General features: G+C 43.2%; 5 protein-coding genes, 1 long non-coding RNA gene and 1 pseudogene across 7 annotated transcripts; 4 read left to right on the forward strand and 3 right to left on the reverse strand.

The window, feature by feature from the left end:
* The first annotated feature begins 1,351 nt into the window (after nt 1–1,351).
* LOC135556186 (SH3-containing GRB2-like protein 3-interacting protein 1) lies at nt 1,352–108,940 on the forward strand. The gene is given in 29 exon segments (XM_064989180.1): nt 1,352–1,629; nt 18,868–19,014; nt 24,238–24,282; nt 72,383–72,455; nt 77,335–77,359; nt 77,696–77,716; nt 77,941–78,006; nt 78,325–78,391; nt 79,128–79,312; nt 81,604–81,615; nt 84,172–84,183; nt 86,193–86,214; nt 86,361–86,445; nt 86,844–86,986; nt 91,073–91,177; nt 91,657–91,689; nt 91,692–91,730; nt 91,892–92,722; nt 94,516–94,652; nt 95,043–95,199; nt 97,033–97,092; nt 98,894–98,953; nt 99,916–100,027; nt 100,287–100,442; nt 100,980–101,115; nt 101,202–101,404; nt 101,648–101,712; nt 105,568–105,732; nt 105,911–108,940. Coding segments are annotated over 28 exon segments (3,081 nt in total). The 5' UTR covers nt 1,352–1,629; nt 18,868–18,971; the 3' UTR covers nt 105,934–108,940.
* A 1,023-nt stretch (nt 108,941–109,963) lies between these two features.
* Nucleotides 109,964–111,928, reverse strand: insl5a (insulin-like 5a). Its single transcript, XM_064987453.1, has 2 exons — nt 111,596–111,928; nt 109,964–110,717 (listed from the first exon to the last, which is right to left on the reverse strand). The coding sequence occupies exons 1-2, from the start codon at nt 111,771–111,773 to the stop codon at nt 110,566–110,568; spliced, it is 330 nt and encodes a 109-aa protein (XP_064843525.1). The 5' UTR covers nt 111,774–111,928; the 3' UTR covers nt 109,964–110,565.
* A 20,716-nt stretch (nt 111,929–132,644) lies between these two features.
* On the forward strand, nt 132,645–136,070 carry LOC135556187 (probable proline--tRNA ligase, mitochondrial). Of its 2 annotated transcripts, none has more exons than XM_064989181.1 (3): nt 132,645–132,765; nt 133,416–134,023; nt 134,150–136,070. In XM_064989181.1, the coding sequence occupies exons 2-3, from the start codon at nt 133,439–133,441 to the stop codon at nt 135,029–135,031; spliced, it is 1,467 nt and encodes a 488-aa protein (XP_064845253.1). In that variant the 5' UTR covers nt 132,645–132,765; nt 133,416–133,438; the 3' UTR covers nt 135,032–136,070. The 2 variants fall into 2 exon arrangements, with proteins under 2 accessions (XP_064845253.1, XP_064845254.1); XM_064989182.1 differs by having other exon boundaries at nt 133,622–134,023.
* Nucleotides 136,071–136,123: 53 nt separating this feature from the next.
* On the forward strand, nt 136,124–141,431 carry LOC135556188 (tetratricopeptide repeat protein 4-like). The gene is given in 11 exon segments (XM_064989183.1): nt 136,124–136,368; nt 138,327–138,444; nt 138,537–138,698; nt 139,006–139,083; nt 139,392–139,422; nt 139,424–139,514; nt 139,685–139,768; nt 139,887–140,125; nt 140,380–140,464; nt 140,587–140,669; nt 140,769–141,431. Coding segments are annotated over 11 exon segments (1,209 nt in total). The 5' UTR covers nt 136,124–136,254; the 3' UTR covers nt 140,893–141,431.
* A 506-nt stretch (nt 141,432–141,937) lies between these two features.
* LOC135556848 (tetratricopeptide repeat protein 22-like) lies at nt 141,938–145,182 on the reverse strand (annotated as a pseudogene).
* A 9,477-nt stretch (nt 145,183–154,659) lies between these two features.
* LOC135556191 (uncharacterized) lies at nt 154,660–168,547 on the reverse strand. Its single transcript, XR_010457957.1, has 6 exons — nt 168,194–168,547; nt 160,046–160,192; nt 159,780–159,928; nt 159,617–159,690; nt 159,369–159,496; nt 154,660–156,211 (listed from the first exon to the last, which is right to left on the reverse strand). It is a non-coding gene; the product is annotated as an uncharacterized LOC135556191 (long non-coding RNA).
* LOC135556190 (leucine rich adaptor protein 1-like) lies at nt 166,948–188,730 on the forward strand. Its single transcript, XM_064989184.1, has 2 exons — nt 166,948–167,463; nt 187,076–188,730. The coding sequence occupies exons 1-2, from the start codon at nt 167,245–167,247 to the stop codon at nt 187,889–187,891; spliced, it is 1,035 nt and encodes a 344-aa protein (XP_064845256.1). The 5' UTR covers nt 166,948–167,244; the 3' UTR covers nt 187,892–188,730.
* The last annotated feature ends 99,628 nt before the right edge of the window (nt 188,731–288,358 follow it).

The following is a 288,358-nucleotide window of genomic DNA, read 5'->3' on the forward strand; positions in this document are numbered from 1 at the left end:
CCCACGTGTTGAGCACTTGTTGGCTGCTTTTCCATCGCTCTGCGGTCCAACTCATTCCAAACCATCTCAATTGGGTTGAGGTCAGATGATCGGGGAGGCCAGGTCATCTGATTCAGCACTCCATCACACTCCTTCTTGGTCAAATAGCCCTTACACAGCCTGGAGGTGTGTTGGGTCATTGTCTTGTTGAAAAGAAATGATAGTCCCACTAAGCACAAACTAGATGGATGGCGTATTGCTGCAGAATGCTGTGGTAGCCATGCTGGTTAAGTGTGCCTTGAATTCGAGATATATCACTGACAATGTCACCAGCAAAGCACCACCACATCTCCTCCTCCATGCTTCACAGTGGGAATCACACATGCGGGAGATCATCTGTTCACCTACTCTGCGTCTCACAAGGACATGGCGGTTCGAACCAAAAATCTCAAATTTGGGCTCATCAGACCAAAAGACAGATTTCCACCAGTCTAATGTCCATTGCTTCTGTTTCTTGGCCCAAGCAAGTCTCTTCTTGGTGTGATGGTGTGGGGGTGCTTTGCTGGTGACACTGTCAGTGATTTATTTAGAATTCAAGACACACTTAACCAGAATGGCGACCACAGCATTCTGCAGCGATACGCCATCCATCTGGTTTGCGTTTAGTGGGACTATAATGTATTATTAAGAAGCTGGTTTAGAGAATGCCAAGAGTGTGCAAAGCTGTCATCAAGGCAAAGGGTGGCTACTTTGAAGAATCTCAAATATAAAATATATGTGATTTGTTTAACACTTTTTTTGGTTACTACATGATTCCATATGTGTTATTTGTGTGTTGAGGTCTTCACTATTATTCTACAATGTAGAAAATAGTACAAATAAATTAAAACCCTTAAATGAGTAGTTGTGTCAAAACGTTTGACTGGTACTGTATCTTAATTTACAAAGCTAACAGACTGAATTTTAACATCCACCCTCGCTGAAAAAAAATCTGTTCCACTTTTCATGGCTATTTCTGAATCTTTCCCTTTAAATTGCCTTAGAAACGGTCCCTCGCAACGTTGATTGGTCGGGGTTACAGTACGGCCGATACTGACGAGGATATCAAGTTGAGTTTGATTGGTCAAAAGACGAAATATGGTCTAGATATAACAAATAGCTGTGCGGTCTAAACTAGCAACGGTCACACCACAAACTAACGTTATGATTTAATCAGGTGATAATATTGTAGAGAACAATTGAATGGTATGTAATGTATAATGGCATAGGCTAAATAAAACAAAGTAGACATTCATTTAGTAGCACCCTCTTGAATTTCCCATATTCCACTGCATTCTAAAGTACCATCCCGACAAAAATGGGTCCCCGCTGAAAAACTTTGAAAGCCATTGCCATAATGCATTTGCCAACCTTACTTTGTTACAGAAACGTTGTGTTTTAACGCCCAGAGAATCCAGTGTAGCTCTACTGGAAAAGCCAGCCGACTTCACCACAACACATGTCCCTGTGCTGCTTCACTCGTGACAAGTACAGCGACATGTGCATATCAACTCTAATGATGCGGAGACACCGTCACTGAACTAACTACATGGCAATTCTGTCGAAAAAATACCTATTTTACACTGCAGAGAGAAGCCGACGGACGCACAGGTGAATATCATCACGTGTTACAATTTGAATTTGTTTTGGAAGGTGGAGTAGAGATGTTTTGAAAGCGCATCCTTGGTGATAAATTATTGCGTAATCGGTGTACGATTGGGTGTGAAAATGCTATTGTTTCTTCTCGACCGTCGAAGATCTTTGAAAGTTTCAATATGAGTCGGATGAACCATGGTGATTATGAGGGGCGCAAGACAGAAGAGGGAGGCTATTAGGAGCATAAAATAAGATCTTAAATTATAACGTCAACAGATAGCTACATAACACTGTAACCTCCTGAAACACGTTACTAACTTTCCTCTATACTTTTGCTACAGAATATTAATATTAACATCTGATCTTACATTTTCTAAACATGTTTTTTTGAACTTGTGATGCAGCAATAACTACACTGGATCAAACGAGTCTATATTGTAACATGTGACTAATGTTACAGTGTAAATCAACATTTGCATAATATATAAAAATGTATATTTGAATATCCCCTTCCCTACAAAGAACAAAAAAATCACTATCTATATAGTTATTATTGGAAGGTCTATATTATAAGGTCAGGCTATTTTTAAGCCACAAGGCCCGAGGGGGTGTGGTAATTTTTTTATTGAACTTTTATTTAATTAGGCAAGTCAGTTAAGAACAAATAATTATTTACAATGACGGCCTATCAAAAGGCCTCCTGCGGGGACAGGGGCTGGGATTAAAAATACATTAAATAAAAGTATAGGACAAAACACACATCACAACAAGAGATAACACAGCACTACATAAAGAGAGACCTAAGACAACAACATAGCATGGCAGCAACATGACAACAACATGACAATAACATTGTAGCAACACAACATGGTAGCAGCACAAACCAGGGTACAAACATTGGGCACAGACAACAGCACAAAGGGCAAGAAGGTAGAGACACCAATACATCACGCAACGCAGCCACAACTGTCAGTAAGAGTGTCCATGATTGATTCTTTGAATGAAGAGATTGAGATAAAACTGTCCAGTTTGAGTTCTTGTTGCAGTTCGTTCCAGTCGCTAGCTGCAGCGAACTGAAAAGAGGGGCGACCCAGGGATGTGTGTGCTTTGGGGACCTTTAACAGAATGTGACTGGCAAAACGGGTGTTGTGGAGGATGAGGGTTGCAGTAGATATCTCAGATAGGGGGGAGTGAGGCCTAAGGGTTGTATAAATACGCATCAACCAGTGGGTCTTGCGATGGGTATACAGAGATGTCCAGTTTAGAGAAGAGTATAGAGTGCAGTGATGTGTCCTATAAGGAGCATTGGTGGCAAATCTGAGAGCCGAATGGTAAAGAACATCTAGCCGCTCGAAAGCCCCCTTACCTGTCGATCTATAAATTATGTCTCCGTAATCTAGCATGGGTAGGATGGTCATCTGAATCAGGGTTAGTTTGGCAGCTGGAGTGAATGAGGAGCGATTACTATAGAGGAAACCAGGTCTATATTTAACTTTAACCTGCACATTTGATATGTGCTGAGAGATGGACAGTGTACCGTCTAGAAATACTACCAAGCACTTGTAGGAGGTGACTACCTCAAGCTCTAAACCCTCAGAGGTAGTAATCACACCTGTGGGGAGAGGGGCATTCTTCTTACCAAACCACACGACCTTCATTTTGGAGGTGTTCAGAACAAGATTAAGGGCAGATAAAGCTTGTCAGACACTTCAGACCCACTTCAAGGGTTTGAACTGTCTGTCCTATATCTAGCATGGTGGTGGCAGTATCATGCTGTGGGGATGTTTTTTAGAGGCAGTGACCGGGAGAGTTGTCAGGATTGAGGGAAAGATGAACGGAGCAAAGTACAGAGAGATCCTTGATGAAAACCTGCTCCAGAGTGCTCAGGACCTCAGACTGGGGCAAAGGTTCACCTTCCAACAGGACCATGACCCAAAGCACACAGCCAAGACAACGCAGGTGTGGCTTCGGGACAAGTATCTGAATGTCATTGAGTGGCCCAGCCAGAGCCCGGACTTGAATTCGATCAAACATCTCTGGAAAGACCTGAAAATAGCTGTGCAGTGACACTCCCCATCCAACCTGACAGAGCTTGAGAGGATCTGCAGAGAAGAATGGGGAAAACTCCCAAAATACAGGTGTGCCAAGCTTGTAGCGTCATACCCAAAAAGGCTGTAATCGCTGCCAAAGGTGCTTCAACAAAGTACAGAGCAAAGGGTCTGAATACTTATGTAAATGTGATTATGATTTTAAAAAAATACTTTTGAAAAAAAGTCTATTAACCTGTTTTTGCTTTGTCATTGTGGGGTATTGTGTGTAGATAGGCGAGGTAAAAAAAATGAGATTTAATCCAATTTGAAATAAGGCTATAACATAACAAACAATTTGGCAAAAATCAAGGGTTCTGAATGCACTGTATAAGAAAGCTCAGGATTTTTGTTTGTTTTTCTAAACACATACAGTAGTTCATTGGAAACATTACAAATATTTTTGTCGGATCGCTGCATTTCATTCCAGCAAGCCATGACACCCATAGGGCCTTATAAAATATGATCCTTTTTTTTTCGCCTGACTCTGTTTTGTATTCTCCCAAATTAATTTCCAGGTTTCCATTTTCCCAATTTTTTTATAGAAAAACAAATGGGATATTTTAAGCCCATTCAATGCTTAAACCTCATCAGTAGACCACTTTTGAGGTCTGGATTTTTTGTTGTTGTTGGTGTAGTTACCCTTTAACTCCAGTGTGCACTTAGGAAGTGGCTGTTGTTTAGTGATGTTTTTGTACTGCATATGTGATGGTAGAGTTAGCAAAACAAATACCCACTGGATCGATGCAAATAATCATGATATCAACAAACATTTAATTGAGAAGGTTTTTGGGAGAAAGAAATGTAATTGAAGTTGTTAGGTTTATATCCCATCCTACATCCTGATAATAACAGGTTCTGACCACTAGATATAGATGTCTTGTAGTAAAAAAATATAGAGGAAGATAAGTGTTTCCAATGACATCACCAACCAATTAGTGGACAATTAAAATCACATGATGCACACCGATGATGCCATTGGAAATCTTTTCACTAGCAAACATAAACATGCCATTTTCACATATGATGGTGCTGGAGATGATCAATATTTTCTAATTTCTCTCCCTTTTGAGGTGGGAGGATTATGAAAGTTCACAGAAGTAACAAATGAAGGTAGAACTACCAATTAGTGTTTTTACTGAAAACAATTTTGTTTATTAATTATTAAGTGATTAAAACCAATCTCTCTAACCAAATGACATGAAAAATATCAGAATTACTGCAATTGAATTGACCACAATGAGAAATCATAGTCACAGACCACAGTTGCAGTATAGTAAAGAAAAGTAGTGTAGTTCAGTACAGTAGAGCACACATGAGTATAGTACAGTATAATATACTCTACTGTACTGTGCTCTACTTTACTATACTGTACTTTTACTGTGCTCTGATAAGCTGTACTGTGATGTCCAAACTTGTGAAACATAGATGTATATGGTTGGTACAGTAAAAAAAAGTAGGGTTCAGTAATATACTCTACTGGACTGTACTGTATAGAACTATTCTCTACTTAACTTTTCTTTACTGCACTGTATTCTACTGTACTATACTCTGCTGTACTGTTACTCCACTCTTACCTTTACTGTACTGTGCTATGCTATACTGGACTCCACTGTGCTCTATAGTGATGAGCTAACTTGTTAAACTATTATTGGTACAGATTTAGTCCAGTCTGGACCAACCAAATGTGGTTTTGTTTGGGGGCAGCACTCATTGGAACGATAGCTAGTGAGTAGAATAATACCCGCACATGCCAAGGAGAATATTCATTTTGTCTACCTTTGTGTACCTCAGGATACATCACCACGAAGAGAATGACATTCATAATTATGCATTTCTGTATTGTACAGATCAAGGACCCATCACTCTAGTTCATCACGTCAAAATAGACGTTTTCAAACTCAAAGTGTCATATCATAGCTAACACCCAGTCTTTCTGCGGACATCTTAATTCGGGGTAGATACTTAAGAGTTTTTGGGTAATGTATAGACTCTGTTCCCAGGACAGACAGACATGAGACAGATGGATGTCATGGGTTGAAGTCCTCCGCCCCCCTCCCCCCTACATCTTTCTCTCATTTATCTGATTACCGAGGGAGTTTTTAATGAGGACTAAGAGTCGAGTGGCGCACCAGAGCTAAGAGGTCCCTGACGCAGCCTGGCTCCACTCTGAGCCCCTTGGCAGGCATCATAACCACCACGGCCCTCCTCTCCTGGCCTGGCTAACTCTCCACACACATGCCCACTTTGAGAGAATTTAGCAGCTGGTCAATGTTTATTACGCAACCCTGAGATCTACCACATGAAAAAGCCTTCTGGAATCGCACAACATCGTTAGAACAGAGGGAAAGAAAAGGAAGAAAACCAGAACCAACATTTTTCTGAAAGGGTTGAGTAATTGTCTTTTGGCAGTGCGAACGGTGGTCATTTAGTGAGGTCGATTTGGGCTAAGGTGGTTGATTTGAGACGTCTGTCTGTCTGACCATTGAACAATCTTGATTTCCATTTTGGAAATTAGCTACAGTTAGCTCGCTCGACGACAGCCGGTCTGATCGATTAGCCTGAGTGGATCACATAAGATCTGTTGAGTCAGGGCCTGCTTCGGAGTGTCAGATTGAAATGTCATAGCAGGTTCAACAGACGCTTACACTGTATCTTTCGCAACTCCGAGGGTTTTGACAGTTATCATCTGACGTGTGTGTGTGTGTGTGTGTGTGTGTGTGTGTGTGTGTGTGTGTGTGTGTGTGTGTGTGTGTGTGTGTGTGTGTGTGTATGTCGTCTCTTTTATCGTAACAGGAATCTGGTACACATAGGCCTCTCATTCCTCTCTGTAACACACTGGCCCACTTGACTATGCATCATGACCAGTCATACTAGTCCTAATGTTTAACTAGTGTCCCTGCTCCTCTTCCATACCCTTGTAAATCAGACATGGTCTTGGCATGGTCGCTCATCAAATCAAATCAAATCAATGTTTATTTGTCACATACACATAGCAGATGTTAATGCGAGTGTAGCGAAATGCTTGTGCTTCTAGTTCCGACAATGCAGTAATAACCAACGAGTAATCTAACTAACAATTCCAAAACTACTACCTTATACACACAAGTGTAAAGGGATAAAGAATATGTACATAAAGATATATGAATGAGTGATGGTACAGAGCGGCATAGGCAAGATGCAGTAGATGGTATCGAGTACAGTATATACATATGAGATGAGTATGTAAACAAAGTGGTATAGTTTAAAGTGTCTAGTGATACATGTATTACATAAAGATGCAGTAGATGATATAGAGTACAGTATAAATGTATACATATGAGATGAATAATGTAGGGTATGTAAACATTATATTAAGTAGCATTGTTTAAAGTGGCTAGTGATATATTTTACATCAATTCCCATCATTTCCCATTATTAAAGTGGCTGGAGTTCATACTGTCAGCTCTCTGGCCGGGCCTCTGATAGAAAGAGGAGTTTGAAATGGGCATCAATTAGGGGTGGCACAATTACTGTATAACCGTGTAACCGATGGTTACGGATGAAGACCGTCATAAAAAGGAATCACAGCTGACCGTAGATGGGACGGCGAGGCATTCGTGCGGTTGAGTCCGTTTCTGCGATTTATTATGGACTCTTAGCAACATCATTCAACGTTGTTGCCCCTTGCCGAAGCAAGCAAAGTGTTGTAGCAAACAATTAATAGAATGGGCTTGGAACTTCTAACCATAAAGATCCTATTCATAGATTGCAACTCCGCCACTTGTTCGCGTTGCGCCATTGTTATGAGCGTTCTCAAGCCACACTCTATGACGCAATCATTTCCATGGTAATATAGAATGTTCATTCAACTGATGTTATCTGATGTGGCTCATGCAATGGAATGTATTTTTTGTGATTTCAGGTGAGTTGAATCAACACATCACAGCACATATTGATATGTACCTGTCCCGCTTCTATTTCCTGCTCTGCTCCTATTGGTACATTGGCTGCCAGTCCACCCATTATGCCATCATTGACTTGAATGGGGAAGGGCATCCTATTCATTCTATTTCTATGGCAACACATGTGGTCAGGAGTAGAGGAAAGGAGAAAATGTACTATTCGAGTAGAACGCGATCATTTGGCTGGCCAGTAACTGTCATCCAAAATTCCATGACTGTCACAGCCCTAGTATCAACAAAAACAACAGGATGTTCAACACCAAACTGTGGTTCCCTCTGCGTATTATATTAGGCAACACATGATGTTCATGTCCCATTAGCTTATGGTATATGAGCAGACCTCATTTTAAATACTATTTGAAATCTTTGCTCTACCCTGCCAGATGGGCAGGTTTTGCTGTTTTGGGAATATTTTCTTTATCCATTAAGCCAGGCAAGCTCAGTCAAGCGCAGTATTTTAAATATATTCAAAATGATTTTGAATTGTATTTGAACCCAAGTCTGAATGTGAGAAGAGGACTCAGTCTACCAGCCAGGGAGAGCCATGGAGAGTTCAAGGCAGGGTTGAGGATGGGAAATTGTGAGGGAGCGGAGCGCCAAGCAGACCGGGTGGGGTGTGAGTTTTGGGTGTGCTTGCCTGGGAATGAAGCCTGGGAAAATGCCTCCTTCCCTCCCGTCTTCTGTCCTGTGTTGCACAGTTAAACCCTGCAGCATAAACAGACTGATCCTAGAGCTTTACTCTACACAAAGGTCTGACACCTACACCACACCGTCTGCAACCCAAATGGCACCGTATTCCATATGTAGTGCACTACTTTTGACCAGGGCCCACAGGGCTTTGGTCAAAAGTAGTGCGCTATGTAGGGAATAGGGTGCCATTTGTGACATAGTCACCATCACACCACTGCCTGACTGTGAGAGAGATAGAAAAAGGGATGTTTGTGTTTTGTGTCCTAGTCAGAGCCTGTTCAGACCTGTCTTTATGACGTCATTAGAACGGTGTCTGAATACCGGAGCATAAATAGCAGGGGATAACACCCGAGCTGCTGATGCAGGGATGATGCACCCATACAAGTACGCACGGATGAACAAACACACCTGCGGGAGTCATCAACCATGAATTATCCATCTCTGGTTGGTAGAAGGAATTTGGGCCCTATAAAATCAGTTTTATTTTTGGCCTGATTACGTTTGTGTTTGTTTCCAAAATTCTGTTTCCCTCCCTCTTTTTTATCCAAGTTTTCACTCTCAAATAGACAAACTACTAGTTTGGATGTTCTCAGTCCGCAACAATGCTTAAACCACGTCATGAGACCACTTTTGAAGTCTGGGAAAAATTTGAGAAATGTAGATTTTTTGCTGTAGTTACCCTTTAATTCCAGTGTGCACCTAGCAAGACGCTTGCTTTTGTTTAGCAGTGTTCAAATCTAATTTTTATTGGTCACATACACATATTTAGCAGATGTTATTGCGGGTGTTGCGAAATGCTTGTGTTCCTAGTTCCAACAGTGCAGTAGTATCTAACAATACACAAATCTAAAAGTAAAAGAATGGAATTAAGAAATATATAAATATTAGGACCAGCATTGTTGGGAATGGCATGAACTAGAATACAGTATATATGAGATGAGTAAAGCAGTATGTAAACATTATTAAAGTGACTAGTGCTCCATTAATAAAGTGGACAGTGATTCCATGTCTATGTATGTAGGGCAGCAGCCTCTAAGGTGCAGGTTTGAGCAACCGGGTGGTAGCCTGCTAGTGATGGCTATTTAACAGTCTGATGGCCTTGAGATAGAAGCTGTTTTTCAGTCTCTCGGTACCAGCTTTGATGCACTTGTACTGACCTCGCCTTCTGGATGGTAGTGGGGTGAACAGGCCGTGGCTCGGGTGGTTGATGTCCTTTCATGATCTTTAAATAATAATAATAATAATAATAAATTCTCCCCAATTTTGTGGTATCCAATTGTTAGTAGCTACTATCTTGTCTCATCGCTACAACTCCCGTACGGGCTTGGGAGAGACGAATGTTGAAAGTCATGCGTCCTCCGATACACAACCCAACCAAGCTGCACTGCTTCTTAACACAGCGCGCATCCAACCCGAAGCCAGCCACACCAATGTGTCGGAGGAAACACCGTGCACCTGGCAACCTTGGTTAGCGCCCACTAGATGATGCAATAATCATGATTTCCTTCTGCCAGGTAAGCATAGGCTACTTTGTAGTTAACATTTAATTGATAAGGTTTTTGCGAAACCCTTTCCATCTACTACAAGACTTTTGAATATTGTTTTATTCCATGTTAATGTATGCATTCGGTGATTCCGTCCGTGTTCTCCATGTCGCAGATTTGATAGGGCCCTAATGGTTGAAGCAGTTGATTCTGGAAGAGGAATGGTAGATCCTAGGGCATCACTCAGGTTGGTCTGTGTGTGTAGATTTGTGCCTTTACTCTACAGGCGTGCCTGTACTGTACAGAGGCTGTTAGTCTTCCTCTTGTAACCCGGACTTTTCAAGTGGACTTCAAACTCATGCGTTAGTCTGTAAATGTCATAGCTGAGTCATTTCCCCGGGTCTCCCCATGGCATGCCTGTATGAGGCAGAGGCAGGTGGAGTGGTGTGAGGCAGCGAGGTGCACTGTTTCAGTAGTGTGGTGGTGACCCGAGGCTCTGCGTATGGAGTCAGGGTGGGAGAACATGTGCTTTATTATGTGACACATTTCAGCTGGTGTGAAGTAACTCGCTGACGAGCACGACTGTAGGGCTGCGCAGGAGGGTTTATGTGTGTGTCCCTCTGATATCTCCTGCTTTTATTCGCTGGAGGGAAGCTCCGACATGATGTTCCGGCCTTTGGTGTGTGTGGTTGTTTGTGTGTGCTATGTGTAGGAGTGCCCAATATTCACGTTCTCTCTATTGGCTCCATAAGGGACCTCACCACGCAACAGTGCACGGTATGGCATAGCACAGATGCATCATAGCACAGAACAACATAGCACAGATGCACCTTGCATCATAGCACAGAACAACATTGCGGAGCACCACAGTATTATAGCACCAGTCAGCAGTCCTACAATTGGACTCACCCCAATAGCACCAGGGCTCCTGCCAGGTGACCTAGGAATTATAGGACTCCATATCTCCATGGAGACCAGCCATTGGGGCCTGAAAAGGGGGCCAGGTCAGAATAGTCTTGGACTCGGAGGAGCTCACACCCTACATTAGGTTTTTAGGCTGCTGAGTACTTCACTGCGTAAGCAAAACCCATATTAGCTTCCTCGTGGGTGGCCAGTCGGAACAAGAGACTTACAGAGGAGAGAAAGAGATTGATATGGTTATGAAAGTGTGATCGTTTATGGATCATTTCTGAAACGCCATCCCATATATAATTGCATTATGCTTAGAGCTGTAACTTTCTACTTTTAGCCTAGTGGTGATGGCCTGCTATGCCTGGACAAATATCACACTCTTTCCTGATTATAATTCCATAACTTTTTCACTTTTGAATCTCCTTTGAAACGTCCTCAAATCACGTCAGTTGCTAACTCCATTTTGAGGTTTTGGGGAAACTAGCTCATCAGAGCAGGCAGTGTATTGTATATGTATGTTTAAAGATGGGATCTGATAGTGGAGTGAGTAATGCTGTATGTTTATACAGACCTGTCCCCTGTGGACGTGCTAATAGGTTCTGAGTAAGAGGAACACTTTGGGTTGGTGTTGACATCACCTCATTAGTTCAGGCTGCAGACCAGACCACGGAGCGTCACACACACTGGTGACTAACTAATCTTTTCCACTCGGTGTGTGTATGTGTGTTAAACTGTGGAGCAGAGAAAAAAACAAGGCTGAGTGTAAACTGAGATGTCACCGTCATCAGATTTGCCACTGAACTGGTTCTACTGTGCCCTATACTATGAATCAGGCTTGAGGAGGTAACTTTGGTCAACTCTGAGTTCAACTCAGGATAACCGGTACCACGAAAGTGGCTCACCTTTTAGTCAGGTACATTTCAATGGCAACAAATCTAACTGACCACAATCACATAACTTTTGACCCCAACCACACAATGTCTGACCACAACCACTCATCATCTGACCACACAACTGCTGACCATAGCCACACAACTTCTGACCACAACCACACTACTGCTGTCCACATCTAGGAACCACAACTACTGACCACAACCACACAACTGCTGACCACATTTAGTGACCATAGCCACACAACTACTAACCACAACCACACAACTTCTGACCATAACCACACAACTACTGATCACAACCACAAAACTACTGACCACAACTGTTGACCACAACCACAAAGCTACTGACCACAACTACTGACCACAACTACACAACTGCTGACCACAAGCACACAACTACTGATCACACAACTTATGATCAGAACCACACAACCACTGAACACATTTGGGGACCACAACTACACAACTATTGACAACACAACTTTTAAATGCAACCGCACAACTACTGACCACATTTACTGACCACAACCACACAATTGCTCACCACATCTCATGATCACAACCACACAACTACTAACCACAACAACACATCTTATGACCACATAACTACTGACCACCACAATTACTGACTACAACCACACATCTACTGACTACATTCACACAAATACTGACCACAACCACACAACTTCTGACCAAACAATTACCGATCACATCACAACTACGGACCACAACCACACAACAACTGACCACTACTATTGACTACAACCACACAACTACTGACCACTACTATTGACTACAACCACACAAATACTGACCACAACCACAAGTTCTTCCAACACAACTAAATCACCATAACTACTGACCACCACCATTACTGACCACAACCACCTAGGCATAACTACTGAGCCCAACCACACAACTACTGACCACAACCACATAACTTCTGACCCCAACCACATAACTTCTGACCCCAACCACATAACTTCTGAACACACCACTACTGACCACTCAACTACTTACCACAATTACTGACCACAGCCACACAACTGCTGACCACATCTACTGACCACAACCACACAACTACTGACCACAAGCACATATATTCTGACCACACAACTATTGACCACACTTCTAATCACCATAACTACTGACCACAAACACACAACTACTGACCACAAAACTATTGACCACCACAATTACTGACCACAGCTACTGACCACACAACTGCTGACCACAACTATTGAACCACAACTACTGACCGCAAAACTACTGATCACAACTATTGCTCTGGTCTGCACTAGCTCTGGTCCTGGATGTAGCTAGCTAGCTGTGCCTCGCACTAGCTCTGGTCTAGCTCAGGTCTGTGCTATAAATTATATCTACGTAAATGTACATGCATATAATTACTACCAACAATAATTGCAACACTTTCACATGTTCAGGCTATCCTAACTTAAAATTCATGAAAACTTTTATGAACTAATAACTATATACATTTGAATACTTTAACCCAACAACAGTAACTCTTAAATTGTTCGAGCTACATACACCAAACCAGCTTTCAAATGTTCAGGCTATCCTAACTTCAAAATCTGTAAAACTTTTATCAACTATAACCATAAGTATTTGAGTAAAATAATAGGTTGCAAGTTCAAACCCCCGAGCTGCCAAGGTACAAATCTGTTGTTCTGCCCCTGAACAGGCAGTTAACCCACTGTTCCTAGGCCGTCATTGAAAATAAGAATTTGTTCTTAACTGACTTGCCTAGTAAAATAAAGGTGAAAAAATAATAATTTTTTATCCTAACTTCAAAGTCTTAACATGTTTTACAGTCTATCACTATAGAAATGAGTATAAAATAACCCACCAACAATAACTCTTAAACCGTTCAAGCTAGATACAACAAACCAACTTTCAAATGTTCAGGCTATTTTAACTTTTCATCTACCTACTTTTTCACCTATAACCAGTTCCCATCATTACTACTGCAAACAGTATCACTACTATAACATTTTTCTAAACCATACATACTTTAAAACTGCTTTGCTTTAAACATTTACCATTACCACAAAATACTTTTAAGAGTTAAAGCAAGTCCCATCAATAGTACTTCATGTACAATTGCAATCTAGTTGTTATTATTATAATATGCATATGGACAGGAGTTTTTCCTGATTACATGACCTAAGGCCTAGAGTTTTGTCCTGGCCAGGTAGTTAAAACTGTAGAGGTCTGTAGTCTTACAGAGTGTTATTCAGGCCAGGTAGAGAGGAAAACCTGTAGGGGCCTGTAGTCTTACGGAGTGTTATTTAGTGTAGACTGTGGTAGAGGCTAAGTAGAGAGAGGCTCCACAATAAACAACCAATCGGGGGAGTAAACAGTAAACCTATTGTTTCTGTGAAGAGGTGGGCTCACTGCTCAGTCTTACTGGAAGAGGCATGTTGTGTTGCTACCATCACATACAGCAGTTATCCCTTATTAGTTTAAGACCATTGGGACCACTGCAGGAAGATAAAGCACCAATGTCCACAGTGAGTCGTCACACTGAGTCAATGTGATCTGATGTTCTCCTCTGAAAAGGAAGTCCATTCAGCTCCCCTGGCCCTTGGGCTGTGTGTCAGGTCTCTGTCTCAGTCCTGAACGGCAGCAGCGTGGCTCTTCTTGCAGGTTGCCGTGGCGATCCACAACTCCCCTCTCACCCCTCTGTCAGCCCTGGTGATGAGGAATGCTGATTAGGAAGCGGTGGGTTCTAACCAAAACATTCCACCAGGCCAAGCGAGAGCAAGACTCAGCAAGGAGGTGATAAGACTGGGCTGTCCATGTGCCTACGTGCCGCTCGGCCAGCCATGTCCTCTGTTTGTCTTGCCCACAGTGACCTAATGACACAATGACACCCCAGACACAGCTCACTTTGCCCTGCCCAAGGGAGAGGGAGAGACTTAGGGTAAGGGTGGGGTTATCCGGGCCTTTTAGGGTAATTAGCATCCACTTACTGGTTGTTGGTCTGCTGACGTTTGATTGGTTTGTTTAGTCTGTTGCTGATGGGGTTTAGCTCTGCCTGTAGTGAGACTGGGACACACACTACCTTAAAGGCCCAGTGCAGCCAAAAACGTGATTTACCTGTGTTCTATATATATTTCCACACTATGAGGTTGGAATAATATTGTGAAAAGTATGATGATGCCTTTTGAGTATACGAGCTGTTTGAAAAGACTGGCAGAAATTTCAGCCTGTTTTGGTGGAATGGAGCCTTGGCCTTTCCATGGTGACATTACAATGACCATAATGACCATAATCCATTGCATGCCTATTTGTCTGGTATGTGTTTCTTTTATGCCTGCTACGTTAAAGAGACAGAATAATGTGTGTTGAGCGGGATAGAGAGCAATTGCTTCACAACTTATTTCTACCTGAATATACATGATCTAAGTGGGCTCCCGAGTGGCGCAGCGGTCTAAGGCTTTGCATCCCAGTGCTAGAGACATCACCACAGACCCTGGTTCAATTCCAGGCTGCACCACAACCGGCTGTGATTGGGAGTTCAATAGGGCTGCGCACAATTGTCCCAGCATCGTCCGAAGTTAATTGTAATGTTAATTGTAATGTTTTTTTTCTATTAACAATGTAAAAATGAACAGCTGTACGGAAAGACTCGTGTGAAAGCCAGGAGGAACTTCTTGATGCAATTAAAGCCTTTACATCCAGGAAAACTCCAAGGCTGGATGGCATACCAGTTAAGATATATTTTTTGATGTACTCGTTATTAGCATGTTTTAACCACTCCTATAAAAATGGTAGATTATCAGATACTCAACAAGGTCTGATTTCGCTATTACTAAAACAGGATCCAGGTAGTAAGTATAAAGATTCAGTCCATTTAAAAAATTGGAGGCCCCTTACACTTCATTGTTGTGATGCAACAATTCTAGGACAGTGCATATAATTAAAAAGGTATTGTCGAATATGATTCATCCTAATCAGACAGGTTTTTAAACGGACGATACCTTGAAGATAATATAACACAAGTACTGGAAACAACAGAAAACTGTGAAAAATCTGTGAAACCAGGCCTGGTAATCATATCTGACTTTGAAAATGCTTTTGATAAAGTATGACTGGAATTTACATATAAATGGAATATTTCAATTTTGGAGAATACCTTTTTCAATGGGTTAAAGTTATGTATAGTAACCCTACGTGTGAAATAGTAAATAATGGTTACTTCTCAGAAACTCTTAACCTATCAAGGAGTAAACAAGGTGGTCCACTATTGGCATATCTATTTATTATGACCATTGAAATGTTAGATATTAAAATCTAATTATAATGTGTACTATATTATGTATTGGATCACAAAAAAATACAACTTTTACATTACTGTGTAGTTTACCAATAAAATGGTCTGACAGTGAAGTGGACATACTCAGTATTCATATCCCGAAAGAAAGAAATAATCTCATTACAATACATTTTAATAGAAAGTTAGCAAAATAAAAAAAAGTTAGACAAGATCTTGCTACCATGGAAAGGAAAATACATGTCCACTACCGTTCAAAATTTTGGGGTCACTTAGATATTTCCTTGTTTTTGAAAGAAAAGCACATTAAATAACATTAAAATGATCAGAAATATTGTTCATTTTGTAAATGACTATTGTAGCTGAAAAACGGCAGATAAAAAAAATAAAAATGGAATATTTACGTTGGCATACAGAGGCCCATTTATCAGCAACCATCGCTCCTGTGTTCCAATGACACGTTGTGTTAGCTAATCCAAGTTGATCATTTTAAAAGGCTAATTGATCATTAGACAACCCTTTTACAATTGTTAGCACAGCTGAAAACTGTTGTGCTGATTTAAAGAAGCGATTAAACTGATCTTACAAGATCTTCAGTTTCTCACATGGAATAGCCTTCATTTCTCAGAACAAGAATGGAGTGATGATTTTCGGAAGAAAGTTATTTGTTTCTGGCCATTTTGAGCCTGTAGTCAAACCCACAAATGCTGATGTTCCAGATACTCAATTCCACCATAATTGCAAAAGGGTTTTCTAATGATTAGCAAAAGGGTTTTCTAATGATTAGCCTTTTAAAATTATAAACTTGGATTAGCTAACACAACTTGCCATTTGAACAGGAGTGATAATGGGCCTCTGAACTAGAGGTCGACCGATTAGGATTTTTCAATGCCGATTATTGGAGGACCAAAAAAGCAGATTCTGAGTAATCGGACAATTTAATTTTTTGTTGTGTATTTGTATTTAAAATGCTATATTTATAGAAAATATATAAGGGGGATTGCAAATGATGCAGACAATTATATTGATAGAACGGTGAAAGGTCTCCTGCTCTTTTTTTCTATCTTAATGTTTGTTTGTGTCAGCTCAGCCTCAGTTTGACACCCTTAGTCATCCCCTTGACTGCCGCTGTCCCTCGCCACTCCTGGTCTCCCCTCTCGTCTTTGCACCGCTATCACATGCCGAGGGGACATGTTTGACCGTTGCCCAGCACTCGGGACAGAAGTACCATCTTCACTCTTCCAGCACTCAAATCATCAATCACCCTCCTTTCAAATAGATCGCCAGAAAATTGACACTTTACCTTTAGCTTACTATTGGATATATATTCAATTGGTTTCTGGGTTAGTGGAAAAACACTGCTGTTTTTGTTGTTGAAAAGGGATGTGAAGGGATCCAGAGACGAATGATAGAGGAACGATGTGCCAAGTGCAAGACTGCCCTCTGCTGATGCGAGACTAAAAGTAGGTCAGCGAGAGAGACTGATGGAGGCTGGGAGCGAGCGTGCGAGAGGGAGCGGGAGAGGATGAGGGGATGTCTTGGCAGCCTGTTTGTTTGTCCAATTCTGCTGCATTTGAAATGGAAAATCCCCCACCGTGTTACAGTGTCAAACATGTGGGAGGAATATCTGGAAATTAAGAACTGCTGTATCATGAACTTCAGCAGATGAATGATTGTGTCTGTAAGCGTCGAGAGCAGGCTGTTGAGCTCTGCTAAAAGTGGAGGAGGAAAAGAGATACTGAGTTGAGATGACACTGCAGCAGCAGGCTCAGCTCTGCTCTGATATTCTGATATCAATGACATCTTTCTCTCCGCTCCGGAGCAGAGAGGACGGGTCATACAGTATTCTGGGACAAAGAGTCAGTTGAGCGAAGCCAGTAGTCATGTTTTATGTAGGAGTTGCACACGTGTAAAACATGTAGTGTCATCAGGTCACAACTATAACTGTTTGATGGAGACTGTATCCGACTCAGGCTTGAGACAGGCAGTGCACCACTTCAACGGGATATTCTAGGCTTAGTAAAAATGTGTCCTGTCCGATGTTACATTTCTAGATGCATTTTAATTTGTCCGCCTGTCTTTACAGTTATGCAGTCAGTTCAGTGTCTGATTTCAGAGTGTCTAAGATGACATCTGATTAGGCGCTGAAACTGCAATCTATTACATTATTTGTTTTTTTCCTTCATTTTAATTCAATTGCATTTTGATGTTGTAGGTAATTTGATTTGTTTTATACCAACAACCATCTATGTAGCATATGGGACCCCTGACATCTAAGGGTGGTTAACCGTTGTGTCAACCACAGTGACGTTTAAAAGACATCTCAACACTGCCAAGTGTAATAATCCGAGTGATGAGTTCACAAGGCCAGTGTTATGACACTCTGGCAGTGTCAGATGTATAGAAAGAGATGCACTGTTAGAATACAACCAGCAGGAGGCAGCAGAGGCATGTGGCACTGGTGCCTCTGCTGCAGAATGTTTGTCTTTCCATCCTGTTTATTGTTTATGTTTATTTGATTTCCTCCATACATTAATGAAAGACTGTTAAAAGTAGGAGTATTCATCCTATTTCATTGTATTTCTCTTACTAATCTGACACATTGTTCTCACCCTTATCTCTCCTTTTGCTCTCCTTGCTCATTTCCCTCTTTCTCCCAGGGTGCAAGGGGTTAATGCCACTTGCCCAGTGTTCAGTGCACAGAGAAGTGGCTCTTTTCTATATAGGTCAGGTACACTCAGGCTGTTTGTGTATCGTCACTTTTACTGACCGACAGCACTTCTACAGGACTACATTAGCATTTTCCACAGGTCCCTCAGTGTGTGTGTGTGTGTGTGTGTGTGTGTGTGTGCATCTGTCCCCTCAGCCAGGGAGCTCAGTCAGGTGCAGTCATCCTCATTCCTCCTCTAATGCGACTGGTCCCTCTCTTTCTTTCTCTCCTCACAGACTCTCTGCCGTCCATCTCTATTTCCCATCCCTTCGTCCTTCCATCTCTCTGTCCCCCTGTGGATATTCCAGATATGTGACCTGCTCCATGGAGATTGCTGTAGATGGCTGAGGAGCTGTGTACCGGCTGGTTTCGCATTGTCGCAGGTATGCGCACCTCTCTCTCTCTTTCCTCCCCTCTCTGTCAACTTCCTCTGCGTGAATGTGTGCAGGTGCACTACTGCACTGCAACTGTGTGCGTTGCGGTGCTTACAAGTATGTGTGCATTCGATAGTTGTGTTGTCTTTTTTATTTCTGTGCGTGCGGATGTATACATGCCCCTCCCAAATGTACCTGTTACTCTCTTGGTTGTGTTTGGTGCAGCGGCGTCACAGAGAGGTATAGTAGAGGGAGGCCCACAATGTAGATCAGAACAGTACCCACGTGGTCTGCTGCTGTCCTTAAAGGATCCTCTAGTCTACCTGCAGTAGAAATGGGTCAGAGACTAGTAGAGTAGCTGCACCACAGAAGGGGTAGACAATTGGTAGGTGAGGACCAAGCCAAGTGTTTTAAGATAAATAAATACAAAATGCTAAATACGTGGCTCTGGATGAGGATATCTACTCCACAGGAAACGTTCTGTCCTCCTTTCTCTGGGTTTTGCTCCTTCAGCTCCTCCTACTCTCTTCACCTCCTACTGGCTATCTGACGTAACTGCTTGTAGTTGTGCAGAGTGCTGCAACTGATGGAAGCTACCATTATCTGCCAAATGCAGGGGTCCCAGACTCCAGTCCAGGAGATCAATAGCAAGTGCATGTTTTTTTTGTTGTTGTTTCAGCCCAGCTCTAACACTCCTGCTTCAGCTAATAACTTCATCACAATCTTCAATTTAGATCACAATTGGTTTAATCATGTGTGTTGGGGCGGCAGGGTAGCCTAGGGGTTAGAGCGTTGGACGAGTAACCGAAAGGTTACAAGTTCAAATCCCCGAGCTGACAAGGTACAAATCTGTCGTTCTGCCCCTGAACAGGCAGTTAACCCACTGTTCCTAGGCCGTCATTGAAAATAAGAATTTGTTCTTAACTGACTTGCCTAGTAAAATAAAGGTAAAAAAAAAAAAAAAAAAAAAGAGTTGAGCTGGAACAAAAGCCTGCACACACTGGCCAGTAAGCATGTCTCAATAAGCATGCTTGCAGTTACATTGACCTACCATTACCCGAGCTGTACTCCAGTTTTCCAGCCATAGAAATACATTAACTAAAACGAGCAATGCCCCTCCGACCACAGCAGTTTAAAATCATAATCACATTTTATTTGCCACATTCTTCGTAAACAGGTGTAGACTAACAGTGAAGTGCTTACTTATGGGCCCTGCTGAAACAGGAAAGGTGCTTCCCAAAACTGTTGCCACAAAGTTGGAAGCACAGAATCGTCTAGAATGTCATTGTATGCTGTAGCGTGGGGTCGAACCATGAAAAACCACCCAAAACCATTATTCCTCCTCCACCGTACTTTACAGAGTGCACTATGCATTTGGGCAGGTAGCGTTCTCCTGGCATCCGCCAAACCCAGATTCGTCCGTTGGACTGCCAGATGGTGAAGCATGGCTCATCACTCCAGTGAACGCGTTTCCACTGTCCCAGAGTCCAATGGCATCAAGCTTTACACCACTCCAGCGTCTGTTTGGCATTGCGCATGGTGATCTTAGGCTTGTGTGTTGCTGCTCGGCCATGGAAACCCCATTTCATGAAGCTCCCGATGAACAGTTCTTGTGCTGACGTTGCTTCCAGAGGCAGTTTGGAACTCGGTAGTCAGTGTTGCAACCCAGGACAGGTGATTTTTACATGCTTCAGCACTCGGCGGTCTCGTTCTGTGAGCTTGTGTGGCCTACCACTTTGCGGCTGAGCCATTGTTGCTCCTAGACGTTTCTATTTCACAATAACAGCACTTACAGCTGACCGAGGCGGCTCTTGCATGGCAGAAATTTGACAAACTGACTTGTTGGGAAAGATATTGAAAGTCACTGAGCTCTTCAGTATGGGTCATTCTGGTGCCAATATTTGTCTATAGAGATTGTAGGGCTGTGTCCTTGATTCTATACACCTGTCAGCAATGGGTGTGGCTGAAATAGCCAAATACACTACATGGCCTTCAAATTAGTTGATCTAAGGCACTGCTTTCCTGTTCTCTCCTGCCAGCTCCTCTCATCTCTCTTCCCTCATTCCCTCATCAGCTCTTCTTTCGTATCCTCTATTGTTTACCCTCATCATCTCCTCCTCATTTCTCTTCTTTTCCCCCCCTCCCCTCATCTCTCCTTCCCTCTCTCAATCGGTGGTCTTGCGTGCCCACCTGATTCCCTGTGTTTCTCTGTCTTGTGGCCTCCTTGCCCCTCTCATGCTGTAGCAGTCTCTGGTGATTAAGGTGGCGGTTTCCCAGCTCCTTGCTGTACAGCCATGACTGAGTCAGTGTATCCTGCTGGTTGTAAGTGTCTAGTCTTCTCTTAGTTAACACCAGCGTCTCTCCTCTCAATGCCACCATGTTCCAGAATCAAAACTCGGCGTAGTACTTTAGGCTTTATTTAGCAAGTCCCCTCTACCCCTCCCTCCTTCCCTTTTTTTTTTGTCACTGCTCACCGGCTGGTGGCTAAATCTCCTCTGGGGGACAGTGGAGGAGAGTAGCCTCCTCGTCTGGCAGAGCTCGGGGGTAGCCTGAGGAATGGAGGGAGAGGGGGGAGGAGAGATAAAGCTGTGGGCAGGGAGGGGACTTCTCTCAGGAAGCATCTGCTGGGTGTTAAGTATACAGAGAGAGGGAGGGGGAGAGGGAGGGAGCATGTCATGGCTTAATGAGGGGGCAAGAGGGAGGGAGCAAGCAATGAAGAGCGAGGGAGAAAAAAATAGGAGAGAAGAAGCGGGAGAGGGAGAACATTTCACATGGGCTTGAGCATGACCCGGATAATGCATTGTACACGAAGAGACACAGGGCTGGCTCAATTTACAGTGTGACAGGCGGACTCCTAAACAGGCAGGACAGCATGTGTCTCATCTGTCTCCCTGTGTAAGAAGCCTAGCTTACATCTTTCTTTAAATCTGAATTGTTTATAGATATTGTATATTCTGCATCTGCAAGTGATTTAGTCATTTGTTGAGTAATATCATTTTCTATTACAAGAGTAGCTCTGCCACTATTATTGTGGCTGCTGTTGTTGTTATGGAGGCTTGAGCAGTGCTTGGCTAATTGTCAGGCTGTCCAACAGCTCATGTCTCTCTCTATTCAGTCTCTGCTCCGTAGCCAGAAACATAAACATCCTCTATCTCCCTCTCCCTCTTCTCTATTTCACCCCAATCTCTCTCTTTCTCCCCCAGTTCTCTTGTTCTCTCTTTCACTCTTTGTCTTTACTCTGTTAGTGGTCATCCCTTAGCCTCTGGCTCCATCCACCCCCACATTTAAAAGTAATCACCAGCCTCCATGCACACACACACACACATCCACACCTCCCTCCCTCGTTCTCTCCCCTCCCTCCATCTCTCCCTCATCTCCTCTCACTGGCAGCAGGCTGAGAGTAGCAGTACACATACACACACCTCCCTCCCTCCTCTCCTCAATCTGGGTCTATCCAGGCTGAGAGTAGCAGTACACACACACACCTCCCTCCCTCCTCTCCTCAATCTGGGTCTATCCAGGCTGAGAGTAGCAGTACACACACACACACCTCCCTCCCTCCTCTCCTCAATCTGGGTCCATCCAGGCTGAGAGTAGCAGTACACACACACACCTCCCTCCCTCCTCTCCTCAATCTGGGTCCATCCAGGCTGAGAGTAGCAGTACACACACACACCTCCCTCCCTCCTCTCCTCAATCTGGGTCCATCCAGGCTGAGAGTAGCAGTACACACACACACCTCCCTCCCTCCTCTCCTCAATCTGGGTCCATCCAGGCTGAGAGTAGCAGTACACACACACACCTCCCTCCCTCCTCTCCTCAATCTGGGTCCATCCAGGCTGAGAGTAGCAGTACACACACACACCTCCCTCCCTCCTCTCCTCAATCTGGGTCCATCCAGGCTGAGAGTAGCAGTACACACACACACCTCCCTCCCTCCTCTCCTCAATCTGGGTCCATCCAGGCTGAGAGTAGCAGTACACACACACACCTCCCTCCCTCCTCTCCTCAATCTGGGTCCATCCAGGCTGAGAGTAGCAGTACACACACACACCTCCCTCCCTCCTCTCCTCAATCTGGGTCCATCCAGGCTGAGAGTAGCAGTAGCAGCATAAACGATAGAAGACCGTAGCTCCTCCCTCGGTTGGGCTGGGTCTAGAGAGGCAGCTGTACATGGCGTCGGTCTCCCTGACGTCACAATGATTGATCGTTATCCCCAGTGGCATTGGCAGCGGAGAGGGAGGGGCATAGAGAGAGAGAGGGATGGTGGGAGGTGGAGAGAGAGAGAGCAGTCATACTGAGCCAGCAGGCAGAGCAAAAACAGTGATATAGAAAAGGGAGGGAGTAGCAGGCAGACTTAGAGAAGGCAGAGCTCTGTGAAAATAGACTTTTAAACCTTCAGAGACTGGAGTATACCCGTTAGGAGGGCATATGCATTTATTCTGTAACCAGGATCAGGGTGTGTGTTCGTGAGTGTGTCCTCAAAATGGGCTGTCAGTTCACTTTAACCTGCTCGTTATTCTGTCGACGAGCAAATAATTAATCTCATTCATCACTCTGCAGAGTCTACATACACACAAGGTAGGCAGGGGAGGGGTGTGTGTGCGTTATTTATGTTCGTTCGTGTGTGCGCGCGTGCGTGCGTGTTCTCTGTGTTTGAGTTTGCCCGTGCGTGTGGGTAGGTGTGTGCGAATGTGTGTGCGTATAGATGCGTGGTGTGATGGAGGGAGGCTACTAGTTTGTCGTTCTCTAGGGCCAAGCTATCAGGGGATGCAAGCCGAATGCATGTGACTCTGCAGAGAACCTCAAGGATTGGCTGAGAGCAGCTGTGACCTCAGCAAGCCTCCCTCTTTCTCTTTCTCTCTCGCTCTGCCTCCCTCCCTCTCTACCCCCTCTCTTTCTCTTTTTTTCCCAATATTTTTTTTTTCTTCTCCTCCTCTCAGCATCCCTGGCTGATTGTGTAAGTTAGAGGCGCCGTAGCAGTGGAAGCAGAATCCATGGCCTAAGCCACAGCCTCTCTCGGGCTTCTGATCGGCACTGAGCCCAGCCAGCTCCCCTCTCTGCCCAGTCGCGGTGCATGGACCCTGGGCCAGTAGGCAGTCGGCGTGTGGCAGTGTTGGAGGCTGTGTGTTAGCTGTAGCGCTCGGTTAGCCCTGTGTTAGGTTCTGTTCTCTATTCTATCCGTGTCATCTGGTAACCAGGGGCTTCTCTCCCTTCCTGATTTCTTTCCAGGCTCCTTGGAGATAGAGGAATGCAAATCTGCAATCATGATGGAAGGTAAGGGACACTTGAATTTATTCTCTATTTATCCGTCTCATCTGCTAGGTGTGTGTGTGTGTGTGTGTGTGTGTGTGTGTGTGTGTGTGTGTGTGTGTGTGTGTGTGTGTGTGTGTGTGTGTGTGTGTGTGTGTGTGTGTGTGTGTGTGGGTGTGTGGGTGTGTGTTTGGCAGCTTCAAATGTCATAAGCTGTGCTCCTATTTTGAGTGCATGCATTCCAGTGATCTTACATGTCATTTGGTGGGAAGGGCACAGCCACTGTAGAGAACGTCTCTCTCTACCATGCCAATAGAATGGCCGAGCTAATTGAACACTGTGTGTTTTTATCTCTCTCACCGTCTTCCCTTCCTGTAAAGGATTATTGGGATTTATTGTGCAGAAGCTTATGTGCCCAGCTGGCTAGCTTGTATAAATTCTCTTTGTATGGAGCGGTAGACACACACACAGGGTACCAACGGTGTGTTCTGCTGTAGCCTCTTATCTGCGCGGCCAATAGCCTGCTTGCGTTGCGAGGCCATTTTTCAACAGGAGGTAGCTGCGTTTGCACCCTATGGATAGATTGATCGGGTCACGGTCAACGCTGTTCGGGAAACACACAGGACATTCTGGGTCATGTTTGGCCCTTTATGTGTTGATGACGTCATCTGTCTGCAATGATGGAGAGAGCGAGGATCCTTTTATTTCTGCATTCTGTAAACGACATGATTCATTTAATACATTTCATCTGCCTGCTCCATTTTGAATCTCATCTCCATAATCTACGACATACAGAAAAGAAATACAGATCTACAATCTATTCATGCTGTGATTTATCTTCCAAAAGCATCACTGTTGTGGCAATATTACTATTAGTCTGGACATACACTGAACAAAAATATAAACGCAACGTGCAAGAATTTCAACGATTTTACTGAGTTACTGTTCATATAAGGAAATCAGTCAATTGAAATAAATGAGGCTTTAATCTATGGATTTCAAATGACTGGGCAGGGGCGTAGCCATGGGTGGGACTGGAAGGGCATAGGCCCACCCAGTTGGGAGCCAGGTCCACCCACTGGGGAGCCAGGCCCAGCCAATCAGAGTGAGTTTTTCCACACAAAAAGGCTTTATTACAGACAGAAATACTATTCAGTTTCATCAGCTGTCAGGGTAGCTGGTCTCAGACAATCCCACAGGTAAAAAAGCCGGATGTAGAGGTCCTGGGCTGACGTGGTTACACATGGTCTGCGGTTGTGAGGCCAGTTGGACGTCTGCCAAATTCTCTAAAACGACGTTGGTAGAGAAATTGGTACAGAAAACTTGATACATCTGTGGCGTTGTGTTGTGTGACAGAACTGAACATGTTTAGGGTGGCATTTCTAATGTCCCCAACACAGAGTGCACCTGTGTAATGATCATGCTGTTTAATCAGCTTCTTGATATGCCACACCTGTCAGGTGGATGGATTATCTTGGCAAAGGAGAAATGCTCACTAACAGAGATGAAAATAAATTGGTGCACAAAATTTGAGAGAAATAAGCTTTTTGTGATTATGGAACATTTCTGAGATCTTTTATTTTAGCTCCTGAAACATGGGACCAACACTTTACATGTTGCATTTATATTTTTGTTCAGTATATTTAAGCATGCTAGTTTTAGGTTCATTGTTTGTTTATAGTATGTCAGACTACCAGGACGTTAAGTGCAATAAATTGCTGTTGCGTTAGCAATGGCGTCATTCAAGCCGAGTTAGCACAGTGTTGGTAATATGAACACCAAGGCCGTCTGTTCTCCATCTCGCCATCAGATCTGTGTGTTCTAGCAAGACATGTTACCTTAATAATTAAAAGAGAAAAAAAACTCAATTTGCAACTGAATCCAATTAATGCGGTTCCACTTTTCATTCGAAGCCTCACCATCAGCACCTTGGCGTTCCCCCTACATTACAGTAGACACGTGTTGTTAACCATCGGCTGGCTCTGCCTGTCTGTGTGTTTAGACAAGAGTGATCTAGCCTGTCTGTCGGTCAACCCCCAGTCCCTGGCGGGCCCGTTGGTGGTCACAGGTTCTTGGCTTGGCTTGTGCCATAGAAATACAATTACTTGAACGGTTATCCCCATTCAAGTCATGGTTCTGTGGCCTAAGGAACTTTTCCTGTTCTAGTCATTTATATGGCTTCTGCTCCAGAGTCCAGCCACATTAGAGGACATTTGGGTGCAGTGACAGAATTGTTTCATAAGGCAGGATTGAGTCTCGTGAAAAACCCATCCAGAAAGGCAGGCAGAAAACCCCCATGATTTTCATACATGGATAGAACCCCTGATTATCTGATAGTGACATTCACACAACACAATCAATGATCAATTTGGCCTGGCATGACTTACTGGGTTCTGACATTGTCTTCAATGTAATGATTTAAACCAAGCCTATAGATATCTATTGACAGACCGACAGTTTTGTGAGAGAAATCCTGTACCTCGTGTGCTCTGTCTTAATCAGTGTATCACAATGGTGTTACTCTCGGTCCCGGATCGTGACCTCTGTACATGTCACATGATGTGGTGCTTTCTGAATGACGTTGTTCCGGTTCACCCCAGTCAAAGCTCTTCACTTCCCCAGTCCATTGGCAGTGACCGATGAGATGTTGAATCAATACACAAAGCTATAGGTTATAAGACCCTACATAAGGCCCTACAGCCCCTAGTGACTTTGTGATCCCTCCCTCCCTTCCTCTTCTCTCCTGCGTGCATGCCATCCACCTGAAGGCCAGATGAAGCAGGCTTGCTGTCAAAACGTTGGCTATGATTAAATGTATTGCATTGGAGTGCATGCCATGCCATCTATCCGTCTGTCTATTTGGCAGAGCGGAGATTATGCTTTGCTAGCTAGCTAGAGATCTTGTCTGGCAGAGGCTTCCCTGCACGTGTCACGGGCGAGGTGTTGGGTAGCGTTAGGTTGGGGATGGAGAATGCATGGGGAAGAAAACGACAGTCACGGTGTGCTGTGTGTGTCTTTAAATAGCCCTCCATTAGCATGGCTAGCGCTGTCTTAGTGTGGCTGTGTGACATTGGATTACTAACTGTCAGGTGTAAAGCGGGCGTTAATCCCTGTCAGCAGTGCTGTTTAAAGTCCCACTGCCAGGAGGACCGAGAATGGTAATGGTACGATACCGGAAACCATAGAGAGTTGTATCTCTACAGAGTAAACACCCGGCTTAGCTGTCAAGGATAGATGTGAAGCTATTGTCCTAATCTGGAATACGAAGTGATCCCCGGACCTCTCCTCGAATACCCTCCGACTCAGCCAGTTTCACATGTAATCTGTTCCAGTACTAGCAGCACACCTGATACTAACCCCAGAGCTTAGTGATCAGTTGAACATGTTGAATCAGGTGTGCTAGTACCGGAATAGATCAAATAAGTGAAACTGGTTGGAGGTACTCAAGGACAGGTGTGAGAAGCATTGGAATGTGTGGATGTACTGTAGGTTCCTGGTATCGTTGTGGAGAAACCAGATTTATATATTCATCATTGGGTGCTTATTGTGGTATGATTGAGTCATGTTAAGGTTGATAGGCAGGGCCTAAACAGATCTTGAGACGTCCTAAGGACATGGAATAAGACCCCAGAGGGAGGCCCATTCTTGGGCGCGTTAGCCCTGGATAACCGCCTCATGCTATGTAGCATTGGCTCTAAGGTTTTAATATAGTTGACACTGTGATGGCAACGGGGAGGCCCGGGTGGTTCCAAATGGTCTCCAGCTAGGGCTATCACCACGGTTGGCAGCAGGACAAGACGAGGGGCCTAGGAGGGCCAATTTAAATAAGAGTTTTTAAATAGTTGTGTTCTTGCTCTTTATTTCCTGTGACTAGTTTTAGGTCTGTGCTAGGTCCCACCCTAGCATTACACTACGTGACCTCGCCCATGAGGGTGTTACCATGGTTCGCTGGGTTCTCCCTCCCTAGCCGGTTGGTGCCAACCTCAGCCTACAACACCAACCCTGCACACTAGATAACATATTATCACACAACAATAGTAGTCCTTTAATCTTCCCTTGATTTTTTAAAATATTTTTTATTAGCATAGTGTTGTAAGAGATGTGCTACACCCCTGTGTTTCTGTCCTGGTCTGTTGAGCTGCAGAGGCAGAGCTAGACAGGAAGCAGTAGTACATAATGTTTGGGGCTTCTTGCAGCTCAGAAGGAAATGCCTTCATTGTGAAAGGAGGGGGGGGCAGTGACATCTGAAGGGATTCTCAACAGGTGACCCGTTTGTGTGTGGCGCCACTGAGGTGTGAAATTGTGTGTGTCAAAATGCAGAAACAGGCCACGGAATGGAAACGCTCAGTTTAGGGAAGAATAGTGTCTTTGTTGCTGTGAGGGACAATGATTCTGACAGAGCCCCAGAGGACTCAAAATGAACTTCCACCACAACAAGGCAAAGCAGTAGGGACATGAACTAGGCACAGGAAGGGGACTGTCATCTGGATTAATTGTCCTTCATTTGTTTTGTGTTTTTATGCCCTCACACCTCTGGCCCCTGCTAGTATACCTCTCATTCACACACACATTAACATCCACCTCATCGCTCTCCCTAAGACACACACACATGCATGAAATATGACTTGTTATTCTGTAATAATTGTTTGTCTGTTTGCCTACCAGACTCTCTCTTTCTGTATTTTTAGCTATTTGTCTGTTTCCCTTTTTATTGTTGTAATGTATCACCCGACTCTCTGTATCTCTGTCCGTCTGTCTCTCTTTCCCTGTGTCTCTGTCCACCTGTCTCTCTCACTGCACCAAATACCCTAGTTTCAGACTTCTAATTATCCTTACAAGACTCTAGCCACTTCCATGCCAGTGTTGTGACTTTACTTTCATTAATCTGATGACTGTTATTTATCTAATCAACTAACTATGTTTAAGTGTTACCCGATTTTCGTAATCTCCTGCGTCTGCAAAAACCTGAGCCTTACTTATGATTCAGTACGACACATTGTTTTAATTACATTGCCGTTCAAAAGATTGGGGCCACTTAGAAATGTCCTTGTCTTTGAAAGAAAAGTAAAAAAAAATTGTCCATTACAATGACATCAAATTGATCAGAAATACAGTGTATACATTGTTAATGTTGTGAATGACTATTGTCGCTGGAAACCTCAGATTTGTTATGGAATATCTGCATAGGTGTACAGAGGCCCATTTGAGCAGCCATCACTCCTGTGTTCCAATGACACATTATGATAGATAATCCAAGTTTATCATTTTAATAGGCTAATTGATCATTAGAAAACCCTTTTGCAATTATGTTAGCACAGCTGAAAACTGTTTGTCCTGATTAAAGAAGCAATAAAACTGGCCTTTAGACTAGTTGAGTATCTGGAGCATCAGCATTTGTGGGTTCGATTGCAGGCTAAAAATGGCCAGAAACAAATAACTTTTTTCTGAAAACCTGTCAGTCTATTCTTGTTCTGAGAAATGAAGGCTATTCCATGCTAGAAATTGCCAAGAAACTGAAGCTCTCGCACAATGCTGTATACCACTCCCTTCACAGAACATCACAAACTGGCCCTAACCAGAATAGAAAGAGGAGTGGGAGGCCCCAGTGCACAACTGAGCAAGAGGACAAGTACATTAGAGTATCTAGTTTGAGAAACAGATTCCTCACAAATCCTCAACTGGCAGCTTCATTAAATAGTACCCGCAAAACACCATTCTCAATGTCAACAGTGAAGAGGTGACTCCGGGATGCTGGCCTTCTAGGCAGAGTTGCAAAGAAAAAGCTATACCTCAGACTAGCCAATAAAAAGAAAAGAAAAGATTAAGATGGGCAAAAGAACACAGACATTGGACAGAGGAACTCTGCAGCCACTTCACTGTTGACATTGAGACTGTTTTTTGTGGGTACTATTTAATGAAGCTGCCAGTTGAGGATTTGTGAGGCGTTTGTGACACGTTCTCTGACCTCACTCGAGGGGGCACAGTTACTGTGCACAGTTATAGAAATAATTTCCCCTTATAGTTTCTAAAATCCCCTCCCTCGCTTAACAAAAACACTGTCATAATTTTTCATATTTCATGCACAACGTGGAGGATGGAAACTTCATACATGTAGTGGGTATACTTTTCAAGTTACAGTATTTCCTGTATAATATTTTAAATGACAACACAAAATTACAACCAAACCGACATCAGTGTTCTTTTAGGTTGCCTCTGACCATTCCCCACGTTCTATGTTAGGAATATTGTTCTAGTATTTTCTTTAGAACATGTTAGAGTTTTGTCGGGAAAATCTTTGAAACAAAGGCACATTCCTCCTGTGAATTTGGAGAGGGAAAAGAGTTGAATGTTCTGTCCTTGATTTACAGCAGGGTGTGAGCTGTCGAGTGTTGGGGTCAAAAAACAGGTCAATGCAAATAATCCGGGTCGCCATTTGATTAACTGCTCCGCAGACCTCTGGTATGGGGGTAGAAGCTGTTCAGGAGCCTTTTGGTCCCGGTACCGCTTGCCGTGCGGTAGCAGAGTGAACAGTCTATGGCTTGGGTGTATGGGGTCTTTGATAATTCTTTGCACCACCCTCTGCTGCACCTTGCAGTCAGATGCTAAGCAGTTATCATATCAAATTAAATTTATTTATATAGCCCTTCGTACATCAGCTGATATCGCAAAGTGCTGTACAGAAACCCAGCCTAAAACCCCAAACAGCAAGCAATGCAGGTGTAGAAGTACAGTGGCTAGGAAAAACTCCCTAGGAAGAAACCTAGAGAGGAACCAGGCTATGAGGGGTGGCCAGTCCTCTTCTGGCTGTGCCGGATGGAGATTATAACAGAACATGGCCAAGATGTTCAAATGTTCATAAATGACCAGCATGGTCAAAAAATAATAATCACAGTAGTTGTTGAGGGTGCAGCAAGTCAGCACCTCAGCAGTAAATGTCAGTTGGCTTTTCATAGCCGATCATTAAGAGTATCTCTACCACTCCTGTTGTCTCTAGAGAGTTGAAAACAGCATGTCAGGGACAGGTAGCACGTCCGGTGAACAGGTCAGGATTCCATAGCCGCAGGCAGAACAGTTGAAACTGGAGCAGCATCATGGCCAGGTGGACTGGGGACAGCAAGGAGTCCTCATGCCAGGTAGTCCTGAGGCATGGTCCTAGGGCTCAGGTCCTCAGAGAGAGAGAGAGAATTAGAGAGGGCATACTTAAATTCACACAGGACACTGGATAAGACAGGAGAAGTACTCAAGGTTATAACAAACTGACCCTAGCCCCCCGACACATAAACTACTGCAGCATAAATACTGGAGGCTGAGACAGGAGGGGTTAGGAGACACTGTGGCCCCATCCTATGATACCCCAGGACAGGGCCAAACAGGAAGGATATAACCCCTCCCACTTTGCCAAAGCACAGCCCCCACACCACTAGAGGGAAATCTTCAACCACCAACTTACCATCCTGAGACAAGGCCGAGTATAGCCCACAAAGATCTCCGCCACGCCACAACCCAAGGGGGGGGGCGCCAACCCAGACAGGATGATCACTTTAGTGACTCAACCCACTGAAGCGACGCAACCCTCCTAGGGACAGCATGAAAGAGCACCAGTAAGCCAGTGACTCAGCCCCTGTAATAGGGTTAGAGGCAGAGAATCCCAGTGGAGAGAGAGGAACCGGCCAGACAGAGACAGCAAGGGCGGTTCGTTGCTCCAGAGCCTTTCCGTTCACCTTCACACTCCTGGGCCAGACTACACTCAATCATATGACCCACTGAAGAGATGGGTCTTCAGTAAAGACTTCAAAGTTGAGACCGAGTCGCGTCTCTCACATGGGCAGGCATACCATTCCATAAAAAATTAGCTCTATAGGAGAAAGCCCTACCTCCAGCTGTTTGCTTAGAAATTCTAGGGACAATTAGGAGTCCTGCGTCTTGTGACCTTAGCGTACGTGTAGGTATGTACGGCAGGACCAAATCAGAGCGATAGGTAGGAGCAAGCCCATGTAATGCTTTGTAGGTTAGCAGTAAAAGCTTGAAATCATCCCTTGCCTTAACAGGAAGCCAGTGTAGGGAGGCTAGCACTGGAGTAATATGATAATTTTTGGGGGTTCTAGTCAGGATTCTAGCAGCTGTATTTAGCACTAACTGAAGTTTATTTAGTGCTTTATCCGAGTAGCTGGGAAGTAGAGCATTGCAGTAGTCTAACCTAGAAGTAACAAAAACATGGATACATTTTTCTGCATAATTTTTGGACAGAAAGTTTCTGATTTTTGCAATGTTACGTAGATGGAAAAAAGCTGTCCTTGAAACAGTCTTGATATATATCATACCAAGAAGTGATGCAGCCAATCAAGATTCTCTCAATGGTGCAGCTGTAGAATTTTTGGGGGATCTGATGGCCCATGGCAAATCTTTTCGGCCTCCTGGTGGGGGAGAGGTGTTGTCGTGCCTTCTATGATTGTTGGTGTGTGTAAACCATGTTAATTCCTTAGTAATGTGGACACCCGCTCCACTACAGCCCCTTCGATGTGGATGTGGGCATGCTCGGCCCTCCATTTCCTGTTGTCCACGATCAGCTACTTTGTCATGTTGACATTGAAGGAGAGACTGTTATCCTGGAACTACACTGGCAGGTCACTGACCTCCTTCCTGAGAGGTTGTAGGTGTCGTGGGTGAACAGGGAGTACAGGAGGGGACTAAGCACGCAACCCTGAGGGGCCCCCATGTTGAGGGTCAGCATGGCGGATTTGTTTTTGCCTACCCTCACCAACTGGGGGTGGACAGTCAGGAAGTCCAGGATCCAGTTGCATAGGGAGGTGTTTAGTCCCAGGGTCCTGAGCTTAGTAATGAGCTTGGAGGGAACTAGGGTGTTAAATGCTGAGCTGTAGTCAATGAACAGCATTCTCACAAAGGTGTTCCTCTTGTCCAGGTGGGAGAGGGCAGAGTGGAGTGCAATAGAGAGAGTGTCATCTGTTGAGATGGTATGCGAATTGGAGTGGGTCCAGGGTGTTTGGGATGAGTGTGTTGATGTTAGCCATGACCAGCCTTTCAAATCATTTCATTGCTACAGATAGTCATTTAGACAGGTTGCCTTGCTGTTCCTTGTGTATATGTATTCTTGAGTTAATTTGGGAGACGGTAACTCATTAAACAAACGTTTCCCGTGGTGCCCCAAATTCCTAATGAGTTAATTATTACATGATCAATTTAATTGAGTAATAATTAAACGTAGTAGGTTATTATTCGATGAATAGCAGTCATCACATTAACGATAGTCACGTCACAACACGAGCTAACTCTGTTAATGTTACGGCTGCTACTGTGCCAACTAGCAGAGATACAGTGCCTTCATAAAATATTCATAACCCTTATTCCACATTTTGTTATTCCACTGTCCATTTGTCTCTCTATTCTTGATTGGGTTTATCTCTTTTCATCTGTTTGTGTATCACTGTCCGACTGTCTGTGTATCTACGAGTGTGTGTTAGCGAGCGGGCAGGCTCAGGTCACAGATTAGATTCTTCCTGAGCATGTGACCCTGGATTAGGAGGCCTCTCTGTCTCTACTCTCTGACACACACACAGGCACACGCACACACACACAGGCACACACATATTCACACTGCAGAAACTTCTGATGATTATAATGTCTCCTTGCAGAAGGAAAAATAGATTGTGAAGGAGAGAGAGAAATAGCTGTAGGGGGGAGAGGGACAACAAGACATATATGGTGTGTGTAAGGAAAAGACAGGTAAACAGAGGACGAGAGATGGAGGAAGGGATGAAGAGAGGAAAGGAGAGGAAAACAGTCATAATGTGTCAAGATAGACTGAGAGATAGCGTGAGAGTAGAAGAGGAAGGGAGAGATGGAGGGAGGGGGGAGAGAGGGAGAACTCTGTGGTCCAATTGTCCCCGGATGGCAGCCATCGCAGGCCAATATTTTATTGAGTCACTGTCCTGCGTGTAACATCACTGGCCTCTGGAACTCCTATTGGCTCTGAATCAGGAAGTCCAGAGGCGGTCTGAGAATTATGTAGGGGGCCAAATTACTCATTATACTCTCTACCAGAATGTAGACTTTTCATTTTGCCCCTATTAGTTCCCAAAACAATGCCAACCCTGATATTGCATGCAGCTCTGTTATCCCATTGCTCCAGCCATGTGCCCTAGCCAGAGGGCCGTACCAGGCTGCCAGCCCATTGCATCTGATAATTCATCTTCTTTTAATTAGAATGTTCTCTCTCTCTCTCCTCCTCTCCACTGAGTGTCCTCCATTTCCTGTTGATTTGATTGGGGACATCTTCTCCTCTCCTCCGCTCCTTCCTTCCTATGTTGGGGAGGGAGGTATGGATGGAGGGATTGGGGTAAAGAAGGAGAGGGGATGCCCTGAGGGAAGTTAGTGTGATTTATTTTTGTCATGTTTTATTAATAACTTGCCTCCATAACTAATTCAGCTGCTCCCACGCTGCCTAAACTAAAATGCTTTGGCAATTTCTCTCTTACTGGAACCATAGTGTCTGAACTAATACACACTCTTATACAGACACAATATAAAAAGTACACTGTTAGTTTTATTAATAGTGTTTGACCACTAAAACTCATATTTTGCGGGCAATCTATCTGATCAAACTTCGCCAATAGATGTGCAGTGTGTAAGATGTGGATGGAATTCAACCAGTGGTTGAAGAGGATTTTAGATGGACTTAGCCACTGTACAGTGTAGGTCATGTGTAATTCAACTCTGCAGCGGTGGCATCCATTTTGCTGTAGGCTATAGAACCTCTTTGGCTGGGGTTTCTCTGTGATGGTATCAGTGCCAGAGCTGTAACAACAGCTGTCAGTCACTGTGTGAGAGGGGTGGAGACTAGTATGGATGCAGTGAGACAGTAACACAACAACAGAAAGAGTAGAGATTAGGTTTTAGATGGAAACTGTGAGGATGGGTGGTGGGATGAAAGGATCTGTGTGATTTAAAAAAATGTGGTTCACAGCTTGTGTGTGTGTAAGTATCTCTGGCCAGCTGTGTTTTGAAATGGTTGACATTTTTGATGTGTGTGTGTGTGTGTGTGTGTGTGTGTGTGTGTGTGTGTGTGTGTGTGTGTGTGTGTGTGTGTGTGTGTGTGTGTGTGTGTGTGTGTGTGTGTGTGTGTGTGTGTGTGTGTGTGTGTGTGTGTGTGTGTGTGTGTGTGTGTGGTTTGGTTGTACTAGCCTTGTGGGTACCAGAAGTTCTCACAAGGATAGTACAACGAGGAAAATTCGGACAAGTGGGGACATTTCGCCGGTCCCCACAAGGAAAAAGGACATTTTAGGTTTGGGGTTACAATTGGGGTTAGGGGTTATAAGGGTTAGGTTTAGTTTCAGGGTTTTGGCTTAGTGTTAGGTTAAGGGTTAGGGTTAGATTTAGGGTTAGGGAAAATATAATTTTAAATGGGAATAAATGTTTTGGTCCCCACAAGGGTAGTAAAACAAACACATAGGAACTGTAGGATGAGTCATCAGTGTTCACTGTGTGGGCTGTGTCATTTCAAGGATGCCAGACTGAGACATTATAGAAAAGAGCAGTGGCAGTGTGAAAAGTGTTTGTTGCATTAAGTAGCATTGGCAGTATATCCATTCTCCATCCCTAAACCCAGTCCTACGTTGTCGCTCAGCCCCAACCCTAGCTTTTCCCAACCAAGTCCCAGACAACCCTTCAGTCTTGGTAATACTAGCCAGTAATACCAGTGATAACTGGTACCACTACCAGCATCATTTCCTTAGCCCCAGTCCCAACTCTATAGTTCCCCTTGTTATGACTGCTCCTCCATGTCTTCTAACCATGCTGGCTGATCAGTCCATAGTCTGAGACTATTGATGCTCTCTGGACCTTACATCTCTCCCCTAGTTATCTCTCCGGTGCAGTTTGGTCTGCCAAAAGCTAAGGAGAGGACAGCTTTGGCCTTTTGGAAGACAATTAATTATTATTATTATGTCCAGTAAGGATTTCTTAAGCAGCTTCATCCCCGCTGGCCCAACGTCACTGGTACTTGATTTGATAATTATACACGCATGATACAGATTTAGTTCAAGTCAATGAGATACACTATACTGCCCATTTAGATATAAATGAATAGCTGGAATGCACTTGAGTCAGTGGTTTGTACCTGTACTTCACATCTATCTTCGGGATAATCATTTAGCCTTGGCGATGATGCTTGCTCAGATGTCAGGCCAGACATAGCAACACAGCACTCCTATGTACTTTGACTGAATCACACTGAGTGAATTGCACCAAACCACCACCTGTGAGCAGGAGACTAGGATACCTCGTGTGGGTGTGTCTGTGTGCCAGTTTGTGTCTGGGGCTAAGCTGTCATTGTAAAGACCATTGGGATTAAGACGGGTATTGAGTCATCAGGTTTTCATATAATTACAGCAAATTATTTGGAGGCTACATTTACGTCATTGTGTTCATGTGCGTCTTTTTTGGGGGGGTAAATAAAGGGACAGCGTGTCTGTGTTTCCATGTGTAAGTGCGTGCTTGCATAGTCTAACTGACTGTGTGCATTGTGTGTGTGTGTGTGTGTGTGCGTTTTCACCCTGTCAACTCACAAATGGACACCCTGCCAGTCCTCCTCTCTCGTGTCCCTATGTTATGGATGACTCATGGCCAAATAGGATTTCGTTAGCAGGCATTAGCCCTATCACTGAATAGAGGACCCATTTGATTTTCACCATCAGCATAGAGAGACAGGAGACTTGGCGAATCAGCAACAATACAACCGAGAGAAAAAAAACTGGCTTTTCAATGCCTACTGTAAGAGCCCCTCGAAGGTGAATGGCTGAGGAATGAAAGGGAGAAAAGGTTGATGGTCATTCTATCGCTCTCGCTTTGTAAGACTCTCTCGGCTGACGTCATAGAGAGACAGTGTGTGAGGTGTTCTAGCCTTGGTCTGGAGTCTTGTGAAGGGCTTGAAATGTACTTTTTTTTTTATCCACTTGTCCTTTGGACAATTATGAGAAATGTTTTTATTTTCCAAAAATATAGGGGTGAAAAAATCATGGGTTGAAAAAGGTAACTGAAAATTGTGTGACGCAAGGGACCACTGAAAAACCAAATTGGTCTTTGCACGTTCAAGCCTGACTCAAAAACACTGCCCCTTTAAGGCTCTCCTGTAGGATAGTTGGCCACCCTACATACCCTATAAAATATTGTAACATTACAATCAAATACATTTTACGTCTTTATAAAATCATTTCCTGAATCAGGGATCCAATGGCTAAAGTTTGCAAATTCAAAGCAACGTTTCTACCTTAGACATGTTTATCTTTAACCTTTGTAATCCTAAAATATACAGGTTTTCAGCGAAGATCTATTCCCAGCACGGGAGTTTTGTAAATGATGCTATTCTACGAATATTTGTTTTATGTTGTCAGAATGACATTGCCAATGCTGAAACGAGGTGAATCCCAGCTTTCCAACTTTGTCAAATTGTATTTTTTGACTCCTAATAGTGAGCTCTTGAGAGGTGGTTTAAAACCAGAGTATTTAGCATTGCTGTATTAACGCTCCCGTTCATCAACAGTGCATTGTCTAAATAGTTAGTTAGGCTATCAAGATAACTAGCCAGTCTACATGATACGTGTTGAATTGGCTATCTAGTTGCTCTGTTATCATTGTTGAATTAGCAATCTGCTGCAATGTGTCTCTCGCTCTCATCTGGCCCATTTGCAATGGCACACATGCCGGTGATGATACACCATGACTGTTCCAGGATTTTCATGACCGTACAAACCCTGTTTGCTGACCAAAAGAATTTGCTATAACTCCTTACAATGCTCCAGACTAACAGTTTCCCCTAACCCTTTCAGCAAAAATAATTGCGGTGTCATACAATAGAATACATTTGAGTCATCTTATTCAAGTCATTATAAAGTCATTCACAATGCTTTAATAAGAAATGTTAATAGGCTGCTGAGATGTTAGATGTCGTAACTTATTTATTAAATACCATGTCCAAGCCGGAATGCATGATGTTATTTGAAATGGAACCTAATCCAGTGATTGTCATACATTTTGAGGGTGGCAATTTTTATTGAATTCTGGAGCCCAGATTTTAAAAAATTCAATAGAGACGAATTTGCCTTTTTGTTTTTATGTACAATATTATTATTATTATTATTATTATTATATTATATTCAATGCTTTCGGAAAGTACACTGCTCAAAATAATAAAGGGAACACTTAAACAACACAATGTAACTCCAAGTCAATCACACTTCTGTGAAATCGGGGCGGCAGGGTAGCCTAGTGGTTAGAGCATTGAGCTGACAAGGTACAAATCTGTTGTTCTGCCCCTGAACAGGCAGTTAACCCACTGTTCCTAGGACGTCATTGAAAATAAGAATTTGTTCTTAACTGACTTGCCTAGTAAAATAAAGGTAAAACAAAAAAAATAATTATGGAGCCCTAGTGTAGTGTGAGCCCTAGTCAGCGTAGTGTCCAGAGCATGGAGGCGCTACCAGGAGACAGGCCAGTACATCAGGAGACAAGGAGGAGGCCGTAGGAGGGCAACAACCCAGCAGCAGGACCGCTACCTCCACCTTTGTGCAAGGAGGAGCAGGAGGAGCACTGCCAGAGCCCTGCAAAATGACCTCCAGCAGGCCACAAATGTGCATGTGTCTGATCAAACGGTCAGAAACAGAATCCATGAGGGTGGTATGAGGGCCCAACTTCCACAGTTGGGGGTTTTACTTACATCCTAACACCATGCAGGATGTTTGGCATTTGCCAGAGAACACCAAGATTGGCAAATTCGCCACTGGCGCCCTGTGCTCTTCACAGATGAAAGCAGGTTCACACTGAGAACATGTGACAGAGTCTGGAGACGTCGTGGAGAACGTTCTGCTACCTACAACATCCTCCAGCATGACCGGATTGGCGGTGGGTCAGTCATGGTGTGGGGTGGCATTTCTTTGGGGGGCCGCACAGCCCTCCATGTGCTCGCCAGAGGGAGCCTGACAGCCATTAGGTACCGAGATGAGATCCTCAGACCCCTTGTGAGACCATATGCTGGTTCTTGGGGTTCTTCCTAACACACACAAACCTGTGCTGCTCCACCAGAAAGGTAAACTACAACAGATATGGGAAAATATAGGGGCATATATCACAATGTTTTATGGGTACATAATCATGATAGGACAAAGGTTGACCCAACCCTAGTCTCTCTCTCTCTCTCTCTCTCTCTCTCTCTCTCTCTCTCTCTCTCTCTGTCTCTCTGTCTCTCTCTCTGTCTCTCTCTCTGTGTGTGACATGTTGACAGTCGAGGTCAGGGGCTTTTTATTATGACAGCTCTATTGATAATGTCCCTAAAGAGGTCACGTTGATGTCAGAACAATCTCCTTGGACACACGGACAGCTTTATCTCTTCATGCTCTTCCCTCGCTGCCTGCAGCACTGGGCTGCCTGGCAGAATACCAGTCATTCTCTCTGAATCTTCTATCTTACAGTCAGAGGAAGGAGTCAACCTCACCTCACCGCGTCGCAGAGCATACGTCTTTTGATACCGTTTTTTTTTCTTTCAAAAGAAATGCCGCTGGCTGTTTACCTACGTATGTCGATAGACCAGCAGCAAAGTTTTATCTTCTCATATAAGGACTATAGCATTCCAAAACATTCTGTATAAAATGGCAGCCACTTTTGTGACAGTGTTACCATTGCTGTGTAACCAAAAAAATATACAAATACGAACGATCCATATTAATGTCTCAACAAGATTTAAAACACGCTCAAATAAATGTCTGCTGATGTTTTTTCTTCTTAAACAAAATGGGTCGGAGAAGGAAAGGGGCATTTTGTAGGTTAGCCTGCCGAGCCGAAGCCCAAGGCTGTCTCAGCGCTTTGTGCTGTTGTGGCTCAGTGTGACTCGCCATTTGAAGGTCATGTCAATGAGGCCGGAAACCACTTTGTTCCTCTGACTGCTTTTGATGAAACCACTTTGTTCCTCCAAGGCAGCCCAATTCTGATCTTTTGCCCAATTATTTGAGCCTGGTTTCCCAAAAGCATCTTAAGGCTTCGTTCAGCATTAGAACCTTCGTAGGAGCATCGTTAAATCTCTGAGCTGTTTCCCAAAACCATCTTTACTAAAATTTCTGTTGAATACGCTGGTTATTTAACAACTGCCTCAGACCAGTTGTCGAACAGATGTTTATCTGTTTTTCTGTGACCACCGTTAACTTTAGAACGAACGTGACAAGTGACTACAAAGACAAAGTTGCCCATTTCTTTGCATTACAAGCAAAGGATATGAAGACGTTTCAAATGTGTAGGCTAAATAAGACCTATATATTTTAATGATATTGAAATCAATTTCATGTTAATTCAATTGAGTTTTAATTAGCTATTTGTACGCTACTGTCTCTAATATATTTAATGATGTGAAATGTGCACATTGCTGTGCCAAATCTTGATTTAGTGCATTATTATAGGGTACGCATTAGAATAAGCCTCCTCAATATTTGTAGCCATAGGTGATAATATCTCTTTAGGAGCTGATCCATCATCAGTATTGTGGAATAATTCTAATGTTAAGGTAAGATTGGAAAGGGAGAACGCTGAGTGCCTCCATTCTTTCGATTCTACCGGTATCGACACATGCCTCAACGATGCATTTAGCGAACGTTCCCTCTATGTGGTGTTTTGGGAAATGTCAGGGTCTGAAAGAGGAATTTATGGTGTGTTTCTTTCTCGCTCTCGCTCTCTCTCTCTCTCTCTCTGAGAGAGAGGGCTGATGATGGTTGATGAGATGAATTTGAAGCTGTGAGAAACTGAAGTCTCTGAGTTGGTTTTTATAGCCACTCTGGTCAGAAGGGCCTGAGGACAGTACATTCCTCTCCCCACCAGAACCCTCCCTGACCAACCTGTAATCCCTATAGGAGGGGGGTGGAGGAAGGTTCCAGGGATCAGGACTGCCTGGGACCCACTGATTAGAGAGAGGGAGGGATGGGAAAGAGGGAGTGAGGAGAAATCCACAGGAATTCCCAACAGCTTTGAGCTTTTAGCAGTCAGATCTTCCTATCTGTCTGGGATCAGAGAGAGAGAGAGAGAGCATGAAAGAGAGCAGTGTTTCCCCTAGGATTCTTTTCAGCAGCGTTGGCAAAGTTCTCATGGTGAGGTGGGGGGTGTGGTAGTGGGGGTGAGGCCAACAGCGCTGTCTCCGTCGACAATTTCTAGAGGCCCTCCTTTTGGCCACACAGACACAATTTTGTTGTTTTTAAAGCTAATTTCCTGCTATTTAATTGAGATTTTGTGTCACTGATGTACACACAATACCCCATAATGTCAAAGTGAAATTTTGTTAGTAGAAAATGTTTGAAATTATGAAAAGATTAAAAGCTGAAATGTCTTGCGTCAACTTAAAACGTTTGTTATGGCAAGCATAAATATGTTTAGGAGTAAAACTGTGCTTAACAAACACTCATTCCGTGTGGATAACATGATTTTTGAATGACTACCCCATCTCTGTACCTCACATCTACAATTATCTGTAAGGTCCTTCAATCGAGTAGTGAATTTCAAGCACAGATTCAACCACAAAGACCAGGAAGGTTTTCCAATACCTTGAAAAGAAGGGCACCTAGATGGGTAAAAAAAGTAGCAGACTACAAAGATACAGGCACCCTTCCTAACTCAGTTGCCAGAGAGGAAGAGGAAGGAAACTGTTCAGGGATTTCACCATGAAGCCAATGGTGACTTTAAAATCAAATCAAAATCAAATCAAATTTATTTATATAGCCCTTCGTACATCAGCTGATATCTCAAAGTGCTGTACAGAAACCCAGCCTAAAACCCCAAACAGCAAGCAATGCAGGTGTAGATGCACGGTGGTTAGGAAAAACTCCCTAGAAAGGCCAAAACCTAGGAAGAAACCTAGAGGGGAACCAGGCTATGTGGGGTGGCCAGTCCTCTTCTGGCTGTGCCGGGTAGAGATTATAACAGAACATGGCCAAGATGTTCAAATGTTCATAAATGACCAGCATGGTCGAATAATAATAAGGTAGAACAGTTGAAACTGGAGCAGCAGCACGGCCAGGTGGACTGGGGACAGCAAGGAGTCATCATGTCAGGTAGTCCTGGGGCATGGTCCTAGGGCTCAGGTCCTCCGAGAGAGAGAAGGAGAGAATTAGAGAACGCACACTTAGATTCACACAGGACACCGAATTGGACAGGAGAAGTACTCCAGATATAACAAACTGAACCCAGCCCCCCGACACATAAACTACTGCAGCATAAATACTGGAGGCTGAGACAGGAGGGGTCAGGAGACACTGTGGCCCCACCCGAGGACACCCCCGGACAGGGCCAAACAGGAAGGATATAACCCCACCCACTTTGCCAAAGCACAGCCCCCACACCACTAGAGGGATATCTTCAACCACCAACTTACCATCCTGAGACAAAGCTGAGTATAGCCCGCAAAGATCTCTGCCATGGCACAACCCAAGGGGGGGGTGCCAACCCAGACAGGATGACCACATCAGTGAATCAACCCACTCAGGTGACGCACCCCCTCCAGGGACGGCATGAGAGATCCCCAGTAAGCCAGTGACTCAGCCTCTGTAATAGGGTTAGAGGCAGAGAATCCCAGTGGAAAGAGGGGAACCGACCAGGCAGAGACAGCAAGGGTGGTAAAAAAAACAGTTAGACAGTTTAATGGCTGTGATAGGATAACTGAGGATGGATCAATAACATTGTAGTTACTCCACAATACTAACCTAATGACAAAGAGAAGAGAAGGAAGCCTGTACAGGATAAAATTATTCCAAAACATGAATCGTGTTTGGCAGAAGACACTTTTAAGTAACACTGCAAAATATGTGGCAAAGAAATTAACTTTTTTTTTGTCCTGAATAGAAAGCATTATGTTTGATGAAAATCCAACACAACACATCATTGAGTACCACTCTTCATATTTTCAAACATGCTGGTGGCTGCATCATGTTATGGGTATGCTTGCCATCGGCAATAAAAAGAAACGGAATACAGCTATAAGCACAGGCAAAATCCTAGAGGAAACCTGGTTCAGTCTGCTTTGCAACAGACACTGGGAGACGAATTCACCTTTCAGCAGGACAATAACCTACAACACAAGGCCACATGTACACTGGAGTAGCTTAGCAAGATGACAGTGCATGTTCCCGAGAGGCCTAGTTACAGTTTTGACTTAAATCGGCTTGAAAATCTATGGCAAGACTTGAAAGTGGCTGTCTAGCAGTGATCAACAATCAATTTGACAGAGCTTGAAGGATAATGTAAAATATTGTACAATCCAGGTGTGCAAATCTCTTAAATACTTACCCCAAAACACTCACAGCTGTAATCACTGTCAGAGGTGCTTCTACAAAGTGCTGGATATTTCTGTTTTTAATTTTCTATACATTTGCAAACATGTTTTCCATTTGTCATTATGATGTGTTATGAGTAGATGAGTGTGGGGAGAAAATAGTTTATACATTTTGAATCCAGTCTGTAGCACAACAAAATGTGGAATATCAAGGAGTATGTGTATTTTCTGACGGTACTATACTGAATGTACAAAACATTTGCAACACCTTTCCAAATATTGAGTTGCACCCCCTTTTGCCCTCAGAACAGCCTCAATTCATCGGAGCATGGACTCTACAAGGTGTCAAAAGCGTTCTATGGGGATGCTTGTTGACTCCCATGCTTCCCACAGTTGTGTCAAGTTGGCTGGATGTCCTTTGGGTGGTGGATCATTCTTGATACACACGGGAAACTGTTGAGTATGAAAACCCCACCACCGTTGCAGTTCTTGCCACACTTAAACCTGGCACCTACTACCGTACCCTGTTCAATGACACTTACAGTAAAAACACTGTTTAGCCCATTCACCCTCTGAATGGCACACGTACACAATCCATGCCTCAATTGTATCAAGGCTTAAAAATCCTTCTTTATTAACGTGTCTACTCCCCTTCATCTACATTGTTTTGAAGTGGATTTAACAAGTGACATCAATATGGGATCATAGCTTTCACCTGGATTCATCTGTTCAGTCTGTCATGGAAAGAGCAGGTTTTCCTAATGCTTTGTATAGTGTGTGTGTGTATCCATATATACTGAACAAAAATATAAATGCAACATGCAACAAATTAATTTGGCCTTACTCTATGAAATTCACATGACTGGGAATAGAGATATGCATTTGTTGGTCACAGATATATTTTAAAAACAAATAGGCACATGGATCAGAAAACCAGTCAGTGTCTGGTGTGACCACCATTTGCCTCATGCAGCGCGACACATCTCCTTCGCATAGAGTTGATCAGGCTGTTGATTGTGGCCTGTGGAATGTTGTCCCACTCCTCTTCAATAGCTGTGTGAAATTGCTGGATATTGGTGGGAACTGGATCACTCTGTAGCACACATTGATCCAGATCATCCCAAAGAAGCTCAATGGGTGACATGTCTGGTAAGTATGCAGGCCATGGAAGAACTAGTGCATTTTCAGCTTCCAGGAATTGTGTAAAGATCCTTGTGACATGGGGCCATGCAATATAATGCTGAAACATGAGGTGATGGTGGCAGATGAATGGCAAGACAATGGGCCTCAGGATCTTGTCACGGTATCTCTGTTTATTCAAATTGCCATCAATAAAATGTAATTGTGTTTGTTGTCCGTAGCTTATGCCTGCCCATACCATAACCCCACCTCCACCATGGGGCATTCTGTTCACAGCGTTGACATCAGCAAACCGCTCGCCCACACAACCCAATACATGGTGTCTACCATCTGCCCGGTTCAGTTGAAACCGGGAATCATCCGTGAAGAGCACACTTCTCTGGTCTCAGACAATCCCGCAGGTGAGGAAGTCTGAGGTCCTGGGTTGGCATGGTTACACATGGTCTGCAGTTGTGTGGCCAGTTGGACATATTGCCAAATTCGACTATAACCTTGGAGGTGGCTTCTTGTAGAGAAATGAACATTAAATTCTCTGGCAACAGCTCTGGTGGACATTCCTGTAGTCAGCATGCCATTTGCACACACCCTCAAAACTTGAGACATCTGTGGCGTTATGTTGTGACAAACTGCACATTTTAGATTGGCCATTTATTGTCCCCAGCACAAGGGGCACCTGTGTAATGATCATGCTGTTTAATCAGCTTCTTGAAATACCACACCTGTCAGGTGGTTTGATTATCTTGGCAATGGATAAATTAGCACTAACAGGGATGCAAATAAATTTGTGCACACAATTGGAGAGAAATAAGCTTTTTGTGCGTCGGGAACATTTCTGTGATATTTTCTTTCGGCTTATGAAACATGGGACTAACACTTTACATGTTGCATTTATACTTTTTGTTCAGTGTATATATACAGTACCAGAAAAAAGTTTGGACACACCTACTCATTCAAGGGTTTTTCTTTATTTGACTATTTTCTACATTGTAGAATAATATTGAAGACATCAAAACTATGAAATAACACATAAGGAATCATGAAGTAACCAAAAAAAGTGTTAAACGAATCAAAATATATTTTAGATTCTTCAAAGTTGCCATTCTTTGCCTTGATGACAGCTTTGCACACTCTTGGCATTCTGTCAACCAGCTTCACCTGGAATGCTTTTCCAACAGTCTTGAAGGAGTTCCCACATATGCTGAGCACTTGTTTGCTGCTTTCCTTCACTCTGCGGTCCAACTCATCCCAAACCATCTCGATTGATTTGTGGAGGCCAGGTCATCTGATGCAGCACTCCATCACTCTCCTTCTTGGTCAAATAGCCCTTGCACAGCCTGGAGGTGTGTTGGGTCGTTGTCCTATTGAAAAACATATGCAGAGATCATCCGTTCACCAACTCTGCATCTCACAATGACACAGCGATTCAAACCAAAAATCGCAAATTTGGACTCATTAAAACAAAAGGACAGATTTCCACTGGTCTAATGTCCATTGCTCATGTTTCTTGGCTCAAGCAAGTCTATTCTTATTGGTGTCCTTTAGTCGTGGTTTCTTTGCAGAAATTTGATCATTAAGGCCTGATTCACGCAGTCTCCTCTGAACAGTTGGTGTTGAGCCTACTTGAACACTGTGAAGCATTTATTTGGGCTGCAATCTGACGTGCAGTTAACTCTAATGAACTTCTCTGCAGCAGAGGTAACTCTGGGTCTTCCTTTTCTGTGGCGGTCCTCATGGGAGGCAGTTTCATCATAGCGCTTGATGATTTTTGTGACTGCACTTGAAGAAACTTTTAAAGCTCTTGAAATTTTCCCCATTGACTGACTGACCTTCATGTAATTAAGGTAATGATGGACTGTTGTTTCTTGTTGCTTATTTGAGCTGTTCTTGCCATATTATGAGCTTGGTCTTTTACCAAATAGGGCTATCTGTCACATATACTCCCTAACCTGCCTCTAGGTCATCTTCTGTATACCACCCCTACCTTATCATAACACAACTGATTGGCTCAATCTCGTTAAGAAGGAAAGAAATTCCACAAATTAACTTTTAACAAGGCACACCTGTTAATTGAAATGCATTCCAGGTGACTACCTCATGAATCTGGTTGAGAGAATACCAAGAGTGTGCAAAGCTGTCATCAAGGCAAAGGGTGGCTACTTTAAATAATCTAAAATATGTTTTTGTATTTGTTTTACACTTTATTTGGTTACTACGTGATTCCATGTGTGTTATTTCATGGTTTTGATATCTTCACTATTATTCTACAAGGTAGAAAAAAAATTTAAAGAAAGAGAAACACTTGAATGATTATGTGTGTCCAAACTTTTGACTTGTACTGTAAATATTTAATTTCTTTCCCCTCCTCACTCTCCTTCAATCTGTCCCTCCCTACCTCTCTTCATTTAAATAATTGGCACCACTGGCACCACTATAATATATATAATAATTGGCACCACTCCCCAATATATATATATATATATATATATATTTTGGGGAGTGGTGCCAATTATTTAAATGAAGAGAGGTAGGGAGGGACAGATTGAAGGAGAGTGAGGAGGGGAAGGAAATTAAATTGAGGGATAGTGACAGAGAGGGGGGAAAACAGCCTCATCTTTAAAGATGAAATCGTTTCCTTGTTGAGCCGTCCATTTTAAAACGCTGCTGTATGCTGTCACATCCCTGTGTCTCCTCAGCGTAGTGAGGCTCTGCTCTGTCAGGACGCGTCTCCCTCGCTGTGTCCTGATTCTACTAATTGTTTTTACAAACAGTGTAATTTCCTGTTCGCAAGGGAGTTTAGATGTGAACATGACCCTGATTTATCTCAACTACTGATTCGCATTAGCTGCTCCTCCATTATGTTTCATCTGAACAAGGACACAGAGCCAAAACCGAGCCACAATGTGTCTCAGCATGCTGTTCTTATGGAGTCTATCTCTCTTGTGTTCTGTTCTACCAATAGAACGTCTCGCAAGGCAGCTACGAGGGATGTGATTGGTCGAGCTGTGCTGAGGTAGAGGGCAGCTGTGTGTGGAGGCTGATGTGAAAGCTTGTTTTTCTCTCTCTCTTCCTCTATCTACCATATTTTTCACTATTTTTGTCTTTTTCATATCTCCTTCTGTCCTCTTCTCTCTCCTAGCCTTGCTGGTCAGCAGTTGCATACATGTCCAGGACAGCACACCACAAACAGCTCTTTTGGTTTGCTAGACATTTATCTCTTGTTAGTCTATCCCCTAAAAATCTCCTTGTCTGGATCTGAGTTTGATCAGGTCTGAAGTGGTCTCTCTCCAGAAAGTTGAGGATGTGCTGTGAAGTCTGATCATGGGTTTCAATAGAGGGTGCTCAGCTTAGTATTGAGAACAATGCTCTCTCAGCCTCTCTTCCAACTGTATTTAACCAAAGCCTAAAGGAATGTGTGTGTCCACAGGCATGGACGGTCGACCAATCAATTTGCTGCCTGTTCTTAGTAAACTGATGGAGAGAATTTTTTAAGAACAAGTTAACTACTGACTTTCAGCATGCATATAGGGAAGGGCACTCATAGGAACTTGTACTGCAGTGACTCAGATAAGAGAATGTGATGGATAATAAGATGATAGTTGGAGCTGTATTGTTAGATTTTTGTGCAGCATTACATTTTATTGATCATAATTTGTTATAGAAGAAAATTACTTATTGCTTTACGTCACCTGCCATCACATGGTTGGAGAGTTAGTTATCCAATAGAACTCAGAGTATTCTTCAATGGAAGCTTCCCTAACATTAGATATGTATGTACAGTGTGGTATCCCTCAGGGCAGTTGTCTTGGGCCGTTACTCTTCTCTATTTTTTACAAATGAAATGCCACTTGTCTTACAAGAAGTTCAAATGACTATGTATGCTGATTGCACACTCTACACATCAGCACCTACAGCCAGTGAGCTCACTGAGACTCTTGGTAAGGAGTTGGTGTCAGAATGGGTAATTAACAATAAACTGGTCTTAAATACAACTAAAACCAAATGCATTGTATTTGGTTCAAAATATTCTCTTAGACTTAAACCTCAACTAGATTTGTGCATAAAGGGTGTGACTATTGAACAAGTTGAAGAAGCTGAACTCCTAAGAGGAACATTGGATGGTCAATTATCATGGTAAAGTCATATTGACAAAGTTGTTGGAAAGATGGGGAGAGGTATGTCTGTTATAAAAATATGTAATGCGTTTTTGACACGAAGATAAACTACTAGTTGTTCAGGCTCTGATCTTGTCCCATCTTGATTACTGTCCGGTAATATGTTCAGGTGCAGCAAAGAAAGAATGCAGCTGGCTAAAAACGAAGCAGGACACCTTTCGCTTAACTGCACATACAGAATTAAGATCAACAACATGCATCATAGTCTTTCATGGTTGAGGAGAAATTAATACTTCTGTTCTACTCTTTTCAAGAAGATTTGTGTGTTGAAAATGTCAACCATGTGTATAATATGTATTTTCACTTGAAACAGACATACCCCACCGTAGCGCAAAAGCTAAACAGGGATGAAACCCTTTTATTGGGGTTTGTGTGTGTGTGGGGGGGGGTGGTTTAAAGTCTGTGGGTGGTAGAAAAGTGGTAAGGTATCGTGGGGGGATATGATGCAGGAAATACTACTATGATGGTGTTATGTACTTGAGTGAAGACCCAAAAGCGGTTTTAACAGAAAACAGAGTTCTTTAATGAAAAAACAGGAATGGCATAAATCCTCTTCCAACGTTGTCAATGGAACAAAAAGAACGTTAGTATAATGCAGGATGCACCTGCCAGGCAGACTCCGACAGGATAGGACAAGGTGGAAGCAAACGAGACGACAGCTTGCTTCTGGCATCAAAAACACAAACAAGAATCAGACACTGAAAGTAGCAGGAACAGAGAGAGAAATAGAGACCTAATCAGAGGGGGAAGAGAGAACAGGTGGGAAAGAGTGCATGAGCTAGTTAGGGGAGATGTAGAACAGCTGAAGAATGAGAGACAGAGAAGGTAACCTAAAAAGACCAGCAGAGAGAGACAGAGTGAAGAGAAAGGACAGGAACAGACATAACAAGACATGACAGTACCCCCCACTCACCGAGCGCCTCCTGGCGCACTCGAGGAGGAAACCTGGCGGCAACGGAGGAAATCATCGATCAGCGAACGTTCCAGCACGTCCCGAGAGGGAACCCAACTCCTCTCCTCAGGACCGTACCCCTCCCAATCCACTAGGTACTGATGACCACGGCCCCGAGGGCGCATGTCCAAAATCTTACGAACCCTGTAGATGGGTGCGCCCTCGACAAGGATGGGGGGGGAGGGACGAGCGGGGGCGCGAAGAACGGGCTTAACACAGGAGACATGGAAGACCGGGTGAACGCGACGAAGATAGCGGGAGAAGAAGTCGCACTGCGACAGGATTAATGACCTGAGAAATACGGAACGGACCAATGAACCGCGGGGCCAACTTGCGAGAAGCTGTCTTAAGGGGAAGGTTCTGAGTGGAGAGCCATACTCTCTGACCGCAACAATATCTAGGACTCTTGGTCCTACGCTTATTAGCGGCCCTCACAGTCTGCGCCCTATTACGGCAAAGTGCCGACCTGACCCCCTTCCAGGTGCGCTCGCAACGCTGGACAAAAGCCTGAGCGGAGGGGACGCAGGACTCGGCGAGCTGAGATGAGAACAGCGGAGGCTGGTACCCGAGGCTACTCTGAAAAGGAGATAGACCGGTAGCAGACGAAGGAAGCGAGTTGTGGGCGTACTCTGCCCATGGGAGCTGTTCTGACCAAGACGCAGGGTTACGAAAAGAAAGACTGCGTAAAAATGCGACCAACAGTCTGATTGGCCCGTTCGGCTTGACCGTTAGACTGGGGATGAAAGCCGGACGAGAGACTGACGGAAGCCCCAATCAAACGGCAAAACTCCCTCCAAAATTGAGACGTGAACTGCGGGCCTCTGTCGGAAACGACGTCAGACGGAAGGCCATGAATTCGGAAAACATTCTCGATAATGATCTGAGCCGTCTCCTTAGCAGAAGGGAGCTTAGCGAGAGGAATGAAATGAGCCGCCTTAGAGAATCTATCGACAACCGTAAGAATAACTGTCTTCCCCGCTGATGAAGGCAGTCCGGTGATAAAATCTAAAGCGATGTGAGACCACGGTCGAGAGGGAATGGGAAGCGGTCTGAGATGGCCGGCAGGAGGAGAGTTCCCAGATTTAGTCTGCGCGCAGACCGAACAAGCGGCGACAAATCGACGCGCGTCACGTTCCCGAGTGGGCCACCAGAAACGCTGGCGAATGGAAGCGAGCGTACCCCCGAACGCCGGGTGGCCGGCTAACTTGGCAGAGTGGGCCCACTGAAGAACGGCCGGACGAGTAGGAACGGGAACGAACAGAAGGTTCCTAGGACAAGCTCGCGGCGATGGAGTGTGAGCGAGTACTTGCTTTACCTGCCTCTCAATTCCCCAGACAGTCAACCCGACAACACGCCCCCAGGGAGAATCCCTCGGGGTCGGTGGAGACCTCAGAAGAACTGAAGAGACGAGATAAAGCATCAGGCTTGGTGTTTTTGAGCCCGGACGATAAGAAATAACAAACTCGAAACGAGCGAAAAACAGAGCCCAACGAGCCTGACGCGCATTAAGTCGTTTGGCTGAACGGATGTACTCAAGGTTCCTATGGTCAGTCCAAACGACAAAAGGAACGGTCGCCCCCTCCAACCACTGTCGCCATTCGCCTAGGGCTAAGCGGATGGCGAGCAGTTCGCGATTACCAACATCATAGTTACGTTCTGACGGCGATAAGCGATGAGAGAAAAACGCGCAAGGATGGACCTTGCCGTCAGAGAGAGAGCGCTGAGAAAGAATGGCTCCCACGCCCACCTCTGACGCGTCAACCTCAACAACAAACTGTCTAGAGATGTCAGGTGTAACAAGAATAGGTGCGGATGTAAAACGATTCTTAAGAAGATCAAAAGCTCCCTGGGCGGAAACGGACCACTTAAAGCACGTCTTAACAGAAGTAAGGGCTGTGAGGGGAGCTGCCACCTGACCGAAATTACGGATGAAACGACGATAGAAATTAGCGAAGCCCAGAAAGCGCTGCAGCTCGACGCGTGACTTAGGAACGGGCCAATCAATGACAGCCTGGACCTTAGCGGGATCCATCTTAATGCCCTCAGCGGAAATAACGGAACCGAGAAAAGGGACAGAGGCGGCATGAAAAGTACACTTCTCAGCCTTCACATAAAGACAGTTCTCCAAAAGGCGCTGGAGGACGCGTCGCACGTGCTGAACATGAATCGGGAGAGACGGTGAAAAAATCAGGATATCGTCCATGTAAACGAAAACAAAAATGTTCAGCATGTCTCTCAGGACGTCGTTAACTAGTGCCTGAAAGACAGCTGGAGCGTTAACGAGGCCGAAAGGAAGAACCCGGTATTCAAAGTGCCCTAACGGAGTGTTAAACGCCGTCTTCCACTCGTCCCCCTCCCTGATGCGCACGAGATGGTAGGCGTTACGAAGGTCCAATTTGGTGAAAAACCTGGCTCCCTGCAGGATCTCGAAGGCTGAAGACATAAGAGGAAGCGGATAACGATTCTTAACTGTTATGTCATTCAGCCCTCGATAATCCACGCATGGGCGCAGGGACCCGTCCTTCTTCTGAACAAAAAAAAACCCCGCTCCGGCGGGAGAGGAGGAGGAGACTATGGTACCAGCGTCGAGCGAAACAGACAAATAATCCTCGAGAGCCTTACGTTCGGGAGCCGACAGAGAGTATAATCTACCCCGGGGGAGTAGTTCCCGGAAGGAGATCAATACTACAGTCATACGACCGGTGTGGAGGGAGAGAAGTGGCCTTGGAACGACTGAACACCGTGCGCAGATCGTGATACTCCTCCGGCACCCCTGTCAAATCGCCAGGCTCCTCCTGTGAAGAAGGGACAGAGGAAACAGGAGGGATAGCAGACATTAAACAGGTCACATGACAAGAAACATTCCAGGATAGGATAGTATTACTAGACCAATTAATAGAAGGGTTATGGCGCACTAGCCAGGGATGACCCAAAACAACAGGTGTAAAAGGTGAACGAAAAATTAAAAAAGAAATGGTTTCGCTATGATTACCAGAGACAGTGAGGGTTAAAGGCAGCGTCTCACGCTGAATCTTGGGGAGAGAACTACCATCTAAAGCGAACAAGGCCGTGGGCTCCCTTAACTGTCTGAGAGGAATGTCATGTTCCCGAGCCCAGGTCTCGTCCATAAAACAGCCCTCCGCCCCAGAGTCTATCAAGGCACTGCAGGAAGCAGATGAACCGGGCCAGCGGAGATGGACCGGAAAGGTAGTGCGTGATCCAGAAGGAGAGGCCTGAGTAGTTGCGCTCACCAGTAGCCCTCCTCTTACTGATGAGCTCTGGCTTTTACTGGACATGAGGTGACAAAATGACCAGCGGAGCCGCAGTAGAGACAGAGGCGATTGGTGATTCTCCGTTCCTTCTCCTTGGCCGAGATGCGGATACCCCCAGCTGCATAGACTCAGCATCCGAGCCGGCGGAGGAGGGTGGCAGTGATGCGGCAGGTGGCAGTGATGTGGAGAGGGGAGCAACGGAGAACGCGAACTCCTTTCCACGTGCTCGGCGACGAAGATCAAACCGTCGCTCTATGCGAATAGCGAGAGCTATTAAGGAGTCCAGACTGGAAGGAACCTCCCGGGAGAGGATCTCATCCTTAACCTCGACGAGGAGACCCTCCAGAAAACGAGCGAGCAAAGCCGGCTCGTTCCAGTCACTAGAGGCAGCGAGAGTGCGAAACTCAATAGAATAATCCGTTATGGATCGATTCCCTGACATAGGGAAGACAGGGCCCTGGAAGCCTCCTCCCCAAAAACAGAACGGTCAAAAACCCGTATCATCTCCTCCTTAAAGTCCTGATACTGGTTAATACACTCAGCCCTCGCCTCCCAGATTGCCGTGCCCCACTCACGCGCCCGTCCGGTAAGGAGAGAAATGACGTAGGTGATGCGGGCTGCGCTCCTGGAGTAAGTGTTGGGCTGGAGAGAAACACCACGTCACACTGAGTGAGGAATGAGCGGCACTCAGTGGGCTCCCAGAGTAACACGGCGGGTTGTTGATCCTGGGCTCCGGAGACTCGGAAACCCTGGAAGTGGGCGGTGGATCGAGGTGGAGTTGGTGAACCCGTCTTGTGAGGTCGGAGACTTGGACGGCCAGGGTCTCAACGGCATGTCGAGCAGCAGACAATTCCTCCTCGTGTCTGCCTAGCATCGCTCCCTGGATCTCGACGGCGGAGTGAAAAGGGTCCGGAGCCGCTGGGTCCATTCTTGGTCTGATTCTTCTGTTATGTACTTGAGTGAAGACCCAAAAGCGGTTTTAACAGAAAACAGAGTTCTTTAATGAAAAAACAGGAATGGCATAAATCCTCTTCCAACGTTGTCAATGGAACAAAAGAACGTTAGTATAATGCAGGATGCACCTGCCAGGCAGACTCCGACAGGATAGGACAAGGTGGAAGCAAACGAGACGACAGCTTGCTTCTGGCATCAAAAACACAAACAAGAATCAGACACTGAAAGTAGCAGGAACAGAGAGAGAAATAGAGACCTAATCAGAGGGGGAAGAGAGAACAGGTGGGAAAGAGTGCATGAGCTAGTTAGGGGAGATGTAGAACAGCTGAAGAATGAGAGACAGAGAAGGTAACCTAAAAAGACCAGCAGAGAGAGACAGAGTGAAGAGAAAGGACAGGAACAGACATAACAAGACATGACAGATGGGGGATTTATCAATAAATGAGGGCAGACACAAGAGAAGGTTATGCGCAAAATTTAAATAAACCCCCTGGAAAGGGGGGTCTGAGCTGGCAACCCTGAGGTACCAAAGTTACAATCTGATGCCACGTTCAAGACAACTGGGAAATCTGTGAAAAAAACTAGTGTTTGGACAGTCTTCCAATTCGGAATTCCAACTCGGGAATTGGGCCTCTTTCTAGAGCTTCGAATTTCCGACCTGAAGATCATTGACGTCATGATTTTACCTAGTATTTTTCCGAGTTCACAGCTGTTTTGAAAGCACCATAAGTCAGTCGAGTGAACTGACCCTTGCTATATCATCTTTGGTCTGACGGAAATGACAACACAATATACAGAAAATAAGTCACTTACTTTGATGGAACACACACACGTCCAATTTGCAAGAGAAAGGCAATGCAGGCGCCAGCCAGAAAATGTGCTGGGGGAAAACGTTTGTGCAAGGTCTGTTCTGACTAGAGATGCGCAATGTCTTCATCCTTGAGCTGGGGAAACACTCAGGAAGTGCTTGGGCTCAAGTTGAAGAGAGAAGTTTGTCTGCTCAGTCAAGCTTAAAAAAATAAATTGTCCACAAGAGTGAAAAGGGCAACCTATTACGCAAATTAAGGAGGAGGTGGAACATACCTCAATTCAAATTGACAAGTTCAAACACAGCCTATTGATAATTAGCAGGCAACGTGCCTTGGTTTGAGTGCAGTGCGGGTAACTGTCCTGTTACGTAACAATCAGATTTTGGAACAATGAGAGCATTCTGACATCACGCACATGAAAAACTCACATGGGCGACGGTTAGAGATATTTGGAACTCCCGCTTGAAAAGGTTAGGTTTGCCTTGATGAAGTACTGTAGCATCATCAATCCCACCACAGCCACGAGCTGTTCACTCCCTTACTGTCAGGCAGACTGTATCGGAGCATGAGGTCTGATACCAACAGGTTCAGAGACTGTTTCTATCTACAAGCCATCAGACTGCTGAACACTTGAACTGGACTGACCACCTGCGCTGACTCGCCGCTCCTTAGCACACATGCATTCACTCATGCGCACACACCCACACACACATACACACACACACATTCATGCTACACGCACATCACAACTGTTCCGACCAGAGTCTTATTAAATATTGCTAATGCTGCATTTAACACCATAGTACCGTCCAAGCTCGTTATCAAGCTCGAGACCCTGGGTCTCGACCCCGCCCTGTGCAACTGGGTACTGGACTTCCTGACGTGCCGCCCCCAGGAGGTGAGGGTAGGCAACAACATCTCCACCCCGCTGATCCTCAACACTGGGGCCCCACAAGGGTGCGTTCTGAGCCCTCTCCTGTACTCCCTGTTCACCCACGACTGCGTGGCCACGCACGCCTCCAACTCAATCATCAAGTTTGCGGATGACACAACAGTGGTAGGCTTGTTTACCAACAACGACGAGACGGCCTACAGGGAGGAGGTGAGGGCCCTTGGAGTGTGGTGTCAGGAAAACAACCTCACACTCAACATCAACAAAACTAAGGAAATGATTGTGAACTTCAGGAAACAGCAGAGGGAGCACCCCCCTATCCACATCGATGGAACAGTAGTGGAGAGGGTAGTAAGTTTTAAGTTCCTCGGCATACACATCACAGACAAACTGAATTGTTCCACCCACACAGACAGCATCGTGAAGAAGGCGCAGCAGCGCCTCTTCAACCTCAGGAGGCTGAAGAAATTCTGCTTGTCACCAAAAGCACTCACAAACTTCTACAGATGCACAATCGAGAGCATCCTGGCGGGCCGTATCACCGCCTGGTACGGCAACTGCTCCGCCCACAACCGCAAGGCTCTCCAGAGGGTAGTGAGGTCTGCACAACGCATCACCGGGGGCAAACTACCTGCCCTCCAGGACACCTACACCACCCGATGTTACAGGAAGGCCATAAAGATCATCAAGGACAACAACCACCCGAGCCACTGCCTGTTCACCCTGCTATCATCCAGAAGGCGAGGTCAGTACAGGTGCATCAAAGCTGGGACCGAGAGACTGAAAAACAGCTTCTATTTCAAGGCCATCAGACTGTTAAACAGCAACCACTAACATTGAGTGGCTGCTGCCAACACACTGACTCAACTCCAACCACTTTAATAATGGGAATTGGTGGGAAATGATGTAAAATATATCACTAGCCACTTTAAACAATGCTACCTAATATAATGTTTACATACCCTACATCATTCATCTCATATGTATACGTATATACTGTACTCTATATCATCTACTGCATCCTTATGTAATACATGTATCACTAGCCACTTTAACTATGCCACTTTGTTTACTCATCTCATATGTATATACTGTACTCGATACCATCTACTGTATCTTGCCTATGCTGCTCTGTACCATCACTCATTCATATATCTTTATGTACATATTCTTTATCCCCTTACACTTGTGTGTATAAGACAGTAGTTTTGGAATTGTTAGTTAGATTACTTGTTGGTTATTACTGCATTGTCGTAACTAGAAGCACAAGCATTTCGCTACACTCGCATTAACATCTGCTAACCATGTGTATGTGACAAATACAATTTGATTTGATTTGACAATTTAAACATTTGGCCCCCAATCCCCCCTTCCCTGATACATCTGTAATAAATATTATACTATAAATTGTGCCTTCCTTTGTTACACTTAAGCAAAAATGTTGTTGCATTGTCAAGAAGGAACCTGCAAGTAAGAATGTTATCGGACAGTGTATACTATTTGTATCCTGTTCATATGACTAATACAATTTCAAACTTGAGCTAGTTTACCGCATCATGGAAGGCCAAAACTCCACCCCGCCAAAACAAGTGGAAATTTCAGGCTGTCTTTTCAAACAGCTCTAACACAACAAAAACTGTACCATAGTTTTCACAGTATTATTCCAACCTCATAGTGTGGAGATATACCCTCACTGGCCAGTTTATTCAGGACACCCATTTAGTACCGGGTCGGACCAGCCTTTGTGGCAAATCTTTGTGTCATTCTTTAAGGTGTTCTGAAAAATTCCACAGGGACGTTGGTCCATGCTGACGCAATGGCATCATGCAGATTGGACGGCGGTACATTCATGCTGTGAACAGCCCGTACCATCTCATCCAAAAGATGCTCTATTTCAGGGGTACTCAGCTACTATTTGAGAAGGTCCAGAGACACATTTCGTAGGTGGCAAAGGTCCGGATGCATATCATCCTTTTTTGGCGCTGTGGTACAGCGTAGTAACAAACATAGTCATCTACGACTTAGGAAACTTGTTGTTATATAAAATGTACATTAAATACATTAAATGAGACAATAAGACACACTTTCTTTTGAATGGAAATATGTGCATGATTGCGTCAACAATACTGAAAAACAAAAGTGGTTGCATATTTGTCTATGCCATGCAATATTCATGTGTAAGTCACTCTGGGCCTTGCCCTTGCATTAATGAGAGTAAATACACTTTCTGACTCTTATGCTTTGAACTTTGGCACAAATGGTTTGAGAGCAACTCTGAGACACTGGTGCAGGTGTTCGTTGGTGAGCCTGGTGCGGTATTTGTTTTGAATGAAGGTCATAGTGGAGAAGGCTGATTCACAGCTGTATGTGGAGCCAAACATGGTCAGGATGTATAGTGCTAGTTTCCTGAGAACAGGGACATCCGCTTGCAGGCACCATCTTTACCCGGAAAGTGACGGTCAAAATCACCAGCCTGCTCCTTCAAAGACACATTTTCTTGCCGCTCAATCAACTCCATTTCCTGTGGTGCAACATCTACCCATCTGAAGATCTGTTTAGCTTCTTCTGACAATGTTGTCACATTTGTGACCAAGAAGGGTTTCGGGATGAGCAGCAGCAGTGTTCTTCCAACAAGTCATCAAAACAAGCCAAAGTTATCCATCATCTTCTGGATGAAATCAACATGGTTGGGAATGTCTTTGTGTCCCTGCGTTTGCACCAGCAGTTTGGGGAAGTGGACAAGTTCTCCCTGGAGATCATTCTTGAGAAGAAAAAAATTTATTCTGGAAAGCCCGGACTGCTGATATCATTTCACACACTGTGTTGACCCGTCCCTGCAGCTTAACATTCAGTTGATTTACGGGGTGATGTAATGTTTGTCAAAAATCTAACTGTTTCCATCTTCTCATCTTCCCAAAACTCTGAAAACTAAGTTGCCTTGTCACTCTTTTGCTCCAGATTTATCCCACAAACTTTCCAAAACCCTGTCTTTGCTGAGCTTCTGACATTGTTGTGCAGTGGAAAGAAAACTGACATAGGCCCCTGTCAGAATACCTCGTAAGCTGGCGGTGTTGTAGGGATGATGTTGCTCTCAAAAAGTTTATCGGTTTCATCATCGTTGTCATGACCTCAGAATACGTTTTCCCCCCAGACTGGCACACCGGACAGATTTGATGGATGATGCAGTGGTATGATGTCAGATCATGGTGGTCCTCTTTCAAACATGCAACCAGCCCCCCCTCTCTTCCTATCATGGCTGGAGTGCCATCTGTGGTGATGGATACTACTGACTTCAAATTCTATTTGTCACATGCGCCGAATACAACAGGTGTGGACCTTACAGTGAAATGCTTACTTACGAGACCCTAACCAACAATGCAGGTCGAAAAAAATATGGATAAGAATAAGAGATAAAAGTAACAAGTAATTAAAGAGCAGCAGTAAAATAACAATGGCGAGACTATATACAGGGGGGTACCGATTCAGTCCATGTGCGCGTGCACCGGTTTAGTTGAGGTAGTATGTACATGTGGGTAGAGTTTTCTATCCCATTTTTTGTCAGCATCCCTTTGATGGCATCAGGGATATCCTCTCCCTGTGTGTGTTCTTTGATATAAAATGTCCGAATGTTTTCTTTCTTCCATTTGTCACATCCTTAGTGCACACACACACACACCATGAACCCCCATGATACACTTTCACAAACGCTCAGCCCCGCCATCACGTAAACACTTGGACGCAGACCAAGTGAGGGAAGGAGGGATAGAGGAAGATACCATCTGCTGTTTCCTTTGAAAAGCCCACCAAATCATCCACATGCTAATCAGACTAGTCTATGACACATTTTCCCTCCGTGAAGTAAATTAACATTTCCACACTGCCTAAAACAATAGCAGAGTGATCTGGATCATCAGTCATCACACTGCAGTTATGATTCATACGTGCTGTCACTAATATGAAGGATATGGGGGTAAAGCCATTTAAGTGATTGGTTGGTCGGCGCGTTGGCAAGCCCTGAGAGGATTTGGCATTCGGGGACGAACACATCACATAGAAAGCCATTGGAAGGACACAGTCACTCAGGCAGCCACTCGCAGGAACAGGAAGATAGAGGATTTATATAACCTTGGTTAGGCGCCAGGGATAGATACTGGGTCAAGGGTTAAATTGGGATACGGGATGTGGAGTAACTGCATTCAAAAAGGCAGTTTAGTTTGAAGTGAACTCCTTCACCTTTTCACATTCAAAAGCGGGCAACGCTCAATTGAACCATATGCTTTCCTACAATATTTTGTGCAGGTCCTGTGCCTCTGGTAGCTTCCAATATGTAGAAATATGCTATGCAGGTGTGCCAGAGAAGAAGGATCATATAAGACAACTCGTCTTGTCTTTGTTTCCTCTGGTTATGGTTGACTCCACTAAGCTCTTGCATCCTCCACTTCTCTGGCATCATGGAAATTCCACGACAATGAGTGTTCCACCGACCTTTATATTTTTAAATGTTTGTAATTTAGCAGGCGACTTACAGGAGCAATTAGGGTGAAGTGCCTTGTTCAAGAGTACATCGGCTGATGTTTTTTTCTTTTCTTCTTTACCTAGTTGGCACAGGGATTGAAGCCATCAACCTTTCGATTTCTGGCCCATCGCTCTTAACCTCTAGGCCTCCTGCTACCCTTCTGATGAAGCTTTTACCTAAATGAACTAGAGTGGTTTTCTGAGTTGTATAATCATCAGGCTGACTTGAGGACGTGACATTGTTGTCCACAAGAATAGTACAATATTTCATAATCTTCTCTGCATTTCAATTTTCACATTTAACTTTAGAGCTAGACATGAGTTGAGTTGTTTCGTAATTCTTATATGTGAGGCTTTTAGCAGGAATATAGTATCAGACCTGTATATTAGCCTTCATGTGGAACTGTCACCTAGTCACAGCCTTGCCTGACATGATCTGATTAACTTTTTGTGTGTGTGTGTGTGTGTGTGTGTGTGTGTGTGGGGTGTGTATGATGGTTTAAATCGTATGTGTAGGGTGTGTCAATTGATTCTATGTTTTAATGTACAAGCAGCAGCACTCTCTATTGTCCAAGTAACATTTTCCTTCAGGGACAATAAAGTATATCATATCATTTAACCTGTTAATGCTATTCAGCCTGTTCAACATGGTTGATCTGAGCTCTTTGATCAGGAATATAAAGTGAAATTGACAAGAAGATTGAAGGGCGGCTGCCTATTCTATTCACTCACACAGAGCACTCCGCTATGACCCAGGCACCAAACCACCTTACCTTTACAGACATGAATATTGGTTAAATGGAGCAACAAACCATCTTTTTGTGTCGCATTATAAAACTACTGTCAAGTACAGGTCAAGTATGTTTTGTTGAGTTTTTTTTTTGTGTGTAAGTGTGGGTGTGTGAATTGCTCCGCTCAGCCCCAGACCACAGCAGACCTTCAGAGGCCTCCCTCTCGTCTTCTTCTTATCCTCCCACCTGGTTTAGGAGCTGGCACTGGACCGACCGAACGCCCGTCTGTCTTACTGAGTCAAACACTAATTGCTCTCCTCATCACAGATTAATCGGTTCACTCGCCTACTGTTTTAAGCTTTAGCTTTCTGCTGATATGCCTCCTAACGATGATTTGCGGGCCAATGCTATCATACAGTGCCCTTTTTCTATGAGTAGTCAGACCCCCCCCCCATAGGTTCCCATCTAGTAGTTTATGTTTTATGTTACTGCAACGTTGTGGAGAGTCCCTTGGGTGATGTTATTGTTTACTGTCGTCTCTACAGTGCCTCTGTGACATGGATACATGTTTCATTGTCTCTCTCTCTCATTTGAATAGCAGTACAGGTAGGGATTAATGTTCAGACATGTACTAACCAGGTGGATAGATTTTTATTACCGGTGCACGAGCTGGGCAATCTATGTGAAAGCACTACTGATGCAATCTATTTCGGGCTATACATGGCCTGTCCCTTCTATTCTCTCAGAGCAAAGGTTGTCTGTTTTCTGATCACCGGGCCTTTTCAGTGAAAGGTTAAACTACTTCTATCGCTCAAAGAATACTCTCGTCTGTCTTTCGTGACTCCTCTGAGGGCCGTGTAGGATCAATAAGGTCGGAGTTATGGAATGAGAATGGCACACTGTGTGTCTATCAGACGTTGTGTGTGTTACAACATGCCAGGCAAATTCATGTGCAATTTCAATGTATTTTGTTGAGTAACAAAATGTGTCTTGTTTCCCCACTATAGAGTCCTCTAGGGGCACTTTGTTTGGAACTCATGCTGTAAAGGCTTGCAGACCTCATAAAGGGATCACGGCGCTCCTACTGCTGGCTGGCTGATCTTTACGGCACCGGTACTTCCACCTACTGCTGTTACTGAGAAAAGGGCACTTGGCATAGCTTACGATTGCTATTTGTATGGTGTACACAGGCACACGTTTAGTTTACCATATATATATATATTTTTTTATTCTATTCTTGTAAGTATTTGGATATTGTTCATGAATATGTGTTTACAGTTGTTTGTTTTTTGTATTTTTAATGAATGTTTAACCCTATTCATTATATTGACAACTTTTTACAATGAGAATCCAGAGTTATTCATCTGTCAAAACAGGTTCATCTCCCCTCTGTATTAGACAAGGGTGGTTACCGTGAAGAATAGATGTTGCCCCGGGGACTCATTTGAGGAGCGCACAGCATTTTGTGTCTACTCAGTGAGCGTGAAGCAAGGAACAACCGCCCAAATAAGACTGGTTCCCTCTCCTCTTCTAGTTCTACCGATTGTTGAGCGTGACTCTCCAGGGCTGATTTGTTGTAATAGGAGAAGCATCTGTCTGGATTAGTTGGATTTGATCTCGAGAGAAAATGGTACAGACAGAATTTACAGGCCTAACCAATACAGTGCCCTGGTGCTATAACCCATCCAGCGAACAGTTCAGTTCAATGCAATATACAACTTCAACCAACAAGTTCTGAACGTCGTCATAGTCTGGAATGCAAATGATGGTTTATAATGTGTTGAGCTGTCTTCTAAAGTATGGCACACAGTATTCTGCAAACACACCAGTCATTGTTATTATAATGAGAGTTGGAGTGAAGTATGTTCTGATGAACACAGGCTGCTCATTGAGTGGTGTATGGAACAAGCAGATGTTGCTGAAAATGGTGAAAATGTCAGCCTTTGGTGCATGTAATAGGGAGCCTCGGGATATGATTCCCAGCTGTTAGGGGAAAACCAGAAGAGAGATGGAGAGAGAAAAAGAGAGACTACAGACTGAGAAAGAAGGTGTACAGATGGACGGTTCCCCCGTCCTGCAATTCCATGACACCTTTTGTCTGCTGTCAACTGTCAGTGTCCTGGTGCAGTGGGATCTGCCCATCATGACGCGCTTTCCTTAGTGTCCAGCCTCACGTCATTAGCTTAAGAATCTGTGTGTGCATCCGTTCAGCAACTGACAAATCCGGTGCTGCATGTCGTTGTGTGTGTTCGAGAGCTGTGTAATGTGTATGCACAATGTCTGTGAAAGTTCAGTGTGTGTGTATGTGTGTGTGTGTGTGCGCATCCACACACGTGTTTGTGTACAGTAAGAGTGTCTGTCCATAGCTGACAGTGCAGCCACCTGAACAATACAGTAAGAGGCCAGCCTTAGTGCACTCTCACACTGTGAGTAGGGCTGGTGGCCTGAGTTTGGCGGCCATTTTCGTGTCTCTATCTAAGTGAGTCGGTGCTTGCTGCCCGGGGCTCTGTTCTGTCTTTCAGTGTTTCTCTCTTCCCTGTTTCTCTGTCTCTCTGTTTCCCTGTCTCACTGTTTCTCTCTCTCTCCCTCTCTCTCTCTCTGTATTTCTGTCTCTCTGGGTTTCAGTCTTCTGAAAATAAGAACAGACAGGTGCAAAGGCAGCCTCTCTGTCTAATCTTCCTCTTCTACTCTGCCTCCTCTAATCTTCTCACTCCTCTATGTTCATCCTTTTCTCCTCTGCCCCCCTGCTCTGCTCTAGTCATCTTTAAAGAGAGAGTTCAGGTGAAGCAGCAGGTCTCCCGATCTGATTTTATATCACGGCAGGGCATCAGACATGGCATCAGGTCACAAAATGGAGAATCGCTGTGTGTGTGTGTGTGTGTGTGTGTGTGTGCAGCTGTAACTGCGTACTTGGCTGTGTGTCATTTGAGTGTGTGTCTGTGAGACTGCACATTTGTTAGTGCATAGAGCCGTATCTGCCAGTCTCCTGCTGCATCTCTCTCTCCTCCTCCATCCTCACAGGAATGACTCATGCCAACACTGGAGCCATTTTAAACCTCCCTGCCAGCCTCTATAACCCAGCTCTCCCCGGCCTTCCCCAGCACATACTCTGACTCAGATACCACATCCCTGTTTCACACCGTAGCCCCATTGTCTTTCGTCAGATGGTGTCATTCTAACGTGACAGGAGCCACCTGGGGAAGCAAATCGTAGAACTAATCTTTACAAAATATTGATACTATTTCTAATGGTCTTAACTCACTATCAGACATCCCCAAATGGGCACATTTATAGGTCTACATGTACATGTAGTCCAGGTAGCCTAGGCCTACTTCTACAGTGTATTCCAGAAAGTATTCGCACCCCTTGACTTCTCCCACGTTTTGTTGTTAGACTGAATTCAAAATGGATGAAATATTTTACAAAATCTCACGCATCTACACACAATACCCCATAATGAGAAAATGAAAACATGTTTTTTTTTTTTACATTCTTGCAAATGTACTGAAAAGGAAATACAGAAACAAGTATTCACACCCCTGAGTCAGTATATGTTGGAATCACATTGGGCAGTAAGTCAAAACTGTAACTAGGCCACTAAGGAGCATTCAATGTCTTGTTGGTAAGCAACTCCAGTCTACATTTGGCCTTGTGTTTTTAAGTTATTGTCCTGCTGAAAGGTGAATTTGTCTCACAGGGTCTGTTGGAAATGCACACAATTAAGTTTTGAAACAATGAATGCACACAAAATGTATGGGAGGGAGCGCATTCTGGAGAGAGGCGTACCTTGTGCGTCTTAGCCACACTCCCCTTATTCTTGGTCCATGGCATCCCCGCGGCCTCCTCAATGGATTAGTCCACTGAGACGGGCTTAAATCATACAGGTGTCTCCTGTGCCATGAGCAATACATGTGTATTTGCAACTACTCGACCCCAACAAAAATGTTGGTCGACCAACAGCCTATCGAACAAACAATCGACTAAATGGGGTCAGCCTTACTTGTCTTACCACACCTGTATGAATCACCGGACATTTCTATATATCCCTTATTCTCTCTTCTGTATGAATCACCACAAAAACACCCTTTTTACTAACTACCATATGCCTTCCTGAAGAACCATTCTTTTAAGATACTGAGCATAGTCTCTCGGAACCAGTGACCGCCCAACACCTCCATAACCTCACACCTTCCAAGAATAAGTGTTTCTGAATGACCTCACGCCTTCCAAGAATAAGTGTTTCTGAATGACCTCACGCCTTCCAAGAATAAGTGTTTCTGAATGACCACAAGCCTTCCTAGAATGGCCACTCTGAGTGACCAGACACCTGCGTTTCTCTCCTTCCTCGGCGTGTGCCATTCTTCACGACTCAGCATGCATAGGAGCACCCGTCTCCCCCTCACTGCTGCCTGTCTGTGTGGAGAGCCCTCCTGGCGGCCAGCCTGAATCTGGTTCACTGTGGATAAAGAGCCTCCCCAGCTGTCCCCCTTTAAACCAGCTTGTAAAACAGTCCCTGCTTCAAAGGGGGAAAAAACTGTCCCTGTTTCAGAGAGTGTAGAGCACCCTGAATGGGCCCAGTCACCGGCTTGGGGGAAAGAGAGTGGAACAGTGTGTGTGTGTGCACAAATGTGTGTGTCATTGTGCATGTGCGTATGCTTTCAATCATAGCTTTCTTGCTTTGGAGGGTCTGAAATAGACAGTCAACGTCTCCAGACTACAGTTAAACCCAGACACACGAGACATAAATACATAAAAGCCATTGTGTTGCTTAGAATACAGAATGGCACACAACACTAGTCTCCCCATGCACTCCAGACACACATGAAGCCAGAAACAAGCAAAGAACTAACAAGATAGCCAAGGTACAAACATCTAGTAAAACACAGCAATAACAGAGCTATTGTAGAGTAGCACTGTAGATCACTATCAGTGTGTGGCCCCAGGAGGTGCAGTTGGAGTCTTGGAGAGATTCAATCTTCTCTATGCGACCTGTATTTCTAGTCTGTTTTATGCCTGCAGAATTTCCAGGGCAGCAAACTAGCAACAACCTGTCAAAGCCAAGATAATAGTTGAATGTAGGTTTCAACTAAGGCCTGATTAGTTGTGAGACTTGTTTTGTTTTGGAATAGATGTCAAGATTTGGAGACACCTGTGGGGGGATTGACAGAAACAGAGCTACCTTAGATGATATATATCAAAAGGCGACATATCAAAGACGATGGAATTCAGAGAAATGATTGCTTTGCAGTGTATATTCTCCTCCCTCACATTGGCCCAGATGTCATCCATAGTTAGGTGGCGCTCCTGCTCTCTTATCATCTGGGAGTTTCTGTGGCCTTTTCTTCTATTACATTACTGTGTCTTTAAGAGAGACCACTAATGACGTTAGCACTTCTGCTAGCTCTGGTACGGAAGCCATTAAGTCGTTAAATAGCATCCACTAACCAGGCACTCTGTTATTTTCATATCCACTAATTAACCCCTACGCACGGGGAGGAAGGCCTTCATGTGTTGTCAATCCCAATGTCAGAGGACTGCATTTTGGCAGACTCTGTTGCTTTGACCGTGGATGCGTGGCGTGAACACGCATTGCAGTAAATAGAGTTATGACCGAGTTTGTAGAGTAAATGCGTTTAGAGAGAGAGCGAGAAGAACAAAGTTGTTGTGGTCACTATTTCTATGGTTCAAATCAAATTGTATTCATCACATTCGCCGAATACAACAGGTGTAACCTTACAGTGAAAAACTTACGAGCCCATAACCAGAGGTTGAGGTTGTTGTCCTGGCACCACACAGCTAGGTCTCTGACCTCCTCCCTATAGACTGTCTCGTCGTTGTTGGTATCAGGCCTACATCTGTTGTGTCATCGGCAAACATAATGGTGTTGGAGTCGTGCCTGGCAGTGCAGTCATGAGTGAACAGGGAGTACAGGAGGGGGCTGAGCACGCACCCATGAGGGGCCCCTGTGTTGAGGATCAGCGTGGCGGATGTGTTGTTACCTACCCTTACCACCTGGGGCGGCCCGTCAGGAAGTCCGGGATCCAGTTGCAGAGGGAGGTGTTTAGTCCCAGGGTCCTTAGCTTATTGATGAGCTTTGAGGGCACTATGGTGTTGAACGCTGGGCTGTAGTCGATGAATAGCATTCTCACATAGGTGTTTCTTTTGTCCAGGTGGGAAAGGGCAGTGTGGAGTGCATCATCTGTGAATCTGTTGGGGCGGTATGCAAATTGGAGTGTGCCCTAGGGTTTCTGGGATAATGGTGTTGATGTGAGCCATGACCAGCCTTTCAAAGCACTTCATGGCTACAGACGTGAATGCTACGGGGGTCGGTCGTCATTTAGGCAGGTTACCTTAGTGTTCTTGGGCGGCACAGGCACTATGGTGGTCTGCTTATAACATGTTGGTATTACAGACTCAGACAGGGAAATGTTGAAAATGTCAGTGAAGACACTTGCCAGTTGGTTAGCGCATGCTCGCAGTACATGTCCTGGTAATCCGTCTGGCCCTGCGGCCTTGTGAATGGTGACCTGTTTAAAGGTCTTCCGGAACAGCTGGTGCTCTCATGCATGCTTCAGTGCCATTTGCCTCGAAGCAAGCATAGAAATAGTTTAGCTTGTCTGGTAGCCTCGTGTCGTTTGGCAGCTCTCGGCTGTGCTTCTCTTTGTAGTCTGTAATGTTGGCAAGCCCTACCACATCTGACCTGACTCTGCGTCCCCAAATTGACACAGCCTCTGCGTCCCCAAATTGATGAGGGGTTACGTGTTCACACTTCCACTTGCCCCAACCAACCTCCTCCTCCGCAGACCTCAGCAACCTTTGCATACAGGAAGCAACATTTAAGAGGAAAGAAGAACACAAGACCGGGAGGGAACAGACAGGAAAGATTGAACATGACAACACCAAACTATGGTCAGCCACGTAAACATTCAGGAACAGGGCACAAAAGACCGCATCAGCTACAAACTTCAAAGAAAAGAACATCAGGGTCCTTAATTTTAACTACAACTCCCAACGATTCATAGTCACTTCCCAACGTAACAGAATTTCACTCATTTCAATCAGTCAACCTTGTAGTGTTCAGCGATCTTCAACAGCTGTTCTTTAGTACATAATCCTAACATTTCCTCTGATGGAAAGCGAATGAACTCATCTACATAAGACGCCATAGTCATAAGTAAATTATCTTGCTCAACCCCTCTGCTGAGCACATCAGACCACAACCAGAGAAATGACAATCACCCTGAGCACCACAGAAGAGAGATGAGATACGGTGCTTCCCCAAATCCTACAATAACTCAACCCGAGGCTTCGTGCGGATTTTTACGCACTGTAGCCCACTGGCAAGGAAATAAAACACCCCAGCATGCTGGAAAATTCCACCAAGCCACGGATGTGCTCCGGAGACAACTGCTCAGTCCACAGACACCACACAAAAATAACAAACATTATCCATGCCCAACATATTCCAAAAATGAAACGCGTCGCTAAGCCTATCAGGGGAAAAAGGCTATAGCTCCGGGTAGCAAGTTCCACTACCCTACCCAAATCTTCCACCGAGGTACACAGCCGATTTACTCACCTCCTCAGACCGATGTCCCAACAGCAAGTAGAACAAGAGTTTCCAGGCTGGGCAGGGCCTGGAAACTAACCATTATACTATCTCCAACGCAGCACAAACCAAACAACAAAGGCAACCAATACTGGGCCTATCAAACTCAAACAGAAATATGCAAACCAAACACGTACGGAATTTAACATACCTCCACGTTCTCCCAAACCAATACGTTCAAAGATCCCGGATGAGCTCCCACTTGTCACGAACCGACTCAAAGCCCGTAACAAAAGGGAGACAACTTGGAGATAAGGAGTAACAAAACATATTTATTAAATAAAGTATATGTAAGTACAATATACAGTGGTGTGTGTAATCAGTAGTGTAAGTGAGTGTTTTGCATGCATGAATATGTTAATGCAGGGTGTTGAAAGGTGCCAAAGCAAACAACCAAACGGCAACAAGATACACAACAAAATCTATAAAGGTGTCTGCATGGAGCGTGTCTCTTCCATGAATGGGGAAGTGGTGTATTTATCCTGGGACACACCGGGCCAGGTGTTTCCCATGTAGCTGACGACCCTCCCAACTCCGCCCACCGGCATCCTAAAAAGGAAACAAGAACAAAGAGAGAATACGGAAGACAGAGTGGGAGGGTCGTCACATGATGAAGCCAATGACTGATGTGGTGTACTCCTCAATGCCAGTGAAGGAATCTCGGATTATATTCCAGTCTGTTCTAGCAAAATCATCCTGTAGTTTAGCATCTGCTTCATCTGACCACTTTTTTTATTGACCAAGTCACTAGTACTTCCTGCTTTCATTTTTTGCAGGAGGATATAATTATGGTCAGATTTGCCAAATGTTGGTCGAGAGAGTGCTTTGTATGTGTCTCTGTGTGTGGAGTAAAGGTGGTCCAGAGTTTTTTCCCCCCACTGTTTGCACGTTTAACATGCGGATAGAAATTTGGTAATTTAAGTTTCCCTGCATTAAAGTCCCCACTTCTAGGAGTGCCGCCTCTGGGTGAACGTTTTTCTTGTTTGCTTATGGCGGAATACAGCTCATTCAATACTGTCTTAGTGCCAGCCTTTGAATGTGGTGGTATGTAAACAGCTACGAAGAATACAGATGAAAACTCTCTAGGTAGATAGTGTGGTCTACAGCTATTCATGAGATACTCTACCTCAGGCGAGCAATAGCTCGAGACTTCCTTAGATATCGTGCATGTGTTATTTACAGAAGTACATAGCCCTCCGCCCCTTGTCTTACCAGATTCCGCTGTTCTATCCTGCCTGTACAGCATATAACCAGCCAGCTGTATGTTGATAGTGTAGTCATTCAGCCATGACTCCGTGAAGCATACGATATTGCAGTTTTGAATGTTCCGTTGCTTGTAGGTCATCTATTTTATTCTCCAGATTTCCACGTTTGTTGCAGAATGGAAGGAAGTGGGGGTTTATTCGATCGCCTACGAATTCTCAGAAGGCAGCCTGCCCTTTGGCCCTTTTTTCTCTGTCTCCTCTTCGAGCAAATCACGGGGATCTGGGCCTGTTCCTGAGAAAGCAGTATATTGTTCGCGTTGGGCCCCTCAGACAGATTCTGCCAGTCCGTGGTGAGTAATCGCAGTCCTGCTGTCCAGAAGTTATTTTCGGTCATAAGAGATGGTAGCAGCAACATTATTTACAATTTCTTTTTCAAAATAAGTTACAAAAACCGCTAATAAAAAAATACAATCGGTTGGGGACATGTAAAACCTCTGCCGCCTTCTCCGGCGCCATGATTACAGTGGTGGGGGTCTTGCTGTGTGTGAGTCACTGATACTATATATGTGACACTTACTATGCTTCCTGTGCGTGTGTCCTGTGTGTGTGTGTGTGTATACAGCTCCACTGCACCAGTGTATTATAGTTATGTGGCTGAGCCCTGAGGATGCAGAGGGGAATATGTTAGCCGGATCAATGATAGCAGGCCTCTCCGGATCGATTTCTCATTTGGGTTTCGACAGGTACCCACAGAAGCAAACCCCTCTAGTCAGGGCAGGGTGAGGCAGTGGCAAGTACCCACTACCCATAGGCCTACTACACTCTTAGAAAAAAGGGTTCCAACATGGTTTATCTGCTGTCCCCAGGAGAACCCTTTTTGGTTCCATGTAGGGTCAGGCTGCGACAAGCAACCACAAACGCAGCAGGGACAGAGGCTGTGACAGAGGCAGGTACTGACAGACACCCAGAAGGACAGAGGCAGCTGAGACAGGTAGGTAGGTAGTGACAGGTCTCCACAGCGCTTGTAGACAGACAGGGACAGGTAGGTACTGATATAGGCAGAGACTTACCTAAGATGACTGTATATCTGAGGAGGAAGAGCGAGAGAAACAGACGTGCATAGCGGCATATTTTGACTCTTGTCGCGTATCTCTTGGACTGGTAGTTTAATTTGCATGCTACAGACGAGGCGTGTTTAGACTGTTGAGGAGATTGCATGGCGATAGGTTTCCTCCTGCCTGTGCTGTGTTGATTCTCCGTTCGTCAACCATGGCATTTGTTTTTAATCCATGAGTTGAGCCACCGGTATTGAATTCAAGCGCTGACATAGAGGCTAGGGATAAAGATACGGTGTGTGTGTGTATTCAAGGCTGCTTCGCGCAGACACCCACTTCAAGGCTCTGGGTCCACCAGTGCTTCGTCAGTCACACTGTAGTTTGAGAGGTACCGTAGAGGCGTGAGACGACAGACCGAGAGACATGAGAGAATGACGAGGCTTGAATACTGGGACCAGAAATGCAGGGAGATAACTGGGCCTTCATTTTGGGTAAGAATGGAACATTGGAATGTTAATATGTCCCAAAGAAATCATGCCAATTTCAGTCTGCTGGAGCTGTTGGAACGTAAATCTTTACGGTGGATGGGCTGCTTCAATATTCTGTTCCAAGTCATTTCAGTCGACTCCAGTCTCTTTGGTCTGCGGAGGACTGAATTTGGAGAGCAACAAAGTTAGCTTCCCTTCTGAGTTCGTGTTTTAATCGTCTAATATCGCGGCAAGTTACAGATCTCTTGAAGCAGAATACGCTTGATTTGTGTTTACTGAGAAATGCTTCTCTGCTGTGAAGGCAATTATCTTATCAGCCATGTTCTGTTTTACTCTGCCTATACTTTATCCTCACTTAATATTTTACAGAGGTAGGTGCCAGATTCCTCCGTACTCATTGGCTATACTATGAGTTATTTCTGTTGATGGTCCAGTGTATTGATTTAGACTGGGTAGAGTCTGAATTTAGACTCAGTACTAATGGTCGTGTCCGTATCAGAGGAGGGGGGCCTTGACAGATCGATGATCAATAGAAAGGCATCCATCTGCATTGGCCCTGAGCACCATTTGAGATGTGAACGAATATTAGCCTTCACAGCGCAATAGTGTTAGCCTTCACAGAGTGCTCTGCTACTAAATAATAGATGAAAAGCTCACCTTTGATCCACCGGACCATAGATCTGGGCCTCTGTTCTGACACTGGAGAGCTTAACCTGGCTCGAACTCTATGAATACACACAGATGGACACACACACTGCACATACAGACACACACATGCACTATGTGTATACACAAACATGAATATGCTCAAGTTCACGCACATACAATACCTAGACACCTTGTGATATAAACACACACACACACACTCATACTCATACACACACGGCTCACAGCTGGGAGTTTCTGACTTTTGCTCTTTGATGCTGCTGCCTGTTGATTGTGTGTGTGACTGTGTGTGAGAGACTGCGTTTGATCTGTTAACACACTAAACTGTCTCTCTCCTCTGGTTTCTCCTCAGGATTGAAAAAGCGTACCAGGAAGGCCTTCGGGATACGGAAGAAAGAGAAGGGAGACAAGGACAATGACTCAACGTAAGTCTACCAGTCTAACTTGCGCACACACACACACTCGTAAATTCATATACACGACTGTCACCCAAAGATGATTCCACTGGCTGTGAACGTTCCATCGAGGGCGTTGAGATTCTGTTGACCCTGGACATTTACGTTCCCCCAGAGGAACTCTACAGTTTGAGCCATAATATCTGCTCACCCGAGGACTGTTGTCTTGGCCAGCTGTATGGCAGTGCCCATGCCTCTGTGAAACTGCCTGTACTCTGGCTTCAAGGCTCAGCACTGTGATCAATCACAACCTGGACCTAGTGTTTTCTCTAATGCTGTTTGGGAAGTACCGATTCCCCTCACTGGGTTGTATGTGCATCCATGCACGATAGCTTTTCATTTTGATTCAGGACATCTGATAAGCGGGTATGAACCTGTTGCTGTGTGTGTGTGCATGCAAGTGTTTGTGCCCAGTGATGTAGTGGTATTACCCTCCACTACAACACTGTTTGTGCGTGTGTGTGCTTGTGTGTGTGTGTGTGTGTGTCTGTGTGTGTGTACTGTTTGCAGGGGAAGTCATCCCTTTCAAACCAATACAACTTTAGCATCTCGGCAACTTTTTGTCGACTTTCACTTATATATGAAAGGTATTGCCAGCAACAAAGCCTCTTCTTTTTATTTCCGCCAACCGACCTAGTCATGATTGCTGTAAAATTCTACCTACGGCTTAGTATGGAATGTTGCTGTGGCAGCATTGGTACACACTACGCTCTTAAGCTCTGGGTGGTTGCTAGGCAGCGGACATTACTTCTATCATCCAGGCAGTTCTAAAGTTGGCGAGGCGTGTCACTTCACCGGTCTCGTCGCTTAGCCCACCACATGCACTGTTTTCTTAACCACAACTGTGTGGATCTATAAAGAATGGATGTGGGAATAGGAATAAAGTAGGCTAATGCAATTGCTAAAAATGGTTGATGACTGAAACACCCAAAGTCATCCAATTGTTACGATAGGATTTTAAGCAATAGCCTGCCTGCGTGCGGCCAACTATTTCAGCACCATTTTGCGCCTCTTTGAGACGAGCGCGGGGACTCCTCTTGATAAATCAATCCGTGTCCGATTTTTTTTCACATTTTATTTTCTCTTTTTTTTCCACTGAAACTCATTTTGGATATTGGTTTGACTACAATTAGACTGTATAAATGTTAGCCGAGGTGAGTGCTGCTCATGATCGTCTTGTCTAATTGGATCATTTGTTAGCACAGATCAGAACACTTCGCCAGCGTGTTATGTACAGTAGTTAAACATGGGGATTATTTTTCCTCTTCACTCGCAGTGGCTTATTAGCCCAGGCCTACTCCCGACCAATAGCCTGTGACTTGTCTTCATCAATCAATGTGATGTTGTTTAACTGAATCTCCGTCTGTATATTAGTTTAATTCTCTGATTTGAGCAAACAGGTGGAGGTGGTATAGTTCATCTATCGCTGATCAGAAACATTATGGATGCAAAAATGTATCGTGAATTAAATGTAAGGCCTATTCAGTTTACTTGATTGTGTAAAAGCAATTCCGAAAGCCAGCGGAGGTTGTTTTCTATCGGTATCGTGATGAAGATGCTCTCAATATAAGTATGATCCCACATTTGCTCCCGAACACAGGGAAGTGAGGGTAGAAAAGCCTTGGCCTCTGTTTCAAAATATACAGTGCATTAGGAAAGTATTCAGACCCTTTCAATTTTCCACATTTGTTTTACGCTACAGCCTCATTCTAAAATGGATTAAGATGTTTTTTCCCCCACTCATCAATCTACGCACAATACCCCATAATGACAAAGCAAAAACGGGTTTCAAATTTTTTTTGCAAAAAAATGTATTCAGACTCTTTACTCAGTACTTTGTTGAAGCATCTCTCCCATTCTTCGTTGGATGGGGAACCTCACTGCACAGCTATTTTCAGGTCTCTATAGACATGTTCGATCGGGTTCAAGTCTGGGCTCTGGCTGGGCCACTCAAGGACATTCTGAGACTTGTCCCGAAGTCACTCCTGCGTTGTCCTGTTGGAAGGTGAACCTTCGCACAAGTTTGAGCTCTTGAGTGCTCTGAAGCAGGTTTTCGTCAAGGATCTCTCTATACTTTGCGCAGATCATCTTTCCCTCTACCTTTACTAGTCTCCCAGTCCCTTCCGCTGAAAAACATTCCCACAGCATGATGCTGCCACCACCATGCTTCACCATAGGGATGATTTTGGCCAGGTGCTGAGCGGTGCCACGTCCTCCAGACGTGACACTTATCATTCAGGCCAAAGAGTTCAATCTTAGTTTCATTAGACCAGAGAATCTTGTTTCTCATGGTCTGAGAGTCCTTTTGGAAAACTCCAAGCGGGTTGTCATGTATCTTTTACTGAGGAGTAGCTTCCCTCTGGCCACACTACCATAAAGGCCTGATTGGTGGAGTGCTGCAGAGATGGTTGTCATTCTGTAAGGGTCTCCCATCTCCACAGAGGAACTCTGGAGCTCTGTCAGAGTGACCATCAGGTTATTGGTCACCTCCCTGATCAAGGCCCTTCTCCCCAGATTGCTGAGTTTGGCCGGGTGGACAGCTCTATGGGGTTCCAAACTTCTTCCATTTATGAATGATGGAGGATAATGTGTTCTTGGGGACTTTCAATGCTGCAGTAATGTTTGGTACCCTTCCCCAGATCTGTGTCTCGACACAATCCTGTTTCAGAGCTCTACGGACAATTCCTTTGACCTCATGGCTTGGATTTTTCTCTGACATGCACTGTCAACTGTGGTACCTTATATAGACAGGTGTGTGCCTTTCCAAATCATCTCCAATCAATTTAATTTACCACAGGTGGACTCCAGTCATGTTGTAGAAACATCTCACGGATGATCAAAGGAAACAGGATGCACCTGAGCTCAATTTCGAGTCTCATATCAAAGGGTCTGAGTACTTTTTAAAATATTTAATACATTTGCAAAAAAAATGTATAAATCTGTTTTCACTTTCTTGTTATTGGGCATTGTGTGTAAATTTATGAGTTTTTATTTTTATTTAATCAATTTTAGAATAAGGCTGTAAAGGAATGTGGAAAAAGTGCAGTGGTCTGAATACTTTCCGAATGTACTGTACACTACATGACCAAAAGTATGTGGACACCAGCTCGTTGAACATTTAATTCCAAAATCATGGGATATTAATATGGAGTTGATCTGATGCTATAACAGCTTCTACTATTCTGGGAAAGCTTTCCACACCTTTGGAACATTGCTGCAGTGACATACTTCCATTCAGCCACAAGAGCATTAGTGAGAGCACAAGAGCAGCACTGATGTTGGGCGATTTAGGCCTGGTTCGCAGTCGGCTTTCCATTGCATCCCAGAGGTGTATTTGTATTTGTATTTTTTATGGATCCCCATTAGCTGCTGCCGAGGCAGCAACTACTCTTCCTGGGGTCCGGCAGAATTAAGGTAGTTTGATGGGGTTGAGGTCAGGGCTCTGTGCAGGCCAGTTAAGTTCTTCCACACCAATTTTAACAAACCAAACTGTTGCCACAAAGGTGGAAGCACAGAATCGTCTATAATGTAATTTCATGCTGTAGCGTTAAGATTGATCTTCACTGGAACTAAGAGAGGCCAAGCCCGAATAATGAAAAACAGTCCCCAGACCATTATTCCTCCACCAAACTTTACAGTTGGCACTATGCATTGGAGCAGGTTGTGTTCTCCTGGCATCCGCCAAACCCAGATTCGTCCACCACCCCAGAGAACTCTTCCCACTGTTCCAGAGTCCAATGGCGGCAAGCTTTACACCACTCCAGCCAACACTTGTCATTGAGCATGGTGATCTTAGGCTTGTGTGCGGCTGCTCGGCCATGGGAACCCATTTCATGAAGCTCCTGGTGAACAGTTCTTGTGCTGACGTTTCTTCCTGAGGCAGTTTGGAACTCGATAGTGAGTGTTACAACTGAGGACAGACGATTTATATGAGCTATGCGCTTCAGCACTCGGCGGTAAAGTTCTGTGAGCTTGTGTGGCTTACCACTTTGCGGCCGAGCTTTTGTTACTCCTAGATGTTTCCACTTCACAATAACAGCACTTCCAGTTGACCGGGGAAGCTCTAGCATGGCAGGAATTTGACGAACTGACTTATTGGAAAGGTGGCATCCTATGACGGTGCCATGTTGAAAGTTGCTCTTCAGTGCGGCCCATTCTACTGCCAATGTGTGTCTATGGAGATTGCATGGCTGTGTGCTCAATTTTATACACCTGTCAGAAATGGGTGTGGCTGAAATAGCCGAATCCCCTCATTTGAAGGGGTGTCCACATACTTTTGTATATATAGTGTAACTTTTTCTATATGACAGCAGTTCCACATGTTGCCGTGGCGCAAGTTGAGTGGGAAAAATATAATTTGTATTTTATTCTGTTATATTTCATTTTATTCTTAGCCTTCTATGTGTGTTGACTGTGATCAGGGTAACTTAGGTGTGTCTTGTCTGTTTAATTGAAATGAACAAAATGGCTATTGATTTCATGTGCATGGCGTAGCCATGTAGCATACGGCTGCACAGACCAGTAACATAATTAGAATATGCCATTCAATTATTTTGAAAATGCTTATCCCGGCAGGAATGTGGTAAAAATGGGACTGTATGAATTGAGCTCAACATTTTTTGGCCAGATTATTTTATTTTTTTTACTGACAACATGCCATAAAGTCTGTCTGTAAAGGGTATTAGAAAGCCCCTACAGACTGGGGTTTTCCAGTGAGCTGCTTTGCTAATTGGCAGTGTGCTTAAGTGTTAGGAGAAAATATGGAAAGTGGATTTCAAGATCCTTACATTCTCTTTGCTCCCTACTCTCCCCTCCCCCTTTTTTCTCTTTCTCTCTATCTCTTTCACAGGGGGTCCCCTGACAGAGAAGGGGGTGTAAGTATCACAAAATCATTCATGCTTTATCCAATGGATTAATTGGTCGACTTGTTCAACTGTGAAATTATTGAATTGTGTTGTCAATAAATATGCTTAATAATGTTATTGCTGGAAGGTGAAGACATGATTGCCTATTTTACAAGCTCGGTTTAGTACTGCTCAGTCCTTTAGGTGAATCAGCACTGTAACACTGTTTTTTTATTGACTCCAGAATCAAATTAAATGAGTCTATTGTTGAACTTAACTGTTTTGTGAGGTATTGAATTTCCTTACATGATTTGATTTAATTGTATTTGTATTCTCTGTATTGTGGACTCGACTGTCATCATCCAGGATCCCCAAGAGATTGAATCGGTATTGAACACTATTGGAGTCCCTTTTAGTGTAGGATATATAGTTGCTATAGACTCTACTCTACCAGACCTTAGGTAATCCTTTGGTGTATTGTTACTAATTGGGTTCATAGTTCCTGTATCGGTAGCATTGAGTAGCCAATCACTTAGCGTAGTATTGCATGAGTTGAGCAATCAGGATCCTGATTGGTGGAATTGATTGTGATCGTGTCATTCTGTTTTCAGTCACAGAAGAAAGCCAATGGTGCGGCTGTCAATGGATTCTCTGGAGAGATCGACTGGGACAGATATGTATGGCACCAGCATTCTTCCTTTGAACAAGCTCATATAAAAAAACAAACTTATGATTATGTTACTGGCATACTCTCAAAGATCTATATGTCATGGACAGTAGATACTCTTCTGACCCTTTTGTTACTGTCCTACTGTTGTTTCTAAAGATTCTGAGTGTATGTTAATGTAGAATCAATCGGTTGAGGTCAAATCCAATTCAATCAATTCAGGAAGTAAACTGAATTGACAGAATTTAAATGGAATTGAGCCCAACCCTGATCGCATGTTGTAAACACAGCGTGTGATGTTGGTGTGTCTGTTGCTCGTGTGTTTCAGAACACCCCTACGGTGGACGATGAAGGTTACAGTCTCAGGCCAGACGAGGAGGAGGGGCCAGGATCAGATATCCTTTATCATCAAGCTACACCCTAATGGAGCTAGATATTAACTATTTCACGCTACATAGTTCACCTACACCTAATACTATACCTATAGCACTATAGTTCCACCAAATCACAGGTGACTTATAGTTTGTATGTCACAATATGAGCACATCGCTTTCTGCATGTAGAGTCTGTGTCTGGCTGACTGTTTGACTGACTGACTCAATGATTGACTTAGTCTATCTAGATCAGAAACATTTTGTGTTCAGCCCACCACAGAACAGCCTATGAGTACAAATCAACATTGAGACCGTCGAGCATAATTTCATCTCAACTCAATAACAAACAGGCAGCCGAGAAATAACTGGGTATTACTTCAACTCAATAACAGCTTACGGCATATGGCCTAGAACAACTATATATTGATTAGACTGATATTGCTTGGAGATTTGCCAGGCTTTTCGGAACCTGCTGTTCTGTGAGGAGATTCTACGGTCTCCTGATTAGAAGCTGTAGTATCTAGTATTTGGTAGAGTTGTAGATATAGAAACGGTCCGGAGTACAGAGTCTCCCCTAGTACAGATCTAGGATCAGCTTCCCCTCCCACAATCCTAACCTTAACCATTTAGTGGGGGAAATGCTAAACTGGCCTAACCTCACCATCTAGGGGCAACATCACCCTACTCCTTGAAATACAATGTAAATGACCTATGATCTTCAGCAATTAAAAGATTACGGTCTTTAACGGCAACCCACCTGGCTCCAAACCACCCAAGGAACACTTCTTCTCCTCCAGCGAGTCGGAGGGAGAGGAGGACCACCGTAAAAAGTTTAAGATCAAGATTAAACCATTACCAGCGGAAAGTGCCAACTGTTTGGCCCCCTCAGTAGATGAACTCAAAGCCTCCATAGGCAACATAGCTCTGTCTCCTTCTCCTCTGGTGAGTCCCTCCCTCCGCCATCACTGCTCTGCCCTCACTGGGGCCATGGTGTCATTTTCTGTTACTGTATACTGTATTCTAGAACGTGTTTGAATGGTTGTATCTGCTTGCTGTTCTGTTCCACATTAAGAAATGATTTCCAACATTCATAACACATTTCTTACCGTCTCTGTGTGTTTCTCTGTCACACTGCATGTGTTTTCTCCTCATTAATCTACTTATATGCCTGTCTGTGAGCGAATTATATTGTCTTAGAGGCTTATTCCATCAATATTCCGGTAGTAACAGTGAACTAGGGAGAGAGACACTGGGGTTTGTTTACCCTCTACTACATAATACATTGCTGATGCTAGGGATGTTGGGGAGAGAAATGGTGGCTGGCAGGTCTTGAGCATTCTGCTGTGACCTCAGTGGACTACCAATTACTGGAGTGGAGTTTAACCCAAGGCAGATGTCTCTAAGCAGCCCACAGAAACCAACGGACACTGTATTATTGAGTCTCATTATACACTTTAGACTGGAGAGTTCCTACACCACAATGACAACAACTTCATGAGAAACCATGAGATTCAAACCTGCTCAATTGAAAAACATCACTTAAAACCTTAAATGAGCAGAGTGATCCAAAGGAGGGAGAGGTATTGATGGAGTGGGAGGGAGAGGTGTTTAAGGAGTTTCTCTTTGGGCTGGGGCCCCTCCCTTCCAACCCCCTCCACCCCCCTTCAACACTCCCCTAGTGTCATACCTGGTGTAAATAATTCAGCCTGGAAAGTGGGTATTCACAGTGAGGCAGTGATGTATGCTGTATGTACGCGAAGACAGTCTCTGGTCATACGAGAACCTTACAGACTCAATAATTAATCTATCCACTGGCTGTAGAGCCGCTTGCTAGCCGTTAGCTCACTAACCTGGAACAGTGAGCAGGTGTTTGGTTGTTTTAACGTGTACATGGCTCTCGCCGAGTGTAGAGGAATTTTACAATATAGATCAGGATAATAGCAGACAGTGGCTGTGTGGTTCTGACGGTGGCCAGTCAGTCATAGAGAATTGTATTATGTCCTACTTACTGACGGTCAATTTATCACCTAAAACCTATTGTCAAAACCTCGTTCCAGAAAGGTCTGTCACTGTACTAGGTTAGGGGACAGATTGGGTTGGAGACTACGTGCCATTGGTCTAGGAGAGACCCTTTAATGTCGAAGGATTTAAACCCCAGGTCTTTCAAGTCCTTTAATATAGAGATGTATCCCCAAGCAACGGTTCTTACTCCCACGTCTGAATAGAAAGCAGTGCCAGCTCTGTCCTATACTCTCCAGATTAAGTCTGTGCCAATTAGCATCTCCTCCATTTAGTAAAACCTCTCCAGTCTGGCCAGAGTGCTGGAACTTCTACCTTTTTACCTCAGTCATGAATTAAACATGAGTCACATGGTGGACCCTCACTCGCCATTGCAACTGTGTGCTTGCCCAGGTAGCCCTGGCAATGGTTACCAGGACATTGGCTAAAGAGAGCTGGGATAGAGAGCAAAGGTTAACAGGCTAAATCAAACAGCAAGGTTATTTCCACATTTCTTTCCCTGGCATTCTCTTGCTCCCTCATTTGATCTCTCCTGCATTTTCTCTCTCTCCTTCTCCCTTCACCTCTCTCTCTTCCTCCCTCTTTATCTCCCTTGACTTCGATCTCCCTGTATTAAAGTTGAATGTGTTGCTCTTAGAGGGGGGTGGCTGTTGAGAATACAGAGAAGAGAGACAGAGGAAGTGTGTGTGTGTGTGTGTGTGTGTGTGTGTGTGTGTGTGTGTGTGTGTGTGTGTGTGTGTGTGTGTGTGTGTGTGTGTGTGTGTGTGTGTGTGTGTGTGTGTGTGTGTGTGTGTGCGCAGATTAACCTCCCCATGGGCATTTCTGTCCACGGCGCAGTAGATGTATCATTTAGATTTTCCCTTGTACTCAACAACTATCACTATTGATTAAACATCCAGTCACTCATGAGATCAAAGTCGCTTATCGATATACTGTAAATGGATGAACGAATGGGTGTGGAAAGTGAGATGGATAGACCGATTGGTAGATAGAGGAAACTTATGCTCTCGCTGTGGCGCTTACGTAAATCAGAGTAGAACACTATTGACACGCATGTTTGTTTGGTCAGTCAATTTCGTGTGTACAGTAATTGTGGATCTACGATAACATATAGTATCCTCTCTACCCCTTTCTCCTCTCTCTCTCTCTTTGTCCTGCCCCCTCCCTCTGCCCATCTCTACCTTTCTTCCCCCTCTACCTGCTAACTTCCGTAGAGGAGTAGTCCGGTAAGCCTGTTCTTGGCATTTCGTTGTCGGTTTATTTTTCTCTCTTCGCTTCCTGTCTCTCTGTTAGCATGAATTGCACACTTGCATGGCTGCTTTCTCCCTTTCTGTTTGTGATTTGGCATACTGACTTTTCTCTCTAAGGTTCACATTGAATGCCTGGTGGGTGTTCATTGGGTCCATTGTAATGGAGTCAGAGAAATATGCAATAGCAATACAACAAACTCGGGTGTACTGGTGAACCAGGATTTGTGGAGAACAGGTTGCTCTGAATGAGAACCAAAGGTTGTGGGATTTGGGACTACCACAGTACCAGCACGAAGACAGCTGCTGTATAGTGACCTCCGATAAGATGGAAATCTGTCTGCTTTCTCTCATAATATCCATGCACCTTTTGGCTAGCGGCTAAGACACAACAGCTCAGCAGATTGTGTGTGTGCTTTTATTTCAGTTCCTCTGAGTAAAGTTTAAATTGAGGCTGTAGCAGTCAGTCAGTTGCATTCCACACAAACAGAACGACGGGAAGAATTACAAGGGAAATGGTGGTGTGGAAGGGCAGAAAATGATGCAGATATAAAAGGGAGATGGAAAAGGATACAGCTGAATGAAGCCACAGCAGGTCCCCTGAACAGTGGAGAGGACAGGGCCAATTGGATCAGTCATTATGGGTTGTGGATGACTGTGATTTCTCTCTCAACATATTGACATACACACCCATGCATGATCGCACACCCACAGATGAATCATCACGCTCACTCGTGCGCGTGAATGAGTCATCCGTGCTCCTCTTAAGCCCTTCTCAGCTCTCTGCTTTTTACTCCCATTATGCATGGTTGATCTCGATAGCGGTGTTCAAGAGCATCAAAACCATAATGTATCATGGGCAAATTGTGACTGGCTGACTGATCGACAAATAGTTATTATGAATAATAATAACAAATAGTTATTATGAATAGTTATTTATGATGCAAGGTGATTTGTCGATCGGTCAGTCGGCGGCCCAGTGTCTCACGTCAGATGCCGTCACTTCTACGCGAAGCCCGTCCCTCAACTGATCTGTGGAACTCATCCCTACTTCTGAAAATCACTCCGCTCTCGGTAGATGGCACACTGGCTACTACCGCAAACCATGTTCGATCAGCTGAGCAAACTTTCTCCCGCTAGCAGCCTATTGAAGGCTTGTTTGAATTGGTAGCTATTTTGTCAGCTTGTTGATGAAGTTGTACTGCACCAAAGTTCTGGAACTGTTCTCAGAAATCCGCATGTATTTTATAGCTGGCACTGTGCCTCGCTACTTTGAAACATCTTGCCAACGCGATAACACCGCAGAGAGCAGTCAGCTGTGTTGTAGAACTCCGCACACTAATCACGCCAGAACAGATTGTCATGAAAACTAATTTGTGCATTACCGAAAACTTCAATACGCTAGCTAGCAGCGGGTGTATTCAGCATTGAGTGTGTGAACTGATGTTTGCATTCATTCCTTTAGTTTCATATGGATTGATTTGAAACTGGTTCAGCCAGCAAAGACACTAGCTATCTGATGTGCTAGCTAGCTAATTTACGTGCACATTTCAAATGTCATAAATACAGATTCTACCACCACAAAACATCTTAGCTAGACGTAGAATTGGGTGGTGAACACTACCCAAAATTAGCTACAAGTTCATAGTTTATTTTTAACTCTTGACAATGTCACCTTGGTAACATTTTCGAATGTTAGGACAGCATATTGTAGCCAAACATCTTTTTAGCTATCTCATGTGCTTGCAAGTTATCAGATGTGAGACAGTGGTTGATCTATTTTAAAGCACATTCAGGCTGTGGCTCATGCACTCTTAAAAAGCATGCTGCCATTTGACCTGTTCTTGCCGGCACGGCTAATGATGGCACCACAGGCCTATAAAAATGTTGCCGCCCTCCGCTTGACCTGTCATTGCTCCATTTACACAATACTGCTGCCTCATTGCCCCTTCCACCAGGAAGTAGCCTACAGCTGAGTGCCGGAGCCCCTATACCAACATTTTTATAAATAACCCAAGATAGACCACAGGGTGTCGTTTCCAACCGGAGCAAATTAAGCGTTGTGGGCAGAGCCAAGCACGAGCTACCGAGATCCCATTGGGTGTTCTAGCATGTATTTGCATATTTCATCTAGCTCTAACTTCTCCCACTTTCTGCCACAGGATTTCCTCTCCTCACCATATTTGGTGGTGAGAAGATCTGAATAGATGCTTCAGATGGATACAGTCCTGTGAAGTATCTGGTTCATTGTTCTCTCGTCGTGACATCACTATGACAGTAAACTACTGTACTGTACCTTTCTTTTACCACTCTGTCTCTCTGGTGCGGAGATGACTAAGCTGAATTTCCACTACAGACATTTAATGGTGTTGAATCTGGTTGGGCCTTTTGGAGAAGTAGGCTACTGGTTCTAACTGACTGAGTGTAACTGTTGTGTTGTGAGTGTAAAAATGTATTATGTTGGAGAGGTGTGCTTTACTGATTCATCACTCTCTGACCAGGTATCTCTTCTCTCTTCCTTTTTGCTGGTCATAGAGACGTAGCCCGGTAAGTGTCCCTCCATTCCGTGTCTGTCCCTGGGGCCTGGGGTAAATTACCAACGCTTTTTCTCACTCTGCTTCCTGTAACCTGCTGGTGGAGTGGAGGGGAGAAGGTTGAGGTGGCGTTGACAGTTGAAACAGATCAGGAAAATATTGCTAATTTGCTACAGTATGGTCCCTGTTGTACTAGGCTTTTAAGTCCCTGGGTGAATCTGAATAGTCTTTCCTTGATTCCTCATATCCTCTGTCTTTGCCGTCTCCTTGCTTCCTCCTGATTATATTAAGGAGGTGGGTAGAAGAAGGGATGACACGACTCAAGAAATTGAGAAAGGGCATTTGAGATTCACCCCATCTGTCGACAGCTGGACCCTTTGATCTCTCACTTCAGCCCCGCATTCTAGTGATTCCTCTGCTGCTCTCTCTCTCTCTCACTCCTTCCATCTCACACTCTCCCTCCTCCTTTCTCCCTCTATTTTCCTTCTTATCGTGTCTCTTTGAGAGTTATTTCATGCACTGTATTCTCACTAAAAAGCAGCAATCTCTGTCTCGGTCTCTCGCTCTCTTTTTCTCTCCCTGCTCCCTCTTTCTCTCCTTGTCGCTCTCTCTTTACCTCTAAGTTTCTCTCTGTCTCTCCCACCATATTTCTGTATCTCTCTCTCTCTCGTTACACAATCTCATCTGTATTATATATCTGTCCCTCTCAATTTTGTGCAGGGTGTATAATGTTTTGGGCTTTACACGAGGCTTCAAAGACCTACTCATTCTATCTGTCTCTAACAGCTTTCTGTGCTCACTGAACTCCCACTATGCACTGAGTGCACAAAACATTATGAACACCTGCTTTTTCCATGACATAGACTGACCAGGTGAATCCGGGTGAAAGCCTTGATCCCTTATTGATGTCACCTGTTAAATCCACTTCAGTCAGTGTAGATGAAGGGTAGGAGACCGGGTAAATAATTATTTTTAAGCCTTAAGACATGGATGGTGTACTGTATGTGTGCCATTCAGGGGGTGAATTGGCAAGACAAAAGATTAGAAGTGTCTTTGGACGGGCGATGGTAGTACAGTAGGTGCTAGGCACACCGGTTTGTGTCAAGAACTGCAACGCTGTTGGGTTTTTCATGATCAACGGTTTTCCGTGTGTATCAAGAATGGTCCACCACCCAAAGGACTTCCAGCCAACATGATACAACTGTGGGAATCATTGGAGTCCACATGGGCCAGCATCCCTGTTGATTGCTTTTGACACCTTGTAGAGTCCATGCTCGACGAGAGGGGGATGAAACTCAATATTAGGCAGTTATTCTTAATGTTTTGTACACTCGGTATATTATTATTATTTTTATTTTTTTACCTTTTATTTAACTAGGCAAGACAGATAAGAACAAATTCTTATTTACAATGACGGCCTACCAGGGAACAGTGTTCAGGGGCAGAACGACACATTTTTACCTTGTCAGCTCTGGGATTTGATCCGGCCCAAAGCTCTAACCACTAGGCTACCTGCCACCCCAAATTAGCTTGTCTATAAATCCTAATGGCCATTATAAAGTATATATTATTTGTATAAATGTACATAACTGCATGTTTCTTTCACTCTGCAATAAGTACACCTTTTCCAGAAATATATTGTTTCATGATTCGGACAGTGCATCTCAACACATCATCTGTTAGGTACTAAGGCCAATAGCTCCTCGATTGTTCCACAGTATTTCTGTGTGAGGTAGAGAGAACAGACCTAGTGGATCTCAACTTCCCTGTGGAGACAGTTGCTAAGTCAGCCCAGCCAATGCTCTCATCCGATTATCTCATTCTTAGGCTACAGAGACCATTTTCTGACCTAGTGGATAGGCTCCCTCCTGGGAATACTGTATCTAATGTGCACATTAACACGGTGTGACTCATGGATTTTTAAAACGCTTTAATATTTCCATATGAGTCATTTGAGTGTGAAATGTAATGTGTGATATGTTTTTTTGCGTCTTTTTTCAAATGTATGTGTTTTTATTATAGGGGTTGATGACAAAGGACTCTGGTAAGTATCTAAGTTGTCTCCTCTTGTCTTGTTGTTTAAAGCTAAACGCCTCAGGTGAAAAGCCAAGTCACCGATTAGCTTCAATGTGTTTCAGTGTGTATGATGAGTCAGTTGAGGTGAACGACTGTGAACGAATCTCTCCTCAGGTGAAGAGATACAGGTGGCTCGGCCAAGGCGTCCTGCACCCATTGAGGTCCCCACATTGGCAGCCCCGGCACTACAAGTTCCCAGGTACGTCTTTATCTGTTGCCCACTGACCTGTTAGACTCGCCCCAGATGCTGTGGCTGTGTAGTCATGCACTTGTCTGTCCATCCATAGTTTTACATGAACCTCCTGTCGACTTTCAGTCTCTGATGACAATCAGCAGCCACTGATTTAGTAACTTCAAGTCGAACGCTTATACATCCCCTTCCTTCCCCTATGACATGAATGCATCTCTAGTTGTAGTGTTCTGAGTGAGGTGACGGAAGCATGTTTGTCTTAGTTTCTATGGTAGACTGATCGTCTGACTCGTCCTGCTGTCCCTGTCTGTCCTTGTCTTATCTCCATCCCCATGCAGTAAGAAAGCCACAGTACCAGAGAATGCCTACTAACCCTGTCTGTCTGTCCCTCTTTATCTCCCTCCCAGAAGTAAGAGAGCCCCAGCAGTACCAATACCAGAGAAAAAAGCAGCACCAGTACCAGAGAAGAAAGCAGCACCAGTACCAGAGGACACTACAGCCTTATTTGGGCCTCCGCTGGAGACAGCCTTCGGAGAGCAGAAAACTGAAGGTACATCAACTTTCTTTGATGTTTGATTGGTGTGTGTGTGTGTGCTGAGCGATTTAACCAGCATCGACATTGATTCAATTACTTGAATTGCATTTAGTTCTCCTTTTTTTGTGAGATCAACTCGTCGTTCCTCTAGAAAGAAATCAAAGCAAGCACGAGAGAAATCAGATTAAGAACAAACTCTGGGATGCTATAGGAATTTGTAGTTTTCAACAGGAAAATATTCAACTTAGTTCAGCACAGAAAACATGCTAATTAACTACAATGCCCATAATCCACTGCCTGCCCTGTTTATCCAGGCCCCTGACAGACTCGTGAGAGAGGAATGTACACAACGACGAGAGGGATAGAGACAGTTCGTGAAGTAGCTCTACACAATTGATATAGTTGTAGGACTTGGTAATTTTGTCAGACAGCTCTGCAGCATAAGGAGCTACTAGCTAGCCATCTAGTTAGCTACTAGCCTAGCTAAACAGGATGACTCATTAGGGAGCACAGAGATTATGGTCACGTTTCCCTGCTCAGAATGGCATGCATCAACCAATGGTTGCGTGCCATGTCATCGACTGTTCTGTCGGGCACCAGATTGCTGTAATATACAGTACTGTATTAGAGGTCGACTGTTTATGATTTTTCAATGCCGATACCGATTATTGGAGGACAAAAAAAAGCAGATACCGATTAATCGGCCGGTTTTTACATTTTTTTATTATTATTTATTATATATATATATATATATATATATATATATATATATATATATATATATATATATATATATACATATATATATATATATATATATACATATACATATATATATATATATACATATATATATGTATATATATACATATATATATATATATACATATATATATATATATATATGTAATAATGACAATTGCAACAATACTGAATGAACATTGATTATTTTAACTTAATATAATACATATTATGGGCTTTTGGATGGGTGTTCTTAAGGTGATTCCACAGGTTGATGGTATGTTTTGATTTAGCCGTTGCTGACCCCATGCTTACATCTTTATCACAAATAAGACACCTTGCTTTCCCTGGTGCCGTTTCAATGTAATAGTCCCACACTGGTGCTCTGCTTTTCTCTGCCATCTGTAAAACACACACACAGCTCTGAAGTGACAATGATACTGAAGAGTCTGCTTAAGAGACAAATACTCTCAACTGTTTGAATAAAAATAGAGTTTAAGTTACCTGTGATGAATGTTGAAAACAAAAACTGTAATTTCTATATGCAGAAAATCCTATTTTAATAATGGGCATGGTAAGAATTGACTACCAAAGTGCGAGTCATTATTCCCATGACACCTTCTAGCAAAATCTGAAAAGCAGTTCCTTCATTCATTTATTCCATAGGATATTTTTAGATCCACTTAAAATAAGGTCTGTGTTTTGTGTAGGCTTACACCACCTTGCCAATTGTATAACTGTGTAGATATCCATAGGACAAGGTAACTCTGATCAATATTGGCTAAATATAAGCGAAGATAAAAAAAATCAACTGTAGAGTGGATTTATGAAAACATGTTGACAAACGTTACCTTATCAAAGTGAGATTTACACGGGTGTCAAAACGCTGAGGCGGTTTAAGCACGAAACACAGACCTTATTTGAAGTAGATCAAGACTCTATGGAAGACATGAACGGTAAAATAACGAAGGAACCACTTTCAAGTTCAGCCACAAGTTATTACAGGAATTATAACGAGTCGACTATTTCTCTCTAAACCATATACCTTTGACTATTATGAGCCTGCTGCTGCCTACCACCCCTCAGTCAGACTGCTCTATCAAATATCAAATCATAGACTTAACTATAATAAACACAGAAATACGAGCCTTCGGTCAAATCCGGAAACTATCACCTCGAAAACAAAACGTTTATTCTGTTCCGTATTTTATCTAAGGGGGGAAATCCATGAGTCTAAATATTCCTGTTACATTGTACAACCTTCAATATTATGTCATACTTACGTAAAATTCTGGCAAATTAGTTCGCAAAGAGCCAGTCCGCCCAAACAGTTGCATATACCCTCACTCTGCGTGCAATGAACGCAAGAGAAGTGACACAATTTCCCTAGTAAATATTGCCTGCTAACCTGGATTTCTTTCAGCTAAATATGCAGGTTTAAAAATATATACTTGTATTGTTTTTAAGAAAGGCATTGATGTTTATGGTTAAGTACACATTGGAGCAACGACAGTCGTTGATTGTTTGTTTTTTATAAGATAAGTCTAATGCTAGCTAGCAACTTACCTTGGCTTACTGCATTCGCGTAACAGCCAGACTCCTCGTGGAGTGCAATGTAATCAGGTAGTTAGAGCGTTGGACTAGTTAACTGTAAGGTTGCAAGATTGGATCCCCTGAGCTGACAAGGTACAAATCTGTCGTTCTGCCCCTGAACGAGGCAGAACGTTCCTAGGCCGTCATTGAAAATAAGAATGTGACTTGCCGAGTTAAATAAAGGTGTAAAAAATATATTTTTTAAATCGGCAAAATCGGCGCCCAAAAATACCGATTTCCGATTGTTATATGAACTTGAAGTCGGCCCTAATTCTGATTAATCGGTCGACCTCTATACTGTATGATGTGGTTAGTTGATATGTAAGATCTGGCATTCGTCAGCAACACCTGGGCAGAAGAACACGCCCAACGTTAGATGGTGGTCTGGCCGGCTGGCTGCTACTGCCTGAGCAGAGATGAGATGAGCAGAGATGAGATGATGACTAAAGAATTAAATAAAAGAAAGTCAATCAATAAAGTAGTAAGACAATGGCTGGTTTTCAATGTTTTGGCAATTGAATGTTCTCAGTATTTGGCTTTGGAATTTCAATTAAAACGTGCTAAAGTCATTTGAAGGTAGTAATTTCATGTAAAAAGAAAAGGGGAAAAAATAACCGGGGCGGCAGGGTAGCCTAGTGGTTAGGGCGTTGGACTAGTAATCTGTCATTCTGCCCCTGAACAGGCAGTTACTGTTCCTAGGCCGTCATTGAAAATAAGAATTTGTTCTTAACTGACTTGCCTAGTTAAATAAAGGTAAAATAACGAAAAAAATAAAACCAGAAATCGTAAACTGTGATTATTTTTTATTTTTTTAAATAAAACTCGAACTGACCTCAAAAAGCACTAATCGCTCAGCACTAGCGTGTGTGTGTGTGTGCGTGCGTGTGTCCATCCCTTCCTTGTTTTTCTATGATCGAGCACTGTAACGACAATGGCTTGTCGTGGAACACTGCCGCTGGCTGTAACACTGAAGACACACCGCAGATGCATAGCACCAACAAGATGGATGCTTCCTATTCTCTCCACTGCCTTTCGGCCACGTCTAAAGACACTATCCCTCTTCCCTGTCAGCTGCACACGCTGCCACTATGTCTTGCAAGCTAAAACTCTCACAAACACGCTCGTGGTCAGAGGCACTATGAGGTAAATGAGATTCCACCTTGGTTGGTTTGTTGTCGTGTGAATCCTCCCCTCACCCCTCTCACAGTCAGGGTTCTATACTAGCTCTGCAGGCTCTGACTGGAAAGCTCTTAGCTTGTTATATAACTACCTGCCGAAGCATAGCTAATGTCACTAAATACAGATCCAGCAGCCTTTGCTTTTTTAACACACCATTCAGAGATAGAAGTTTCTCTATGAGGCTGTTAGTCCCTGCTGATATCCCTCTTTCTCAATGGAGTGGTTATATAAAGTACATGATTCTGTGAGACTGATAGGGTTGCTATTCTTTATTTGTAAATAACGGATGCGCTTGTATAAGATGCTGCCTTCAGTAGTAGGAGATATTCGCCACAACTATAGCTAATAAAACTGATATTACATCGCCACTTCTTGGTGTCTTTTTTTTTTGAGAAGTGATTGGTTGGTTATAGACATGACAGGTTTAGGCTAATGGTAATCTAGGTCCGAGAATTCAGATTCAATGCATGTCTTTATTGTAGATGCCAGCATACGCATTTTAACATACAGTTACCAAGATGTATCTATTTTTAGCTTATTAAACTGACACCCCCTCTATGGTATGTCCCCTGTCTGTCCTGAACGTAGTGGGTATATCTGAGCCAGTGGTGTGTGGCGTATGGGGTGCTCCTCTACCTGAGTCTGAGTCACTGAGCCCAGACTTCTCTTTCACAAGACCCTTCCCTACAGGCAGTAAGTTTACCATTTGTGTTTGCACTTCCTGGAATTACTCTGGAATGACTGCACGGAACCATCAACTCACCTCATAAACTACCTCACCCTCATGACTGAAACTAATGAGCGATCTGGACGGATGAACAGAGGGAGAGAGAGTCTGTGAACAAGTGTGCCATTAACTCTTCCTCCGCAACCCGTACTAACCCACTCATTTCATCCGTCATTAGTTAGAGAAATAATTAAATCCCATACTAATGTTGAGCATCATGATTCAATTGACTCTTCCTCCTCTCCCCCCCCCCCTGCATCTGCATGGATTATGGGCCATATGCATGGTGGTGTATGTAATATATGGCATGGGGGCTGTATGGTAGTTCCCGACCTGTACTGTGCTGAGCTGGTGTGGCACAGCCAGGCACTACCACCAGGTGCCTCTAGATGGCGCCACCCTTTAGAGTGACAGGCTATTCATGGATGCACTGATATCATTGCAGCTCCGCCCCCGCTTCCGCCCAAGAATGTCCCGACCTCCCCCCACTGACTGGCTCCCCCTCTGCAGATGCTGCTGGTAAGACCTTTCATCCCTCGACCCCTCACTCCAGCCCCCTTCCCTCGCTCCTTCCCTCTAACTTTTTCTTGCATTTGCTGTCACTCTCTCTCAATCTCTCTCACTCATTCTCATACTAACTGCTCTGCTCCTCTCTCCCTGCACGTGGCTCTGTCTGTCAGGTTTGTCAATAAAGGCAGAAGGCTCAGGGAGGAAGAACTCCGTCCCAAACCTGGATAACATTTTCGGCCCAGCGGAACCCCCTGTCTTTGGCGAGGAATCTGCAGACAAGTGGATCTGCTTCAGCGAGGAGGAATCCGCAGCTTCTGAAAAACCACCCCCTTCAACGTCCCCACCCCCTCCAGAGGATCCCCCCGCCCCTCCTGTACCCACCTCCCCTCTCCCTCTGGATGACCCTGTCCCTGCCCCCTCTCTCTCCCCTCTCCCCACCTCCCCTCCCCCACAGGAAAAACCAGTCTCTCCATTACCCACCTCCCCACCCCCTACAGATGAACCAGTGCCCCCCCTACCCACTGTCCCACCCACGCCGAAAGACCCTACACCCCCACCCTCACCACTTCCTCCAAAGGACCCTACACCACCCCCCACTCCCACACCCACTGTTGTCCCCACTCTCGACTTAACCTCCAGCATCGCCCCTGCTCCCCTTGTCACCTCACCCACCAGCGTTGCTCCTGTCCCCTCTGCAGTTCCCTCTTCTCCCAAAGCAAGCACACCTGTCTCCCCCACCAGCCCCCCTGCCCCTGTGGAGGCACCCTCACGCACCATCCCCCGGCCCCTCGTCTTGGCCGCGGAGGAACAGAGGAGTCCTGAAGCAGCAGCTCTGCCTGTCCCACCTGCCCCTCCGAAAGAGGACCTCAGTGAAACCACCACCACCCTGTCACCCAAAGATGCTGGCCAGGTTTCCCGTGTTGCGCCTCCCCCTCCTCCACCCCCTACATACAGGGCAGTGGTGTCCTCTCCAGGACCAACGACAGCGGGTACGGGTAGTGGTGAGTACCCCTGAAGGCTAAACTCATCCTACACAACACCCCCATCCATTACTTCACAACCCACCTGACCACTGTCAGCATCAGTCTCAGCCCGTAGAGATGTGCTGATGTATAACGCAGTCAGCTAGTGTAAAAGCACATACTTTGATAGGTTGTAAAAGAGTCTGTTCTCAAGTGACTTATCTGTATAAATACATGTTGGATGATTAAAAACTAGGAACATAATGACCATCTATTTAAGGCAGTGATTGGGTTTAGGTGGCTTGCTGTTTGACTGGAGCGGCCCATTGAAATCAGCTGTGAGTAGGATAATTATATTCATTACGCTGCTTAATGATAATATTAATGCTGACTGATTCCCATATCGGGGCTGATCACAATCCTCACATTAATACAATATAAGAGAAGGTACTGTACAGAAACACTGCTCTTGTTTAGACCTACAGCTCGTCTTACAAAATCAAGTGTGTGTGTGTGTGTGTGTGTGTGTGTGTGTGTGTGTGTGTGTGTGTGTGTGTGTGTGTGTGTGTGTGTGTGTGTGTGTGTGTGTGTGTGTGTGTGTGTGTGTGTGAAAGAAGGAAGTGGGTTAAGATCCCTAAGCCAATGAACCCGTTGTTCCCTGTTGTCGTCTACGTAAGGTGCTTTACAATTATGACAGTCGTTATGCAGTATTGTTCTGTTGCAGACTAAAAAGAGAAGAGTGTAGTGTAGACCTGACTGTGTGTGTAGTGCACGTGACCATGATGAAGGGCATTAGTTGGTTTAGTTTAACACATGGAACAACCGGATTCAGGACTGAAAACACAGCTGGGACAGATCCTGTTGACACAGCACTTCGGGATGAGTGGGTATTCTGGCTCTGACTTTCTTGTCCCGCTGTGGGAAAATCGTCCCTCAAGATAAACAATAAAGTGACTGACTGAGTCCAGAGTGTTTAAAAAAAAAAAAATCATATCACCCACTACTGCAGGGGTGTCAAACAAATGTTGCCCCGGGAGCCGCATCTGATCTTAAATGAGGTCCAGAGGGCCGTACTGGTAATTTGTTATATTTCCTTGCCTTCAAAATTGCCATAAAATAGTCCTCTATCCATAGATTTTGGAATTTTCAATGCCCCTTTACTGTCAAGTGATTATTCGCGGCCTGGACAGTCAATAACCTGTATGAATACAGGTCCATTGTCATTTCTACACAGTTTTAATCATTTTAAAGTATATTTATAAAAAAATAATGTTTTACTCAAACCACCAGCGGCCAGAATGTACCCCCTGGGCCATATGTTTGACACCCCTGCACTACTGTCTCCCAAAACCTTCCTCATAGATAGCCATGGTGGACTGGTGTGTGTTGTGTTTCACTGGCGTTCTATCCAATTCAATTTAGCTCAGTGGAAATTCAATCAAACATACTGTTCCGTCAACAGGAAACCAGCTTATCCAGTCATTGTTCTAGAATGAATTCGATGTTCTCGAGCTCGTGTCAAACTCGTTCCACGGAGGGCCGAGTTTCTGTGGGTTTTCGCTCCTCCCTTGTACTTGATCGATGAATTAAGGTCACTCATTAGTAATGAACTCCTCTACCCTGGTTGTCTCAGTCTCAATTGAAAGGAAAAAACAAAAAACCCACAGGCACTAGGCCCTCCGTGGAATGAGTTTGTCACCCCTGTTCTAGAGACTGTCTGGTCAGTTTTGTTTTGATGTTCTAGGATCTCCCCACATGTTGATTTTCGATTTCTCTGGACAGTGATGTCCCAGTGTTCTTCTAAGCCAGGTGTCCTCTTGTTCCCCTTGTAGGAGCGTCCTCTCCGGCTCGACCTGCTACACCGTCAGCTCCATCAGCTGTTGTCAGCAGCCCCACCCCACCCCCACCTCCGCCACGCCCTTCCTCACGACCCAAACTGCCTCCTGGGAAACCTAGCATGGGGGACGTGGTACGTGATGATATCTTTGTTTACACTTGACTTACTACACAGCAACTCTTCTTATATATATATATATATATATATATATATATATATAAAACAGTGTAGGGGATATGGTGCATGATACAGTAATAAAAACCTCAAACCTCATCAAACAGCACACTCCTCCTCGTAAACAATACCTCTTTTATACTTTATGGTACATCCGCAATACCTGTAGTAGATATTTGACCGTTAGTTTCAAGTGTTCTTGATGTTTAGCCCCCCCCCCCAAAAAAAAATAGATGCTGAACTGTGAGGATGATTGAACATTAAATTACTGATAGTTAAATCATATCACTAATAGGATATCTAACATGAAAACCTATATTTCTTCTCTGTCACTCTGTCCCCATGCAGAGCCGGCCTTTTAGTCCCCCGGTCAGTCACTCGTCCAGCCCCCCTCCAGTCGCCCCCTTGGCTCGGGCCGAGAGCACTTCCTCCATCTCCTCCAACAACTCCTTGAGTGCAGCCACCACCCCCACCGTCGGTAAAGATCTCACTGTCTCTGTGTCAGGTGTGTGTGCCGCGTCATTTCTCTCATCACTACCTGTGCTACTGTACCTGTGCTACTGTTCCAGTACTTGTGCTGTTACCTGTGTTGAGTGTTTGCTTCGGTCAATCTCTGTGCTGCTGCTGAGATGGCGGTGTCCATCGGCTGCCGGTGCTTTTCTGTGACTCTCTCAACTCTCTCTCAATAAATCCTCATGCACTCCTCCAGCGAATTCTTGAGTTACCGTGTTCCCTCAGTGTAACGTATTACACTCCCTCAGTGTATTCACTCAATGTACACTGCATTTCTGTGGATGCGGTAACGATTCTAAAGACCACAACATGCCTAATATGTGGTAATGGAATGGTTAAATATACTGTAACCATTCACTCAGCTGGGGGAGAAGGTTATTGTCAGAAGAGCCTACTGTATATTACGAGGTAATTCAGTCAGTCATAAAGACACACATGGTATTAATCCCAGAGAGCGACATTTTAATTCATCCCTTAAACGAAGCCTGATGTGGTAAATGTTTGCTGGGTACTTACACTACCGTTCAAAAGTTTGGGGTCACTTGACATTTCCTTGTTTTTGAAAGAAAAGCAACAAAACAAATGTGCCATTAAAATGACATCACATTGATCAGAAATACAGTGTAGACATAGTTAATGTTGTAAATGACTATTGTAGCTGGAAATGGCTTATTTAAAAACATTTTTTTTAATGGAATATCTACATAGTAGTACAGAGGCTCATTATCAGCAACAGCATGCTGGAGTTGCCTCTTTACTGTTGACGTTGAGACTGGTGTTTGCGGTTACTATTTAATGAATCTGCCAGTTGAGGACTTGTGAGGACTTGTGTCCGTTTCTCAAACTAGACACTCCAATGTACTTGTCCTCTTGCTCAGTTCTGCACCGGGGCCTCCCACTCCTCTTTCTATTCTGGTTAGAGCCAGTTTGCGCTGTTCTGTGAAGGGAGTAGTACACAGTGTTGTACAAGATCTTCAGTTTCTTGGTAAGTTATCAAATGGAATAGCCTTCATTTCTCAGAACAAGAATAGACTGACAAATTTCAGAAGCAGGTTCTATGTTTCTGGCCATTTTGAGCCTGTAATCGAACCCACAAATGCTGATGCTCCAGATACACAACTAGTCTAAAGGAAGGCCCGTTTTATTGCTTCTTTAATCAGAACAACAGTTTTGAGGTGTGCTAACATAATTGCAAAAGGGTTTTCTAATGATCAATTAGCCTTTTAAAATTATAAACTTGTATTAGCTAACACAACGTGCCATTGGAACACAGGAGTAATGGTTGCTGATAATGGGCCTCTGTACGCCTATCTAGATATTCCATAAAAAAATTGTCCGTTTCCAGCTACAATAGTCATTTACAATATTAAGAATGTCTACACTGTATTTCTGATCAATTTGATGTTATTTTAATGGACTTTAATGGACAATTTTTTTTGCCTTTCTTTCAAAAACAAGGACATTTCTAAGTGACCCCAAACTTTTGAACGGTAGTGTATGTCATGTTCTTTATATCTGTGAGGAGAACAGTAGAATATGTTTTGCAACCTAAGTAGGCTTTGAGCAGAGAGCCCACATTTGAAATGCTGATCATGCCTTGTGTGTTTCTCATCCCATAGATTTTTGTATTTGAGTTTTTCTCTCCACATCCCATCATTTTTTCATTCACAACGTGCCCTCCTTACTGTGACACTGTCCCTTTTTTAAAATGTATTACCATTATTTCTGACAGGGTTTTTTCTTTGTTTTGATTTGCATTTGTTTTGTTTTGTTTTTTTGCTCTGTCCTTTTTTTGCTTTTGGGCTGTCGCTTTTTGTGATGTCAGAAGATGATGCTTTTGTAGACAAACTGCCCACGTTTGGGAGGCCCTTCGATTCCCTGGCAGGTACAGTATAGTGTGGATGGAGGGAGGCTTTCTGAGAGGGCGGGATGGTACCTGGGAGGTACACTATAATTTGGATGGAGGGAGGCTGTCTGAGAGGAAGGGGGGTGGCACTCTTGGAGTGGTGAATGTTCCACCCAAGCTTGGAATACCATCTGATGTCATAGGTCCATCCACCCATTATAATTTTCTTGCCTTGTTTGTTTGTTTTTGTCAATCCATCTCAGAGTTGATGGCAGCTATCATATGAGGGGAGTAACTTTGAACTGAGATCTTGGAGTACACCACCGATTTCATTTTTCACTTTGACAAGTGTTGAATGAAAAGTATCCCAATGATAAAGCTGAAATGCCATGCATCTGTTTTTTATCATTCCACTCCTACAAGGTTCTTTTTTAGTTTTTTTTTATGACTGACCATCCTTTGCTGCCCACATCACCACGGCAACATCCATATTTGTTTGATATGTGTGTACTGTATGGAGTGCACTGTGCTTTCAACCATGCTGTTACTCTGTGTGTGTGTGTGTGTGTGTGTGTGTGTGTGTGTGTGTGTGTGTGTGTGTGTGTGTGTGTGTGTGTGTGTGTGTGTGTGTGTGTGTTCCTGTGTGTAAAAAGTGTAGCCTGTCTGAAGAGCTTCTGTGGCATCTGTTGGCACTCTAGATCCGCACACACACTCTGTGATAGAAACAGAGCCTAGCTGCTTTTGAAGTCTGGCAGGAGAATTAGCCTGAGTGTCTCCAACTGGTTGGTATTCATCGCGCCACCCTCTTCCTCACCACTCTGATCATCACAGACAGGCAGGCAGCCAGTGAGAGAGCTCTCCGGTGCCCATATCCCAACCTCTCCCCCTGATCCCCATCTGCCCCCCCTCCCCCCCAGTACTAGACCTCCCCTTAGCCTCTACCTTCTCACCCTCTCACTCCACCCATGGGAACATGTTTCTCCACTACTCTAACCATGCAACCCCCCATCAGAACACCTGTCCGCCATTCACCTCCACTCCATCCATCCATTCACAACCTCCCAAGGTCCCAACCTCCACCTCAGCGGTCACACCTTAACAGTGAGCCCAACAACCCCCTCCAGCACCCCTGGTTCTACCCTAATCACCGCCCCCTGGTGTACATCATCAGGTACAACAGCCAGAGTCCATTTATTCTGAAAGACTATGGCCGGTGTGACACAAAAGAAAATGGTCTACTATTGGCATGTGATGTAAAAGTATTAATGTAATGATAATGGTAATGAAGGGTTTTCTATAGCAGTGTGTAGATGAACGTTGTATGTGCAGTACGAACGATCTGTCAGTTATCGTTCCCAGTCAGTCCTCTCCAGGCTTGGCTTGTTTTCGCCACTCCCCTAGAGATCCGCCATCCACCAAGAGATACCTTATTTCACCTGGTCGTGCCCCCTCCCACACACACATGTACCCGTTTCACACTACTGAGCTGAGCAGAGCTGGTCAACGCTTTTCTGACCTGGCTATGGATCCTTTGCTGCCTGGAACCATGCTGGAAAGGACAATGTAGAAAGGGATTATCCGAGCCAGAACTATATGGTTCAGGTCAGCACAATAGTGTGAAAGCTCGTAGGCAGCCGACACGAAGACAGACACACACCATTTTGTTCTGTCATGGCACTGTTTTGGCTTGCTGTGCCATGCCCCACCTCACCTCACTGTGATGTGTGGTAGACCTGCCGTGTGACTCACGCTACTGTCCTTCTCTCTTCCTTCCCCCTCTCACCTGCCCTCCTCACCCACTCTCCCGTCCTCCTCTCCCTCCTCCCTCCCCCTACCACAGAGAATGACCAGCCTTCCCTGGTTTGGTTTGACAGAGGAAAGTTTTATTTAACCTTTGAAGGTAAGTTGTGTCTGCACAACGGCTAACTGTAGTGTCCCATGGCCTGCCACTCACTGCCTCCAAGCTCATTCCCGAGCCTCTCTACATGCAGCCCCCTTGTCGTCTTTCTCACACTCCTCCTCGCGTCGTCATTCGTTCTCATTTCACATGCGGTGGCCGCAAGTCTGTCTTTTCCTGAAAGATCGTCATTCTTCAGGTGCTCTACTAATCTTTAGTTTTTGTCGTCTTTTTGTGTGGGCTCACTTCTCTTTGGTCTTCTGGGTTTTGATCTTTGATCTTGTCCCAATGATTCGGCATCAACAGCATGTCTGGATTACGCATGAGCTCTCTCTCTCTCTCTCTCCCTCTCTCTCTCTCTCTCTCTTGTCTTACTTTCTGTCTTTTCAGTGCTTCTGAATCACAATGAAACTGGCCTTTATTAGTCCTCGTAAATATAGCGAAACCTGGAATTGTACTCGGTGTACAGTTGTACAACAGTGTTGAGGGACTTTACATAGTACATCCAAATATTTATTTCACAAGCAAAGACGATCAGATGTTATAGATGAAAAACCCACCAATCATACACAGGTATTGGTTCTCATTTTGATCATTTTAATCACAGTGGTTCTCTCACACACGCTTTGGTTCTCCATCTTCATCGATACACTGCCGCAGGGGTGTACTACAGGAAACAGGAGTGGTCGTATGGATAGAAATTTAGCGGAGCTGCTAAGAGAGGGATGAGAGAAGAGTAGCTTTGTTGGTTTGTGAGGACTATAGACATTGTGTTTAATGCTGATAGTCTTTCTCTTTCTGCTTCTCATACTGTTTCCCCCTGGTCTACTTTCAGTCTGTTTCTCTGAGTCTCTCTATCTGTCTCTCCTTCCGTCCTTCCTTCCTTCCTTCTCTCTCTCTCTCTCTCTCTCCTTCCTCCTTTCTCTCTTTATTGCTACTAAATGTGTGTGTACTGATTAAAACAGGCTGCTCCAGGGGACCCAGCCCTCTCACCATGGGGGCCCAGGACACCCTTCCTGTGGCAGCAGCTTTTACTGAAACAGTCAATGCCTTCTTCAAAGGAGCCGACCCCAACAAGTAGGTCCACTCAGAGACCTCTTGATAAGAGAGATGTCTGTCAATGTATGTTTTGCTCTCTCTTTCTTTCTGTCTCTTTGTCTCTCTCTTTGTCCTCTTATCTCTCGCTCCCTTTATATTATCGCTGTCCCTTTCGTTCTCTTTCCCTCTCTTTTTTTGTCTTTGACCCTTTCTATATCTCCCTGCTTCACTCGTTGTCCATCTCTCTCCCCCTTCTAGACATTCTAACCACCTCCTCCTCCCCTGTCCCTGTCTAAAGGTGTGTTGTGAAGATCACAGGTGAGATGGTGCTGTCGTTTCCAGCGGGGATCACTCGGCACTTTGCCAATAACCCGTCCCCTGCCGTGCTAACCTTCAGCATAACCAACTACAGCCGGCTGGAGCATGTGCTGCCTAACCCCCAGCTACTCTGTTGGTAAAGGCCCACTGTAACACCCCCCTCATTATACTGGAACCCTCACGACATTATACACTGGAGTGTTTATAATATGACATCATCACACTGTAGCTTTGACCTACTGTACCAGAAACACTATGAAGGTAAAGATCACTGGAACTTCCCTCATATATTATACCACTCACAACACCATGTGGCACTGTAGCGTTTATAACACGTCAAATTGAACATTTTAAATCCATACTGTACTAAAACAATACACCTAACTCCAGTTCTGACTGGGCTCTGTGAATTGGTCCCAGTGGTTTGACTAACCACCTGTTTCCAAAGGTTATTCTGCACTCTCGTACGTACAAGGCATCACGGTTGTTTTTGTGTAGCACGAGTTTCCGTTTGCAGTCTCCGCGCTGCTGTAGTCCTGACCTCCGGGTGGTAGAATGCAAATAGAACTCGTGCTGTACTCCGTTGTGTCTCCGGTGTTGAATAACGTTAAGTTGGATCAATCATTAGATCATAGGATGAAATGCGTATTGTGTTCTATTATTGCCCACGTAGTGACACCGTCACAACACCCAACCCTGACTGCAAGAACTTCTGGGTAAACATGCCAAACCTGATGATCCATCTAAAGAGGGTGGCTGAGCAGAAACCCCAGGCCACATACTACAATGTGGACATGCTCAAGTACCAGGTCAGCAACTCTTGTACTCGATTATGCACCGTTTATCTGGACATTTCTGTGTCGTTTATTCATCTCAATGGTTGTTGTGTGGGCAGGTATCGGCGCAGGGCCTCGTTTCGACACCCCTGAACCTGGCAGCCAGTTGGCGGTGTGTGCCCGCCAGCACGGACCTCCGGATAGACTACAAATACAACGGCAGCGCCATGACAACACCCGTGGCTCTCAACAACGTCCAGTTCCTGATCCACGTGGACGGAGGGGTCACCAAGCTACAGGCTGTGCTTCCCCCCGCCGCCTGGTAAGACAGAGGAGTACACTGTGTGTCACAACCATACACAATACGTTTCTGTTGAATTGAATTGATTTGATAATTAAACGTAGAAGGCTGCACCAGCCGGAGACAGCCCATGACTCTATTGCTCAGCCCTGTGCTGAAGACCTCAATTTTGCAAATTTGAAAAAGCCAGTTTCCCAAACCCAGATTAAACCTATTCCTGGCTTTTTAAAGAGTAACAGATTACATTTGATTCTGTTCTTCCAGGAACGCAGAGCAGCAGAGAATCCTGTGGAAGATTCCTGATATTTCCCAGAAATCTGAAAATGGAGGTAAATAACCTTGTTTACACCAAAGCCCAGGAGAAATCACTAATAATATCATACACTGAGTGTACAACACATTAGGAAAACCTGCTCTTTCCATGACAGACTGATCAGGTGAATCCAGGTGAAAGCTATGATCCCTTATTGATGTCACTTGTTAAATCCACTTCAAGTCAGTGTAGATGAAGGGGAGGAGACAGGTTAAAGATGAAGGGGAGGTGACAGGTTAAAGATGAAGGGGAGGAGACGGGTTAAAGATGAAGGGGAGGAGACAGGTTAAAGATGAAGGGGAGGTGACAGGTTAAAGATGAAGGGGAGGAGACGGGTTAAAGATGAAGGGGAGGAGACGGGTTAAAGATGAAGGGGAGGAGACGGGTTAAAGATGAAGGGGAGGAGACGGGTTAAAGATGAAGGGGAGGAGACGGGTTAAAGATGAAGGGGAGGAGACGGGTTAAAGATGAAGGGGAGGAGACGGGTTAAAGATGAAGGGGAGGAGACGGGTTAAAGATGAAGGGGAGGAGACGGGTTAAATAAGGATGTTGAAGCTTTGAGACATGCATTGTGTACGTGTGCCGTTCAGAGAGTGAACGTGCAAGACAAATGATTGAAGTGCCTATGTTAGTAGGTGCCAGGTGCACCGGTTTGAGTGTGTCAAGAACTGTTTCCCGTGTGTATCGAGAATGGTCCTCCACCCAAAGGACATCCAGCCAACTTGACGCAACTGTAGGAAGCATTGGAGTCAACATAGGCCAGTATCCATGTGGAACGCTTTTGAAACCTTGTAGAGTCCACGCCCTGGCAAATGAAGGCCGTTCTGAGGGCAGAAGGGGGTGCAGCTCGATATTAGGAAGGTGTTCCTAATGCTTTGTGCACCGTGTGTTATCCTCGTTTCCACTAATGTACTAATCTTGTGCCAATAACAGGCTCGAATACTTACTAAGCTTGGCTTTGCATAACAAACTTTATTTGGGGTGTATGTTTAGGAATTAAAATCCTTATGAGCAGAGTGCAAATTACACCATGACATTTTGGGGGTCGTGCCCAATTCTTTTGAAAGGGGGTTAATGATAAAGACATCCTTTAAAAGGTACGAATGAACGAGCCTTTTAATGTGGCATGACACAACCCGTCATGATATTTTCATTTGATTTGTCAAACGAATCACTTAAATGTCGACTACCTCTGCATATTTGGCCACTCCACAAGAATTCCAGCATCCAAACTGCATGTATACTCGCGCCGAGCGACGAACGGAAATAGACATCTGTTACAAAACACCAAAAAGTGTTCCTAATGACATTCGGCGATCTACATTAATTGATGCGTGTTGCAGACAAATGTACCTTTTTGTTGTAGCCTGAACAGTCGGGACACCTGAAATGGGGCTGAAACTACCCCGGGGAAAAGACAGGATTGTCACCATTACACATCTAGTCAATCTACTAGACTAGGCTACAGTGTGTATTACCATGAACGTCAAATAAGTCGACTGGTAGCCAGTGATGTAGTGGTAAAAAAAAGAAAGAAAAGTGGGTAAACTGTGATTAACGTTTCCTCTACTTTCAATGCGTTTTTCTGGAAAAGATGGTTAAACGGCATTGACTCGTTTACCCTCCACTAGGCTTACACCACAGCTGGCAGCCTAACCTCTCAGCCGAGGCAATTTGACACACATGAACACACGCAGAACAGGCAGCCTACATTCAATATAATAATTACATTTGAATCCAAACATGTTTACACCCTCGTTCATGTGTTGTCCATAATTCATGAGTTAATGCTTGGAGTCTTCTCAGATGGCCTGACGTAAAACACTACCTGACGTTCCTTACATGACATTTATGACGGTGTTATTTGTCGTTATTAAGCTTTTAACAATTGAATTAGAACATTTCACCTAAACCCTGTAAGATTCCTGGATATTGGAGATCTCTGAAAATGCCATGTAAGTGTTACTATGCCTTCGTAACATTTCATTATGTTAAACCGTGAAAACAGTTCTCATGGGCACACAAATCCCAAATAATGTAGGCCTATGCCGTTGCAAAATCGAGAGGGCAAAAGAACCGAGAGGAGTAATGTAAGGAAAAAAAAAATGCATCCCATTGGGGTCCCGAGAACAGAGTTTAGGAAACCCTGGCCTACTTGTTGGATGGAATGGATGCGCTTTGGTGTCTAGGCTGTAGGCTTGTTGTCTAGTGACGTTGTTGATTGTCATCAGCTGTTCCAGGGGAAGAAAAAAAAATGATAAAGCTAAATAAATGGTCCATGGATGACACGGAGAACAACAGTACCCTCCGCGCAACCTGAAAAACGAAGCAATGAGCTCTCTAAATAGCTGACTGACAAAAGCAAACAATATATATATCTTTATTAAACCAGGCAAGTCAGTTAAGAACAAATTCTTATTTTCAATGACGGCCTGGGAACAGTTTCATTAACTGCCTGTTCAGGGGCAGAACGACAGATTTGTACCTTGTCAGCTCGGGGGTTTGAACTCACAACCTTCCGGTTATTAGTCCAACGCTCTAACCACTAGGCTACCCTGCCGCCCCAATGAGGGAGGCATAGGCTATTTTTTTTTATCAAGGACACGTGTTAAACAAATGGCAAAAATGAGGAAGTGCAGAGGAAAATCTATATGTGAAGGAGCTCAGCTGAGGCTACAATTCAACACTACTGAGTGGACAACGCTGCCACATATAAATACACGGTTTGAATCATGACATAGAGGTGGAGGTGTTCGTTTCATTTGGAAGCTTTTATTTTCATATTTACCACTGTAAAACATATTTACCACTAAATTTGAAACAAATAGGAGAATGCATTTAGGGGAGCTAACCTCTCATTCAGGGGAGATGAGCCTCCCTTGGCTCCTTCGTAATTTGCACCTTGCGGAAGAGTCTATTGACACACTTGTGTGTCAATCAAAGTAACATAATACACAAATCCCCATCAAATTCCATCAGTTTAAGCTAGAGATATATGCAGTGGAAGGTGGCTGAGCTACTATACAGCGGTATTTGCCAGACCATGAGACATCCCGAAAAATAATCTGTAGCATCCGAACCGTTTAGGCTACAAACGAATATGACTCTCACGAACACAATGGTGTTCTCTGTTTTGCTTTACGACCCCCACAAGTGTCACGGGACTCATCTGAAGGTAACTCATACAAATGGATGGGAGTATGGAGATAGTTTTGTGCCAACAAAAATAAGGGTGTATCCAAAAAAACACAAATATTTCCTGAGCTTTATTATTATCTCCTAGATAAAGGACAGACACTTCAAAACCTTAATCCATATGATTTATTTGTTTACTGTCTTGTTTTTTTAGTAAAGGCCAAATACAATATTTGATAACATTTTTGTTATATATTTGGGTTACCTAAAAGGGGCCCTAAAATTCAAAATCAAATAGCAAATGATCCATGGTATGACCATCTTAAAACAATTCTGTATGTTAGTGAAATAGAACCCCCCCCCCCCATGGCTTCGACTTGTAGAGGTCCAGAGATGCATACATTATTTTGAATGTCATTATCTATGTGCGACCTTATAGAATTACTGTATGACATGCAGTTTCCCCATTTACATGGACTCACTGAGGCTGAGCTCACGGATGCCCCCTTCAGGCAGGAAGGAACAGACAAACTACGATCATGATATGCTACTGTGTGCTGTGGAGTTGCACTTGTGTGTTTTGAGATGTCTGTGCATATAGTAAAAATAAAGCATTGTATTTGTAACGTGTTGTCTCACAAACTCAGTGCTACAACTCCTAGCATACTGATGAAGACATTTTTTTATTTTATGACTGTCATGTTGAGCCGGTGTCCCTCTCGCTGTGCGTCCCCAGGCGTTGGCTCATTGTTGGCACGGTTCCAGCTGTCGGAGGGTCCCAGTAAGCCCTCTTCCCTGGCGGTCCAGTTCACCAGTGAGGGCAGCACTCTGTCAGGCTGTGATATAGAGCTGGCAGGGCCCGGGTACCGCTTCTCACTCGTCAAGAAGAGGTTCGCAGCAGGTGAGAGACCCTGTCCTAAACAATGGAATAGTAGTATCACTGAGTGACCAACTTGAATAAGCATGTTCATTTGTCATACTACGCTGTTGTAATACAATATTAACATGCAATATGTTTTAGATTTGGCACAAAAGGTGTATCGAACGTATAGTAATCTAAGCATGTTTGTCATTCTCAGGAAAATACTTGGCAGACAACTGATACTCCACCCTACTACTGCACAACACTACTGAACAAATACACTGAACGCCATCATCTCAATGGACTTTGACTGAGTAATGGAAACCTACAACACCACCACCTCCCTACAGACAGACATACAAACACTCCTTTCTAAACCCGCGAGATAGACAGGCCCAGGCCACACCGCCTACTGTACCCAGCAGTATTGTATAACTTGCATTTAGCGTTGTGGACAGTTTTAAAGGTGTAATTATTGTATTTGTAAAATGTATTCATTTCAGAACATCTGTATTGCTGCAGTTATAGACACCCATCCCAGGTTTACCCTCTCTAAAGCTACATGCCTCTGTCTCCCTCCCCTCTCCAAGATGTGGTGTTGTTTAACCCTTAACGCAGCTGCCTAGCTAATCAACCGCACCGCAACCACAAACCCACGGTTTCAATGGTGAACAAAACACTATTTATTTTCGACGCATTAACAAAGACGTTATGCTAAGAGGATGAGGATGCATGTAAAATAAGACTGCTTGGTTGTGTCATTGCGTGAACTATAGATGAATAGGCGCACCATGATGTGAGAGGTTTCGCTCTCGCCAAAATCTTTTCAAAATAAGCCCAGTGTGCTTCCTTTTGGACTTAAGCTTTGTCGCCTGCCTTCCCGTCTTTGGGACGACTCCTCCCAATGTTAGGGCGGAGACCTGAGCATCTCGTCATAATATACAGATCTCTGGCTTAACAGAGGGGCTAGTTCTTCCTCATGCTGCCTCTCGCATGTCTGTGATTGGACACAGTTAGAGCTACCATAGGATTCTGGGTAATGGAGTTTTTATACTGTTAGCTTTAACAGTTGATTTGTTAGCATGCCCTCTACAAAGGCACAACAGGGACAAAGGACATTGTTTATTTGGATGATGTAATTCACCACCACACTCCTCCTCTCCCTTCTTTGAATGCACTGATTTAATAACCGGTTGAAGCATTTACTCTCATTCTATAGTCCTGAGTAGTTGGGCAGCTGCAACAATAAGTCAATTCCTGGTTGCAATATAAAACAAATATAAAACGTTTCCCTTTAGAAAAACCTGTACAAAGTGTCATTTTAAATTGATAATATATATCTTAAAGGGCGTTTTGGTGTTTTCCTTGTATTGTCAAATAGCCTTTGATGTTCCTGAGACAGCAGTGGCAGACTTACTTCAGAGTACATTACAGGATTCTATTTTTATTTATTGATGATAATGATTTATTGTATAAAGTATGTGATTCTGTATATGAATATAATTTGATGGTATCACAATTTAGAATCCTTAAAGGTATACATATTTGAATGATCTTTTTTTGTTATTTGTGTAGTTGGGTAACCTGTGTACAGTATAATGTATAAGGTATAATTTTTTGAATTGATTTGAGATATGATTTTTTTAAACTCAAGTGCAACAGACAATTTGAGGTATATATGGGCATCGGGTGGGAGAGGGTATAAAATGACAAGGAAAAAAACCCAGATGAATAACGACCTGGATGTGTACGTCATGCTTTATGAAAGTTCTGACCATGGATCGTCAGTCAGCTTTTGACCATTTTAGGCCCTATTCCCATTCACCGCGATGCGTTCCTACCCACCCGAAACCCCCTGAATGGATATTATTCTGCATCAAACAGCATGACCACTCCCCTTCAGATCAAACCAACCAGCGTTTGAATCCATGGCTTTATTTTGCATAATGGTAACGGTCTCTGTGAGATGACATGGTGATGAGGTTTTTGGAGGGAGGTTAGATGACCAAAACGCTTTTTTGTATTTATGTGTGTGTACTCCAGACAGTCCTCTATAAGAGCGAGAAATAAGCTGAATATTTTTAAAACTGACACACACACACAAAAAAAACTTGTTTCATGTGAAGAGCACTGTGCTGATGATGTTATGAACTCCCTAAATGCTCTGATCTTCAACATAGTGAACAAAAATGTGTGTGATGACATTTAACTTTAAGAGGTCTCCTCATGTAGGCATCGTTAAGTATGTCAAAAAAATAATATCTGTGCTTCATGAAGCTACATAGCACCATTGATTATGCCGGTCATAGAAGTGTCTTAGAGGATGTTGCGCTGTGATTACATGTTGATTGCATGTTATCTGAACATAAAGCAGGCGTTTCTATGTTAGGCATTAATGAATGGTGTGGTGCAGCTCTCCGTACAGCAGTTGAGTAACAAGGGTTCGAGCGAAGGTTTTCCGGCATGGATAATATAATGTACTTCTACATACAGTTACAGTATAGTCCTGAGGTTAAGTGCTCCACCAACCAACTCTATGACCTATTGGTTTGTTTAAATGTGAGAACTGAAGACCAGAGCAGAGAGTGTGTCTGTGTGTGGCGTGCTAAGCCAGACTGCTTTGAGTTCTTTCTGTACTCGTTCTCTATCAATCACCTGTGCAAGCTGTGTTTGTACAGACCAATGTTAAGATGAACTGATGGGGAAACTTAGTTTGCTTCTTTCCAACCCCCCCCAAAAAAAACAACAATAAAAGTTACGAGCTGGACACACGTTGTATGGAGCTCTCTTTTCTCTTTGCAACTCACAACGGAAGTGTTTCTCCAACTCTCGAATGCAGTCTATTCAATGTCCTCCACCCATTTTGAGTTCTGATGTGCGGCACAGCCCGTCGAGGTTGGCTGTAACTACATCGTCTTTTAAGCCTTCCTGCGAATACGCAGCTGTTTATGATTGTGTGCTACGAGGGATGTCAAACAGAGATGTTACTGTGTCATGATTAGCCTTGTGGTTTAATTCAATGTCCTGTATATATTTCTGTTTGCTTCGTTTATATTTCTATGGATATATTTGTTTTTTTTTTCATCTATTTGTGTTATCCAATGCACAGGATACTGAATATGCAATTGTTTAATGTAACGTACCGTACTAATGACATGTTATAAACGTATGCGGGATGACCTACTATGCTATCAAGATTTTCAATCATTGTCCGTTTTCTTGGAAATAAAGTAGGCGTATCAATTTGTTTGCATTCTGTTATTTTGGTCCAATTCAGTATGGATGCAAATTATTTCCATTCAATAACCTTAATGGTTGTGACTTGTCTAGGAAGAATTAGAATTCTGCACTTCCTAATATTGAGTTGCACCCCCCCCCCCAGAACAGCCTCAATTCGTCGGGGCATGGACTCTACAAGTTGTCCGAAAGAGTTCCACAGGGATGCTGTGGATTCCTATGTTGAATTCAATGCTTCCCACCGTTATGTTAAGTTGACTGGATGTCGTTTGGGCGGTGGACCATTCTCGATACACACAGGAAACGGTTGAGTGTGAAAAACCCAGCAGCATCGCAGTTCTTGACGCACTCAAACCGGTGCCCCTGGCAACTACTACCATACCCAGTTCAAAATAACTTAAATCTTTTGTCTTGCCCATTCACCCTCTGAATGGCACATGTACACAATCCATGTCTCAGTTGTCTTATGGCTTAAAAATCCTTCTTTAACCCGTCTCCTCCCCTTCATCTACACTGATTAAAGTGGATTTAACCTGTGACATCAATAAGGGATCATAGCATCACCTGGTCAGGAAATGTCATGCAAATGTTTTGTACACTCAGTGTATTTCCTCTGCCAAACATTCAGATCATCTTCTCCCAGAGGATGAAATATGAGGTTACAAAAATGTCACCCCTCTCAAATTCATAGACCGAGATAGTTTCAAGGACTGACCATCCATAATATCAACATTCTAGTTCTTATAGTGTTTCAAAGCTATGCGTTTACATTGACTTTGTTTACAATCTTACATTTTGGATTCTGATGGGGTATGACAGTTGAACTATGTTCACGAGGCCTTAAAACAAAATGTGTGGCAACTGCAGACTGCTCATGTTAAGATAGATTGAGATGAGCTTATGACTAACAGTATGTAATGAAAGAATGCCGTGAGTCAAAATGATCAAAGCGTTGCAATAATCCACAGTGGATTAAAGCGTCACACTGTTACTCACGTAACAGTGAAATAAAAGGATCACACTCCCATGCATGTCAAGCATGTAAGAACATTTATTAGACTAGGGCTAGCATTGTACGGTCAGGACTAGTCTTCTCCAAAAGTTACATGAATGTCCCTGAATACAGCTTTGGTTCTTAACTCTCTCATCATTGGCACATTTAACAGGCTAGTTTCCATCCTGTGCATAAACTTCAGGAGATACAAACTATGACAGGGAAAAAGTTCCTCTTTGTAATCCACAGACACGACAAGTACAAGTCCCCTCAACCACTACTATGTACTAAATCTATGATAACAACTAGCTAAAAAAGCTCTATCTTTATTAAGCTCTTATTTCATGCATCTATTTTTGATTATTCTGTGCAAGTATTGTGATTGGCTGAAATGGTTGAGGATATAATATTAAACCTCACTTTTTTTTCCTATGGATGCATTGGTTTTACCTCACCGGGTGAGGGGAGTTTGGACATTTTAGACCGTTCCAATGTCGTATAGTGACACCGGGGCACAGTGTGAGATAAAACAATTGCACCCTATTTCTGTTTTTCGGGAAGAAGGTAAGACCGGTTTGGATAGGAGGAGAGCAAGTCTGTTTAGGAGGAGTTGAAAGGTTAACCACAAAGACACTCAGGTCTCAACAGAGATATGCGAGGTCGCTCTTCCTGCAGCCCATTTTGCAGCACACTGTGGTCAGCATGTGGTTCAGGTCCCGTCTGCTGAACTCTGACCCCAGGTTGTCCTTCAGGTCCTCCAGGCTGCTCTGCTGCAGCTCCCCATTTGCTAAATCTGCACATGACATTGATCAATATCATTAGTTATCACATAAAAATAGCATGCTATTACAGTCTAATATGAGTTCAGGTATTTCATACCATCTTGCTTTACAAAAACACCTATTTAAGAATGAAAGCAGTCAACAAAAATATGTTATCCAAGCCAGAAATATATTTTCTCTCTCACTGCTTGCTGATTTATTAGTGGTATTTCATATACAGTCTATGTTTAACAGTGTAATTGCTATATGTGGTCCTGCCAAATGAGGAAGCCCCTAAATGATTGTACAGGTTTTGTCGGTGCTATCTGTCTTGTCCAGAATCTGTTCCTCTAACTGGTTCTAATGAGCATGGCTAATATGCTAACTGGATTAGCCTGGTGCTGTCTGTCCAGTGGGAACATGCTGGCTGACCCTGATAGTGTCAGCGTCACAATCAGATGAGGAGACCTCGGTCCCACTGGGTTTGAATGTTCCAGAGGACTGTACAACGTAACAGACCTCCATGACCCAGCCAGAGGATCAACTTCCTTCCTGACTGACTGCACACCCCACTGGAGCAGCATCACTGTACATCACTGCAGACAGACCCCATCACTGACTCACAGACACATTGTCTGGTCAATTTATGTAATTCTGTTCATCAAATGGAATAACCCCTGACGTAAAGTGTGAGTGGAAATCTGAGTTTAAGTGACGATACTAAATTAAATGCGTTTAAAGAAGTGTACGTAGGAGGATATGGATCAGAAATGGATAATCAGGTCTGTAAACCTAAGCATTTAAAGATAAGGGGTAACATGGAAAAGTAGTCAGGAGGAGAAAGTGAAAAGTGGGGGTAACAGAGATTTTAACAGAGGTTTAACGTAGAAGGTAGAGATGGTTAACTCACCCTCCAGTTGCTCCGGTTCGTCGAGAAGCCGTCTCCAGCGGGAGCCCCCACAGGTGTAGACGACGGCCCTGAGAAACTCTCTGCCACACAGCTTCACTAAGCTCACCTCCGCCCTCACCTGGCTCAACCCCACTGCCACACACAGCAGCAGGGGCAGTATTACTGGCAACACACGCATCACGGCTGGCTGGATTGATATCTGTGGGTCACTGTGTGAGGGTGTGTGTATCTGTGTTTGCCCGCACACGGATTGTCTCTCTGGTCTACTTCTTTCTCTTCTTTCTTCTTGTTGTCTCTGTGTTTCTCTCTATCTCTCTTGCTGAGGCGATAACACGGTGGATTGATTTCTGGATCAAGGCGTGCACTTCCTCCTATATATACCATCCTCCTTTCAGCTCATCAGTGGACCCCCCTCCCTCCACAATTCCCTTCCCCACCTCATCCACACTATCTCTCTTTCCTCGCCCCCACCCTGCATGGTCTCTTCCAGTCAAATTATTTTATGTTTCCGGTCATGTCCACCATCACCAATTGTGATCTGACTGAGAGTGAGTCCCATCAGGTTATCAGTTCTTTACTGCCCCAATCTACAATCAGATTACCTGTCCAGAGGGGCGGAGGGTGCGCTCTCTACCTCTCCACTTTAACGAGTTGATTGCAGTGACCTTCCCTTTAAAGCACAGCTAATTCAGTCACATGTTGGGATATCCCCCAGCCAAACAGATGGCTCATGTGTTTATAGTGTTTATGTCAGACATTTAACCTTGCCATAACAGAAGTTAAATGTCCCAAACTGAAGGGAAAGTGTAAATGCTGTTCTAGTTTTAGTGTTCTATTATATTGTGAAAATTATGTGAAATTACATCATGGCATGACATTAGTGGTTCCCTCAAGGGTAGTTTCCTCATTAGTTGACAGAAAATACATCCCTTATATTGTTTTGATGAATAGATATGCAGCGCTAGTGAGTCTTCACACCCCTTGCACGGTATACACATTTCTATGCCTTAAAATGTTTATCTCAAAAGGGAATACATTTTTTTTAAATACTGATCTACACAACCTACTCCACATTTTCAAAATGAAATAAATATTATAGAAAATGTTCCTAATTAACCACAAATAACAAAACAAAGATGTCTTGATTGCATGTCTTCCCACCCCAGAGTTAATACTTGTTAGAAGCACCTTTGGCAGTGATAACAGCTGTGAATCATTTTGAAAAATAACTCTTAGGGCAATATATCTATAAAAAAAATGTTATTTCTCAAGCTCAGAAAATTTGGTTGGGAGTCATTGATAGACAGAAATATTCAAACCTTGTCTCTGATTTTCAGTAATGATACTGGACAATTCAGAAAACACTCAATGCCTATTTGCAGCATCATGTTATGGGTATGCTTGTCCCCGGCAGGGACTGGGGAGTTTGTCATGATCGAAATAAATATGAAAGGAGCAGACAAAAAGTTAGAGGAAACCCTACCTCAGAATACCTAACCCTGGGATAGGGTTTTATTTTTCAGCAGACAATTAGAAATGTTTTTATGCCAATAGGCGTTAAGTGTTCCTGAATGGTCTAGAGACAAGGTTTGAATAATGCTGTCCTGTAATGGCTCCCAACCAAATTTACTGAGCTTGAGCAATTCTGACAAAAGCAATAGATCATGATCAACTCCCCAGTCCCTGCCAGTGACAAGCATACCCATAACATGATGCTGCAACCACAACACTTGAAAATACAGACAACTTTGTTTCCCTAAGAGTTGTGCAAAGGTCGTAAAATCTTATTCAAAATGATTCACAGCTGTAATGGCTGCCAAAGGTGCTTTTACCAAGTATTAACTCTGGGGTGTGAGGATATCTTCCTTTTTTAAATTATTCTTAATTTGGAATTGATTTTTAAAAATCCATCACTTTTGAAATGTGGAGTAGGTTGTGTACATTGATAGAAACAAATGTAATATATGTTTTGATTTAATTTTAAGGCAACAAAATGTGAAGACTGTGCAAGGGGTGTGTACACTTGACACACTTCCACAATATCTGATTATGCAAATTGTATCTAATCTGAATAAGACATATTTTCTGTTTTTCTCCAATAACAACATCAAGGTATTACAAAATGTTTTAATTTACACGTTGCTGTAACATTGTAAATATTTTTTCTCTGATGTAAAAGTAAGAGCTGGTCTTGATCAATATTAATTTTAATTTTACTATTCGTAATGGTCTCTGGTTTTTCCATCACAGCTCATAAAAACCCCAGTACTCAACAACACAATAAGCTCTTGTTTGATAAGTAATTGACAGGCTCCCAATAAATCAACTATGTAACAAATAAATCAACAATTATGTAACACATAGGATGCACCAATTACTCAATCAAGCTAATCAGTGAGGTGCTTTGTTAATTGATTACATGGACAAGAGGCATACAGTACCAGTCAAAAGTTTGGACACACCTACACATTCAAGGGTTTTTCTTTATTTTGACAATTTTCTACATTGTATAATAATAGTGAAGACACCAAAACTATGAAATAACACATATGGAATCATGTAGTAACCATGTAGTAACCAAAAATGTGTTAAACAAATCAATATAATCAATATATTTTAGATTCTTCAAAAGTATCTACCCTTTGCTTTGATGACAGCTTTGCACTCTCTTGGCATTCTCTCAACAAGCTTCACCTGGAATGCTTTTCCAACACTCTTGAAGGAGTTCCCACATATGCTGAGCACTTGTTGGCTGCTTTTTTCCCTCTTCGGTCCAACTCATCCCAAACCATCTCAATTGAGTTGTGGTCGGGTGATTGTGGAGGTCAGGTCATCTGATGCAGCATTCCATCACTCTCCTTTTTGGTCAAATAGCCCTTACACAGCCTGGAGGTGTCTTGGGTCATTGTCCTGTTGAAAAACAAAGGATATTCCCACTAACCGCAAACCAGATGGGATGTTGTATCGCTGCAGAATGCTGTGTTAGCCATGCTGGTTAAGTGTGCCTTGAATTCTAAATAAATCACAAACAGTGTCACCAGCAAGCCCCCCCACACCATCATACCTCCTCCTTAATGCTTCACGGTGAGAACCACACATGCAGAGATCATCCGTTCAGCTACTCTGCATCTCACAAAGAAATGGCGGTTGAAACCAAAAATCTCAGACCAAAGGACAGATTTCCACCGGTCTAATTTCCATTGTTTTTGTTTCTTGGCCCAAGCAAGTCTCTTTTTCTTATTGGTGTCCTTTAGTAATAGTTTATATGCAGCAATTCGACCATGAAGGCCTGATTCATGCAGTCTCCTCTGAACAGTTGATGTTGAGATGTGTCTGTTACTTGATCTCTGTGAAGCATTTGGGCTGCATTCTGAGGTGCAGTTAACTCTAATAAACTTTGGGTCTTCCTTTCTTGTGACGGTCCACATGAGAGCCAGTTTCATCATAGCGTTTGATGGTTTTGGCAACTGCACAAATGTTCCACATTGACTGACCGTCATGTCTTAAATTATTGATGGACAGTCATTTATCTTTGCTTATTTAAGCTGTTCTTGCCATAATATGGACTTGGTCTTTTACCAAATAGGGCTATCTTCTGTATACCACCCCTACATTGTCACAACATTGGTTCAAATGCATTAAGAAGGAAAGAAATTCCACAAATTAATTTTTAACAATGCACACCTGTTCATTGAAATGCATTCCAGGTGACTACCTCATGAAGCTGGTTGAGAAAATAGCAAGAGTGTACAAAGCTGTCATCAAGGCAAAGGGTGACTACTTAGAAGAATCTCAAATCTCAAATATATTGATTTGTTTAACACTTACTACATGATTCCATATGTGTTATTTCATAGTTTTGATGTCACTATTATTCTATAACGTAGAAAATAGTAAAAATAAATAAAAACCCTTGAATGAGTAGGTGTGTCCAAACTTTTGACCAGTACTGTATGTGAGAATGCTTTTCATCGACTACAGCTCTTATTTCAACACCATAGTGCCCTGCAAGCTTGTGACTAAGCACAGGGCCCTGGGTATGAACCCCTCCCTGTGCAACTGGGTCCTAGACTTCCTGACGGACCGACCCCGGGTGGTGAAGGTAAGCAACAACACCTCCCCATCTGATCTTCAACACAAGGCTCCTCCTCAATCATCAAGTTTGCTGACAACACGACAGTAGTAGGCCTGACTACCAACAACAACGAGACAGCCTACAGGGAGGAGGTTAGAGCCCTGGCAGAGGGGTGCCAGGAAATTAAGCTCTCCCTCAAAAACAAAGGAGCTGATCGTGGACTACAGGAGACAGTGAAGGGAGCACATCCCCATCCACATCGACGGGACCACAGTGGAGAGAGTCAAAAGCTTTAAGAGCCTTGGCATGCACATCACCTGAAATGGTCCTACCACGCCGACACCGTGGTGAAGAAAGCGCAACAGCGCCTCTACAACCTCAGGCGGCTGAAGAAATTCGTCATGGCCCTAAGACACTCACAAACTTCTACAGGTGCACGATTGAGAGCATTCTGTCGGGCTGCATCACCACCTGGTACAGCACTACACGGCCCTCAACAGTGGCTCTACAGAGGGTGGTGTGGTCAGCCCAATACATCACCTAGGAGTGCACTGCCTGCTCTCCAGGACATTTACAGCACTTGGTGTTAAAGGAAGGCCAAGAAGATCATCAAAGACAAGGGTGGCCACCCGGATCACAATCTGTTCACCCTGCTACCATCTAGCAGACAGAGACAGTACAGGTGCATCAAAGCCAGGACTGAAAGACTGAGAAACAGTTTCTATCTCCAGGATATCAAACTGCTGAACAGCCATTGCGCTACCTCCTGTATGCAACCAATAAACTTTCATTTGATTTGACATCCTGACCTACAGGGCGAACTTCTCAGACCCAGTGGTTATTCAGGACAAGGGTTGGAGACCATCCGTCAGTACTCTTCAGTTTTGTCAGGTCTCCCTTGGGAAAGAGGTATTTTGACCTCAATGGGACTTCCTGGTTAATGAACCTTCTACTGCAGTGGGCTAAATCTGGGACACAGAGTGTTTCTTGGTAGTATTAAACAAATCACCTTTAAAAAAAAGGTATACACCTCACACACATGGTTATGGACTTAACAAAAATAAGACACCTGTACAATGTCAGATATAGAATTGAAATGTATTACATTTTGAGTTTGCGTCCCAATATTTCACTTTATATACATCACAGAAGATTGAAATATAACAAAACTGTTTGACATAGTAACACTGGATTTTTGCCGGTAAAAAAAGGAAAGTTTATTCATCATGAAACTATGAAAAATATGAATAACATTCCACCCATGAGGCCACTAGGTCATTTGACTGCAGGAAAGGGCTACAATCTCTATAGAAATGCATTGAATAACTGTCACGCCCTGACCGTAGATTGCTTTGTATGTTTCTATTTTTTGTTTGGTCAGGGTGTGATGTGGGTGGGCATTCGATGTTTGCATGTCTAGGTTTTGTTTTCTATGTTTTGGCCGGGTATGCTTCTCAATCAGGGACAGCTGTCTTTTGTTGTCTCTGATTGAGAACCATACTTAGGTAGCCTGTTTTGGTGGTTATTTTCTGTTTAGTGTTGATTGCACCTCGCAGAACTGTTTCGGCTATTCTTTTGTTATTTTGTATTCAGTGTTCAGTCAGTTAAGCTAATAAAGATGAACATGTACCTCGCTGCATTTTGGTCCAATGACTCCTCTTCTTCTTCCGACAAAAGCCGTGACAGAGCCACCCACCACAAATGGACCAAGCAGCGGGGTAACCGGGAGCAGAGGTTGATGGACTCATGGACATGGGAGGAGATATTGGATGGCAAGGGACCCTGGAGACAGGCTGGGGAATATCGCCGCCCCAAAGAAGAACTGGAGGCAGCTAAAGCTGAGCGGTGGCGATATGAGGTAAGCCAGCGCAACAGGCACGAGAGGCAGCCCCAAAATATTATTTTTTTGGGGGGGAGGCACACGGGGAGATTGGCGGAGTCAGGCGAGAGACCTGAGCCAACTCCCCTTGCTTACCGGAAGCAGCGTGGTACTGGTCAGACACCGTGTTATGCGATGAAGTGCACAGTGTGTCACCAGTACTTGCTCATAGCCCGGAGGCCTATATACCAGTCCACAGCAAGTGCCATGCGAGACTGGGCATCCAGCCAGGGCGGATTGTGCCAGCTCAGCGCGTTTGGTCTCCGATGCGCCGTTTCGGTCTAGGGTATCCTGCGCAGGGGGCACACGGGGAGATTGGCGGAGTCAGGCGAGAGACCTGAACCAACTCCCCGTGCTTACCGGAAGCAGCGTGGTACTGGACAGACACCGTGTTACACGTACCCCACTGCATTTTGGTCCAATGACCCCTCTTCTTCCACTGAAAGCCGTGACAATAACACATTCAGGTTTTTTTTAAAGAAAGCTCCGGAAATATATATATACATTTTTTTTTTTACACATTTAACACCTTTTTTTGTTGCTACAAAACCTCCTCCATACTTCCATGAATGTTTTACACTCGGTCCTGGTAACCTTCAGAGTCCCATGACACTTTTAGGGGTCATGGAGCAAAAAGAAGAGAGTCTCCTCTTTCCACAGTGGGGTCATATTAGTTTGTAGCACAAACGGTTCGGACGATACAGATAGAAGTATACACATCGGCTCAGGAATTATTTTTTTTTTTATATACATTATTTTTTTTTACACTTAACATTTAAAATGTTTTACACTAGTACCTGGTTACATTCAGTGTCCTGTTGGAGCAAAACAGAGAACACTATCGTTTGTGAGAGTCATCTTTAGTAAGCCAAACAGTTCGGACACTACAGACATTTTCATGAGTAGACCGATTGTTTTGGGGGGGGGATGTCTCATGGTCTGACAAACAGCCTGTGGCTCTGTCACTTTCCACTGCAGACTTGGAGGGCCGACATAGGCGGATGTGGTGGATTGAGACGCAACCCTCGCAAAAAAAACAACAGATATTTCTAGCTTAAATTGATGGATGTTGATGGGAATTGGTGTATTATGTTAATTAGATTGACGCACGGTTGCATAAGTAGACTAAAGGATTTGAGTCTAAATACATTCTTTTTTTTTATCTAGTTGTCTGCTTTGCTGAAAACCACTGATTTGGAAACAAGGGTAGTGATCCAGACAACAGATAGGTAGACACAGAGAGAGAAGTCATAATGGTATATCTGTTTACTACCATCATGAGACTCCTGTCAGATGTCCACTTTACCAGATGTTTATGTTGTTCTGCCCATTTGCTCCTGAAGCATTAGATTCCACTCCGTTCGAGCCTTTTTTACTCCCATAAAAATGACCTTTAACACTTTCTGAAATGTCAGGAAAAACCTTTAACCACATAATGACAGGCATTGGCTGAGTCGTGTGTGTGTGTGTGTGTGTGTGTGTGTGTGTGTGTGTGTGTGTGTGTGTGTGTGTGTGTGTGTGTGTGTGTGTGTGTGTGTGTGTGTGTGTGTGTGTGTGTGTGTGTGTGTGTGTGTGTGTGTGTGTGTGTGACAGTCACTCAGAGACCCTCGGTCATCAGAACAAGCTCAATGACACCTTTCCTGTATGATTTGGTCAACAAGATCAGCAGCTTCATAGAATCAGGCAGAATTTCCATAAAATTGGATGACATCAATTCCAATTATTTCTGTGTTATGCTATTATTGAAGACTGGAACTGGGCATTGGGCCAGGTAAAAAAAAAGATGTAACGAAACATTTGGCTGATATAGATATTGATCTAAACTTTGAGAGTGAGTGTACAAGCAGAAACATGTTTTAAGGTAATAATACATTATCATATTTTCTATTCTCAATATAAAACCAAAACAGGCAAATATGCAGTCCGTCTGCAGACATGCTCTTCACTAATCTCATTGGAGGTCTAAAATGGAGACGTTCAGTCTCCTACAGTACTTCCCTGAGGACCAAACATTATGGAGACAGCCAATGATGAGACAGGCTTGTGGGACACATAAGACCCAGGGTGTCCATCTACTCTCCACCCATAGAAAGATCTGTCCCTCACACAGCTGGCTGGCCAAGGTGGAGCCGATGATGTCCTCTAACGTCTTACACTTGAGAGGGGAGAGAGAAAAGATGCCATAAGATACAATACAATATGTACTATTGAATTCCGTGGAAGACATTTTACTGTAAACTTTGTTTGCCCAGGGAGATAACAGCCCCCACAGACTGAGGAAATTAAGCCTTGATCTGGGCAGAATATGGCAATTAATGGGGAAATCCAATCAAAAACAACTTTTTATTTTTCAGTAGTCCACTGTTAATACAGTCCCAAAATGTTTTGCATGTCAGCAATCAAGTTTTCAAGATATATGACTTTCAAGAAGCAAAGAGTCACCGGTAGAGAAATGCAACCACTGTCAAATTCAAAGACAGCTATGGATGCAAGGACTGGATTATAATTTTAACCATGTTTATTGGGATATACAACGTTTGTTTACATTTACTTTGTTTACAAACATTGGCGTAAAACAAGTTTAACTTGGGTTCTGATATTGTACGGCAGTTGAACTAAGCTCACGGGGCATTTATAAGTAATAATCTCTGGGAATCAATGGGTACATATAATTCATTTATAAGTCCAAAAAATGGATGTACCAACTGCTTATTGCCCCTTTCGGTGGTCTGTCATTAGACAGATTTATCACACAGGGAACAGTTTGAAGCATGTTTGAAAGTTAAAGCTCTCAGTGATTGAGATGGTGGCTTACGTAGGTCATGCAGGATAGGACATACTGCACAAAGATGAGTCCCTCTGTAAGAACAGAGCAATAAATCACTGTAATTGCAAGGTTTCTGCCACAAGACCCATCTTTCTACTCTTTCCTGGAGTTGATACAATGCAGTTGGCTTATACTGAAACCCGAAGGGCCGGTTTACACAACACATAATTTAACCTAGTCTTGGACTAAAAAGCACTTTCAATGAAGATTCTCCTGAAGAGTGTGCTGTAAAATGCAGCCACACTCTAATCTCCTGCCCACTTGAGCCGGTAGACACTGACCTGTCCGTCACTGTCCCCCACCAGGTTGCAGTCTGTCTCAGTAGCAAACAGCAGGGAGGTCAGCTTCACCCCAGGACTGGCAAGGCTCACGATGGTGGGGTCCAGGCTGGGGAGAGACAAGGGCATGGTGGCGATGGTGGGGTCCAGGCTGGGGAGAGACAAGGGCATGGTGGCGATGGTGGGGTCCAGGCTGGGGAGAGACAAGGGCATGGTGGCGATGGTTATTCATACAGTAGGCCATGATGCTCAAAGTAACATGTTGATCAATAATGTCTTTGGAATATTATTTCAAGATAAGTATTTTCACGTCCATCACTCTGTTTTCTCCAGCAATTGCATAGCCTATAGAAATGTGGCGCAACATGAGCTCATTGGCTCTCATGAAGTGTTTGATTTGATTTTCGAAAACTTTTGCATTGACGTCAGAGTGATTAGAGGGATAATAGAGTGCTGAGTACCAGGCAGTTAGCAAGTTTGGTAGGATACTAATGACCGGCAGCAGCATCAGAGCTTGGAGAAGTCTAATTACCGTGACGAAACGAACGGTCATGCGGAATTTGACTGCCTTCATGACTCGTGACCGCCGGTGTGGGGGTAATACGGTCACTGCAACAGTCCTGGGTTGAACTGATCCTAACCTTGTGTGCTCTCTAGGTCTCAAGGAACTGCTCATTGTAAGAACAAGGACACTTGTGGATGTGGCCCTCCACTGTACAAGCCAGGTAGACGTTGGAGTCCTAAAGACATAGGACCAATAAATAAAGTATTAACACAGAAGTAATGCATGTACAGTTGAAGTTGGAAGTTTACATACACTTAGGTTAGAGTCATTAAAACTCGTTTTTCAACCACTCTACACAGTTCTTGTTCACAAACTATAGTTTGGCAAGTCGGTTAGGACATCTACTTTGTGCACGACACAAGTAATTTTTCCAACAATTGTTTACAGGTAGATAATGTCACTTATCACTCACAATTCCAGTGGGTCAGAAGCTAACATACACTAAATTGACTGTGCCTTTAAACAGCTTGGGAAATTCCAGAAAATTATGTCATGACTTTATAAGCTTCTGATAGGCTAATTGACTAAATTTGAGTCAATTGGAGGTGTACCTGTGGATGTATTTTAAGGCCTACCTTCAAACTCAGTGCCTCTTTGCTAGACATCATGGGAAAATCAAAAGAAATCAGCCAAGACCTCAGAAAAAAAATTGTAGACCTCCACAAGTCTGATTCATCGTTGGGAGCAATTTCGAAATGCCTGAAGGTACCACGTTCATCTGTACAAACAAGAGTACGCAGGTATAAACACCATGGGACCACGCAGCCATCATACCGCTCAGGAATGAGATGCGTTCTGACTCCTAGAGATGAACGTACTTTGGTGTGAAAAGTGGAAATCAATCCCAGAACAGCAAAGAACCTTGTGATGATGCTGGAGGAAATAGGTACAAGAGTATCTATATCAACCGTAAAACAAGTCCTAAATCGACATATCCTGAAAGGCCGCTCAGCAAGGAAAAAGCCGCTGCTCCAAAACCGCCATAAAAAAGCCAGACTACCATTTGTAACTGCACAGGGGGACAAAGATACTACTTTTTGGAGAAATGTCCCTCTGGTCTGATGAAACAAAAATAGAACTGTTTGGCCATAATGAACATCGTTATGTTTGGAGGAAAAAGGAGGAGGCTTGCAAACTGAAGAACTCCATCCCAACCTTGAAGCACAGGGGAGGCAGCATCATGTTTTGGGGGTGGCAGCATCATGTTGTGGGGGTGCTTCGCTGCAGGAGGGACTGGTGCACTTCACAAAATAGATGGCTTCATGAGGGAGGAAAATTGTGGATATATTGAAGCAATATCTCAAGACATCAGTCAGGAAGTCAACGCTTGGTCGCAAATGGGTCTTCCAAGTGGACAATGACCCCAAGCATACTTCCAAAGTTGTGGCAAAATGGCTTAAGGACAACAAATGGCTTAAGGACAACAAAGTCAAGGTGTTGGAGTGGCTATCACAAATCCTCGACTTTAATCCTATAGGAAATTTGTGGGCATGACTAAAAAGCGTCTATGAGTAAGGAGGCCTACAAACCTGACTCAGTTACACCAGCTCTGCCAGGAGGAATGGGCCAAAATTCACCCAACTTATTGTGGGAAGCTTGTGGAAGGCTACCCGAAACATTTGACCCAAGCTAAACAATTTAAAGGCAATGCTACCAAATACTAATTGAGTGTACTGTATGTAAACTTCTGACCCACTGGGAATGTAATGAAAGAAATAAAAGCTGAAATAAATAATTCTCTCTACTATTATTCTGACATGTCACATTCTTAATATATAGTGGTGAGCCTAACTGACCTAAAACAGGGAATTTTTACTTGGATTAAATGTCAAGAATAGCGAAAAACTGAGTTTAAATGTAGTTGGCTAAGGTGTATGTAAACTTCCGACTTCAACTGTACGTAATACATCTCGAATGAATGACACAGAATGGGATGGACACTGTTCATCGATGGCCTATGTTCCAAAAGTAATTTGAAGCCCTAGCTAAATAACTAAAGCAATGCATGTGTAACTATCCTTTAGGAAAACGTAAGAACATGAAAACACTCTGGTCGCTCACCGTGGGATGGAAGTCGCTTGCTTATTGGCTTTCTCATTCCTCGTCCTCTTCAGCTTCATGGGATAGGCACAGGTTAAAGGACATTACGGCTACGCTTATTACTGGAAGGTTATGTGGGGAAATGTTTACAAGAGTTGTCTGCAAAGGGGTCTACAAAAATAGGACGAGTAGTCTCCAGGGAGTGGGTATTTGGGATAATTGGAAGGGGCACACTTTTTTGAAAACACTAGGAGAAAGGGTTCCCACAACTTTCAGATATTAAAGTAAATCTGTACCTATGCAGTCAAAGCTTTTCCACAGGATCCACTTGCTTATCCTGCTGATCTACACAGAGTCTCTCCCTTGTCCTCCCCTGACAGACCCCTCTCATGGTCTATTCACCTCACCTGCCAAACTGGGCTAGAGTGTTTGTGGGCACAGTCACTACACAGGGATAAACACACACACACAAATAAGTGTTCTTCAACTAAGAACCAGCCAAGTTAAATAAAGGTTAAATTTAAAAATGTTAAAATAATTTTAAATAAATAGTTTGAGGTTCTTTACAAATGCAGTGAACCTCCCGTGCAGGGTTGGCGTTTTATAGGCGCAGTCAATACGCAGGTTTCCTGTAGCACTCTCACAGATGCCAGTTCTACCAGCTTTGTTACATATGTGTAAGATGAGATCAGTATATATTTCAGTGTCTACTGGAAATGGGGATGATTAAAAATAGATACAGTTACTCTGTCATCCCAGTTTAGGTAACCAGCCATAACAACAACAGACATACAGATGGATGATGAGAAATGGGGGAGAACAAATGTACAGGAGATACTGTAATAATTCATAAGTAATTCTGTTTCAAAGATAAACTCCACTGACTAATCACAAAAGTATAGCCTGTGGGTGAAGCAGAAATGTTGGTGGACGTTGGCTATGCTTTGTAAAACATTTAGCCTGTCTGTCTGCGAGTGCCACCTGCTGTCTATGAGAAATAAAACATGTAGACATTGTCTCGCATTCTCTCTGAGGACACACAGACCTGCTGTCAATGACGGGTATCTTCTCTCTGGTCTCGACGTTGTAGGTGGCTATTCTGCCGTCATGCATCCCCACAGCAAGCTGACTGGCGTTGCTAGCAGAAGAGTCCACTCTCACAGGTAAAGATCCTCTCAGGCCACTGTAGATCCAAGACACAAGACTTATTAGCGTAGTCACTAGAAAACTATTCTCTAACCTGGCACAGATACAGTAGTCTGGTATCAGATCGGTTTGTGATGTCTTGCCAAATGTTTGTCATTGTAAAGACCATAGGGGTTGGCTATACAGCACACACAGATCTGGGACCAGGTTACAGGCACAGCACTATTGTGGAAACTAATGATATTAACTGAGATGCAAAACAAAAAAACAGGAATGTGAGAGGTGTCAGTGACATCCATCCCTTGGGTTTCTTCAGAGACCAGCAACAGACCAGGCCTGATTCATGGTCCTTGAAATCAAACTGTCTATACCCCACTGCCAGAAGGTCCTGGAGACAGAAAGAGAGAGAGACATTTTAATGCAGTTAAGGTTATTTTACAATTTGAACACTTATATCAAAAGACAACGCACTAAATAAATACAATCATTACCATCATTGTGGTCGTCATCTAGAGCAGGGTTTCCCAAACCCGGTCCTGGGGCCCCCGCTGGGTGCACGTTTTGGTTTTTGCCCTAGCACTACACAGCTGACTCAAATAACCAACTCATCATCAAGCTTTGATTATTTGAATCAGCTGTGTAGTGCTAGGGTAAAAACCAAAACGTGCACCCAGGGGGGCCCCGGGATCGGGTTTGGGAAACCCTGTTCTAGTGGACACATAAATAAAGCATTGCTGGGGAGCGACTGGCACATACTGGGTTCCCTTTGTTCCAGGCCATACCACTGACGTTCCGTCTTGCAGTCAGCTCACGGCTGAAGGATCAGAGGCACTCCGGGGTGGGGGTCTGAGTGCTCTCCTTATCCAGGGAACTCTTCTGCTCACCACCGTAGGAACAGAGTTGGGCACACTGTCATGGTCTGGATAGCAACCATTGTTGTTTATCAGTCATAAAGCATTCAATATGTAACATTATAAATGTCTCCAACCTCAAACTGAAATGATCATCTCAGAGATGCTGTGTCTAGGGACAAGGCAGCCTCCCCCAGCCCTCTGCTACAGAACGCGTCATACATGTCCCAAGTGGCGGCTGTGGAGAGGACACAGTACACATTTAAAACATCAGCGCCCTTGCTGTCTCTGCCTGGCCGGTTCCCCTCTTTCCACTGGGATTCTCTGCCTCTAACCCTGTTACAGGGGCTGAGTCACTGGCTTACTGGGGCTCTCTCATGTCGTCCCTGGAAGGGGTGCGTCACCTGAGTGGTTGATTCACTGATGTGGTCATCCTGTCTGGGTTGGCGCCCCCCCTTGGGTTGTGCCATGGCAGAGATCTTTGTGGGCTATACTCAACTTTGTCTCAGGATGGTAAGTTGGTGGTTGAAGATATCCTTCTAGTGGTGTGGGGGCTGTGCTTTGGCAAAGTGGGTGGGTTTATATCCTTCCTGTTTGGCCCTGTGTCCTCGGATGGGGCCACAGTGTCTCCTGACCCCTCCTGTCTCAGCCTCCAGTATTTATGCTGCAGTAGTTTATGTGTCGGGGGCTGGGGTCAGTTTGTTATATCTGGAGTACTTCTCCTGTCCAATTCGGTGTCCTGTGTGAATCTAAGTGTGCGTTCTCTAATTCTCTCCTTCTCTCTCTCTTTCTCTCTCTCGGAGGACCTGAGCCCTAGGACCATGCCCCAGGACTACCTGACATGATGACTCCTTGCTGTCCCCAGTCCACCTGGCCGTGCTGCTGCTCCAGTCGGAAGAGGACTGGCCACCCCACATAGCCTGGTTCCTCTCTAGGTTTCTTCCTAGGTTTTGGCCTTTCTAGGGAGTTTTTCCTAACCACAGTGCTTCTACACCTGCATTGCTTGCTGTTTGGGGTTTTAGGCTGGGTTTCTGTACAGCACTTTGAGATATCAGCTGATGTACGAAGGGCAATATAAATAAATTTGATTTGATCAGGGGCATCATTTATGAAAGGTGGGTGAGCACAAAAACAATACTCTAAGCCAGTTTTCCCACAAAGGTTGGTATTTATCCATTTTGAACATGATGGGAAAGTGTGCGTATATCAAGGAGGTCTGTGGGGCGACGCACAATTGGCCCAGCATCGTCCGGGTTAGGGAGGGCTTGGCCGGTAGGGATATCCTTTTCTCATCGCGCACTAGGGACTCAAAAAGAAGTAAATAGACCGGTAGCCTCTTTACAATATTTGGCAGTAGGCTATGGGTAGGCTACAGTATTGCGGTGCGATAGGAGCGCAACAACATAGCCTAATTAATCTCAGAACCTATACCAAGGCATAGCAGTAGGTCGCCTAACATATTTATGTATTCATAAAAATAATATTGAACAACTAATTGACTTTTGCATAGAAGTGTGGGCTGTAGCATTTACTTTTAAACTGTTTGATTAGACAATCAATCTTGCAGAATGTGCGGTCAGAGTTTGGCACTCGCTATTGGAGGCATGCATTATTTGTTGAAAAGAAAAGTAACTGCAAAAGACTAATATACACTCTGCCCAAACCTCTATAAAAATGTGCTTTCATTTAGAAACGGTCATGGCCCAGTTCCAACATCTCCAAATCATACAGCAAATGAGGCTGTTTTTTTAAACCATGAAAAGTGAATGGAGGGCGGTTTCCAGGCAGAGTTGTAAAGCTCGCTCACAAGCGCAGAAATATAGTATGGGTCTAATTGTTGTTTACAAAGTGAATTGGAAAGTTCTTAGTAGCTAGTTAACTTTTTAGTTTGGATCCTGCGATGCAGTTGGCATAAATTGCTGGGACTGCTAGTCTCTGTCCAGTGATCCTGCCGACCAAGGACGGGTCAGAGGAGCTATTTGGCGTAGCAGCTAGCATGGTTTTCTTGAGGGCTTGAACGCAGCCTGCGACACGGTTAGTGGCTGGGACCGTGGATTGTCCCGGAATTGTGGATGTCTAGATCCCTGCTGTCTGTTTTCAATCTTCCATGTGACCTGTCCTGTCTGGAACTGCGAGGAGTAACAGCGTAACCAAGTTGCTAACTACCATGACAAAGACCAAAGCCGGTGGGAGTACCATTGAGGACAGTGGTGTCTCTCTATCACATGTGAAGGATCTTTAAGCGAACAAAAATGGTTCTACAATCACTGTCAGTGAATTCTTTAGAATTAAGGTACACTTAACCAGCATGGCCACCACAGTATTCTGCAGCAATACACCATCCCATCTGGTTTGCGCTTAGTGGGACTATCATTTGTTTTTCAGCAGGAAAATGACCCAAAACACACCTCCAGGCTGTATAAGGGCTATTTGACTAAGAAGGAGAGTGATGGAGTGCTGCATCAGATGATCTGGCCTCCACATTCCCAAGACCTCAACCCAATTGAGATGGTTTGGGAGGAGTTGGACCTCAGAGTGAAGGAAAAGCAGCCAACAAGTGCTCAGCATGTGTGACCCGATTCAGAAAACTAGGTGTATGTTGCAAGTCACGACTAAAAAGGAGAGCCGTTGGAATGTAATTCTTTTTTTTTTAATCAAATGCGTTTTTTGGCAGAAATGCCTTCTCGAACATGTGAACATGTGCCTTAATAACAAACTTGTATGCCATCTGTAAATATGAATAACATTGTTAAATTACTAGTCTTGTTGGTTAAACTACAGAAAAAGCGCAATCTTCCCACTAGCCATGATTGGCTGAGATAATGAGTGGGCTGGACATGCCGAGAGATGAGTTCGGATTGGTCTGCCATATACAGTGGGGCAAAAAAGTATCTAGTCAGCCACCAATTGTGCATGTTCTCCCACTTAAAAAGATGAGAAAGGCCTGTAATTTTCATCATAGGTACACTTCCACTATGACAGATAAAATGAGAAAAAAAATCCAGAAAATCACATTGTAGGATTTTTAATGAATTTATTTACATTATTTAAGAAAAGCGGTAATATGTAGAACCCAAAGTGAGGGAGGGTTAAATGCTTTGGATATTAAAACCTCTAATATCATATTTAAGATCAAATGGATACAAAACTATTTAAGAAATAAGGATTGCATTTGGAATATCATCCCTAACAGATTGGGGTCTAGAATTCTTACTAAAATACAACTTTGATGTGGGTAAAATCCCTATTAAGCTTGCAAACTTTCATAAAAAAGTACTTCTAACTTGGAACCTCAAACACATTTTCCCCCCACATAGGTATACAATCTGGAATAATAAAGACATAAAATAAAATAAAACATTTATTTTTCCAGAACTGGTTTGACAACAACATAATTTGGGTTAAACAATTATTAAATAATGATGGACAACTATATGATTATCCAGCATTATGATTATATGATTATCCAGCATGGGAAAACACAATGTTACATTCACTCTCGATGAGTATCAAATTGTTGTTAGAGCTATCCCTAAAGGTGCTATTCTTCTTTTAGGAGAATATAACAGTACTCCAAGTGCAACTATTGAGGATTTTGTAGCCTCAATACAATTAGAAGGAATTTACATTTTAAACTATAAATGTAACAACACATATATATGTCAATACTATTCCCTCTGCTAAAAGTTCATTCATTAGAACGTGCGTTGAAGATGTTGTTCCCATAGCAACGATTAAAACATTCCCAAACCAGAAACCGTGGATTGATGGCAGCATTCGCGTGAAACTGAAAGCGTGAACCACTGCTTTTAATCAGGGCAAGGTGACTGGAAACACGACCGAATACAAACAGTGCAGCTATTCCCTCCGCAAGGCTATCAAACAAACTAAGCGTCAGTATAGAGACAAAGTAGAATCTCAATTCAACGGCTCAGACACAAGAGGTATGTGGCAGGGTCTACAGTCAATCACGGACTACAAAAAGAAAACCATCCCAGTCACGGACCAGGATGTCTTGCTCCCAGGCAGACTTAATAACTTTTTTGCCCACTTTGAGGACAATACAGTGCCACTGACACGGCCTGCAACGAAAACATGCGGACTCTCCTTCACTGCAGCCGAGGTGAGTAAAAACATTTAAACGTGTTAACCCTCGCAAGGCTGCAGGCCCAGACGGCATCCCCAGCCGCGCCCTCAGAGCAGACCAGCTGGCTGGTGTGTTTACGGACATATTCAATCAATCCCTATACCAGTCTGCTGTTCCCACATGCTTCAAGAGGGCCACCATTGTTCCTGTTCCCAAGAAAGCTAAGGTAACTGAGCTAAACGACTACCGCCCCGTAGCACTCACTTCCGTCATCATGAAGTGCTTTGAGAGACTAGTCAAGGACCATATCACCTCCACCCTACCTGACACCCTAGACCCACTCCAATTTGCTTACCGCCCAAATAGGTCCACAGACGATACAATCTCAACCACACTGCACACTGCCCTAACCCATCTGGACAAGAGGAATACCTATGTGAGAATGCTGTTCATCGACTACAGCTCGGCATTTAACACCATAGTACCCTCCAAGCTCGTCATCAAGCTCGAGACCCTGGGTTTCAACCCCGCCCTGTGCAACTGGGTACTGGACTTCCTGACGGGCCACCCCCAGGTGGTGAGGGTGAACATCTCCACCCCGCTGATCCTCAACACTGGGGCCCCACAAGGGTGCGTTCTGAGCCCTCTCCTGTACTCCCTGTTCACCCACGACTGCGTGGCCACGCACGCCTCCAACTCAATCATCAAGTTTGCGGATGACACAACAGTGGTAGGCTTGATTACCAACAACGACGAGACGGCCTACAGGGAGGAGGTGAGGGCCCTCGGAGTGTGGTGTCAGGAAAATAACCTCACACTCAACGTCAACAAAACTAAGGAGATGATTGTGGACTTCAGAAAACAGCAGAGGGAACACCCCCCTATCCACATCGATGGAACAGTAGTGGAGAGGGTAGCAAGTTTTAAGTTCCTCGGCATACACATCACAGACAAACTGAATTGGTCCACCCACACAGACAGCACCGTGAAGAAGGCGCAGCAGCGCCTCTTCAACCTCAGGAGGCTGAAGAAATTCGGCTTGTCAACAAAAGCGCTCACAAACTTCTACAGATGCACAATCGAGAGCATCCTGGCGGGCTGTATCACCGCCTGGTACGGCAACTGCTCCGCCCACAACCGTAAGGCTCTCCAGAGGGTAGTGAGGTCTGCACAACGCATCACCGGGGGCAAACTACCTGCCCTCCAGGACACCTACACCACCCGATGTTACAGGAAGGCCATAAAGATCATCAAGGACAACAACCACCCGAGCCACTGCCTGTTCACCCCGCTATCATCCAGAAGGCGAGGTCAGTACAGGTGCATCAAAGCTGGGACCGAGAGACTGAAAAACAGCTTCTATCTCAAGGCCATCAGACTGTTAAACAGCAACCACTAACATTGAGTGGCTGATGCCAACACACTGACTCAACTCCCCAGCCACTTTAATAATGGGAATTGATGGGAAATTATGTAAAATATATCACTAGCCACTTTAAACAATGCTACCTAATATAATGTTTACATACCCTACATTATTCATCTCATATGTATACGTATATACTGTACTCTATATCATCTACTGCATCTTTATGTAATACATGTATCACTAGCCACTTTAACTATGCCATTTTGTTTACATACTCATCTCATATGTATATACTGTACTCTATACCATCTACTGTATCTTGCCTATGCTGCTCTGTACCATCACTCATTCATATATCTTTATGTACATATTCTTTATCCCCTTACACTTGTGTGTATAAGACAGTAGTTTTGGAATTGTTAGTTAGATTACTTGTTGGTTATTACTGCATTGTCGGAACTAGAAGCACAAGCATTTCGCTACACTCGCATTAACATCTGCTAACCATGTGTATGTGACTAATAAAATTTGATTTGTTTTGATGTACTGAAATGCAGACCTAGGACAATGAACTGGAACCAAGTTTCATTGTTGTCTGGTAATTATTGTATATCTAATAAGGTGAAAAGTATCATACAAACTCATTCATAGAATCTACCCTGTAAAGACCTTTATTATGCACATATTTAAAATAGCTATTGATAACAAATGTGTATTTTGTGACCCAGAAACTCTTGACCATTTATTTTGGGACTGCTCTTATGTCAGAAGATCTTGGAGTGAGTTAGAAGATTTTATTTTAAAAGAAACTACTATTAATTTGAATTTGAGAGACTCTGATGTTATGTTTTTATTTTGATCCAAATGATATGGACCCTGATTTAACTTTCATTGTTAATTTGTTTATCTTTCATGGAAGATTATTTATCCATAAAATGAAGTGGGCGGAGAACAAACCCCTCTACACATTATTTAAGATAATTTAAAAAATAATATTTTAATTATATCAGTAAATGTAAAAAAAAAAAACAGTACACACCATAAAATTATTTAACAAATTGAAAAAGAATCTTAATATGTAATACCCCTGTCTGTTAGGTGTATGTACTCTTGTTTGTATATTTATGTTTTTTTGCATTTGTTGTGTTCATAATAAAAAAAATAAAAAACATTCCAAAGCCATCTGTCCTTCCACAGAAAACCATTACCTTCTGACATAAAACCCAGTCTCTTTCACTCCTTACATTCCATGCTTCTGATCTATCATGTCTTTAATATCTCAATGTTCAAAGTTGACCCCGAATCCAACAGGCCTATATTATTTTATTTATTCGTTCTTTCAATTACTTACTTATATTCATTTAAATATTTTGATTATTCATATCCTAAATTTTTCATATTTGTATAAATATATTCGTCTCTTCTGATATGTGAGCCGGCTCCCAACGTTCACCTTCAAGACAGGCTCTTAGAGCCTACTCGTTCGCGAACGACCAATCACTATTTCAAAGTGGGTTTCTTTAGTTTCGCTGTGGTGGACAGTTTGGTGCTCTTACGTCGTCTTAAGTACGGACGAAATAGTGGTGTTTATACGGTGTTGTTTTACTTCGTTAGTAAACTAGCTAGCTAATTTAACACATTTAAAGCCGCAAGCAAGCTCGCTTCACAGTTTCTCATGTCATATTACCATGGAAACATACTCCTCCCATAACCTTGAACATCTATTGAAACGGAATCGATCCTGATTGGTCAGGAAAGAGATGAATAACCTCGTTTTGGGACTCCGTTGTCTGCTTTTCTGGACTCTGTTTGTCCATCACATAACATCATGCATTCTCTAAATTTTGAAAATCAATTTTTGGATTTAAAAAAAGAACACATTTTTAGCTAACGATAGCTACTCCAGCACAGTAGGTGGCAGTACACTGGGAATAGTTATCCAGGGAGATCTACATTACTCTTAAGAGGAAGCATGTCTAGCGTTCTTCTCTCGTAACTAATACACATCGTATGAATCAAAATAGTAGGTCATCGTTTCACTATCTTACACAAGGTGAGTTGCTCTCTTACTTCCTCCCGAATTGATTTGTAGAGCTTAGCTAGCTAACTTGCCTGTTAACTAGCTTTACAGACAGCTAACGTTACACCTGCCTGGCTAACGTTAAGGTTGAATCAAAGATACTGGTTTGTGGTTTCCCATTTTATTTGAACGCATCTAGCTAGCAACCTGGTACTGTCAATGGTTAAATATTTTACCATTGAAGGATGTAATGTTATTATGGTATTGCATTGCCCAACAAAATAAGTGTCATGGTGTAACAGGGTGGGTATAATTTGTGGAACGTTCCAACAGGAATATGTTCCAAGAACTTCTTAAAGTACAAGGTTGCTAACAAACAACGCATACAAAGTAGCATAATCAATTAATCTAGCTAACTAGCTGCCGAATAGGCATCAACTCACCACATAGCTTATTGTTAATGTTTGAGAGACATTTTTCAGAATTAACGTGGTGAATGAAAACTTAATGAAATAGCCCCCTCCCTACCCGGAATTTTATTCGGCCGCTAAACAACTTTGTATGCGCTGTTTGTTGGCAACCTTGTTATTTACAAAGTTTTTGGAACATATTCCTGTTGGAACGTTCCACAAATTTATACCCACCCGTCAAGCAATTATATGTATTATTTTTCTTAATTCAAGGATATTGACACCAGTCTGCTACAATGGAAGTATTGATGCATCACCTTTGGCAGAGAGTCTTGCCCCGCCTACCCAGAGTCATGAGCACTCCCTGTAAAAGTGATTTGAGCTGTGCTGCTGGACATGCCCCCACTGACTCCATCTCCCGACCTAGCACACACCTTCCCCCTAGCACACACCTTCCCCTAGTCTCTCGTCTCTTCCAGCCCTCCAACCTGCGTGATGTGGGCCAGGAGAAGCGTGCTCAGGTGGATATGACCTGCAAGAGCCAGAGACTGATGCAGCAGGCAGGTCTCATTCACCCCTCCAACCCTGGCTGCTACTACTACCTCCCGGCCACTGTGCGCTCCATGGAGAAGCTGGTGAGGCTGATCGACCAGGAGATGCAGGGGATCGGTGGGCAGAAGCTGGACATGCCCAGCTTGTGTTCGGCAGAGCTGTGGAGACGCAGTGAGCGCTGGGACCTGATGGGGAAAGAGCTGTTCCGCCTGAGGGACCGCCACGGGGCGGAATACTGCCTGGGCCCCACCCATGAGGAGGCTGTGACAGAGCTACTGGCCTCTCAGGGAACCCTGTCCTACAGGCAGCTGCCTCTGCTACTCTACCAGGTATAGGATACAGTATGAAGCCTGATTAATTAGTTTATTCAGAGTGTGGCTGCTTTCTTCTTTTCATACACTTGGGTTGATATTATAATGGTAATGAACTGATGTGTGTTTCATTTGTATATGCAGATTACCCGCAAGTTCCGTGATGAGCCGAAGCCTCGGTTTGGGCTTCTACGCGGGCGGGAGTTCTACATGAAGGACATGTACACATTTGACGTGAGCGAAGAAGCTGCATACCACACATATGAATCTGTGTGCCAGGCTTACACCCGCCTTTTCTCTCGGTTAGGCCTGTGCATTGTCCAGGTCCACGCTGATACAGGAAACATTGGAGGTAAACTCTCCCATGAGTTTCAGCTCCCCGCAGACATCGGAGAGGACAGGCTACTGGTCTGTGGTAGCTGCTCCTTCTCTGCCAACGTGGAGACCATGGAACCAGGCCGGACAGACTGCCCACAGTGCCAGGAGGGAACGCTAATGGAGTCTAAGGGCATAGAGGTAGGCCATACGTTCTACCTAGGCACCAAGTACTCCCACATATTCAACGCCACCTTCAACAACACCCAGAACAAGCCTGCTGTCACTGAGATGGGCTGCTTCGGGCTGGGTGTGACCCGGATCCTCGCTGCTGCCATCGAGGTGATGTCCACGGAGGAGGCAATCCGCTGGCCTGGGCTGCTTGCCCCCTATCAGGTCTGTGTTCTGCCCCCTAAAAGGGGCAGTAAGGTGGATGAGGTGGCTGGTTTAGCTGAGGAGCTGGCCCTCAGTCTGGGGGAGGCTCTGCCTAGGCTAAGAGGTGAGGTGGTTCTGGATGACCGGACACAGATGACCATTGGTAAGAGGCTGAAGGACGCCAGTCGGCTTGGATACCCGTACGTGGTGGTAGTGGGGCAGAAGGCTGCCGAGGAGACGCCCAGGTTTGAGGTGATCTGTCAGCAGACTGGTGAGACAACGTTCCTCAGTAGGGATGGACTTGTAGACCTCTTCAGATGTGTGGAGACAGTCTGAGTTGCGCTGATCTTGACATGGGACTGGACTAAACCTTTTCCCCCTCAGGAGACCGAAAAGATTTGGCATGGGTCCCCTGATCCTCAAAAGGTTCTACATCTGCACCATCGAGAGCATCCTGACTGGTTGCATCACCGCCCGGTATGGCAACTGCTCGGCATCTGACAGTAAGGCGCTACAGAGGGTAGTGCGAACGGCCCAGTACATCACTGGGGCCAAGCTTCCTGCTATCCAGGCGGTGTCAGAGGAAAGCACATAAAATTGTCAGACTCCAGTCACCCCAGTTATAGACTGTTTTCTCTGCTACTGCATGGCAAGTGGTACCGGCCGGAGCGCCAAGTCTTGGACCAATAGCTTCTACCTCCAAGCCACAAGACTGCTGAACAATTCATTCTGTTTGTTTGTTGCCTATGCATAGTCACTTCGCCCCCACCTACATGTACAGATTACCTAGCCTGTAGCCCTGCACACTGACTCGGTACCGGTGCCCACTGTATATAGCCTCGTTATTGTGTTCATTTCTTTTATTACTTTTAATTTTAGCCTACTTGGTAAATATTTTCTTATTGAACTGCACTATTGGTTACGGGCTTGTAAGTATTTCACAGTAAAGTCTACACTTGTTGTATTCGGCGCATGTAGCTAGGAAAGTTTGATTTGACTAAACTATTGAACATGGAAATCTATTGGTCCTCTGAAATGGGCATGCTTGTGGTTGGGTGGGATGATAAGTAGCAAAGAGGCTAGTGTTTAACAGGCCTATACCTACTAGCACTAATCTTTGTCTGATACGAACTGAGCTGGACTGAAATGCATTATTACACTGAGATGGACATGCAGGTGGTTGGGTAGGTTGGAATAGGAGACAATAAATATATGGTTCAGTAGCCATACATGTTTGATGTCTGTCGTGAAAATCAATGAACACATTTGTAATTCTTATTGCCTTGAATCAATGTTTCAACTGGACTCACAGAAAAATATAGTGCAAATTATGGATCTCTCCACTTGAGTCAGATACACACATTGCTACGGAACAATTTAGTCGTATTTCTGTTCCCTCTACGGAAGCATTTTGATGTGGAACCGCAACATTCACGTGTAAACAACTTGTATGATTTTGTAATGCAAATTTTTGTACGTGTCGCTTCCGTAGTCATACTAAAACTGTAATTCAACAACTAGTTTAATTTTCAAACATATCCAACTTATTTGTAGCGAATATGGCTTCACTAGTACAACAGGGTGATGATAGCGACGACGGCATGGATAACTTTATGGAGAAATTCAAAAAAGAGAAATATAGCAATGCCTTTTCTGAAAAGAACTGGGAAGAGGTAAGACGTAACGTTAAACGCATCTCCACACAAACGACTGATAGCACTCTCATTTGTAGTTAGCTATATATGGCTAACCGTTATGCTGTTATACCGTATATGTTGGCTAACCGTTAGCTAGCAAGTTACAGTTGAAGTCGGAAGTTTACATACACCAAATACATTTAAACTCAGTTTTTCACAATTCCTGACATTTAATGCTTGTAAGAAATCCCTGTCTTAGGTTGGTTAGAATCGCCACTTTATTTTAAGAATGTGAAATGTCAGAATAATAGCAGAGAATTCATTATTTATACTTTCATCACATTCCCAGTGGGTCAGAATACACTCAATTAGTATTGCCTTTACATTGTTTAACTTGGGTCAAACGTTCCAAGTAGCCTTCCACAAGCTTCCCACAAGTTGGATGAATTTTGTTCCGTTCCTCCTGACAGAGGTGGTGTAACTGAGTCAGGTTTGTAGGTCTCCTTTGCTCACACGCTTTTTCAGTTCTGCCCACAAATTTTCTATAGGATTGAGGTCAGGGCTTTGTGATGGCCACTCCAATACCTTGACTTTGTTGTCCTTAAGCCATTTTGCCACAACTTTGCTTGCAAGTATGCATGGGGTAGTCATTGATCATTTGGAAGACCCATTTGTGACCAAGCTTTAACTTCCTGATTGATGTCTTGAAGCACCCCCACAACATGTTGCTGCCACCCCCGTGCTTCACGGTTGGATGGTGTTCTTCGGCTTGGAAGCATCCCCCTTTTTCCTCCAAACATAACGATGGTCATTATGGCCAAACAGTTCTATTTTTGTTTCATCAGACCAGAGGACATTTCTCCAAAAAGTACCATCTTTGTCCCCATGTGCAGTTTCAAATAGTAGTCTGGCTTTTTTATGGTGGTTTTGGAGTAGTGGCTTCTTCCTTGCTGATCGGCCTTTCAGGTTATGTCGATATAGGACTCGTTTTACTGTGGATATAGATACTTTTGTACCTGTTTCCTCCAGCATCTTCACAAGGACCTTTGCTGTTCTGGGATTGATTTGCACTTTTTGCACAAAGTACGTTCATCTCTAGGAGACAGAATGCATCTCCTTCCTGAGCGGTATGACGGCTGCGTGGTCCCGTGGTGTTTATACTTGTGTATTATTGTTTGTACAGATGAACATGGTATCTTCAGGCATTTGGAAATTGCTCCCAAGGATGAACCAGACTTGTGGAGGTCTACAATTTTTTTTTCTGATTTATTTTGATTTTCCCATGATGTCAAGCAAAGAGGCACTGAGTTTGAAGGTAGGTCTTGAAATACATCCACAGGTACACCTCCAATTTACTCAAATGATGTCAATTTGCCTATGAGAAGCCATTACATAATTTTCTGGAATTTTCCAAGCTGTTAAAAGGCACAGTCAACGTAGTGTATGTAAACTTCTGACCCACTGGAATTGTGATAGTGAATTATAAGTGAAAGAATCTGTTTGTAAACAATTGTTGGAAAAAATGTATTGTGTCATGCACAGAGTAGATGTCCTAACTGACTTGCCAAAACTATAGTTTGTTAACAAGAAATTTGTGGAGTGGTTGAAAAATGAGTTTTAATGACTCCAACCTAAGTGTATGTAAACTTCCGACTTCACCAGTATCTGTGGATGGGAGCTAACCACAAGAAACTTTAGCTAGCTAGAATACTACCAAAGATGTTTTAAATAGCCAAACCCATTTTTTATACTTAAGTTAAAACACAGTTTTCTCTACAATTTGTGATACTGTCAAGTCTCATGTATTGGCTATATAACTAGCTAGTTGGTTATTAGTTACGAAAAGGCCAGCAATGCCCATATCTGTGTGTAACGTTAACGTTACTCAACTGAGTGCACACTGCTATGCCCAGAACTGTCCCCTTGGGTTTCAGGGGCCACAGGCTCCAATCTATTTCTAATTCAATTACATAATTTATTCCACTGCACTGCAGGAGTTTGATAAGGTGCCCATGTTCATGAAGACAGCCCCTGAGGAGATTGACCCCATGAAACACCCGGAGCTGGCTGCTATTCAGTCCATTATACACGACGATGACAGACCACTAGAAGGTATGACAGCCATTACTGTACTTTCTACCCAGTGCTGATGTAGGACCAGCAGTCCAGATCTTAGAATCAAGGGGAATGTTGTTTTTCCTCAGAACAAGCCGAGAGCTTGAAAGATGAGGGGAACGACTACTTCAAGGAGAAGAACTACAAGAAGGCTGTCGTGTCCTATACGGCTGGGCTGAAGAAGAACTGCAGTGACTATAATGTTAATGCCATCCTGCACACTAACCGGGCGGCGGCACACTTCCACCTCGGTACTGTTCTTAGAATCTTTCCATCGTTAGATCTCATGATATTTGTCCAGTACAGTGGTTCCCAACCTTTTTCAGTTACTGTACCACCAACTGAGTTTTGCTCTGCCCGGAGTACATGTGCATTTTACCAGTATGCATATGGTCTCGTGACTCTTCTCAAGTACCCCTTGTGGATAGGACAAGTACCTCCAGGGGTCCTAGTATCCCTTGTTGGGAACCACTGGTCTTATAGTCTGTCTGTGAGTCTTTCAAAGCTTGTTCTGGGATGTTTGTTGCAATCCTTCACTTGCGTACTCTTGCCTTGCAGGGAACATGCGTTCTGCACTGAATGATGCTGTCTCTGCAAAGAAGTTTAAACCAAACCACCTCAAAGCATTAATCAGAGGTTTGTCAAAGGATAAACATCACATTTTACTTTTCTACTGGAAGACACATGTAGACACAACACATTTATTATGAGTCAAGTGTGTGTCAGGGTTGGTCAATTACATTTAAATTCCAGTCAATTCAGGAAGTATGGTGAAATTCCAATTCTCTTCAATGCTTTTCAATAGGGACAAATTGGAATTTGGTTTAGTTTCTTAATTGAAATGGGGATTGACCCCAACCCTGAATTGTATTTAATTTTAGTTAGCAGTTCTGCCTTTACTCCTCCTCCTTTCATCCTCCATGTCCTGTCTTGACTGTTCCCAGGTGCCACGTGTTGCACGGAGCTGAAAAAATACAGACGCCCTGCAGTGGTGTGAAGAGGGACTCAAGCTGCAGCCGACAGACAAGAAGCTACTGGAGCTGAGAGCTACAGCAGACAGACATAAGGCATGACAGAGGCTATGATCCAGTGCTCTTTATGACCTTCATTTTTACTCTTCTTTTGTCACCACAGTCTGAAAGGATTATAGGTGGACAAAGTAGTTTGGTGGATCTTTGTAAATGGAGTCATTATTTTATACAAACCTATGCTGAAATTGTTGTATTTGTGGTTTAAGAGAGCGGTAGGGAGAGATGTAAGGAAGGCAAAGGTCAAAGAGAAGGAGCACAGTGAGAGAGAGGCCCTACTGGCTGCCATCAAGGTGAGTAGGATGGTAGAAAGTAAAAATCACAAGACTTGCATCGTATCTCATCATTCCTGTATAAGTTGATGAGGAAACGGCTGCTCATCATTTAACTTGCCTTGTATTTGCTTTACAGGAGCGTGGCATCCAGTTACTAATGACTCATCAGCGTCCCAAGCGCAGGTCTGACAGTGAGGATGATGGAGGCTCCTGTAGAGCCATGGCAGGGCTGAACCTGGATGGTCTGTGTTCTACGGAGGCCACAGGTGTGAAGGTGTTCCTGGACGAACAGGGAATCATGCACTGGCCAGTTCTCTTCCTGTACCCCGAATACCAACAAACAGACTTCATCTCAGCCTTCAGCGAATCCTCCAGGTATGATCCCCCCCCTTCGCTCGCTCACTCTCTCTCTCTAAACAGAAGGTTGGGTTGGAAAGGTCAACATAAAAGCAGACATTACATGTAGGTGTGTTGGTTCTATAAATCATCCAGTACTCTACAATCCCAACTCAACGCAAATATGACTACAAGTAGTGTCTAAATTAGACCAACATTACATTGCTAAGTAACAAATTACTCAAAATAATATGTAACGTAGCATAATGATGAACATGACATTTGCTTTTCAGCTTCCTAGATCACCTGACACTCATGTTTGGAGAGGAACTCCCACCCTGGGACATTAACAGGAAGTACTCTCCGCAAAACCTTCAGGTTAGTATATTTTACTTTGATTTGTTGGTTTCATTCAACAGTTTTTGGGTTATACTGTTTCTGAAATTGTTTTCCTCAGTTGGTTCCAACTATTTTGCCATTCTGAAACCTCTATTCCTTAGCTGTTCTTTGAAGACCATGAGAAAGAGTCATTACATCAAGTCAACCCCGAGAAGCCTCTCATTAAAATTCTTCAGCATAGAAGGTACAGAATGTATTTTCTTCTCACAAAGTTGTTTGATCTCACTTGTATACTGTGACTTGCTTATTGTTTTCTCACGGCTCTTCCCTGCTTATTTGACAGGTGTTTTATAAAGGCAGGAACTCCCAGCTTCATCATTCTGGTAAAGGGGTCACCGTTCTGCGAGAAGTTCTTATCAGAAAGGAAAACACAGCTTTTAACACATTCTCTTCATCAGTCAACCTAGACCTGTCAATCAAATGAACAATGAACTCTCTCTTTCACCAGTGAATACACAAATTGAGTTAAATTACATAGAAGAAGAGACAGTGTTGCAAGCAGCATCCCCACGCTCAGGGATTGAGAATGTTGCGGTGCTCATGAGCTATGCATACTCTACCTAGAGATCAAATTGTATTTTAGAGTGGGCGTAACCTGTCATACAATCTGTTGTAATATTGTCACTATAACTAAAAGGCCTTAATGGAATGTACACAAAGTTTCTGGCCGTCATTTTCTTCTCACTGTCACAACAACATGTAGTTGCACGTGCGCTTGTCAAACTTCAGTAGCAGTACGACCCAATAAATCTTGAAATTGTTAACCATAATAGATCTTATTATGCCATGGTATTCCTTGTTATTTGTATTTATTGTATTTGTAAACTGTTACTGTTTTTTCCATTTTACGTGATTACACAGAGGGGGGTAATAATTGAGTTTAATTGTCATGGGAAGATTTATTTATAGGTCTGTAAAAACCCCTGGGACAGATTAAATCAATAAACCATTGAATCGCCCAGCATTATCGTTGAGTCAAAATGAGCTGTGTGATTATCACCATTGTCGGGAAGGTATGGATCATCACTAAAGTATTAAGTGTGTCCTCATTGCTTACTGAATGAATCAGATGTAATCAGCAGTTTGTGTCTTTATAACTCCTTGAATGACTGAGGCATATTCTGTTTGTGGGTTGATTCAAGTAAGACAAAATAGATAGAAACAGGGGTTCCTGAAGAATATGAACATGTCATGTTTAGTGCAAAGTCTTTTGACACAAGCCAAAATCTTCACTGGAACAAGGAAAGGGTAAAATGGCTCTCTTCTTGCAAGACTGGGAACACTTTAGAAAAGGAACCTGTCAGTTCCAATCAACGCTTGATCTTTGGTTCTCCGTCGACATAGCTCCCACTTCCCAGGGACAGAGGCTAGACTTAGCCAGAGGTCTCTTCCGAGCCGTCCGGTTAGACTGCACTGTCACCTCCGGTGTAGGCCCTGCACAGGCTCTTCAGCTCAGGCCTGCACTTCATCCTCTGGGTACCTCTCCTGGGCCCTCTGTACCCACACCTCCAACTGACTGATGGCTGGTCCAGGGTTGGGGCCGCTCTGGGTGAACAGTTCCAGCAGGGACATCAGAAGGCACCGTCAAACCGTGGTGTACCTCCTAGGCTACTCTAGTGCCCTCTTTAAGCAGTCAGCTGCATTTTGCTCATTGTCCTTCAGCAGGAGACAGCGCCCCCTGGTGAGGTTTGGGAGGCTGTCCCCCAGGTCACACTACAGGGCCTTGACAGAGACACCAGGGCTCTGTTCAACGCCACCTCATCCACCATTCGGCTCTTCTGGAGGACATCCACACCCATGTAGTAATACACCTGGTAAGATACACACAGATTTGTTATACTTGTGTGGTGATGCACCTGTAGTAACACCTGCATTCATGTTTGCCTATCACAAACAGAAACACAGTGAGACATTTTTTCACTAGACATTTTGTTTTTCCACACACACACACACACACACCTTATTTCTACACACCCGATCTGACAGATGGCGTAGTGCTTGCAGTGTGTTGTCAAACAGCAGAAAGCCGGCAGAACAATCCCCACTCACCTGTCCCATCTCCAGGTGTGTGTGTGTGGACGGGTGAAAACTAAGCACCTTCTCCAAGTCCGCCTTGGACTCAGTCAGGTTATGTCTGTCAGGGATCCCTCCCTGACCCTGTTTAGCTCTCTCCAGGTCCCTCACATATGCCATCATGTTGATCTGAGAGTATACACATGTTCTTTTATGTACATTTTGTGTGTATCCTGTGATTGTCATGCATCTCTCCCTGAGAGTGTTATGTTCTCTTGTCTTAGATGAACTATTTGGTTTAGTGACATTGACGTTAGTGAAGTGGCATTGCTTTGGAATAACAATAGTGTCAAGTGTGTTTAAACTAAGTTGAACATTGTGCTTAGACGTGTTAGGGCTACTGCGGTAAGCCTACTGTACCTTGGTGCGGGTTCAGTAGACCTGCCAGTTGAGTTCAGGGTCAGGCAGCAAGTTGAGAGCCAGGTTACAGATCCCTGTGGACATCTTGTGTTTCCTCAGCAGATAGAGAACCTTGGCCAGCCTTTTCAGTATGAACACATTGTCCAGTGGCTAGTTTTATGCCCTGCAGTCAAACAGTCAATATTACGTTCTCTTTTACATTAACTTCAATAATGACCGGGGATGCTCTCTTGTAAAACCTGGCAGGTGCATAAAAACCTACGAGACGCCACTAGAGGTTATGGAAAGTTTTCAACCCCACACAAGGGTGACTAGAATATAACCCCTCTCAGGAGCTGGCGCCAAGTCTATAGCCCTTTATATTTGTTCAGGAAGCAGGCAGATAAATGAGCTCTTATTTCAGGTAAGCATTATACAAATGTGTCATGAGGCTTTACTGCTGTGGCTTTACTGCTTGTTCTAGTACTCGGTAACCACTCACGGCGAGGGCTGTGGGGGCAAAGGGGGAGGCAGATAGGAAGATACTGAATGATGAATCCATACACTTAGACACATCACTCATCTTGTGGGTTCAGATTAAGAGTGAACGAGAGAGCGATAATAATTTATGAATGTTTTCCTTTCCGATACTGAACAAAAAATATAAACGCAACATGCAACAATTTCAACGTTTTTATTGAGTTACAATTACATGTGAGGAAATCAGGCAATTGAATTTAATTCATTATGCCCTAATCTATGGATTTCACATGGCTGGGAATACAGATGTGCATCTATTGGTCAGATACCTTTAAAATAAAGGTCTGCACAATAGGCCTCGGGATCTCGACACGGTTTCTGTGCATTCAAATTTCCATTGATAAAATGCAATTGTGTTTGTTGTCCATCGCTTATTCCTGCCCATACCATAACCCCACCGCCACCATGGGGCACTCTGTTCACATCAGCAAACCACTCACCCACATGACGCCATACAAGTGGTCTGCTTTTGTGAGGCCAGTTGGACATACTGCCAAATTCTCTAAAACTACATTGGAGGTGGCTTATGGTAGAGAAATTAACATTAAATTTGCTGGCACCAGCTCTGGTGGATATTCCTGCAGTCAGCATGCCAATTGCACACTCCCTTAAAACTTGAGACATCTGCGGCATTGTGTTGTGACAAAACTACGCATTTTAGAGTGGCCTTTTATTGTCCTCCGCACTAGGTGCACCTGTGAAATTATCTTTTTTAGTCAGCTTCTTGATATGCCACATCTGTCAGGTGGATGGATTATCTTGGCAATGGAGAAATGCTCACTAACAGGGATGTAAACAAATTTGTGCACACCATTTGAGAGAAATAAGCTTTTACGTGCATATGGAAAACGTCTGGGATCTTTTATTTCAGCTCATGGGACCAACACATTACATGTTGTATTTTATATTTCTGTTCATTGTACAGTATATGCATACCTTTCTGATATGTTTTCTCTGACTTCAGGGTCTCTGTGAGCAGCTTCAGTCCTTTATTGTAGTGAGACTGTCTGGAGTCCTTGTCCTTTTCAATATCTAGTCTACAAGGAAAGATTGATTTGCTTTACATTATTCTTACACATTAACTTGGTGATATTATCGACTTTGAAGCATTCCGGACTCAAGACACAATTTTCCTTATAGATTGTTGCCATTTTGAAATACCATCTCCTCTTTTCTTCTGTGATATATGAATGTCATATTATATGGATGGGCATAGATAGGCCTGCCCTACCAGGCATCAGGCCGCAGAAAGCCTGGACTCCGCCTGAGTCGCCTCACCATAAGCTGGGACGCCTTCTCTATGCACAGCCCTGAATCCAGCTTTCTCTGGTGCTCATGAAGGCCTCCTTGGACTGTTCCAGGTGGTTCAAATGGATGTCCAGGAGACCCAGGAGGTTACGGACACAATAATGGAGGTACCTGTAATGTCGTGTATTAATCATCGTACCAACTGAGGTACTTTATCATTCCAGTTCCATGTTTACTCCAGCACTACTTGAGCTAGTGAACAACAACGTATACGTACGCCTATGTTTTTAGAGAAGTTCAATGAACAATATCAGACATCCCAACCTCAATTCTTAACCATAAGATCTATGTATGTTACAGTACCCAGACTCTGCCTGGAGCTCTGCCCCCAGGGAGTCCACCTTCAACTGGGTATCCCTCCTCCGCAGCTCCCCCAGCCCACTGGGCTCACAGTTCAGGTTGAGGTCCAGGTGGAAGTGGCCTGGGATGGACTCCATGCCCTCAGTGAGGGACTTGATGTCCTCCTATGTGTTGGCTTCCTCCATGGTTTCCTCCTATTTATTTATTGCCTATTTCACCAGGTAATTAATTCAGAATGCATCATTTTATAGTAACGCCCTGAGACTTCTATCCTCTGACACTACTTCAAACTGGCAGAGTCAACTGACTGACTGGCTGTTGTCTTCTTCGCCCAGGGACAGACACATAATACAGATTGGGTTAGGGACTAGGGAGGGCCTGGGAGGGGAAGGAATAAGGAATGGCACACAATTCTGTACTGTCTATCTCATACCTCTCATTGGAATAGCACATATTTCAGATGTGTGTGTGTATATATATATGTATATATATCTATATATATATCTATATACACATACATACTGCTCAAAAAAATAAAGGGAACACTAAAATAACACATCCTAGATCTGAATGAATGAAATATTCTTATTAAATACTTTTTTCTTTACATAGCTGAATGTGCTGACAACAAAATCACACACAAATTACCAATGGAAATTAAATTTATCAACCCATGGAGGTCTGGATTTGGAGTCACACTCAAAATTAAAGTGGAAAACCACACTACAGGCTGATCCAACTTTGATGTAATGTCCTTAAAACAAGTCAAAATGAGGCTCAGTAGTGTGTGTGGCCTCCACGTGCCTGTATGACCTCCCTACAACGCCTGGGCATGCTCCTGGTGAGGTGGCGGATGGTCTCCTGAGGGATCTCCTCCCAGACCTGGACTAAAACATCCGCCAACTCCTGGACAGTCTGTGGTGCAACGTGGCGTTGGTGGATGGAGCGAGACATGATGTCCCAGATGTGCTCAATTGGATTCAGGTCTGGGGAACGGGTGGCCCAGTCCATAGCATCAATGCCTTCCTCTTGCAGGAACTGCTGACACACTCCAGCCACATGAGATCTAACATTGTCTTGCATTAGGAGGAACCCAGGGCCAACTGCACCAGCATATGGTCTCACAAGGGGTCTGAGGATCTCATCTCGGTACCTAATGGCAGTCAGGCTACCTCTGGCGAGCACATGGAGGGCTGTGCGGCCCCCCCAAAGAAATGCCACCCCACACCATGACTGACCCACCGCCAAACCGGTCATGCTGGAGGATGTTGCAAGCAGCAGAATGTTCTCCACGGCATCTCTAGACTCTCTCACGTCTTTCACGTGCTCAGTGTGAACCTGCTTTCATCTGTGAAGAGCACAGAGCGCCAGTGGCGAATTTGCCAATCTTGGTGTTCTCTGGCAAATGCCAAACGCCCTGCACTGTGTTGTGCTGTAAGCACAACCCCCACCTGTGGACGCCGGGCCCTCATACCACCCTCATGGAGTCTGTTTCTGACCGTTTGAGCAGACACATGCACATTTGTGGCCTGCTGGAGGTCATTTTGCAGGGCTCTGGCAGTGCTCCTCCTTGCACAAAGGCGGAGGTAGCGGTCCTGCTGCTGGGTTGTTGCCCTCCTACGGCCTCCTCCATGTCTCCTGATGTGCTGGCCTGTCTCCTGGTAGCGCCTCCATGCTCTGGACACTACGCTGACAGACACAGCAAACCTTCTTGCCACAGCTCGCATTGATGTGCCATCCTGGATGAGCTGCACTACCTGAGCCACTTGTGTGGGTTGTAGACTCTGTCTCATGCTACCACTAGAGTGAAAGCACCGCCAGCATTCAAAAGTGACCTAAACATCAGCCAGGAAGCATAGGAACTGAGAAGTGGTCTGTGGTCCCCACCTGCAGAACCACTCCTTTGTTGGGGGTGTCTTTCTAATTGCCTATAATTTCCACCTGTTGTCATTTATTTGCATAACAGCATGTGAAATGTATTGTCAATCAGTGTTGCTTCCTAAGTGGACAGTTTGATTTCACAGAAGTGTGATTGACTTGGAGTTTCATTGTGTTGTTTAAGTGTTCCCTTTATTTTTTGAGCAGTGTATATGTATGTATGGTTGTATGTGAGAGAGAATTTTCATGATTTCATTAAGTGCATGAGGGTTATAGTTTGTAGCGTGATTTCCTTTACGGTCCATATTTAACTGTGTTATAATCTCCCACCATAATAATAGAGTCTGGTGTTGCTTGTAGGTTTGATAAATAATTATATACATTTTCAAAGAAGCGTGGATCATCATTATTTGGACCGTGTAAGTTCGTAAGCCATATCTGTTTATAGTCCAATAAGATATTTAAAATCATCCATCTACTTTGACGATCTGTTTGGACAATTTGGATCAAAATTACTGTTCATTTATATCATCACCCCTTTTGAATTTCTTTGCCCATTGCAAATTATACATTTACATTTAAGTCATTTGGCAGACGCTCTTATCCAGAGCGACTTACAAATTGGTGAATTCACCTTATGACATTATAACAGGCTATACTTATTTCACCATTTACCATAATGAAATACAAGTTTAAAATCTATCATCATATACACTACCATTCAAATGTTTGGGGTCACTTAGAAATGTCCTTGTTTTTGGAAGAAAAGCAATTTTGTTTTGTCCATTAAAATAACATCAAATACAGTGTAGACAATGTCGTAAATGAATTATTTTATGGAATATCTACATAGGCGTACAGAGGTCCATTATCAGCAACCATCACTCCTGTGTTCTAACGGCACGTTGTGTTAGCCAATCGAAGTGTATCATTTTAAAAGGCTAACTGATCATTAGAAAACCTTTTTGCAATTACGTTAGCACAGCTGAAAACTGTTGTTCTGATTAAAGAAGCAATAAAACTGGCCTTTATGTAAGCGATGTGAAATGGCTAGCTAGTTCGCGGGGTGCGCGCTAATAGTGTTTCAATCGGTGACGCCACTTGCTCTGAGACCTTGAAGTAGTTGTTCCCCTTGCTCTGCAAGGGCCATGGCTTTTGTGGGACGATGGGTAACGATGCTTCGTGGGAGGCAGTTGTAGATGTGTGCAGAGGGTCCCTGGTTCGGGGTGAGGAGAGGGACCCTATACTGTTACATTTAGACTAGTTGAGTATCTGTGTATTTGTGGGTTTGATTACAGGGGTTTGATTAAATGGCCAGAAATAAATAACTTTCTTCTGAAACTCGTCAGTCTATTTTTTTTAGAAATTTAGGCTATTCCATGCAAAAAAGTGCCAAGAAACAGAAGATATATAACAGTATACAATGCTGTATACTACTCCATTCACAGAACAGCGCAAGCTGGCTCTTACCAGAATAGAAAGAGTGGGAGGCCCCAGTGCACAACTGAGCAAGAGGACAAGTACATTAGTGTCTAGTTTGAGAAAAAGACACCTCATAAGCCCTGGCTGCTTCACTAAATAGTACCCGCAAAACACCTGTCTCAACGTCAACAGTGAAGAGGAGACTCCGGGATGAGTTCCTCTGTCCAGTGTCTGTGTTCTTTTGCCCATCTTAATCTTTTATTTTTATTGGCCAGTCTGAGATATGGCTTTTTCTTTGCAACTCTGCCTAGAAGGCCAGCATCCCGGAGTTGCCTCTTCACTGTTGACGTTGAGACTGGTTTCAGTTTCTGGCCATTTTGAGCCTGTAATTGAACCCACAAATGCTGATGGTACAGATACTCAACTAGTCTAAAGAAGGACAGATTTATTGCATCTTTAATCAGTACAACATTTTTCAGCTGGCTAACATAATTGCAGAAGGGTTTTCCAATGATCAATTAGCCTTTTAAAATGCTAATCTTTTGGATTAGCTAACACAACGTGCCATTGGAACATAGGAGTGATGGTTGCTGATAATGGGCCTCTGTACACCTATATAGATATTCCATAAAAAATCCAGCTACAATAGTCATTTACAACATTAACAATGTCTACACTTTATTTATGATCAATTTGATGTTATTTTAATGGACCAAAAAATGTGCTTTTCTTTAAAAAAACAAGGACATTTCTAAGTGACCCCAAACTCTTGAACGGCAGTGTATGTTTGTAAACTCACCGTTTAAAAGTACCATAGTGATTGAGTGTCCATATAGCTATACCATGATATTTGCATTGCTACTAAGTAAAACTCCAATTGGTCCCCACTATTCCACCTCCTCATCCCGAGTTGGGTTGTCATCCCAGTGACCGGCAGACTACCCCCGACCACCCCGGAACACATGGCCCCCGAGAGCACGGGACCCATCCTTTGAAAAGAGCACACAGCTAGTGCCACCCACAGAATAGAAGCAGATCAGCCGCCAAAAGCATTTCCATCGCCCTCATTTAACAATTAATATTTGTAATAACGTAGGTAGTTTATGCAAAGGATTGTTACCACTTACCAGTATTGCCGTTCCAAAAATTACATTTTGGCAAGCAATTATTATTTTTGCGAAAAATTGTTGTGATTCATCCTATACTGTTCTAAACATCTTTACTCCCTAGCAACAGTTGTGGGATGCACACACACACACACACACACATACATACACAAACACTCATACACACTCAACCCCTTTCCTCCACAAACAACCATACACATCAGATGCTCAACAGTTGTTCCATCCCAGAGCCCAACTCAAGAAAGGCCTAGATTTACGACGGCATATACAGTTGCAGCTGTATGAGAAGGCATGAGAGTCTTGGCAAAGAGCCCTCGACTTGGCATGTACACTGAGATCAAGAACAGTGTGCAGATCCTCCAACTGTCAATAAACATGATAATCTCTCTCTCAACACTGATAATATTTTTTTGTTGTATTACGATCTGTCCAGTATAGATTAGCAGTTTTTTTCCTTCTTCTTATGATACCACCAGTTGTTTTCTCAACCATTTATGTGAGAGTCCTCTTCTCACCACCAGAGGGTGAACATGCATTAATATACTGTGTGACAAACTCCGATTGACTGTGTTCTGTGTTGACACAACACTGTTGACGTAAAACTGAAACATCTGACTATAGCGATGAATTAATGTTAAAAGTGATAAAATAGTTTCGATTATATTTTGGAAGTTCTCTTTTATCCTTTAATTGCTTCAAGAGCAGGAATTGTGATCTTTGCGAACCCTTTGAGACAATAGTACAATTTGTAATAGTACCATTTCTAAGAGGCCAAGGTTGTAAAGTGTGTTAACAGACACCACATCGGAGCCCTTTCTCTCCTGGTCAGACATTTTATCTTTAGTCAGACTCCCTCTACCGCCAAATGGTTATGCTCACCTCAGCTGGAAAATCTGAGTCTATTGTGTTTTTTTCCATCTTATTTTTGCCTTCCTTTTTCTGTTCTTTTTCCCTCCATAAATGACTTTAACAGGAGGGAACCCACCATTGTGCTGTCTGCAGCTGCTTGGTGACGTCATCAGCCCAGTACAAGGACCAGGGAGAACACCAAGGTGAGTGTTGACAGAGAGAGAGAATCTCAATTGCATGCTCATGTCCTCGGCCTCCATCTCAAAACCTATTGGATGAGAAAGTCAAAGTCCCCTCCAATGGTTTTGACATGGAGGTTGAGGAGAGAGGACGCAAGGAGTATGCAATTGAGATTCAGAGAGGATGAGCGGAAGAGAAGGAAGAGGGATAGAAGGGATGGGGAAGGATGGGAACACACATCCCACTGGGCACAGAAGTCAATTCGACGTCTATTCCACATTGCTTCAATGTCATTTCTTTGAAATTACGTGGAAATAACGTTGATTCAACCAGTGTTTGCCCAGTGTCATGTGTGCATGAAGTCATTCTGAAGTCAGTTTGATCCTTAGTCTGTCATGTAAGTGGAGTCAGGGTTTCATGGGGATCATTTGTGTACTGTAGCGATCTGCTGTAATTTACCTCAAAAGGTACAGCTTTTTTTGGTGGGCAGATTTGTAACTGTGACGGTGTGGGGTTGAATTGTACACTTTTACATGTTCTAATTTCTTTGTACTTTCCATCGTATTCACCCGTCCTCGAGTGCCAGTGCAATTACTAAAATTGCACATTATAGTTTTTGAGTCATCAGTACAGTTTTAACATTAGATTTTATACTTCATCAGCCCCAAAGAGGCCTCCTACAAACCGAGACAAATGGGAATGGCAGAGGATAGGAGAGATGGTAACCCAGAATTTTCCAAACTCGGTCCTCAGTATCCCAAGGGTTGTACGTTTTTGTTTTTGCCCTAGCACTACACAGCTGGTTGAAATGATCAAAGCTTGATGATTTTGATTATTTCAATCAGCTGCCTAGTGCTAAGGCAATAACCAAACCATCCACCCATTGGGGTCCCGAGGACCGAGTTTGGGAGACCCTGTGGTGACCCCTAATAATCCCAAGAGACTTTCCCAGTATTGGAGGATTATGACGTGTGTCCAACATACTGTAAATGTTAATGACCGATGTTGGGAAACTAAGTCCCAGTTAGCCCAGATATCAATTGTATTAATAACTAGGTCTGTCCTGACACACACACACACACAGAGCTCTCCAGAGGCACTGGCTGACTGCAGATTAGAGATCTAAAAATCTCTCTAGTGCCAACTGGCTCGCTGCCTGTTCGTGGACTGGACCTTTAAGTATGGGACTACCTAAACCTGTCCATTAAGAAAGGCTTGTTATCACTTTCCATTGCAAAACATTTTGCTATGGTGTGCTCTAATGAATACGACCATGTTGAGGAATAGGCACTAAACTGCCTAAACACCTCACCCATAAAATGTTGGGCAGTGGGTGTTGTAGGAAGATATGTAGCTATAGCTAGTGGCATGAAGTCATCTGGCCAGCAGCTGTGTGTGTGTGTGCGCACAAATACTGCACATTTGTGGGTGTAGCCCATTTGTGTGAGTGCGCACATTCTTGTGATTGAGAGATGTGATTTGATGGTCCGATTTAGTATGGCATTGATGGTCCGATTTTAGTATGGCATATCAGATGGTGAAGAGAAAGATCAAGATAAACCAGATGAATGACTGAGTCAGTCTTAAATTAGTGGGGCATACAAATACTGTATGCCCCACTAGATTAGACCCAGTTCACCCTCTCTCCCACACTGTATCAAATTTCTGTACATTTTCAGCAAAACAATTAGTTAGCTACTGTAATTTGCTTGTTAACATATTTTGAAGTGTGCCTTGTAAATGGCTAGCTATATTTTTTGCATCCCGTTAGTGAGAATGCTGTACCAATTGAACTAATGTGATAGTAGTGCCTTAACAGGTTAATTTGTATAGGGGACAGATCACTGTGGCAGCAAGTCTTAAATCTTTACTGGTTGAGTATTTTGCCATTTGGTGTGTTTTGCCAGTTTGGAAGCCTTTGTTTAGGCCTGTAGCAGTACAATTGATATAAATATGCTGTAATATACAAATACCTAGCAGCCAACCTGCTTGCACCAATCCCATGTATTAAAGTAAAATATCAATATTAGGATTAGAGTAGCATTTACTTTCTTACAGTATAGTAGGCAAATTTTGTGGTATTGTACTGTATCTTTGCTCTGGTATTACAGTAACAGAAAGCTGGTGGTAAGTTACTGTGAATAGTGCAGTAACATACTTTGCACTAGCCAGAGATGCATCAAAAGGTATCTTGTTACAAACACAAAATGCCTTGAAGACCAATGTGTCCTTATCGACGACAACATTCTCTATGTTGTTATGTTGCAGATGAAACAAAAAAGTCATTTTTCAACTAGTTTGTGACCAGAATAAGAAGTCATGCTGATGTCTTTTCAACCAGGTTTTGCCCACTGGGATGTATTTGATGAAGGTATTTCAATAGTTTCAATACACTATTTTGTCATTTGCATTTCATTGGCCTGAAGTTGAATTAATGTATTTTGTAATACTACAATAAAATTGCAAGTAAGCCTGTTTAACTACAACAAAACTCTGTCACGGTTACAGAAATGTTCTAGTTGCTTTGACTGTGATATTTTTCTTTTTTGATCAACCTTAGTTTAATGCACTGACACATACTGGAAACATAAAAAGAGAAGAAAATAAATGAACAATTGGCATAATGTGGGCATGCAGGACACGACAGAACAGTAACATATATTTGACGGTCAGAATCTACTTAAAATGTCTCATTGTCATTGTCTATGTCTCAACTGCTCAGATTTCATACCATCTACAACGGAGCACACGAGTGGTTGCAAAGGCATGTTTGTGCCTCTGTCCCTTATATTACAGAGGGACATTAACTAATTGGTCATCAATCTCAAACATTTTAAGAAAGAGGAAATCAAAATTAAGTTGGATAATAACTAAGTTGGATAATGACATTTTATTTATTTATTCATCTCTAAATGGTGAAGTTTTGCTTAATCCTAATACAGTGCCTTGCGAAAGTATTCGGCCCCCTTGAACTTTGCAACCTTTTGCCACATTTCAGGCTTCAAACATAAAGATATAAAACTGTATTTTTTTGTGAAGAATCAACAACAAGTGGGACACAATCATGAAGTGGAACGACATTTATTGGATATTTCAAACTTTTTTAACAAATCAAAAACTGAAAAATTGGGCGTGCAAAATTATTCAGCCCCCTTAAGTTAATACTTTGTAGCGCCACCTTTTGCTGCGATTACAGCTGTAAGTCGCTTGGGGTATGTCTCTATCAGTTTTGCACATCGAGAGACTGACATTTTTTCCCATTCCTCCTTGCAAAACAGCTCGAGCTCAGTGAGGTTGGATGGAGAGCATTTGTGAACAGCAGTTTTCAGTTCTTTCCACAGATTCTCGATTGGATTCAGGTCTGGACTTTGACTTGGCCATTCTAACACCTGGATATGTTTATTTTTGAACCATTCCATTGTAGATTTTGCTTTATGTTTTGGATCATTGTCTTGTTGGAAGACAAATCTCTGTCCCAGTCTCAGGGCTTTTGCAGACTCCATCAGGTTTTCTTCCAGAATGGTCCTGTATTTGGCTCCATCCATCTTCCCATCAATTTTAACCATCTTCCCTGTCCCTGCTGAAGAAAAGCAGGCCCAAACCATGATGCTGCCACCACCATGTTTGACAGTGGGTATGGTGAGTTCAGGGTGATGAGCTGTGTTGCTTTTACGCCAAACATAACGTTTTGCATTGTTGCCTAAAAGTTCAATTTTGGTTTCATCTGACCAGAGCACCTTCTTCCACATGTTTGGTGTGTCTCCCAGGTGGCTTGTGGCAAACTTTAAACAACACTTTTTATGGATATCTTTAAGAAATGGCTTTCTTCTTGCCACTCTTCCATAAAGGCCAGATTTGTGCAATATACAACTGATTGTTGTCCTATGGACAGAGTCTCCCACCTCAGCTGTAGATCTCTGCAGTTCATCCAGAGTTATCATGGGCCTCTTGGCTGCTTCTCTGATCAGTCTTCTCCTTGAATGAGCTGAAAGTTTAGAGGGACGGCCAGGTCTTGGTAGATTTGCAGTGGTCTGATACTCCTTCCATTTCAATATTATCGCTTGCACAGTGCTCCTTGGGATGTTTAAAGCTTGGGAAATCTTTTTGTATCCAAATCCGGCTTTAAACTTCTTCACAACAGTATCTTGGACCTGCCTGGTGTGTTCCTTGTTCTTCATGATGCTCTCTGCGCTTTTAACGGACCTCTGAGACTATCACAGTGCAGGTGCATTTATACGGAGACTTGATTACACACAGGTGGATTGTATTTATCATCATTAGTCATTTAGGTCAACATTGGATCATTCAGAGATCCTCACTGAATTTCTGGAGAGAGTTTGCTGCACTGAAAGTAAAGGGGCTGAATAATTTTGCACGCCCAATTTTTCAGTTTTTGATTTGTTAAAAAAGTTTGAAATATCCAATAAATGTCGTTCCACTTCATGATTGTGTCCCACTTGTTGTTGATTCTTCACAAAAAAACACAGTTTATATATTTATGTTTGAAGCCTGAAATGTGGCAAAAGTTCCAAGGGGGCCGAATACTTTCGCAGGGCACTGTAAATGTGGTAATATTCAAACAACATTTTTTATAATCAGCACCATCCATAATCCTGAGGAGATTGACCCGGACAGAGGTTCTTTTCTTAAAAGAAAAGTAATAGCAAAAATGTAAGTATGTGTAAAGAGGCAATAAATAGACAATAAAATGACATATTTTTAACAGTTGTCTGTCATATCATTCCTTCAACAAACATTGTTAGAAAACTGTGTTTTTATCAAATCACTTCCTCTTCTCTGCAACTGCACATGTGGTTGAGTGAGGGACATGGAGAATGAGCAAGAGAGAAATGGGAGAAACTTCGCATTATTCACCAAGGGAGGTGTCTGTGGAATGGGTTTGAACCTGAAAAGAAAGGCGAGTTAAAAAAGGATTTAATTTGCTTTGCAAACGTATATTATTTAAAGTGGTGCTGCTTCAATTGGATCAAGTTACACTACACTCTTAGAAGAAATGGTTCCAAAATGGTTCTTCGGCTGTCCCCATAGTTCTACCCGGACCCAAAAGGGTTCTACATGGAACCAAAAAAGAGTGGACAGCGGATTAACCTTTTTAGGTTCTAGATAGCAAGAAAGGGGCTAAGAGTGTAAGATCAGGCAATCATGGGCAGCTGAATATCACGTATCTTGAGGAATCCAGTCTCAGTGAGACCTGATGCAGAGAAAAAACATTAATGATCATCAGCATAGCTGTACAAACCTAGCTCTTACAAAGCTGGTTAGGATTCAATACACATTGAAGATAAGAGGATCAAACGGAAAAAAAACTACACTTTTGCACACTAAACTTAGTCAATGACTATGGATTTAAGGAGGGGTGGTTCTGCTCTCTCCTTTCCCTGTGATGTGGCGGAATAGGTCACTGGTAACTTGGCCAAGTACTTGCTATAGAGGTCATTGGCATGTTTCAAGAACTGTAAGGAAAGAAACAAATCATGATTAACCATTACCTAAGGTCTTCACTAAGTCAGACTTAGCATAGCAAGGACATTGACTATGTTGCCCCTCAGCAATCTGGCAGTCAGGCTGACATTCGGAGAGATATAGACAGCAAAATACAGACTATTTACATTTCTTAGTCAGCAGGCTGGAGAACTACTGTACTCCCATTTGTTCCCTCCTCCAATCTTCCATCCAAGCTAGAAGATCCCTGAAAAAAAAAGAATTGAAATTGAAAAAAGCAGTTGAGAATTGTAATGTTAGAATTAATGTTGAATGAATGTTGGTGGGGAGCAGAGACAGGCAAAATGTATTGGATTGTCAAATACAAAATACACAAAAATAAGAATCCAACCATCTCTCTCTCTCTCGCTTATTTACGCACAAAACTAATACATCAAAATCAAATAATCAATGTTTTTCTCTCTCTCCATCCAGCCATCTTTCTCTCTCTCACACACGCACACACACACACACACTTACTGTCATTAACTAAACAGATATGAACATTTCAAAACGTTAGCTAGCTAGCTACAACAGGTAAAATTGAAAACGTACTATGTCCATGGACAATTAGCCATTGAGTTAACGTTAGCGAGATAAAATTAGCCCCCCCAAAATTCCTTGACGTTCTTCTCCCCAACAAAACACCACCTTACTTACAAAAGTAAATCATGAATGAAGGAGAACAGGGACTACCACTTAGCAGTAAAATCTTTTCGAAGTTAGAAATTGTCATTGTTTTCCAGCACTGTTGTTGTGTAGCCTACTGGGCGCTCTGTCCAAACTGTTGTATGGTATTTTGACCAGTGCACTTGAACAAGCAGGCTGCCTGCACACAGAGATCTTATTGCTCCGTGTTTTCAATCCAAGTTTTAGCTGGAGCTGATATGCCTACCTCTTTATTTAGCTACTGAAATAAAAATATAATTACTACACACATTATGTTAGTATACTGGTAATATTTTCACTGTAAAATTCAGGTGTAATATTTTTTGAATAAATTATTGATGGAAATACATGTGATGAAAAATTGGGTTTTGTAAAACCAGGTGGACTGTAATAGACTAATAAATTACATACTGAAGGCCTACGTGGTATTTGTCATTCTCAAAACAAATTGAGTTAGTCATGGTAGAACATCAAACAAGCATTCAGTAGAACAGAAGAATATGTGCAGCACAATAAACGGTGCAATTTACTAACACAGACGAAGGATTACCATTAGAAGCAAACACACACAGCAAGCTACCAGATACCATTAACTAAACAACCATTATTTCATTCATTTTTCATTGTGTCAATGAAAAACACTGCCATAGCATGTAGTAAAAGCAAAAGCATTTATAGCATCGGAGACTCTCTAAATTAGGGACCATCTCTGATCTCTATAGGACCTCTGAGAGTATCACAGATTTCCAAATAGTGTCCCCCTCTAAGTCACAATGGGATTCAATGAGTTCTAGCTTATGTTGCTAGAACTTGCAACATTCTGACCGGATTACGTAATGAACCAAACTGTCCGTTGCTATGCTGGTTGCTTGGCTCTATTTTACCTCATAGCGGTTGCGAAGGAAGGAGAATGCGGGCAGTTTTAGTTCTATTTCACCCCATAAACGCTTGCTCAGTCCACACAAAATTATTACCTCAGAATTGCTCTCCAAGGACGGTGTTTTTGACAGTGACAACCTGCCTACTACCTGCTGCTTCAGAGGGCCGAAACGACTGAAGATATAACACTTTCTTTACCATGTATTTGTCTTTATATAAGTCCATATTGTTGAATAGGAATAAATAATGAACCTCTATGGTATCAGTGACCCCCCAAGGGACGGTTGAGCTAACATGCACTAATGTGATTAGCATGATGCTGTAATTAACAAGAACATTTCCCAAGACATAGACATATCTGATATGGGCAGAAAGCTTAAATTCTTGTTAATCTAACTGCGCTGTCCAATTTACAGTAGCTATTACAGTGAGATAATACCATGCTATTGTTTGAGGAGAGTGCACAGTTATGAACTTGAAAATGTATTAATAAACCAATTTGGCACATTTGGGCAGACTTGATACATTTTGAACAGAAATACAATGGTTCATTGGATCAGTCGGAAACTTTGCACATACATTGCTGCCATCTAGTGGCCAAAATATAAATTGTGCCTAAACTGAAATAATATATTGTGGCTTTTCTCTTGCATGTCAAAAGTTGATAGAACAAAAAAAAACACGTTTTTTTTCTTTGTATTATCTTTTACCAGATCTAATGTGTTATATTCTCATACATTAATTTCACATTTCCACAAACTTCAAAGTGTTTCCTTTCAAATGGTATCAAGAATATACATATCCTTGCTTCAGGTCCTGAGCTACAGGCAGTTAGATTTGGGAATGTCATTTTATGCGAAAATTGAAAAAAGGGTACGGTCCTTAAGAGGTTTTAAAGGCCAGTACCCTGTCTAGCCTGCTAGAAGTTTGAGAGGGTGAAGACTGGCTGAAGCCCATCAAAGTTGTTTCACCATGGCACATGATCGGTAAGTGTCCACATTAAAATGTTGTTATGGTTTCTTTATTTGACCACAGCAGAGTTCAATATTATAGAATGTGTGTGTGTGTGTCAGTATCCTTACAAAAAATCTGTATAGTGTATGACACAGATACGGGTAAGAATAAAGTAATCTCTCTAACGCTGGAACAAGGTACGGATGTTATATGTTATTCTGTCACCAATGGTTTGTTTTATTTATTTTTTACAATTTCTTTTTCCATGGTACATAATCAGACATATTTCAATATCTTACATTGTTAATAAATGTCGCTTTTCTACCCCCTCCTCCAGATTTGGTGAATGGACCAACCAGACCCTCAAGACTGCCAATGGCAAGTCCCTTGATTGGTTCCAAGAAGGGTGGGAGAACAACCTGAAGGTAATTCTTTTTGCACACAACAGCAGAATCCATGCCGAGTATGGACGGGGGCCGCAGCTGTTGAAAAATTGTGATAGTATATCCAATTATTGCATACACTGTAGTCTTTCAAATTTGTGATTGACTTAGTGTTGTTGTTTGTCTATTGCTATTTTTGTATAACGTACTTTCAGATCACTGAAACCCCACCTGATGTGGTGGAAGTTGTCAAACCAGATCAGAACGCGTTCGAGTACTACCTTCAGGCACGGACTGAGAAGGATGTGGAGGTTTTTGACCAGGTAAAAATGATTGCCCGCTGTTAATTTATTTTCTTGCCCTCCAAGAGATATGTAAGAAATGTATTTGTAACATGAAATATAATTGCATGTATTCCTGTCATAAATCAAGGTGAGACTGAACATGGACAAGGCGCAGGAGAAACAAAAGGAGAGCTACCGGAGCAGAGTCAAGAAGGGGACCAAGTGCTACGACATCCAAGCGAATTCATGGTTTGGAAGAAGGACGAAAGGAAGGCGAGGCCTGGGAAATCTCGCTGCTTTTTCTCTCCTAGCTGAGGACACCATCTGTTAAAGTGAATATAAAAAATCTTTATAATAACTATATGCATTTGCACACAAAATAACATGAAGCTTGTTTCAGTTTCCCTAACACTGATATTTTTCTCTTTGTCTTCCTAGGGTTACCTTGGTGGAAGTCAACAATCTTCTACAGTTGGAGCAGTTGGACGGTCGACCACTGGAAGCACTGACGCCCTACACTTCGGTGAAGCCCAATAGACAAAGTATGTTAAACTTTGGTTGACATTTGAGAAAGCAAGAAATGGTAGTTAAGCTTATAAAAATATACCTCTTCAATTTACTTCTCCAAATGACTTTAGGACCATCGACTGTCCGAGCCCCCCAGGAGGTAACCCATCCACCAGAACCAGTGAGTTTGGATCAGTCTGATTCTCTGTGATCTGAGTCTGAGGGGGGCCAGCTTGAGGTAGGCTATACCTTCCAAATGTGTTGAAAAGTACATATCTCCCATTTATAACACGGCACTAATCCATCAAATTTTCTCACAGTAAAGTGTAACCTGTGTGTTTCCTTGTTTACGTCTCTGTCTCCTACCCTGTTCCCTTTAACTCTGCTCCTGTTCTCCATGAGCTAGGGGTTCTGCCCAACACCCAGACGTGGATCCACCTGATGTTCTCCATTACCAACCACCTTCCAACTTTTCATTACATCATGTACAGCTACTGTTGTTGTCATTATCTGCTAAGAAAGAGCAAGAAAACTATCATACTGGGCACGTAAAATTTGAGAAACACAGATTATCTAAAAACACTAGCACTGTAAACACTCAGAGCAAAGAGAGCAGCCGCGCCTGGACTTTGCAGTCTCCCTCTTCAAGTCCCCCTTCTGAGACTGGCTGCCTGTTGAGAACAAGTGACAGGCAGAACCTCCCACCCACACAGCAACCACCGCTATATTCCACACAGCAGAATTCAGTATTTTAGTCTATGATTGCCATGTGAGTGCACAACAAATCTGTGAAAAAATATGAATGACACAACTGCACCAAAAACGATCAAAGTTTATGTATTAAAAATCTTAAATATTGTCAGGTTGGTTTCTCAGCTGTTTCATAAGGTGTTCATTATTGTAAGTTGTATGCTATCCTTTGATGGTATTTCTTTGTTCCACATGATTCATTGTTGTATCCTAGGACCTACAATAGATACATATATATTCAACCACAAGGTTTATACTAATGAGATATGCCAGACAGAAAAATATGATCATAATAGAGGACGACTGAAATTATATTTTTTCAGTGTAGATAAGGACAGGTTCAAATTAAAACATGACAGCCAGACAAGCCAATGTATGATTCTAACAGATTTGCATATGGATGGAGTGTAAATAAGCTGAACTCCTGATCTGTAAGATAAGTTATTTTAATGTATCAAAAAGATTACACGTCTTTTTTCGCCATTCCCGAAATGTAGCAATGTTTAAGACATGGATTTCATGTTGTAAGGTTAACAAGGTACCCAAAAGTTGTTCGAATTAATGTTTCCATTTTATTAGCTTAACAAAACTTGTTAAACAGCTAAATTGTCGCAGAAATCAGCCATGTTGCATAGCGACGATGAAAAGAACGTAATTTAGACTGAACTGATCTCAAATTCAAATCATTAGTTCATCCCACCGCTGATATAGCAATGAACGCTAACAGTTTATTGAAATCCATTGTGACGTAGAGGGGGGCACTATTTGGCCGGGGGACATTATTTAGCATGACAGGCCCCCCACATCGCTACAAAACATTTTACTGGCCCCTCTCTTTACAGTGGAGAGAGAATGTCATGTTTTAAAATACATTTCCTGCAATTCACACATTTTTCCATGGGGCGTAGAGAATGTTGCAGTTGTAAAGGTCTAGTGCAGTCAAAAACTTGATTTTCTTGCATTTTAAATTTATTTCCACACTATGAGGTTAGAATAATACTGCGCCACTCAGGAGGCCCCATCCACAAAGTTTTTAATGCTTATCAATTTGCCTTGCTCAAAGTATCAAAATACTAAAATACTACTTAAACAGGACTCTTAAATAAGTATTTTTATTTTTTTACCACGGAAACAATGAGGAAAATCTGGAAATATAAATAAATAATGAAATGTTAATTATATAAAGCAGCCCTTGTAATCATCTACCAGAGAGTAGCCACAATCGGCTCGAGGCCCAAGTAATACATTGGGCCAGATAACTCACACCGGAATCGTCCCGAGCCCCTAGTAATACATCTGGGCCAGATAACTTACACCAGAATCGTTCCGAGCTCATTCCCCGCATCCTAGCCATAGGTAATACTGCCAAGGGTGGACAAGACTCGGGCCACATGACGTCGGCCGAGTCTGACTCTCAGCCGAGTGCCCTGACTCTCAGCCGAGTGCCCTGACTCTCAGCCGGAATCGGCCCAGATCCACTGTGCGAGCTGGGTTCAGATCGACGGAGAGACCTAAGGTTAGCTAGTTCGCTACAAAGTCCAGATGGTAATTCTAGTAATTAAATGTATTTAAGGTAGCTAGCTAGGTAATTTGAAAAATTCGAAGCAAGAATACACATAAGAAATACAGGATATCAAACTAAAAAGGCTATAATATCTACTTGACAGGTTCCTGCATGGTGAAATATGCTTTGAGGGATGACGCCAAAGCTTGCGACAGGATGTGTAGTTCTGTATGATAGCCACATTAGTGGCTAATTACTGTTTCATTTTTGTGGGACAATTACAGACAAATATATTGATAGAAGTTATCTTGTCCGAGAGAGATTTGCACGGTTATCAATACGTCACTCCAGGGTAAGCCTACACGAAACACAGACCTTATATGAAGTAGTTAAAAATCTCAGACGCAAGAAAATGAATGGTGAAAAAACGATTGGAACTACTTCCGAGTTTTACGGGTATTATGACTCATACTGTGGTACTCAGTAAAGATGTTTTACAGTAGGCTACTTATGGCAGCTAAGTTGTGCGCTCCCTTCTCTCTGCGGCTGTCAATGTTATCATGCAGGTGGAATCTGGACTCCTGGATTCAGCTCTCTGTTGCATATTTCATGAATAGCGTAACTAATTACTAGCCTTACCCAGAAAGGACTATTCCATAGTGAGAACTGAAGCAAAACCAATCGTCTGGACTACAGATAAGTGCATGCTATTATTTCATAGCTTTATGCGACTCTTTTCTGAGAAAGCTTCACATTATTATAGATATACCTCCACCGAGAAGCAATGTACTTTTTGACCAATTCCAGTGGGAATTTAACATAATACAGCCCAGTGAAAGTGTATTTATTTCAGCTGATGGGCACATCAATTCAACCCACTAAGCAATTGACTTCAGGCAACATCTTTTGGACATATTTTTGGGTGCGATTAGAACCGGCCTTGATTTAGGCCAAATATAGACATTATGTTTCACAAGTTTGGACAGCACAGTACAGTACAGTAGAGAACAGCAGATTACAGTAAAGTAAAGTAAAGAAAAGTATAGTACAGTAGAGAACACTAGAGTACAGTAAATAAAAGTAAAGTAGAGTTCACTGTACTGTACTCTTCTGAACTAAACTGTACTGTACTGTACTAAATTAAAGTCAAATATACTGTACCATACTGTGCTCTAATGAATAAAACTACTGTCCTGTACCGTATCATACAGTGGTTCTTCCTGTAAAAGTTGTGTCATACTGCATCACACCTTGCGGGCTGCCGCAGAATTCTATGGCACGTTATTTAATTGTCAGCCATTGTTGCCATTAATGCTAGTTAGTGCTAGTTTGAACACACCAGAGGGCATCTTTGAGAATCATTTGATAGTCTTCAATATTGGCTGTATGAGAAAATGTAAAACCTTTTTTGTAAGAATGGGAATGATTTTAAGGGATTGAATTTAAGTAAATGTAGCTTAATTAATTAGATTAATATTAGGGTGTTTCTATTCCACGACAAACAAACCCCTCAGGGTTTCCGCCAGGAAGATATGGCGCTGTAAAACATGACGGCCGGGAGTAGGCTACAGTACTAAGAGCATAACATTTCCACACCCTAATTGTAAATCTAACCAATATCCAAACGGAGATTAAGTGAAAATAAAATCTCATTGATTTATCAAGACCAGTCCCCATGCTTGTCTCAAAGCAGCGCGAAATGGTGCTGAAATAGTTGACCCCACGCGGGTAGGCTATTGCTTCAAATCCTATTGCTTCTAACTTCAATATGCTTTTTAAATAAATAAGACCTACACCACTTTTAACAGCATATTACTCTACACTAGTGAGACTCATGTCGCCTACGCTAGGCATACAGTATATGTAAAAATATTTTTTTCAATGATGTGACTCTCCGCCAATAATTACATTTAGAGAATGGAGGATTCTAAATGAATATCGAAGGGGAATTTTTCAAAAGAGCAAATCTGATCTGTGACAGTATCTAAGGCGCTTTTATATAATTCTAAATGAATTAATAATAATCACTTTGTTTAAAAAATGACGATATTTTGGAGATTTAATTTTCAAATAACCGAAAGTGAGTGATTGTAATCTGAATAAAGGCCAAAATAATATTTATAAAGGCCAAAATATTTATTTCCGTTTTTAGAGGGAGAGAAACCAAAAGCCCACCGTGCCTATTTTTTGGAAAAGGACATCCCGGCCGGCCAAACCCTCCCCTAACCCGGACAATTGTGCACTGCCCTATGGGACTCCCAAACATGGTCAGATGTGATACAGCCTGGATTCAAACCAGGCACTGTAGTGATGCCTCTTGCACTGAGATGCAGTGCCTTAGACCACTGTGACAATCAGGAGCCATGACTAATATGACCAATATATATTGTCCTACTAACAGCACCTCCTAGAATTTTTTTTTTCAGAATTCACAGCCTGCTATACTTGTGAAAACCAGGGTTAATAATACTACTTTTCCCCCCTTCCACTTGTTAAAGGTTCCAATTTATATATTTTTTAATCAACTTGTATATTTGAGTTTAACCACAATATTTGTTTATTATTTGTTCTGTCTTTTCTAGTGGATTAAACTGAAATTGCAACCAACTTTCTATGGTTTGTTTAAAAAATAACGATATTTTGGAGATGATTTGGTTTTCAAATAACCGAATGTGAGCGAGAAAAAGGCCATTCTTAAACATGAGGTGAGACATTCATACTAATAGTGTAAATAAAGTCAGTTTGTTATTTAGAATTATTTCTGTTTTTAGAGGGAGAGAAACCAAAAGCCCACCATCGCTTCATAAACCTTTTTTGTAGGAACATAGTATGTGGGATTGATTTGAAGAAATGTAGCTTAATTAATTTGATTAATATTATGTTTCTATTCCAAGAACAACTAAAAACGAAACCCTCAGATTTCTGTTAGGAAAATATAACGCTGTACAACATGACCTTTAGGCAAGTCATTTAAGAACAAATTCTTATTTACAATGACGGACTACACTGGCCAAACCTGGACAACGCTAGGCCAATTGTGTGCCGCCCTAAGGGACTCCCAATCATGCCCGGTTGTGATACAGCCAACCTAACTAAGACATACATTTTATGATACAATTCTCCCCATATCCTCCTTCTTGTCCTGCTAATAGCCCATAATGGCGATGTACAACGTGACTGGTCGGGAGTAGGCTACAGTACTACAGTAAGACCAAAATAATCATAACATTTCCACACCCTAATTGTAATCTAACCTATACCCAAATGGAGATTAGGTGAAAATAAAAAAATCTGGTTAATTTATCAAGACCAGTCCCCATGCTTGTCTCAGAACAGCGCTATCTTGACCTCTGAATGCTGTCTTTTCCCCCTTCCACTTGCCTCTTCCAATAATTTTGAAAGAGTATTTTCCAGTAAGCAACAATTTGTTTACCTTCATTAGCCTACTTTGTTCCAATATTTCTGTCATTCAGGGATATTTATTCCCATAGTAATTCGTTATGGATCCATATGGAAAGTGACATGCGCAAGAGATGGTGGTAATATTTTTCCTTTTTCCTATTAAAGATTATCAGAAAGAATCTTTATCCTTATTAATTTTGATCCAAAGCAATGAATGAGTGAGTCACTCAGCTTTATGTAAGTGCCAAGGCTATTACTGCACCATCAACTATAAGAATATCATGGAATATAATTGAACATTTTAGTTTCTCTGGGTATAAAAACCTTAGTGTTACTGACGAGTAGAAACAGAAACAGCGTGCAGGACAGAGGAATAGCAATTCTTACACTATTGTTCTAAATTCAATCACCTTATTCATCCTCATCATTCAGTTCATTGAAATGATTATTTTTTATTTATTTAAATTTTTACCCCTTTTTCTCCCCAATTTCATAGTATCCAATTGTTTTAGTTGCTACTATCTTGTCTCATCGCTACAACTCCCGTACGGGCTCGGGAGAGACGAAGGTTGAAAGTCATGCGTCCTCCGATACACAACCCAACCAAGCCGCACTGCTTCTTAACACAGCGCGCATCCAACCCGGAAGCGAGCCGCACCAATGTGTTGGAGGAAACGCTGTGCACCTGGCACTGTGCCCGGCCCGCCACAGGAGTCGCTGGGCGCGAACCCAGAGTCTTTGGCGCTGTACTGGCGCTGCAGTACAGAGCCCTTAACCACTGCACCACCCGGGAGGCGAAATTACATTTTGAAGTTGTGCACAATTATCCGTTTCTATTTGGTTTATGTCACCCATTCATTGTCAGTTAGTGACATATTAGCGCCTTGGGACCCAAAAGCATAATCAGTGCTCTAACTCCCCCTTGCGCTGGTCTGGAGCAATGAAGCAGTGATGTACTGTACAGTGATGTACAGTGATGTTCCAATTTGTGAAACATACCCGAGGTCTATGATTAGTTCAGATTTGGATCTGGTCCGCAACAGCCAAATTTGTACTTATTTGGGGGCGGAATACATTAGAATAATACCCAGCATGCTTTGCAAGTAATTAAAAAACACATTTGCATTTTTGTAATTCAGCAGATGGTCTAATCCAGAGTGCCTTACAGTCAGTGCATTCGACTAAACTAAATAAATAACAACATATCAGTCATAGCAATAAAACAAATCCTTAACCGTTACTCAGAATGTTATTGTATTTGAAATGGTCTGTTGGTTTGGTCTGTTTTATAGACTAATCGGAAAATAATTGCTGGTTTTGAAAAAGCCAGCATAAGTGCAAATAGATGGAAGCAATCTTCAATTGGGTTATCTTTTATATTAAGTATAAAAAATGATTGTTGTGATAATTGAGAATGTATAGTAGTTTAAATTTGGACATATGATCAATTATGGAAAAATACTTTTTTCAATATCCTGTAGATGACATATTTTCAACGTCTGGAAAATAGGTCTTCTAACCTTTAATTCAGCATCTGAAATGCACTTGATGTCAAAGTTCTGGAACGTCATTTTGCATACTGGGAATAGGCTATAACAGCGCACTAACTTCACCATATCGACGTGTTTGCAATGGTAATAGGTTATGTTCTACATCCATGAGCTCAACAGCAGTATAGTCTATTAATGTTTCTCAGTGTTCGGCATATTTGAAAAAAATATAAAAGGAACTGGTGCATTATTTATCCTATTATCTCTCTGGCGCATTGATTGTGGAGGAGTTGTGTAGGTCATAGGATGCCAGACATTACACTTAGAGATGTCTGTTATTGCAGTTTAACAGACAAGGATATCCAAGAAACACAGCTGAGGACGTAGTGTACTTTTGATTTAACAAAGAACGGAAGATTATGGATGAAGGCACAGTTTCCAACGACTCTGTTCCAGATTTAAAAGATTTGGAGGTAAAAATCGGACGGAAGACACCGGAGGGTTTGCTAAAGTGGATGCGGGAAGAGGCGTCAACGCAACGCGGAGATGCCAAGTTGAACTCACCGGAGACCAAAGACGGAGACATCACAGAGAGGAAGAGCCTAGATGAGAAGATTCGAAAACTAAAAGTCGATATGGTGAGGATTTGTATGGGGGCTATGCCTTTTGTAGGCCTATCTATATAGTTATATACCTATTGTTTTATTTTGCTGTTAGAAAGATTATGAGCAGGCTCCAACAGTTGCTCTGCATTTGGCATGTAATATTAAATATCCCCTAATAACTCAGAAGTATATTGTTCGTGGTCAGTAGGCCTACGGTGAACAATATATTTATTACTGTTCATCTTAGTCCTAAATTCTCTTCCTGAAAATAAGGCATCCATCCAATCAATAATTCAGCTGGTCTTTAACCTAACGTCACCTGAGTGGAGACCCCAAATACGTTTTTTGGGTGAACGGAAGTTAGGTTGTAAATACTGTATCCCTAAAACCCGGAAACAATCCGTTTTATTACGACTGAGGAGAGTGGTCCTTCACCATGCAAACAGTGGCAGTTGGCTGAAGTTGCGAGGAAATAAAGCACAACTTGGTCCTTGGGCTACAGACCTACATACTGCTATGAACCATGAAGTTGTGGTTCTATTCATTCTTGCTGACAGGTCATGATTGTTTGAGACCTGACCTGTTAATAGGTCCAAGGATGGAGTTTTATTCCTGGTGAATTACTATTCTATTAGATAATGGCAAACATCTGTCATTCTATTTAAATTACAATCGAACTATCGATTACTTAGCCTATTTCTCCCAAGCCTATTACAGGCCTGGCCAGCCATCTTTCATTGATAGGATACATTCCTGGTTTTACCATAACAGATGCCATCACAGCTCTCCCCCCCGGTGCAAAACAGGACTCCAGCGGATCATTTTCGGCTTGCTGTTGTTTTCCCCTGTCTTGCATTCCTATGGTAAGGGGCCAGGGTTCCGGTCCTATAGTTTTGCTTCGGTACTGCAGTTTATCTGACGCCCGGTCCAAAAATACCATTTCCATACAAGGCCACATGGAGAAGGCATATTTGGAAATTCCTAATAAGACATTTTGGTCTTCACTTTTGTGCGTAAAATATCAATTGAACTATTCAAATAATTTTCCCCGAGGCCGATTTGTTTTTCTTCATCACTCACAGCTGAAGATATTTGAAATTCATCCAATGTCTGCCATGTTTTTGGATGACGTGATGACGTCGTCGTTGCACGCGCTTCTCCCTGTGCGCACTGAGTGCAAGTGCGCATGTGATGTTGGCCTGTATAAACCGGATGCCAGTGGACCAATTATGTATATAAACCCTGGATTGTTGATGCTATGTATTGGCCAATGACAGGCTTTTAAGCTACTGGTCGGCCATATTGGCACTCCTCAGAAAATCAGTCCTCCATAGGAATTAATGGATTTCTACAATATTTCAATTGAATGTTTCAAAGACATAATTTCATGTGACATTAGTCCTTAGTACTTTCAAAAAATATATACTTTCAGGATTTTTTTTATACATGTGTGTATATATATATATATATATATATTATTATTATTATTATTATTATTATTATTATTTTTTTTTTTTAAATAAAAAATATATTTTTTATTTGTATGTTTAGCTCCCATAATGTAATGTAAAAGTATTCAGTATCTAGATTAAACATGGCAAAAACAAGTGTAGAAATTGTACTGAACAAAAATATAAATGCTGCATGCAACAATTTCAACATTTTTACAGTTCATTTCAGGAAATCAGTCAATTTAAATAAATTCAAAAGGCCCTGATCTATGGATTTCACATGACTAGATAGGGGCGCAGCCGTGGGGAGCAAGGCACAACCAATCAGGATGAGTTTTTCACCACAAAGGGGCTTTATTACAGACAGAAATGCTCCTCAGTTTCATCAGCTGTCCGGGTGACTGCCAGGTGAAGAAGCCAGATGTGGAGGTCCTGGTCTGGCTTGGTTACATGTGGTCTGTGGTGGTGAGGCCGGTTGGACATACCTCCAAATGATCTAAAATGATGTTGGAGGCTTATGGTAGAGAAATTAAGAGTAAATTCATTGGCAACAGCTCTGGTGGACATTTCTGCAGTCAGCATGCCAATTGCACACTCCCTCAAAACTTGAGACATCTGTGGCATGGTGTTGTGTGACAAAACTACATATTTTAGAGTGGTCTTTTATTGTCCCCAGCACAAGGTGCACTAGCTTCTTGATATGCCAAACCTGTCAGGTAGATGGATTATCTTGGTGAATGAGAAATGCTCACGAACAGGGATTATAAGAACATTTGTGCACAACATTTGAGAGAAATAAATATTTTGTGCATATGGAACATTTCTGGGATATTTTATTTCAGCTCATGAAACATGGGACCAACACATTACATGTTGTGTTTTGATTTTTGTCGAGTGTATATATACAGTACCAGTCAAAAGTTTGGCCGCACCTACTCATTCAAGGGTTTTTCTTTATTTTACATTGTAGAGTAATAGTGAAGACATCAAAACTATGAAATAACACATATGGAATCACATAGTAACCAAAAAAGTGTTAAACAAATCAAAATATATTTTATAATTCAGACTCTTCAAAGTAGCCTTGATGACAACTTTGCACACTCGACCAGCTTCATGAGGAATGCATAGTCACTTTAACTCTACCTACATGTACATATTACCTCAATTACCGACTAACTGGTGCCCCTGCACATTGACTGTACCGGTACCCCCTGTATATAGCCTCGCTATTGTTATTTTACTGCTGCTCTTTAATTATGTTACTTTTATTTTATTTTATTATTTTCTTAAAACTTCATTGTTGGTTAAAAGGGCTTGTAAGGACAAAAAAATTGATAGCCGTGCCATATAGATTGCAAAATAGTTGGGAAGACATTTTTGAGTTACCGATTCCATGGCACATGGTTTATGAACCGATATGCAAAACAACGCCTGATTCAAAACTTAGGATTTTTACATTTAAATTATTCTACACAATTTTTGCAACCAACAGAATGTTATTTATATGGGGGATACTATTATGACACAAGGCAAGACCCAGATGCAGCCACAGGAGGCAGTTGGTTGGAGTCTTACACTATTTATTAATCCAATCGGGGAAGGCAAGAGAATGATCATGGACAGGCAAAAGGGTCAGAACCAGTTCAGAGTTCAACAGGTACCAAAGGGCAGGCGGAATCAAGTTCAGGGCAGGCAGGATGATAAAGCTGTTGGGAAAGTAGTCCAGAGTCAGGCAGGGGTCAAAACTGGGAAGATTATCAAAAAGAGTACAGGAAAACACACTGGTTGACTTGACTAACATACAAGAAGAACTGGCACTGAGAGACATGAAACACAGGGATAAAAACACTGGGGAGAATAAGCGACACCTGGAAGGGGGTGGAGACAATCACAGGAACAGGTGAAACAGATCAGGGCGTGACAGATACAACCTTCCCAGCTCTGCAGATTTTGCTGCGAAGAGGCAGAATCATTAGATCATTTGTTTTGGTACTGTCCATATGTAGCTGTTTTTGGTCACAAGTCCAGGAATGGCTGAAGAATTGCACTATTTTCCTGAAGCTAACCCTGCAGATAGCATTATTGGGCGATCTGAAAAGTCATAGTCAGTCGATCAATAACATAATAATATTTTTAGCAAAAATGAGACTCGATCTTAACTTGTAAATAAATAATCATAATAGTCATGGGAGCCTGGGAGCTGATAAACTGGACATCTACATCCAACAAGAGTCGGACAAAGCGATACAATAGCTAGAACCTTCTCATCGTGGATCTGGTAGGACAAAAAAAGCATGACGTTGACTGGCCAATTTGATCGTTTCCCTCAGGTTCCACTGTAGGTTACAGGGCGACATGTTGTGTGGACTAAAACAACATAAAACCGTGTGTATCATAATGCTCGATCAAATTAATTAGCCAGCTACAGTAATTTTGAAAAACATTGAGAAATAGTTTGGTAGATTTTTTTTCTAAAATTAGCCAGTTATCTACCTTTGATAAGTAGATAGCTAAAACAAAAATCTACATGCACTACAGAGGGCTACATTGGTCCACTAATAGAGGACTAGTTAAGGCTCAATGTTTAAAAAAATCTATATTTCTTTTAATGGTGCTGCTGCCCCTTCAGTACCCCTACTTCCCATGGCTGTGCTCTTTCTTGACCCTGCTGCTCATTCTGAATATTATAATCTAATCTGTTTTAAACCAGTGGCGGCCAGTGAAATGGGTGTATTTAAGATCTTGTTCAAATGCACAGATTGCTTTATATATGTTCTCAAAGAAACTACCGGTAGTTCGAAAATGTGGTGTCATATTTCTGTCATGCTGCTTTGTTGACAACTTCAACCACCCTGCGCCCCGGGTATTCAACCAATTAGTGGCCACCACTGGTTCTGACAGCACATCAATGTGGCATTGGAAAGCTTTTACACAAAAGGCCCCGATGGATGTGTCCTTCTAAAAACCGAAACAAGACACGTTTGGCGCCTTGGTTTGAATTGAAAACACACAAAGCAGTTTACATATACAAAGGATCTTAATTTGATCAATCTTTTGTTTGCCGAGAGTTTTCCTGCACCACAGGAAAAGCAGAGCAGAGCTTCGTGATTTACATAAATTCACTGAAAATTTGCAGTTACACAAGGCTATATTAACAGTATTGCACTTTTCATGTGGCCAGATTTTTGGCAGCTAATAGCCTAACCAAAGATCACGCAACATTATGGACTAAACCTTCAAATCCTGTTGCTGCAGGATATTTTTGCTTCAACAATACTGGTCAAATTAACATCATAAAATGCCATGTTATAGGAAAGGTACCCATAACAATCCAGTCTATAATGTTAATCCCAACTTTCTTGCTTTGCCAGCAATATAGTCAATAAGCCTACCTAAAGGAAATAGACAGCCATTGTATGATTTGAGTGCTGATGGTACTTTACACAGTGCTGACATGCTGGACCAATAGTGAGTGGTTTGATCAAACTAAATAGGGAGGGTTTGGAGGTTAGAGGGCATGAAGAGGGTCATAAATCTATGGGCGGCCAGCATCACATAACAACCCCTTGATTTCATCAGCCCTGCTGAGCCAGAGGATGCAGACAGAGGCTGTGTCCTAAATGGCATCATTTCCCTATATAGTGTACTATTTCTAACCAGAGCTCCGGTCAAAAATAGTGCACTATATAGGGAAAGGATGCCATTTGGGATGCAGCCAGAGGCTCGAGTGATTAAGAGCTAGCGTACCTCTTAGCCAGTACAGGGCTGGGCTGCTCTGTGTTGGACCTGTATTTCATCTCTCTGAGCGGGGCTGGGTAGCAGGAGAACAGAGGGGTACCGGACATTGCACTCTCATCAGAATTCTGCGTACACAGAATAGGCTACACGCATGTCTGCTTGCACATGCTCTGTCACACTCTCACCTTCTTACTGGCGACGGTGTCCTTTGTCGCCATTTTTCACCTATGCTCCTGTCCGCTGAGTGTCTTTTCTCACACACACACACACACACACACACACACACACACACACACACACACACACACACACACACACACACTCATAGGGCGGTAGCGCCGTCCTTTGTTGCATTTTCTCACCTTCTCTAACTGCCCTCTGATTATGTGCCCGGATTTAACGCAGGGAGCCGGCTGTCACTGAATCTCACCTGTCTCACTGCATGTGTGCGTGCCTGCTCGGGCATGTGCCTGGACAGAACACATGGATGGATGGACAATCATTGAGGACTCACCAGATACTACCACCAGAGCAGAGTGAGAACTGCTAACACTTTAACACAGGGCTCTGTTATGTGCAGACAGCTAGGGAATCTTTCCTTAATAAAGACTATTCTGTTTATTTAGCCCAAGTATCAGAGAGACTCCTAAAAGTCTATCCATGATGGATTTCAGTTAAACACTCTGAAATGGCTTGTTTCCACGATAGGATTATAAATGTGGTCTGTGTCTGTCCGTCCGTCCGTCCGTATAACCCTCTCCCGCATAGACAAAGCGTCTGTCTGTTTCGTTTGGAGGTCACAGGGAGGCTAGCTAGGACAGTAAGAGAATACCACTCCATAAATATTTACATTCCTATGTGCGAACTTTCTGTTATGTCTCAATAATTTAGACACAACACGAGCGATCTATTACCATGTGAGTCTTTCCCCCCCCCTCCACTTCAGTCCAATAGTTATTTTGAACGTACGTCATCAGTTGATCATATTGTTCAGACACAAATGGCTTAGTTGAGACAGACTGTGACACACTGGAACGTGAAGACAGACCGAGACGCAGATCATTCTCAGAGTCTGGTCTGAGACTGTTATGTGCTCAGTGTCAGGCTGTCTGATTACTGTCGGACTACTTTCCCTCCAGAAGGTCCACAGCTGCTGCCGAATCTCAGCTGTCTTTCTGAACAGCTTTATTGAGTTAAAGTTAACGGACGCTCCGTCCTCAATGACGGGCAGCCAGCTCCCTGTCATAGGGACTAAGACATATAGACGAGCCTCTTGTCTATATATCAGACAGCTACGTAGCTGCCTGTTTGGCTTCGACTGTATTTTCAGTCTGGAGCTCAACTGTAATAAAATAAAAAATACTTATTTCGACGTTTATGTCCACGTATAGGCTACTGTCTGCCGACTGTACCTGTGTGTGTCCTATTAAAATGACAAGTCCTGTGAATGCTACAAAGCGTTGTCGTAGCCCAGTGGATGACTCACTCCCTGCCTCTCCCTCTCACTGACTGCTGCTGTGCTGCACAGATGGAAGTCACAGGGGAGAGACGGTCTGCAGGCAGATAAAACAGATTAAACAGCCATATCCCTAATAGATATGGGAGTTTATCAAGACGGGATTTGTTTTCACATTTTTTTGTGGATCTGTGTATTCTAAGGGAAATGTGTGTCTCTAATGTGGTTGTACATTTGGCAGGAGGTTAGGAAGTGCAGGTCGTTTCCCACTTCATTTTGTGGGCAGTGGGCACATAGCCTGTCTTCTCTTAAGAGCCAGGTCTGCCGATGACGGCCGCACTCTATTACAAGGCCATGCTCACTGAGTCCGTATATAGTCAAAGCTTTCCTTCATTTTGGGTCAGTCACAGTGGTCAGGTATTCTGCTACTGAGTATTCTCTGTTTAGGGACAAATGACATTCCAGTTTGCTCTTTTTTTTGTTGTTGATTCTATCCAATGTGACAAGTAATTATCTTTTTGTTTTCTCATCATTTGGTTGGGTCTAATTGTGTTGCTGTGCCGGGGCTCTGTGGGATCTGTTTGTGTTTGTGAACAGAGTCCCAGTACCAGTTGGCTGAGGGGACTCTTCTCCAGGTTCATCTCTGTTGGTGAGGGCTTTGTTATGGAAGATTTGAGAATCACTTCCTTTTTAGGTGGCTGAAAGAATCTAATTGCTCTTTTCTGTATTTTGATCATTAGTGGGAATCTTCCTAATTCTGCTCTGCATGCATTATTTTGTGTTTTAAGTTGTACACGTAGGATGTTTTTGCAGAATTCTGCATGCAAAGTCTCAATTTGGTGTCTGTTCCATTTTATGAACTCATGGTTGGTGAGTGGGCCCTAGACCTCACAACCACAGGGAGAAATGGGTTCTAGAACTGATTCAAATATTTTTAGCCAGATCCTAATTGGGATGTCAAATTTGATGTTCCTTTTGATGGTGTAGAAGGCCCTTCTTGCCTTGTCTCTCAGATCGTTCACAGCTTTGTGGATGTTACCTGTGGTGCGGATGTTTAGGCCGAGGTAGGTATACTGTAGTTTTTCTCTTCCCTTTGTCTGTCTGAGAGAGCGAGAGAGAGATGGAAAGATAGGGTGACATTGTGCAGACCAGAAGGTTGGCTGTGGCGAGAGGCCTGTTCAGTCTCTAAGAGCCACTGGTTTTCACAGAGATGGAGCGAAAGAATGCGAGAGAGAGAGAGAGAGAGTGGTGGCAGGACAGACCGACTCACAGGAAGCCAGAGTGTTTAGAAGGGAGAGAGTCAATGTATATCGAGGGGTGCAAGTCTGTGGAGACTGACATGTACTTTTCCATCTCAGAGAGAAAGTGGGAGGTATCGATAGAGGGAGGGAAAGAAACAGAGCGGAAGGGAGTATGCAAACAGATGGAACAGCGGGAGGGCTGGGTTGAGAGGTCACCCTTCTGCTGTATCTGAACGTGCCTCTTATTAGAAAGAAATAGAGGGAGAGAGATGGATGGAGTTAGATAGAGATAGTATCTCCCTGCTCAAGGATGTCCACTTCACTCTGTTTGCAGGATAATAGAGAAAGAGAGAGCGAGAGGATGTTTTTGCAGAATTCTGCATGCAGTCTCAATTTGGTGTTTGTTCCATTTTGTGAACAAACCCCACCTTCTTCAACATATATACACTGCTCAAAAAAATAAAGGGAACACTAAAATAACACATCCTAGATGTAATGAAATATTCTTATTAAATACTTTTTTCTTTACATAGCTGAATGTGCTGACAACAAAATCACATAAAAATGATCAATGGAAATCAAATTTATCAACACATGGAGGTCTGGATTTGGAGTCACACTCAAAATTAAAGTGGAAAACCACACTACAGGCTGATCCAACTTTGATGTAATGTCCTTAAAACAAGTCAAAATGAGGCTCAGTAGTGTGTGTGGCCTCCACGTGCCTGTATGACCTCCCTACAACGAGGTGGCGGATGGTCTCCTGAGCGATCTCCTCCCAGACCTGGACTAAAGCATCCGCCAACTCCTGGACAGTCTGTGGTGCAACGTGGCGTTGGCGGATGGAGCGAGACATGATGTCCCAGATGTGCTCAATTGTATTCAGGTCTGGGGAACGGGCGGGCCAGTCCATAGCATCAATGCCTTCCTCTTGCAGGAACTGCTGACACTCCAGCCACATGAAGTCTAGCATTGTCTTGCATTAGGAGGAACCCAGGGCCAACCGCACCAGCATATGGTCTCACAAGGGATCTGAGGATCTCATCTCGGTACCTAATGGCAGTCAGGCTACCTCTGGCGAGCACATGGAGGGCTGTGCGCCCCCCCAAAGAAATGCCACCCCACACCATGACTGACCCACTGCCAAATCGGTCATGCTGGAGGATGTTGCAGGCAGCAGAACGTTCTCCACGGCGTCTCCAGACTGTCACGTCTGTCACATGTGCTCAACGTGAACCTGCTTTCATCTGAGAAGAGCACAGGGCACCAGTGGCGAATTTGTCAATCTTGGTGTTCTCTGGCAAATGCCAAACGTCTTGCACGGTGTTGGGCTGTAAGCACATCCCCCACCTGTGGACGTCGGGCCCTCATACCATCCTCATGGAGTCTGTTTCTGACCGTTTGAGCAGACACATGCACATTTGTGGCCTGCTGGAGGTCATTTTGCAGGGCTCTGGCAGTGCTCCTCTTGCTCCTCCTTGCACAAAGGCGGAGGTAGCGGTCCTGCTGCTGGGTTGTTGCCCTCCTATGGCCTCCATGCTCTGGACACTACGCTGACAGACACAGCAAACCTTCTTGCCACAGCTCGCATTGATGTACCATCCTGGATGAGCTGCACTACCTGAGACACTTGTGTGGGTTGTAGACTCTGTCTCATGATACCACTAGAGTGAAAGCACTGCCAGCATTCAAAAGTGACCAAAACATCAGCCAGGAAGCATAGGAACTGAGAAGTGGTCTGTGGTCACCACCTGCAGAACCACTCCTTTATTGGGGGTGTCTTGCTAATTGCCTAGAATTTCCACCTGTTGTCTATTCCATTTGCACGACAACATGTGAAATTTATTGTCAATCAGTGTTGCTTCCTAAGTGGACAGTTTGATTTCACAGAAGTGTGATTGACTTGGAGTTTCATTGTGTTGTTTAAGTGTTCCCTTTATTTTTTTGAGCAGTGTATATATAAACAAATTGGTGACAGAGAGTGAAAGAGCCCACCCTCTTCAACGTATATATGCCAGGACCCGTAATTACAAATTCCACATTGACCATAATTATGTTTACTTGCACAGTAATAATTTGATATTAAACTGATTATGGCAGCAGGCAGATGATGCAATAGTCATGTAAACACCTTACTCTGCTTATCTAATTTGGCGTAAGGTCAAAATCAAAGTAAGCATAGGCCAATTAAAACACCTAATTATCTGAGCAATCTTTCTAATTATTAGGACATGTAAACACCTGAACTTGCTAGCACCAACCGAGCAAGCTTCCTCTTTAGCTTGAGTGAAGTGAGTTCAGAATATCTAAATGTATGCATCTAAGAAGTGGTTTTCACGTACAAACTTTGTATGTCTGAACTCAGAATCAAATATGCTTCCCAAAAATAACATGGTCGCTGTGGTAGAACGCTTATTTTGATTGGCCATTCTCTGCATTTATCAGAGTGCCTTATTTCAGATGTGTCCATGTAAACAGGATTATTAGGCAAGTCATTCTTCTTGCAAAGCATGTAAACGTTTCAATCAAACTATTATATTCATCTGATTATCCACAATAATCACATGGTTGTGTGCATTTAACCATACTCACTGTTGCGTAGAGCACACAATAAGCTGTACCTACCTCGGCCTAAACATCAGCACCACAGGTAACTTCCACAAAGCTGTACAGTTTTATTTTACTAGGCAAGTCCGTTAAGAACAAATTCTTATTATAAATGACGGCCTAGGAACAGGGTGTTCACTGCCTTCTTCAGGGGTAGATGACAGATTTTTACCTTGTCAGCTCGGGTATTTGATCTTGCGACCTTTCGGTTACTGGCCCAAAGCTCTAACCACTAGGCTACCTGCCACTACAAGAGAAGGCAAGAAGGGCCTATGTCATCAAAAGGAACATACTAATTGGAGCGTCAAATTGTATCTGGCTAAAAATACTTGAGTAGGTTATAGAACCCATTGCCCTCTATGGTTGTGATTTCTGGGGTCCACTCACCAACCACGAACTCACAAAATGGGACAAACGCCAAATTGAGACTGCATGCAGAATTCTGCAAAAATATCCTCCGTATACAACGTAAAACACCATATAATACATGCAGAGCAGAATTAGGATGCTTCCCATTAATTATCAAAATCCCTTCAGTCAGCTGGTATTGGGACTCTGTTCACAAAAACAATCAGACCCCACAGAGCCCCACGACAGCAATACAATTAGACCAAACAAAAGAAAAAGAGAATCACTTGTAACATTGGAAAGAATCAACAACAAAAAAACAGCACAAAGTGGAATGTTATTTGAGAGAGGCCGCCATTGGTACTCCTGTTTCTTAAGAGAAGACAGGCTATGTGCACACTGGCCACAAAATGAGGAGGAAACTGAGCTGCACTTCCTAACCTCCTGCCCAATGTAGAACAATATTAGACACATATTTCCATCAGATTACACAGACCCACAAAGAATTTGAAAACAAATCAAATCTTGAGAAACTCCCATATCTATTGGGTGAAATACCACAGTGTGCCACCACAGCGGCAAGATTTGTGACCTTTTGCAGCAACAAAAGGGCAACCAGTTGAGCACAAAAGCTGTTGTAAATACAACCTATATTTATCTGTTTATTTATTTTCTCTATCATACTTAAGCTATTGGAACATTATTACACTGTACATAGCCAATAATATAACATTTGCAATGTCTATATTCTTTTAAAACCTGTTTTAGTTCAATGTTTACTGCTAATTTCTGATTTGTTTATTTCCGTTTTTGTTTATTGACATTTCACTTGCTTTGGCAATGTAAACATATTTTTCCCATGCCAATAAAGCCTGAGAGATTGAGTTTGTTGTTTTATTCCCCTGCAGGGCTACAGCAGTGCGCCACGGCGCCTATTTGCAGTGTGACATTGCCAGACTGGTCTCAGCATTGGAGCGTGTCTATGGCTCATTGGTCTGTAGGGTCAGCTGTGTGTGCATTCAAGCTAAATCATAACACTGTGTGTGTTTGTGTGTGAGGGGCATGCGCGTCTAGATTCCTGCTTGTTGAAATGGCACATCAAGCCTGGAAATCTGATTTTCCCCTAGAGTAAGAGGTCCTATCCCTGGCCCTGTCGATACAGTTACATCTCAAGAAGCATCGAGCGCTAGCTTGTCATTTTGGGATGAAGGCTGAGGATACTAGAGTGCTAAAAGTGCTTTGCGCGTACACACACACACACACACACACACACACACAGAGTGCTGTTTATTTGGTGTGAGTTCAGCTGAGCGCCGGTGAAAGAATTTCCAGAATCCTGTGGATTAGCCGGGAGCTGTCAGTCCCAGCGCCTCCTTTGGAAAACTGGAGTCTTTTTGGCTGTGAAAACACCTCTACAATCCTCAAGGCCGCTGAGGGCTAAACTCCAAAAGGCAATAAACTCCCTTCTCCCCATCCTACTGCAGACTGTCCGTAAGACAGCCCTATAGGAAGGTTGGCATTGATACTGGCACACAGGCATGCATTGAGAGAGCATACAGATGGACACTCAGCCAGACCTGAGCCTCTTCAGCGACATGGTGTGTCTGCCACCGCAAATCAAATCAAAAGTTTATTTCAGATTTGTAGATGTTATTGTAGGTGCAGTGAAATGCTTGTGTTTCCAGCTTCAACAGTGCACTAAAACCTAGCAATAGAAAACAATACACACATAATCCAAAAAGGTAAAAAGAAAGAAATGAAGAAATGTCGGAACGAATATAAATAATATACACTGTATGTATGTGAATAGAAAAGGTGTGTATAGCGGTAGTTATATAGGATGAGTCAAGACTAAAATAATCTATATAGAAATAAAGTGGGGGAAACAGTATGTAATCATTATTAAAGTGACCAGTGTTCTATGACTCTATGTTCATAGAGCAGTGGCCTCGAAGGAGGCCTGGAGACAGAAGCTATTCATCAGCCTCTCGGTCCCAGCTTTGATGCACCTGTACAGTCTCCGCCTTCTAGATGGTAGCGGGGTGACTAAAGTGGGGGGGGGGGCACACAGGCCGTGGCTCAGATGGCTGGGGTCTTTGATGATCTTCTTGGTCTTCCAGTGGCACCAGGTCCTGTGCCGAGCCATGGGAATAATATTTACAGCTATGCTCAGCAGTTTATCACTCAGCTTCAAGAGAAACTGCCAGCTAAAACCCCAAACCTCAACAACCTCAAACCTGAAAAAAACCCAGCCCTGCTGTCTACACTTACAAAAAAGTGAACCTGAGCTGGCAGGAGTGCATACATTTTCTATTGGAAAGTATAGGGCCTAAGAAGTTGAGTCTAAGGCAATGTTATCCCACTTCCAATCCCTTTGTTTCCCTGGATGGAGAATAGTTCACTGAAAGGGCACTCAGTCAGTCACTCAGTGGAAGGTTGATTGATGAAACAATATCCATTGTGTTTTATATTATCGGCAGAGACGTATGTGGCAGGTGTCACGTTCTGACCTTTTATTTCCTTTGTTTTGTCTTTATTTAGTATGGTCAGGGCGTGAGTTGGGGTGGGCAGTCTGTTTGTTTTTCTATGTTGGTTTTTGTGTTCAGCCTAGTATGGTTCTCAATCAGAGGCAGGTGTCGTTATTTGTCTCTGATTGAGAATCATATTTAGGTAGCCTAGGTTTCACTGTTGGTTGGTGGATGTTTGTTTCCGTGTGAGTGTTTGTCGCCACACGGTACTGTTTCGGTTTTCATTTTCATCACATTGTTTATTGTTTTGTATTTCAGTGTTCAGTTAGTTTTTAATAAATCGTCATGAACACTTACCACGCTGCATCTTGGTCCAATCCTTACTCCTCTTCAGACGAAGGGGAAATCTGCCGTTACAGCAGGGTCTACAGACAATCACGGATTGCAAAAGGAAAACCAGCCCCGTCGCGGACATCGATGTCTTGCTCCCAGACAAATTAAACAACTTCTTTGCGCGCTTTGAGGGTAATAGAGTGCCACCGACACGGCCCGCTACCAAAGACAGTGGGCTCTCCTTCTCCGGGGCCGACATGAGTAAAACATTTAAACGTGTTAACCTTCGCTAGGTATCCCTAGCTGTGTCCTCAGAGCATGCACAGACCAGCTGGCTGGTGAGTTTACAAACGTATTCAATCTCTCCCTATCCCAGTCTGCTGTCCCCACATGCTTCAAGATGGACACCATTGTTCCTGTTCCCAAGAAAGCTAAGGTAACTGAACTATATGACTATCATCCCGTAGCACTCACTTCTGTCATCATGAAGTCCTTTGAGAGACTATTCAAGGATCATATCACCTCCACCCTACCTGTCACCCTAGACCTACTTCAATTTGCTTACCGCCCCAATAGATCCACAGACGATGCAATCGCCATCACACTGCCTGCCCTATCCCATCTGGACAAGAGGAATACCTATGTAAGAATTCTGTTATTTTTAATTTTTATTTTTTAATTTTACCTTTATTTAACCAGGCAAGTCAGTTAAGAAAAATGTCTTATTTTCAATGACGCCCTGGGAACAGTGGGTTAACTGCCTGTTCAGGGGCAGAACGACAGATTTGTACCTTGTCAGCTCGGGGGTTTGAACTCGCAACCTTCTGGTTACTAGTCCAACGCTCTAACCACTAAGTTACCCTACCGCCCCAATTGACAACAGCTCAGCATTCAACACCATAGTACCCTCCAAACTCCTCATTAAGCTTAAGGCCCTGGGTCTCGACCCCGCCTTGTGCAACTGGGTCCTGGACTTCCTGACAGGCCGCCCCCAGGTGGTGAAGGTAGGAAACAACATCCCCACTTTGCTGATCCTCAACACTGGGGCACCACAAGGATGCGTTCTCAGCCCTCTCGTGTACTCCCTGTTCACCCACAACTGCGTGGCCATGCACGCCTCCAACTCAATCATCAAGTTTGCAGACGACACTACAGTGGTAGGCTTGATTGCCAACAACAACGAGACAGGTAAGAGGTGAGGGCCCTCAGAATGTGGTGTCGGGAAAACAACCTCTCACTCAATGTCAGAAAAACAAAAGAGATGATCGTGGACTTCAGGAAACAGCAAAGGGAGACGGCCCCTATCCACATCGATGGGACAGCAATGGAGAAGGTGGAAAGTTTTAAGTTCCTCGGTGTACAATCACAGACAAACTGAAATGGTCCACTCACACAGACAGTGTGGTGAAGAAAGCGCAATAGTGCCTCGTCAACCTCAGGAGGCTGAAAAAATGTAGCTTGTCACTGAAAACCCTCACTAACTTTTACAGGTGCACAATTGAGAGCATCTTGTCGGGCTGTATCACCGCCTGGTACGGCAACTGCACCGCCCACAACCGCAGGACTCTCCAGAGGGTGGTGCGGTCTGCACAACGCATCACCAGGGGCAAACTACCTGCCCTCCAGGAATCCTGTAACACCCGATGTCACAGGAAGGCAAAAAAAGATCATCAAGGACAATAACCACCCGAGCCACTGTCTGTTCATCCAGAAGGCAAGGTCAGAACAGGTGCAACAAAGCTGGGACCGAGAGACTGAAAATCAGCTCTCGGCCATCAGATTATTAAACAACCACCACTAGTACAGAGAGGTGGCTGCATACCTACAGACTTGATATCATTGGCCACTTTAATAAATGGAACACTAGTCACTTTAATAATGCCACTTTAAGAATGTATACATATCTCACATTACTCATCCCATATGTATATACTGTATACTGTGTCCTTCACTATCGCATCTTAGCCGTTCTGTCACTGCTCATCCATATATTTTATACTAATATTCTCATCCCATTCCTTTACTTGATTGTGTGTATTAGGTTTTGTTGTGGAATTTGTTAGATATTGGGTTTTGTTGTGGAATTGTTAGATATTATCTATTAGATAATGCTGCACTGTCAGATCTAGAAGCATAAGCATTTCACTACACTCGCAATAACATCCCTGTGTAGGTGACCAAAGAAATTGGATTTGATTTGATAAACAACATTGTCCTCTATTACGTCTGTGCTTCCCATATTACTCTCATGATCACATTTCTCTTGTTTCCAAATGAGTGTTTTGTGGTTGTAGTTATGATGATGCAGGCTGACCGAGATGAATGGCGGATCTATATCCACATGATTGATGTATTGCTCTGTCTAAGGCATGCAGAGACTTGAAGGTACAGCCGTTAATACTATGTAGTGACCATGTTTTAAGGCTCTAGAAATCCATCAATAGGCTTTTTCATTGACTTGACCTGCAGGGTCATGGTGGGGGGTACACAAAGACTGCAAAAGATCCGAGATCTTGTGTGCTTTATGTGTGCGCGCTTAATCCACTGTCCTGGAACTGTAGACTTTAGGCTATGAGACTCACAGTTGCATTCTAAGAGTGTGATGTATTCAGTTGGCAGTTGGTTCTGCTATCCCTGGGGCCAGTCCAGAAAGCACAGTATACGTTGGAGGGTCTGCAGAGACAGGGAGGCACTCATTACCACAGCAAAGTCAGTGTGACTTTGCCATCAGCAGAACAACTCTTATACATGTAACTTATAGAGAGAGAGAGAGAGAGGCCCTAGCTCCTGACTGGACTGGAGCACATCTCTGCTATTGTGTTCTGTTGGATTTCCCATCTTGCACTGCTTTTTCCCTTCTCTCTCCCTTTAGCTTATTCAACATCCCTCCTACACGCATTAAAAAAGCAGTGGTGCCTCCTTATTTCCATAAGTGGACTCGTAAAATAAACCCATTAAAAATGATATATAATTTACTGCTGTTGGCAACTTCTTTTGTCTGTGAGGAATGAAACTTACCCCTAATTATATTTTATCTTCTTGTTCCCATCACCCTGCTACAACATTCATCGTCCACCCTTCACCTTATACCTTTTTCTCTCTTTCACATTATGTTTATTAAGAAAAAAGTATATCTCCCCCAGAGGAGGCTGGTGAGCTATAGGAGGAAGGGCTCATTATAAAGTCTGGAATGGAATGAATCGAACGGTGTCAAACAGAAGTGTTTTCAAAATTGAGAGAAGAGGGGAGGAGGAACAGATGAAGCCAGGAGGGCAGATCAGATGAGGCTGGTGGGAGGAGCATCTTTGACTCCTTTCCATTGATTCCATTCCAGGCCTTACAATGGGCCCATCCTCATATAGCTCCTCCCTTCAGCCTTTTTCACGTCTTTCCATAGATTTTCAAGCCGATTAAGTCAAATCTGTAACTAGGCCACTCAGGAACATTCAATGTCTTCATGGTAAGCAACTCAAGTGGATACATGGCCTTTTGCTTTAGGTTATTGTTCTGCTGAAAGGTGAATTTGCCTCCCAGTGTCTATTAGAAACCAGACTGAACCAGGTTTTCACTAGGATTTTGCCTGTGCTTTGCTCTATTCCATTTTTTTAAAATCCTAAACTCCCTAGTCATTGCTGATGACAAGCATACCCATAACATGATGCAGCCATTGCCATGCTTGTAAAAATGAACAGTGGTACTCAGTGATGTGTTGCATTTGCCCCAAACATAACTCTTTGTATTCATGACACAAAGTTAATTCCTTTGCCAAATTCTTTGCTGTTTTTCTTTTGTGCCTTATTGTAAACAGAATGCATGTTTTGGAATATTTGTATTCTGTACAGGCTTCCTTCTTTTCACTCTGTTTTGGCCTCATGGTGAAATCCCTGAGCGGTTACATTCCACTCAACAGAGTTAAGGAGGAACGACACCTGTATCTTTGTGGCTGGGTGTATTGATAGACCATCCAAAGTGTAATTATTAACCATGCTCAAAGGGATATTCAATGTCTGATTTTTTTTTTGACCAATAGGTGCCCTTCTTTGTGAGGCATTGGAAAACCTCCCTGGTATTTGAGGTTGAATCTGTGTTTGGAATTCCCTGCTTGACTGAAGGAATTTACCGATAATTGTATGTGTGGGGTAAAGAGATGCGGTAGTCATTAAAAAATCATGTTAGACACTATTGCACACAGAGTTCATGTAACGTATTATGTGACTTGTTAAAGCACATTGCTACTACAGAACTTATTTAGGCTTGCCATAACAAAGTGGCTTAATATTTATTTTCAAGACATTTCAATTTTTCATGTCTTATTAATTTGTAAAAATGTTGAAAAAACAATTTTTTTTTTTGTGTAGGCTAGTGACACAAAATCTCAATATAATACTTTTTTAAATTCAGGCTATAATACCTTTTAAATTCAGGCTATAACACAACAAAAGTTGGGAAAAGTCAAAAGGGTGTGAATACATTCTGAAGGCATTGTATATATCTGGACACTTTCATATCTACTCTCTTCATCCTCTTCTCCCTCCGTTATTCTCTCACCTCTCTCTTCCCTCTCCTTGTCTTCCTCTTACCCCTCCATCCTAACCCATACCTACCTCTTCTATCTCTCCCCTAACTCTCTCACACCTCCCTCACTCAAAAAAATAGGGGTTCAACAACGGTTCTTCTAAAATCCTCAAACTTCCTTGTAAAACCTTTGTTTTTGGCACTGAAGAATGCCCCCAAAAAGTCCTTCCAAGAACCCCATTGGAGGTGGGGATTCTTGCTGGAACCTAACTGCCCAGCTGAAGGACAGCAGGTGCAGGCACTTAACAGAAACATTTTAAGATCTCCTCAATTTCAGGTAAGGTTCCTCCCTTTACGATCTAAATTTATATTGTTTTATGATGATACCATCTATCTTTTTATATTTGTGCAGATGGTTGTGTTATTTGAGACTTTCTCTCTTTAAAAAAAATATTTCTAAACCAGAAAATGAACACAATTCAATGGATATGACTCAACAAAGAGGTAAGAATATGTTGAAGGCTATAGCGCAGATGACTGAATTGCTCACTTATTTGTGTGTGTCTGTTTGCAGGTATACTGACGAGGAGGCACACAAAGGTATGAACAATTGGTATTGGTTTGTCTGATAATGTTATCCACATGTATCATCTACAATTCATTTGAATGAATGGTTTCTCTAAAACCTTATAGGACTCAGTCACAGCAGCCATCTTCCTCTTCTGTTATCTTTTCAATGAAGATCCCAGAGGCCTTCACATTATGGACAAGGTATGTGTATGAAAACCGTTGTCAAAAGTGACGTTTTTTTCATTCGCATCATTTTTAACTACAAAAACCAAGATATTACTACTGTCATGTGCACATTTTGTTAATCATCTGTGTAATTGTATATATATTTTTTTGTATTCACAGACTTCACCCTGCCTACACCTTTGATGAATATAAAATGAAACCTGTTCGATCACCATGCACTGCAAAATCATTCTGGCTATGGATAGTCTACAGAGGACATCTACATCAACACGCCAGAGGATATACCATTGGACTTGGGGCTGGCAGTGTACCTCATTTTTAGATTTTTAGATTCTGCTTTGCCACTAAAATCCTAATAAACACTGACAAGTAAAACATTGTGTTATTTTTCTTATTGTTGTGCTGATTGTTATGATTATTATTATTATTAATAATAATAATAACGGGGGAGGGAGAGGGTGGTTAAAAAAGGAACCCCCAAAAAGTTGTTTCTAGAACTGTTAATGGGGGTTCTTCAAATAAATTATATGCCCCCCCCCCTAGTTTCAATTTGAAGAACCCGTAAAGGATCCTCCAGGAACCTTTTCTTTTTAAGGGTGCTCCTCTCTCCTGGGTCCATTGATTTCCTCCCACCCTCTCTCCTCTTTTCTCCCACCCTCTCCTCTTTTCTCCCACCCTCTCTCCTCTCTGCTGGATCAATAAAGTACAAATTCATCTTCTTCTCCATAGGCCCACCTGCGCTCGGTGGATGTGAAGATCCTGCAGCAGCTGCTGGCGGTGCACGAGGGGATCGAGGCATGCAAGTGGCTCATGGAGGAGCGCGGCACCCTGGCCAGCCGCTGCAGCAGCTTGACCAGCAGCCAGTACAGCCTGGGAGAGGGCCCTGGAGGAGACACCTCCTGGAGAGACAGCTGGAGCAGCCTGCAGGACCCCCTCAACGACAAGCTGGATAACATCTCTATAGGTAGCTACCTGGACACCCTGGCGGACGACATGGATGAGTACTGCCCCTCTAGTTCTGAGTATGCACTGTGTTCTACTCCACTGGGGACTGAGATGCCCACTCGGACTGGCGGAGGGACAGGTGCTGGGGCGGGGAGAGGTGCTGGAGTAGGGGCAGTGTCTGGGGCAGAGCTTTTGGCTGGGGCAGGAGCTGAGTTGGGACCGGGCACAGGCAGCAAGGTAGTTGTTGGGCCTGGGGCTCCCCAAGTCAAGCCAGAGATCCCCAAAGAGGAGCCTCCCATTTGGACTAAGGCCAAAAAGGTAGTGAAAGGAACCACCATCACCAAGGACTCCAACCAAATGCAGCAGCCCAGTAAGAGCAATGGCGTCCTGGAGAAGGCAGTCAGGCAAGCAGGAGGACTTGCTGACTCGGCCCGGGCCTGCCTGGCTGAGAAGCTGGGGAAAAACCAGAGCCCCAAACTCAAACCCTATAAGAACGGCAAGATAGACCTGGATGGCTGCAAGATGAACGGCACAATGCACCTGGAGTATGACGCCCATTGGCGATGGGTGCAGTCGCAGGATGATGTTACATTTCTGTGAGGTGGATGTATTACGCCACAAAAGACGCTTAGCCTGCTCCCATGTGATGACCAAACAGGTCAAGGGTTAAGAGAAAGGGGTCTTGGACTGGTGCTGTGGTTGATTGCAGTTATTATACAAACTTCTACCATTGCGATTGTACAAGACATCAGGTGTGGATGAGTAGGAGAGTACAACACCATTACATTATGTTCTATTCACTCTAAATGTGACTGCACTAACTTTCTAGAACATTGACAGTATTATATTTGGGATAAAGTTGATATTTTGTTTACCCTCTCTTCCTGTGGGCATTGTAACATACAGTACCACAGAAAATTTTCCAAAATAAAATATATTTGTTACACATACACATCTATAGAACCTAGTTAATGACCAAAGTTTGCCCTTACTGATCAATCCCATGTCAAAATGATTGTAAAACACCCTATCTATGAATTATAGATCCCTGAATCCTTCTCATACATACCATAGCATGCAAAGAGCATCTTGAATGTTCCTACTGTTTGCACATGATTGCTATTGTGGATGTCCTAAAACTACCTAAAGTACTTAACCAGTCAATGCAATATGTATAATCAGTGAATCGCAATGCAATGAATCTGTGCATCAGGTTCTTATGTTGGTGGATGTGTTAAAAAAATGTGTCAATATGGCTGAGTTTAAATATTGTTATTTTGTGGATTATACAGTATTTTTCATTTGGAAAGCAGATGTTGTCATTGGTGTAATCCTAAACTATTATGCGTGTATCTCCCATTCCAAGATAACTGGACTGTTTTTCTGATAATCCTGATGGTTTAAATGACTGATTTGCCCTCTTTCAGTACTCTGCTGTCTTAATGAGTCCAACTGTCTCTGTTCTTTTACTCGGTGTTGAGTGGTGTGAAGATATTACAGTAATTTGGGTGGGTGAAAATTGCATGTCATGTGCTGACTGGTTTATTGGTAAAAAAAAATCACCATGAAAAATGTGTGAAAAGCTTAATACAAAGGAAGGAAAGTGATATTCCCTCGAAGCCATTTGTATTCGGTTATAAACAACCCACTCTCACACAGAACCAAGCTAATAATATCTCAACACTCCAAGGGAGGGGTTGCCAGGACAACTGAGAGAGGGTGAGAGAGAGAAAGTTCACGTGTGTATGTACATGTCTGCGTGTGTCCGTGTGAGTGCACGTCTATGCATTGATGTGTGTGTGTGTGTTTGCAACTGGCTGCTGTGCACAGCTGCTCTGCTAGATTTAGATGAGGATGGAGGCGTCTCAAGGGGCTGTTCTTAATTAGGCTATCCCCTTTTTCATCATGGGAAAACCACACATTTCACTCCACCTATCTGTTGTATATAAGAATCAAACATGTAAAAGAAATGAATAGTAATTGTCTCACCCCATCACCCTCTCCCATCCCATCCCATTCTACCCTGTCGCCATTAGTCATATAATGCACTGTATTTGTTAGATAATGGATACCAGATAAGGTTTGTGTATTGCATAGGCATTGTGAATGTTATCAGATCTATTCTGCATATCATGAAATGAGATTAGTGTAACAAATCAATTTAGGAAGGAGTGTTTTCAATTTAATTAAGTTAGGATCTCCCTTTGTGATGTTTTGAATTCTGTATACTCATGCCTTTACTTCCTTGTTAGCTGCCTTAGTTCTATGGTTCTAGGGTGTCTGTCTCTGTGTGATGTCTTTGCTTGCGTGGCTCCAGTTCTGTACCACTCAGCACTCCTATCAGAGCAACCTTATAATATGTTTCAGATGAGTTCTCACTTAAAGACCTCAGCGAGACTCCGTGACGGGCAGACAGGGTAGGCAGTGCTTACCCTGTGATAGTCTAATAAAAGAAAAGCTGTTGTGAAATAATTATACATGTTGAAAAGTCAAATAACTTCCTAAAACTGCACCAAAACCTCAGGAAAGGAACCAGGGTATCCATGCCTTTCCATCCATCAAAGCCATTGAAATCCTTGACGTGCACTGCCTTTCCCGATTCCATCCCAGTCACTGTTAATGGACAGGTTCAGCTTTGCCTAGTTTGAAGTAGCTCCATTGAAGACAGATGTCATATTTTGGGCGTGCGTATTGCCTCAATATGTTGTGTGGGTATTGCCCTGGGGTAAGCTGTGCATATTTGGCCATGTCCATGTGATGAGTGTTACATTTCATCTTATATAATTATACAAAATCTGACAAGTTCCCATGTCTGATATTAGTGTACATTCCATGTGTTGTTGTAAGTGTATTTTTAATGTCTCACACTTCCTTTTACTTCTGCATTCCCCCTCAACATCCCCTGGCCCCCTTACCTATTCCCTGTCTACTGTATCTACAGTTGAAGTCGGAAGTTTACATACACTCAGGTCATTCAAAAAAAACGAGACATTAAAACTCGTTTTTCAACCACTCCACAAATGTCTTGTTAACAAACTATAGTGTTACTAAGTCGGTTAGGACATCTACTTTGTGCATGACACAATTCATTTTTCCAACAATTGTTTAAAGACAGATTCTTTCACTTATAATTCACTGTCTCACAATTCCAGTGGGTGAAAAGTTTGCATACACTAAGTTGACATGCCTTTAAACAGTTAGGAAAATTCTAGAAAATGATGTTGTTGCTTTAGAAGCTTCTGATGGGCTAATTGACATCATTTGAGTCAATTGGAGGTGTACCTGTGGATGTATTTCAAGGCCTACCTTCAAACTCAGTGCCTCTTTGCTTGACATCATGGGAAAATCAAAAGAAATCAGCCCCCAAAAAATGTAGACCTCCACAAGTCTGGTTCATCCTTGGGAGCAATTTCCAAACGCCTGAAGGTTCCACGTTCATCTGTACAAACAACAGTACGCAAGTATAAACACCATGGGACCACGCAGCCGTCATACCGCTCAGGAAGGAGATGCTTTCTGTTCCAGAGATGAACGTACTTCAGTGCGAAAAGTGCAAATCAATCCCAGAACAACAGCAATGGACCTTGTGAAGATCCTGGAAGAAACAGGTACAAAAGTATCTATATCTACAGTAAAATGAGTCCTATATCGACATAACCTGAAAGGCCGCTCAGCAAGGACGAAGCTTGCTCCAAAACCACCATAAAAAAGCCAGACTACGGTTTGTAACTGCACATGGGGACAAAGATTGTACTTTTTGGAGAAATGTCCTCTGGTCTGATGAAACAAAAATAGAACTGTTTGGCCATAATGACCATCGTTATGTTTGGAGGAAAAAGGGGGATGCTTCCAAGCCGAAGAACACCATCCCAACCGTGAAGCACAGGGGTGGCAGCATCATGTTGTGGGGGTGCTTTGCTGCAGGAGGGACTGGTGCACTTCCCAAAATAGATGGCAACATGAGGATGGAAAATTATGTGAATATGTTGAAGCAACATCAGTCAGGAAGCTAAAGCTTGGTCGTAAATGGGTCTTCCAAATGGACAATGACCCCAAGCATACTTCCAAAGTTGTGGCAAAATGGCTTAAGGACAACAAAGTCAAGGTATTGGAGTGGCCATCACAAAGCACTGACCTCAATACTATAAATAAATAGTGGGCAGAACTGAAAAAGCATGTGTGAGCAAGGCCTACAAACCTGACTCAGTTACACCAACTCTGTCAGGAGGAATGGGACAAAATTCACCCAACTTATTGTGGGAAGCTTGTGGAAGGCTACCCGAAACGTTTGTCCCAAGTTAAACAATTTAAAGGCAATGCAACCTAATACTAATTGAGTGTATGTGAACTTCTGTCCCACTGGGAATATAATGAAAGAAATAAAAGCTGAAATAAATCATTCTCTCCACTATTATTCTGACATTTCACATTCTTAAAATAAAGTGGTGATCCTAACTGACCTGAAACGGCAGTTTTACTGGGATTAAATGTCAGAAAAAACTGAGTTTAAATGTATTTGGCTAAGGTGTATGTAAACTTCTGACTTCAAGTGTATGCAGAAGAGTTAGGTTACTGTAAAACTGTGCCATGGAAATCATGATCAATTGTATATGTTAAAACACTTCTAATGAGCTTATATGTTCACTGACAGTGTATTATAATGGTCTTCCACCAATATATTGTGATATGTACACTACCGTTCAAAAGTTTGGGGGTCATTTAGAAATGTCCTTGTTATTGAAAGAAAAGCAAAAAAAATTGTCCATTAAAATAACATAAAATTTATCAGAAATACAGTGTAGACATTGTTAATGTTGTAAATGACTATTGTAGCTGGAAATGGTTGATTTTGAGTGGAATATCTACATAGGTGTACAGGGGCCCATTTATCAGCAACCATCACTCCTGTTTTCCAATAGGACGTTGTGTTAGCCAATTTAAAATGTATCATTTTAAAAGGCTAATTGATCATTAGAAAACCCTTTTGCCATTATGTTAACACAGCTGAGTTGAAAAGAAAAATCCATATCTTAAACTGGCCAATAAAAAGAAAAGATAAAGTTGGGAAAAAGAACACATGACACTGAACAGAACTCTGCCTAGAAGGCCAGCATCCCGGAGTGACCTCTTTACTGTTGACGTTGAAACTGGTGTTTTGCGGGTACTATTTAATGAAGCTGCCAGTTGAGGACTTGTGAGGCGTCTGTTTCTCAAACTAGACACTCTAATGTACTTGTCCTCTTGCTCAGTTGTGCACTAGGCCCTCCCACTCCTCTTTCTATTCTGGTTAGAGCCAGTGTTTCGCTGTTCTGTGAAGGGAGTAGTACACAGTGTTGTACGAGATCTTCAGTTTCTCTGTACGCCTATGTAGATATTTCATAAAAAATCAGCTGTTTCCAGTTACAATAGTCATTTACAACATCTACACTATGTTTATGATCAATTTGATTTTTTTTACCTTTATTTTACTAGGCAAGTCAGTTAAGAACAAATTCTTATTTTCAATGACAGCCTAGGAACAGTGGGTTAACTGCCTGTTCAGGGGCAGAACGACAGATTTTGTACCTTGTCAGCTCGGGGATTTGAACTTGCAACCTTTCGGTTACTAGTCCAATGCTCTAACCACTAGGCTACATGGCTACATTGATGTTATTTTAATGGACAATTTTGCTTTTCTTTCAATAACAAGTACATTTATAAGTGACCCCAAACTTTTGAACGGTAGTGTACATATCACAATATACAATTTCCTGTCATTATCAGAGAATAAAAGATCAACATCAACATTGATCCTTTGGTCATATGTATGCCAATCAAAACACAACGCAGAGACAATCTACACCGGTCACATCTACATAATTTGGCACTCGCATCTTCCCCTGAACTGAACAAAGCTAGCTAACAAAAACAACATGTTACCTGACAGATGGACACTATTGCACCTCAAACTATTTTCCATGTTGAAGGACAGACATATGTACTTAGTTTACAAGGTAGGACTAAATTTATTTTCAGTTTTTTTTTGCAGGTTAGGCTACTGTTGAATCATGAGAATAGACAACATCCATTTGAGTGCATTTGATTTATCAAGCTAGAGTTTTGTTTTGATGAGATACTTTTTAAATGTTTTGAACTGCATTTTTCAGTCATTTCGATTGTTGATATGGACATTTCGTTAGAACCTTGTTTATTTTATATGTCTGTGTAATAATATTTCACATAATAATATTATTATGTGTGTGTGTTTTTGCGCATGCCGTGCATTGGAAGAATTGTAAATCCATTGTGAAAGACTATGGAGTTTGTGTTGCAAATTATTCTGATGAAATGTGCCAATATTGGTATTTTAGTGCCACATTTCAGTTGTAACTGTGTATGCTACATCAGTCTATGGCTGAGCTGAGTTGAGCAGTGTGTCATTTCATCGGATGTAATTTGAATATGCCGCCATCGGAGACTATCGCTTGTGTACCTTGGCTACATTTGTATTTACATTTGGTGAAAATTGTTTTGTCAATTTTGGTTAATAACCAATGTCACTCTGGTTGTTAGAGCTATATGTTGTATGGTGAACTTGGGCTTCATCAAGGTTTATTTGTGAGTGAATCTGGCTTTGATAATAGCCAGTCCTTACCCAGCCGCTGACCTCACCACACGTCACTGGCCACACTTCCACCCACCCGTCCCTATTTCCACCCCCCCACTCCACCCCCTTCACTTTAAAACAGTGTTTTTCTTTCTCCTCCTCCAGTTTTTTTTCATCCTGCTTTCCACCACAATGACTTGCTGGAAATACATGTCCAGTGCCAACATGCACATTTAGTGCTCGTCTACTCAAGGGCCATGGTACGATAAGGACTGGAAGGGGGATACAATGGCCATAACTCAATCCTAGGGATGAGGAGGTGGGACTATGCCAAAACTGGCCTCCAAATTTATGTTTTGCCTTACAGACCCATGACTGCATCATTTAAATCCCTATCGTCTCCTTTGTCTCTCTCTCTCTGTCTGGGCCTATGGTAAGAAATAGAATGTGCATGCCTGTAAGTAAAGTAATAGACTGTCCATGGTTACATGTTGGGAGTCCCGTTATGTATGGTATTTAACAGATGGGTTGGCTGGTACTAAGTCATGGCATGCCAACCAGTCAGTGTTTCCCTCCTAGTTTGTGGATTTCTTCTCAAATTAGCCCACCCCAAATGGAGGAAACAGATTCTTAGTGTAGGAGCACATGATCATCAAACATGTCAGATCATATATAAATACCAGATATTTTCCTAATGGTTTAACTTGTATTACAGACTGAGACAAGACCCACTGTAAGAATATATATGAAGAGTTTAGTTCCAAAAGCTATATACACACACATTTTTCACATTTGTGTTTTTGCTTCAGAAATGATTGCTTACCTTAATGTGTGTAAAATATCACTGTTCTTAGATTTTTTTATTAATAGATTTTAGATGTGCATTAAAATGAGGTTTGTTGCAAAATGCTATATATCCATTCTTTGGATGGAATGGAATGTTCATATCCTGTATATTTGACTGCGATATGTGGTTGTCTCACCCAGCTATCTTAAGATGAATGCAATAAATGTAGTTTACGGAAGTTCAATCAGTAAGGCTGTTCTGAATGGCTCGTCACTTTTAATTGTATCTAGTAGGCACAATATAATTCACATCACTTCCTATCGCACAGTCATAACAGATATGCATGTGGTAGCATTTATAATGTTACCTCATTATCAGAGCAGGTATTTTTATGGTAGTGTATAATGCTATCTCATCAGCATAGCAGGTATTTTTATGGTAGTGTATAATGCTATCTCATCAGCATAGCAGGTATTTTTATGGTAGTGTATAATGCTCTCATCAGCATAGCAGGTATTTTTATGGTAGTGTATAATGCTATCTCATCAGCATAGCAGGTATTTTTATGGTAGTGTATAATGCTATCTCATCAGCATAGCAGGTATTTTTATGGTAGTGTATAATGCTCTCATCAGCATAGCAGGTATTTTTATGGTAGTGTATAATGCTATCTCATCAGCAGAGCAGGTATTTTTATGGTAGTGTATAATGCTATCTCATCAGCATAGCAGGTATTTTTATGGTAGTGTATAATGCTCTCATCAGCATAGCAGGTATTTTTATGGTATTGTATAATGCTATCTCATCAGCATAGCAGGTATTTTTATGGTAGTGTATAATGCTATCTCATCAGCATAGCAGGTATTTTTATGTTAGTGTATAATGCTATCTCATCAGCATAGCAGGTATTTTTATGGTAGTGTATAATGCTATCTCATCAGCATAGCAGGTATTTTTATGGTAGTGTATAATGCTATCTCATCAGCATAGCAGGTATTTTTATGGTAGTGTATAATCCTCTCATCAGCATAGCAGGTATTTTTATGGTAGTGTATAATGCTATCTCATCAGCATAGCAGGTATTTTTATGGTAGTGTATAATGCTATCTCATCAGCATAGCAGGTATTTTTATGGTAGTGTATAATGCTCTCATCAGCATAGCAGGTATTTTTATGGTAGTGTATAATGCTATCTCATCAGCATAGCAGGTGTTTTTATGGTAGTGTATAATGCTCTCATCAGCATAGCAGGTATTTTTATGGTAGTGTATAATGCTATCTCATCAGCATAGCAGGTATTTTTATGGTAGTGTATAATGCTATCTCATCAGCATAGCAGGTATTTTTATGGTAGTGTCTAACATTGCCTAATCAGCTTAGCAGGCATTTACATGGTAGTGTTATTAATGTGACCTCGTCAGCATAGCATCACGTCTCTCCTCCTTCACTATTAGCAAGCGTGCAGAATGTCATTCACGTGTAAACTTCAGCCTATGAGCATGGCGCACTAAGGCAATTCCACCACGCTTCCTGAATAACTTACTCGTGAAATAATCCCTTTCCGTTCATTCAACCAATAGGCATACGTCTAGGAGTATTTCTATGTTAACTCACCCCTTGTCTCTCACTCGTCACTCACCGTTTGATTCTGATTTCCAATGATCATCCACCAACCAAAGGTCCGTCATCAGATTCCCTCTCATCATTACTCTTACGATACGTGTTTTTTCCGTCATGTGCATTAGTAGCACAATTTAGAACTCATTTACATTACTTTTTACTTACACTTGTATGTTGAGTTTCCATATTGATGTTGGTTTTCAATTTTGGCTGACTTTTCTTAGCAGATATACAATCATCGTGAAGTGAATTATGGGGCTTTCAGGCCCCGGAGTGAAAATAATTGTACACTCGCACACTCGATCGCAAACGAGGACTGAGGGGCTTACTTTGCCAACTTCCCTGGCTTGGCTAATTGTTTGGACTAACGGCAAAGATGGCCCCGGGGATTCCCCAAAGGGCATAAGGTGAGGGTAAGTGGAGGAGGGTGTGTCTTTTATGTGTTTGAAACACAGCCTGGATTTCTAATCTGGAATGTGGGAAATACTGTATGCAAGGGCTACTGGTTAAACGCTGAAAGGCTACTGGTTAAACGCTTCCCCTATGACAGAGATGATAATATCTTCCATGACGAGCTGCTACAGGTTCATAGAATGATGGTTGGTGTGAACATTTCTGACGACCTGTTGGCAACGTCACTGATAAGACCATCCAGGAGGCAAGAATGAAGACAACTCCATTTCCTTTAACTGTACTTTACTAGGATAGGGAATACAGTATTTTGTGCATTTGGGCATGACATCATTGTCTTGTTTAGTAGCACAAAGTCAATACACACACATTACAGCCACTAATATTCTAATATGTATAACCTGGGATCATTCCCATAGTAACTGAGTCGATATCTGTTACTGTGTACAATCATGTTCTGTTTGCCTGCTGCTCAGAATAGATTATGAGTGTTTGGCACCTGGAGTCAAACCAAGCATTATACACTGGACACCTGATAAGTAAACATACAATACTGGGCATCTGATAATAAAATGCAAAAATGTCTTACAACCTGGTAGACTACTGTCAGTGACCAAGCTCATATGAAATACCAATATTTGAGTTTTATACTCATAGGGGAGAGTGGGATAAGTTTAGCCAAAAGGCTAGTTGAGCCACCCCTTGTTTCTAGGAACCATACACAAAATTACCAAAGTAAGTATCTCCCGCTGATTCCATGTTGTTTTTGATATTTTTGATTTAAGCCTATCCAAAAACTTTATCCTTTGGAGTTAATGCTTATTAACTTTAAAGAATTTGGATTTAATGCTTGAACTTAACCCTAACCTTAAAAATGTACCGTTAATGCCTAAACGTAACCATAAACACTGAAAATTGACGTTTGGACCAACTTTGAAATTTGACGTTTGAGAAACATGGATGAACATCTAATTCTGAGGGATACTGTGAGAGCTGGTAGCTTGAGAGAGCAGCCAATGAAGTGAGAGAAGGGAAGAAGTCCATTTGAGCAGCCGCAAAGGATGAAGAAATAGACTGAATGACACTGAAGATGTACAGTACTGGTCAACAGTTTGGAGACCTATTTTTTCCAGGGTTTGTCTTTATTTTTTAAAGATATTTTCTACTTCGTAGAATAATATAGAAGACGTCAAAATTATGAAATAACACATATGGAATCATGTAGTAACCAAAAATGTGTTAAACATATCAAAATATATTTTATATTTGATAAACGCAGGTCCAACGAGGAAAAACGTAGCTAGCTAGCTAGCGTTGATTTGTTTTTGCAGAGAAATATTTTTTTTGTAGCATCTGAGGACCAAATGTGATGAACATGAATTTCTCTTGTCCTTACTGTTACAGTCTTGACACAACCGACGCTATGCTCTTAATTCTACCCATGTTTCTAGTTTGACCAGGTATTTTTTTATTTGGTTGCCATATTGGCTGGTTTGCTAGCATCAAACTTGTTAAGCTAATTTTTAATGTTAGCCTAGCTGTCATGCCTGCTCCCGCTCTCCCTCTCTGGTGCTTGAGGGTGCCTGACTGCCTATCATTATGCACACCTGTCCCCTTCGTTACGCGCACCTGCGCCTCATTTGACCCACCTGAACTCTGTCATTATTTGATTGCCTCCCCATTATCTGTCTGTCTCCTCTGTTTGTTCCCAGGTCTGCAATGATGTCGTTACTTTGTACCCAGTCCAGAAGCTGTTCCTGTCCCGTTTCATGTACGTAATTTATTAAATGTTCTCACTGTACCTGCCTACTGTCTCCAGCGTCAATCCTCACACTAGTGTTCGATATGCAATGTGATCTCCTCGTAATGAACATTGTCCTGACGAGAAGGCAAAGTTTTCTAGCTATGACATGCAAAATCAGGCATCATCAGCTCATTGTTATGGATGTATCCAAATGAATGTCAATAGTAAACAGCTTATACAAATGAAAATGACGCTACTTTGCTGTTATTCTGGTTGCAGAGGTTGTGAGTGTGTCAGCCATAGCTCGTTGGATAGCTAGCAAGCAAGGGACAAGAACCTTGCGAGCAACAACTGGGTCGCGTCCGTAAATATCGAACTAATCGAACGGACGACTGGGTCGCATCTCTAGCAACCAAAAGATGAGAAAATATCACCCCTACTCCTGCTCCTTGCTCCTTCCCTCCAGCACTCAACGTCACCGGTCTACTAAACACTGATCCTGGCAACCCACATTGCACACACCTGGCAACCATCATTGAGCACATCTGCTCCCTATTGTTAAGTACACCTGGACTTCATCACCACCCTGATTAATCTCCCTTCATATAGCCCTCACCAACCTCAGTCGTCAGGCAGTATTGGTTCTGTTTTCATGTCCAAATGCTGCTCTTGTTTTGTAACGCTACATTTTCATTATTATTAAACTCACCATCTGCACCTGCTTCCTGACTCCCTGTGTCTTCTTATAAATACTGCCTCAAGAAACAATGGAAGCAAAAGATGATTATGCCCTCTTCCAGACGGTCGAGGAACAGGGTCATCTACTCTACCAACACTACGACCAGCTGGCTCTACTGGGTAAGACCATGAAGGAGTTCCTCCTCGTTCACCACCGCCTCGACACCACCAGTGAGGTTCTCCATACCTCTGACAGAGGGCTTCCTACCAATGGTCGTCACAGTGAGCCAGTCCCCCGGCCTACCCAGCTGTCCACCCAAGTCAGCGATGCCCCAGTGTCCTTTCTGGAGAAGTATGACAGCACTCCATCGAAATGCGGTAGCTTTCTACTTCAGTGCTCCCTCTATTTCGCCTATCAGAGATGGTAGGCCCCACCACGAGAGGTCCAAGGTTGCCACGGTCATTTCATGGCTGACCGGACAGGTGTTGGAGTGGGCTACGGCCATCTGGGAGAGGGGAGAGGAGGATCTGGGTTCCTATAAGATGTTCATGGCTCTGTTCAGGGTGGTCTTCAACCATCCTCTAGAGGGCAGAGAGGGAGATGAGCAACTTTTCCAACTTCAGCAGGGTGCCCCACCGCTGCGGAGTACACCTTTACATTTCAGACTGTGGCAGCCTCCAACGGATGGAATGATCCAGCGCTCCGCACTCTATTCCGCAGTGGACTGCGCAAAGAGGTACAGATGGAGTTGGCATGTCGGGATGACAATATATCCTTGGACTCTCTCATCTCGATGGCCATCCGTTTGGATAACCTTCTTCGGGAGGGTCGGTGTCCACCTCGCCACTCACCTCCCTCCTTTGGCAGAGCCTGAACCCATAGAGGTAGGGGCCAAACACCTTTTTGCGGAAGAGCGGCGTCGCCAGAGACAGCTTTGGCTCAGTCCCTATTGCGGCCAGGTGATCCTTCAGTGGTGTTTGGTGCGTCCTAACCCGAGGTCCACTTGAGCAGAGGGGCGGCCCGGTGACCTTCCGTCTCCCAGGGTAGGCATGAGTATTCCATTATCATTGTTTTCCGCCAAACCCTTTCTGGTTCCCATTTCACTGGTCGGCTGTCTCTCAAGTGTTGTCTCTACAGCTATAGTGGACTCTGGTGCTGTGGGGAACTTTATCGACCAGGTGGTCCTTTATCGATCAAGTGGTCCTCCCATATTGTTGGCCTTGTGTTTTGGGATGTACATGTGGCAATCTACCTTGCTTTGGAAAGGGAACCCGCTCCTGCCACCTACCCTCCAGAGCGTATCTATGTCCCCATAGGGGTGAGAGATTGACTGTTGACCTGGGCACACACATCCTCCCCGCTGGACACCCAGGTATCACCCGCACCATCCAATCCATCTCTGATAAATACTGGTAGCCCAGCTTGGTGCAGGATGTCGCCCACTATGTCAATTCATGTTTGGTATGAACTCAACCTAATCTCCCCAACACGCTCCAGCAGGTAAACTACTTCCCCTTTCTGTGACTCAGCGGCCTTGGTCGCATCTGTCCATAAACTTTATAATGGATCGTCCCCTTTCTGATGGTTTTACCACTATTCTAGTTGCTGTTGACAGATTCTCCAAATCCTGCCGTTTTATCCCTCTTTCTGGTCTACCTACCTAATTCTTGGTTGCTGACGCAATATTCCAGCAGGTCATCCGGCACTATGGCCTTCCGTAAGACATAGTTCCCGACCGTGGTACCAATTCATGTTGCGGGTCTGGAATGCCTTTATGGAGAAGCTGGGGGCCACGCACGTTCAGCCTCACATCCGTGTACCAGCCTCAGTCTAACGGGCAGGTGGAGACGACCAACCAAGAGCTGGGGAGGTTCCTAAAGAGTCACTGCCAGGTCCAGCAGGGGGAGTGGGCCTGGTTCCTTCCTTGGGCGAAATACGTCCAGATCTCTCTTCGTCACTCCTCCATCGGTCTGACTCCCTTCCACTCCGCCCACATGAGGCTCCAGAGCGTCATCTGTAGTCAGAAGGATCAGGTGGACAGCCAACGCAGTGAGGATCCAGTGTTCCATCCTGGTGTTCACGTCTGGCTCTCCACCAGGAACCTTACGCTCTGCTTGCCCTGCAGGAAGCTGAGCACCAGGTTTTGGAGCCCTTCAAGGTTCTCCGGAGGGACAATGAGGTAACCTTTAGAACTCCCCAACATCTCACCCTCTTCATGTTTTCCTCCTCAGGACAGTGGTTCCTGGTCCCCTGGCTGATGCCGTTTCCCGCGATACCCCTCCACCGCCCCGGACAATGAGGGGACCCCCGCCTATGCTGTTAGGACCCTCCTGGACTCCCGACATCATGGGGGTTGGCTCCAGTACCTGGTGGACTGAGACGGGTATGGTCTTGAGAAGTGCTCTGTCACGCCTAATCCTGCTCCCTCCCTCCGGTGCTTGATGTCACTGGTCTACTAACCACCTGTCCTGGCAAACCACATTGTGCACACCTGGCAACCATCATTGCACACACCTGGACTTCTTCACCACCCTGATTACTCTCCCTTCATATAGCCCTCACCAACCTCAGTCATGATGCAGTATTGGTTCTGTTTTATTTCCAGATGTTTCTCTTGTTTTGTAACTCTCCATGTTTGTTATTATTAAGATCACCATCTGCACCTGCTTCCTGACCCCCTGCGTCTTCGATACAATATCAACACAATTTTTCTACCGGTAAATGTGTGCTTTAATATTGTGATATAAGCTGCATAAGCACATCCGATCGGCTCCGCCTTGTCCCGCTGCGCTGTCCATTATTTGCAAGGTAATGTACAGACCGTTGGCATATATCCCGTACATATTGTAGCTCAACCCCTTAACAAGTTATCAAAAACATTTGAAAAAATCACTTAATCACTGAAATATTTACAGAGCTTTCTGCTTAGGCTTCTCTTTTTACGGTGCCATGGCAACCATGACACTCAATGCCATAGCGACATACTATAAGGGTTCATCATTACACTCCACCAAACTGAATTGACCTTCCACCTCAGAAAAGTGAGTTGATTGAGCGATACTTCACTATAGCCTTCCTCGAGCCCTACAGCACATATGAATTGAGGTTACAGTAATAGCGTCACTAGACTGTTTAATCCGTTTGAGAGTAGCTTTTAGTGAACAGACTGTATCAACACCTCTGTGTATTGCTCTTTGACTGTGTTTATAAATCACATTATCATCCGGATTATGACTAGGGGGATGACAAGGGTGAGCTTGTGATCTGTGTATGTAAACGGGGATGAATGTATGCCACATTATAGAAAAACAGAGCGTATGCAGCCCTGTCAGTCACTGATCAAATCCAAGTTGATTTGTCACGTACACAGATCAGCAGATGTTAAAGCAGTTGCTGCGAATTGCTTGTGTTTCTAGCAGTGCAGTAAATGTCAGCACAATAGTAATACACAAAATAGAAGGAAGCAATTAAGACATATGCGAACAATATCAGAACCAGCAATGATAAATATGTGGCATGCATAGACAGTATGGATACTTTTTATGTAGGAAAAAGGTATGTACAGTTGTTATATAGGATGATCTATGTTGAGAATACAGTATGTACATGTAAAGTGAGTAATCAATTTGCTTAATTTCTCAGATCAAATGAAATGTCAGAATGTTGCAGAAATGCTAATCATATCTGTATCTAACTACAGAAACGATTTCAGAACAATGAACATTATGGAAACATAAAAGTGGGATATCTGGTCAGTTGTACAACTGAATGCATTCAACTAAAATGTGTCTTCCGCATTTAACCCAAGCCCTCTGAATCAGAGAGGTGCAGGGGGCTGCCATAATCGACATCCACGGCGCCCAGTGGGTTAACTACCTTGCTCAGGGGCAGAATGACAGACGTTAACCTTGTTAGCTCAGAGATTCAATCCAGCAACCTTTAGGTAGGCCCAATGCCCTAACCACTAGGCTTCCAGTGTTCAATGAATCTATGTACCTAGGGCAGCAGTTTCTAAGGTTCAGGGTATAGCACCTGGTGGTAGCCAACTAGTGACAGTGTCTAAGGTGCAGGACAGGGTGCTGGGCGGAGGTAGGCTAGTGATGGCTGTTTAACAGTCTGATGGCCGGGAGATAAAAGATGTTTTTCATTCTCTCTGCCCCAGATTTGATGCACCTGTACTGTCTCCGCCTGCTAGCAGGGTGAACATGCCGTGGCTCGGGAGGCTGAGGTCCTTGATAATCTTGTTGGCCTTCCTGTGACAATGGTGCTGTAGATGTCCTGGAGGGCAGGCAGTGTACCCCCGGTGATGCGTTGGGCAGACCGCACCACCTTCTGGAGAGCTCTGTGGTTGCAGCCGGTGCCGTTGCCGTACCAGGTGGTGATACAGCCGTGACGGGCCACTTTGATGCCTGACCCTGTCTGATTCTGGTGTAGTTTTAGGGACTTTTATTTTAACTATCTGGAGACAGAGTGGTTGTGTCTGAATCTGATAATGTGTGGTATAACTACAGACTATAGAAAAGTTTGTGGTCATACGCACATCCTTAAAAAACATAGGTGCTGGGCTAATAAAGAATGCTAGTACAGAACAAGAAGGCCCGCACACTGTTAAAGCTCCAGGCTAAACACATGTGGATTGTGTTGACGTCTGCGTGTCAGCAAGTGTTGGCCCTGGGAATCTAACCACCAGACGCCAACCACAGCGGTGGGTGTTACCCATTGTACCCAGATTGTTGTGAGGCAGTAAAAGAGCATAGACACAGTGGGGAAAAGAGCTTCAGTACAGGGCTAGACAACATCAGGATGGGGGGGGGGGGGGGGGGTTCCATCACAGATGCTGACCAAAAAAGCAGGGGATCCAACATTCATCTAAAATGAACACAAATCAACACCAGAGGGGCCTTTTGGTCTCCCTCTGCAAGAAATGTTTACAATGTTGACGTAGTACTCCTAGGGGAGAGAGGACCACAATCCAGAACAGTGGAGAATAGCTCAATAGTTACAGACAGAGCTTTGTTTTGGATGTACTGTGTGTGGAAAGCCCGCGGTATTGCTTCGTCTCTAAGGCCAAACCGTAACTCTGCCTGGCCTTCCTCCCAGTCCCACACACACACACACACACACACACACACACACACACACACACACACACACACACACACACACACACACACACACACACAAACATATTTGACTCTTAGACCACAGTGACAGAAGAAAAAAACCTCTGCTCTATCTGCAGTCTGGCGTTGTTTTGCTCTGGCTTGAAAATGATCAGTGTCACACACATTCTTACAGCCACATGCTTGTAGTATTTTCATATTCACATTTCCTGGGTTGTCCCCTCCACACCCTGTATTGCAGCTATAGTTATTATATATTTGAGTTGCCAGTGTGATACTATGGGGAAGCCTGTCTCTATGGAACCTGATGGGAGGGATTAGGGGGGAAGTGAACTAAGGGGCAGAAATAGGCCACGGAGTTCGCACAAAGTGATGCAATCAGAAGCTAGGCGAGGTTAGAGGGTAGCCCGTGGGGCGTTGTTGTTCTATCTCCAATGGCTACCCAACCCCAACAGTTTGTGATGAACAATATCCCATGATATGGTTACAGAGGAAGCTGTTTTATGTTATTGAGGTGTGTGTGTGTGCGCACTCCCTCACATGTCTGTGGGGATTATTTCCATCTCTCACAGTTTCAGATATACTGTGAAAGAGTTGGACTCCTGAGTGGAGCAGCGGTCTAAGGCACTTTGTCCCAGTGCTAGAGGTATCACTACAGACCCTGATTCGATTCCAGGCTGTATCACAACCGGACATGATTTGGAGTCCCATACGACAGCGCATATTTGGCATAGTCTCTTCCGGGTTAGGGTTTGGCCGTGGTAAGCTGTCATTGTAAATAAGAATTTGCCTGGTTAAAAATTATATGAAAGTGACAATGTTCCTCCATGGTTATACACATCACTCACACCATGTTGTTGTCCTGAGGATTAAATGGAATGTATCGATCTTGTCAACTTTACAGGATCAATCCATCCCATAAAATACATTTGGTTCCAAGGTCTCAGTATCCATTAGGTTACAGTCATAAATGATTGGCTCTTTTAGCTAGTTAGCTTTGTGGCACAACAGATTGCAAATATCCTGTTATCTACAAAAAATATTTAGGCACAGTTTCTTTCTTTTGTCATTGATGTTCTGTGTCTACAACATTGCCATTGCCAAATTTGTCGTTAGGCTCGTTTAAGTGGAAAGGCTAAAGCAACAGACAAACGTCGAGGAGTGAATTCGTGGGAGGTGCAGGTGCGACAGCCAAAGATCAGACACTGATTTGGGGTAGCAGGTAAGCCTAGCGGTTTAGACCGTTGGGCCAGTAACTGAAAGGTCTCTGGTTTGAATCCCTGAGGCGACAAGGTAAAACAAATCTGTCAATGTGCCATTGAGCAAGGCACTTAACCCTAATTGCTCTGGATAAGTGTCTCTGCTAAATCAGGGTTTCCCAAACTTGGTCCTGGGCCATTTTAGTTAAGCCCAACCCTTTTCTTAACCTTAACCACATTCACTTAACCTGCCACATGAATTATCCTGATGTTAATTCTCTTAACTCGATACATTAGTTCTCTTATCCTGCGCTGTACACATTAAGCTGACCCGCGGTGCATCTGGCTATGGCCGTTCTATGGTTCACTAATGTTACACCCATTGCTGTTGATACACCCAACTTTAAAAATAAGAAAAAAGTGATGGAAAGTTTGGCTCTTTACTGACTCAGATCTTTTCAACTCGTTGAGTGAAAAGAACAAATCTTTTGACTCATTTCGCAGGACCCCTACTGGCGAACCTTGAACTGAAAACTTGAAAGAGTCATGATTCTACGAGCTTCTCATTCACATGTTGTTCATCATAAGGGGATTATTGGAGCTGTTCATTTGTAGAAAAGTTTAAACAATGTACATTTGTAGATGGCTAGGCATACAAATAAGATTATTTCTTGATACATTTAAAATGAAATGTAGTTGTGGCCGCAACCGGACTAGATTGTGAACGACTTGCTTGACTGCCCGTGAGGGTGATAAGCACAATATCGTTTTTGAACTGCAGCACACATAACGATTAGTTCTCGAGTTTGTTGAGCAAAGGCTGTGCATATGTTTTGGTTCTACAAAGCTGTGTCCATTTTAATGAGGCTAATGGTACTCATTCTTGCAGCATGCAATCAATTATCAGTTCTAAACATGTCATTTTCTTCTGTCTAATGCCTGCAGCATGATCTACAGTATTTTTCTGCACGCATGTATGATAGACAGCTGTTGGTCGGAGCACATCTCTGGAGCCACTGAGCCAGAGGAGCGCATATTACAACGAATTGCGACCAGCCAGCAAGACCAATACAAACAACTAAAATGAACAAATCACTTAGAAAAACAAATCATAACTCACAAGTCAGTAAAAGGAGTTGATCAAAAAAGAATGAATCGCGCACTGCACATCACTATTATCCATATTTGTTTTCCAACAGCAAGGCTCAGTGTAACATGACAGTGTTGCCATTGTTCAGAAACTGTTTTCTTTATAATGTTGAAATGAACATGCCTCCAACCTCTACATAACACACTTACAAACTGAAAATATATGCGTGTACATTGTACAATCAATGTGTGAGAGAGCCTCTAATATCACATTAATTGTAGACCGCATTATCTACCAAGAGAATTCTCTTTGATTATAATCACAGCCGTATATATATCCCCCCCCCCAAGCAGACACATCGATGGCTCTGAACGAACTTTATTTAACTCTTTGCAAACTGGAAACCATTTATCCGGAGGCTGCATTCATTGTAGCTGGGGATTTTAACAAGGCTAATCTGAAAACAAGACTCCCTAAATTTTATCAGCATATCGATTGCGCAACCAGGGGTGGAAAAACCTTGGATCATTGTTACTCTAACTTCCGCGACGCATATAAGGCCCTGCCCCGCCCCCTTTCGGAAAAGCTGACCACGACATAACAGTGGTAGGCTTGATTACCAACAACGACGAGACGGCCTACAGGGAGGAGGTGAGGGCCCTCGGTGTGTGGTGTCAGGAAAATAACCTCACACGCAACGTCAACAAAACTAAGGAGATGATTGTGGACTTCAGGAAACAGCAGAGGGAACACCCCCCTATCCACATCGATGGAACAGTGGTGGAGAGGGTAGCAAGTTTTAAGTTCCTCGGCATACACATCACAGACAAACTGAATTGGTCCACTCACACAGACAGCATCGTGAAGAAGGCGCAGAAGCGCCTCTTTAACCTCAGGAGGCTGAAGAAATTCGGCTTGTCACCAAAAGCACTCACAAACTTCTACAGATGCACAATCGAGAGCATCCAGGCGTACCGTCACTCATTCATATATCCTTATGTACATATTCTTTATCCCCTTACACTGTGTATAAGACAGTAGTTTAGGAATTGTTAGTTAGATTACTTGTTGGTTATTACTGCATTGTCGGAACTAGAAGCACAAGCATTTCGCTACACTCGCATTAACATCTGCTGACCATGTGTATGTGACAAATAAAATTTGATTTGATTTTGATTTGATTTGATTTAATTTGTACATATCCACTGTATACATAAATCACTTGCAAAGTTGGTTCCTGTTTCAGTCACGTCTTTGGCCACGTTCACGTGGGTTGAACAGAAACACTATTATTGTTGGTTGAAAAAAGAGCTCCCCCACAATGCAAGCTATTTCAGCAGGATGATGTTGGAAGAGCAACTGTAAAAATGTTCTGTCGACAGCAAGTCAAAACTTCATGAACTTCGATCACATAGTTTTTGTAAAGTTCAGGCAGTCGACATGTAGGCACAAGCCAGACAATTGTTATCCCCATAATGCACCACACTTTGAAAGGTGGTGCCCAATGATGGTCACTGACTTGACAGAATTGATCGCTCAAACGCTCCCAGACAGGCTGAGTTGGTGGGGAGCTTATATTTATGAGCTCGCCTTGACTGACAACTCTTTAAAATACCTATGTCAAGCAACTTGGATGCAGCGTTGCAGCAAAATCATCTCACACTAATTTGGTGATTCACAAAGCAACACTGAAATTGCATCAATGATATTATCTATTTTTACATCTCCCATTTGGCATGTCTTTTGTGATGCGGTCTGTTCACAGCAGCACGGACGGATGTGTAGCCATGGCAACTGTATCAGAGTTTTGAATGACCAGCCCTCCTTTTGTTCCATGCTGGCTGAAAACATAGCTAGCCCGTAACTAGCTAGCGCCAGACACAGATGAAAGGGGGATCATACAGTATAAGTATCTATGCCATAGATGAATAGGGTAAACTTTTTAAATTATATTTGCAGACACCCTACATTCAAATTTTAGCACTATTGAGTAGCTATGTAGATATAAACGCAACATGTAAAGTGTTGGGTCCATTTTCCATGAGCTGAAATAAAAAATCCCAAAAATGTTCCATACACAAAAAAAAGCTTATTTCTCTCAACTTTTGGGCACAAATATGTTTACATCCCTGTTAGTGAGCATTTATCCTTTGCCAAGATAACCCATCCACCTGACAGGTGTGGCACATCAAGAAGTTGATTAAAGGCCTCTCGGGTGGCGCAGTGGTCTAAGGCTGTGCCACCAGAGACTCTGGGTTCGAGCCCAGGCTCTGTCGCAGCCGGCCGCGACCGGGAGGTCCATGGGGCGAAGCACAATTGGCCTAGCGCTGTCCGGGTTAGGAAGGGTTTGGCCAGTAGGGATATCCTTGTCTCATCGCGCACTAGCGACTCCTGTTGCGGGCAGTGCACGCTGAGCAGGTTGCTAGGTGCACGGTGTTTCCTCCGACACATTGGTGCAGCTGGTTGAATGCGTGCTGTGTTAAAAAGCAGTGTGGCTTGGATGGGTTGTGTATCGGAGGAAGCATGGCTCTTGACCTTTGTCTCTCCAAAGCCTGTACAGGAGTTGTAGTGATGATACAAGACAGTAACTACTAACAATTGGATACCATGAAATATGTGAGAAAAAGGGGGTAAAATTAAAAAAAAAAAATAAAAGAAGCTGATTAACACAGCATGAGTGCTGGGGACAATAAAAGGCCTCACTAAATGTTCAGTTTTGCCACAGATGTATCAAGTTTTGAGGGAACATGAATTTGTCATGCTGACTGCAGGAATGTCTACCAGAGTTGTTGCCAGATAATTAAATGTTCATCTACCATAAGTCACCTCCAATATCGTTTTAGAGAATTTGGCAGTATGTCCACCCCGGCACAATACCTGACCACGTGTATGGCGTTCTGTGGGCGAGGAGTTTGCTGATGTCAATGTTGTGAATAGAATGCCCCATGATGATGGTGGGGTTATGGCATGGGCAGGCATAAGCTATGGACCACGAACACAATTGCATTTTATTGATGGCAATTTGAATGCACAAAAATACCATGACAAGATACTGAGGCACATTGTGAGGCCCATTTTTTAAGGTATCTGTGACCAACAAATGCATATCTGTATTCCCAGGCATGAAATCCATAGCTTAGGGCCTCATATATATACGACAAACACTAAAACAAATGTATTTTTCATTTATCTTTTGACTATCTGTTTTTACATTTATGAATCTGTTATTCAAAGCGATTCTATGGGCTAATAGTAAGCCAAACTCAATTATTCATAAAATATTTTTTTCCTATATTTTTTTATATCTAAAGGGGTCCTAAAATTCCAAATCAAATAACGAAATGATCCTTGGTATGACCATCTTAGAACCATTCCATATGTTATCTTAGTAGATCCCCCCCCCCCAACACTAACCCTATAGGCCAATCGGTGACATTCTATTTGACCAAATTACTCATGGCTTCAAATTTCTGTGGGTCAAATAAAAAAAAAGTAACCAACCAATGCTTGAATTATTTGACCATGTCTAGGAAAAAAAGAATCCAAGGATAACAATGAATTTGAGATATAACGTTAGTATACAATCTTAAATATTAAGAGTGATTATTTTTTTCTTTCTCCTTCCCACCCAGCAAACTTTCCGTCTGTGGGAAGGCTGGGGGCAAACTCATGAAAGTTCATGAGTCTCAGCAGAGAACATGTCGGGTGATTGGATGAGACTTCTTGAGCACTGTGATGTCACACAGAAGCTCTACAGAGCCATCTGTTTAGCTAGCTTGTGCAACATGAGCAGTAACCCTACGTTCATAAGTGGGAAGGTGGTATTTACAGTGCATTTGGAAAGTATTCAGACCCCTGGACTTTTTACATATTTTGTTACGTTACAGCCTTATTCTAAAATGTATTAAATAAAAACATGTCCTTATCAATCTACCCACAATACCTCATAACGACAAAATGAACACAGATTTTTAGATTTTTTGGCAAATGTATTACAAATAAAAACTACCTTATTTACATAAGTATTCAGACCCTTTGCTATGAGACTCGAAATGGAGCTCAGGTGCATCCTGTTTCCATTGATTCTCCTTGAGATGTTTCAACAATTTGATTGGAGTCCACCTGTGGTAAATTAAATTGATTGTACATAATTTGCAAAGGAAGACACCTGTCTACACAATCCTCAATGACAGAATAGTGTCAAGGCACAGATCTGGGGAAGGGTACCAAAAAAATGTCTGCAGCATTGAAGGTTCCCAAAAACACAGTGGCCTCCATAATTCTTAAATGGAAGAAGTTTGGATCCACCAAGACTCTTCTTAGAGCTGGCTTCCCGGCCAAACTGAGCAACCGCGGGAGAAGGACCTTGGTCAGGGGCGGTAACAGAGCTCCAGAGTTCCTTTGTGGAGATGGGAGAACCTCCAAGATCATCTCTGCAGCACTCCACCAATCAGGATTTTTATTGTAGAGTGGCCAGACGGAAGCCACTCCTCAGTAAAAGGCACATGACAGCCCGCTTGGAGTCCAAACATTCTCTGGTCTAATGAAACAAAGATTGAACTCTTTGGCTTGAATGCCAAGTGTCACGTCTGGAGGAAACCTGGCACCATCCCTATGGTGAAGCACGCTGGTGGCAGCATCATGGGGATGTTTTTCAGTGGTAGGGACTGGGAGACTAGTCAGGATCGAGGCAAGGATGAACGGAGCAAAGTACAGAGAGATCCTTGTTGAATACCTGCTCCAGAGCACTCAAGACCTCAGACGGGGGCAAAGGTTCACCTTCCAACAGGACAATGACCCTAAGCACACAGCCAAGACACTGCAGGTGTGGCTTCGGGACAAGTCTCTGAATGTCCTTGAGTGGCCCAGCCAGAGCCTGAACTTGAACCTGATCGAACATCTCTTGAGAGACCTGAAAATAGCTGTGCAGCAACGCTCCCATTCCAACTTGACAGAGTTTGAGAGTAACTGCAGAGAAGAATAGGAGAAACTACTCAAATACAGGTATGCCAAGCTTGTAGCGTCACACCAAAGAAGGCTCCAGGCTGTATTCACTGCCAAATGTGCTTTAAAAAAGTACAGAGTAAAGGGTCTAAATACTTATGTAAATGAGAGATATATTTAAAATATTAGCAAACATTTCTAAAAACCTGCTATTTCTTTGTTATTATGGGGTATTGCGGGGTATTTATGGGGTATTTAAAACAAGGTTGTAACCGAACAAAATGTGGAAAAAGTCAAGGTGTCTGAATACTTTCCAAAGTTACTGTAAGAGTTTGCTATGTTCAAATGACATTTATTGACATCCTCGTAATTTACAATGGATTGCAATGGAGCAGAATGTTCTCTTTCAGATAATCGTTTTGGGATTTGCTGGTGTGCTGGATATCTCTGCTGAGCCCTGCTGAGCGTCTTGCTAATGCAAGCTATTAGTTATGCTTTTTCCTCTCCAGCATGAATTTGGGATAGCACTGCACCAAGTTCATCCAGAGATGCATCCACAGACAAGATTAAAGGCCTGGAGAAGTCAGGAGGAGCCAGCACTGCACAGTTCAGGAGCTCTTGAGTTTGTGGAAGGCCTCTTCACATTCCATGCTCCAGTTGGACGCTTTCAAATTACGGTAAGTGCTTGGGTTCTTTCCAGCGTTTCTAGTATTTCCCCTTCTCTTCTGTCCAGTGGTGAGGGCGAACTGGGATTGCCGAACAGCCAGGGATGCTGTTCTGTTTAAGTGTGAAGGGCTTTCACAGGGAGTTGGTAATTTTCATGCCGATCCACTTGTCTCCCCACATCGGTGTGATGACCCTCTGCATGAGGATGTCTCGTTTTAACCTGAGATGAACATGGCTCCATGTATAGCCTGGATGATGTCCAGTGACTTTGCTGCCTGGAGAGATGGGAACGTTGCTAGCTAGCCTTCCCCACACTGGGTGTTCTTGTTTCGGGAGTAGGGTGACTCCCTGTGTCAGCTTGACTGTACCCACCTTGTTTGGCATCTTGATGAAACTGCTCATGTTCAGGGGATGGATGATAATCCTCCTTGGATATGTGTCTCCAGTGGTCGTCATCATTCTTCATTTGAGGCATTAAATGTTTTTGGGCATTGGAACCTATGACGAGTTTGTGACGCTGGCCTGGCACTACTGGAGTAGGGACAACACACTTTACTCCATAGAGCTGTAGCTTCAGATTGTACATGCATTTTGGACGGGTCTGCTTCCCCCCATAGCCAACTAAAAAAACGGTCTGCTCTGTTGTCTGCTTTTTGTCTGGAAGGGCAACTGCTCCTCTCAACTTTTGTTCTGCTGTCTCACTAAGAGTGAAGCAATAGAACCTGAACCAAGCATGCCTTTCAGTTCAACCTGGTCACTAACTAAAACCTGTGCATAAAACAACTCACTAAAAGAGTCTGCTGACCCCTGAACTACTACTTGAAACTCTGCTGTGTTTGTGTAGAAAAGATCCAAGTCTTCTTCCTTTGGGGATTGTTGCCCTACTCCCTACTCCCACACTGTCCCTCTTAAAGTGCAGATTTTCCCCTGTGTTGAGTATCAGCGTGGCAGATGTGTTGTTGCCTACTCTTACCACCTGGGGGCGGCCCTTCAGGAAGTCCAGGATCTAGTTGCAGAGGGAGGTGTTTAGTCCCAGTGTCCTTAGCTTAGTGATGAACTTTTGGGCACTATGGTATTGAACGCTGAGCTGTCGTTAATGAATAGCATTCTCACATAGGTGTTATTTTTGTCCAGGTGGGAAAGGGCAGTGCGATTGAGATTGAGATTGCATCATCAGTGGATCTGTTGGGGCAGGATGCGATATGGAGCGGTGTGGGTCTAAGGTATCCGGGATGATGGTGTTGATGTGAGCCATGACCAGCCTTTCAAAGCACTTCATGGCTACCGACGTGCGTGTTACGGGGCAGTAGTCATTTAGACAGGTTAGGAGTTGTGAAGGAGTTGGTGCTTGAATAGATTGAGTGGGACCCACCTGTGGTGTATTTGTCGTCTCTACTTCCTCTGACATGGCAGCCTGGGATTGGCTGATTGCGTTCTTCACTTTGGTCTGACCTATGTTTGTGCCCTCCGATCTCTCTCTGGAACCCATCTAGCCATTCCTAGACATCAGTGGTTGTCCATTGCGCTGGTGGTTTGAAGAGGGACACACATGCAAGCCTAGGATCTGGACAGTCACCTCTCAAGCCTTGTCTTCAACACTACGGCCCTGTCCCCGTAGGCACTCAACCGAATCTAATATGCTATTGCACTTTCTCTCGGCTTTGGTTAAAAGATGGCTAGGGGTATGATCAGTTCACAAGTGCTGTTTCAAGATGTCAAAGACAACGTGGGGGGGTCTGAGTAGAGTCAAGATAGGGGTTGTTATGCAATGTGATTTTTTTTTTACATCAACATCATGAGCCTGCCCCATAGCTTGGCCAAGATGCTCATGTGTTGGTATTACCCTCTTCAGCAGATATAGCCCCGTCCTCCCACTCACGTACTGAACATCTGTCTGAGCCACCTCCCCTTAAGCATGGAGGCTCAGAGACAGACTGCATCACCAGCTTGACCCCTGTGAGATGTAACTGTGTAGGTCCCTCTCTGCTCTGCGCACTGCTGACACTCTCTTTGCCGCATCATTGTCTCCAACACGTTTACCCATGTCACACAGCTGAGCTGTTATTGACTGAACAATCTGAATTGGCTAGCTGTGTGATGAGACTACCAAGGTCGACATTACTAGTGGTTGGTGGGGTGTGTGTGCACCTTGTACTCTGGTAGAACAGAAATTGGGGGATTTCATCAGACGTACTCTAGGAGCATTTCATTTCTGAACAACCACCCTCTCCCAAACTCAGTGTAGTAGGATATACATTTCCCTCTGAAACCTGAGCCTTGCACCGCTTAACGGCTCCATGTTCAGATCAATGTACACAATAAAATGGTGGGAAAATACAAAATATTACACTAAGGATGGTATGTACACTAAAATTGACTTAATAACCCTCATCATTGAGATGAAAAAGTCCAATAGTTTTAACACATGCACCCTGCAAAAGTGAAACGGACCACATAAATGGGTGTCCCACAGTGATCGAGATTATGTAGATGCTTGAAGTTCTGATAGTCACAGCACCAATGTAGCCCGGCGGGTACTGCGCCTATGTCAGATGGTGTGTTGCATTGTGTTCTGGCGCCTTTAAAAGAGTAGTCATGGGGTCTGAGGGTTGGCTGGATCACAGTGCAAAAGGACATCGGGACTGGACATCATCCAGGCTATACATTTGCTGTTCCTCCCCTCACACAGATGCGAACAGCTCTGAACAAGTTTGTGCTCGCAGCACTTACATCACACACAGAGCCCAACAAAATGCCAGTAGGAGATTCAACCTAAAAAAAATGAGGAAAAAGTGGTGATTTGGTGAACATTCATCACAGTTGACTAAATCCTGTTATTTTTACAATGCCGAAAAACACTAGTTTCTCGACCAAACCCAAACTAAAGACCTATTTTACTGGCGATACTAATGAATCATTATGAGTAAGCGACTATGAAAATAGTTCAAATAAACCCGATTTAATTTATTTTCCATTTGTCATGGAAAATATATGATTTGCAGTATGGCTCAAATGAGATGAGGGTCATTACCACAAAATAAATAAAATTGGGGAATTTTTGGTGTGGCACTTAATTTTATATCTCATCATGTGGTGCCACGGGTTCAAAAAAGGTTGGGAACTACTGATTTATACTATCCAGAGTGCCAGAGCCCCTTCTACACACTCACTATATTAATACACTTGGCACGTTTTTGAGACTTGGTGTGACCATGAACAGATCATCCCTTACCCATGCCCTTTTTCCACGACTCTATGGTTCTTCCAGGACTTTTTGGATAGAGTGAAGGCTTTCTCCACTGGGAGACATACCCTGTTATGTCATTTTATGAAGGGAGTGTATCGCATACACACATTCTCATAAGCTTTTATTCCTGCCCTGGGACCTTTTCTATTGTGCTTAACAGTATTCCCCAGCAGCCTTTATGCCTAAGTTTAGTGACAATTTCAACTGTCTCGCCTTGGAGCTTGTGAACTTCCATCAGCTGACCTTCACTTCTACGGAAGAAGAGCGTCTCCACCGTTTGTGTCAAATCCAATCATATCAAATGTATTTATAAAGCCCTTTGTACATCAGCGGATATCTCAAAGTGCTGTACAGAAACCCAGCCTAAAACCCCAAACAGCAAGCAATGCAGGTGTAGAAGCACGGTGGCTAGGAAAAACTCCCTAGAAAGGCCAAAACCTAAAAAGTAACCTAGAGAGGAACCAGGCTATGTGGGGTGGCCAGTCCTCTTCTGGCTGTGCCGGGTGGAGATTATAACAGAACATGGCCAAGATGTTCAAATGTTCATAAATGACCAGCATGGTCAAATAATAATAATCACAGGCAGAACAGTTGAAACTGGAGCAGCAGCACGGCCAGGTGGACTGGGGACAGCAAGGAGTCATCATGCCAGGTAGTCCTGAGGCATGGTCCTAGGGCTCAGGTCCTCCGAGAGAGAGAAAGAAAGAGAGAAAAAGAGAATTAGAGAGAGCAAACTTAAATTCACACAGGACACCGGATACACAGAAAGCGCTTTGCGCATCTACTTGGATAAAACGTTCTACTTGGATATAACGAGAGCTTTACACAACAGCAACCAACTCTTAGTTTCTTGGGGACCTCCCTCTCTCATCAACGGCTATCTCACTGTATAGTGGAAACTATTATATTGGCTTATAATAGCAAGGGTTTACAGCCCCAGGGGGCTTATTTTACCAGAGGTTTGGGTAACTCTTGGACATCTCTTTATAAGAGATTTGCGTTGAAGCATACATTTGAGGTTTTACTGACTAGATGTCACTGTACCTTTGCTGGCACATACTGTCCTGAGTTTCAGAGCCTCCGAGGGTTGATGTTATTGGGACTACCCTAGCTACGGAGAGCATGTTTGCGATACGGGTGTTGGCCATATCCCATGAATGAGAGAGGTTCTCTTTAAGATAATCGCTTCTAAGGTTACTTGCATAACCCTGGTTCTCTGATGATATAAGTGAAATATCTCACCACATTTCCCTACTCGCAAGAGCACAAGGAATAGAGGCATGCTCAAGAATGACCAGAGTGTGGGCAGGTAGCTCCTTATAAGGAGGGAGGAGCTCACATCTTTCCCCACTCGACCTGTCTGTCTCTAACTTTGTAAGATTGATTTCTTCGTCATTTGTGATCGCCGGAGCGAATCTCATAAGTGAGATATCTCACTCATATCATCAGAGAACCGGGGTAACTCAAGTAACCTTAGCCTTTCTCTTTTCAAAACTGGTTGAATGGCTATTTCTACTCTGGCACCTGTAACTTACAACTAGTGAGATAAATTACCAGTAAACGAGAATCACTTGCCTCCAACCACATTAATTTAAATTTTGAATAATTTAGTCCATGCCATTTTTACTTTGAAGTGAAAAAATCTCAATTTCATATTATTACTTTTGGTCCTGTGAAGTTACTTTTGGTCCTGTGAACACCCACCCACCAAACAATTCAATTTCATCTTATTTTAAAATAAATAGTATATCATGCAAGGGTGCCAATATATTTGACCGCATCTGTAGGCTGCTTGGACGTTAGCTATGGCTTGATATTGAGTCGAATAAGGAGGTAGCTTGATATGTCCTTGCAATGTGAACCCTGAATGATAAACTGTTTATCTGGTTCATGCATTTATTGTCAAGAACGGATCACAGACCAGCACTTCAGCCCTGACCAAACCTCTGCAGGCAGACTGCAATTCTGCATTCAATTTGGCTCAAAGGTCTCATATCAGTTCTGTAGGCTGTATTGAGGTTCCGCATTGAGTTTTGGTTTAATAATACAGCATTGCTCACTAACATTTAACATTACATCTGTTCCTTCAGCATCGTGACTTCATAGGGTCATACAGGTATCACGTATTGAACAACTATACAGTATATATGTGATTGTTCTGCTGTCTTTGTGGGCCTCCAGTGACCTTGAGGAATGTTAGGTCCTGCCAGTAATGTATTAAACACCTCCTAAAGAGACAGTCCTGGGAGCTACTGAAAGCTGAAGTCCACACACACACACACACACACACACACACACACACACACACACACACACACACACACACACACACACACACACACACACACACACACACACACACACACACACACTAACCGTCTGACACTGTCCTGGTCATCGCAGACCCGCTTACAGTAGAGGCAGCCAAACAATCTTAATTGCAGCCAGTTTGCTACAGCAGGGAAATAATCTTGCAGCGTCAGGAAATGTGAATTATTATGTGTATTATAATTCATGGACATTTATTTGCAGGGGTTTGTACATTTGGGCAAATCAAGTCGGACATTTAAGTGGAAATGACAAACTTTAGAAGTCTTTATAAACCTTGAATACATGTTTTAATTTCCTGCTGTGCAGGACAATTCTCAGCAACTAAAGAGTGATCAAATTAAGTGCTCCCTTTATCTGCTGGCCATGGACATTTTCAAAGGCTCTCTGTTCCTAGCATGTGCATCTCACTTTCGCGACCTACAAACAATTGGACTAATGGACTAATGGTGTACTGTAGAAAGGGAGTAATGGGCTCTCCGTTATGTGGTGTTAGGCTCTCAGCATAGCAGTGTATTGGCAGCATTAACGCTTTTGGTCGTCAACACGTCCGGGTGACCCAGTTGTCTAGGACATAACCTAGTTGAGGCAACAATGGATGCAGGGGAGTTCAGTGATGTCCCCGCTTTTTCTCTCTTTCTGTGACCAGTGCTGCTGCTTGTGAGTGCTAGTGTGTGTGTGTGTGTACGCACGCATGTGTGCATGTGTGTTGGGATTGGCCATACAGTGCAATTGAAAACTGGGGTGTAGATCGCAGAGCGGAACAGAAGTATGTGTGTATCCGGAGATGAGATTGGACAGGGAGAGAGAACAAGAGAGGAAGAGATCAATGAATGGGGCTGTTGCAGTGACCGTATTACCGGCACACCATGACCGCAGTAAGATTCCATGTGACCATTGAGTCACGGGAATCTCATTTTAAGCACTCTGGACATGTATTGGTAGTATCTAATTTGCTAACTACCATCAGGTCCTAATGGACTGGTACTCAGGGCTCTATTGTCCCTCTAACCACTCAATGCAAATGCAAACAAAAAATCACATCACACACTTATCATCAAAACAGTATCATGCTTTTAAAACTCACCTCACTGTGAGCGTTGCAAAATAAATGTACACATACATGTTATACAATCATTTCATCCAAACGTTAAAATAGAACTTGCTTCTATTTTTGACGTGCAGCTTGTCCCTCCTCTCCCATCTCCTCATTGTTTTTTAGGAGCATATACCCACATGGGTAATTGAAAGCTGAACTGAGGTTCATACTCCAGTCCAGTTGGTGGTGGTAATGCACCTTAAAGTTGGTTGCCAACCGTCATATAATATAAAGTCAGAAGAAGAAGACGGCAGAAGAAGACTAGTGGAAATGCACCAACAGACAGAAGAGATGGCGGAAGCAGAAGTGTCGCTTGAAGCTGGAAGCATGCGGAGTAAAGTTAGCGAGAAAGATCAGTGGACAACAGTGAAGTCCAAGAATGGAACAAACTTTGCTAAAATTGTTGTGGAAAATTAGTCTGAATCGTTGTTTGTTGGAGTACGGTTTTTGCATAAGGAATTTCCTTTGGGAATCCCTTTTTAAGTCACAAGGATGGAGTTGGGAAAAGTGGATGCAAGGCCTCCTGAGTGGTGCAGCGGTCTAAGGCACTTCATCGCAGTGCTGGAGGCATCCCTACAGACCCGGGTTTGATCCCAGGCTGTGTCACAGCCGTCCTCAACCAGGAGACCCATGAGGGGCTGCACAATTGGCCCAACGTTGTCCGGGTTAGGGAAGGGTTTGGTCGGCCGGGATGTCCTTGACACATTGCGCTCTAGCGACTCTTGTGGCAGGCCGTTGAGCATGCACGCTGACTTCGGTCGCCAGTTGTATGGTTCTCTGACACATTGGTGCGGCTGGCTTCTGGGTTAAGCGGACAGTGTGTCAAGAAGCAGTGCGGCTTGGCAGGGCCGTCTTTCAGAGGATGCATGGCTCTCGACCTTCGCCACTCGCGAGTCCGTACAGGAGTTGCAGCAATGGGACAAGACTGTAACTACCAATTGGTGTAAAAAGTTTTTTTTTAAATACAAGGAAAGGTGGATGCAGTCAAAGTAATCAGGAGTGGTATGGTGTTGATATCGTGTGTATCTAAAGAGAAAAAGAAATGTGCATTGTGGCTCACGATATGATCTACGCATGATGTGGACAGCTTTGATTTTCGGAGCAGGGTACTGGTAAAAGGTGTTCTCTGGCATCCCATTGGACATTGATAATAAATATCTTAGGCAAAAAATTCCAGGAGTAGTTAATGCACGTTGATTGACCTGTATAGAGAATGGGAAAAATTAGCAGTTTATCTGTATTGTTGTTTGATGAAGAGTATCTACCACCCTGTGTAAAAGCTGGGATACAGTTGAAGTCGGAAATGTACATACACTTAGGTTGGAGTCAATAAAACTTGTTCTTTTCAACCACTCCACACATTTCTTGTTAACAAACTATAGGTTTGGCAAGTCCGTTAGGACATCTACTTTGTGCATGACACAAGTAATTTCTCCAACAATTGTTTACAGACAGATTCTTTCACTTATAATTCACTGTATCACAATTCCAATTGGTCAGAAGTTTACATACACTACCGCACATTACGCACAGCAGAAAAACATAAACCAAATCTGATATAATATGTCTTTGCTACGTAATTGGTCTAGCCTATACTCCAAAATGAATCCAATTCTTGTATTCTAATCAAATCGCCTTTGAGTGTGGACTGTATTATTATGCATACTGGATGGACTGGTTACCTTATGCTACTCTCCAAACTTTCTATCCATGAGTCTGGGAGAGAAAATATAGGCCTAGGCGATGCTGTTGGTTCATTGATTGTGCAGGGCAGCTTATAGAATTAGGCTATAATTATAGTGAATTAGTATTTAATTTTGAATAGCCTAGTAATAGGGCATTTTTTTTAAATGTTCATAATTAATAGGCTGACACATTACCTTTAGCTACAGAATCTCTCACCACCATGCATTTGCATCTGCTCCCCTCATTCTTTCATTCCTTTCTCGAGTTCGCAGAGAGAGGGGCTGTCACTAACACGTTTCAGGTAAGACCCAAATGCAGACTGTATCGAAGTAACATTGTTTATTACAGCAACCGGGCAGGCAAACGACAGGTCAAGCCAGGCAGGGGTCAATAATCCAGAGTAGTGGGGTAAAGGTACAGGACAGCAGGCAGGCTCAGGGTCAGGGTGGGCAGAAAAGGTCAAAACAGGAACAACCAATAGACAGGGCCAGAGGGAAAAATGCTGGTAGGCGTCTCAAAATAAACCGAACTGGCAAAAGACAGAGAACACAGGTTTAAATACACAAGGGATAATGGGGATATCTCTCTAGTGGTGTGGGGGCTGTGCTTTGGCACAGTGGGTGGGGTTATATCCTGCCTGTTTGGCCCTGTCCGGGGGTATTGTCGGATGGGGCCACAGTGTCTCCCGACCCCTCCTGTCTCAGCCTCCAGTATTTATGCTACAGTAATTTATGTGTCGGGAGGCTAGGGTCAGTCTGTTATATCTGGAGTATTTTTCTTGTCTTATCCGATGTCCTGTGTGAATTTAAGTATGCTCTCTCTCTCCCTCTCCCTCTCCCGCTCTCTTTCTCCTTCTCTCTCTCTCTCTCTCTCTCTCTCTCTCTCTCTCGCTCTCTCTCTCAGGACCTAAGCCCTAGGGCCATGCCTCAGGACTACCTGGCCTGGTGACTCCTTGCTGTCCCCAGTCCACCTGGCTGTGAGGCTGCTCCAGTTTTAACTGTTCTGCCTGCGGCTATGGAACCCTGACCTGTTCTCCGGAGGTGCTACCTGCCCCAGACCTGCTGTTTTCAACCCTCTAGAGAGTAGAGATACTCTGAATGTGATCGGCTACGAAAAGCCAACTGACATTTACTCCTGAAGTGCTGACCTGTTGCACCCTCGACAACCCCTGTGATTATTATTATTATTATTTGACCCTGTTGGTCATCTATGAACATTTGAACATCTTGGCCATGTTCTGTTATAATCTCCACCCGGCACAGCCAGAAGAGGACTGGCCACCCCACATAGCCTGGTTCCTCTCTAGGTTTCTTCCTAGGTTCTGGCCTTTCTAGGGAGTTTTTCCTAGCCACTGTGCTTCTACACCTGCATTGCTTGTTGTTTGGGGTTTTAGGCTGGGTTTCTGTACAGCACTTTGAGATATCAGCTGATGTAAGAAGGGCTTTTTAAATACATTTGATTTGTACAGTAGATGGGCAACACCTGAAGGGGGGTGGAGACAAGCACAAAGACAGGTGAAACCGATCTGGGCGTGACATTCAACAGTTTAATTAAATGTGTTTCTTAGTAATACGTTTTCACAATTGCTGTTCCCGAATAGATTTCACTTTGTTTCAAAAATGAACCACTGGCTGCAGGAACAAGGTTGGAGAACCCATGGCATACAGAGTTTTCAGAAAATAATCACGCCACTTAACTTTTCCCCCATGTTGTTATGTTTGAATTTGTCTGAATTTAAAATTGAATCAATTTGTATTTTTGTGTCACACAATACCCCCTAATGTGAAAGTGTATTTGTAATTTCTTTTGTTGTCTTGAATCAAGTATTCCTTTGTTATGACAAGTCTAAATACGTTCTGGAGTAAATTTAGCTAAACAAGTCCCATAATAATAGCATAGACTCACTTTGTGGGCAATAATACGATTTTTGAATGACTACCTCATCTCTGTACCCCACACATACATTTATCTGGAAGGTTAACCACAAAAAAACAGGGAGGTTTTCTAATGCCTCGCAAAGAAATCCACGTTAGATATCCCTTAGACCATGGTGAAGTTATTACACCATAGATGGAGTATACACCCAGTCACAACAAAGGTGACTTTAAAACAGCGAGAGTTTAATGGCTGGGATAGGAGAAAAACTGAGAATGGATCAACTGAGGAAGAATCAATAACATTGTATTAACTACACAATACTAACCTACAGCGCATTTGGAAATCATTCAGACCCCCATTTTGTTATGTTACAGCCTTATTCAAAAATGTATCAAACAGAATTTTTTCCCTCAATCTACACACAATACCCCATGATGACAAAGCAAAAGGCTGGCCTATTATTCTCTGCAGATTCTCTCATGCTCTGTCAAGTTGGATGGGGAGCGTCGCTGCACATCTATTTTCAGGTCTCTCCAAAGATGTTCAATCGGGTTCAGGTCTGGGCTCTGGCTGGGCCACATAAGGACATTCAGAGACTTGTCCCGAAGCCACTTGTTACGGATATAGGTATCCTGTGTGTGTACTTCTTTTCTCTCCTTCTCCACTCCTCACAGGTGGCAATCATCATTCCCCAATCAGTTATCAATCAGAAGACACACCTCCTCCTGTTTCCATTACCCAATCACATCCCCTTTCCCTTAGTTTAAAAACAAATTCAGTTGTTTTCTCTGAAGCTCGATTTCTCTGTTTCAATCTCTCTGTGTCTCTCTCTCCATCTCTATTTGTATGCAGAGATCTCTCTTTTGGTTATTGCAACTACATTTCACTTTGTTCGTTATCCTGTGAGCATTGTTTTGTTATGGTGTTTGACTGTTTGTTTGATGGTGGGAAAGGGGGTACCAAGACAAGTTGCCCATGGGCATACACTACCCGTAGGTAAACTTTATCTAAATATACTAGTAAGAACTCGGTGGACCACCCACTGTATTTTTGGTTAGTTAGCAAGCTGTTGTTGAAGCAGGTAGACTAGATTAGGGGTGTTTTGAATGCTTATTATTTATTTCCTTGGGTCCAGTTGTCCCTTTTCCTACTCCCCTTTACTGGGTGTTTAAAAATAAACCATCAGTGTTTGATGGTAATTTAGTTGTCTGTGGTTTTTCGTTCTCACTTTTTCACTACTATACTTTGCATGAGTTATATTACGGGTCTCGATATCCATCCCCCCTAGACTGCTGGGCCAAAGGGATTTGCAACATCACTTCTGTGTTGACTTGGCCGTGTGCTCAGGGTCATTGTCCTGTTGGAAGGTTAACCTTCGCCCCAAGTCTGAGGTCCTGAGCGCTCTGGAGCAGGTTTTCATCAAGGATCTGTCTGTACATTGCTCTGTTCATCTTTCCCTTGATCCTGACTAGTCTCCCAGTCCCTGTCGCTGAAAAACATCCCCACAGCATGATGCTGCCACCACCATGCTTCACTGTAAGAATGGTGCTAGGTTTCGTCCAGACATGACGCTTGGCATTCAGACCAAAGAATTTAATCTTGGTTTCATCAGACCAGAGAATCTTGTTTCTCGTGGTCTGAGAGTCCTTTAATTGCCTTTTGGCAAACTCTAAGAGGACTGTCAATTGCCTTTTACTGAGGCGTGGCTTCTGCCTGGCCACTATACCATAAAGGCCTGATTGGTGGATTGCTGCAGAGATAGTTGTCATTCTGGAAGGTTCTCCCAATCTCCACAGAGAAACTCTGGAGCTCTGTCAGACTGAGCAGCAGGTTTTTTTTCACCTCCCTGACCAAGGTCCTTCTCCACCGATTGCCAGTTCTGAGAAGAGATTTGTTGGTTCCAAACTTCTTCCATTCAATAATGATGGAGGCCACTGTGTTCTTGGGGTGCTGCAGAATTGTGTTGGTACCCTTCCCCAGATCTGTGCCTCGACACAATCCTGTCTCGGAGCTCTACAGATAATTCCTTCTACCTCAATGCTTGGTTTTTGCTCTGACAAGACGTGTCAACCTTGGGACACAAAGTTGATGATGGACCACAGGAGATTGAGGTGCAGGAAAGGACAAGAAAATACACCACCGGCCTAGGTGACAGGCCCAGGCCGATAGTGGTCAAATTCCTGAGGTTCAAGGACAAGGCAGCTGTTCTGGAAAGATCCAAGAACTTGAGAGGAACGTATATCTTCCTCAACGAGGACTATCCTGAAGCTATGCACTGGAAGAGGAAATAACTTATCCCAGCCATGAAAGCTGCCAGAACGCGTGGGGACATTGCTTACATATTGCATTCACATATTAGCCCTTTATGAGACTCACTTAGATAATTATTTTGATGATAAAGCAGTAGCAATACAAGGGTATACTGTAACATCCATAGAAGAGACAGCTTATGGGGGAGGTGTTGTATATATTCCATATCCCTGTAATGCTTAGAGAAGATCTTATGTCAAGTGTTATTGAAGTATTGTGGTTGCAGGTTCACTTGGCACATCTAAAGCCTTTTCTTTTGGGGTGTTGCTATAGGCCACCAAGTGCTAACAGTCAGTATCTAAATAATGTGTGAAATGCTTGATAGTGTATGTGATGTAAACAGAGAGGTTTACTTTCTTGGGGATCTGACGATTGACTGGTTTTCATCAATATGTCCACTCAAGGGGAAGCTTCTCACTGTAACCAGTGACTGTAATCTGGTTCAGGTTATTAATCAACCTACCAGGGTGTTTACAAACACTACAGGAACAAGATCATCCACATTTCTACTAATACTGTAGAACTTTGTTCTAAAGCTATATCCCTACCCATTGGATGCAGTGATCACAATATAGTGGCTATATCCAGGAAATCTGGGCCTAAAATAGTGTATAATATTTTGCTGTGACTTTTGTGGATGATGTTAAAAATATTTGTTCGTCTGATATGACCAACAAATACACTGCTCAAAAAAATAAAGGGAACACTTAAACAATACAATGTAACTCCAAGTCAATCACACTTCTGTGAAATCAAACTGTCCACTTAGGAAGCAACACTGATTGACAATACATTTCACATATTGTTGTGCAAATTGAATAGACAACAGGTGGAAATTATAGGCATTTTATAGGCAAATTCGCCACTGGCGCCCTGTGCTCTTCACAGATGAAAGCAGGTACACACTGAGCACATGTGACAGACGGGACAGTCTGGAGATGCCGTGGAGAACGTTCTGCTGCCTGCAACATCGGTTTGGTGGTGGGTCAGTCATGGTGTGGGGTGGCATTTCTTTGAGGGGCCGCACAGCCCTCCATGTGCTCGCCAGAGGTAGCCTGACTGCCATTAGGTACCGAGATGAGATCCTCAGACCCCTTGTGAGACCATATGCTGGTGTGGTTGGCCCTGGGTTCCTCCTAATGCAAGACAATGCTAGACCTCATGTGGCTGGAGTGTGTCAGCAGTTCCTGCAAGAGAAAGGTATTGATACTATGGACTGGCCCGCCCGTTCCCCAGACCTGAATCCAATTGAGCACATCTGGGACATCATGTCTCACTCCATCCACCAATGCCACGTTGCACCACAGACTGTCCAGGAGTTGGCGGATGCTTTAGTCCAGGTCTTGGAGGAGATCCCACAGGAGACCATCCGCCACCTCATCAGGAGCATGCCCAGGCGTTGTAGGGAGGTCATACATGCACGTGGAGGCCACACACACTACTGAGCCTCATTTTGACTTGTTTTAAGGACATTACATCAAAGTTGGATCAGCCTGTAGTGTGGTTTTCCACTTTAATTTTGAGTGTGACTCCAAATCCAGACCTCCATGGGTTGATTAATTTGATTTCCATTGATAATTTTTGTGTGATTTTGTTGTCAGCACATTCAACTATGTAAAGAAAAAAGTATTTAATAAGAATATTTCATTCAATCAGATCTAGGATGTGTTATTTTAGTGTTCCCTTTATTTTTTTGAGCAGTGTAGTTATTCCATTCAAAATGTATAACTTCACCAATTTGGCCACTTGGGTACATTTGGGCTACTTGTGTGTGACACCTGGGTGACTTCATGATAAATGTCACGTAGCACACTCATTTTGAAAGTTATCATTCTGAAACTTTGCACAAGTACTAATGCCCTCATCATCACCTAATTGTCCCCATCATCCTATCTGAATGTTTGTTTTATCTTGTTAATTTTAAAGATGATGATACAACAATAAAAATGAAAAACCGTATGTTTCTTTCATTGTGTTATCTAAACCAGATCTATTGTGTTATATTCTCCTACATTCAAATCACATTTACACAAACTTCAGTGTGTTTTCTTTAAAAGTAAACCACAAATATGCATATCCTTGGTCCTGGGCCTGAGCTACACGCAGTTAGCTTTGGGTATGTCTTCAGGCGGAAATTGAAAAAAGTAGGGGGGTAGCTGTAAGAGGTTTTAAACAAAGCATGTGTGTCCATGTATGCTGATGATTCAACCATATACGCATCAGCAACCACAGCTATTGAAGTCAATGAAACCCTTAACAGAGTTGCAGTCTGTTTTGGAATGGGTGGCCAGTAATAAACTGGTCCTGAACATCTCTAAAACTAAAGCATTGTATTTGGTACAAGTCATTCCCTAAATTCTAGATCTCAGCTGAATCTTGTAATGAATGGTGTGGCTGTTGAACAAGTTGAGGAGACTAAATTACTTGGCGTTACCATAGATTCTAAACTGTCATGGTCAAAATATATAGATTCAATGTTTGTAAAGCTGGGGAGAGGTCTGTCCATAATAAAGACACCACACTCCAAAAAGCAAGTCCAGCAGGCTCTAGTTTTGTCTTATCTTGATTATTGTCCAGTTGTGGGGTTGAGGGCTGCGAGGAAATACCTAGTTAAGCTGCAGCTGGCCCAGGATGGGGCAGCACGTCTTGCTCTTCATTGTAATCAGAGGGCTGATATAAATACTATGCATGCCAGTCTTTCTTGGTTAAAGAGTCGAGGAGAGACTGACTGCATCACTTATTTTAATAAGAAACGTGTTGAAAATCCCAAATTGTTTGCATTTTCAACTTCCATACAGCTCTGACATTTGTGTTTATGTTAATTAATGGTCAATTACCATGAGTCCAGCAGTCTTTTGCATTCCATTAACCTATTGACAAAATGTCATGACCACCACAGTCCTATCAGTGATAAGGTCAGGATGTGAGGAATCTGAACAGAGAGCCAGGGAGGAGGTGAGAGGGCAGTAGACTGTCATCTCAAGACCCTAATCAGAGGCCAAACACTCTCACCCTTTCATTTCTCTCTTACTCTCTCTCTCCATTCTCATTCTGTTCCTACCTCTTCTATTCTCTCTTTCTCTAGCTTTCCTCTCTCACCCTCTTGCCCTCTCTCTGCTATTCTCTTTCAGGACTACTTGGACTGGGTTGGCCTGTGAAAACATCTGAGTTCTGTTGTCAATCTTCCTGAAGCTACATGCTGTCAGGCAGAGTAAGAGTACAGCTTAGTGAGGGGCTTTACATTCCCCACTGAATCTAAATCCATTCAACCAACCGCCTTACATCAGCGCCAGGCAACACAAATGAAGAGGGTTTTACCCCTATGTACACACTAAAAGGATAGAAGAATCAAAGCACTCTGAAGGACGGAGAGAAAGAAGGGGAGAGAAAAAGAGAGAAAAAGAGAAGAGGATTTTCTCATTTCATTTGTGGACATGTGTTTTTTGTCTGTGTGAACTTGCCATGATCTGACTTTTGACTCTGATATAATGTCCTCAAAGCAAAGCCAACAACTACATGCCAGGAGGCATCTAAAGGGAACTTTTAATTAATTATGAAAAACAAGACTAACAGGTGGCACAGTGAGGTCAAATTAAGCGCAGCTGTTAAGTTATAACATCTGCTGCTTTCTTCAACTTGATGAAAGTGTATTGATCTCCCCAAAACCCTTCACAGTAACAATCAGAAAAGGGATGGAGGATTTCTTCCTTGAATCGGTAGTGAAAGGTTCGGTCACATTTTATTTGGATATCAAACTATCACCTGCAAATCTACTGACAAATGTTATGCGGGTGAACTTCTGGTGCACTCTTCTGGTGCATTCAGACTCTGCAGAACTGGACAAGTTGTTGCTTAACCTTTGATCTGCTATCAATAGTTAAGCAGTGGCTGCCCTACTCCTCGTCTTACTCCTCCTTGTCCTCGTACTCCTCCTTCTTCTCTTTCTCCTCCACCATGCTGTCGAGGTCAGGGACAGTGCTTTGCTCCTTGTGATCACTTCCAGATGATGATGGAAGGCATTCGCCTTGTAGATAAATCACAGATACCCTAAATGTTTATTTTTATGATTATTGCGATACCTAAGAGCTATTTCCTGGGAGGTGCATGGGACAGACGCCTTATGTGGAATGTTTGTGCAGGCTGCGGAGAGAATCCGTGGGGGACATTTTCCAGATGGATGGAGCCATGCAGTAAAGGGGGGGTCAGGGATGAGGACGGGGAGGGGAGACCGGGGGTGGGGGGGGGGGTGATGGGAGGCGATGATTATAACATAGGTTTGTTCCACAGGCTGACAGTAGTGATAAATATGCAGACAGCACCTGGGCTTTGAATCACTGGTGGAGATGGGAGCTGATCGGACAGTTGGAACAATTCACAATACTTTATTTTAGGGATGCACAGATATGACATTTTTGGCCGAGACCGATATCCGGTATTTTCCTTGCCAAAAAAAACAACAATACAGATACCAATATTTAGTACAGTTAAATAGTTGAAACAAAGTGTTAATTTGTTCAGTTTGGAACAGATTGTTTAATAACTTGTAAATTAGAAAAATGACAAATCCATGAATGTAATTTATCGCACAACAGACAATTTTAGCTGCCCCGCATTACAAAGAAGGTTGTTGGTGGCTCTTCTTACTATCCAATCTTGACTGTATGGAGAAACTTAAAAATGGACTGGGGACCGTCGCCGGGGGCTCCGGACTGGGGACCGACGCTGGAGGCTTCCTGCCATGGATCCTCACTGAAGCCTCAGGGCCATGGATCATCACTGGAGGCACCGTGCCATGGATCATCACTGGAGGCTCCGTGCCATGGATCATCACTGGAGGCTCCGTGCCATGGATCATCACTGGAGGCTCCGTGCCATGGATCATCACTGGAGGCTCCGTGCCATGGATCATCACTGGAGGCTCCGTGCCATGGATCATCACTGGAGGCTCCGTGCCATGGATCATCACTGGAGGCCCCGTGCCATGGATCCTCACTGAAACCTCCGGGCCATGGATCATCACTGGAGGCACCGTGCCATGGATCATCACTGGAGGCTCTGTGCCATGGATCATCACTGGAGGCTCCGTGCCATGGATCATCACTGGAGGTTCCGGGCCATGGATCATCCCTGGAGGCTCCGGGCCATGGATCATCACTGAAGGCTCCGGGCCATGGATCATCACTGGAGGCTTCGTGCCATGGATCATCACTGGAGGCCCCGTGCCATGGATCATCACTGGAGGCTTCGTGCCATGGATCATCACTGGAGGCTCCGGGCCATGGATCATCACTGGAGGTTTCGTGCCATGGATCATCACTGGAGGTTTCGTGCCATGGATCATCACTGGAGGCTTTGTGCCATGGATCATCACTGGACCGTGGAGACGCACTGGAGGTCTGGAGAGTAGAGCTGGCACAACCCGTCCTGGCTGAATGCTCACCCTAGCCCGGCAACTGCGGGGCATTGGCACAGGATGCACTGGGTTGTGAGAGTGCACCGGAGACACAGTGCGCAGAGCCGGCGCAGGGTATCCTGGACCGAAGAGACGCCCTGGAGGCCAGATGCGCTGAGCCGGCACAATCCGTCCTGGCTGGATGCCCACTCTAGCCAGGCCGATGCGGGGAGCTGGAATATAGTGCACCGGGCTATGAGTGCGCACGCACCCATAACATGGGGCCTGACTAGTCACACTCTCCCCACGGTAAGCACGACGAGTTGGCTCAGGTCTCCAACCTGACTCAGCCAATCTCCTCGTGTGCCCCCCAAAACATTTTTTGGGAGTGGCTTCTCGGGCTTCCGTGCTAGCTGTATCCCCTCGTAATGCTGGGCCCCCTTTCTAGCTGCCTCCGCCTTCCTAGCTGCTCTCTAAGGTCAGGGCGTGACATGAAAAGCCATTGGGCTTAGTTAATTTTTTCCCCCAGTGACTCTCGATGGCTGGGTTACAATATGACTGCCCATTTACAATTTTAACATTGACAGGAGGTTTTTCTACAAAGACGACCTGCTTGGTTTATTTTTCGAGTACAATGTGTTAAGCTGCACTGAAAAGGGCTCACTGTCCACACTGGCACAAGGAGCACCAAGATACTTGCGCGCAGCTTTAGCTAGGATGGGAAGACAGACAGACAGACAGACAGACAGACAGACAGACAGACAGACAAGTTATTTTGGTGGCATTTACATATGTCTCCATTACCAGTAAAACATAATCAAAACCTATCTCTTTCACTTACTTGCTGTGCTGTTTCGTTGTTCATTTGTTCAGTCGTTTCATTCTCAACAAGGATTTCATCACACGTCAAGCAGTGAAGTTTCAGCTTTTTGAAGTTTGAACCCCACGGTCTGTGTCAGCAGTTTTGTTGAGCAGGCGTTTCAATGCCATGACAGAGGGTATCACGTCTGCTGCAGACGCAGTTGATGAGCTCATTTATCAAGTCAGTTGTTTGAATGGAGCTAGGAGTGTGTTCAATGAGAGTCCACTGATTTGCACTGATTGTTGCAGGTAACTCATAGCCGGCTGCGTACACGCCAAGCACTCATTTTTGTTCCAGCAGCCTCTCCATCATGTAAAACGTACTGTTCCATCTAGTGGAAATATCTCACTTTAGCTTTGTCGTTTTCACTCCAACCTGCTCCTGTATTGCTTGCAGGGGGCTGTATGCTAGCTGTGAGTGTTTAAAATGACCCACTATCTTCCTAACTGTTGCCACTGTGTCAGATAGGCTGCGTTGGGCAAAAACACCTTCGTTCACAGCCAGTTGCAGCATGTGTGCCATGCATGGAAAACTGGCAACTCCGCATTCTTCCAAAGCCTTTGTCATGTTACGTGCATTATCACGTAGCACATCGTGTACTTTGTTCTTGGGGATTTTCCAAGTTTCAAACATGTTCTCAAATGCCATTGAAGTAAAATATGGCTTTCCTCAGTACTAAGTCCTCGTCGACCCACTGTGCTGTCAGACTCAGCATGCTCATGGGGCTGACATCGCTGGTCCAAATGTCAGTCGTGAAGCTAATATCAGTGACGTCCATAGCAAGTAGCTCATGGATGTGCGTTTCAACAATACTGTGAAACTCCGGTAAGGCAACATCTGAAGAATAGCGCCTACTTGGTGGTGTGTCCTGGGGCTCGGGGTGCTCCACCAGTCGGCGAAAGCCAACATCATCCACGATAGAGAACGGTTGATTGTCAAAGGCAATGAAAACCATTATCTTGGCGTTAATGGATTTCACCTTTGAGTTGTCTCAATGAAAATGTCTTGCTCTTTCAAATGACTGCTCATTGAAATGACTGCACGACTTGAACTTGTTTAATTGTTGGAGGTGTGCGCTTATTTCTTTTCTACTTTTGTTCTAAGTAGTCGCTGAACGTCTGGGGGTGATGCAATTTCAAATGAGTAGTTAGATTTGTGGTATTGAAAGATTTCACTTTCTCCCCTCCTCGGGAAATAATAGTAATAATAGTAATAATAGAAATAATAGCCTTTTTGTTATCTTTCCTTTGAAACTTCAATATAGATCCACACAGCAGACATTGTGCTCTACATTAGGAATGCTGTGTTTCACGTGTAGCACTGTATTATGCCATCTACCTACGTTATACAGGTATGCACATCAGCTTTGACATCGGCTTTGCACATAGGCGTTTAACTATACACAGAGCCGATGCAAATTTTGGCATTTTTAGCTAATATCGGCCGATTCCGATCTGCTTACCGATATAAGTCTGAATGGGTTTCCAGTTTGTAAACATAACCCTTGAGCCTGCATTTAATTTGTTGACACTTTCCGAGTTGACAAATAAGTCGAGTAAGGTTTTTAAACTTGCAATCGGCTAAAGAAATTCCACCCTCTTTTCATTCCAGATGTATCAAGAGTGAAAAGGCAGGATGTATTTAACGGCAGATTCAAAGTCTGGGCTGAAATACAGTATAATCCTGTCGAATTGGGCGCCCTTTGTCAACATACCTTTGGGGCTACGACAGACCCTCTCCAAATAACTTTATAGATTTAGGAAGATCAATCTGATCAGTAGATGCTCATTAGTCACAGATGAAAGCTCTGTATCTGCGGGGCTCCGAAGAGCTCTCACATGTGCAGGCAGCATTTTTCTGCAGGTCTGTGTTATCTCACAACCCTGTGCTAAACTCTTTCCCTCAGCTTATAAACAATGTGTCAGGTACAGATAGGGGATGTCAAATATACTACCTGCTCAGTAACGTTCAGTTCACCATAATAGGAGAAATACTAAAGGGTTTTTCCCTTGATATTTTCTGATGTAATTGTCCTCTTTTCGATTTGAAAGGATTTAAGCAATGCATTGAATTAGGCCTTATAGTTCCTGATGGGTTTTAAAAAAATACATTTTTAGTACTTTTTACCCCTTTTTCTACCCAATTTTGTGAAATCCATTGATAGTTACAGTCTTGTCCCATTGCTGCAACTCCCGTAAGGACTCGGGAGAGGCGAAGGTCGAGAGCCATGCGTCCACTGAAACACGACCCTGCCAAGCCGCGCCTTCTCTGTTTTTAATATTTCCTCAGATGGTATTGGCCAAGTCGTCCACTGAGAAACAGACAGACCAGGCGAGGCTGAATGGTGAGCCGATGTTCATAACCAACTAGTGTTTAGAAACACAACATGGTACTGTTTTAGGAATCCTTCCCACAGCAAGCCAATGATTAACTAAAGCCATCTGCATGTGGTATCAGTGTGCAATAATGTTGAGGTTGAATTTGATTTGAGTTTATTTGAGTCAGTGATGGAGTCTTTAAAACAACGAATCCCTTTGAAAATAGCCTATGTTGCATTGATATGAGTTAGAAACAGTTATTCTAGTGTCAAAATTTACTACAAAGTGTAAATAGGATACTTTTAGTAAATGAAGGTTGGGTTTTAATTTTAAAATGCCCATTTGCCCACTAATGTGGGGTGAACAGCGGCGGTGATTGCCGTCTATCCAATAGTATAGACCGTGAGACAGCAGCTCCAACTTTGTTTACATAAGACAACACGCCACACGTTTTTTGACTTTTGAAATAATGCCCCTTAGTTAGATGTAAAATTGTGCAAATAAAACATCCATATTTCTTTAGTTATATCCTAGATTCATTCTGGCGGTTTTGAGGAAGTGAAATAGGCTACAGTGTCTGATGGGGGACAAACATCATTAACCAAACGAGGAATCGGTCAGAAAACACACCTCCAAGACTGAAATCTTTTTCTAATGAGCAGCAGAAAACACACGTGCCAATTGGCGTGTTCAGTGGCTCTTTAAGATGAATGATGGAATAATAATAGGGTATGTTTTTTGTCTGAAAGGAAAATATTTCATTTACTTTGGCAAGCTGTGGCGAATAGACGGTCTCTTAAGTGATGGTAATTTGACACATAGAAATACACTCATACGTAAGCCATCCATCTCCAAGATAAATAATCTTGAAGGACCTGAATGTCTTTATAAAGAATGGCACGGTTTTAATCAGAAATGAATGCCCTGAATCGCCATAGATAATGTGCCATTACCTTCATAGCAACACAGCCTTATTATAGTGTTCAATCAAATGGCCTTTTGTATTTGGTCTCTCTTGCCTGCCTTAGAAGGACATGGTAGAGAACTGCAGTGGTGGTAAAACAGGGAAGGCCAACTGCAAAGTGGAGAATGGTTCCAAATGACAGTGAGGAGGAGAGATGCAGAGAGACACACAGAATGACAAAGCAAGTCTGGTAAATGAGAGATGGACAGAGAGAGACAATCCTTTCAAGACAAGATGGAGCATCTGTCTGTGTGCTCCCTACTAGAGACTAGGCTGAGTTATTCATTAATATATATCTGTATGTTGACTTTCCCTCAGTAATACATCACACAGTTGGCTGGACAGGGACTGGGTCGGGGGAAATAGGAAGGAGGCAGGAGAGACGGGCAGGAGGGAGACAGCTGGAGACGGGGAGACGCACGGAGATAGGGGGACTGTTATTATGGGTGAGTTGCTCTCTGAGCAGAAGGCACAGAGAGCACTGTGGTGCTAACCATTATATCACTCTCAAAAATAGAAAATAATCAAGAATAATTGTCAATTTTATCTCTTTATGCTGGTTTGTTAGTGATGATTTATTTTTAAGTCATGATGAACCAACTTTTGAAATGTTACGGAACTTCTGATGTAACGTGTTTTCCCCTAGATTTATGATATTGAAGTAATGTCTGTGGTGAGATTGAAAATCAGATACAGTACCAGTAAAACGTTTGGACACACCTACTCATTCAAGGGTTTTACTTTATTTTTTACTATTTTCTACATAATAGTGAAGACATCATAACTATGAAATTACACACATGGAATCATGTAGTAACCAAAAAAAGTGTTAAACAAATCAATATCTATTTTATATTCTTCAAAAGTTGCCATCCTTTGCCTTGATGACACCGTTGCACATGCTTGGCATTCTCTCAACCAGCTTCACCTGGAATGCTTTTCCAAAACTCTTGAAAGAGTTCCCACATATGCTGAGCACTTGTTGGCTGCTTTTCCTTCACTCTGCGGTCCAACTCATCCCAAACCATCTCAATTGGGTTGAGGTCAGGTGATTGTGGAGGCCAGGTCATCTGATGCAGCACACCATCACTCTCCTTCTTGGTCAAATAGTCCTTAAACCTCTCTGGGATATGTGGGACTATAGCGTCCCACCTCGCCAACAGCCAGTGAAATTGCAGGGCGCCAAATTCAAAACAACAGAAATCCAATAATTACAATTCCTCAAACATACAAGTATTTTACACCATTTTAAAGATAAACTTGTTGTAAATCCAGCCACCGTGTTTGATTTCAAAAAGGCTTTACGATGAAAGCACACCAAACAATTATGTTAGGTCAGTACCTAGTCAGAGAAAAACAGACATTTTTCCAGTCCAAGAGAGGAGTCACAAAAAGCAGAAATAGAGATAAATGAATCACTAACCTTTGATGATTTTCATCAGATGACACTCATAGGACTTCATGTTACACAATACCTGTATGTTTTGTTCGATAAAGTTCATATTTATATCCAAAAATCTCAGTTTACATTGGCGCGTCACGTTCAGTAATGTTTTGCTTCCAAAACATCCCGTGGTTTTGCAGACAGCCACATCAATTTACAGAAATACTCATCATAAATGTTGATGAAAATACAACTGTTATGCCTGGAACTTTAGATAAACTTCTCCTTAATGCAACCGCAGTGTCAGATTTCAAAAAAGCTTTACTGAAAAAGCACACCATGTAATATTCTGAGTACAGCGCTCAGACAACAAAACAAGCCATACAGATATCTGCCATGTTGTGTAGTCAACAGAAGTGAGAAATAGCATTATAAATATTCACTTACCTTTGATGATCTTCATCAGAATGCACTCCCAGGAATCACAGTTCCATAATAAATGTTTGATTTGTTGAATAAAGTCCATAATTTATAACATAATTTATAAATTTATAACCAAATAACTCCTTTTTGTTGGCGCGTTTAGTACACAATCCAAACTCACAAGGCGCGGGCAAGTCCAGGCAAAAAGTCATATTACAGTTCGTAGAAACATGTCAAACGAAGTATAGAATCAATCTTTAGGATGTTTGTATCATAAATCTTCAATAATGTTCCAACCGGAGAATTCCTTTGTCTGTAGAAATGCGATGGAACGCAGGTCGCTCTCACGTGAGCGCGCGTTATCAGCTCGTGGCACTCTGGCAGAGCCTTGACTCATTCCCCTCTCATTACCCCCTCCTTCACAGTAGAAGCATCAAACAAGGTTCTAAAGACTGTTGACATCTAGTGGAAGCCTGTGGAAGTGCAATTTGACCCCATAGACACTGTATATTGGATAGGCTATGACTTGAAAAACTACTAACCTCAGTTTTCCCACTTCCTGATTGGATATTTTCTCAGGTTTTTGTCTGCCATATGAGTTCTGTTATACTCACAGACATCATTCAAACAGTTTCAGAAACTTCAGAGTATTTTCTATCTATCTACTCTACTAATATTATGCATATATTAGCAACTGGGCCTGAGTAGTAGGCAGTTTACTCTGGGCACCTTAATCATCCAAGCTACTCAATACTGCCCCCCAGTTCCAAAGAATTTAAACATCTGAAGGTGTGTTTTGGGTCATTATCCTTTTGAAAAAAAAATTATGGTCCCACTAAATGCAAAACAGATGGGATGGCCTATCACTGAAAAATGCTATGGTAGCCATGCTGGTTAAGTGTGCCTTGAATTTTAAATCAATCACAGACAGTGTCAACAGCAAAAACTTTCAAAGTTCTTGACATTTTCCCAATTGACTGGCCTTCATGTCTTAAACTATTGATGGACTGTCATTTCTCTTTGCTTATTTGAACTGTTATTGCCATAATATGGACTTGGTCTTTTACCAAATAGGGCTGTTTTCTATTTACCACCCCTACCTTGTCACAACACAACTGGTTGGTTGGCATTAAGAATGAAATAAATTCCACAAATGAACTTTTAACAGGCACACCTGTTAATTGAAATGCATTCCAGGTGACTACCTCATGAAGCTGGTTGAGGGAATGCCAAGAGTGTGCAAAGCTGTCATCAAGCCAAAGGGTGGTTAATTTGAAGATTCTCAAATGTAAAATATATTTTGATTTGTTTAACACTTTTTTGGTTACTAATAATTACTAAAAATTATTATTCTACAGTGTAGAAAATAGTATAAATAAAGAAAAACCCTGGAAAAAGTATACTCATATTAACCGTACTATTTGTGATGTAAATTGAGTATATAGTATGCTTATTGGTCATAGTATGGATATAGTTAGCATGCCAAAAGTTCCCGGATGTACTAAATTCGCCAAAATACGAAGCATACACGCAGTGGACACTATTTCCGTACTTTTATAGCCCATAATGTAATTCTTCAGAAAATGGCCGTGGCTTCAAAGTTATCCATACGAACCGCATAGCAATACAGCACTATGCACCAGTACGTTAGCTAGTATGTTAACTAACGTAGTTGGCTACTAATATATCGAACTTGCCAGGCATTATTTTAACTATCTAGAAATCTAACTAACTTCACAATGTTTATTGACTTGATTATTCACATCATGCTTAGCTAAGTGGTATAGTCGTTGTGCGTTTCAATGGAGTTAATAGCACTCGTCTGAGTTTGCCAGAGCGCCAAATAACTGATGAATTTACAAATACTCAATACCAGTTGAATATGGCCAGTGTCAGTAAACTTTGGCAAAACAAAAAGCGTAATTAAATTGTTGCCAGCAGCACAGGCACAGTCGCCAATGCTCTGGATGATATGAAAACAGCCTAACCAGCTATGCTAGGGCAAGAAATTGTCAGAGTGGGGTGTTCTATCATTTGTGTCTGGAAGTAGCGAGCCAACGTTAGCCAGTTAGCTTGGGTGCTTGACTGCCGTTGAACGCTCATATCAACCCTACTCCTCAGCCAGAGTGTCCAGTGTGCGAACAATACCGTTCGTTTGTAGTATACTAAAATTAACTAATAGTATATAGTATACAGTATATTAGTATGGGTATTTGAACATAGCTTTTGTCTTTATCTAAGCCAGTGTCCCTCTACAGGATGCAGGGGCCCACAGATGATGAGTTCTGGGGACAAAGCTGTGTTTTCAATCCCATGAAAAGAACAACACAGCCACTGTATCCTTCCTTGCCCAAAAATGGACCAGCTGTAGTTTTTAACCTAGTTAAAGTCACCCAATACAACCTGCACATTGGCGTAACACTCATTCAACAGCCACCATCTTTCCAGCTCTAATGTGTGATCTTGAAAATCTTGGTATGATGAGTGATAAGGGGGGTTTTCTATGTAAACTCAAAACCTCTCCAAATACAATTTGATGATACTTTAATGGGTGTTTTTCCTGGGGAGCTATCCATGCTTGTCTCCAGAAATGCCTTTATGGTATTTAGTGGTGTTACATCCTCACGATCCTACATGTAAACATTAGCTGACATCATTAGCCTTAGTATTTTTACTGGTAGCCCTGTTTGCTGCAATTAGATGTGTTTTTCCCTCCATACAATGCATCATTTGAAGTGTTAAGTTTTTAAATAGGGCATAAATCAACTAGGCTATAAACATGTTTTGGCTCTTCCATTGAAGAGAGATACTAGGAGATAATTGCACAGTGAACTGTTAGGAACACAAGCATTTCACTATACCCGCAATAACATCTGCTAAATATATATGTGACCAATAAAATTGGATTTGATTTGCTAATGCGAGACAATAAATATCCTTGGAAAGTCACTCAATTAAATTAAATGCTCATTCTGACCTAAAATGGAGTTTGAATTATTTGTTTGAGGGAAATACCTAATATGATATACAAAGGAATGGGATAGTCTCAGTAAGCCCTTATGATGCTAGACTAGTTTTTGTTAGAATCAGGAAACAAACATACACACTTTGGTGGTTTTTGTTTGAAATTTTAGGAATTAAATCCTGACTATTAACTGGCAATTTATAAGATTTGTATTCATGTTATTGACTCATCACACAATGTATAATATAAAAAATGGGATGCCAGTAGATTCTATGAATACATTAATGTAAAATAGTTCCCTTTCAATCACAGTACAACAAAACAGTATGGTAGATGTGTTTTCGTAGCCAGTTTAATTGCTAAAGTTTTAAATGTGCCCACATGATATGACCACAATGCTAAAGCACTACAGACAAATCAGTGATGAAAAGCAACTGCTGGTCCTTGACTGTCACCCTGTGGTTAAACTAAGCAAATACATGTAAAATCAGATATTCACAGCATGCAATATGTGAATAGGTGTTTGTCCTAAAATAATAGAAAGAAGTTACCCCCCCAAAATTATTAATATGATGAAAAGTTTTTTTTTAAATTGGGAATATAATGAAGAGAGGCAAGTGTAATAACACTCTTAGATTTTTTTTCCTGTTGAATGTAGCCTATACTTGTTACAGCAAGCTTGTCGTGACATGGGTCTCGGTGAGGTCAGGATTATTCGAGAGTCGGTCGCATCCTGCTTACAACTAATACAGCAATAATGAAGGCAGCAGTACCAATGACTAATACAACCAGTGCTATTACATTTGATCCAGAGGACTGCTTTAGGTTTGGACCTGAATATTATGATATAGTTGACTTAGTTGGAACAAATAGTACAAATGGTCAAATGTTTGTGGCTCTAGCAACATAAGAGATGTCAGACTTCAGAGAATCCTTGTCACAAGAACACACAGCAAGGAACATGACCGTCTCTGGTTCAGCAAGGTCTATGTAGCTGAATAAGGAAGGAGTATTACTCTCTGGAGCCTGCCTCTAGTGACTGGATGTCAGAGGTGTTCAGGAAATGCGCTCCACTGAATTGTCCTCTCAGGATCTCCAAGTCCATGCTGACTCTGATCTCATAGGAATCAGATGGCAAAAAAAACAAGGCATCACAAAGTGAAAAAGATAAAAATGTATTAACGTTATAACATACACTATATATACAAAAGTATGTGGACTCATCTTCAACGTGGATTTGTCTATTTCAGCCACACCCGTTGCTGACAGGTGTATAGAATCGAGCACACGGCCGTGCAATCTTCATAGCCAAACATTGGCAGTAGAATGGGCTTACTGAAGAGCCCAGTGACTTTCAACGTGGCACTGTCATAGGATTCCACCTTTCCAACAAGTCAGTTCGTCACATTTCGGCCCTGCTAGAGCTGCCCCGCTCAACTGTAATTGCTGTTATTATGAAGTGGAAACGTCTAGCTGCAACAATGGCTCAGCTGCGAAGTGGTAGGTCACACAAGCTCATAAAATGGGACCGCCGAGTGCTAAATGGCGTATAAATCGTCTGTCCTCAGTTAAAACACTCAAAGTCGACTTCCAAACAGCCTCTGGACGCAATGTCAGCACAAGAACTGTTTGTTGGGAGCATCATGAAAAGGGTTTCCATGCAAATCGCCCCGCCATTGGAAACTGTTCTCTGGAGTAAATAATCACGCTTCACCATCTAGCAGTGTGACGGACGAATCTGGGTTTGGCAGATGCCAGGAGAACGCTACCTGTCCGAATGCATAGTGCCAACTGTAAAGTTAGGTGGAGGAGGAATAATGGTCTGGGGCTGTTTTTCATGGTTCGGTCTAGGCCCCTTAGTTCCAGTGAAGGGTCATCTTAACACTACAGCATGCAATGACATCATAGACAATTCTGTGCTTTGGGGCAACAGTTTGGGGAAGGCCCTTTCCTGTTTCAGCATGACAATGCCACCGTGCACAAAGCCAGGTCCATATAGAAATGGTTTGTCGAGATCAGTGTGGAAGAACTTGACTGGCTTACACAGAGCCCTGACCTCAACTCCATCGAACACCTTTGGGATGAATTGGAACGCCGACTACAAGCCAGGCCTAATCGCCCAACATCAGTGCCTGACCTCACTAATGTTCTTGTGGCTGAATGGAAGCAAGTCCCCGCAGCAATGTTCCAACATCTTGTGGAAAGCCTTCCCAGAAGAGTGGAGGCTGTTTTAGTAGCAAAGGGGGGACCAACTCCATATTAATTTCTATGATTTTGGAATGAGATGTTTGGTCATGTAGTATATGTATGAGATACACACATGGTTATTCAATTGCACATGCCTGATCTCATCTAGAACTTATGATGGTAAATAATTATTTCAGGTATTTTATTTGTTTTTAAGTTTGTTGTAAAGTACTGGGCTCTGGGTGTGCAACATGATACATTTTTCCATGATATTAGGTACAATAGATGATTAAGTACTGTACCTGTGCCTTAGCCCAAGTTCCTTGGTCCAAGTCGGCAGGTAGCCTGGTGGTTAGAATGGTGGACTAGTAACCGGAAGGTTGCAAAATCAAATCCCTGAGCCGACAAGTTAAAAATCGGTTGTTCTGCCCCTGACCGAGGCAATTAACCCCGTGTTCCTAGGCCGTCACTGAAAGAAATTAATTGTTTGGGCTGAGATCCCGCTAACGGGATCGATATGACAACAGCCAGTGCAGGGCCCCAAATTCAAAACAACAGAAATCCCATAATTAAAGTTCCTCAAACATATATTACACCATTTTAAAGATTCACGTCTTGTTAATCACACCATGGTGTCCGATTCCAAAAAGGCTTTAAAGCGAAAGCAAACCAAACGATTATGTTAGGTCAGAGCCAAGTCACAGAAAAACACAGAAATTCTTCCAGTCAAAGAGAGGAGTTACAAGAAGCATAAATAGAGATAAATTAATCACTAACCTTTGATGATCTTCATCAGATGACACTCATAGGACTTCATGTTACACAATACATGTATGTTTTGTTCGATAAAGTTCATATTTATATCAAAACATCTGAGTTTACATTGGCGTGTTACGTTCAGTAGTTCCAAAACATCTGGTGATGTTGCAGAGAGCCACATCAATTTACAGAAATACTCATAATAAACATTGACAAAAGATACAACTATTATGCACGGAATTATAGATACACTTCTCCTTAATGCATCGGCTGTGTCAGATTTTTAAAAAACTTTACAGAAAAAGCACACCATGCTATAATCTGAGTATGGCGCTCAGAAACCAAAACAACCCAAACAGATATCCGCCATGTTGTGTAGTCAACAGAAGTGAGAAATAGCATTATAAATATTTGCTTACCTTTGATGATCTTCATCAGAGTGCACTCCCAGGAATCCCAGTTCCACAATAAATGTTTTATTGTTCGATAAAGTCCATAATTTATGTCCAAATACCTCCTTTTTGTTCGTGAGTTTAGCCCAGTAATCCAAATTCATGACGCGCGATCACTAGGAGCAGACAAAAAGTCAAAAAGTTCCGTAAAGTCATATTACAGTCCGTAGAAACATGTCAAACGAAGTATAGAATCAATCTTTAGGATGTTTTTAACATAAATCTTCAAAAATGTTCCAACCAGAGAATTCCTTTGTCTGTAGAAGCTAACTCTCACGTGAAAGAGCGTGGCCAGCTCGTGGCTCTCTGGCAGACCTCTGACCCATTCCCCTCTCATTCGCCCCCACTTCACAGTAGAAGCATCAAATAAGGTTCTAAAGACTGTTTATATCTAGTGGAAGCTGTAGGACATGCAATTTGACCCCATAGACTGTGCATTCGATAGGGAATGAGTTGAAAAACTACAAACTTCAGATTTCCCACTTTTTGGTTGGATTTTTTCTCAGGTTTTTGCCTGCCATATGAGTTCTGTTATACTCACAGACATCATTCAAACAGTTTTAGAAACTTCAGAGTGTTTTCTATCGAAATCTACTAATAATATGCATATATTAGCAACTGGGCCTGAGTAGCAGACAGTTTACTCTGGGCACCTTATTCATCCAAGCTACTCAATACTGCCCCCAGCCATAACAAGTTAACTGACTTGCCTAGTTAAATAAATGTACAATTTTAAAAAGTCTCCTGGTCCAAATCAAATTGTACTATTGTTTTGCCTTTGTTTTGACTATGCACTCACTTTCACGTTGTATTTTACTTTCTTAGCAGTGGTAAAACATCTGGAACAGATGACAATTTCTAAAAGAATAAGCACCTTGAAAAAGTACAGATGTGTTTAATCTTAAGAGTCTAAGTTGGGGGGAGGGGGGTTCTACTTCACTAGCATATGGATTTTTTTTAAAGATGGTCATACCATGGATCATTCAGCTACTTGATTTAGAATTTTATGATCTCTTTAGGTATCAAACAAATATATATTACAAAATGAATTGTGGATACATTTAGTTATTACCACTAATTGCCCATAGAAAAGCATTGAATAACAGATTCATACATGGAAAATCAGTAAAAAAATTAACCAAAAAGAAGTTTGTTTTAAAGTGTCTGCCATGTATCTGAGAGCTATAAGAAATATCAGGATTTTCTTTTTTTACACATATTTAACAAATAAAAGTTGCCATTAAACTACTTCTATATACACTGACTATACAAAACATTAGCAACACCTGCTCTTTCCATGACATAGACTGACCAAGTAAAAGCTATGATCCTTTATTTATGTCACATGTTAAATCCATTTCAATTAGTGTAGATGTGCCATTCAGAGGGTGAATGTGCAAGACAAAAGATTTAAGTGCCTTTGAACTAACAATGTTTATCTATTATACAGAATAACTCTGTACTTGGAATGGAATTCTTTATGCTGGAAAGGTAGCTCATTTTAAATCGAATCAAATGCTATTGGTCACATACACGTGGTTAGCAGATGTTATTGCGAGTGTAGCGAAATGCTTGTGCTTCTAGTTCTGACAGTGCAGCAATATCTAACATGTAATCTAACAATTCCACAACAACTACCTACTACACACAAATCGAAGTAAAGGAATAGAATAAGAATATATACATACAAATATATGGATGAGCAATGACAGAGCGGCATAGGCAAGATGCAATAGATGGTATAAAATATAGTATATACATATGAGATGTGTAATGCAAGATATATAAACATTATTAAAGTGGCATTATTATTGTGACTAGTGATCCATTTATTAAAGTGGCCAATGATGTCAAGTCTGTAGGTAGGCAACAGCCTCTCTGTGTTAGTGATGGCTGTCAGTCGGATGGCCTTGAGATAGAAGCTGTTTTTCAGTCTCTCAGTCCCAGCTTTGATGCACCTGTACTGACCTCGCCTTCTGGATGGTAGCTGGGTGAACAGGCAGTGGCTTGGGTGGTTGTTGTCCTTGATTATCTTTTTGGCCTTCCTGTGAGATCGTGTGCTGTAGGTGTCCTGGAGGGCAAGTAGTTTGCCCCCAATGATGCATTGTGCAGATTGCACCACCCTCTGGAGAGCCTTGCGGTTGTGGGCGGTGCAGTTTCCGTACCAGGCGGTGATACGGCCTGACAGCATGCTCTCAATTGTGCGCTTGTAAAGGTTTGTGAGGGTTTTAGGTGACAAGCCACATTTCTTCAGCCTCCTGAGGTTGAAGAGGAACTGTTGAGCCTTCTTCACCACACTGTCTGTGTGCGTGGACCATTTCAGTTTATCCGTGATGTGTATGCCGAGGAACTTAAAACTTTTCACCTTCTCCACTGCGGTCCCGTCGATGTGGATAGAGGGGATCTCCCTCTGCTGTTTCCTGAAGTCCACGATCATCTCCTTTGTTTTGTTGACGTTGAGTGAGAGGTTGTTTTCCTGCCACCACACTCTGAGTGCCTTCACCTCCTCCCTGCTGGCTGTCTCGTCGCTGTTGGAAATCAAGCCTACTACTGTTGTCTCGTCTGCAAACTTGATGATTGAGTTAGAGGCGTGCTTGGCCAGGCAGTCATGGGTGAACAGGGAGTACAAGAGGGGGCTGAGCACGCATCCTTGTGGTGTCCCAGTGTTGAGGATCAGCGAAGTGGAGATGTTGTTTCTTACCTTCACCACCTGGGGGCGGCCCATCAGGAAGTGCAGAACCCAATTGCACAGGGTAGGATTGAGACCCAAGGCCTCAAGTTTAATTATGCGCTTGGAGGGTACTATGGTGATGAATGCTGAGCTATAGTCGATGAACAGCTTTCTTAGATATGTATTCCTCTTGTCCAGATGGGATAGGACAGTGTGATGGCGATTGCATCGTCTGTGGACCTATTCGGGTGGTAAGCAAATTGAAGTGGGTGACAGGTAAGGTAGAGGTGATATGATCCTTGACTTGTCTCTCAAAGTACTTCATCATGACAAAAGTGAGTGCTACGGGGCGATAGGCATTTAGTTCAGTTACCTTTGCCTTCTTGGATACAGGAACAATGGTGGCCATATTGAAGCATGTGGAGACAGAAGACTGGTATAGGGAGAGATTGAATATGTTCGTAAACACACCAACCAGCTGGTTTGTGCATGCTCTGAGGACGCGACTAGCGGTACCGTCTGGCCCGGCAGCCTTGCGAGGGTTAACACGTTTAAATGTCTTACGTCGGCCATGGAGGAGAGCCCACAGTCCTTGGTAGCGGGCCGCATCGGTGGCTTTGTATTATCCTCAAAGCAGGCAAAGAGGGTGTTTCGTCGGTGTCCGTGATTGTCTGTAGATCCTGCCCCATACGTCTCGTGTCTGAGCCGTTGAATTGTGACTCCACTTTGTCTCTATACTGACATTTTGCTTGCTTGACTGCCTTGCGGAGGGAATAACTAGACTGTTTGTAGTCGGCCTTATTCCCAATCACCTTTCCATGGTTAAAGGAGATATTTCACACTTAATGCAGTAGTTCAAGCTTTTAGATAAGTATTAAAAGTCAGCTACGAGCTAGTTTACAAAAAAAAAGACAATTTACCAGTTTGTCCAAAACTTCTGTATTTTCTCAATGTTGCAAATTCTTATTCCTGAATGCATTTAGTTATTTGGTCCTCAAACTTGAACTCCATGCCATTTTGAAAATTAGGCATTTCCCGTGAACCGGAATACACCTCATCACTCTCCCTCATCTGATTGGTCGGGTAGGCAGTACTTCTGAGTTGGCATATGTGTCATTACACTCCCTCATCTGATTGGTCGGGTAGGCGGCCTTCTGACTTTGTGGCTGTGGTAACTAGGGATGGCCTATTTATTATTCAAGTAAAGGCACTTATTATCAGTGGTGGAAAAAGTACCCAATTGTCATACTTGAGTAAAAGTAAAGATACCAAGTAAAAGTGAAAGTCACCCAGTAAAATACTACTTGAGTAAAAGTCTAAAAGTATTTGGGTTGAAATATTCTTAAGTATCAAAAGTAAACGTAATTGCTAAAATATACTTAAGTATCAAAGTAAAACTATAAATCATTTCCATTTCCTTATATTAAGCATGTAATGGCTTTCCTCCTCTTCGTCTGAAGAGGAGAGGCGAGAAGGATCGGAGGACCAATATGCAGCATGGTAAGTGTCCATGGTATTTATTTAAACACATAAACTGAACACTCCATACAAAAACAATAAACGTAACGTGAATAACCAAAACCGAAAACAGTACCATGTGGTGTAAAACACAGACACAGAAACAATTACCCACAAAACAACAGTGAAACCCAGGCTACCTAAGGATGATTCTCAATCAGAGACAACTAACGACACCTGCCTCTGATTGAGAACCACACTAGGCTGAACACAGAAAAACAACCTAGACACACAACATAGAATGCCCACCCAACTCACCAACTAAAACAAACAATTAACACAAATACTAGGGTCAGAACGTGACAAAGCAAAACAGTCGGCATCATTATTTATTTATTTACGGATAGCCAGGGGCACACTGCAACACTCAGGCATCTTTATAAACTAAGCATTTGTGTTTAGTGAGTCCGCGAGATCAGAGGCAGTAAGTATGATCAGGGATGTTCTTTTGAAAAGTGTTCTGAAACATTTTCCTGTCCTGCTAAGCATTAAAAATGGAACGAGTACTTGTGTGTCAAGGAAAATGTATGGAGTAAAAATAACATTATTTGATTTAGGAATGAAGTGAAGCAGATGTAAAAGTTGCAAAAAATATAAATAGTAAAGTACAACAGATACCCAAAAAAACTACTTAGGTAGTACTTCAAAGTATTTTTGCTTTAGTACTTTGTGCCACTGCTTATTATTTGTTATGCTGACAGGGAAAATCAGCAAGGAATGTCCCTTTTACCTTGATGATCATTATAATGGAATTCTAAATAGATTGGTGACCACAGGATTGGTGACCACAGGCACAAGCAGTGATGAACATAGATGAAAGGTTATAGATTTATAGATCTAGCCCACTTTCTACATTGAGAAGTTGACTATGTTGCCCGGCAGGCTAGATAAAAACAAGTTGTATAACTTAAGCTACTGCTATGCCAATGCCATAAAGTTATAGGCCATAAAAAATATTAAACTCACAAGTAACATTCATTCAAGCCACAAATTCTACATTCCAAAGTAAGTTTTTGCAGTTCTCTAAATCACTTGTATTAGGTACGTTGGTGTCACGTTCTGACCTTAGTTCCTTTGTTTTGTCTTTTGTTTTAGTATGGCCAGGGCGTGAGTTGGGTGGGTTGTCTATGTTAGTTTGTCTATGATTTTTTATTTCTGTGTTTGGCCTGGTAAGGTTCTCAATCAGAGGCAGCTGTCAATCGTTGTCCCTGATTGAGAACCATATTTCGGTAGCCTGTTTTGTATTGTGGGTTGTGGGTGATTGTTCCTGTTTCCTGTGTACTCACGGCACTGTTTCGTCTTCGTTCATTTTGTCGGTTTATTGTTTTTTGTTCGTTGTTAAAGTATTCTATTAAAAGGAGATAATCATCAAGCTGCATTTTGGTCCTCCTCTCTTTCCCCAAACGACAAGCGCTACAGTTGGTTCTCTGGTGTATCAAACAACCCTAATCATGGGTTATAAAAAGCAAAACTGTTTTATATATATACTGTTTATTATATAACTCTGTTTTTATATAACTTTATATAACTCTTTTTATCAAACATTTGTAATTACCGTGTCAACATACGCAGTTGCATGATGAGATGCATTCCGTGGCTTATGTGCCTGTAAGAGGAAAATGATCAGATATGAACATCTATACATTTTTTTTTATTAACCTTTACTTGTTATGGCTGGGGGCAGTATTAAGTAGCTTGGATGAATAAGGTGCCCAGAGTAAATTGCCTGCTACTCAGGCCCAGTTGCTAATATATGCATATTATAAGTAGATTTGGATAGAAAACACTGAAGTTTCTAAAACTGTTTGAATGATGTCTGAGTATAACAGAACTCATTTGGCAGGCAAAAACCGAGAAAAAATCCAACCAGGAAGTGGTAAATCTGAGGTTTGTAGTTTTTCAACTCTTTGCCTATTGAATATACAGTGTCTATGGGGTCAAAATGCACTTCCCAAAGCTTCCACTAGATGTCAACAGTCTTTAGAACCATGTTTGATGCTTCTACTGTGAAGCAGGGGGGGGATGAGAGAGGATTGAGTCAGTGGCCTGTTAGAGTGCCACGAGCTGGTCACGCTCGTTCACGTGAGAGTTAGCTTGAGTTCCATTGCATTCAGTCTTTAGAACCTTGTTTGATGCTTTTACTGTGAAGCAGGGGGGAATGAGAGAGGATTGAGTCAGTGGCCTGTCAGAGTGCCACGAGCTGGTCCCGCTCGTTCATGTGAGAGTTAGCTTGAGTTCCATTGCATTTCTGAAGACAAAGGAATTCTCCGGTTGGAACATTATTGAAGATTTATGATAAAAACAGCCTAAAGATTGATTCTATACATCATTTGACATGTTTCTACGAACTGTAATATAACTTTTTTGACTTTTTGTCTGTACTAAGCGATCGCGCATTGAGCATTTGAATTACAGGGCTAAACTCGCAAGCAAAAAGGAGGTATTTGGACATAAATGATGGACTTTATCAAACAAATCAAACATTTATTGTGGAACTGGGATTCCTGGGAGTGCATTCTGATGAAGATCATCAAAGGTAAGTGAATATTTATAGCACTATTTCTGACTTCTGTTGACTCCCAACATGATGGATATCTGTATGACTTGATTTGTTGTCTGAGCGCCGTACTCAGATTATTGCATGGTGTGCTTTTTCCGTAAAGTTTTTTTGAAATCTGACACAGCAGTTGCATTAAGGAGAAGTGTATCTATAATTCCATGCATGATAGTTGTATATTTTATCAATGTTTATTATGAGTATTTCTATAAATTGATGTGGCTCTGTTGAAGATCAAAGGTTAGTGATTCATTTATTGTAACAACGTTCTTCGTTTGTCGAAAGAGAGTCGGACCGAAATGCAGTGTGTTGGTTACTCATGTTTTTTAATGAAACAAAATGACGATTACATGAAAATACTGAGACAAATACAAAACAACAAAACGGAACGTGAAACCTAAGTACGGCCTATCTGGTGAAACTACACAGAGACAGGAACAATCACCCACGAAATACACAGTGAAACCCAGGCTACCTAAATACGGTTCCCCATCAGAGACAACAAGAATCACCTGACTCTGATCGAGAACCGCCTCAGGCAGCCAAACCTAAACTAAACACACCCCTAATCAACCACAATCCCAATGCCTACAAAAACCCCAATACGACAACACAATAACATAAACCCATGTCACACCCTGGCCTGACCAACTAATTAACTAAAACACAAAATACTAAGACCAAGGCGTGACATTTCTCTATTTCTGCTTTTTGTGACTCCTCTCTTTGGCTGGAAAATGGCTGTGTGTTTTTCTGTGACTAGGCTCTGACCTAACATAATCATATGATGTGCTTTCGCTGTAAAGCCTTTTTGAAATCGGACACTGTGGTGGGATTAACAACAAGTGTATCTTTAAAATGGTGTAAAATACTTCTATGTTTGAGGAATTTTAATTATGAGATTTCTGATGTTTTGAATTTGGCGCCCTGCACTTTTACTGGCTGTTGACATATCGACACCGTTAGCGGTATTCAAGCCATTAGAAGTTTAACTAGGTAAGTCAGTTAAGAACAAATGAGTATTTACAATGACTGCCTTATGCATAATATGATGATAGTATCAACCTGTATGCAACTAATACTTTACTACTTTACTGTACTCTGTTAAGGGGCAGTCTTCACCCTAAATTACTTGAATCATCATTTTTGTCAACCATACATTCATTTGGGATGAGTCTTTCAGAGAACAGGCTCAATATCAAATCACCTCCATTGACATCATCTGACCAACAGAGAGCAGCATGATCTCACATACAGCAGCGTAAGGAGTCAAGTAAAGCAGATCAGTATTTTCACTAAGGATTCTTAGACATCCACTGTACCTATCAATCCGGTGTACAACATCATTTCAACATTGTCTCAACATAAAGCCATATGTTTCACAAATCATATAATGACTAGACTGAGGCATTTGAGTCACTTGCCAAATTGTTTCCATCACTTTAGACTTAAGCACGACGGAAATATGTACAGTGCCTTCAGAAAGTATTCACAGCCCTTGACTTTTTCAACAACAAAAAAAGTGTTCCAGCCTGAATTTAAAATTGATTAAATTAATTGGCCAACAAACAATACCCCATAATGTCAAAGTGGAATGATGTTTTTCCTTTTTATTTTATTTTTTACCAATTAATAAAAAATGAAAAGCAGAAATTTCTTCAGTCAATAAGTAGTCAACCCCTTTGTTATGACAAGCCTAAATAAATTCAGGAGTAGAAATGTGTGTAACAAGTAACATAATAGAATGCATGGACTCACTCTGTGTGCAATAATAGTGTTTAACATGATTTTTGAATGACTACCTCATCTCTGTACCCCACACATTCAATTATTTGTAAGCTCCCTCAGTCAAGCAGTGCATTTCAAACACAGATTAAACCACAAAGACCAGGGAGGTTTTCATTTACATTTACATTTAAGTCATTTAGCAGACGCTCTTATCCAGAGCGACTTACAAATTGGTGAATTCACCTTCTGACATCAGTGGAACAGCCACTTTACAATAGTGCATCTAAATCATTTAAGGGGGGGGGGGGGTGAGAAGGATTGCTTTATCCTATCCTAGGTATTCCTTGAAGAGGTGGGGTTTCAGGTGTCTCCGGAAGGTGGTGATTGACTCCGCTGTCCTGGCGTCGTGAGGGAGTTTGTTCCACCATTGGGGGGCCAGAGCAGCGAACAGTTTTGACTGGGCTGAGCGGGAACTGTACTTCCTCAGTGGTAGGGAGGCGAGCAGGCCAGAGGTGGATGAACGCAGTGCCCTTGTTTGGGTGTAGGGCCTGATCAGAGCCTGGAGGTACTGCGGTGCCGTTCCCCTCACAGCTCCGTAGGCAAGCACCATGGTCTTGTAGCGGATGCGAGCTTCAACTGGAAGCCAGTGGAGAGAGCGGAGGAGCGGGGTGACGTGAGAGAACTTGGGAAGGTTGAACACCAGACGGGCTGCGGCGTTCTGGATGAGTTGTAGGGGTTTAATGGCACAGGCAGGGAGCCCAGCCAACAGCGAGTTGCAGTAATCCAGACGGGAGATGACAAGTGCCTGGATTAGGACCTGCGCCGCTTCCTGTGTGAGGCAGGGTCGTACTCTGCGGATGTTGTAGAGCATGAACCTACAGGAACGGGCCACCGCCTTGATGTTAGTTGAGAACGACAGGGTGTTGTCCAGGATCACGCCAAGGTTCTTAGCACTCTGGGAGGAGGACACAATGGAGTTGTCAACCGTGATGGCGAGATCATGGAACGGGCAGTCCTTCCCCGGGAGGAAGAGCAGCTCCGTCTTGCCGAGGTTCAGCTTGAGGTGGTGATCCGTCATCCACACTGATATGTCTGCCAGACATGCAGAGATGCGATTCGCCACCTGGTCATCAGAAGGGGGAAAGGAGAAGATTAATTGTGTGTCGTCTGCATAGCAATGATAGGAGAGACCATGTGAGGTTATGACAGAGCCAAGTGACTTGGTGTATAGCGAAAATAGGAGAGGGCCTAGAACAGAGCCCTGGGGACACCAGTGGTGAGAGCGCGTGGCGAGGAGACAGATTCTCGCCACGCCACCTGGTAGGAGCGACCTGTCAGGTAGGACGCAATCCAAGCGTGGGCCGCACCGGAGATGCCCAACTCGGAGAGGGTGGAGAGGAGGATCTGATGGTTCACAGTGTCGAAGGCAGCCGATAGGTCTAGAAGGATGAGAGCAGAGGAGAGAGAGTTAGCTTTAGCAGTGCGGAGCGCCTCCGTGATACAGAGAAGAGCAGTCTCAGTTGAATGACTAGTCTTGAAACCTGACTGATTTGGATCAAGAAGGTCATTCTGAGAGAGATAGCGGGAGAGCTGGCCAAGGACGGCACGTTCAAGAGTTTTGGAGAGAAAAGAAAGAAGGGATACTGGTCTGTAGTTGTTGACATCGGAGGGATCGAGTGTAGGTTTTTTCAGAAGGGGTGCAACTCTCGCTCTCTTGAAGACGGAAGGGACGTAGCCAGCGGTCAGGGATGAGTTGATGAGCGAGGTGAGGTAAGGGAGAAGGTCTCCGGAAATGGTCTGGAGAAGAGAGGAGGGGATAGGGTCAAGCGGGCAGGTTGTTGGGCGGCCGGCCGTCACAAGAAGCGAGATTTCATCTGGAGAGAGAGGGGAGAAAGAGGTCAGAGAACAGGGTAGGGCAGTGTGATCAGAACCAGCGGTGTCGTTTGACTTAGCAAACAAGGATCGGATGTCGTCGACCTTCTTTTCAAAATGGTTGACGAAGTCATCTGCAGAGAGGGAGGAGGGGGGGGGAGGGGGAGGAGGCTTCAGGAGGGAGGAGAAGGTGGCAAAGAGCTTCCTAGGGTTAGAGGCAGATGCTTGGAATTTAGAGTGGAAGAAAGTGGCTTTAGCAGCAGAGACAGAGGAGGAAAATGTAGAGAGGAGGGAGTGAAAGGATGCCAGGTCCGCAGGGAGGCGAGTTTTCCTCCATTTCCGCTCGGCTGCCCGGAGCACTGTTCTGTGAGCTCGCAATGAGTCGTCGAGCCACGGAGCGGGAGGGGAGGACCGAGCCGGCCTGGAGGATAGGGGACATAGAGAGTCAAAAGATGCAGAAAGGGAAGAGAGGAGGGTTGAGGAGGCAGAATCAGGAGATAGGTTGGAGAAGGTATGAGCAGAGGGAAGAGATGATAGGATGGAAGAGGAGAGAGTAGCGGGGGAGAGGGAGCGAAGGTTGGGACGGCGCGATACCATCCGAGTAGGGGCAGTGTGGGAAGTGTTGGATGAGAGCGAGAGGGAAAAGGATACAAGGTAGTGGTCGGAGAATTGGAGGGGAGTTGCAATGAGGTTAGTGGAAGAAAAGCATCTGGTAAAGATGAGGTCGAGCGTATTGCCTGCCTTGTGAGTAGGGGGGGAAGGTGAGAGGGTGAGGTCAAAAGAGGAGAGGAGTGGAAAGAAGGAGGCAGAGAGGAATGAGTCAAAGGTAGACGTGGGGAGGTTAAAGTCGCCCAGGACTGTGAGAGGTGAGCCGTCCTCAGGAAAGGAGCTTATCAAGGCATCAAGCTCATTGATGAACTCTACGAGGGAACCTGGAGGGCGATAAATGATAAGGATGTTAAGCTTGAAAGGGCTGGTAACTGTGACAGCATGGAATTCAAAGGAGGCGATAGACAGATGGGTAAGGGGAGAAAGAGAGAATGACCACTTGGGAGAGATGAGGATCCCGGTGCCACCACCCCGCTGACCAGAAGCTCTCGGGTGTGCGAGAACACGTGGGCGGACGAAGAGAGAGCAGTAGGAGTAGCAGTGTTGTCTGTGGTGATCCATGTTTCCGTCAGTGCCAAGAAGTCGAGGGACTGGAGGGAGGCATAGGCTGAGATGAACTCTGCCTTGTTGGCCGCAGATCGGCAGTTCCAGAGGCTACCGGAGACCTGGAACTCCACGTGGGTCGTGCGCGCTGGGACCACCAGATTAGGGTGGCCGCGGCCACGCGGTGTGGAGCGTTTGTATTGTCTGTGTAGAGAGGAGAGAACAGGGATAGATAGACACATAGTTGACAGGCTACAGAAGAGGCTACGCTAATGCAAAGGAGATTGGAATGACAAGTGGACTACACTTATCGAATGTTCAGAACGTTAAGCTTACGTAGCAAGAATCTTATTGACTAAAATGATTGAAATGATACAGTACTGCTGGAGTAGGCTAGCTGGCAGTGGCTACGTTGTTGACACTACACTAATCAAGTCGTTCCGTCGAGTGTAATAGTTTCTACAGTGCTGCCATTCGGGGGCTAGCTGGCTAGCTAGCAGTGTTGATTATGTAACGTTACGTTAAAAGAACGACAATAGCTGGCTAGCTAACCTAGAAAATCGCTCCAGACTACACAATTGTCTTAGATACAAAGACGGCTATGTAGCTAGCTAGCTACGATCAAACAAATCAAACCGTTGTACTGTAATGAAGTGAAATGAAAATGTGATACTACCTGTGGAGCGAGGCGGAATGTTGACCGGGTTGTTGAAGTTCAAATCGGAAGACGTTGGCTAGCTGTTGGCTAGCTAGCTAGCAGTAACTCCTACGTTAAGGACGACAAGTAGCTGGCTAGCTAACCTCGGTAAATTAAGATAATCACTCTAAGTCTACACACTCTAAACTACACAATTACCTTGGATACGAAGACAGCAAAGACAACTATGTAGCTAGCTAACACTACACTAATCGAGTCGTTGAGTGTAATAGTTTCTACAGTGCTAGTGGACGTTAGCTAGCTGCTGGGCAGATAGCAGTGTAGACTACGTTAGGACGACGAAATACGATAATTACGCAATTATCTTTGATACAAAGACGGCTATGTAGCTAGCTAAGAAGAAATTGCTAAGATTAGACAAATCAAACCGTTGTACTATAATGAAATGTAATGAAAAGTTATACTACCTGCGGACCGAAGTGTAGATGCGACCGCTCGCTCCAACCCGGAACCAATGCCTCACAAAGGTAGTCTAAAAATAACCTAAAACACAAGGCCAAATCTACACTGGAGTTGCTTACCAAGAAGAGAGTGAATGCTCCTGAGTGGCCAGAGTTGCAGTGACTAAAATCTACTTGAAATCTACGTAAAGACCTCAAAATGGCTGTCTAACAATGATCAATAACCAATTCGACAGTGCTTGAGGAATTATGAACAGAATAATGGGCAAATGTTGTGGTGTGGAAAGCTCTTAGAGACTTACCCAGAAAGACTCACAGCTGTAATCACTGCCAAAGGTGCTTCTACAAAGTATTAACTCAGGGTTGTGAATACTTACATCAATGAGATATTTCTGTATTTCATTTTCAATTCAGTTCAGGCCATTCTGCCCATTGCACCACACCACTTACCTAAATCAATTGGTAAGTCAGTATGAAGAAAAGCCAGTCCCAGGCTCTGTCCACTCCTTGTCTGGTGAACTACCCCAGACCAGTATCTGCCCCCACCCACATGAAAAAATTATACAGTATTACTATTTACTATAGAATTATGTTGCAAACGGTAGTATACTGTAGAAATCTATTCTATACACTGTAAATATCCCTTGATCATGTGTAGTACTTACTATAGAATTTTGAAGTATACTGTAGAATACTTTAGTAAATATTACAGTGTACTACAGACCGCAAAAACACCACAGCAAATACTACAGTCATGTTCACAAAAACACTACAGTAATTACTATAGTATATACTACGGTATTTAATTTGCATATATCCTGTCCATTCCCCTTCCCCATATCCCAGTTTGTGCCACCCATAAATGAGAAACCTACATGACAATTATAGACCATAGAATGGTGAATGCTGTCTTACCTACAGACAGTAGCAACCTGTCATTCAGGGGGTCACTAATGTTTTGCGTGTTATTTAGGCATTCTTTTTTTGCCAACAATGTAAAAAAATAAATCATTGAGTTAATAAAGATGCTTATAAACATGGTCTTTTTTTTGCTTTCTTGAGTAAGGCAGCTCCAAAATGCAGATTTTTCAGCCTAGCTCAGTGCTTTCTGTGTTGGTGGGGCAGCCAAAGGAAAATACGGAGTGTAGGGGTTGGTAATGTTGTCTAGTCCCGCTGTGGTTGGCTCAGTGTTCTGTCACTCATGAGGACACTACGTCACCGCTCGAAAATTCAAGCCCATTGGGTGCAGCCATAGATTTACATTAGAAGTGCCCATCCAAGAAGGCTCAAGGTCATTGGCCACAGATAAAATTACGTCAAATCACTTATATCTACCATAGCTTGATTGGACTGATCATGTCAACATCATACTTTCAAAATCTTAGCAAGCAAGCTAGACAAGCAGCCATCTTCCAGAATCAAGTTGACAATCTACTTGCAAATCCTTTTTAATCCTTGTCATTATAAATAAAAAAACGCATTGGTGCGCATCGTCCATTGGACATAAACACATATTACACAAGAAGTTGGAAATCGCAAATTTAACAATGAGTGGTTTGGACGGAATCAGTGACTAACTGCAAGCATTTCAAAGCAATCAATAGCCTGAGGCACCCCTCCTAGGGATGGTATGAGAGAGCCCCAGTAAGCCAGTGACTCAGCCCCTGTAATAGGGTTAGAGGCAGAGAATCCCAGTGGAAAGAGGGAAACCGGCCAGGCAGAGACAGCAAGGGCGGTTCGTTGCTCCAGAGCCTTTCCTTTCACCTTCCCACTCATGGGCCAGACTACGCTCAATCATATGACCCACTGAAGAGATGAGTCTTCAGTAAAGACTTAAAGGTTGAGACCGAGTTTGCGTCTCTGACATGGGTAGGCAGACCGTTCCATAAAAATGGGGCTCAATAGGAGAAAGCCCTGCCTCCAGCTGTTTGCTTATAAATTCTAGGGACAATTAGGAGGCCTGCGTCTTGTGACCGTAGCGTATGTGTAGGTATGTACGGAAGGACCAAATCAGAGAGATAGGTAGGAGCAAGCCCATGTAATGCTTTGTAGGTTAGCAGTAAAACCTTGAAATCAGCCCTTGCTTTGACAGGAAGCCAGTGTAGGGAGGCCAGCACTGGAGTAATATGATCAAATTTTTTGGTTCTAGTCAGGATTCTAGCAGCCGTATTTAGCACTAACTGAAGTTCATTCAGTGCTTTATCCGGGAAGCCGGAAAGTAGAGCATTGCAGTAGTCTAACCTAGAAGTGACAAAAGCATGGATTAATTTTTCTGCATCCTTTTTGGACATAAAGTTCCTGATTTCTGCAATGTTACGTGGATGGAAAAAAGCTGTCCTTGATATGGTCTTGATATGTTCTTCAAAAGAGAGATCAGGGTCCAGAGTAACGCCGAGGTCCTTCACAGTTTTATTTGAGACAACTGTACAACCATTAAGATTAATTGTCAGATTCAACAGAAGATCTCTTTGTTTCTTGGATCATAGAACAAGCATCTCTGTTTTGTCCGAGTTTAAAAGTAGAACGTTTGCAGCCATCCACTTCCTTATGTCTGAAACACATGCTTCTAGCGAGGGCAATTTTGGGGCTTCACCATGTTTCATTGAAATGTACTGTGTGTCATCCTCATAGCAGTGAAGTTAACAATATGTTTTCGAATGACATCCCCAAGAGGTAAAATATATAGTGAAAACAATAGTGGTCCTAAAACAGAACCTTGAGGAACACCGAAATTTACAGTTGATTTGTCAGAGGACAAACCATTCACAGAGACAAACTGATATCTTTCCGACAGATAAGATCTAAACCAGGCCAGAACTTGTCCGTGTAGACCAATTTGGGTTTCCAATCTCTCCAAGAATGTGGTGATCGATGGTATCAAAAGCAGCACTAAGGTCTAGGAGCACGAGGACAGATGCAGAGCCTCGGACTGATGCCATTAAAAGGTAATTTACCACCTTCACAAGTGCAGTCGTAGTGTTATGATGGGGTCTAAAACCAGACTGAAGCATTTCGTATACATTGTTTGTCTTCAGGAATGCAGTGAGTTGCTGCGCAACAGCCTTTTCTAAAATTTTTGAGAGGAGTGGAAGATCCGATATAGGCCGATAGTTTTTTTTTTCTGGGTCAAGGTTTGGCTTTTTTCAAGAGAGGCTTTATTACTGCCACTTTTAGTGAGTTTGGTACACATCCGGTGGATAGAGAGCCGTTTATTATGTTCAACATAGGAGGGCCAAGCACAGGAAGCAGCTCTTTCAGTAGTTTAGTTGGAACAGGGTCCAGTATGCAGCTTGAAGGTTTAGAGGCCATGATTATTTTCATCATTGTGTCAAGAGATATAGTACTAAAACACTAGAGCGTCTCTCTTGATCCTAGGTCCTGGCAGAGTTGTGCAGACTCAGGACAACTGAGCTTTGAAGGAATACGCAGATTTAAAGAGAAGTCCGTAATTTGCTTTCTAATAATCATGATCTTTTCCTCAAAGAAGTTCATGAATTTACCACTGCTAAAGTGAAAGTCATCCTCTCTTGGGGAATGCTGCTTTTTAGTTAGCTTTGCGACAGTATCAAAAAGGAATTTCAGATTGTTCTTATTTTCCTCAATTAACCTGTTGATGCTCTGGGGGCGCTATTTCATTTTTGGATGAAAAACGTTCCCGTTTTAAACAAGATATTTTGTCACAAAAAGATGCTCGACTATGCATATAATTGATAGCTTTCGAAAGAAAACACTCTGACGTGTCCAGAACTACCAAGATATTTTCTGTGCGTGCCCTAGAACGTGAGCTTCAGGCAAAACCAAGATGAGACGGCATCCAGGAAAAGAGCAGGATTTTTGAAGCTCTGTTTTCCATTGTCTCCTTATATGGCTGTGAACGCGAGAGCAGTGAGTCAACCCTTTCTGTCGTTTCCCCAAGGTGTCTGCAGCATTGTGACGTATTTGTAGGCAGATGATTGGAAGATTGACCATAAGAGACCACATTTACCAGGTGTCCGCCCGGTGTCCTGCGCCGAAATTGGTGCGCAAAAGTCAGCTGCCAGTATTTTTCCATGGGATTCAGAGAGGAAAGCAAGCTTCCACGAACGATATATCAATGAAGAGATATGTGAAAAAACACCTTGAGGATTGATTCCAAACAACGTTTGCCATGTTTCGGTCGATATTATGTAGTTAATTCGGAAAAAGTTTTACGTTGTAGGTGACTGAATCTTCGGTTCGTTTCGGTAGCCAGATGCAATGTAGAAAACGGAACAATTTCTCCTACACACAGACGCTTTCAGGAAAAACTGCGCATTTGGTATGTAACTGAGAGTCTCCTCATTGAAAACATCAGAAGCTCTTCAAAGGTAAATGATTTTATTTATTTGGTTATCTGGTTTTTGTGAAAATGTTGCGTGCTAAATGCTACTCAAAATGCTATGCTAGCTTTGCATACTCTTACACAAATTAGTCAATTTCTATGGTTCAAAAGCATATTTTGAAAATCTGAGATGACAGTGTTGTTAAGAAAAGGCTAAGCCTTAGAGCAGACGCATTATTTTCATTTTATTTGCGATTTTCAGAAATCGTTAACGTTGCATTATGCTAATGAGCCTGAGGCTTTAGTCACGATCCCGGATCCGGGATGGGGAGTTCCAAGAGGTTTTAAGTTAGAAAAATAGGATGATCGAGCAGCAGTAAGGGCTCTTCGATACTGCACGGTACTGTCTTTCCAAGCTAGTCGGAAGACTTCCAGTTTGGTGTGGCGCCATTTCCGTTCCAATTTTCTGGAAGCTTGCTTCAGAGCTCGGGTATTTTCTGTATACCAGGGAGCTAGTTTCTTATGAGAATTTTTTTTCGTTTTTAGGGGTGCAACTGCATCTAGGGTATTGCGCAAGGTTAAATTGAGTTCCTCAGTTAGGTGGTTAACTGATTTTTGTCCTCTGGCGTCCTTGAGTAGACAGAGGGAATCTGGAAGGACATCAAGGAATCTTTGTGTTGTCTGTGAATTTATAGCACAACTTTTGATGTTCCTTGGTTGGAGTCTGAGCAGATTATTTGTTGCAATTGCAAACGTAATAAAATGGTTTTCCGATAGTCCAGGATTATGAGGAAAAACATTAAGATCCACAACATTTATTCTATGGGACAAAACTAGGTCCAGAGTATGACTGTGACAGTGAGTGGGTCCAGAGACATGTTGGACAAAGCCCACTGAGTCGATGATGGCTCCGAAAGCCTTTTGGAGTGGGTCTGTGGACTTTTCCATGTGAATATTAAAGTCACCAAAGATTAGAATATTTTCTGCTATGACTACAAGGTCCGATAGGAATTCAGGGAACTCAATGAGGAACGCTGTATATGGCCCAGGAGGCCTGTAAACAGTAGCTATACAAAGTGATTGAGTAGGCTGCATAGATTTCATGACTAGAAGCTCAAAAGACGAAAACATCCTTTGCGGGATGCACGGGGGATATGGTCACTAGTGTAGCCAGGAGGTGAGGCCTCATTTAACACAATAAATTCATCAGGCTTAACCTCTTGAAACTCCCCATCCCGGATCCGGGATTGTGACTAAGCCTCAGGCTCATTAGCATAACGCAACGTTAACGATTTCTGAAAATCACAAATAAAATTAAAATAATGCGTTTGCTCTCAAGCTTAGCCTTTTCTTAACAACACTGTCATCTCAGATTTTCAAAATATGCTTTTGAACCATAGAAATTGACTAATTTGTGTAAGAGTATGCAAAGCTAGCATAGCATTTTGTGTAGCATGTAGCACGCAACATTTTCACAAAAGCCAGATAACCAAATAAATAAAATCATTTACCTTTGAAGAGCTTCTGATGTTTTCAATGAGGAGACTCCCAGCCACATACCAAATGCGCAGTGTTTCCTGAAAGCGTCTGTGTGTAGGAGAAATCGTTCCGTTTTCTACATTGCGCCTGGCTACCGAAACGAACCGAAAATGCAGTCACCTACAACGTAAAACTTTTTCCGGATTAACTACATAATATCGACCGAAACATGGCAAACGTTGTTTGGAATCAATCCTCAAGGTGTTTTTTCACATATCTCTTCATTGACATGCAGTTCGTGGAAGCTTGCTTCTCTCTCTGTGCCCCATGGAAAAATACTGGCAGGTGACTTTTGCGCACCAATTTCGGCGCAGGACACCGGGCGGACACGTGGTAAATGTGGTCTCTTATGGTCAATCTTCCAACGATCTGCCTACAAATACGTCACAATGCTGCAGACACCTTGGGGAAACGACAGAAAGGGCAGACTCATTCCTCTTGCGTTCACAGCCATATAAGGAGATCATGAAAGACAGAGCCTCAAAAATCCTTGTCATTTCCTGGATGCCAAGTCATCTTGGTTTTGCCTGAAGCTCACGTTAAAGGGCACGCACAGAGAAGATATTTGTATTTCTGGACACGTCAGAGTGTTTTCTTTCGAACAGTAGCAATTATATGCATAGTCGAGCATCTTTTTGTGACAAAATATCTTGTTTAAAACGGGAACGTTTTTCTTCCAAAAATGAAATAGCGCCACCATAAGTGTAAGAGGTTAAGCCATGTTTCAGTCAGGCCAATCACATCAAGATTATGATCAGTGATTAGTTCATTGACTATAATTGCCTTTGAAGTAAGGGATCTAACATTAAGTAGCCCTATTTTGAGATGTGAGGTATCATGATCTCTTTCAATAATGACAGGAATGGAGGAGGTCTTTATCCTAGTGAGATTGCTAAGGCGAACACCGCCATGTTTAGTTTTGCCAAACCTAGGTCAAAGCACAGACACAGTCTCAATGGTGATAGCTGAGCTGACTACACTGACTGTGCTAGTGGCAGACTCCACTATGCTGGCAGGCTGGCTAACAGCCTGCTGCCTGGCCTGCACTCTATTTCATTGTGGAGCTAGAGGAGTTAGAGCCCTGTCTATGTTGGTAGATAAGATGAGAGCACCCCTCCAGCTAGGATGGAGTCTGTCACTCCTCAGCGGGTCAGGCTTGGTCCTGTTTGTGGGTGAGTCCCAGAAAGAGGGCCAATTATCTACAAATTCTATCTTTTGGGAGGGGCAGAAAGCAGTTTTCAACCAGCGATGGAGTTGTTAGACTGCTGTAGAGCTCATCACTCCCCCTAACTGGGAGGGGGCTAGAGACAATTACTCGATACCAACATATCTTTCTAGCTGATTTACACGCAGAAGCTATGTTGCGCTTGGTGATCTCTGACTGTTTCATCCTAACATCGTTGGTGCCGTGGATAACAATATCTCTATACTCTCTACACTCGCCAGTTTTAGCTTTAGCCAGCACCATCTTCAGATTAGCCTTAATGTTGGTAGCCCTGCCCCTGGTAAACAGTGTATGATCGCTGGATGATTCGTTTTAAGTCTAATACTGCGGGTAATGGAGTCGCCAATGACTAGAGTTTTCAATTTGTCAGAGCTAATGGTGGGAAGCTTCGGAGTCTCAGACCCCGTAACGGGAGGAGTAGAGACAAGAGAAGGCTCGGCCTCTGACTCCGACTCGCTGCTTAATGGTTAAAACCGGTTGAAAGTTTCAGTCGTCTGAATGAGCGACACCGGTTGAGCGTTCCTACAGCATTTCCTTCCAGAAACCGTGAGAAAGTTGTTCGGCTGTGGGGACTGTGCCTTAGCACAGCTATCCTCGCCGTAAGGCGATCGTTCCCTTGTATATTATGAGTACAGCGACTGTAATTAGAAGGCATCGTGTTAATGTTACTACTTAGCTTCGGCTGTTGGAGGTCCTGACGAACCATGTCCAGATAAAGCGTCCGGAGTGAAAAAGTGGAGGGAAAAAACAAAAATATAAACGGTAATTAAAACGTAAAAAAAACGTAAAGTTGTCAGGTAGCAAAATAGGTTGGCAACAAAACGCACAGCAACACGTAAACAAGTCTTCAAGTTGTGACTGTTGAATTAATGTATTGTTTAGTGTTGTGTTGTGTAGTGGCTTTGTTGGCATGCATCAAAAACATTTAATTTGAGATTGTCCCACCAATATTTCTATGCGGAAATCACCACTGCCTACAGATTATGGAGGTTTTCTCAAAGAGACTATAGTAAAAACTCTACAGTATACTACGGTCTGCAAAAACACTATAGCAAATTAGCCAGTCTTACTTAGTGTTGATTTTCCAGTGTAGAATTTCTAGTGTTAATTCAGGTGTAAAATTAACTCTCTTTGGTGTCAAATAACCCCCGGAGTTGGTGTAATAACCAGCGTTAAAGCAAACCGACACACATCATGATCATATTTCCCAGCATGCTCTATTGCAGGTCGATTTTTGGAATTGTTTATTTCAATATATTTATTTTTGCATGTACATTTATTTAATAACTACTCTTATGCTACACAAATAACAATTAAAAAAATTATAAACTGGTCCAATCTGTTAATTGAACTTATTGCACTCGTTACTGAAATGGTTGTTCCAGTTTAGATGGTTAAGGTAGTCTCATAACTTAGTCTTCTAAAGAAGAATCTGCTCCCGTAGGAGTGATATTTTTGCACTAAGTGGACCCTTACCTTTTGGCACATCCATTTGTGGTTTCAGGGTGAATGACAAAGGAGCTGAGTACAGTTGAAACAGTGAAGGTAACCTGAAGTGGACTTGTAATATGTGTTTGTGTCTCTTCTGACCAGATGGAGCAGGCTCTCTGTCATGCAACTTGGGTCAAAATCTGTTTTTTGCTTTGCTCTTTTCTCTCCATATGTTGTATATCCCCCTCTGGCTGGATTCCAATAGGAATTACACATCCCTTTGCAAACCAGCATAAAGTGACTTGCAGGCCACTGTGTTAGAGTAAAACGAGGCCCACAAGACTAGGCTTTATGAAATGCATGTTGCATTGTGTTAATAAATGACATTTTAATGATGACATATTCACTTAGGATATCACTTGGTGACAGAACTGAAAATGATCTTCTTGTGAACATCTAGCAGACTAGGCACTTTTCAGCATTTCTCAGTTTGTAGTGTTTACTCCATTATTAAGACAAAAGCAAAATGCATGATTGAAACTGGATGAATGCAACAACCATGTCACTGTCACTAACAAATACAGTCATTGGTGGTAACTCTACAATTCAATCGAAAATCAAGGCACTCTCGGGAAATATGCAAATAAGGCTTTAAAAAGTTTGGACTCGTATAGACACTGGACAAGTGTAATTTAATGATTTAACAGTGGATACTTTACTGTGGAGAGGCAGGCAGGCCAGGATCATCTACTGGATCTACAGTTCAACTAACTGTAACATGCCTACTCCTCTCCCTCTCTTTTCACACCAGAACACCGGCTGCCACACACTAACGACAACACGGACACTTTAAAGCACAGCATCATCACAGCCCGCCACAAGATATAAATCTGGCTTCTCTATGGCCTGCTTTGCTATCTGCATGAACAATCATAAATTCTCAGGGTGGAGAACGACGACACATCTCATTATGGAGCACAGTTCACAATGCATGTATTATCTCATCAGCTAGTAACTTTTTTTCTTCTGACAGGTACATTTGCTGCAGAATAGACTATTATACAGTAATATTAGTAATATTAGGACTAATATATCTGAATGCTCGTCTAATTTCCACATCTTCAACTGGCTTTCGGGGTCACCTTATTTTTAATTATGAAGATGATAAAAAAAATTATCACTCGAATATCGTTGCTTTAAATCAGTGTGCAAACAAGCACTTCCTCTGTCTTTCTCTCTCTCCATCAAATAAATTGAAATTGCATCCAAAATAGATCAAGACTAACTACCAATTGGATATCATGAAATTGGGGATCGATTTTTTTTGTTGATATTCCTATTCAAGATTGATATATGGTGCATGTGGAAAGCATTTATTGCCCTTGACTTTTCACATTTTGTAACGTTCTAAAATGGATTGAATAGTTTTCCCACCCTCCTCAATCTACACACAATACCCCATAATGACAAAAAAATCTGTTTTAGATTTTATTTTATTTTAACTATCATATTTACATAAGTATTCAGACCCTTTACTCAGTACTTCGTTGAAGCACCTTTGGCAGCCATTACAGCCTCGAGTCTTCTTAGGTATGATGCTACATGCTTGGCACACCTGTATTTGGCGAGTTTCTCCCATTCTTCTCTAAGCTCTGTCATGTTGGATGGGGAGTGTTGCTACACAGCTATTTTCAGGTCTCTCCAGGGATGTTCGATCGGGTTCAAGTCCGGGCCCTGGCTGGGCCACTCAAGGACATTCAGAGAATTGTCCCGAAACCACTCCTGCATTGTATGGGCTGTGTGCTTAGGGTTGTTGTCCTGTTGGAAGGTGAACCTTCACCCCAGTCTGAGGTCCTCAGCGCTCTGGATAAAGTTTACATCAAGGATCTTTCTGTACTTTGCTCCGTTCATCTTTACCTCGCACCTGACAAGTCTCCCAGTCCCTGCCGCTGAAAAACATCCCCACTGCAAGATGCTGCCACCACCGTGCTTCACCGTAGGGATGGTGCCAGGTTTCCTCCAGGCATGATGCTTGGCATTCAGGCCAAAGAGTTCAATCTTGGTTTCATCAGAACAGAGAATCTTGTTTCTCATGGTCTAAAATTCCTTTATGTGCCTTTTGGCAAACTCCAAGAGGGCTGTCATGTGCATTTAACTGAGGAGTGGCTTCTGTCTGGCCACCATAAAGGCCTAATTGGTGGAGTGGTGCAGAGATGGTTGTCCTTCTGGACGGTTCTCTCATCTCCATAGTGGAACTTTGGAGCTCTGTCAAGGTAACCAGAGGGTTCTTGGTCACCTCCCTGACCGAGGCCCTTTTCCCCCGATTTCTCAGTTTGGCCAGGCTGCCAGATCTAGGAAGAGTCTTGGTGGTTCCAAACTTCTTCCATTTAAGAATGATTGAGGCCAATGTGTTCTTGGAAACCTTGAATGCCGAAGAAATGCATTGGTACCCTTCCCCAGATCTGTGCCTATACACAATCCTGTTTTAGAGCTCTATGGACAATTCCTTCAACCTTATGGCTTGGTTTTTGCTCTGACATGCACTGTCAACAGTGGGAACTTATATAGACAGGTGTGTGCCTTTCCAAATCATGTCCAATCAATTTACCAGAGGTGGACTCCAAATCAAGTTGTAGAAACATCTCAAGGATGATCAATAGAAACAGGATACACCTGAGTTCAATTTCCAGTCTCATAGCAAACAGTCTGAATATCTATGTTTTTAATAAATGTGCAAACATTTAAAAAAACTTGTTTTCACTTTGTCATTATGGGATATTGTGTGTAGATTGATGAGGTAAAAAAATGTATTTAATACATTTTAGAATAAGTCTGTAACGTACCAAAATATGGGAAAAGGGAAGGGGATTGAATAATTTCCGAATGCACTGTCGATAGATGTCTTAGCCTACCTCTTTCAGGTAATACTTTCAATGCATTATGCCTTTTTAGCCTTAGATTTAGCTAATGATTTATGGGTTAATGTGCAATACAAACCTGCTCTCCGCTAGCCTCTCTCCTTAGCACTTGTGGAGCCCCGGGAAAAGTTAGACTAGAATAGCTTTGGGATTTTACACACTCAATCACACAGCAACACGGTACAAAATGATTCTGGGGTAAATTATAATTGACAAGTTGTTGTTTCAATTATTTGCTCATTTCAATTTGACCAAAAATGTAAGAATAAATCCAACTGAATATGTTGCTCAAAATGTAAGTATAATTTACGAGGATAACCAAGGAGAAAGAAAATTGATTGATTGAACTCATTGGAAGCCTGGTTTGAATCTCCTTGCACTTCATATCTTGCCACGAGCCTCTGTTTTTAGAGGATTGTGTGTACATTAAAAAAATGTTGCTTTATGATTCTATCACACAATGTTGAATGCATGTTTGAAGAGAAAAGTATTAAGCAGCTTGTTGTGCCACGAGGTGTAATGAATCATTATGAACGAATACAAAACCGTCCGGCAAATTGACGTACAATGATGAGATCACCCATTCCCACATTTGCAACTTTCAATAGTAGAAGCAAATGCAGTATCCAGCATTGCTTGCGTTTAACAAAAAACTCTAGTTATTACATGTGGCTAGAGCACTGTGCTCAACACCTTCATGACGTTGTTTTACAACACACCATGTAATGTTTGAGAACATCTCACCGTCTCCCGTGGTGCTTTCCGACACCGTCCCAATGCTGTCTGACCTACTTGGGGAGCTCTCACTCAAAAACTGTTCGGAGTCGTCTTACTCTGCTCTTTCTCCTTCAAGGGGTCACATCAGTCTGGGGCAGGGGGATTTGGGTGGGGAGGGTTTTTTCCTCTCCTCCCACTTCTTCTTCCACCACCGCACTTTCCACACCCTCCACAACCGCCTCCTCCTCCACCTCACTAAGCACACAGCCAAGACAACGTAGGAGTGGCTTCGGGACAAGTGTCTGAATGTCCTTGAGTGGCACAGTTAAACCAATGAGAGAGCCTGGACTTGAACCCGACCGAACATCTGGAGAGACCTGAAAATAACTGTGCAGCAACACTCCCCTTCCAACCTGACAGACTTGAGAGGTTCTGCATAGAAGAATGGGAGAAACTCCCCAAATACAGGTGTTTTTAATATTTTTTTCGTTATTTAACTAGTCAGTTAAGAGCAAATTCTTATTTCTATGACAGCCTATGAACATTGGGTTAACTGTGTTGTTCAAGGACAGAATTACATGTTTTTTTTTACCTTGTCAGCTCGGGGATTCGATCTTGCAACCTTTCAGTTACTAGTCCAACAATCTGACCATTAAGGTACCTGCCGACCCATACAGGTGTGCCAAGCTTGTAGTGTCATACCTAAGAAGACTTGAGGCTGTAATTGCTGCCAAAGGTGCTGAAAACTTATGTAAATGTGATTTTTGCATTTTTAGATTTGAGTACAATTGCAAAAATAAAAAATAAACTGTTTTTGCTTTGTCATTATGGGGTATTGTGTGTAGATTGATGAGTAAATATTTTTTAAATTAATTTTAGAATAAGGCTGTAACGTAACAAAATGTTCAAAAAGTCAAGGGGTCTGAATACTTTCCGAATGCACTGTATATGCTTTATGCATTAGAATTACACTTTGTGTTTCGTCGTGAAATACCTGGGATACCTGGGAGAAAAGTTATTTCTCGGTATGGAACATTTTTTAAATACTGGGAAAATATTAAACCCTACATAGCACCCTTCTGGCTCACGAACAGTAATGTTATAACGATGAGGTAACATTTTTTGTCTGATTATTGATGCGTGTGTGCATGGGTGTGCTTGTTTGCTGTGTGTGTGTGTGTGTTTGGTTTTACTCTCCTTGTGGGGATCAAAAGTCCTCACAGGGATAGTAAAACAAGCAAAATTCGAACAAATCTCTCTCTCCCTCCTTCCTTCTGTCTCTCTCTCCCCCTCTGTTTCCCTCATTCTCCCTTCTCCCTCTCTCATCCTCTCTCTTTCCCCTCCCTCCCTCCTTCACTCTCTCACTCCTGTGCCATCCATATTCAGCAGTGATACAGATGCACCCAGAAACAGCTGAGAAGGAAATAACATGTCCTGTCATGGCAGGTCCTTTTCTTAGACAGGAGCTTCCTTCAGGCAAAGAGGAAAATGCAGGCTGTTTGTTTCAATTTGGAGTTAAAAGTCAACATTCATGTTAAAGCATGCTTTTTTATTAATACATATGCTAGTGAAGGTAGGCTACAGCCCTTTCCCCCAAAATATTCATTTAGCTCTACTGAGCTCCCCTCTGTCGACCTCTCTCTATCGGGCTCTCTGTCAAACACACACAGGCACACTCTAAATGCGCACAGATACATTCACACACACACACACACACACACACACACACACACACACACACACACACACACACACACACACACACACACACACACACACACACACACACACACACACACACACACACACACACACACACACACACACGCGCGCACATTCAAGCACACACACAAACACCACCACCATGTTGCTCAGGTCACTCAACACTTTGCGTGATTTAAAACCAGAGAGTTGGCATTCTTTAGCTTATTACATAAACTGGAGGCATTGTGTGATGTGTTCTGCTGTGCTGTGTTGTGCTACCTGTTGGGACTCGTGGCTGGAGGCCCGGGATGGGATCCATCAGGGCACATATACATAAAGCATCTCAGAATAGGATCAGTTTTCAAATCAAATCAAAGATATAATAGAAAAGTAAAACATGTAATAATAAAAGTAATAGAGACATTATGACTAATGATACCAAGGGTTACCAGTACCGAGTCGATTGCTAGATGACTAGGGGTACGAGGTAATTGAGATAGATATGTACATATGGGTAGAGATGAAGTGACTCGGCAACAGGGTAGCTTTTCTGATGAGTCAATAAAGTAATTGCAAAAAGGGGTCAATGCAGACAATTCATTAGTTAACCAAGTAGCTAACCAAACTAACTGAATGAATACAATTTTATTTTCGTGTCAACTCGCCAGTTGGCAACCCATCCCTTACGGGATAGATTGCCACATGAACAAACATTACAATAATTCACTGTGATAATTCAGTGTGTCATGTCTACTCCCCCTCCCCTGCTCCGGCGCTCGACTTCGCTGGTCTACTAACCACCGGTCCTGGCAACCCATCATTAGCACACCTGGCATCCATTATTATGCACACCTGCACCCCATCATTATGCACACCTGGACTTCAACTGGGTGAGGCTATCGATGAGGTCCTCCGCGTCCTTCACCGCCTCGACACCACCCGAGAGGATTCACCTTTAAATAGCAGAGGGCCTTCTACCACAAGTCATCCCAGCGGGCCAGTCCCCCATCCTACCCAGCAGTCCGCCCAGGTCAGCGATTCACAACTATCCCTCCCAGACAAGTATGACAGGATTCCATCCAAATGCCATGGCTTCCTACTCTAGTGCTCCTTGTATTTCACCCATCAGACAGGAGCGCCCACCACCAAGAGGTCCAAGGTTGCCACGATCATTTCCCTGCTGACCGGGCGGGTTTTAGGGTAGGCTATGCCCATCTGGGAGAGAGGAGAGGAGGAGTTGGGTTCCTATGCGGGTTCATAGCTCTGTTCAGGGCGGTCTTCGACCATCCACCGGAGGGCAGAGAGGGAGGTGAGCGACCACTTCAACTCCGGCAGGGTGCCAAGAACTTGCGGACTGGGGCAGACTGCAGAGGCTGGAATGAGCCGGCGCTACGCACCCTATTCCGAAGAGGACTGCGTGAGGAGGTCCAGATGAAGTTGGCGTGCTGGGACAACAACCTTTCCTTGTCCACACTCATTGTGATGGCCATTCACCTGGACAACCTTCCTCTGGAGCCCTGGTGCCTGCATCGCCTCTCACCCTCCTCCTTTGGCCGTCCTGGGGCAGAGTTTGAACCTATTGAGATAGGGGTCACACACCCCTCTGCGGCAGAGTGACGTCGCCGGAGACAGCTGTGTCCCTGCTGCGGCCATGAGGGGCACTGGCTCCAGCGATGTCCGAGGCTTTCCAACCCGAAGTCCACTGGGGCAGAGGGACGACCCCGTGATCATCCGTCTCCCAGTGTAGGCGTTAGTATTCCTTCTTCATCGTTTTACAAGAAACCCTTCCTGGTTTCCATTTCACTGGTTGGCTGCCCATCAGGTGTTGTTTCTACGGCTCAAGTGGACTCTGGTTCTGAGGGGAATTTTATCGACCAGGCCCCGATCCCTCCCTGAACATCACCACGTACCCACTGTCCTCTCCTCTCCCTGTCCAAGCCATGGATAAACGACCGTTGGTAACCGGCACTATCATGCATATCACAGCACCACTCACCTTCACTGTGGGACCCTTGTACCAAGAAAGCATTCCCTTCCTGGGCACCCGGATGTCGGAATAAATGTTTCCCTTACTTTGTGGTTCTACATCAGTTGAGAGTCCTGTGATTGCCCTCCAGCCCACCATTCCGTCCTCCTATAACATTGTACGAGTGATTCAGGTGCCCAGAGGAGGTTTGGAACGATGCCCATTGAGAGAAGCACGCCTATGCAATCAGATCCCTCTTGGACTCCCGACATCATGGGTGTCGGCTCCAGTACCTGGTGGATTGGGAGGGGTATGGTCCGGTGTTGAGTTCCAGTGGGCGACATTCTAGATCCCAACATCATCTGAGATTTTCACCTTCGCCGTCTGGACCAGCCTACTCCTTGCCCAAGGGCCGTCCCCATGGCTGGTGTTGTCCTGTGGCTGGAGCCGCACGTCGGAAGCGGGTACTGTACCATCTACCCCATGTTTTACACAAGAGGCTGTGGGAAACCAATCTGTACGATATTAATTAACACGCTCTCAAGTAATTGGTACTTTGTAAAGAGACTGGATTGATAAGATGCCATATTAAACCATCTTTAATAAACTATATGCTAAAAGATCCTTATTTACAAAATGGAAATCATTGAAACATGCAAATGTAGGCTTCTCTTCGTGTAATCTATTTCTGATTATTGTGCAGACCGAGAAGATATGATCTATACAGGCTCTGGATTTACGAAAACCATTTTGTTCTTCTACCAGAATGTTTTGATCCTCCATAAAGGTAGCCTACTGTTGAGGATGGATGAATATAAATATATAGACCGTACTTAATAAACTTATGCCTCTATAGTTCAGTGACAATCTCGGTTCATTTGTGGATGGCAGTATACAGTAATAAAAACTAATTTGGAGCAAATCATATAGGAATTAATTAATTTCGGGGATTTTATTTCAATGCCAAATGCTTTCCCATTTTTGCAGCGTCAATCACCTTCTTGACTTCTGCCACAGACAGCTCCTCAATTAAGAATGGTTTACATGTAAAAAGAGGGTTCTAACATTGTGTTTCCAGGGAACATATGTCTTCATAAAATTCCTTCTCGAAATATGCCACAGTTTCATTACCTGAGAACAAAGTACTTGTGTAAAATCAGAGTTCAGCCCCGCTCCCCACCTGCTCTTCCCTGACTTCCACTGGAATTTTTTTTATGTCGTTTTGGTCCTAACTTGTTTATTTGGCTCCAAAACTGTTAAGGATTTCTTGTCTGTATCTCCTCAAGGTGTAATAACTGCCCTCTCTGATATCTCCATTTGAATATGCGCAGCCTTGTATCAACACATGCTGTTTTTTCTTAAATTCCTTCCTAAAACGTTCTCTTGTATTCCGATCTTTACGTTGTGAAAATAAATACTCAGCCTTGCACATTACAGACCATAAGTCTCTTAACTCATCATTCCAAAAAGGCTTATTTGGCTTGTAAACTTTCCTGGATTTGTGGGTGTATTCTTTTCTCACATATTTTTTTCCCATTTCAGAATATATGATGTCACAAAATGTTTCACACCACACATCTAAATCAAATGTTGTTTCTTGACATCTTTGCAGAGTTTTGATGCGTTCCCCCAGAGCTCTACATGCTATTTCAGAATATAGAAAGTAATTTGGCACATTTATTTTCTTACATTTAGGCCTATATGGGGTGTGTATCTTTGACCCTAAGTGATTCACAATAATACCTGGTTGAGAAAGTTCATGGCCAACATAAAATATCATAAATATAAGAGAATGATCAGGAAGTGTACTTTTTCTCCAATTAAGTCAAAACATCTGTATTCTTCAACCTCTGTATAGGGGGCAGGTTTGGGTAGTAAAGGATTACATGTAATCTGATACATGTAAGGGATTACAAAAAAAGGCAACTGTAATCTGTTACGTTACCAGCAAAAATATTGTAATCAGATTACAGATACTTTAGAAAAAGCTAGATGACTACTTCAAGGATTACTTTTAAATTCAGAAAGGATGTTTGTTAAGTTTGTTCCACCTGACCGAGTCTGACCACAAGTCATAGACCACTTTGATGACACACCAAATCTGTTTGATGGATCGCGGGAAAAGAGCAGGAATATGCTTTTGTAGGCTACAGTCCAAGCTATGTCTTCCAATGGTGCGACTGCTGTCAAGGTAGTCCATCCGTTAACATTCCAATGATGTATTGAAAACAAATCTTGTAGGGGATGGGAAGCCCCTCAGTATGTAATAGGTCTGTCCACCCCATGTCCTTGTTCGCGTTGTCCCTCTGGTTGGTCTCGTTTCATGACATGTCCGCTTCCCGTGATGAAATAGTCCTTTCTTCCTGGGATTTCTCTCAGCAGCGTCTTGACGTTCAATTCAATAAGGCAATCGGTGTGGGACTTGGCTGATCGAAGGAAGACTTTGTCATGATCAGGGTAGCCTCACAGGCTTTGTTTTTCCCGTAACAGGGCCACTTTCTCCTCCACGGACTGACACTCAACCTTCACGACTCCGGGACTTTTACCTCTCTCCCTCATCTTCTCAACTGCAATCACCTCTGTTGAGCAGCCTAGGCCTACCGATATCAGCTGGTTCACTTTGGAGATTAGGTTAATGTTTTCATTGGCTGGCAGTCCTGCCACTATGATAGACACGTCTGGGTCGAACTTATTGTTTAGGCTGCACCTATTTTCCCAGATTCTAGGGATTCTATTCTATGTCCAAATTCAAGAGCTATGTGATCTTGTAGCTGCTTGTTATTATTCTCCAGGTGAGTCAGTAAAGCTGTATGATTATCCCAGATGTCTTTCTATAAAGATACACTTTAACTGCAACTTTTTATTTATTCCTTTTTCAGTACTCAGCTTCATTTCATCCATCATTTTTCCCATCTTTGTACCTAGGCTCCTTATCTCTGTCATGAGATTAACCATGCTATTGGCACGTTCTTTCCTTGATACATTTCTTTTCTCACCACAGCGTAGATTTCTACCGGAGTCCATATGTTTTAGTGGTTAAGTGTTTCTGTTATTGCCGTTCATGGTAGCTAGGCTAAGCAGCTAACTCGCCAAGCATTCCCCAACAGGTTTGTCAAATGACTGTCTTTCACCCTCACAGGATTCAGACCTCAGCTGCCTCCATTTACGGGCCGATCTCTGTGTTAAACTTTAAAAACATTTTGGAAGAGTATGGTTCCATAAAGAAGCAGCAACGTTTTCACTGTGTACACCGGAAGTGGTAACCATGTATAACTAATTAACCGTCTTAGGTTTGGGTTTAGAAGCTGTTCAGGGTCCTGTTGGTTCTAGTCTTGGTGCATTGGTACCGCTTGCCATGAGGTAGCAGAGAGAATGACTTGAGTGGCTTGTAGAGCCTTCCTCTGACACCGCCTGGTATAGAGGTCCTGGATGGCAGAGAGTTCAGCCCCAGTGATGTACTAGGCCATACGCATTACCCTCTGTAGCACCTTATGGTCAGACACCAAGCATTTGCCATACCAAGCGGTGATGCAATCAGTCAAGATGCTCTTAATGGCACAGCTGTATAACTTTTTGAGATTCTGTGAGCCCATGCCAAATCTTTTCCAGCCTACTGAGGGGGAAGAGGCATTGTTGTGCCCTCTTCACAACAATGCTGGTGTGTTTGGACCACAATAAATCCTTAGTGATGTGAACACTGAGGAACTTGAAGCTGTCGACCCACTCCATTTCAGCCCTGTTGATGTGAATGGGGGCGTGCTCGGTCTTCCATTTTCTGTAGTCACCGATCAGCTCCTTTGTCTTGCTGACATGGAGGGAGAGGTTACTGTCCTGGCACCACATTACCAGGTCTCTGACCACCTCCCTATAGGCTGTCTCATCATCATCTGTGATCAGGCCTACCACTGTCATCTCTGCAAACTTAATGATGGTGTTGGAGTTCTGCGTGGCCACGCATTCATCGGTGTAGTGATGGGGAAACTAAGCTTCCGGGAAGCATTGAGCTTTTCCAGTCAAAAGTGTCAAAAATAGGTTCATTACTCAAGGCTTTGCTCAACACAGGGTACACTAGTGGCACCTGCTGGTCCAAATAATTTAGAACAGCCAAATTATGAAAGATGTTATCACACACTCCATAGTGTGTTCTCAGGGTAGCCTTTTTGTCTTCTGCCAAAAGAAGACAATCAGGTGATTGTTCGAAGAAACCTAATATTTAGACGTCATTGACCACATGCTTCTAATAAAGTGATACAAGCATCGGCACACTGCTTCGAAGTAAAAGGCTTAGCAATTTCGATTCATGCCTCGGAGCCCCCGGTATCCAGTTGCAGAGGGAGGTGTTCAGTCCCAGGGTCCTTAGCTTAGTGATGAGCTTGGAGGCGACTATGATATTGAATGCTGCGCTGTAGTCAATGAACAGCTTTCACACCTTGGTGCTCCTTTTGTCCAAGTGGGAAAGCGCAGTGTGGAATGCAATAGAGATTGCGTCATCTGTAGATCTGTTGGAGCAGTACACGAATTGGACTGGGTCCAGGGTGTCTGGGATAATGCTGTCATGGCTGTAGATGTGAGTGCTACCTGGTGATAGTCATTTAGACATGTTACCTTGGTATTCTTGGGCACAGGGATTATGGTGGTCTGCTTGAAACATAGGTATTACAGACTGGGTCAGGGAGAGGTTGAAAATGTCAGTGAAGACACTTGCCAGCTGGTCAGCGCATACTCTGAGTACATGTCCTGGTAGTCCGTCTGGCCCTGTGGCCTTGTGAACGTCAACCTGTTTAAAACCCTTAACAGTATAAGCCCAGGGTGGGGTTCTACTAAGCTCTATGGAATAGTTTTAAGGTCACATCAAGGATCATCTAGCTATTTTATTTAGAATCTTAAGACCCCTTGAAGTATGACCAAATATATTTAGAAAATATTTGATGAACATTTTAAATTTGTCCTTACTGCTATTAGCCCATAAAAACACATTGAATAACAGAATCATTACATGGAACAACAGATAGTCCCCCCCAAAAAAATCTAAAGGAAGTTTGTTCTGAAGTCTCTGTCCTATATCTGAGAGACATAAGAAAGATCAGGAAACCATACATTTTTTAACATGTATTTAACCCCTTCTTTTTGCTCTTGTCTCCATACATACTTCGATTAATCTTTTCAACTGGTACCAGGGGACTTTCAAACTAGTCTTTTCAGGCCTGTATATGTCCTAAACAACTGATATGTACCTGTTTGTGAGAGTCTCACCTTTACATAGAGCGGTCATAATAGTTAATAGGCCAAACCGTTTGGACATTACAGATGATTTTGTAAGAACACCAATTTCCGGGATTGTCTCATGGTCTGACAAACACCGCTCTAGCTCTGCCACATTTCACCGCAGATGCAGAAGTGAGACATCAGCGGATATGTTGGATTGAGACTTCTTGAAAGCAGCAGCTCTAGCCTTTAGCTCAGTACAGATGTTGCCTGTGATTCATGGTTTCTGGTTGGGATATGTATGTACAGTCACTGTGGGTGACGACGTCATCGATGCACTTATTAATGAAGCCGGTGACTGATGTGGTAAACTCCTCAGTGCCATCAGATGAGTCATGGAACATATTCCAGTCTGTGCTGGTGAAACAGTCCTGTAGCTTGGCATCTGTAGCACCTGCGTAGTCCACTGGTGCTTCCTGTTTGAGTTTTTGTTTGTAAGCAGGAATCAGGAGCATAGAGTTACGGTTAGATTTGCCAAATTGAGGGCAAAGGAGAGCTTTGCAGGCATCTCTGTGTGTGGAGTAAAGGTGATCTAGAGTTTTTTTCCTCTAGTTGCACAGTTGATATGCTGGTAGAAATTTGGTAAGGCGTACTTCAATTTTCCTACATTAAAATCACTGGCCACTAGGAGCGTCGCCTAAGGATGAGCATTTTCTTGTTTGCTTATGGCCCTATTCAGCTTGTTGAGTATGGTCTTAGTGCCAGCATCGGGTTTGTGGTGGTAAATAGACAGCTACGAAAAAATATAGATGAAAACTCTCATGGTAAATAGTACGGTCTACAGTTTGTCATGAGGTATTCTAACTCAGGTGAGTAGAACCTCAAGACTTCCTTAATATTAGAGGTTGCACAACAGCTGTTCTTAACAAAGTAGAGACACACCTCCCCCTTGAGCTTAACCGATGCTGCTGTTCTGTCCTACTGATGCATAGAAAACACAGCTAGAATACTATTCATGTCCTTATTCAGCCAAGTCTACTAGAAACATAGGATATTACAGTTCTTCAGGTTCCGTTGATAGGATAGTCTCGACTGGAGCTCATGCAGTTTTCTTCTCTAGTGAGTTTCCATTCGCTGCCAGTTTCATCAGTGTGCCTGCATGTCTGCCTTCTCTTTCTCTTCTGAGTGTTGGTGATTAGGGCCTGGAAGGGGGTAAGCAGTATGTCTGACACCGCCAACCAATTGAAGTAGAAATCTTAATCCAAAGGTTAGTGATCGCTGTTCTGATGTTGAGAAGCTCTTTTCGGTAATAGGAAAGGATGGCAGAAACATTATTTTCCAAAAAAGTGAAGATCAGCGGAAAAAAACGAACACAAATTAACAGAATTGGTCAGGAGCCCGTAAAACGCATGCTATACATTCCAGTGCCACTCCAGATTCAGTTCCAGTTTTACTTTTAAAATCATAATAAATAAGAGGTGGGACCTGATCCTAAATCAGCACTCCTATTCTGAGATGCTGACTGGGCTGGGCAGTGAGTTGGCTGCAGCACCTCATCAGCCGTAGTTGTTACGAACTTCTTCCTTGTCTGATGATGAGTAGGAAGGATCGGACCAAAATGCAGCGTGGTACGTGTCCATGTTAACTTTATTAAATCAGGTCACGAGAAAATACAAAATAACAAAGTGCAGGAAAGAAATTAAAATCGAAACAGTTCTGTATGGTGAAAACACAGACACAGAAAACAACTACCCACAAACACCAGGTGGGAACAGGCTACCTAAGTATGGTTCTCTATCAGAGACAACGATTGACAGCTGCCTCTGATTGGGAACCATACCAGGCCAAACACATAGAACTATAACACAGAGAACAAACATAGAATGCCCACCCCAACTCACTCCCTGACCAAACTAAAATAGAGACATAAAAAAGGAACTAAGGTCAGGACGTGACAGTAGTAGAGAGTGTGTGGAAGCTGGGTTGAGGGAGCTTAACTCTGGTGTCAGCAGTATCTCTGGACCCTCTCTTGTTAATCCTAACATTTCATGAAGCTGTACATCATGTTGCAATGCTGCCATTTTTAGACTGCTGGCTGGTGGCAATAATGTAACTACTTATTCAGTAATTAAAGTTGGAAATTCAAACATTGCCGTTTGTAAATTATATTGTTGATGCATAATTTTTGACAACTGTCCTGTATAGGCTACCTGAACCTGCATGACTTGAGCTGTAGCAGCTTGGATAGAAAGTGTTTTGCGTAAAACCGAATAATAGTCAGTCCACCCTCAAACACTAGCTTACAAAGGATTGTTTCATTATGCAGTGTACTACCTACAGCTATATACAGTATTCAGCTGCTATTTATAAACGTTTTATAAAAATAACATGAAAAAGCCTAACAATGTGGAAAAAATAAGTCTGTTTGAGGATAAATTTAGCCACTATTTATTATTGAACTAATAGTCTGGCTAATAGCCTACACAAATGGGCTGCAATATTCTGGGTAAATGACATTAAATCAAATTAAATCCAATTTGAGAGACTCCCCTGGTCTGCTGATGTTCGGGTGATGGTTTTCTATACCTGGTATTGTCAACCAAGACAGACTTTCCTGAAACATTGTGCATTATTAAGTCCAGTGCGCTGCACACAATTTAAACTTATTCTTCAATGATGCATGCCAAGGGACTGTTGATATTGCAACCACACAACTCAAACGGCAGCTTTTTTTGTTCAAGCCCTCTAGAACTGTTGTCCGATAAAGATGATCATCTGTTTGCATCTGCCAATTTATTGGCTGTCCAGTATCCAGACGACCTGTCGCCAGAGCTTCCTATACAGTTAATCTCTTCCCGTAATGTGTTGAGGTCGGCAATTAAGAAGAATGAGATGTTAAAGATGTTGCAGAACTGCTGTATTTGAAGCACGACTTCTGCCCAGTTTTTCCGATGTTGCTACGGCAATCAAGCGGTTTTTACCATCCCTGTAACTGTCGCTTCTGCGGAGAGATCATTTTCTTAACTGAAACTCTACAGTACTACAGCTGAGAAGAATTAGGCTGTGTCTGATGTGCACTTTTGAACACCTGAGTAAGCTCCACTCATTGCACTGGTGCCATCATGGCCTTGACCATGGTATTTGTTCACCGATATCCCATGATACTTTCAATCAGTTAAAGGTGTTCTTTTTTTAAGGCCTGAGGCACTTTTAAGGTCACATTTCTGAAGCCCAAGAAATGAACACTTAGCTTCCTAGTACATATCGAATTTAAAAAGGTTAATGAATGACTTGGAGGGTTACTGTCAAAACAATGTATTAAATAAAAAATACACGTGCCCCCACCGAGCTCATGGGCCCCCCCACTCTGTGGGGGTGTCCAGTATGCCAGTGGGGATAAATGCACATTTCTGGGGGAGGCAGAGCGGGTCATCCCTATCACATGCTCCCTGGTATCCAGCATGCTCCCTGGTATCCAGCTCCCTGGTATCCACCTATCCTTTCTTAATACGCTTTGCCTTCCCCAAACTCACTTTCCAGACAGGTTGTCAAGTCAAAAGACCAATCACCTGTCAGGGATCTCGTCCTCCTCTTCTGAGGAGAAGAAGCGAGAAGGATCGGAGGACCAAAACGCAGCGTGGCAAGTGTCCATAATGTTTATTTTAAAACAAACTGAACACTACGAAATACAAAAGAATAAACGGGAAAATAAACGAAACAGTCCCGTGTGGCAACAAACACTGACACGGAAGACAAACACCCACAAACCAAAAGTGAAACCCAGGCTACCTAAGTATGATTCTCAATCAGGGACAACAATTGACAGCTGCCTCTGATTGGGAACCATACGAGGCCGAACTCAAAAACCAACATAGAAAAACAAACAGACTGCCCACCCCAACTCATGCCCTGACCATACTAAAATGAAGACAAAAACAAATGAACTAAGGTCAGAACGTGACATCACCGACTAAAAAGACAACCATGTGTGGGGTTTCTGTCAATTTATTGATAATTGTGTCTTGTAAATATACACTGAGAGTACAAAAAATAGGACCACCTTCCTAATATTGAGTTGCACCCCCAATTGCGCTCAGAACAGCCTCAATTCTTTGGGGCATGGACTCAACAAGCTGTCAAGTGTTCCACAGGGATGCTGGTCCATGCTGACTTCTTCTTCGATGGGGTTTAACGGTGGTTGGCATCCAATGTTAATGGTGCATTACCATCTCCAGATGGACAGGAGATATAAATATAAACATTTCGGGAAAGGGGGGAAATGTCATCATACAAAATAAAACATGTCAATTAAGAAAACCCATCACACTTCTTTAATCACAGTTCAATCCAAAATACATCTCTACACAGGCTCAGGGGCCTGTGATGGGGGTACATTCACCGACAGGATTTCTTGCACGGCCTCGGCTGTGAAATTACGAATTCCCCCAAAAACGTTCAGCGGCATTCACAATGATTCCAATTTTCTTAAACTTCTCCGCTTGTGCTGTACAGTTTATGACCATTGTAATAAATAATACAATGTCCAACTTTTTAACATGCAACATATCACTATCACTCGGTTGAGAAGAAACCTTCACTGGTCGTGGTGGTTCTACAACCATTGCTTCTTCCCCGCCACTCGTTCCTTCCAATCTTCTCACTGCCTCCAGACAGGAAACCAGTTGAAGTTCAAATACACTTTTCCCCACACCCTATCCTTTCTTAATACGCTTTGCCTTCCCCAAACTCACTTTCCAGACAGGTTGTCAAGTCAAATGACCAATCACCTGTCAGGGATCTCGTCCTCCTCTTCTGAGGAGAAGAAGCGAGAAGGATCGGAGGACCAAAACGCAGCGTGGCAAGTGTCCATAATGTTTATTTTAAAACAAACTGAACACTACGAAATACAAAAGAATAAACGGGAAAATAAACTAAACAGTCCCGTGTGGCGACAAACACTGACACGGAAGACAAACACCCACAAACCAAAAGTGAAACCCAGGCTACCTAAGTATGATTCTCAATCAGGGACAACAATTGACAGCTGCCTCTGATTGGGAACCATACGAGGCCGAACTCAAAAACCAACATAGAAAAACAAACAGACTGCCCACCCCAACTCATGCCCTGACCATACTAAAATGGAGACAAAAACAAATGAACTAAGGTCAGAACGTGACATCACCGACTAAAAAGACAACCATGTGTGGGTTTTCTGTCAATTTATTGATAATTGTGTCTTGTAAATATACACTGAGAGTACAAAAAATAGGACCACCTTCCTAATATTGAGTTGCACCCCCAATTGCGCTCAGAACAGCCTCAATTCTTTGGGGCATGGACTCAACAAGCTGTCAAGTGTTCCACAGGGATGCTGGTCCATGCTGACTTCTTCGATGGGGTTTAACGGTGGTTGGCATCCAATGTTAATGGTGCATTACCATCTCCAGATGGACAGGAGATATAAATATAAACATTTCAGGAAAGGGGGGAAATGTCATCATACAAAATAAAACATGTCAATTAAGAAAACTCATCACACTTCTTTAATCACAGTTCAATCCAAAATACATCTCTACACAGGCTCAGGGGCCTGTGATGGGGGTACATTCACCGACAGGATTTCTTGCACGGCCTCGGCTGTGAAATTACGAATTCCCCCAAAAACGTTCAGCGGCATTCACAATGATTCCAATTTTCTTAAACTTCTCCGCTTGTGCTGTACAGTTTATGACCATTGTAATAAATAATACAATGTCCAACTTTTTAACATGCAGCATATCACTATCACTCGGTTGAGAAGAAACCTTCACTGGTCGTGGTGGTTCTACAACCATTGCTTCTTCCCCGCCACTCGTTCCTTCCAATCTTCTCACTGCCTCCAGACAGGAAACAAGTTGGACACTCGTTACCCTTGCCACTTCATTCTCCCTCACATGGCACTCTAAGAATTCAGGCGCATGTTCACCTCCACAGTTACAGCATTTCCCTTTATCTGGCATGCGATATCCTTCCCTTCTGCACACACTTGACACATGACCAAATCTTTTACATTTATGACACTGAAGGGGCTTGTACACAAAAGCTCTTACAGGGTTTCTCATGAATCCTGACTTCATATGAGAAGGGAGGGACTCTTCATAAAAGAACAGTAGCATGGATGAAGTTAATTTATTTTCTCTGTCCACCATACAGGTCAGTCGACGTACACCAACCACTTCAATGTTTTCAGTTATATCCTCTGCCTTTATTTCTTCCGCCACCCCATAAATAACCCCCTTGATAGGCGTCCTGCTTTGAAAATCCATGCAGGAAACATTCCACTCCGATATCTTTTTGAGCCTTAAAACACGATTCTTCTGCTCCACAGACACACAAAAAAATCTACATAAGACCACTTTGCATGACTCTCACCGACTCCACACTTTCCTCCAACATATTCCAGATTTTCATGTGGACGTTCAAATTATTTCCCAAGTAGCATTGATCCAAAACCCTGACTCCAACTAAAAATGAGTCTAGTGGTTTCCTATTTTCCAACATAGCTTTACTTCTCATTTCCTGTTTTCTTTGCCACTGTAACCAACCCAATCTCAATTTCTGTACTATTATCTGCACCCGACTCACTAACAGTTTCAAACAAAACCTCAGTTTCCAACATCTTCCGTCCCTGACGTCACCTTCAGCTAGCTACCGCCAGGTCCTCGGCCCATGTTGACTCAAATGCTTCCCACGGTTGTGTCAAACTATCTAGATAGCCTTTGGGTGGTGGGCAATTATTGATACACATGGGAAACAGTTAAGTGTGGAAAAACCCACCACCATTGCAGTTCTTGACGCACTCAAACTGCTGCGCCTGGCACCTACTATCGTACCCTGTTCAAAGGCACATACAACTTTTGTCTTGCCCATTCACCCCCTGAATGGCACATACACAATCCATGTCTCAATTGTCTCAAGGCTTAAAAATCCTTCCTTAATCTGTCTCCTCCCCTTCATCTACACTGATTGAAGTGGATTTAACAGGCGACATCAATAAGGGATCATAGCTTTCACCTGGTCAGTCTATATCATGGAAATAGCAGCATGTTTTGTATTCTCAGTGTATTTGCTGTATGATCTAAGAATCTGGTGTACCGACTTAACACAAAACAAGCCTGCTCCTTTTTATTGACTTTAGACATCCACATATAAAAGCCTGTGGTTTTGTAGTTATGACTTTATAATGCTTGTTTCAAGTTTACACTTGACTGAAACCTACTTTTCAGGGAGGCAGATGTCATGCCTACTCCTGCTCCCTGCTCGACATCGGCAGTCTCCTAACCACCGGTCCTGGCAACCCATATTGCGCACACCTGCTCCCCATCGTTATCACCACCCTGATTACTCTCACTTCATATAGCCCTCTGTAGCCTCAGTCATCAGGCAGTATTGGTTTTGGTCAGTACAAATCTTCTGTTATGCATTTTCTTCATTTAAAAAAAATGATTAAACTCACCTTCTGCTCCGGTCTCCCTGTGTATATGTTACAGAATAATGCCTCAGAAGATTACGCCATCTTCCAGACGGTCAAGGAACAGGGCAATCTACCCCACCAACACCACGACCAGCTGGCTCTACTGGTTATGACCATGAAGGAAGTGCTGCGTGTTCTTCACCACCTCGACACCACCAGCGAAGTTCTCCATACCTCTGACGGAGGGCCTCCTACCATGGGTTGTCACAGTGAGCCAGTCCCCCAGCCTACCCAGTCGTCCACCCAGGTCAAAGATGCCCAACTGTCCCTTCCAGAGAAGTATGACAGCACTCAATTTAAATACCGTGGCTTCCTACTCCAGTGCTCCCTCTCCCTATCAGGAGGGAGCCCTCAACACTGAGAGGTCCAAGGTTGCCACGGTCATTTCTCTGCTGACCGGATGGGTGTTGGTGTGGGTTACGGCCATCTGGAAGAGAGGAGGAGCTGGATTCCTATGAAAGGTTCATGGCTCTGTTCAGGGTGGTCTTTGCCCATCCTCGAGAGGGCAGAAAGGGAGGCGAGCGACTTTTCCAACTCCAGCAGGGTGCCCAGACCACTGTGGAGTATGCCGTCACCTTTCGGACTGTAGCAGCTTCCAGTGGATGGAATGAGCTTGCGTTTCGCACTCGACTGCGCGAAGAGGTCCAGACGGAATTGGCATGTCGGGATGAAAACCTATCCTTGGACGCTCTCATCGCGATGGCCATCCATCTGGATAACCTTCTCCGGGAGCGCCGGTGTCCACCTCGCCACTTACCTCACTCATTTGGCTCTCCTGAGGCAGAGTCTGAATCCATGGCGGTAGGGGCCATACACTTCTCCGTGATGTTGCCGGAGACAGCTAGGGCTCTGTTCCTATTGCGGCCAGAAGAGGCACCAGATTCAGTGGTGTCCGGTTCGTCTCCCAACCTGGGGTCCACTAGAGCAGAGTGGCGGCCCTGTGACCTTCGGTCTCACAGGGTAGGCGTGAATATTCCATTGTCATCGTTTTCCGCCAAACCTTTTCTGGTTCCCATTTCACTGGATGACTATCCCTAAAATCTTGTCTCTTCAGCTCTAGTGGACTCCGAAGTCGCGGGGAACTTTATCAGCCTGGCCCTCACCTCCTCCCTGAACTGAACCTCATACCCTCTCTCCTTTTCCTGTCCAAGCCCTGGATATTCGACCGTTGGGATCCGGCACAATTATGAACGTCACAGCACCACTCACCCTCACCGTGGGACCCAAGCACCAGGAAAGCCTTTCCTTCCTCATCACCGCACCCGTACACAAACTCATCCTCGGCCTTCCGTGGCTCCAACTTTGTAACCCCACCATCTAGCCGGTCAAAGATGAGAATCACCGCCTGGGGACCAGGATGCCGGAGGACCTTATTTCCCGCACCCTGTGGTTCCACATCAGTGGAGGTCCTGTGAGTGTCCTCCTGCCCATCAATCGGTCCTCCCATATCATTGGCCTTGTGTTTTGGGATGTACATGTGGACATCCCCCAGGCTCTGGAGAGGGAACCAGCTCCTGCCACTTGCCCTCTGGAGAGCATCTACGTCCCCACGGGGGTGAGAGATTGGCTGTTGACCTGGGCACACACATCACTTCACCGCTGGACACCCAGGAATCACCACACCATCCAATCCCTCTCCAATAAATACTGGTGGCCCACCTTGGCACAGGACGTCCCGCACTGTCAACTCTTGTTCAGCAAGTACTCAATCCATCTGTCCATAGACTTTGTAATGGAAATCTCCCCCTTTCTGATGGTTTTACCTCTATTCTGGTTGTTTTTTCTAAATCCTGCCATTTTATACCCCTCTCTGGTCTACCTACCGCTCTCCAGGTTGCTGAGGCACTATTCCAGCACTATGGCCTTCCTGGAGGACATCCACCACCGTGGTCTCCAATTCACCTCGCGGTTCTGGAAAGCCTTTATGGAAAAGCTGGGGGCCACGGTCAACCTCACATCGGGGTACCGGCCTCAGTCTAACGGACAGGTGGAGAGGACCAACCAGGAGCTGGGGAGGTCAACCATGGTTTGAGTTTCAGGGAGGCAGGGCAGAGGGTCCAGCGTCATCCTGACATCCTGAAATGTCATCCTGACATTTCGAAATGAGGACAGGTAAGTAAACCTACCCTCTATACCAATGTACTGTACTTGCAGCACTACAGTAACATTTCATATTCACATCATGTTTTAGCAGAATTATTAGACGACCCTTCAATGGAGGAAGAAACCAGCTGTTCACAGCAGAGCTGGAACAACACATAGTGAATATGTTCACTTCAAACAACAGCATACGTTTACGACAATTTCAACACCACATCATTTCTGACAACAACATTCAGTAACATAAATAGGGTGAGTTTATCCTTACTTGGCCATCTCCTGAAACACCATCCGATTCGTAAGAAGAAGCTCTACAGATTACCATTTGAGCGACATTCTGACAGAGTGAAACAACTGCGCTATGAATACGTACAAGTAAGCTATACTATCCTGTCATTGGTATTGTATTCCAGTTTATTGTTTACATATTGACTGCTCTGTCTATTCATACTGTCATACAATAATAGTCTTGTCTGTTTCAGAGAGTTATGGAACTAGATGCTGCTGCAGAGCATCATGATTTTGTCTACGTTGATGTCGGCTTTAACCTAGCCAAAACAAGACACAGGGGCAGAAACCTCATAGGACAACATTCCATTGTCAATGTCCCTGGACAGCGTGGTGGCAACATCACAATGTGTGCAGCCATTAGTCAGTACGGTGTCCTTCATAATCATGTCACTCTTGGTCCTTACAATACTGCCCACATTATCACCTTCCTTGTCACCCTGCATAATATCCTCATTCCCAATGACCAGCGGAATGGGCCAGAGCAGTCCAATTTTGTTGTCATCTGGGACAACGTAAGTTTCCACCTTGCTGCTCTGGTCTGCAAATGGTTCATTGACCATCTGCAAGTTTTTATGCTCAACCTGCCACTATATTCTCCATTTCTAAACCCAGTAGGATAGTTATTTTCGGCGTGGCATTGGAAAGTATATGATTGCCAACCCCACCAATGCATACCACTTTCCCAGGCGATGGAGGAGGCCTGTGGTGACATAGACTAGGTTGCCAGGGTTGGATAAGCCACTCCAGACGCTACTTCCCCCACTGTTTAGCCAGAGAGAACATTGCTTGTGGTGTTGATGCGGTGCTGTGGCCAGACACAAATAGGAGACAGGATGCACCCTAATTGGGTTTTTTCTTAATAGTAACAAGCCGATTTGATTATCTTCTACTGTATTTGTTTTGTCTGTTACTGTTCATCCTGAAATATGGATGAAAATACAATGTTTTGAGAAATAAAATACATTTTATTTCCCCCCCTTGCATTTCTGTTTATAGTGTAAATATATACTGTATATATTTGTGCACGTACATGTGTGCTATGGCAAACTCCACTGCACACTGAACATGCAAAAGGCACAAGATAGTTGTGTTCTACATTTGTCACATCCCCGGTGCACAACTGAGCAAGGGGACAAGTACGTTAGTGTGTCTAGTTTGAGAAACAGATGCCTAACAAGTCCCCAACTAGCCGTTTCATTAACTAGTACCCGCAAAACACCAGTCTCGAGTGAAGAGGCGACTCTGGGATGCTGGCCTTCTAGGTCAGAGTTGCAAAGAAAAAGCCATATCTCAGACTGACCAGTAAAAGATTAAGATGGGGGAAAGAACACAGACACTGGACAGAGGAACTCTGCCTAGAAGGCCAGCATCCCAGAGTCAATTGGAGGTGTACCTGTGGATGTATTTCAAGGCCTACATTCCAACTCAGTGCCTCTTTGCTTGACATCATGGGAAAATCAAATGAAATAAGCCAAGACCTCCACAAGTCTGATTCATTCTTGGGAGCAATTTCCAAACGCCTGAAGGTACTACGTTCATCTGTACAAACAATAGTACACAAGTATAAACACCATGGGTGTCACGCCCTGGTCTTACTATTTTGTGTTTTCTTTATCTATTCTGTCAGGCCAGGGTGTGACATGGGGTTTTTGTATGTGGTGTGTTTTGTCTTGGGGTTTTTCATAGGTATTGGGATTGTAGCTTAGTGGGGTGTTCTAGCTTAGTCTATGGCTGTCTGAAGTGGTTCTCAATCAGAGGCAGGTGTTTATCGTTGTCTCTGATTGGGAACCATATTTAGGCAGCCATATTCTTTGAGTGTGTCGGGGGTGATTGTTCCTGTTCCTGTCCTTATTTCTGTTGTGTGTTAGTTTGCACCAGTATAGGCTGTTTCGGTTTTCACGTTACGTTTATTGTTTTGTAGTGTTTTGTGTTTAGTGGTGTTTTTTTCATTAAACATGCATTTTGGTCCGACTCTCCTTCGCAAATAGAAAACCGTTACAGAATCACCCACCACAACAGGACCAAGCGGCGTGGTAACGGGCAGCAGCAGGAGCAGCAAATTAAGGATTTCTGGACTTGGGAGGAAATCCTAGACGGAGAAGGACCCTGGGCACAGCCTGGAGAATATCGCCGCCCCAAGGAAGAACTGGAGGCGAAGAAAGCGGAGAGGCGCTGGTATGAGGAGGCAGCAGGGCGACGCGGATGGAAGCCCGAGAGTCAGCCCCAAAGATTTCTTGGGGGGGGCTCACAGGGAGTATGGCGACGCTAGTTAGGAGACCTACGCCAACTTCCTGTGCCTACCGGGGGGCTAGAGAGACCGGGCAGGCACCGTGTTATGCTGTGGTGTGCACGGTGTCCCCAGTGCAGGTGCATAGCCCGGTGCGGTACATTCCAGCTCCGCGTATCGGCCGGGCTAGAGTGAGCGTCGAGCCAAA

The sequence above is a fragment of the Oncorhynchus masou genome, chromosome 15 (assembly GCF_036934945.1).
Source record: "Oncorhynchus masou masou isolate Uvic2021 chromosome 15, UVic_Omas_1.1, whole genome shotgun sequence".
Classification (NCBI taxonomy): domain Eukaryota; kingdom Metazoa; phylum Chordata; class Actinopteri; order Salmoniformes; family Salmonidae; genus Oncorhynchus; species Oncorhynchus masou.

Coding starts and splice junctions, on each gene's coding strand:
- LOC135556187 (XM_064989181.1), top strand. CDS start 133,439: ATGGAAGTATTGATGCATCACCTTTGGCAGAGAGTCTTGCCCCGCCTA. Junction 134,024..134,149: donor TGCCTCTGCTACTCTACCAG/GTATAGGATACA, acceptor TTGTATATGCAG/ATTACCCGCAAGTTCCGTGA.
- LOC135556190 (XM_064989184.1), top strand. CDS start 167,245: ATGGATGAAGGCACAGTTTCCAACGACTCTGTTCCAGATTTAAAAGAT. Junction 167,464..187,075: donor GAAAACTAAAAGTCGATATG/GTGAGGATTTGT, acceptor TCTTCTCCATAG/GCCCACCTGCGCTCGGTGGA.
- insl5a (XM_064987453.1), bottom strand. CDS start 111,773: ATGCGTGTGTTGCCAGTAATACTGCCCCTGCTGCTGTGTGTGGCAGTG. Junction 110,718..111,595: donor CGAACCGGAGCAACTGGAGG/GTGAGTTAACCA, acceptor TGTCATGTGCAG/ATTTAGCAAATGGGGAGCTG.